Source organism: Sorghum bicolor, chromosome 3 (genome assembly GCF_000003195.3).
Source record: "Sorghum bicolor cultivar BTx623 chromosome 3, Sorghum_bicolor_NCBIv3, whole genome shotgun sequence".
NCBI lineage: Eukaryota > Viridiplantae > Streptophyta > Magnoliopsida > Poales > Poaceae > Sorghum > Sorghum bicolor.
The window spans coordinates 4,374,559-4,644,526 of NC_012872.2; the positions used below are offsets into that span (position 1 = coordinate 4,374,559).

Below are 269,968 nucleotides of genomic sequence, written 5' to 3' on the forward strand. Positions count from 1 at the left end.
GCGGCAACGGCAAGGTGTACTGGTGGTGGTGGTAGTGGAGCTAGAGCTACGGCATCCCTTGGCAGAGGCAGTTTTTGTTCAAGTGACACCGACGTCACTGGCGCGAGTGCCGACGACGTGGGCACTCCGACCTCGGCCTGCACCCATCTCCCGGATACGATAGACGATGCTATTGCTAGCCTGCTATGTAGCGGTCGAAAGGTGCGGCTGATATGGCGCGCGTCGCGTATACGGCGTCCAGTAGACTAGCTTGAAACGCGTTGCCGCTAGCGGCTTAGGCCTTATTTCACCCTAATATCAAAAAACTTTTCAATATTTCCTATTACATCAAATCTTGTAACATATATATAGAGTATTAAATAAAAATAAAAAATAATTAATTATACAGTTTATTTATATTTTGCGACACAAATTTTTTAAAATCTATGTTTAAATAATAATTATCAAATACAAATGAAAATACTATAGTAGTCAATTTTCATTTTCATGAACTAAAAAGGCCTTACACGGACCGCATCGCGCGCGCACACAAAAAAAAAAAAGAAAACGTTGAGCATTTCTTGTGTGTTTATTTCATCGTCGTCTTGAGGGGGCGCGTTTGGTCCGGATTCTGGATGCTGTCCATGTCCCCTTCCCCTCCAACACCATGCGTATCATATCGTGTGCTTCTGTTCCTGGAGCTGGCACAGGGTACAGGCCTACAGCTACGTATCGTGCATGTGCATGCAGTCGCTCACTGCTCGCAGTCGCAAAAGCGCCATGCCGAATTGCCCGATGCGGACATGCGGTGCGGCCTGCTGCTGCTGCTCACGGCGGGCCGGGGCCGGCTCCTCCCACGGCATCCCCCCACCCCTCCACGCCACGTGCCGTGTGGACCCCCTCGCGGATCGCCAGCGGCGGGGCCTTTCCAAGTGTCACTTGCGGCTCCACTCGTCAGCCAGCGAAGGCGGACAAGAGTCGCCCCCAGCGGCCCAGCCCCACTCGTCAGTGAGACGAGACGAGACGAGACAGCAGGATTTATTGAGAGAGCGCGTCCATCTCCCTCCTCCCTCCCTCGCCGCGCCGCGCTTCCTTCTCGACTCCCATGTCCCGTCTTCTCCTCCCAATTTCACGCCTCCGCTTATAAATACCGGCATTCCGGGGCACCCGGCCTCGACAAGCCCACCACGCCGCCCCCCCACTCCACCCGCCTAGGGCTCCGCGCCGTCCCCGAGGACAGGAGGACGCGGGCATTGCCGATCCAAACGCGCCGCCGCGTCAACTTTTCCCGCCAACTCACCTCCGCCGCCGCGTGAACTCGCCTCCGCCGCCGCTCCGAAACTGGTACGGCTTCGATCTACTCCCCGTCCCCGATCGGATGGGTTCGGTCCGATTGCTTGGTCGATGTGCGCGTTAGCTCGTCGCAGGATGATGGATTGTTAGTTTGTCTCGTGTCGTCGCGTGGACGTCTGCAGATTCGGAGTTGTTCATGGTGTCGTCAGATTATTCTGGCGTCGCCTTCTCTCTCTGTTTTTTTTGGAGCTGTGTGTGTGTGCATGCGTCCATGCATGACTCGTACTTGCGCTATGTGTATGTGCGTGTGTGTTTTTAGAACCAAGCGGTGTGTGTGGTTTTTCTCCGGCCATCCGGAGATTTTTCGGGGGAATTTGTTGAGGTTTTCATGGCTGTCTCTCCGATCGTCTCCGCGCAGTACTGGGGTGCGTTAGCTGTCGTAACTTAACTGTGGGGGAGAAACGTTCCGCATGTTCCTTCGTAACTCCGGTTTCTGTTCATGTGGGTTTGAAATGGCTCCAGCATCTGAATCTCGTGCTCTTGTTTTTCCACTGGGTTTCCTAGCTCTTCCACTGAAAATTCGTCGCAGTACGTAGCTGCGCTACCCGTGCGTGGCGTCCTTTTTCTTTTAAAAGTCTTTTTATTACTGCTTCGTTTGATCTGTTCTGGACGTTGTAACTAGCTAGTGAGTTGTTCTCCTTGAAAGTCGTCGTGGAAAATTGGGTTAGGACCGGGCCCCACCCGTGGAACAATTTTTAAAAAATTGATACGGTGGGCCTCTTGGACCAGACCATGAGCTGCAACTATCAGCTGGGACAATTTTTATTGCTCTTCTAGTAGTTCATCCGAGGATTTTGCACAAGTTTTGGTCTAGTTAGATATAACCTGCTGAATTAAATTGTTAGAATGGTTATTGAAAAGTTGTTGCACGAAGAAATTCAGAACCCTCACGTTACATACATTATACAAGTCAGCACAACACGCATATGACGGCTTGAACTTCTGGTATCAAAGTTTTTCCAGATTGACTTTTATTTTTTCATGGACAGCTAGGCCATTTTGGTACATGAACTTTCTCTAATCTATCTAGTGATTTGGCTCTGATCTTCCCTTCCCCTAAAAAAGAGCCTGCTTTGTTTGTAGATCAGCCGTCTGATGACGCGATGTTAAGCGTGATTTCATCATTTTCTATTTATGCTTATGACTCCACTTTATTAATTCCTTCCTCAGATTATGGATCTGCTAAGGCATCCCTTCAAGGGAGTTGTCACTGATATCAAAGGAAGGGCCACTTGGTACAAGCATGATTGGGTTGCAGGAGTCCACTCTGGCTTTAGGTCAGTTTTGTGTAACGTATTTGTGCTGGGTCATTACTAGCAATTATGTTCACTATTCCTGTTAATTGCATAGCTTATTTGTATTGCTGGCAAATGGATCATCAGGATATTGGCACCTACCATGTATATCTTCTTTGCCTCTGCTCTTCCTGTCATTGCCTTCGGAGCACAACTGAGCACAGCAACAAGTAAGGCCTTGCCTTGTGCTACTATGCTAGTTAGGCCTGTATATCACAAAAGCAGTAACAAAACAATATACTTTCGTTACAGATGGTATACTCACAACAGTTGAAACATTGGCATCGACTGCGATATGTGGCATCATACATTCAATTCTTGGAGGGCAGCCTTTACTGATTGTTGGAGTTGCTGAACCAACTATTATCATGTACACTTATCTCTACAACTTTGCCAAGAATCAACAAGCTCTGGGTGAGAAGCTATATTTGGCGTGGGCTGGATGGTAATGACTGAAATAGAACGCATTTGAACCCGTGTTAGCTTTCAGATAAACTGGACTTGATATTTCCTCTGTCTGTAGGGTCTGCATCTGGACTGCCATCATGTTGTTTCTTTTGGCAATGTTCAATGCTTCCAACGTTATTAGCAGATTTACAAGGGTTGCAGGAGAACTTTTTGGCATGTTAATCACTGTTCTGTTCTTGCAAGAAGCTATCAAGGTACTATGATACTAGTAAATCCGATTTATTTCTTACATGGCAGAAATGTTTAAAACGGGTTGTCTAATGCAGGGAATGATTAGCGAATTTAGTGTGCCCGAAGATGCTGACAGCAGTTCACCAATATACCAATTCCAGTGGCTGTATGTCAATGGCCTACTTGGTGTCATATTTTCAATTGGCTTGCTGTATACTGCATTGAGGACCAGGCGGGCAAGGTCATGGCTATATGGCATAAGTTGGTCACTCTTCCTACCCTTTTATTTTAGATCTGTAATGTTATACCTAAAGCTGAATGTAGCTTGCTGTGCAATATAAATCCATTCAATTAATCCAGACTCCATAGACAGTCCAACCTTTTTTTAACTAACGGGCATGAGCTCATGCATATTTCATTGATATAGATAGAAGAGAGACAGCCCAACCCTGAATCCTACTAACACAATAGTTCATCAGCCCTTTGTTGTACTTTGTGTTTTTGGTATATGAATAATCTTTCAAAAGTAGGTTTTGGTCTTTAGTCTCTCTTATGGTATGTATCACAATGTTATATTAAAACACTTCCGAATCTAAATCCATGGGCACAACCTTTCTACAGACACATGCAAACAACTAATTATTTGCAAATGAAAGGCCTTTTTACAAAATAAAAAAGTGTACGGATGGAATAAATCATTTGAACTGGATTGCTGATCGGATCGGGCCTGAATGTCAGACCTGGTTTTGGACTACTGTAGACCATGCTCGACTTTACTTGTGTTTGGGCTTGTCCTGTTTATTTGTATGGACAATTCTAATTTTTCTATGGAAGTGAGCCTAGCTCAATTTGTTGGGTGGGAGGTGTGGCCGTACACTTTACTGTCGAGGTTCAAGTTCAAATCTTCTCAATTAAGGTAGAATAAAAGGGAGTTTATGTACTGGTTTTAGTCCAAACAATTTTGAAAGCAAAGGAAAAAAAAGAAGTGGCAAACATGCAGAAGCACAGCCCGGATGCAGCACAAACACCGGCTTGCTAGGCCCCCCTTTTTAAAGCCCTTCTCCTTTGCTCAATGTCCCTCTTAATTCTCAAAGGGACCTGTGATGCTGACTCCTGGGTATTATTGATAGTTTATTTCTTATTTGGCGCTATCCGTGCACCTGACCACACTTTGATTTGCAATTTACAGGGCGGCTTAGAAGCTTTATAGCTGATTACGGCGTCCCACTTATGGTGATTGTGTGGACAGCATTGTCGTATACACTGCCAGGCAAGCTGCCTTCAGGAGTCCCCAGGAGGCTTTTCTCTCCACTTCCCTGGGAGTCAAGTTCACAGGGACACTGGACCATAGCAAGGGTAATAAGTCGATTGCTTATTATCCTGAGATGCAATTTTATTGGTTGTAGAAGTGCAAACTTTCATAGAGATTTCCTGCATGGCTGCATGACATGATTCTGAATGCTCTCTCTTCTGTTTACTGTCAGGATTTGTTTTCCGTCCCTCCAGCGTATATACTTGCAGCCATTCTGCCTGCTTTGATGGTTGCAGGACTTTACTTCTTTGATCATAGCGTAGCTTCACAGTTGGCACAGCAAAAGGAGTATAATTTGAAGAAGCCTTCTGCCTACCACTATGACATTTTGGTCCTTGGAATCATGGTATGTGGCATATAAATCTCTATCATACAAATTATTTATTTAGGTTTTCCATTTAGTTGTAAATTTAACCTCAGTTTCTTGGTATCTCAATCAAATTCATTAGACTAAGTATGACAATCTATTTTTTTCCCAATATATAGTATAGAAATGATACAGGCCCTGGTCCGCATTTTTAGTTCAAATGTTATGGCTCTTTAGTCCCTTTTTCTCATGGTATATGAATGTCAGGTCCTGCTGTGCGGTTTGCTTGGCATCCCTCCATCTAATGGAGTCCTTCCTCAGTCTCCCATGCACACAAAAAGTCTTGCTGTCCTTAAGAGGCAGGTTGGTGAAATTCAAACTGATTTATGTGGTTGGTTAATGTAATCAGCTTTCCTCATACATTTCCATCTCTTAATTTCAGTTGCTAAGCAAAAAGATGGTTGATACTGCCAAGGATAGCATAGGGAGAAGTGCTACCACTTTGGAAATATATGGCAAGATGGAAGAAATTTTCATCGAAATGGATAGCGAACAGAATGTGAGTCTTACATGAAAACACCAAAGTTTTTTTAAATCTTATGCAGTAGAGTACCACATAAATGCTGTTCACGTTATTCTTTATGGACAAGTTAAGAGTAAAATAATGCTAACGGTCAAAATGTGGTCTTTCAGACTGGTTCTGTTGACAAGGAGTTGAAGAACTTTAAGGATGCTGTTCTGCAAGAAGGCAATGAAGAAGGGAAATTGGCTAGAGAATTTGACCCTCGGAAACATATAGAAGCCCACTTGCCGGTTCGAGTGAATGAACAGAGATTGAGTAATCTGCTGCAATCCATATTGGTTGGTGGTTGTGTTGGAGCTATGCCAGTTATCAGGATGATACCAACATCGGTTCTCTGGGGTTACTTTGCCTACATGGCCATTGACAGTCTACCAGGGAATCAGTTCTGGGAGAGGATACAGCTTTTGTTCGTTGCAGAAAGCCGACTCTACAAGTAATATCTTTGTTCTGCATCAGTTCACTTCAATTGAACAAACATGGGCATAATGCAGAGCCTGTATTTCTTTTCCTTTTCGATTAATCATCAATTACACCGTGGCTGTAACATTTGCAGGGTTCTTGAAGGTCCCCATGCATCTTTTGTGGAGTCAGTGGTTCCCAAAACAATAACCATCTTCACGATCTTTCAGTTGGTTTACCTCCTAATATGCTTTGGAATAACATGGATACCGATAGCCGGGATCCTGTTCCCAGTGCCTTTCTTTCTAATGATTCTCATCAGGCAGTATCTCCTCCCCAAATTTTTTGATCCCATCGTCTTGAGGGAACTCGATGCAGCTGAGTATGAAGAACTTGATGGGATCGCCCTTGAACACAATCTGGTATACATTCATCTTGCCTTCGATTGGAATCCATTTTTCGGTGTTTTGTTTGCTTGACCCAATTGTTAATAGAACATTGGTTGTTCCTTGCACAGGAAGATGAAGTATCTGAGGTAGCAAGCTGTCCTAGCCGTCCTGATGCAGAGATATTGGATGAACTCACAACCAATCGGGGAGAGGTAAAACACAGAACTTCAAGCCTGCGTGAAGAAAGACCAATTCAGGTAACAATGAGCACACATATGGCACTGCAGTTAGTTTTCAAAGGATTAGATGTGATGTAGTGATGGCTCATCGATTGACTCTCTGACATTTTTTTTTGCTGGCTTCAAATAGGAGCCAACGGGTTGAATTTTTTGCGCTCTTTTCTTTTCTTTGGGAGAACAAGTAGTCAAGTACGCACCACGCATGTCAGTGGCTGCTTTGTGCCTAACATAGGAAGATTTTCACAGGTTACTTTGAGTTAGCACTTTTCACACCTTTTTCTTTTCTTGGAGAGAGAGGGGGTTTATCCAGGCTACTATACCGTCGATTTTGAGTTTAACAGCTTCAGCTCCACCCTGCAGGTTGCTACAAATGCGGTTCAGCCAAGCCTGTGAAGACATAAAGTGTTTTTTTTTTCTGTAGAGGGATGATCCTCAAGCTGCATTCCGTTGATGTGAATACTGTTGCTATGTAATGTACTGCTACTACTACTGCTAGTGTTGTACTTGGGTTTTTGACCCAAACGCATCTGTGGGGAAGGTGTAATTTGTAAGAACTGGTGTTTATAGCGTAGACTACATAGGAGCGACAGGAAGGGGAAGGGCCGAAAGGGAACGAGGTAGAATAATTATCAATGCAGAGTCTCATATTTGTTGAATAGACTGTAGTAACCAAGTCCTTCAGTACATGATCATCAATGCAGAGTCTCATATTTGTTGAGTTTACATTTAGCTTGCTCTCTTGGACTGCAATCGCGTCAGTAAAGCTGCTCTCGTATGACATTCCGAATTTCCGTTGGAGCGCAAGTAACCTTGTGCGCCTACCGGTAGCCGTTTGACATTGAATTGTTTGATTGAGGCCTTGTTTAGTTGCGTCCAAAAACCAAAAACTTTTCAAGATTCCGTCACGTCGAATCTTGTGGCACATCCATAGAACATTAAATATAGATAAAAATAACTAATTGCATAGTTTAACAGTAATTTACGAGATAAATTTTTTGAGTATAGTTAATCTATAATTGGACAATAATTAATAAATACAAATGAAAGTGCTATAATGTCCAAATCCAAAAAGTTTTTGGATCTAAACAAGGCCTGAGCAAAGTATGATGGTGTCTCCCAGCCAGCAGGTGCCCAGCCGCAGCAACGCAACGGTGACATTGGCCATGGCGCGTGGCGCGACCAGCTTCTGAAGGGAGCTGGCTGTACCAGGCTACCAGCAGCGTCGGCCAACCGCCACCGGCCCCATTTCCTTTCATTCCGCGACGCCGGCCACCAGTTGCCCACCACCACCCTTGCCTGTGGGCTCGGCCGGGGCGGCGGTCGGTTGAGCTGCTCCAGTCCCGTGCTCTAGGGCTCATCCAGAGCATCTGGGCCTTTGCCAGCGAAATAGGCCATTTCCCGTCCTTGACGGAGCTGGCCTTTCCTTCCTTTTGCAATTGACCAGCCTGCTGCCTGTACAATTGTAAACCGCGAAGAGGCCCGCTCGCTCTGGGCCTTTGCAACGGGTGGCTGCCTCTGTGGTGGCTCAAAATGTCAACGGAGAATTCCCCGTCGAAGGTTACTACCTCAGACCCGTTCCTGTGGAGACAAAATCCGCCCCATCCTTGTCTCCGTGAAACCTCACGGGGGGAACTTCTGCCCCATCCCCGTCCCCGCTTCACTTGTATAAACAGCACCGCATATTCCATAATTCAACATAAATTCACATGCAAATAACAGTCATTTGTTGTTCACAATTTTAATACTACATAGTTCATAACAGTAAACAATCACATAGAGTTGTTGTCTCAGACCATAATGCATAGTTTCATACATTCACCATCAGTGCATCAATAACAATGGGCCGTGGGCTAATGGGCCTTCGTTAATTTCGGGTCTCCACGGGAGTCGGGGACGGGGGGATGCACACCAAACCCGCCCCCGTGAAACCCGACGGAGACAGATTTGACCCCAATTAGCTCCCCGTGGGGGAAAATTTTGCCCCAAACCCATCACCTAATAGGGGAATTCTCCGCGGGGAATCGGGGATCGGTTCCCCGTTGACATCTTGACTCGTGGCGCCTAATCTTGTGCTACTATTCAGCGAAAGCGAAAGTGACAAATCATTACGCACACACAAGGTCTAAAAAACAATCTCATTGCACCACCCATGATTGAGATGTTGCATAACCAAGTTTGCATTTAATCCTCTTCCTGATGATACACACAGGCAGGTTTCATGGCTTATCTCCACGTCACTGTAACACACTATTCATTCATTATTCAATAAAGGAACTCCTTTAATCCAGGTTCAGATTTTGACTAGGAACGCTGGCTGCCTGGCGGCCAAATTATTGGTGACCCGGGCAGCAACTCCTCTCTCCTGGATCAGCACTCCAGATCATCTCCAAGTCTGAAAGCGTCGTCGTTGCTTTCCAGGCAACTCGCTAGTTATTATCCCGGAAAGAGACGTCACTGCTGGTCTGCTTTTGTGCTGTGCGTAAATCATAATGCCCGGTTTTTCCCCGGAGAATGAAGTCTTTTGGGTATATGCCGCGGCTAAGTTTTTTTTTAGATCAGAGATCTACCCCAGCTTTATTACAAAGCCACCGCGGCTAAGATGATATTCAGGCATTGCACGTACTGAAAAAAAGCCTATCTCACGGACGAAGACAAATGCCGAGCAATTTCGCGATGACACGGCACGGCAGAGGCACGGGAGGTTCGTATGAACAGGGCCACCCACCCCGCACCGGACGCCGTGCACGCCGCGCGAAACGTTCACGTGGGCGTGGCCGCGTCGCCGTCGCCGCACCGAGACGCGCCGCGAGGCACACGTCCGCGCGTACGCGCCGGTGCGTCGCACTCCGCGCTCCGCGGCACACATTCGATTTGCTACCGGGTGTGCATGTGCGTCACGCTTCCGAGGCTCGCCGTCGGGCGCCCCGGCCAGCGGTGGTCGGTGGAGGGAACGCCGCGGCGGCTAGCAGACACGGAGGTCCCTCTCGCCGTGAAGGCGGGACGGGCACCAACGCGCCAGCGAGGCAGGCCACGCGGGTGGACCAGTGGCTGGCTCCCCCAAAGTATCCGTCCACCGTCCACGTCCACCCCCGGTCACCGTCCGACGTAGCAACAAAATCGGAAAGATGTGTAGAGTATATATTTGCACGAGCTGGAACGGACTGTTTACGGCCCATATTTTGCGCCGATGAAAAAGCTTGGAAGTCAGAAAGTACTGTTTCATCGTGCAGCACGGTAAAGGATTGGTGGACAAAGATGGCCGGTCAACAAGGCTTTTCGCTAAAGGTCTTTCGCTCTCTTCTGTTGTTAGTCACTTGAGAAATTTGGGACGAGCGTGAGGTGCAATTTTCTTTTCTAGAAACAACACCTGTCGATTCCCTCACCACTAGCCAAAATCAAAGGAGGAGGCTCACACCTAGGCAAGTGAGGGCGTGGCATGGCCTCAGTGAGCTGGAGGTAGAAGACATTGAGAGGCTGTCACGTGACTACGTGAGCCCCCTCATCCACTTCTATACAAACATATAACTAATAAACACAACCTCCTAAACCAACCATGAGATAGGTTCAACCCATCCCTAAGGGCACTCACAATGCAGACTTTATCATAAAGTCTATGATAATAAACAGGATCTACTAGCAGTGAATCGAGTCGGGGTACAAATAACATATAGCAGTAAACAGTGGCACATGCATATGATTAATCTACCACTAGAAACAGAGAAACAGATAGGTTAGGGTTTCGACCATCAGCGTTCCCGGCGAGAGCGGATCCGGTGGCGTCCATGTCGAGAGTGCTGACGCGGTGGCGGAGTAGATCCCGTCGTCCTTCGGGCCTCCACCGGCACTGACCGACGACGGCGGGGTAGGAGAGAGGCGCAGTGGTGCTTCCCGACGCCACTGCGCAAGCCGATCGGATGTCCTAGGGTTTGTCGAGTAGGGTTTTGTGCACGGTGAACTTCGTCAAACGTGCCTGCGGCCCCCACTCCTGTTTATATAGCGCAGCGCGTCGGGGGCCCACCAACCATGGATCGGTTGGGCGCCCCCGATCAGGGCGCGATCCAGGGGGTAAGAGGCCCCAGCCGTTGGGCTGGGCCTGAGATCAACCTAACATTCTCCCCCTTGATCTCAACTGTGTTATCTCGCTTTGTCAACTCACCCCATCACAAAACAGTGTATTGAGCATGCTTCATCTTGACAGTTATCACTGCTAGATTAGACAGCCACAAACACTTTTCTATTTAGAGATGAATTCTCGCCTTGGGCCCCTTACTATCCAGGAATCACAGGCTTTCCCTTAAACCCATGCCGGCTACATGTTCTCTAAACACGTTGGGCGGTAAGCCTTTGGTAAGCGGATCCGCTAGCATCTTTTCTGTGCTTATATGTTCAAGACTTATGACGTGATCCCGGATTTTATCCTTGACAACATAATATTTTATGTCAATGTGCTTGGCTGCATTGCTTGACTTATTGTTGTGAGCATACAACACTGCTGGCTCGTTGTCACAATACAACTTTAGTGGTTTATCGATGCTGTCGACCACCTTTAAACTGGGTATAAATTTCTTAAGCCAATTCACCTGTCCTGATGCCTCATAACAAGCAATAAACTCAGCATACATTGTGGACGATGCAGTGACTATTGTTTGTTTTGAGCTCTTCCATGATATGGCTCCTTGCGCGAGAGTGAATACATACCCTGAGGTAGACTTTCTATCATCTCCCGCGTAATCAGAGTCTGAATACCCTACTATTTGTAGGTCATCAGATCTTCTATAGGTTAACATGAGCCCTTTCGTGCCTTGCAAGTACCTTAAGACTTTCTTTACTAGATTCCAGTGTTCCATACCTGGATTACTTTGATATCTACCAAGTAACCCGGTTACAAAAGCCAGGTCTGGGCGTGTGCACACTTGAGCATACTGTAAGCTTCCGACAGCTGAAGCGTATGGAACGGCTTGCATGCGATCGCGCTCGAACTTGCTCTTGGGACATTGATGTTCCCCATACTTGTCACCTTTTACAATAGGAGCAGGTGAAGGTCTACACTTATGCATATTGAATTTCTTCAATATTTTCTCTATATATGCCTCTTGGGACAATCCCAATACCCCTCGACTTCTATCTCGGTGAATCTTTATGCCCAAGACAAAAGAAGCTTCACCTAAATCTTTCATATCGAAATTTGAGGACAAAAATCTCTTGGTTTCCTGCAGTAGAGTAACATCACTACTGGCTAGTAGAATGTCATCTACATACAGTACTAGGAAAATGTATTTCCCATTCTTAAACTTTGCATATACGCAATTGTCCTCAACGTTCTCTGTAAACCCAAACTTTCTGATTGTCTTATCAAACTTTAAATACCACTGCCTGGATGCTTGCTTTAATCCATAAATGGATTTCTTCAGGCGACAGCCCATTCTTTCTTTGCCTGTCACAACAAAACCTTTCGGTTGTGCCATGTATACTCTTTCTTCTAGATCCCCATTGAGAAAAGCTGTCTTCACATCCATTTGATGCAATTCTAGATCAAAATGTGCCACTAGGGCCATTATGATTCTAAAAGAGTCCTTGCTCGAGACGGGAGAGAATGTTTCATTATAATCTATCCCTTCTCGCTGAGTAAAACCCTTGGCTACCAGTCTTGCTTTGTACCTTTCTATGTTCCCTTTGGAGTCACGTTTCACCTTGTAGACCCATTTGCAGCCTACTGTTTTGGCTCCTTCAGGAATGTTCTCTAGGTCCCAAACTTTATTGGTACTCATAGACTTTAATTCATCTTCCATGGCTTCTTGCCACTTAGATGCTTCGGTGCTCCTCATGGCTTCTTCAAATGAAGTGGGTTCATCCTCCATCTGAACTTCTTCGCATTCATAGACTATATAGTCATCTGGAATAGGAGACTTTCTTGCTCTTTGAGGTCTGCCAGAAGTTTCTGCTACTGGCATTTCTTCTTGAGATTGCTCTTGTTGGGGCTGTTGTTCTTCGACTATGGGTTCATTCGGCTCCTGAGGGACAGGTTCCAAATTGGCCATAGGCGAAAAAGCAGCAGGTGTTGTCACTACTGGTGTAGATCCAACAACAACAGGCAGCGTAAAGTAGGGTTCTTGCACCATGGGAATGGGCACGAACACCCGCTTCTCTTCAAGGTTAATTTCTCGCGCTGCCTTGCTCCCCCTGATCATCTGATCTTCTAGAAAACTAGCGTGTCTCGTTTCCACAAACTTGGTATGTCTACCAGGGCAGTAGAAACGATAACCTTTCGACTTTTCTGGATAGCCAATGAAATGACAACTTACTGTTTTGGGGTCTAGCTTTCCTATGTTTGGGTTAAACACTTTTGCTTCAGCGGGGCTCCCCCAGACACGCAGATGGTTGACTGAGGGTTTCCTGCCGGTCCACAACTCATACGGGGTTTTAAGTACTGACTTGCTTGGAACTCTGTTGAGAATATGAATGGCGGTTTTTAAGGCCTCCATCCACAAACTCAGTGGCAGAGTGGAATAGCTCATCATGCTGCGCACCATATCCATTAGAGTACGGTTACGCCTTTCTGCTACTCCATTCTGCTGTGGGTCCCCTGGCATTGAATACTGGGCTACTATGCCATTTTCCTGTAAGAACCTTGCAAAGGGTCCAGGAACTTGTCCATAAGGGGTATGTCGACCGTAGTACTCCCCCCCACGGTCAGATCTTACTACTTTGATTTTTCTGTCTAGTTGGTTTTCAACCTCAGCCTTGAATATCTTAAATTTATCTAAAGCTTCTGAGCGTTCTTTGATTGGATAGATGTATCCAAAACGAGAGTAGTCATCTGTGAATGTGATGAAGGAATCAAAACCATCCACAGATGTCACTGGAAAAGGTCCACAGATGTCTGTGTGGATCAATTCTAGTACTCCCATGCTTCGCTTAGCGCCTTTCTTTATGTTCTTTACTAACTTGCCTTTAATGCAATCAACGCATTGCTCTAACTCTGAGAGTTCTAATGGTGGGAGGATTGATTCTTTGACTAAGCGTTCTATTCTCCCCCTCGAAATATGGCCTAAACGACAGTGCCATAATTTCGATGAGGAATCAATTCTCTTTCTTTTCTTGCTAGCATCTGCGGGTATTGCATTCTCAGCATTATTACATTCAGCATTCACATTCTCAGACAAAGATAATAAATAAAGTTTGTCTTGTCGGAAGGCAAGACCCACACATTTATTATTTAACTGTAGCTTACAATCATTCTTGCTGAAATGGCAATCAAAACCATAGTCTGACAAACATGAAACTGAAATTAAATTTCTAGCTAAAGAGGGAACATAAAGAACATCATGCAACTCAAGGGTGAAGCCACTAGCTAAATCTAGAGATAAATTTCCTATAGCTTGAACTTCAGCTTCAACACCAGTGGCCACCTTAATCTGTCTTTCTCCTCTTTGAAGGGTTCTCCCTCCACTGAATCCCTGCAAAGAGTTTGCAACATGAACAGTTGCACCTGAGTCAATCCACCATGTGGATCTAGCATAACTTAGATATAAGGATTCATCAACAAAAGTTATAATGTCCTCACCTTTCACTAGGCAATGTTTCATGAACTTAGGGCAGTCATGCTTCCAATGCCCTGTCTCATTACACCATCTACAGCGATCCGGGTCCTCCTGCCTGTGCTGGTTGTCTTGCTTTGGGTGTGCTTTAGGCTGTGAAGTGCTTCCTCCCTTGTTCTGGGAGGTGGAGGCATCTGGAGCTTTCTTGTTGTAGAATGGCTTCTTGTTCTTTCCTTTCACAAAGTTCACAGAACCACCATTTGCATTCTTGAGCCTTTCTTCCTCTTGCACACACATAGCAATCACCTTCTCTAAATCCCACTCCTCTGGCTGTGTGTTGTAGTTAACAACAAATGTCTCATACTCTTTAGGAAGTGAGTTTAGAGCTAGGTGAATGAGGAAACCATCAGCGAGGGGCATCTTTAGCTTCTCTAACTTGGCTGCCATGGTGCTCATGCTCAGAATGTGCTCTCTCACACTCCCCCCTGTGAACCTCATGTTAGTGAGTTTCTGGATCAGGGTGGAAGCATGAGCTTTGGTGGAACCAGTGAACTGATTCTTCACTTTCTCAAGATATTCTTTTGCTGTGTCACATTCTGGGATGGCACCTCTTAGGCCCTCTGTGATAGTTTTCTTGATGACAATCTTGCACTTGCGGTTTGACTTTTCCCACTTGTACTTCTCAAGATCATACTTTGCTCTGATGGGAGCAAAGTCTCGCTTCCGATTAGCAAAAGCTTCATCGGTCTCATTCTGAGCCCTTTCGGGCTCCTCTGGCTCAGTGGGCTTTGGCTCCTGAAGAGCCAAATCTATCTCAGCAAGTGCTAGAGCAGCATCAAGTTCCTCGCGCCACAGAACATAGTTCTGCCCCGTCAGCTTTGGGATTGCACTGATGAAGTGCATCGCATTGAGTGCTTGGTCTGAAATTAAATATGAGAAAATAGTGAGAACATTAACATTAAATCTAGGAAAAAATAATTGCATATCTTAATTTAACGTTGGTCAAAATCAAGATATACAAAAAGTTAACTCTCTACATAAATTCTAATCACCGTTGGGCAGAATAGAATATATGCATAAAATTAGAACTCGAAATTTGCAATATTGCTATTATTAACGTTGGTCAAAAAATAACAATATCACAAAAATACTGGGCTTTAAAAACTCGTTTCTCAAATTAAATATCCCGTTGGTTCAATTTAATAGGAGAATAACTTGCGCAGCGGAAAACATTAATTTTCTTGCTATTTTCAGAAGCATAATTTGCTGACTGTGCTTTTCTAGATAATATACACGTTGGTGCAAATTAAATAGAATTTAAAACTGAGCAAAACATTATTTAAATGCTTCTGAAAATAAAATGGAATATGAAAAAAGAAATTTCTGTGCTTAAACAGGCCGCGGCCAACGATTCGGCCCACGGTCGCTTGCGGCCCAGCTCGGCGCGCGGAGCAGCGCGCAGCGCCCAGGCCTGCCTTTTTTTTTTCTCTCTTCGCTGACTGGATTTTTGCGGCCCAGTTAGGTGAAAACGGCCCATGGCCGACCCGCGCACAGGCGCCCCCCGCGCCCAGGCCGCAACCTGGGCCTGGGCCGGGAAATCGCCATCCCGCCTGGGCCGAAAAAGGCCCAGTGCCATCCTGGCCGTTGATCTCAATCCAACGGTGCAACGAAAAATTCGCTGGGATAAAAACTGCTGGCCGCCACTTACTCTCCCAAACCCTAATTTCTTTCTTCTTCGTTCCCTCTCCAGCACAGGGACAGAGCCGCCGCCGGCGCTCTTCCTTGCTTCTCTTCTGCGCGCGGGCACAGGGCCGACGCCGGCGCTTCTCCAGCGCACAACACTCGGGGCGGCAGTGGCCAGGCCGGGCCGGAGGGGCTAACGGCGCCGCCACGAGCCCTCTCGCCGGCGCGCGCGCTCGCTCATGGCGGAGCGCGCCGCCGTCGAGCGGCTTCGTGTGCGGTGCCTCTCGCGGCCGGTGGGTGACCGCGTCACGGGTAGGTGGACGGTTTCCCCATTCTTGCTCTTGCTTGTAGGGTTAGGGTTCGTTGGTTCCCTTGCCTATTCTCATTCTTTCGCGTTTGGATCTGGGCGTTAGGGTTAGGGAGGTCTCGGTTTTGACTGAGTTAGGTTTAGGATTTGGAAACGAATCCCCTCTTACTTGCTGTGCTCGCTGGGTAGTCCCCGAGCCCCGATCTACTACTAGATCGGCCGATACCATTGATAATAAACAGGATCTACTAGCAGTGAATCGAGTCGGGGTACAAATAACATATAGCAGTAAACAGTGGCACATGCATATGATTAATCTACCACTAGAAACAGAGAAACAGATAGGTTAGGGTTTCGACCATCAGCGTTCCCGGCGAGAGCGGATCCGGTGGCGTCCATGTCGAGAGTGCTGACGCGGTGGCGGAGTAGATCCCGTCGTCCTTCGGGCCTCCACCGGCACTGACCGACGACGGCGGGGTAGGAGAGAGGCGCAGTGGTGCTTCCCGACGCCACTGCGCAAGCCGATCGGATGTCCTAGGGTTTGTCGAGTAGGGTTTTGTGCACGGTGAACTTCGTCAAACGTGCCTGCGGCCCCCACTCCTGTTTATATAGCGCAGCGCGTCGGGGGCCCACCAACCATGGATCGGTTGGGCGCCCCCGATCAGGGCGCGATCCAGGGGGTAAGAGGCCCCAGCCGTTGGGCTGGGCCTGAGATCAACCTAACAGTCTAAAGTTATTTATTACCTCGAACAATGTGGACTTAGAGTCTAAATAAGACTTGGAGTCTTATTTTTTCTACCTTTTTCTTCAATAAATATGCTGCCACATCAGCAAAATCCCATAAATAATATGTAATTAATTGATTTAGACTCTATGATAGAGTGTCCTAAATGCTTCCAAGACCAAGCACATTACACTTCGACCGTCTGAAAAACCTTCTCTACTTCAGGAACACAGTGCCGTGTTCTCCTCTCCCTGATGAAGGAAAACAAGCTCAAAACCCATGAAAAACTGCCGGCCCCCAATCGGCGCCTCACCACCCCTGCCCGCGCCCACGGGAAACGGTATAGGCTGGCAAACCCACCCGATGGAAACGGACCCCCACCCGAACCCGACGGCAGAGGAGCCGCCGAGCGAGCCACCGTCCCAGGGAAGTTGCCCCAAAAGCAAAGAAAAGGCCCAGCTGCATCCCCGCAGCCCGCTGTAACAAGCACGCACCCCCGCCGTAAAAGCGACGGCCCGCGCTTGCGAAAAAGCGCTCCGCGCGACGCACGCCGCGGCCCCTCTTCCCTTTGCCTGTTGCCTCGCCTCGACGAAACCTTATCCACTCGTTCGTCTCCCTCCCTCCGTTCTCGTCGCGCGCTTTATAACCCCACCACCACCACCTTTCCCACCCCCCAATCCACATCCGCCCCGCAGGTCACACAAACCGAAAACAATCAGCCTCAAATCCCTTTCTCCTCCGTTGCAGACTTCCAGAAGTGCAGATGGCGGTGTCATCAGGGACGATCTTCTCCGTCCGCCCGCCGGCGCCGGCTTCGGCGGTCCGGCCCTGCGCCTGCGCCGCCTCGGCGGCCGCCGGCGGGGCGAGGGCGCGCGCCGACGGCGGAGGCTCTGGCGCCGCCAAGTGGTGGGCGCCGCTGCTGGGGTGGTCCGGCCAGCCGGACTACATCGACGCGCGCCCGGCCGCGTCCGAGGAGGAGCCGGAGCAGACGCGGCAGAGGGCGTCGGCGTCGGCCAGGCGGTTCGGCGTGCTGACGGAGGACAAGGCGCGCCGGCTGCGGATGCAGATGATGGAGACGGAGAGCTTCCACGACGCCATGTACCACTCCGCCATCGCGTCCCGCCTCGCCTCCGCCGCGCCCGACAATAAGCACTAGCTACCTTGCCACCGGCCAAGCGCCGTGCCCGTGTGTACATACATAGTATATGCTTGGATGTTGTCCAGCTTCCGTCCGTCCGTCCTTCTTGGATTTGGTTTTTAGAATAAAAAAAAATGAATAGCGTGGCGACGGTGTTGCAAGCATGGGGGAGGGGACTAGTATTAGGATGGTGCCCCTCCCTGTCCCTCGATCTGCTGCGACGACGACGAGCCTCCCAGTCTGTCCCGGTGCAGACGAGCTGATCCTAATCTTAGGGTAGCTGCTGTGTACCATTAGTTGATCTTGCACCGAAATGTTATGGAGACAAACACAAGCCTATGATGTTTTCGGTTTGATTTTGTTAATATGTTTCCCTCTTACTACAACCCCTCTTCCTTTCAATTCTCTGCAAATTGCCTCTGCACTTTCAGTTACGCTGAGATGTTGATGAGATGCTCACCGGTGGATCTGTTGCACAAGTCTCTCGTAGCTATAGACAGATATACTAACTTGGAACTGAATTTCCTTGACAATCTACATCGTCATGAAGCGTCAATCAGAGCTTTCCCAAATAAACCCCCAATCCCAATGGCCGTCCCTTTCGGCACGCACTGAGTCAGCTGAATCCTGTATTCCTGTCCCCGTCAAGCGTCGCAAGATTTTCGTCCGAGTGTGTGTTTGTTCTCCTAGTCACGTCGCAGCACACAGGCACCAATCAGGCACGGCAACGCAGCACGCCCCCCTACTGTCAAACCTTCACTTATGTCCGTCCATTCCATCCCTGAAACCGACGTCCGCGTTAAACTACTCTGAACCATGATCATGTACTCCTAAACAATGGATTGCCGCTTTGTTGCACCGTAAATAAGACGGCAGAGCAGTATGCAGCAGAAAGCAACCAAATTGGCTGCATAAGTAGAACGTAGTGCTCATTCAATTCCCTGTCGTCCTGCATGAGGGTTTTCAATTCCGGTATTGACATAAAATTCAGCCACCTCGGAAATTACCGAAATTCGGCTGTAATTTTGAACCCTCTGCATCAGGCGGCGCAAACTATATATGGCCAAACGGGCCGCCCAGCACGACACTAGCACTAGCACTATTAAGCACGGCACTATCAGGCACGGCACTACAGTGGCACGGTGACATGTCGTGCCGTGCCTGTTAGTGCCGCCGTGCTGCATCAGCAGCCCAGGCACGGCCCTATACAGGCTTAAACGTGCCAGTGCCGTGCCGGCACTATGTTGGCACATCAGTGCCGTGCCAGCACTGGCACTATACTATCAAAAAACTTGGAAATGTACAGAATCAAAAACTAATCAAGACTTCAAGTTTTAACATAAAGAATCCTCAAAAAAAAATATAGAAATCAACACAAAACAAACAAGACAATTAACAAAATGGGAGCTTTAGTGCAATGGCTGCCTCATTAAAAACCCACCTAGGTAAAACTCACCCTTGTGAGAAACCCTAGGCAGGAAAAGAGTACAGCCGAGCTCCACTACAAGTTCATTCATTCATCAAGTCTAGCCATGTCCAAGTTCACAAAATATTACAGCCCCACATTACATCAATGACAATGATACTTAATCAAGATAAAGGTTCTCAAATGCTTCTTCAAGTTCCTTGTCCTCCATCTGGTGTTGCAATTTTGCTTCTGCTGCCTCCCAGTCCTTGATGCAGGTCAACATCTCCACCATCTCAGGCTTTAGCTTCCTCCGCCGCTCCTCGATGATCCTGCCAGTCATACTAAAGGTAGATTCTGAAGAGATGGTAGACACAGGAACATTAAGAATATCTTTTGCCATGATAGAAAGAATAGGATAAGTAAGCTTGTGCTGATGCCACCAGTTAAGTATGTTAAACTCATCATCTAGCTGGGTCACAGTGTCACAGTCCAAATAGGAAACCAGTTCAGAGGCATTAGAAGCTGATGAACTTGCAGCCTGCAGCAGTGCAGTTGCAGAAGTATCTCTAGACATGGTTAGAGTAGATAAAGGATGCATCATACCACTTGCAGAACCCCCACAATCATCATCATCATATATTTCATCCCAAGCAGACCTTTTCTTACCAGACAGGTTAATAGGGGCAGTCCTCCTCAGCCTAACAGCACCATATTTTTCTTCATACTTGTTATAAACATCAGTAAGACGAGCTCTAGTGGTAACCAAGTAAACACTGTAATCTGTATTAGTTAGATTCTTTAACCTCCTAAGAACTCTAGTAAAACCTTTCATTTTAGCTCTAGGATCCAATATAAATGCAAAAGAGTAAAGCAAAGGTATCTTCCTCCAATACTTGTTATATTTGTCTACCATAGGTTGAACTACAGATCCAATATGAACATCATTAGCATAATTCTTGAAGTGTATAGCAATCTTAACAAGATAATGAAGCATGAGTGGAGCAGTAGGATAGTACACACCAGATAAAGCAACAGTTGAATCATAAAATAACTCAAGAAATTGTAAAACCTTTTCAGCCATTAACCAATGCTCATCAGTCACAAATAGCTGGCCAGTTTCAGACCTAGGATAGTTAGCTATCATAAAAGTAGTGAATGTCTCTTTATGGGGAAACAAATGCTTAAGCATCAGATAAGTTGAATTCCATCTCACATCCATGTCCAACTGAAACATTCTAGGCCTAACATTTGTAGCAGTACAGAAACTACTATAACCAGCAATCCTCTGATTAGATGAGTTCATCCAAGATATAGCATGTCTAAACAATTCAATCAAAGGCTTAAGATCTGTAAGGGCTTCTTTAACAATCAGATTAATGATATGACATGCACAACGCTGATGTAGGAACATAGAGTTAACTAGATCCTCTGTCTCATCAGAGTTATCAGGATTCTCAGGAGGAACTTCAATACCAAGGTATTTAGACAGTACAGGCCTAAGCTTTTGCATTGCTTTAACATTAGATGATGCATTGTCCAAAGTAACAGAAAACACCTTTTCGGTTAAACCATATTCAGCAAGAACAATTGCAACACGCTCAGCTATGTTTTGTCCACTGTGGGAACAATCAATTAGCCTAAGACCTAGTACTCTTTTTTCCATTTGCCAGTCAGAGTTAATATAGTGAGCAACAACAGAAAGATAATCTTGCTTAGCATTACCAGACCAAATATCAGATGTGATAGAAACAGAGTTAACAGTAGATGAACTCAACAAAGTAACAAGCTTAGCCTTATTATCACCAAAGTACTTCTGAATATCCCTAGTTGTAGTTTGTCTAGAAACAGGTACAAATTTAGGGTTGTGAGCATCTCTAATGTATTCTTCAAAAATATCAGATTCACCCATACAGATAGGCACATCAAGTCTAGCAAGCAATTTAACAAGTGCAGTACGAGCACGGATAGGACAGTACTCCCAATTACGCATAGAACCATCAGGGTTAAAAGAGATTTGAGACTGAGACATACGGCATTTTTCACGCCTCTTCACACATTTCTCTCTATGCCGAGCTAGGTGACCAGTGCCACCAGTAGAGAGAGCAGAGTACTCCTTGTTACAGTGAATACACTTAGCAGCATACCTGACCTTCTTACCATTGACGACTTTGAAAAGTTTCTTGTAGTCCTCCCAGACAACAGAGGTACAGGGACGTTTGCGCTTGACGCTATTGTTCTCCCCCCCTCTGCCTCTGGGTCAGGGTTTGCAGCCTGATCATCGCCGTCGCCGACCACCACGGGAGCTTGAAAGCTACGACCGAACAGGGCCTCTGCGTCTTCGCGCAGGTCATCCTCGTCGTCATCTCCTGCCAGTCCACACATCCGCCTCTCCTCATTTGCGTCCACCTCTCCACACACTTCCTCAGAGTCGGCCATCGGTCGTCGGCGGCGCTCTAGTCCCTCAACGGCTACAAAGAAGAAGCAGATGGAGGACACAGTTAGGGTTAGGGTTAGGTAAGGATTAGGGTTAGGGTTAGGGTTGACGCTTACCTTCGCAACCGGAGCACCAGAATCGCCGGCGACAACATTGACGCACCGAACTCTGTCGCTGGTTCCTCGACGGACTCGAATCAGTGCTAGATCTACAAATCAAAAACATTAGAGCGAGAGAAGAGAATCAAATCAGAAACATTAGAGCGAGAGAAGAGAGAAAACTTACCCGGATCCGGAGCACCAGACCTACGTCGAGGTGGACGAAGGTGAGGAAGAAGTGGATGAGGGAGACAAAGAGAAGACGAGTCGGTGTTCCGACTTGCGAGATCAGGAGCATACAGAGCCGTGCCGTGTGCTAGTGCCGGCCATGGGTGGGTCAAGAGGCCACCGGAAGGGGAGAAGAAGGGAGGAAGGCAAGAGGATGGAGGCCGCCGGCGACTGGCGAGGAGCTCTGGAGCGAGGAGGCGCCGACCGTCTCCGTCAGTGTCCACTGGAGTGGAGAGCGAGGCGAACGCGAGTGGAGAGCGAAGCGGCGCGGTGTCGGACTGTCCGTGTGGGAGTGAGAGAGGCAGAGTCGGGGGAGGGGAGAATATATACTCGGTGAAACCCTAACCTAGATCCAACGGTGGAGAGGAGGTCACATTGCATCCGACGGCCAGGAGTCGTGCCTGCATCGTGCCTGGCCCAAAACCGTGCCGTGCCTGGGCCAGGCCCATGGGCCGACTTGGAGGCCCAGGCACGGCACTGAGGTCGGGCCGTGCCTGGCACTAGCACTATGAGGCCGTGCCTGGGCCGTGCTTGGGCCGTGCTTTTTAGGGCCGTGCTTGGGCCGGCCCATAGTGCTAGTGCCAAATGGCCAGGTATAGCGCAAACTTCAGTTTATCATCACCGTACAAAAAGCGTTCAGCCTCCAAGCTGAAATCCTTCCATTGCCGGCAACAACATGACGTGCTTGGTTGGACCATGGCGCCGCGTCGGTTGGATTTATCCAGAACGTCAGCCGCGGCCGCGGGTCAGGTCGGTCGGTAGTCGGTTGCCTGGTCCGGTTGCTTATCCTATCCGCAGCACGGCAGCATGGTCTTCTTTATCTGCAACTCTGCAGGACCAATTCGCCATCTTCTTCTCGAAGGCGCTGGCGGTGTTGCGATGACGTGGGGGAAACGGTGTGCCGGCAACGGATCCAGCCTGCCTAGCCGCCGTGGGTCTGTTGCGTTCCTGCCAGGCATCATGTTGCTTGGAACTGGAACTGAAAGCGCCCGAGTAGGAATAAATGGCAACAACGACTTGCGGGTGCAGACTGAAAGCGAGAGATTCAGGTATTCAGGAGTTCAGACGTATACTAGAAGGGCTTTAGAATTCAGATACTGTGGGCAAAAAGGAATTGCAAATACCAGAACGGGCGATTCATGGGCCAAAATGCTCTCGATGGTTCCGAAAAGAGACTGGAATAGCCCATTTAACTTGGGGCTTATTTCCCGTAAGAAATCTTCATGTCCGACCTGGAAGCGCACTACCTTCTCTTCCATTTTTCTGTCTGAATTTAGCCCAGCAATTGATTATCGGTCGAACAATGATTTGGCCCATTCTGGCTACAAGAGTAGTAGACGTTAGACCACCTTGCAACCACGAAGGACCATCTCGGCTCATGTGTTAGACCCTCCCATTGTGCGCATTCTTTTCCTTTTCCTTTTTCCTATTTCTTCTTCTTTTCCTGTTCCTTCTTTTTAATTTCTGTTTACTACGTTGTTTTCTATTATTTTTTTTTATCTCTCTTCCTTTTTATCCATTGAATTCTACTACATATTTCCTCTACTTTTACAAATTTATTTGCTTTTTTATTTCCTCTATTCCATGAGATGTCCTGCCATGTATTTTGGATTGTTTTCAATGTTTTTTTAGATGTTTTGTGATTTATTCTGGATATTTTCCTCAAACTATTCAGATTCCATTGATGATGTATTTTGTAATTTTCCTACAATACTCATGAGTTGTTCCATGGGATGTTCATATGGTACCATAATATGTTATATGTGTATTTTGGGTTATTAAAGTAGTATTCATATTATACTTTTTATTTTTATTGTTCTAAACTATGTGGACTTTTTCCTTCTATATTTGCTCCCCTTTTCCTTTATGTATTGTTTGTTGAGTGTAATTCTCCAGATAGTTGTTACTATTTACCTTTTTTATTTTTTGGTACTTCATAGTTTTATCTTGTATTCGTGATCCTGTAGTGAGTTCAATCACATTTTTATGCAGTAGTAGGTTCTACGTAATTTAGTTGGTCAACATCGACTAACTATAATAAAATAACAAGAGCATCTACTAGAAAATAAATATAAAAAAATAGCACAAATAACATTCAAATAATTTCAATCTATACACTTTAAGATAGAACGTGGTTTTATGAAAAGTTTAAATCTAGTTAGATATTTTTTTGCTAAAGCAAATTTGCTATGGTTTTCTAAAACTAGGCTAGATTTTAGGATTTTTAATTGCATAGACTTATAGCAAAATATTTGATAATTTTATCAAAAAATATAGTCCAGTGTACCCTTTCCCTTTGTATTATCAACAAAGTCCGATTTACCCTCTCGTAGGTGACATAGCGTCGTTGGCGTGGTGCACGAAACCATCATCCAAAGTCGAGGAGGGTTATAAATGTAGGCGATTGTAAAGGTAAGCAAGGTTAAAATATGGTTTGATAATTGTGTGTCAGAAATCAGACTGTCAAAAAGTTGACGAGGGTTAAAATGACATCTCCTTTCGTAATCTCTATCTCTACCCCTATAATACACCAGTTTTAATAAATCTACAGCCACACGGCAAATATTGACTCCATAGTCATGATGTATGCTACATCTACACCTGCAAATGTACCCAAAAAATAAAACACTATCAAAACGAATGTACCAGATCATCTCTTAGGCATTCTCTCTCATTACTCATCCAAATCTAACGGCTCATGTTCAATGTGTCTGCCCTCCCGCAGACCTCCAACGCGCATGCAGATCGTTCTCACGTTTAATTCGGTTGCCCCCGTCCACGATCATTTGACTCCCAGGCCGGCGGCACAGGAAGCGGCGACCACCAGGGACACGGCACACGGTGACCGCGAGGGCCATGGCACTAAGAGCGGGGACGCAGATCGCCACTGCCCAGGGACGACGACGAGGGCAGTGACGGGCGGCCACAGAGGACGACTGATTGCAGTCCGGCACTCCGGCAACAGATCAGTCCGAGACTCCGAGTAGTGGTCGTGGGTTAGCAGTACACACGCACGGCGGCGGCGGCGGCACGGCCAACTGCGAGGCGTTCATTGCCTTCTGAATCCTGGACGACAGCGAAGTGGCGTGGACACGCACGCACAGCAGCAGCGGCATCACGACCAACTGCATTTGTAAGCTTCTTCAGACAATTGTTGATGCTTTTCTTGGCTACCGCCGGTCGTGGGTTAGCAGTACACACGCACGGCGGCGGCGGCACGACCAACTGCGAGGCGTTCATTGCCTTCTGAATCCTGGACGACAGCGAAGTGGCGTGGACACGCACGCACAGCAGCAGCGGCATCACGACCAACTGCATTTGTAAGCTTCTTCAGACAATTGTTGATGCTTTTCTTGGCTACCGCCGTGCTCTGTTTTAGTTTCTTTTCTTCTTCCCGTACCTTTTCAGTAAGTTCAGTAGTCTGCAAGAGATGGTGTAAGTTAGTTGAGTTGTTTTCCCTCACGTTCACAAATTGTTCTAACCTTTCCAAAAATGTTTGTTCCAATCATCATGACATATGGCAAAAATTGGATTTTCAGGTGCTACAGGTACATAGCCAGGCCAAATCATTAGCTTGCAGATTTAATCTCCCTCAAGGCACCACTATCGGTAAGTTTGCCATTTGCTACGTGGTTAAATTAGATACGCCACTGTTGATTCCTTATATTAGTATATTGCGAAATCATTTGCTTGCAGAGTATATTGCGAAATCATTTTTTTGAGGAATCTATTGCGAAATCATTTGCTTGCAGGTTTGAAAAAACAGGAAGAGATGGCATCTCAGAAATTAGAACGCACTGTGTTAGGTGAAATAACAAATGACAACACATTGGATTTTCAGGTGCTACAGGTACATAGCCAGGCCAAATCATTAGCTTGCAGATTTAATCTCCCTCAAGGCACCACCATCGGTAAGTTTGCCATTTGCTACCTGGTTAAATTAGATACGCCACTGTTGATTCCTTATATTAGTATATTGCGAAATCATTTGCTTGCAGAGTATATTGCGAAATCATTTTTTTGAGGAATCTATTGCGAAATCATTTGCTTGCAGGTTTGAAAAAACAGGAAGAGATGGCATCTCAGAAATTAGAACGCACTGTGTTAGGTGAAATAACAAATGACAACACAGGTATTTGGCTATTCATAAATCAAATCGCACAACTGTCGTGGTTTTGTTGTCATTATATATAAACACTTGCAGCACCTCTAGATGAGGCCGAGCGAAAGAGGCAAGAAAGGAATAGAAAACAACGAGAATACCGAGCAAGGAGAAAGGCTGAGGAATCTGAAGAAATAAGACAAGAAAGGAATAAAAGACGACGGGAAGAACGATTATTCAATAGGATAGTAACATTAACAAATAATAATAATACCTTAGGAGGAGCTAATCATGGTACTGTCTGCAATTGCTACTCTTTACCAACATTAATTAGGTGTATTTGTCTATCTCAAACTTTACTCTATGATTAGCGTGTTCAAGTTTTCTCCAAGCATCAAGCACTCAAGACAAGGAAAATAACTTTCCTGATGAAAACACGGATTGGCTACATAGAAATCAAAATTATGTACGAGCAACACAACCAACCTATGATAATTCTTGTGTTTCCAACAACCTATCAGACCACACTCTATTTGATGCAAGTGGGGCAACTCCAGGTGCCATCCTGCTATTTTTTTCATTTTTTATGTGTACAGCACATGTACAACTCAGCTCACCTCACCGTACTAATGTTTTACAACTATTATTGATCAGTTGGCAACTCAAATATGAAAAAGGCCCTCGCACAAAGAGAGAGGTACAACAATATGGATGACAACAACAAAGAAATTATGTTGCAAAAAAAAAGGAAATACAGTAGAAATATGAGATCACAGTCAGCCGGTAAACAGCCTGCTCAGCCAAAATCTATTGAGCAGAGTGATATAGAATTTGATAGTGTCGTGTTCGAACCTACAACCAATGAATCTGATGATGATGATGATGATGAGCATCTAGAGGCACCTCATGTCTTAGATATTGATGACCTTCTTGCTGACGATGAAGCCAGAAAGTACCTTGGTGAAGGTAACTTTTTCTTCCATGGCACCTTTGACCAATTCCTAATTAATATAATATTATTAATGTTGTGTAATGACAGCCAATGCTTACTTTTATAGCAGATGGTGCCTTTGAGTCCTATCGTGTCAGTGGCAATGGTGTTGATCTGAATAATAGTGATGATCCTTATGATTATGTCTACCAAAATTTGCCTAATAAGCACCATGTTTTGAGAAAGGTGCCTAACTGCTTGTACTGTGGAGCAATGAGATTTCAATATGAATCACCTGGATTCTGTTGCAGGAAAGGAAAGATAAAAGTACATGTTCCACAAGTGCCTAATGAGCTTAAAAGGTTATTCACAAGTCAGGTAGATAATGATGCGAAATATTTCAAACAAAATATCCGGTACTTCAACTCTCACTTCTCTTTCACGAGCCTTGGAGTAACCTTGGATCGACGAGTTGCCACAGCGGCAGGGACTGGTATATATACATTCCGTGTGCATGGGGCCTTGTATCATCGCCTAGACCATTTGGTCCTAGGTTCTAAAGGAGCTCGCCACTTGCAACTCTACTTTTATGATACTGAGGATGATAGTTTAGCACACAGGAAGAAGAGATCGCCAGACCTAGATATCAATCTTATTAGAAATGTGCTGCGAATAATGGAAGGCAACCCATATGTACAAACCTTTAACAGAATCAGAGCTATTCCGAATCTTGATGACTATGTAATTGAACTCAATACTAATATCACACCAGACCAACGAAGGTACGCATGTTTAAGAATTGTGTGTGTATTTCTAAATATTTATATTCTACACAAATATTTGATTTATTTGTACTATATGTATACTATAATAATATATATATTACTTTGCTGAAAATAAGGTACAATGCACCCACGGCGTCACAGGTCGCAGCTATCTGGTCAGATGGCAATGATCCCCAAAGATGTTTTGATAGGAGTGTGCTTGTCTATGCTAGAGGTGATCGCCCGCGCTATATCAAAGCATACCATGGATGCTATGATCTATTGGCATACCCATTATTAAACCCTAAGGGGGAAACTGGCTGGAATAAATTTATGCCGTACAATGATACAGTGATTGATAGAGAAGAACACAACTTGGTTGATCCAACAGAAGCATTACATCCAACAGGTACCGAACATGATTTAATTTCCAATGCCTTAACAACACACATGGGTACATACTAATATATATATAATTTTTGGTGTGACATAGAGCAAGGTGAGGATGATGCGGACATACAACAAGGTGAAAACATGAGTACCATGGTGGAGGAACGACAATCTGGAAGATTTGTGATAGCAAGAGAGTACTATTGTTATTTGATGCAAGTTAGAGAGGGGATTTTTAACATATTGCTATTTGGAAGACGACTTTTCCAGCAATGGGTAGTTGATATGTACGTAAAGATCGAGTCTATGAGGCTAGATTGGTATTCTAACCCTGATAACCAGAAACTCATACGAGCAGAACTATATCAGGTGAGTTATGCAATATTTTACAATTCAAAACTAAATAAATCTTACATGCTCTATAATTTCTATTTTACGTAGGGTTTGGTTGATGTAATTTCTGCTGGAGAGACAAGGGCTTCAGAGGTTGGGAAGAGAGTAGTGCTACCCCGTAGTTTCCCAGGTGGTGACCGTGACATGATGCAAAAATTTCTTAATGCAATGGCTATAGTGCAACGTTTTGGAAAACCAGATTATTTCATCACCATGACTTGCAATCCATACTGGGACGAGATTACTCAGAATCTTGAGCCTAGCCAACAACCACAAGATAGGCCAGAGCTCGTTTCAAGAGTATATAGGGCCAAGCTGCGGTCCTTGATGGATTTATTGATCAAGAAAAGGTATTTTGGAGAGGTGGCAGCATATGTCCATGTCACTGAATTCCAAAAGAGGGGGGCTTCCACATGAACACATCCTACTAATTATGAAGAGAGGCAGTAACTTAACAACCCCAGATGCTTATGACAAAGTCATTTCTGCAGAGCTACCAGACAAGGATAAATACCCTGTGTTGCATAGCCTGGTCATCAAGCATATGTTGCATGGTCCTTGTGGGGTCTTGAATAGAAAGTGTGCTTGTATGGTTAATGGAGAATGTCTCTTTCGCTATCCTAGACAGTTTTGTGCAGCAACACAACAAGGCAAAGATTCCTATCCTTTGTATAGGAGGAGGGATGATGGACGTCGTGTGAAAGTAAGAGGTGCTGAGTTAGACAATAGGTGGGTGGTACCATACAATCCAGGTTTGCTTATGACATACAATTGCCACATAAATGTTGAAGCTTGCTCAAGCATCAAAGCATGTAAGTACTTGTTTAAGTATGTACACAAAGGCCACGATTGTGCATCATACTCTATTGATCCTGCTGGAGTAATCAATGAGATCCATCAGTATAGGAATGCTAGATACATATCTCCCCCGGAAGCTGTACATAGGATTTTTGGCTTCCACCTTTTTGGAGTTTGTCCATCTGTCTTGCAGCTCCAGTGTCATCTACCCAATATGCAGTCTATTATTATTGAAGAGACAGCCAATCTCAATGATGTTCTAAAAAAGCCATCAGCAACTATGACGACACTCACAGAATACTTCACGTTGAACCGTGCTGATAGTTATGCAAGAAAATTTTTGTATAGAGAGATCCCGGAGCACTATCGGTGGATGAGTGGTAAGAAGACATGGCAGAGAAGAAAGCAGAGGGGGCAGGTGGGACGTATTGTGTATGTACACCCGGGTGAAGGAGAAAGATATTTCTTAAGAGTACTTCTAAATCATGTACGAGGTGCAACCTCATTTGAAAATTTACGAACAGTTGCTGGAATCATGTACCCTACATTTAGAGAAACATATGAGAAGAGAGGACTCATAGAAAGGGATCAAACTATTGATGACTGCTTGAGTGAGGCAACAACTTTTCAAATGCCACCAGCTCTGCGACGATTATTTGCGACTATTCTTGTGTTTTGTGAGGCCACCAACATACGTGGATTGTGGGACAAGCACAAGGAATCTTTCTCTGAAGATTATAGCCGAAATAATCCTAACATAGCAGCAATAGAACAAATGGTTCTCAGAGACATTCGGGATTTACTACAGTCAATGGGAAAGGATATACGGAGTTTTGATCTTCCTGAACTAAATGATACGGGTAATATTTTCAGCAGTAAAATTATTCTAAAAAAATATTGTGTGGTAAAATACAAAATTCTAATAGTTTATTTGGATGTCAATACAACAACTATTTGAATTGTTTACTAATTTCATTATCATTTTCTTGTGTCAAGCAGATGATTTTAATAATGATATTATGAAAGAGGTTAGGGAGGAACTGGTTGTGCCTGTCGACCAAGAACATTTGGATATATATACATCTCTTAACAAGGAACAGCGCCAAGGATTTGATGAAATATTAAATTGTGTACTGAATAAGAAGAGCCAAGTGTTTTTCGTGGATGGTCCAGGAGGAACAGGAAAGACATTCCTATATAAGGCACTTCTTGGTAGAGTGCGTTCAGAGGGTTTAATTGCCATTGCAACTGCAACTTCGGGTATTGCGGCGTCGATATTGCCTGGAGGACGCACAACACACTCAAGGTTCAAAATCCCAATTAAGCTTGCTGACAACAGCACATGTACCTTCACAAAGCAAAGTGGCACTGCAGAGTTACTACGCATGGCATCCTTGGTTATCTTGGATGATGTAGCGATGACAAAGCGACTAGCAGTTGAGTGTCTTGATAGGTCCCTCCAAGATATTATGAATTCTTGTTTGCCATTTGGGGGAAAGGTTATGGTATTTGGTGGGGATTTTAGACAGGTGCTACCTGTGGTACCACGTGGAACAAGAGCACAGGTAACAGATGCTACATTGCAACGATCTTATTTGTGGGAAAGTATAAGGAAGATACGATTGTCACGTAACATGAGGGCTCAGTCTGACCCATGGTTTGCAGATTACCTCCTTAGAATTGGAAATGGAACTGAAGAGACAATAGGAGATGAATATGTACGCCTTCCAGATGATATTTTAATTGCTTATACTGACAATGAAGAATCAGTAAACAAACTCATTCAAGAAGTCTTTCCATCACTTGAGAGAAACGCAAGATCATCAACTTATATGAGCACACGTGCCATCCTATCTACCACAAATGAACATGTGGATCAGCTAAATGCAAGTATGATTAATAAGTTTCCAGGTGAGGAAAAAGTTTATCATAACTTCGACTCTGTCGATGATGACTCAAGAAATAATTACCCTATTGACTTCTTGAACTCCATCACTCCAAATGGTCTCCCCCCGCATGAGCTCAAAATAAAAACCAACTGCCCTGTGATCCTTCTCCGCAATCTTGATCCGAACAATGGCTTGTGCAATGGAACAAGACTAATGGTTAGAACATTCCAAGACAATGCAATTGATGCAGAAATAGTTGGTGGGCAACATGCTGGCAAAAGGGTGTTCATACCTAGAATCCCTATGTCTCCATCAGATGATATTTCACTTGCTTTCAAGTTGAAAAGGAAGCAATTTCCAATTCGTTTGAGCTTTGCGATGACAATAAATAAAGCTCAGGGGCAAACCATCCCACATGTTGGGATCTATCTTCCAGAGCCAGTGTTCTCACATGGGCAGCTCTATGTTGCCTTGTCGAGGGGTGTGTCGAGGCAAACAACAAGAGTTTTGGCTAAACCAAAAAAGGAATTAGATCCATCAGGAAAGTACACCAAGAATATAGTGTATAAAGATGTCCTGCAATGGTGACAAGGTAGTAAGTAATGTTCTAAATGAATATTTTATCATTTGCAATGGATTATTGCTTGCACTCTGTAGCTTCAAGTGAATTTTCTTGTACCAAGATCCTAAACCATTGCGGTTGTCTTATATGGTATTTATGTTATATTATTTCAATGTTTTTCTAGATGGTTTCTGATGACACCGTCTATTTTATAATCAGAGTCTCACCTATCTCTTATATTATGTACATTTCCAAAATAAAACCGTTGCGTTAGCACGGGTATTATAACAACGTGCTTCCATAGGGACAACTGGACAAGGATATGTCTAGCCCAGCCATTTTTGTCCATGGGCCTCGCAGGCCTAAACTAGGCCACCGCCGCTCGATTCACGGTCGCCGACCGGCCCGCCGCCACGATAATAACGAGAGCTCAGTCGCGCGGTCGCCGGCCGGTGCGCGCTCACGGCTCACGCCCGCACGTCGGTCACCGTCAAGGCCACGCAGCGCATTAGCGCAAGCGGCCGCGCACCTGAGGCCTGATGCCGATCCAATCCAAGCTGCCGCCTGCCGCTGCCATGGACCATTTCGTCCTCCAATCTGGCTATATCTATCTCTGTCCTTCCGGCGTCATCGACGACTGATATCTGAACCCGCCGGAAACAAGCACGAAAAGACTCAGCACCGGGACCGGGTTTTCGGGCCTTCCGACTCGGCTCCGCTTTGGCAGTTTCGCGCCGGCACCCAACAAGTCGCTGCATTCTCTCTCGTTGTTGTACCAAGGGCCGGAATTGAGAGCTCTCAAGTGTCAGCGACACCGTGCGTGGCCTTCGGATTACGTTTGCCTGCATGATTGGCTAGCTCTTCATTCGCCTGTCATTAGCAGCTGCCTGCTGGCTGCATGCCGAGCACACTTGATGCACCGCCTGCCTATAACCCACCCTAGCTAGCTAGCTAGCTAGCTATAGGCCTATATATATAGCTAACTGCTAGTTTAGTGCAATGTCGTCTTAGATATAAATATATATAGGTCGATCGATATAAGGGCCACGCACGATGAGTTAGTGCTAGTTTAGTGCATGATGAGTTAGGTGCTGTCGGTCGAGTAGCTTGCATTGGCCTATTCTACACCTCTTGTTTGGATGCATCACGCACACACCGCGGCGCTTTGGACGGCCGGGAGACCGGAAGAGACGGACATGGCCTACGCGCTCTGATCACGACGCACTGCTGCATGATCGGGCATTAGCACCGGTCGGGAAGTGCCTGTTGCTCCGGTTCTCGAGCCGGTGCTGCCCGTCCGGGACTAAAGGCCCACCCTTTAGTCCCGGTTCGGGCAACCGGGGCTAAAGGCCCCCCCTTTAACACCGGTTGGTAGGGTCCTGCCAGAGCTGCCACGTTGCAGGACCCGGTAACACTGTTACCAACCGGTGTTAAAGGGTTTCTTTTTCTTTTTTTTGGTTCACTTCTTCGGTTCTGTTTATTGTTTATATATAATATATAATAATAGGTTTTTCAATACATGTTTTGCTGATACAATAATATATTTATATTACACGCATATTAAGCATATATAAATGAAAATTATAGGCTTAGCTTAATAATTAAGCTTTGCCTATAATAAAATGAATAGACCACATCAAAAATTAAATAGATATGTAAAAAGTGCTAATATATATATAGTTTTATATGTACAAAATTCGTAACACATATATACATAGAGTTTTTTCTCCCAATGTCTACAAACGATACAAATGATAATCGTTGTTTGGAATAAGAGTTTCGTTGCCGTTGAAGTGAAACTCGCCATTTGGATTGATCACTTGGTCGCGGAGAAATCCTGCTATCGACTCTTGGATAGCTTTGATTCGGTCTTGTTGTAGGACCTTTTCCCTCAGCCATTCCGTCTTTAATTTGAAATAAATAAAAAAGGTATTAGTTATCTAAGTTATTCAATATAATTCAGGAGATAATGAAAGAGACATGTAACGTACTCTGAGCGTCTCTGTGGGTGTTTGATTGACTTGTGCCATCATGAATTTGCACACGTAATATGCACATAGATTGTTCCCCCCTTCTTGTCTTAAACACCACTGTACGATATATATATATAAAAATATTCACGACCACGACAATAAGAAGGCTAAAAGTTAGCGAAAGTTTGTTAGCTAGTAGAACTTACTTGTGGATGTATTATGTTAAGCGGCGCTTTACATCCATTGAGATGTTCACGGTCAATGAATCTTTTCCAAACCCTATACACAGCCATTGTATATCGTGAACTAATAATTACAGAGTCATATTATGATATTTTTGTAGCTGAGATCGACATTACGTACCTTTGAATAATGTTTACCATTTGTTGATAATTTTCTTGTGGTTTTCTCATTGAGTCAAAGATTATCAACCGGTTCTTGGGAATTTCAACGACCATGAGTATCCAGTGAAAGCTGTTTACACACACATATATATATAGTCAGTCCTCTAATGTAAAATAAAATATGCATACACTTAATAACTATATAACTCACTCGAAGTTGAAGGGGAAGAGTATTTTTTGTTTTTCTTTTTGGTTCACAAAGAACCTCATAAGATTGGTGCAGACTTCTGTCTCATGATCTGCTGTCCACACTGCCTGCGGAGCCTTGAAAACAATATAAGGGTCAACGAACCCAATACTATTGTCATTTTTCATTCTGAGCTCTCTCATTTGGTGCCTGCATATATACATACAAATCCTAAGTGTGTAAGGATTATATACATGTAATTAAAGAAGTTAGAAGTATAATAAAAAGAAAAAAATACTTACAGACAAAAGCAGCTGACAAGAGATTTGTCAAGAGCGTCGAGGTGGCATAATTGGTGCAATTCTTCGAACTGCACGTATATGAGGTCATCTCCACGGAAGTAGTGATGTTGTCTAATACGAACAGAAATCCAATTATCTCCCCTTTTAGACGCCTCAATGCACCATTTGTTTATTGCAAACATTTGTGTGCCGAGCTCGTGTAAACGCTTAGGGTCGAATAGACTCCTGCCCGGTTCATATCTTGCCCTCCATTGATCAACTACCTCGGCTTTTTCAAATGTTTGGCATCCAAGAATGGCGGCAATTTCTTCCATATTTAAACCGCTCTGTCCAAAGTAACGCTCAAGCGAGTCTAGCTCAGACAACGCTAAGGATTTCTTTGGCATCAAGTCTTCATTTGAGCCGTATTGATTTGGCACAATCAAAGGGGGCACCGGTTTTGATACTTCTCCGAGCTGTGGGACCCCCTTTCCTACTCTCTTCTTAGTAGGCTGTGAAGACTTGACCAGAGACCGCTCATAGTCCGAAAGTGCTGGCTTTTTCTGAGCTTCGCGTTGCTTCTTTTGATGGTCCGCCACCTTCTGCCTCAGTTCCGATGGCTTCACATAAAAGTACGGCTTTTCTGGGTTAAGCCGTTTTTTCCTATCCTCCTTTATTTTATCAAAAAATTGTTGGACCTCAGCTTTAGATGTAGCAATTACCTCCTCTTCACTCTTTTCGTAAGGTAATTTTCCTGGCGTCTTAGCTCTCTTTGCTGAGGCAGCCTTCTTTGGAGGTGGGACCGATGACTTCGGTCCTTCTTGGGCGGACCGCTTCTTACTACCTCGCTTTGGAGGCGAGGGGACCGACCGTGCACTCTTTGGAGAGGGCGGTGCAGGCGGTGGAGGGGGTGGGGCCGATCTTTTTGGCGTTGGAGAACGCGGTGGAGGAGTTGGAGAACGCGGTGGAGGAGTTGGAGACCTCGGTGGAGGAGGTGGAGACCGTGGTGGAGGCGGTGGCGGGGTCGGTGTGGCCGCCGCAGGTGTTGGAGGAGATCCAGCATTGTCACCGCCCGCAGCACTATGATGCGCTGGGGAGAGAATTGGACTTAGGTTGGAGGAGTCCCTGCAAAGAAAACAATTACAAGTTTTGTGAGTAAACTTTTTTTAAATTTCAATACATAATAAATAATATAAGAAGTAAAATCACACACAAACCTATGCTGAGGAATAATTATGAAGCGCTTGCGCCAACAAATAAATGTCTTCTCAGCTTCACCTAAGGTCTTCTCTCCATCTCCCCCTTCTATGTCTAGTGGCACATTGCCACAACCTTTCTCAACCCTATCAACCGAGACGCTAGCATATCCACCAGGTACTGGTCGATTATGGATTCTTGGAGTGCCCGTTCGGTCGATAGGGTTGACAACAGCGATAGCCACCTTTTTGGTGGCATTCCCATCTGGTACATGCAGCTCACAGGTAGTAAAAGCCTCTGTGACATCATCCACGGGGAAGTGTAGCTTCGTGTCATCCTGAATGGTTGGTACTTTCGTGGATGCGCAGCTGCTTTTCAACTGGCCTGGGGGGCTAACATTGACCTCAGGCTGTGATGTACCTTGCCCTTTCGTCATTTGACTAAGTGCTGCTTGCACTTGCCTTTGAATCTCTGCCTGCATCCATTCTTCACGAGCTTTCTCGCGCTCTTGTGACTGCAGAACAAAAGATTCCAGGCGGCGGATCCGCTCTGCCTCCTCATCCTTCTTTCTCTGGCGGCTTCTGTAGGTATCTTGATTGGCTTGGAATGATTGCATCCACGGAACTGCCCCATAGCCTCTCGTACGCCCACCGTGCTCAGGATTTTCAAGCGCATAGGTGAGTTCATCCTTCTCCCTGTTAGGCCTGAACTCACCAGACTGAACCGCCTCTCGTGCACGGACTAGTCTCTCTGCTGCTCTAGAGATTTCTTGGCCCCAAACTAGAGCCCCGGTGTCTGGGTCCACGCTTCCCCCATGACCGTAGAACCAATGCTTGGAGCGCTCGCTCCAATTCTTTGCTATTGTCTCGGGTGTGACCCCCCTAGCAAGCATCTCCTGTTCCATTCGGTCCCACTTGGGAACAGCACTCTTATAACCACCTGATCCCATATGATGGTGGTATGCCTTTTTACTGGCATTCTCTTTGTTTCTATTGGCTCGTTCCTCGCCCTCTTCTGATGTTTTGTACTGCACAAAGTCATCCCAGAAGGCCCTCAGCTTTACATATTGCTTGAGGTTGAAATCTGGAGTCTCGTTTTTCTTGACATATTTATTGTACAAAGACTTCTTCCAATTCTGGAAGAGTACTGCCATCTTCTTCATAGTCCAGTCATAAATTCGCACCTTCAACTCTTCATCGTTGGTGTCGAAGGTGAAAACGTCTGTGACGGCTTTCCAAACTAACTCCTTGTCACGATCAGAGACAAAACTGATCTCAGGAGCACCTCGCTTCTCTCTCCATTCACGACAACTGATCGGTATTTGATCTCTCACAAGATATCCACAGTGACTAACATATTTATTTGCATGCTCACCAAGTGGTCTGCCTGTAGCTATCTCAAACTCAGAGATTACATAGCGGCCCTCCAACGGTTTCTTTGGCCCTCGTGGAGGTACGCTTCTCCCCGTAGAGGTCGATCCAAAAGGCTACACGTACATATAGAAAAAAAATACTAAATTAATAACCAAGTAATAAGTCTAAAACCTAATGTAAGAGATGCATTATTTATATATGTTTACATTTACATACCTCGCCAGTATTTTCTTCTTGTTGCACGACAAGTTGTTGCTCAGGGGCATTGCCCTCTTGTTGCTCAGGGGCATTGCCCTCTTGTTGCTCAGTAGGATTGCCTTGCATGATGTCGTGGTAATCAACGAAGTACTGACTACCGTCGTCGATTATATTTTGAATGGCAGCTTCCATATAATCAGGATCATCATGAGGACGGTCAGCCATTTCTATGTCTGCAACCATACATATATATATATATATTCTATATAAGATAAGAAATACACTAATACTACTACAAATGAAAGTGTTGGAGTGATCTAAAAATAATACTAGAATCTTTTAAGCCAAGTAATACATTAGAATAAAAAACAATACTAGAATAATACATACATACAAAAAATATTACATATATATGTGTGTGTATATGTACAAAAAATAATATACATACATACAAAAAATAATACATATATAAAAAAAATAGAACATACATACATACTATATATATACTAGAATAATATATTAAAAAAATAATACATACATACATACATACAAACAATTATAATTCATACATACAAACTATATATATGTGTGTGTATATGTACAAAAAATAATATACATACATACAAAAAAATATTACATATATACAAAAAATAAAGCAAGAATAATATACTACAAATATATACTAAAAATACTACAAGAATATATATATTACAAGAATACTACAAAAATAATGAAAGTGTTGGAGTGCTCTAAAAAATAATACTAGAATCTTAAGCCTAGTAATACACTAGAATAATATACTAAAAGAATAATACTAGAATAATAGTACAAACAATAATATATACAAAACACTACAAAATAAAATATAATACAAGAATAATACAAGAATAATAGTACAAACAATAATATATACAACACACTAGAAAATAAAATATGATACAAGAATAATACAAGAATAATATACTTCAAATATATACTAAAAATACTACAAGAATATATATTACAAGAATACTACAAAAATAATGAAAGTGTTGGAGTGCTCTAAAAAATAATACTAGAATCTTAAGCCTAGTAATACACTAAAATAATACAAGAATAAAACAAGAATAAAATAATAATACAAGAATAATACAAGAATAATATACTACAAATATATACTAAAAAATAATACTACAAATAATATACTAAAAAAATAATACTACAAAATAATACAAGAATAATATTAATATATTACAAATATATACTAGCATAATATAATTTATAACAGGTCAACACTACACTTATACTAATGTACTAAAAACTATTACTAGAATAAAATACTAACATCATGCATTATTTTTTAGTGTGTATATATATATACTTAATATATATACTAGCTAGCATTCATTAATTATTATTTTTGTGTACAAATATATAGAAATCACTAAAATTGCAAAGTGATTGACATATAATTCATAACATTTATTTATTTTATATATATAAACTGCAGTGGAGTATTTATTATATATATATATGTATATATATGGTTTTGGATTATACATATGTGTGCAGTGGACGCGCGCGGGGCCGGGCGTGGAGATCGAGGCGTAGATGGCGGCGCTGGTGGAGATGGTGGTCGCGGCGGTGGCGCTGGTGGCCGGAGCTGGCCGCGGCGGCGCTGGAGACGGCGGCGCTGGAGATCGGCGAGGTCGCGCGCGGGCAGATGAACGGGCGGCGGCGCTGGATACGATGAACTCGACGAAGACGAAGACGAACTGCTCAGATCCAGGACGTCCATGACTTAAATAGAGGCGGACCCTTTAGCACCGGTCCGTGGATGGAACCGGTGCTAAAGGGCCTTTAACACCGGCTGGTGTTACGCGCCGGTGTTAAAGGGTCACCCTTTAGCACCGGCTCGTGTTACCAGCCGGTGCTAAAGGGTCCCTTTAGCACCGGTTCCAGCCACGGACCGGTGCTAAAGGGTCCAGCGCGCGCTAGGGCGGGCTCCTGAAATTTTCAGGACCCTTTAGCACCGGTTCCCACTATGGGCCGGTGCTAAAGGCCCATTTTTTTAGTTTAGGGTTTTTCAATTGTTTTATATATACAGTTTATATTATAAATTGTATAGTCAATTAAATATTTTGCATAATGTTTTTTAAATAGTGACATATATTGTAATTTGTTTTAATGTACACATGAAAATTTTTAAACTTAAATATCTTATTGTATTTTTATAATTTGCAATGATTTTGTAAGAAATGTTTAGTATTTTGTTAATGCAAAAATATATTATTCCAATAAATTTACAAAAACAATATCCAATGAACTAGAAATTTATTTTCACATCATATTGACGTAAAACTTTTTATTTTTGTTATTTATTACTAGGAATGCTAGTTGGGTATAATTTTCATCAAATAAAAAATCATATAAAAATATATATCTTGATAAACACACCCTTTGACCGAACCCTAGATTGTCCCAAATGGAAAAGTCATGAATACAAAGTTTGCTACACTCATCAAGTTCTACATTTTGTCTAATGGTCAACTTTTCATTTGGAAAAGTTTGAACCACTGAATTTTGAATTTTCATAGAACTCATAGCCACGCAGCGGTTTCGGAACCCTACATGGTCTCGAGTGGAAAAGTCATGAATACCAATATTGTTCCACTCATCAAAATCTACATTTCATATATAGACCATTTTTGCATTTGACAAAGTTTTGGGAAGGTGTAGTTGAAAATCCACAATTGACACATATAGTTTCATATAGTTTGTGTGAGATTCAAGAATTGGTGGGTATTGTTAACTTAGATTTTCTCAAATGGAAAAGTTGTGTATATAAAAAGTTTAGATCTTGAAGATATCTAACAACTTGGTATTCAAAATATTTTCATTTGAAGTAATTTAGTTTGTCATTTGACCAAGTTTGACCAAAACCCGTCTTGGATTTTATAGAAATGTAATTAGGATTGGCTCAAAATTATCCAAATGGAAAAATGGACAATATATAAAATATAGATTTTGATGATCTCTAACAACTTTGTATTCAAACTTTTTTCATTTCAAGTCATCAAATGGGCTATTTGACCAAGTTTGACCAAAGTCAAAGCATTGGTTTTTACAAACACACCCTTTGACCGAACCCTAGATTGTCCCAAATGGAAAAGTCATGAATACAAAGTTTGCTACACTCATCAAGTTCTACATTTTGTCTAATGGTCAACTTTTCATTTGGAAAAGTTTGAACCACTGAATTTTGAATTTTCATAGAACTCATAGCCACGCAGCGGTTTCGGGACCCTACATGGTCTCGAATGGAAAAGTCATGAATACCAATATTGTTCCACTCATCAAAATATACATTTCATATATAGACCATTTTTGCATTTGACAAAGTTTTGGGAAGGTGTAGTTGAAAATCCACAATTGACACATATAGTCATGACAAATTTTGCATTTGATGATCTCTAACAATTGGAAAAGTCATGAATACAAAGTCATGAATACAAAGTTTGTTACACACATCAAAATTCACAATTCTCAAATATAGTTTCATACAAAGTCAAGCCGACACAACAGTGAACTTCTTCTTGACGTATGACCCTTGGTTATGATCCTACCGTAACCATGGAGTATCCTCATTGTTTAACAGAATGCTTGGGTCTTTGTTGACTATGAAGGGCGGAATTCGATCATCCCTTTCGTAATCGCCTGACATGTCTGACTTGTCCTCAATTCCGACAATGTTTCTTTTCCCAGAAAGGACAATGTGGCGCTTTGGCTCATTGATGATTGAGTGGTCATCATTTTTTCCTCTCTTTGGTTTCGTAGACATATCTTTGACATAGAACACCTGACTCACGTCTGCAGCAAGGACGAATGGTTCGTCTTTGAACCCACTATTGTTAAGGTCCACGGTTGTCATCCCATACTTCATAACAATGTGTGCATGCATTATATCCCTTGTTTGACTGGCCTGAAAGATTACTCAGAGCTGGCCAATCATTGATTGTTACAAACAGCAATGCTCGCAGGTCAAAGTGCTCTTGTTTGTACTCATCCCACACGCGAACTCCTGATTTGCTCCATAAAAGTTGAAGTTCCTCAACTAATGGCCTAAGGTAGACATCTATGTCATTGCCAGGTTGCTTCGGTCCTTGGATAAGCACCGGCATCATAATAAACTTCCGCTTCATGCATCGCCATGGAGGAAGGTTGTAGATACATAGAGTAACTGGCCAAGTGCTGTGACTACTGCTCTGCTCACCGAAAGGATTCATACCATCTGTACTTAAGGCGAACCGCAAGTTTCTAGCATCATTTGCAAAATCTGGGAATTCTCTGTCTATCGCTCTCCACTGGGATCCATCGGCAGGGTGTCTCAGTATATTGTCTATCTTACGGTCTTCTTTATGCCACCGCAACAACTTTGCATTGTCCTTATTTCTAAACAGACGTTTTAATCGTGGTATTATAGGAGCATACCACATAACCTTGGCTGGAATTTTCTTCCTATGACGTTCTTCACCCTCAACATCGCCAGGATCATCTCGTCTAATCTTATACCGTGATGCCTTACATACTGGACATGCATCCAAATTCTCGTATTCCTCCCCACGGTAGAGGATGCAGTCATTAGGACATGCGTGTATCTTCTGGATTTCTAATCCCAAAGGGCAGACAACCTGTTTTGCTTCATACGTAGTGGTGGGCAATTCATTGCCTTTCGGAAGCATCTTTTTTATGATCTTCAATAACTGCCCAAATGCCTTGTCAGATGTACCATTCTTTGCCTTCCATTGCAGCAATTCTAGTGTGGTACCCAGCTTTTTTTGCCCCTCTTCAGCGGTGGGATATAGCGATTTCCTGTGGTCCTCTAGCATGCGCTCGAACTTGGCTTTCTCTTTATCACTTTCACATTCTCTTTGTGCATCACGGATGGCATCACCAAAAGCATCATCGCCCCGATCATCTTCTGCCGCCACCTCTTCTTCATTATCTCCCCCCATTGCAACATCATTGAAGCCACCGTACTGAGCAATAATATTGGCATGGTCCAATTCTTCTTCTTCTTCTTCACCTTCATCCATTATAATCCCGCTTTCTCCATGTTTGGTCCAACAAATATAGTTTGGTACGAAACCAGACTTTAATAAGTGTGAATGAAGAGTTCTTGAGTTAGAATATTCCGTCAAATTCTTGCACACGGCACATGGACAGCACATGAAACCGTCCCTCTTATTTGACTCGGCCACACTTAAGAAATAGTGCACGCCATTAATGAACTCTTCGGAGCGCCGATCGGCATTATACATCCAATTACGTGTTACCATCTGCATTAAATATAACATATATATTATGAAAACCATGCACAGATATAGTTTCTCATCTTATTGCACAACATGTCTAAGATACATAGTCGATTAATTTAGGAAAGCTTGGCTACAACAAATACAATCGCAACTAGCACTAAAAAAACAAAACTAAAATGCACTTAAGCAACATAATTAGTTCGCGTCCGATCCCAACTATAATAGATAGATCATTCGCTTGATCAACATCATTGAACTCCTTTCGTCGGCTCACTGCCTCACCACCTTCGGCCTCAACCACCTGTGCAAAAGATTTCTTAATGTGTTCAATGTATTCTTCCTCCCAGTACCAACCTGTACATCCACCGGTACCGTCCCACTGAAATTAAAAGAGAGAATCAAAAGTTTAATTAATATCATTTAAAAAAATATGCACATATATAAGCAAATGTCTGGAAATAACTCACATTACGATCTGGACACTTGTAGAATATACGACCCTTGTTTACTCCCTCTTTCGACACTTTGTACTCCATCAAAATCTTCTGCCCACACTTGCCACAAGTAATGAGAGGGAGTTCCGGTCGGTATCGCTTTTGAACCCGTTGAGAGACCGAAGACCCGGTCACGGTTGCCATCTACTATCCATACTCAATTTTTAAACAATTATAAATTCCACATTTAAACATGTATGATACAATGGACATTATATGTAGTAATAAAAATAAATCAAGTGATATTAACAAACCAATTAATTTGAACTATCCTACTTTCTAAGATCATAAAAATATACTATAATTGATTCTTGCAAACTACATTAATACTAGGTCAACCATGAAATATGATATATATATATATATGGATACTAATTCATGTGAAATGATTCTAAATAACAACGTGGATTTGAGCTAAAAATAATGGGAACATCACAAGCCAAAAACAACATGAAAAAGACAAGAAAGACAAAAGTTAGTCACCTCCAAACACGAAGAAACGATGACGGAGTCGAAAAAAATCAACAATGGACGTCGGAGACGAAGAACAAATGAGGAAGAAGAAGCTCCAAGAACAACAATGGTGAATGGTGCTCTCGGTTTCAAATGGGCAGAGAGGAGGAGTGATCCGGCCTATAAACCGGACCCTTAGAACCGGTTCATAAAGAAAACCGGTGCTAAAGGCTTTGCCTCGGCCCGTGGCGCTGACCGGTGCTAAAGGGGACCCTTTAGCACCGGTTGGTAACACGAACCGGTGCTAAAGGGTCTCTGCCCCGACAGCACCTGTCAGTAGCCGTTGGACAGGACCCTTTAGCACCGGTTCGTGGTACGAACCGGTGTTAAAGGGGTCTTTAACCCCGGGCCGCAAAAAGGCCGAGGTTTTTGGCCATTTTGAGCATCGACCAATGCCTCATTCTCTAGTAGTACGCCACAGCAGCTCACAGAGGCTGACAGGCATATACATATATACTCGAGCTCGTGTTTTTTAGACGTCGTCGGTACTACTGCATGCATGCATGCATTATATATGCATGATGTTCGTATTTGTGTGGAGCGAACAATTTTCATTCGTTGTGATGATAGCAACATTATATACTGCGTCTCTTTTTTTTAGAAAAAAGGACACCGTACCGATCGATCGACGGTTTAATTGTATATATTGTATCTATATATGCATCTTCTTCTTTTTTTTTATAAACAATGGTTTCATACATAAATATACCATGGGAAAAGATTGGTGCTGTCTGCTAGCTAGCTCTAATAATTTACATGCCTTGCTTGGTCCAAGTGATTGAAACAAACAAATTTATTAACACAGTGGGACATGAATAATGTCTATTATTACTATGTATATCATATAAGTATATGTGGTGACTTTTGGGACACGTGAAGAAGGAAGGCTAACAAGAGCATGAATGTCCAAATAGCAGTATTATATTAATATGTATAATTGATCAACAAACGTCTAAACGACAACATGACCACTAGCTACATGCCATGCACACTATCAGTCTATCACCATACAGTATATTGGTCCATTGGACCGGCCGGTGCGAGCGGCTTGTCCGTGAGCAGTCCCGGGCCGGGCCCCTCCTGCTACTGGGCCATGCACGCACTGCTCGTTCGTGCCGTCCGGGCCGGGAATTGTTTGTGGCCCTGACGCCCTGTCCCTGTGTGCAGGAGTTGCACGATAGACTGTCCTGCTGCTGCTGGTGCGTTGTTCGATCACGGCCGCTCGAAAAGGATGCCACGGCGAACCCTAGCCTACCTACACGTAGACTATCATATGTGCATGACAACTGGCGACTTGGATGCACTGTGCAGGCCTAGCTAGCGAGAGAGAGAGAGAGAGAGCTAGACCTATACCACTACCTCATTCTGCCCAATCCGACACACACACAACCCCGATGGGAACAGCCAAACTAACCGTCGACAAGCCATATATATATTCTCTAGAGATATACATATAAAAGTACAGAGTAAAAAAAATTATCTTCTATATATATATATCCTTTCTAAAATACTGAGATACGACAGTAGTCCCGGCATCCAGGCCGTGTAGAAAAAATTTAGTTTTAGCTACCGTAACACTTTTGTTTGTATTGACTAATTATTGTTAAATCATAAACCAACTAGACTTAAAAGAATCATTTTCAACATAATCATCTCGCAAATTATATGTAATAAATTATATAATTAGTATTTTTTTAGTTTATATATAATGCTTCATATATATTTGATATGAACCGAGAATCTTAATAATTTTTTAGTGGGCCTCACCTCGGTAGTACTACGCCATACTGCTCTTGTCCCGTCACAGACCGTTGCGCTTCAACGAAGATATATTTTATCTATCGTACAGTATATAGTTCGAAAATGAAATTTGAAAAGGGGACGCACTTGAAAAGTACGTACGCAAGCACCGGAAATACCGGGAAAGGCCGGCGCGTCGTGTTATCATGTACGTACGTGATGACGACAGCTCGACCGTGACAATGCATGCAGTTCGTTGCAGATGCAGCACGACGACATCAGTGTACGAAATGAAATTGTGAACTTTTACTAGTCATCGTCAGGCATTATTTGGCCTGGGCGCCTGGCTAGCTAGCTAATCAGCGCTACTAAACAAGATCACTTACTTTAATCAATCGTCTAGGCAATCATCAGTGGTAGGGCTCGGTGTTGCATCCAAACCCTAGCAAAGAACACTAACCCGATCGATCCATCGTAAACCAATGACGATGCAACATGCAAAGCAAGCATGCATGCATGCACTTGTGGCATGCAGTGTACATGCATTGCACTGATAGCTAGATCACTGAAATAAAGCATATGCATTCGACACCAGATTAGATAGATAAGACATGCAATTTAGAGTCGACTATATATATGATTGATCTCTGCGTGCTAGAGGGCCTTCTATGTTGTCGTAGCTTGTTAATGCTAGCTAGTAGTAGCATGCATGCACCAGTAGTAGTAGTAGGCGTGTAGCTGCTAGATGGGCCGTGGTAGCAACGTGTGCTGTTTTAAGTGAGCTGATTGCTTTTCTCCTGTATGTGTGCGTCCATCGATTTGCCAATGTGTTAGCTATATTTTCCTCGGCCGGTCAGATCATCAGTAACTTAGTACTGATCCTGATCGACCTGCTTTTTTATATATATAGCTTCAATCTGATCGATCTGCTGAGTTGTTTAAAAGGTTCATATATATTATTAGGCCTTAGGCCTTTTAAATTTGATTGGGTGCCTATAAGTCATAAACTTAGTTATACTACATCGTAGGCCCGGCCCGGCCCTTTTGTTTTGAATCATGCATGCATGGCATGCAAGTACATTGCATGTATACAATGTATATATTACTTAGCTATTACTTATCATTTGTGCATGCAGCTAGTAGGAGTATTATTCAAAGTACATTGCATGACGATGTGAAGTGGAGCAGAACCTGCCAAGTCTTTACAGGAACACCGGGTCCCTGCTTTATGTAGTAGGAGTATTATTCAAAATAAACGGTGTGTTGAAAAGGGCAAGCGTATTATTCAAACGAAGAAGCCGGCCGTACGTCTCGCGCGCGTGTCAAAGGCGCGCGTTTGACTACCACCGCTTGTGATGTGCATCCATCAGCAGAAATCAGCCTCCGGATTCTGACAAAATCTGGATGTGTCATTGATTAGTAAGAGAAAGTAAGTTAAACCTAGTAGCTCCAATGCATGAATACATCAAATCATAATAAGATCATCTAGACGCCAAGCACCGAAAGTGTGGAATTGACAAGCAGACCAATGGATCCTACTTGAGCATTAAATTGTTCTTAATCTAACTCATATTATAATGACTTTGATAGTATTCTTTCACAAATAGCCAAGCTCACTTAAAACAGCACACGTTACCCCGGATGAAACTTAAAACTGGATGTCAGATGACCTTGAATTGTTGAAATCAAACAATTTTGCTTCGGATGATGCATGGTTTCTTTGGTAGTTTTATATTTTCTCAAATTAATAAAAATGTAGTTTAATCACTAACAATTCATAACTAACTTATTTTAAACCTTTATGTTTCATTGGTCATGCTCATGGTAGGCTCGTAGTCATGCTCATTATTTATTTAGAACAGATGGGATCTAAATAACTCCAAAATAGAGCACCAACCAATAGAAGTAAATTTGGTAGTAATGTAGTTTCATGTTTGTTTTCTTATTAGTAATAGAATTTTAAGGATTAAACTAGTTTTTTATTGTTGGTAGCAAATAGAAAACCTGCATTTGAAAGTAGCCAATGCAATAGGACCAAATATGCCCGGTTCGTCTAGCAGTTAGAGGGCGTTCAGTACCTAGTTTCATATATTATATATATACATATACAGTTGAAAACCAGGCGGTCGTGCAAGTTAAAGGTTAAAATTAGACTTTACCCCTTACAGTTTTTTTCCCTAACATGTCTCCGGAGATAAAATGGGTTAGCACTGCATTCCAATTACTTGTCAGACATTACTAGCAGTATGTTTATTATCTCTATATATAACTTAAGACATATATATGCATAATGCAGGGATCGGACAAGACGACAACCAGAACTTGCCCTCTTTCTTCTCGAAACAAAAACGACAAAAACCTGAACATATTATTAATATAAACATATGAATGAGGGGTTGCCAGGTGAGGCCAGCAGGTTTGTCGTGTTCACGCGCAAGACCCTGAGGATGATCGTACGTACGTAGGGCCAGAGGACGGAGGCACACAAGGCCCTGCATGTCTTGGTTGCATTACGACACCAGATTAAGGGATGGAAATTAATTAAAGGCTAACTAGATAAGCCCGCCCAGCAACCATGGATGGATCTGCCTCCAGCCCTCCATATATCCATCCATCCACGCATCGATCCATGGTAAAGTTTATTTTGCCCTTGACCATCGATCCATGTCTGATCTCTAGCTCTCTCTACTGTATTTGTTTCTGGATGCATGGCCGGCCGCCTGACGATGCTGATGGGAGTATGGGACGACGATGCTGGATGGATGGTATGGATCGATGCATGGATGGATGGATTGGTGTCGATCGATCGCTCCATGCATGCATGCATTATTGGTGAGGTGTGTGCTAGCTAGCTCGCTTTAATTTGGCAACAACGAACGAACGGCGCTGGCAAGCAGACAGGTACAGAGAAGGTACAGAGAACGGGACGGGATGCATGGCCTGCTGCACTGCAACCGACCCGCAAGGCAGCCAAAGCTAGCTATCTGACAGGCTACTATACTAGCTAGCCAGACGGACGGGTTCCATGCATGCATTATCGATCTCTCGGCGCCATCATTAGTGATTAGGCACAAATTAAACGAGACATCTGGCACTACTGGCAGTGCAATCAGTGACGGATCGATCGATGATCAGTTGCTGTCAGACGCGCTGCTTAATTCGATTAGGTATAGATGCAACGAACGCAACGCACTGATCGATCAAGCGATGCGTTTGTGTGTGTGTGGCTGTGGGCTGTGTGGTGTGGACGCGGGACGCCTGGAGCAACGCATGCATGCAGCCATGCAGGGCCGGCAGGACCCGGTTATTTTCTCGATCGGTCGTCAGGCTTTGCTTGCGCAACGGGCCAAAACCACAGCACAGTGATCTACCTGCATGGGTCCGAACAGGATCATGTCGCGCGCTAGTAGTAGGCCCCGGCCAGGTGATCGATATATACATGGACATGCGTATAAATAATATAGCCTGTGCTGTGCATATTATAAATGATCATATATATAAGTACTTCATTCATATATATACACACATAAACAGTTGCTCTGTCCTGGAAATGATTTGAAGGGATTATATATTAAATCAATTTATGCAGATAACGAATACATTTTTTAAGAAAGAAACAAAGTCCACGAAACATGCCCTAGCTAAACATGCCCTAGCTACAGTATTGTTTCTTCCCGGGTAAGGCGAGTCCGGCAGACCTGCTCCACGAAAGATGGCTCGCTCATGCAGATGCAGAGATGCCGCTCGACCTGTCCCGTTCCGCGCCCCTGAGCCTGGTGGCCCACGCGGGGCCCTGGCCCCAACCAGACAACAGAAGCTTCACCTCATGTCGCCGTGCTGGCCGGGCGGCCTGGCCTGGCCGGCACCGGCACCGGCACCGGCCACGTCGCCACCCACCGGCCACGACGTCCCCGCCGCCGGCGGCCGGCTCGCTCATCCCGGCGTAGCGTTTCGCACTCGTCGCATCGCATCGCCTGCACTGCGCCATGCATGCGCGCAGCGATCCGGCCGGCCAGGACGTCGTACGGCTGGACCCGAGCGGCCGGCGCGCCGCCCGCTCGCTCGCGCTCCCGGCCCCCATGTGCCCCGACGTATTACGTACCATGCATGCATGCATTCGCCTCATCATTTGCAGGGTTCCAAAGTCCAAACCCTGGCATCTTTTTTTTTTGCTCGACCGGTCTCTACATTGTACGCGTAAAGAAACGCGTGTGTGAGGCATTCCGGCACAGTATGTAAACATGCATGCATGCAGCATCCGATCGATCGAAGCAGTGGCGTTGAATTCGATCACGGCTGCCGGCTGGCTTTGTGTGATGCCGGAGCGTAGCACGTCACGCACTGCCACCACGTGCTCCATCTGCATCTACCGACTACCATGCATGTATGGACGAGAGGGGCTATTCGACCGGTCGAATCGTCACAGGTCCCATCGCGCGAACCGGCCCGGCCGTCGGGCAGGTCCGGTCCTACGTGGCGCGCCATCCAGCGCACTGTTTGTATTTATCGTGCAGACAAGTCCAAGGAAATGATTGAGGATGCATATGTTTTGGATTTCCGAATCATTATCATTTTCCTTTGCGGACACGTAAGGCCTTGTCTAAGATTTTTCGTCACATCGAATCTTGTGACACATATATAGAGCATTAAATATTAATAAAAATAAAAACAGTTTGTCCGTAAATCGTGAGACGAATCTTTTAAACCTAGTTACTTCATTATTAGACAATGCTTATCAAATAAAAACAAAATAACTATATTGTCAAAATCCAAAAAAAAATTTAGATATAAACAATGCCTAAAACAGCGCCCCGTCCTCCGTCCTCGCCACCGTACCAGTGATCAACGATCACCCCTCTGCCATCACCAAGGTTTGCGCGCTTCCTTCCCCGCTCTATTTGTGTCTCGTGGCAACTTGAAACGGAACAAGCTTAGGCTCTATGTTTGGTTAGATATGGTAAACTTTATCGTTTATCATATCGAATATTTTAACACATGTATGAAATATTAAATATAAATTATTTATGAAACTAAAAGCACAGTTAGTGATAGTTTGTGCGATAAATCTTTTAATCCTAATTAGTCCATCATTGGACACTAATTGTCAAATAAAACTAAAATACTACAGTGCTGTTGGGTACCATAATAAGGGATACCCAAATCAGAGCAATAAAAAACGCAAAAAAAAACATACTAACCACAACCCTCAGGGCCTCGGACGCAAGTTCCGACTCGGCCGACCCCTCAGGGCCTCGGACGCAAGTTCCGACTCGCCCGACCCCTCAGGGCATCGGACGCAAGTTCCGACTCGCCCGACCCCTCAGGGCATCGGACGCAAGTTCCGACTCGCCCGACCCCTCAGGGCATCGGACGCAAGTTCCGACTCGCCCGACCCCTCAGGGCCTCGGACGCAGTTTCCGACTCGCTCGACCCCGTCCAGGCTCGGGCGCCGGACACCACTCCGTCTGGGCAGCAAGACTTTCACCGCTCGGCGCCCGTACCCACGACATGACAGACGCGACGGCTTCCATACCGCGGCAGGGCAAGGCGATAACTATTCCAACCACCCTGGTCACTGTGGCCTTACCTCTGTCACTGTACATCCTTACCTCTTTCACTGTAGCGTACTGTCGCACAGTAAAAAGGAAATGGGAGAGGTAAAATCAGCACCACTGTTTGGAGTCTTTTCCCACTGATGACGAGATGTGCAGCAGTGCTGGCGATCCGACCCCCGCGACCCCTACAGGGCTCGGTAACCCTCTACAGGAACAGCCATGCCGTCAACCATCCCTCAAGGACGAGATGGACCAGCCTCAACAGGGTCGGAACTGTGGTTTCACCATTCAATAAAAGACATCTACTCATGTAAATACCTGGCCTTCCCTTGAGGCTATAAAAGGGGAGCCGGGGTTCACAACTAAGAGAGAGAGTTCAGAAGGTTCACACACGCAACATTCTTTTCACAGAGCAGCAGCCCGCACTCTGTCCACTCCAAGCTGAGACCTGAGACTTAGCCCTCTCTCGCAACCAGCTTGTACCCCCTACTGCAAGCACCTTTGGGTGCAAGGTTATACAGAATCCACAGCCACACTGGACGTAGGGCGTTCTTGGCCCGAACCAGTATAAACCCTCTGTGTCTCACTTGCATCACCATCCAAGCTTGGTCAGTCACGCAAACTTATACTTGTTAGTGCCTAGACCATGAGTCTAGACGCCGACAGTTGGCGCGCCAGGTAGGGGCCTTCTGCGTGACATTCACCTGTTCCTACTAGGAAGGTTTGGATGGCAGACGGATTTCGCCCGCTCCGTCGCGGCACCATCATGGTGTTTGGGAGTTTGGAGTTCATGTCGCTCGGTTCCGGCTACGACATGGTCCTCCTCCCGCCACGTGACGACGTCGAGCCTAGCCCCGAGCCGATCCCACCACAGTCAGTGCGTGGGAGACGTTCGGGACACCATGCGGGGGGCTCACGGAGGGGGCGTGAGAGATCTAGGATCTCCGACCCTACCTCTGAGGCTAGGACCCGTCCGGCTTTTCCCCCGCATATTCCTCACCAGGTCGCCCGATCCTCCGGCCCGACAGGCGCTAGAGGAAGGGCTCGCAGGGCATCAAGCCCCGGTCTCAGGACCAACAGAGGATCATCGCGGCCTCCCGATCCGCCCCGGACGAAGGGGAAGGCAAGGACCGCACCCGTCCCCCGCAAGGGGGACAAAGGGGCCTCAACATCCCGTCCTCCTCCACCTACGGATGAAGGAGCAGCAGCGGCACCTCCTGAGTTACCTTTTGGGCTCAGGAATGCCGCCGCCACCTACGCCTCTTTCGTGAGCACTTCATTAAGTGCGTACGCGGAACTTCCAGGGCACCATTTGAGGTCTACACTGGACCTCGTCTCCACACTGCCCGTCTCATCATACCCAGAGGACCTAACCTCGGGCGACGACGAGTGGGCTGACGCTGATTTCTCCGGGCGTGGTGACCCGGAGACTTTCATACGCTTCTTGGAGGCCAGCAACTATTGTCTCGGCTACTCCGACTCCGACGACGGAAGCTACAATCCGTCACGAGAGTGCTTCAACTTAGAAGTCGGAGGCACGCCGCATGACGCCCAGGGGGACGCAGGGCCCTCTAGACAGGAGGACGCAACTCCACCCCCCAATCCAACTCCCGGAACCAACCCCGGAGCCCGTGGGGTAGCATCTGCCCCCGCTGGGGGACACCGTCCTGACATCGCACAGCTCGATGAGCTGGAGGCCAGGCTCGAAGAAGAGCGCACACGCCTCCGCCAACTCCGCGAGGCCCTGGTCCGAGAGCCATCAGGCCGCGGGGATGGGGGCGAGGCTAGACGCCGCGCCGGTGACGTCAACCGCCGTATCATCGAGGACCAGGGGGGTGACGCCCCAGTCATCAGCACGGCCAGCCAAAACGTGGTAGCCGCTGCGCTCCTCCTCAGGGCGATGCCCGAACCATCGACCCCTGAGGGAAGAAGAGTGCGCCAGGGGTTACGTGGCCTCCTGGAGCAGGCTGTGGTGCAGAACGCGGAGAGTTCTGCCTCACAATCCCATAGCACAAGACGTCGTGGGGACCGACCTCCCCCCCGAACAAGGCACCAACGGTGCAGGGTCCGCCGCTCCCTGACCCCCAAAGGGGCGACAAGGCCCCGTCGGTACACGAGCGCGTCGGAGCAGGCGCGGACGTGCGGGCCACCCTCGAGGCCTGGCGACGCGACAGGGACGAAGCCGAGTCCCGGCGTTACCGACCCCGCCGAGGTGGGAGGTACGACCCCGATCACGATCGCAGCACGTCACCAGAGCCTCCGGGTCCCCGCGTCTTCAGCGAAGCCATACGCAGGGCCAAGTTCCCGGCGCGATTCCGACAGCCCGCCAACCTCACCAAGTACTCAGGGGAAACGAACCCTGAGCTCTGGCTGGCGGATTACCGCCTAGCATGCCAGCTGGGTGGCGCGGATGACGACCTTCTCATCATCCGCAACCTCCCCCTCCACCTGGCCGATACGGCCAGGCCATGGCTCGAGCACCTCCCTGAGCGCATGATCCATGACTGGGCTGACCTGGTCAGAATCTTTGTCGGGAACTTCCAGGGCACATACGTGCGCCCTGGGAACTCCTGGGACCTCAGGAGCTGCCGGCAGAAGCCTGATGAGTCCCTCCGAGACTTCATCAGGCGATTCTCCAAACAGTGCACCGAGCTCCCCAACATCACGGACTCCGACGTGATCGGAGCCTTCATTTCCGGTACCACCTGCAAGGAGTTGGTGCACGAACTCGGACGCAAGACCCCCACGGGCACTAGCCAGCTGCTCGACATCGCCACCAACTTTGCCTCAGGCGAAGAGGCGGTCGGCGCCATTTTTTCCGACGGCGCAGCCAAAGGGAAGCAGAAGGCCGAGGCCACCGAAGCCTCAGGATCACGCGACCCCAAGAAGAAGAAGATGGGTCGCAAGGGGAAGCAGGGTCAGTCGGACGACCACCTAGTCGCCGCGGCTGATCGCAAGAACCCCAAGAGGGCTCCCGCTGGCCCCGGCCTCTTCGACGAAATGTTGAAGAAGTCGTGCCCCTATCACAGGGGGCCAACCAAACACACCCTTGAGGAGTGCACCGTCCTCCGTCGGTACTATACCGACATCATCGCCAAGGAGAGTGACGAAGAGCCTCCCAAGGACGACGACCCCGAGGGGGAGGTTTTCCCCAAGATCAAGAACTACCTTCTGATCTTTGGGGGACGCGCGGCTCGCCTCACTGCGAGTCAAAGGAAACGCGAACTCCGATAAGTCTGCGCAATCAGCACAGCCGCGCCCTCGTACCTCAAATGGTCTGAGAGCGCGATCACGTTCGACAGGCAGGATCACCCGGATCGGATTCCCAATCCAGGGAGCTATCCGTTGATCGTCGACCCCATCATCGCCGAGACCCGTCTCACTAAGGTGCTGATGGATGGAGGCAGCGGCCTCAACATACTCTACGCCGAGACTCTGGCCCTCATGGGGATCAGCAAGTCCCGGCTGAGGAACGACACTGCGCCATTCCATGGAGTGGTGCCGGGACATCGTGCCCACCCCCTCGGACAGATCGATCTGCCCGTCTGCTTCGGGACCCCGACAACTTCAGACGAGAGGTCCTCACTTTCGATGTAGTTGGGTTCCCAGGGACCTACCACGCCATCCTGGGACGACCATGCTACGCTAAGTTCATGGCCATCCCTAACTACACCTACCTCAAACTCAAGATGTCAGGGCCAAAGGGCATCATCACCGTCAGCACGACCAGTCAGCACGCCTACCAGTGCGACGTCGAGTGCGTCGAGCAGGCCGAGGCTCTGGCAGAATCTCTGGCCATTCTTACCGGCCTCGGCGACTGCGACCAGGACGTCTTCGACCCCAAACGTCACACCGGGAGCTTCGAACCGGCGGAGGAAACTAAGCTAGTCTTCCTCGACCCCGGAGCCTCAGAGGGCAAGGCGTTGAGGATCAGCTCCAGCCTCGACCCCAAATAGGAAGTGGTGCTCGTCGACTTTCTCCGCGCAAACACCGACATATTTGCGTGGAGTCCCTCGGACATGCCTGGAATACCGAGGGAAGTCGCCGAGCACTCCTTGGACATCCGAGCCGGCTCCAAGCCCGTGAAGCAACGCCTGCGCCGATTCGACGAGGAGAAGCGTCGGGCCATCGGGGAAGAGATCCACAAGCTACTGGCGGCCGGATTCATCAAGGAGGTATTCCATCCCGAGTGGTTAGCCAACCCCGTGTTGGTTAAAAAGAAAAATGGAAAGTGGAGGATGTGTGTAGACTATACTAGTTTAAATAAAGCATGTCCAAAGAATCCCTTTCCATTGCCTCGTATTGATCAGATAGTTGACTCCACCGCGGGATGTGAAATTTTGTCTTTTCTTGATGCTTACTCCGGCTACCACCAAATCAAGATGAAAGAATCCGACCAGCTCGCGACTTCATTCATCACCCCTTTCGGAATGTATTGCTACGTAACCATGCCTTTCGGCCTCAAGAACGCGGGGGCTACATATCAACGATGTATGCTCCAGGTTTTTGGGAACCTTATAGGCAAAACAGTGGAGGCTTACGTAGACGACATTGTCATCAAGTCCACGAAAGCAAGCGGCCTGGTTGCCGACCTAGAAGAAACATTCCGATGCCTTAGGGCGAAAGGGATCAGACTCAACCCCGAAAAGTGCATTTTCGGGGTCCCCCGAGGCATGCTCCTTGGGTTTATTGTGTCTGAGCGGGGAATCGAGGCCAACCCAGAAAAGGTCTCGGCCATCGCGAATATGGGCCCCATTCGTAACCTAAAGGGAGTACAGAGGGTAATGGGATGTCTAGCCTCCCTAAGTCGTTTCATTTCTCGCCTCGGGGAAAAAGGGCTGCCTCTGTATAGGTTACTTAGGAAATCTAAGCACTTTTCCTAGACCCCCGAGGCCCAGGAAGCCTTTGACAAGCTCAAGGCTTTGCTCACCAACCCTCCCATCCTGGTGCCCCCCGCCGAGGGGGAACCACTACTTCTCTACGTCGCAGCCACTGATCAGGTGGCCAGCGCAGCTATCGTGGTCGAGAGGAAGGAAGAGGGGTACGCCCTGCCGGTCCAAAGGCCGGTATACTTCATCAGTGAGGTACTCTCCGACACAAAGACCCGATACCCACAGATCCAAAAATTACTCTACGCTGTAGTGTTGGCTCGGCGCAAGCTCCGACATTACTTTGAATCTCACCAAGTCTCAGTGGTCTCATCTTTCCCTTTGGGAGAAGTGATTCAGAACCGAGAGGCCAACGGGAGGATTGCCAAATGGGCCATAAAGCTCATGGGCGATGGGGTCACTTATGAGCCTCGCAAGGCCATAAAGTCCCAGGTCTTGGCCGACTTTGTGGCGGAATGGACTGGGACTCAGCTCCCACCCCCACAAATCCAGCACGAATGTTGGACCATGTACTTCGACGGGTCTTTGATGAAAACTGGGGCCGGCGCAGGCCTCGTCTTCATCTCGCCCCTCGGGGTAAGGATGCGATACGCGATCCGACTCCATTTCCCTGTTTCGAATAATGCAGCAGAGTACGAGGCCCTTGTTAACGGTCTCCACATCGCGATCGAGCTTGGGATCAAACGGCTCGACATCCGAGGCGATTCTAGACTCATCATCGATCAAGTCATGAAAGAGTCCAGCTGCCATGACACCAAGATGGACGCGTACTGCAAAGCGGTTCGACGCCTGGAAGAAAAGTTCGACGGCCTCGAACTTAACCACGTGTTAAGGAAGTATAATGAGGCCGCCGACGCGCTCGCCAAGATGGCATCCGAGCGGGCCACGGTCCCCCCGGATGTTTTCGTCAGCGACCTCTACAGACCTTCCGTCGACTACAAGGACGACGGGGGGTCGGACGAACCCCCCAGCGAACAGAGTGCCGACCCCAGAGACGTTGTCGCTCAAGAACAGGAGGCCATGGACTTCGAGCCAGAGCCACCTGCATCTGACGACTCGCCTGATTGGCGCTACCCTTTGCTTCAACGCCTGGTCGACGGCACTTTGCCCCTCGACCAGGCCGAAGCAAGGCGCGTGGCTCGTCGTGCCAAGACCTTTATCCTCCTTGATGGGGAGATGTACAAGCGAAGCCCCTCGGGCGTCCTCATGCGGTGCGTCCCACGTCAAGAGGGGGTCAAGCTCCTACAGGACATTCACTCGGGGGCTTGTGGCCATCACGCCGCGCCTCGGACGTTGGTAGGAAATGCCTTCCGACAAGGTTTCTACTGGCCCACCGCCGTAGCCGACGCCACAGAGATCGTCAGGGCCTGTAAGGGATGTCAATTTTATGCCGGCAGATACATCTACCCGCTCAGGCCCTGCAAACGATCCCCATCACCTGGCCTTTCGCTGTCTGGGGCCTCGACCTGGTCGGGCCTCTGCAGAAAGCGCCCGAGGGCTTCACACACTTACTTGTCACCATCGACAAGTTCTCCAAGTGGATCGAAGTCCGACCCATTACAAGGATCAAGGCCGAGCAAGCAATGTTGTTTTTCACGGACATCATCCATCGATTTGGGGTACCGAACTCCATAATCACCGACAACGGCACACAGTTCACCGGACGAAAGTTCTTGCAGTTCTGCGACAGACACCACATACGTGTGGACTGGGCGGCAGTGGCTCACCCCAAGACCAACGGTCAAGTGGAGCGTGCCAATGGCATGATCCTCCAGGGTTTGAAGCCCAGGATTTTCAACCGACTGAACAAGTTTGGAAAAAGGTGGCTCAAAGAGCTACCGGCCGTCGTCTGGAGTCTGAGAACCTCCCGAAGGCGAGCCACAGGCTTCACCCCGTTCTTCATGGTCTACGGGTCGGAAGCTGTCCTCCCTACTGATCTGGAGTACGGGTCTCCGAGGGTACAAGCCTACGACGAAAATTGCGGCAAAACATTCCAAGAAGACACGCTGGACCAGCTGGATGAAGCCAGGGATGTAGCCCTCTTACACTCTGCCAAATACCAGCAGGCCCTCCGCTGATACCACGCATGACGAATCCGAGGCCGAGCCTTACAAGTCGGCGACTTGGTGCTAAGGCTCAGACAAGACAACAAGGGTCGTCACAAGCTCACACCCCCCTGGGAAGGACCTTTCGTCATCGCCGAGGTTCTCCGACCCGGCACTTACAAGCTCGCCAATGAAGCAGGGGAGGTCTTCAGAAACGCATGGAAGATAGAACAGCTACGTCGCTTTTACCCCTAGAACTTTTGTAAAAATTTTCGTTCGTTCATCATCATGGAGGAATAAATGAAAGTTTAAGTTATATGGCCCTTTTTTGTCAGGGAGCCTCGGACCTGCCCAGCAGTGTCCCAGCCTCCCTCGGGGGCTACTTAGGGGGGAACCCCCCGTGTCAGCTCTAAACCTTTTTCCTTCTCTCGCGCAAGTTAAAAGAACTCTGACCCATGGTCCTTTCCCCCTTTTCTCTTAGAAAGTTTTCGGGAAACCGGAAACTCGCCCCGAAAATCTTAAGGCATGAGCACTAGGAAAGGTCAGCGCTCACGAGCAAGGGACCGCTCCTACTCACCTTAGATCCGCGGGACGGAATCGGACTTCTAAAAAACCACTAAGGGAAAAAGGAAGAGGACTTCGGCTTGGGGTTTCTGGTTACCGCAAGGAACTTACCCGACCTCACGCTGCCGAGGTCGGATCGGTATAAGGAAAAAGAAAACAGCTTAAAGAGCCATTAAAAAAATATCTGCTTTCAACATTAGACATTGTATATATATGTTGCACGGCCCACCGGCCTCAACACCCACAAAAAGAAAAATAAACTAAGAATCCTACTGCCCTGTCCACTTAGGTCCTTGAGCCCCGAGGGGGGGAAGCTCCGCCTCGTCATCGAAGAAGGTGGCCAAGGCATCTCCAGGGGCAGCCACGGCGTCCTCAAGCCTCTGCACCTCCTCCTGGGCCTCAGTCTCATCATCCGGGAGAACTAGCCCTCACAGACTGTCGGCAAATCAATGCCGGCATAGTGAGAGCTCACCACCGCCAGGGCTTTCTTCACCCCGGCGTGGAGTGCCTCCCTCATCCTCTCCCCGGCCCGGGAGTAAAGGGCTTCGACCCGACTGCGCAACGACGACCCCGACGCCGATACCCCGAGCCCCTTACACGCTGAGGTAACCACGGCTTCAAGAGCCGAGCGGTCTGAAGCCTCGGCGTCAAGGGACCTTTGTAGGGCCTCGGCAGCAGAGGACGTCTCGACCACCTTCCTCTCCAATTCTGGTTGAAGCAAAAAGTCAAGAAAAGCAAACTCAAAAAGTATAAAGGAGTCCGGGGTAAAGGGCGCAAGTCTTACCCTCGGCACGCCTCTCGTGCTCCGCCGAGCTCTGATGCCAGCGGGCCACCTCGCTCAGGGCCCCGGACAGGTCGGTCTGGGCTTGGTTCAAGGCAAGGTCTTTTTCAGCGAGCAAAGCTTCAAGCCGAGCGACCTCACCCTTGTACCCCTCAGCCGCCGCCTTCTGCGCCTCAGACTCTTGGGTGAGGACCCCAATCCTCTCCTCCAGGGGGGCGACCTTATCCCGGGCCTCCCGAGCCTCGGTGGCCAGTGCCGAGCACTTCTGCCGAAGCTCGGCAGAAATCTCGCACTCCTTCGCGAGCTCTACCTCTGCCGCCTCCCTGGCAGCCCTCTCGTTCTCGAAGGACGCCCTGGCATCCCTTTCGCGACGGAGAAATACTGACTTCTCCAGGGAGGTGGCCTTGAGCGCCTATAAGATCGAAAGTCACACGGGGAGTTAATATCGCAAAGCAAGGACAAAATTACTTCACAACACGAGTGAAAATCTTACCTGAGCTAGATTGAACATATCACGGCCCACGAGCTGAGAAGCTCGGTTAAGGGCCTCGACACCAGCGCGCCCACACGCGTCCAGACCCTGCCAGAGGTAATTCTCTGACGGGTCATCCAGAACGAATCTGGCTCCCCCCTCGGCATCGTCAAGGTTGGGCCAGATTACGGGGCTCTTGCCCCATCCGGCACCTTCCTCCCCTCCCGCCGCGGGGGCCTCGGGCGCCGCGCTGGACCCCACGATGGCTCGGCCTCCCTCGGTATGCGCAGGTCGGCCCGCGCCCCCCAGATCAGCATCTCCCGAAGGAGGCACAGCCTCGGGGGCAAGGGCCGTCCCCTCCAGTCCTTGGGGCTTCGGCGCCCCCGTGTCTTGCCCCTGGTGACGCCCTGCCTCCTCGTAGCCCGGAGGTGGCGGCGACACGGGCCTAGCCGACCCAGGGGTTGACTGAGCCCCCCTCTTCACAGCTTTCAGGGGGGCCAGCGCCACCGAAGGCGCCTTTTGCTTAGGGCTGGAGGGACAATATCAAGTTAGAAGAAAGAGAAAAACAAAAAATCAGCAGAAGGATCAGGAATCCTATCCCTACCTCGCCCGAGGAGCAGACTTCTTACGGGAGCTCGGCGCTCCTTGGGGGTCTCCCGCGGTGCTAGGGACCGTCGGTTGGACCCCTGCCTCGCCTACCGACGGCGCAGGAGGCGCCATAATGGCCTCGGCCTGCGACACCTCCACGGGGGCACTGGCTCCCGCCCCGGACGTTGGGGAGGGCTCGGCCCGACCCTCCGGCACTACTGGGTGAGGGGGCTCCTCGAGCTCTGCCCCCGACGCCTTCTCCCCCTCTTGGGGGCTCACGGGGGCTGGATCCTGGCGTGGGGCGCTGTCCTCGTCTTCCACAACGATGTGGGGGACGGGCTGCCCGCCCTCCGGCGCCTGGGTTCCCTCGGGGGCCTCCGACCCACCTCGGGCCATTGACCCCTCTGGGGCCTCGATCCCCCCGGCAGCAGGGACTGCGTCGTCCTCCTCCATCAGCTCATCGAGCCAGTCGACGTCGCCGCCCCCGCCCTCTATCTCCGAGACCGAAGTCTCGGGAGACGAAGGCGGGGCGACGCCCGCCTTCTCGGCTTCACGATGATTTTTGGCGGAGATCTCCCGCCGCTGCGCTTTTCGCGCTGCTTTGGCCTTCTTGTCCTCCTTCTTCTGCTCCTCGTTCCGGGCCCGTTTCTTGGCCCGAATTTCCTTGTCCTCTGGGACACGGGGTGGGGAATCCTTGACAACCCCCATCCTCTGCGAACGATCAGGAGTCAAGGAAAAGGCAAGAAGAAAACGAGAAGAAGGCGCAAAAAATCCATACTTACCAGGGAAATGTAGCCCTTTTCAGGGTGCATCGGCACCACCCGGGAATTCTTCATCTCCGGGTGCGTCGTCTTCTCGACCCGGGCGGCGATGTCCGAAGCCGATATCGGCTCGGCTAACATCCTCGTCCCTTCCCAAGGGACGTCCCGGGTCATCCCGAACATGGGTACCCGGCGCTGCGCCAGCGGAAGCAGGCTCCTCTTATGGAACGCTACCGCCACCGTGGCCGCAGTGACTCAGGCCTCCCGCAGCTTCTGAAGCCCCACAAAAAGCGGGGCGAGCCTCTTCTGCTCCTCGGCCGGAGCGCCCCACACCCACTTCTGGGGGGCCTCTGTCACCATCCTCCCAGTGTACTTCGGCAGGAGACCGCCGTCATTCCGGAGGTAGAACCATGCGCTCTACCACCCCCGGTTTGACGACGGCATCGAACTCCAGATGTACAATCCGGACCGCTGCTAACGAAGCTGCAGCGTGCAGCCGCCGGCTCGCAGGGGGATCTTCTCCTTCCCCACGTACCGGCCGACATGTCCGCCTTGAAGAGGTGAAGCCAGAGGTTCCAATTGACAGGAACCCCCAGGAACCCCTCACAAACTGTGGCGAAGACAGCGGCCTGCATCACCGAGTTGGGATTCAGGTTGTGCAGCTCCACCTCGTCGTAGTCGAGGATGGCCCTGATCAGACGGCCGGCCGGAACCCCGAACCCTCGGTCTAAGAACGACAGGAAGCAGACCACAAAGCCCGGCGGCGGGTTTGGCTCCCTGTCGTTCGCCGAGGGAACGATCCACTCCGGGAACCCGACGTCCTTGAGGGGACGAAGGATCCCGGCCTTCACGCGCGCCTCCAGCGCGGACTTGGTCACATTGCTGGGCGGCCACACCTCGACGTCGGCCATGGCTTCAGAAGGAAGAGGAGAGTCTGCGCGGTGGAGATGGAAGAGATGGCCGAAGAAAGAGTGGGAGGCAGGGGCTTTGTGGCGCAGGAGCGAGAGAAAAGAAATCAAGCCCCCAACGGCCGCTTTTATAGGAGGGGCGAGCCACGACCACGCCCCTGCGAGGAAGGCCAAGCGAGAGAGAGGGAGAGAGCAACCGTCGCCCACTCAGGTGAAAAACTCGAAGCGCCAACTCCCTCCGATTCCCGCGCCCGCCACACGCGCGCATTAATTTCGCAGGCGAAACGTCCCATCCGGCCGGGGCGAGACGCGCCTCAAAAGAAGCGCCCTGAAAAGTTATGTCAGGGCGGTTCCTTCCAGGGGACGCGGCGCCCGACCCCCCGCGGACCAAGCGTCGCAGGGAGGACTCCGTCGGGCGCAAGATTCCGTCTCGCCCGACCCCATCACGACCCCGAGCAAAAACTGCAAGACGGTTTCCCGTCGGGCACAAATGCCGTCTCGCCCGACCCCGACGCTACAAAACGAATTTGAAAAAAAAAAGCCTTTCGAGGCCCAAAATCCCCAGGCCATGGCCACCTACGTTCCAGAGGTTGCGAGATTGACCTGCGACACAGGTTCGAACAGTCGCCTCAGGATAACTGAGCGAGGGATGACTGAAGATGAGCACAATAGAGGCCAAGGTCCGAGCCCAACAGGGAGTCGGCGCATCTTTACAGTCATATCCGAGACCCATGCGGGTGTCACGTGAGTGGGATCCCATCGAGGGAGGCATCGAGCCCTCGGAACCTAACGAACGGTTCCGACATCCACCGTGACTGCCCTCGGGTACTTTTTGAGATGTGCCCATAAGGCCACTAGCCGACCCCTATCGAACGGGACTCGGACATCCACTCGGATCTACCCGCATGCAGCTCCCAGGAAACGTCGTCACTCGCCCTTCGAGGGTAGTACGGCACGACCCACTCCTCCTCCGAGCGAAAGGAAGAATGAGGGACGTAATTACAAGACGAGAAAGAACCTGATCGACCCTTGCGGGGAAAGGGCTCGGGGGCTTCCTCGCACCATGGGAACAGGCACTACGTGTAAAGAACACGCAACCTATCCCTTAAAAACACTCCAGACTATAGTTGTCATAGGGTGAAAGCCTTTGAAGGAATAACATCATTCCTCCAAAAGGCTCGGGGGCTACACCCGGCGGGTGCGCTCGCGCGCACCCCCCGGAGAAAAATAAAAGGTTCCTAGTCAACTACAGTCCCTGGGGAAAGAACCTCTAAAGAGGTGACCTCACCCCTTCAGAGGCTCGGGGGCTACTATTGGGTACCATAATAAGGGATACCCAAATCAGAGCAATAAAAAACGTAAAAAAAACATACTAACCACAACCCTCAGGGCCTCGGACGCAAGTTCCGACTCGCCCGACCCCTCAGGGCCTCGGACGCAAGTTCCGACTCGCCCGACCCCTCAGGGCATCGGACGCAAGTTCCGACTCGCCCGACCCCTCAGGGCCTCGGACGCAAGTTCCGACTCGCCCGGCCCCTCAGGGCCTCGGACGCAGTTTCCGACTCGCTCGACCCCGTCCAGGCTCGGGCGCCGGACCCCACTCCGTCTGGGCAGCAAGACTTTCACCGCTCGGCGCTCGTACCCACGACATGACAGACGCGACGGCTTCCATACCGCGGCAGGGCAAGGCGATAACTATTCCAACCACCCTGGTCACTGTGGCCTTACCTCTATCACTGTACATCCTTACCTCTTTCACTGTAGCGTACTGTCGCACAGTAAAAAGGGAATGGGAGAGGTAAAATCAGCACCACTGTTTGGAGTCTTTTCCCACTGATGACGGGATGTGCAGCAGTGCTGGCGATCCGACCCCCGCGACCCCTACAGGGCTCGATAACCCTCTACAGGAACAGCCATGCCGTCAACCATCCCTCAAGGACGAGATGGACCAGCCTCAACAGGGTCGGGACTGTGGTTTCACCATTCAATAAAAGACATCTACTCATGTAAATACCTGGCCTTCCCTTGAGGCTATAAAAGGGGAGCCGTGGTTCACAACTAAGAGAGAGAGTTCAGAAGGTTCACACACGCAACATTCTTTTCACAGAGCAGCAGCCCGCACTCTGTCCACTCCAAGCTGAGACCTGGGACTTAGCCCTCTCTCACAACCAGCTTGTACCCCCTACTGCAAGCACCTTTGGGTGTAAGGTTATACAGAATCCACAGCCACACTGGACGTAGGGCGTTCTTGGCCCGAACCAGTATAAACCCTCTGTGTCTCACTTGCATCACCATCCAAACTTGGTCAGTCACGCAGACTTATACTTGTTAGTGCCTAGACCACGAGTCGGATCGACCTATCCCATCTCCCAAACGAAACACATAATAAAAAGATAGGCTACAGGCATCATTGGCCCAAACACAGGGTGCTTGGTGCTTAGGGCGTCCCGAACGGCCTTTGAAATCACTAGCTGAGTTGGCTTGGTATGAGGTTTGGACTGATGTGGTATGTAGAAAGCGAGAAAAAAATGGAGCACTACCGATTTCTTCGGCGCTAGCATGGAGCTGGTTAAAACGAACACGGGATATATAGGTGTGTGCTGCTTGTTTTGCTCTGGCCGTCAATCACAACATTTGATAGAGGGAGTAATTTAATCTTGTGGGTTGTGGCAGCTATCGAAATCAATAGCGCACCACTGTGTGGACGCCCTTATGTTGTGGGCAAATGGGTGCTAAATTGTTTAAATATTTAATGCCTAAGGTGCTGGAACACCTATCCTGGCTCTGTCCTCATGGACAACTCATCTTAAATTTGAGAATTTATAATAGGTGCCACGGTGTGAAAAGAAAAGTAAGGTACCACTTTAAAAGTAATTAGTCGTAAATGAGGTCACTTGTGTTGAGTTGGAGCAACTTAAAATGTATCGCTTCCAAAACATTATTCGCAACGTTTTCCTATACCAGGGGCTAACTAAAGCATATATGGTTTGTCCTAATAGTTCAGCTCTCTCTTGCTCTTTCTCATGTGATTCGATCCTTAGGCCATATTTGGTTCGTCTAGATAACTATTAGCTACGTTTACAGGAACAAACAAGTCCTTGGTCTGATGGATGGAGCCGTCAATTAAGCCTACCTGATCAGACTCATTTAGCTCACTTCATCACAAGTTGTCGCTTCCCGAAAATAACTTTAACTAATTTTATATAAAATTTAACATTTATGGTACATAATAATATCAGTAGATAGGTCATTGAATCTATTTTAATAATAAATTTATTTAGAGATATAAATATTCATCGTATTTTTTTACAAATATAGTTAAACTTACGAACCTATATGGCTAGAAGACCATTGTGAATAGTTCTATCCACTTATGTCATTATGTGTGCTATTTTTCCTAGAACTTCATCGTGAGCAATAACTGAAAATTTATATGAATTTATCTGATTTTTTTGGCTTGATCGCCTGCATTGGCGGGCGCATCCAGACAAAAGTGTCTTGCCTGCGAATCTACAGCAAAGTCTACTCAAAATCTAGAGAAAGACGAGATGAGTTGAGGACACATGCATGCAGAAACAAAAGAAGAGAAGAGACACGTGACAGAAAGAAGGGGGGGAGCTGACGATGATCCCGTGGCCACGATGCCTCTTCGTAGCACGGATCGGTTAGAATCGTTCAGGAGGCTGCATGCAGAGACAGAGATGCTCTTCGATCCGTTACTATTTTTTTACAGTGAAAAATTGGAGACGCAGTGCAGCTGTCGCCTCGATTTGTGAGCGATCGAGGTGACCAAAGCAAAGGGCCGCCGGTGGTGGCAGGAATATACGGACATAGCAGGTACGATCGGTCGATCCGCAGCCGTCCAATCCGTGTGGCCGTCCCATCCCATCCGTCAGATCAGACGCGGTGAGAAGCTTCTTCCTTTTCCAGCTTGCATTTGGAGCCATTTTTCTCTGTGTTGCATCGCTACTGGCATTGCACCGTCAAGATGAAGCTCATCGACAGCAGCCACGCACTTGGGCCTTGTTTACTTCTAATTTTTTTTTAAAATATGAATAGTGATACTTTCGTTTATATTTGACAAATATTATCCAATCATGAACTAACTATGGTCAAAATATTCGTCTCGTCAATTTCGACCAAACTGTGCAATTAGTTTTTATTTTCGCCTATATTTAATACTCCATGCATGCGTCTAAAGATTCGATGTGACAGAGAATCTGAAAAAAATTGCAAAATTTTTGGGAAGTAAACAAGGCCGCCCTTCACTCTCTCACACACACTGTTCGTCTTCAGCTACTGTTTGTTCTTGTTGCTTGCTGGCTCTTCTTTCGATCGACAATTATTAATGTCCGAGCCTGCGCAATTTATTAGATAGAATGTGGGAACGAAAGAGGCACAAGGTTACACTGGATAATGCATGAAATGTCGTTCTAATACCATTTTCCCTTTCCTTTTTGCTTTTTTTTTCCTTTACTTATTTCTCCTTTAACAATTTCTTTTTTTCTCCCCTATTTATCTCTTTGTCTCCTTTTCTCACCTCTCTCACGACGATCTCACGAATCTCGTCTCTCTCTCTCTCTCTCTCTCTGGGCCACTACTCGCCCATGCACAAGGAGGGGCATTTTAGGATTTGTGGCTACATGTAAGTGTGGAGGGTAAAAACCTCGAAGCTACTTTTTTCCAGCTCCCTCTACTCGCTACTCTAGTCAATGTGAAATCATGGAGCTCCGACGTGGAGCTGTTTTTGAATGGTAACATTTGCATGATAAAGCGTTGAATCTACTTTAGGAGCGATACAAGGAGCAATACTAAACATAGCCTTGTTATTCCTAAATTCAACCACATTGTTTTGTTTGAGTGTGGATGCAAAGTATTTGCCTTTTCTAGGTTTTTGGGTCGACCTAGAACCCATTTATTTAGAGTGGAACGCATGTGGGTCTCTAATCTTTTTGTGCTCATTTGGTTCCATAAACTCTTAAAATTATTATTTTCAACTTCCAAGTGGTCGATTCAAATAAGTTCGAAAGTTGGAGAATCCAGATAATCACATTGAGAGTCTATAGACCATAAGGATAAGTGGAAAGTTTAATATGACTCATGATGTATTTTTTGACTCACTGATTTAGACCAACTTCATTTCTTTTTCTTTTTCTTTTTTCCTAGAACACAATTTCATGTATATTTTATTAAAAAGGAGGAAGCAAGTTGCAAACACCAGGCGTCCGAGACGAGATGGAAGATGAAAACGAAAAAAATAAATAGAGAAACTGTTGGGCGGAAGAAAAGATTTCGACTAGTTTTTGATCCTTGGTTGGATGCATGGACATCGTAGACGTTCAAATGAACTGAAACCGTGACGACTCTGAACTATCAATTTGGTGTCTCTCGCGTCCCAACCTGTGTAGCGGCAAGGGACGCGTGGAGATGTTGATTCACCACCTGACACTTTGGTTATAATTCAGCAAGAAAAGCGACGGGAATCAAATGATTTCCGGGCGGGCCGGCCGGCCGGGTACTGATAGGACGTGATCATGACGGATCAAAGCTGAACTGATCCATACAGTTGAAGGTGTCTTCATCCGTGCCTGCTGCCTGCCCATTCCAACGTGTCACCAACTGTGATCTATCGAGCACCCATTCGATCGTTTTTCACGCGCTCATGCATGCATGCGCCAGTAAACAAAGCTCAATCATGCACAGCAGCCCACCGCGCCGCGCACACAAAGGATACATACGTACATGAGTAGATGGCAATGCCATCCTGTGTGCATACTACTGTTCTAAATTATACTCGTTCCATTACAAGTTAAAGACGACTTAATTCTTTTTCTAAATTTATAGCTTTTGATATGTACTTAGATATACATTATGTTCGACAATATAGTAATAGTACAATGTGTATATAAAAAGGTTAAAACGTTTTATAATTTAGAATCGAGAAAGTAAGTTGATTTAATTAGATTATATCCCTATATGCACACTACTAATGATCTAGATGTAGCTTATATTTAGGCCTTGTTTAGTTCCAAAAAAATTTCGGATTTCGCTATTGTAGCACTTTCGTTTTTATTTGACAAATATTGTCCAATTATGAACTAACTAGGATCAAAAGATTTATCTCGCGATTTACAGACAAATTGTGTAATTAATTTTTGTTTTTATATATATTTAGTGCTTTATGCATGTGCCGTAAGATTCGATATGACGCAGAATCTTGGAACTTTTTGGATTTCGAGGTGAACTAAACAATGCCTAATGACTTACTACAGCATACTAGGCCGGTGCATGACGTCATCGCAGTAGTGCGCGCGCGCGCCCCTGCCACTCTCGGCTGCATGCATGCTGTCACGTTCTATTTACCCAATCTGGCTGCAGTATGTATAGCGTGTGATAGGTCATTGGGAGCGTCAGGTAAACTAGGCATTATAAACCCCACCTGGACTGGACCTAGACCGGCTCCCCCAAATTGCACGTCAAGTCCTTTCCACCCAGCCGGCCGGCCCGGCCCCCAGCTAGCTGCCTCTGCGTCTGCCTAGCTAGCTAGATAGCCTAGCTAGCTCATCAGATGAACCCAGCACAGCAAGGGCCATAGCCACACGCAGCAACAGCATGGAAGCAGTGGCCTAAGCTCATTCATTAGCTACCTCACACTCACACCGATCACGCACACAGCACCCAGAAGGAAACTTTGGCACTTTCCTCACCGGCCGGCACAGCGTTTTCATGCTGCAACAGTGACCGATCCATCAACCATGGATCTTGTTCATTCAGATCATCGGTGCTACTCGTAGTACAGTACTACTAAACGTAGGAGTGGTAGCTACCAACCTGGTGCATCAGAAAGATAAGCTCCATCACCTATGGCCGGGCTCAGTGGCTCACATAATACTACTCTACTGTACCTAGCTAGCAATAGTATGGTACACACACACAACCTTTTGAGAAGGAGCAGACATTGATGGTGTCACGGTGTAATGCATTATTCATGTCGTGTGTGATATATATATATATATATATATATATAAAATAAATCAGTGAATATCTTCGTGTCATATCGGCTAACCGAACGGAGCATTATCTGCCGCCACATAGTTGTAGCAGGTAAACAGAAATGGCCCAAGCAGGCGAGCAGCAAACACGCCAGGTGAGCAGTGGGGAGGCGGGCTCCGACCGATCCGTTCCGTGACCATGACCCGTGTACGTCCTCTCACGCTCCAGTGGTGTACTACAGCCACAGCGATTGCGATGCCCGCCGCCTGCCAGTTGTGTGCTGTGCGTGCCAACGTCATGTCGTCGCTGGTGCAAAGCTAGCTAGCATGCACCACCCTCCGCTAGCTAGCTTAGGGTTGGAGACGCGGCTCTACCGCTCTAGGGCAACATGTACATGCATGTTGTGGCACACACTGGTGCATGGTGGTCCGCCGGTACGTACACACGCTTCGATCGGGCTTCAGTCATCGGATGGACACTGTTCTTCACTGGGGAGGAAGAAATCATCATCAAATGGACACTTCACACTTCACACTTGGACAGTATAATGGAAACATCAGCTTGCTGTACCATCACCTGGGGGCAGAAAATTGTTGCGAGTTATTAGCGACGAGGCACGGAGGCAGGCAGCTGGTCTCAGATCTCTCCAGCACCCTGCAACTTTGCTCCCTGCTTGGTGCCATATGCATGCATGGACGTCAACTTTGGCATGGGTCGCACTCACATCCATGTCTCATAGTATGTGGAGTGGTAAAAGGTTGCAGTACTAACTTGTGTGCAGATCAAGCAAGACGAAGCTAGCTCCCCGTTTCTGCACTTGACTTCCACAAAGAATATATACGCCACATGGGTTTCTGCAAGCTCACCTTACTTCCATACAAAGAAGCGGAGAATAGGATTTCTTCTGTTTGGAAGGGAAGGAAGATAAAAAAAACCCATTGAACACACTTCTGTTGGCACGTTACAACAGAACATGACATGCGTACATTCAATGTAGCGAACGTCACTTTAACAAAAAAAAGAAGAAGAAGGGGGTAAGGCACTACGGAGTACTAGCAGATAAGGCCGCCTCCAATTCCGGGGGCTTAATAATGTGTAACAAACAAAGCCAACCAGAACACATTGCAAGAGTCGTCCACTCTCCACTCCATTGGGCAAGAGCCAAGATTGGCTCTGAAAAGGAGAGTCTGTTCCAAGTTGCAACAGTCCACATGGGAAAGCAAAAGGAGGAAATACACACAGGTAGAGTTCGTTGCATTGCAGCAAGGGTTCATGAACCTGACTGACCCCCTACTGTAGGTTTTTATCACCAACTGATGATGTGCTTATCTTCAGCACGGCCGTATGAACCTCGCTCGCTAGAGCGAGTAGACTAGATGGATAGGGAAAAAAGAATGCATGTTAGTTAGTACAGTAGTACTACACCAGTCCCTCCAGGCATATCAAATGAGGCTACAACAAGCCTGACGTTTCTTTGCTGAAGGCTGCAGCATGCATAGGCGTAGCTCCAATTCCCCTGCAATCAATCACCTTTCGTCTCCCTCCGCCTCCGCCTCCGCCCCGCCCCCTGCTGAAATCAAATGATCCTACTACACCAAAAAGCAAAGATTTTAGGCGGCCTTGTCTCTTCTGCAAGCAGCCACCCCGAGCAGCCAGGATCGCCGGATCGGAGCCCCACATGCCACGCGGCTAGTACCACCACCTTTTCCTCCGCCTCCACCCCCGAAAGGCAGAAGAACCACCATGGTGAAAGTGAAAGCAGCAAGAAGAGATGCATCCGTCCACATATATATAACCACGAGAGATCTCTCATCAATCTTGTCAACCAACAAAGCACACCCAGCCAAACAAATGCCGCAGTAAAAAAAAGTGCCACTCACCGTTACTCTATCTCTACTACTGCATCTGCATGGCCTGCATCGGCTGACACACACAAAGCCCGCAACTGTCAAAGCAGAGAAGAAGATAAAAGCTGAAGTACTAGTACTATGTATTGATACTGTACTGTACTACTAGTATACAATGCTGATGCATACGGAGTTACAACACTGACTGCATGATACTGCCAGAGTGCAGACTTGAGAGCAGAGTATATGCTGGCGCGGAGGGCCGCACTGTTTAGATTAGAGATGAAATTTTTTTTTGGTGTTACGTCGGATGTGTCAGAAGGATGTCTTTTTAGAAACTAATAAAAAACAAATTATATAGCTTGTCAGAAAACTGCAAGACAAATCTATTAAGTATAATTAATCTGTCATTAGTATATGTAGGTTACTGTAGCACTTAAGGCTAATCATGGAGTAAGTAGACTTAAAAGATTCATCTCGCGATTTTCAACCAAACTGTGTAATTAGTTTATTTTTTTATGTACATTTAATGTTCTATACATGTGTCTAAAGATTCGATATGATGGATGAAAAAAATTTAGTCAGAAAACTAAACAGGGCCCAAGACTGGACGTGAGGAAGATGACTGGACTGGACTACTGGAGGCGGCGGCTGAGAGGCAGAGGGTTACAGGTACAGTACGCTGCGGGGCCCGCCGCGCAGAGAGTAGGCGGAGGAGTCGCCAGCCACAAGGCCCCAGAGCAAAAGAAAACAAAGTTGCCAATTCGGGTTGACCCCTCCATTAATCCCCGCGACGGCGGCCCCAGCGGCGCCTCGCTCCGCGGATCCCTCGCCCGCGCTCCCCACATCCTGTTCCTGCCGTGCCATTTACCATGCTGCCCTTGCCCCTCCGCTGAATCTCTACGTACTGCTACAGCACAGCAGGGCACGACGGCCTACACTTAACCAAATCCTGCCACGCTACAGCTAACTAATCCTACACATGACACACATACCACCACCACCACCACCACTGCGAGCCTCCTGCGCCGCTGGTCCGTCCGCGTCCGGTCGGCAACGAGTCCGCCCCCGCGGCCGGCCCGGCTGCTATATAAATCCACCCGACTCGCTTCCTCTCCTCACCACGTCTCCCCCCCTCACCTCTCCCCTTGCCACCTCACGCGCGCTCCTGCTCTTGCGCTCTTTTGGCTTCGCCGAGGCCAAGCATAACAAACTCCCTCTCTCTCTCTCTGTGTCTCTGCTCCCTGCACGGAGGACGGAGCGGACGCATGGGGTGGGGGTGGACGGCGCTGGCGGCGGCAGGCGCGGTGGCGTACGTGGTGGTGAAGCTGATGGAGGTGCTGTGGTGGCGGCCGCGGCGGGTGGAGCGGCACTTCGCGCGGCAGGGGATCAGGGGCCCCCGCTACCGCTTCTTCGTCGGCTGCGTCCGCGAGATGGTGGCGCTCATGGTGGCCGCCTCCGCCAAGCCAATGCCGCGCCCCTACCGCTCCCACAACGTCCTCCCGCGCGTCCTCGCCTTCTACCACCACTGGAAGAAAATCTACGGTACGCCAACGTCCATGTTTCTGTTCGTGCTTATCCGACCAACGAGTCCATTCCCTTCCCCTGTCTCTCCACACCAGGCAGAGTTTCTCCAGGCTCTGTTTCCCCGGTCTCTCTCTCTCTGGCGCCTGCTGCTTCCTCCTCTGTTCGGTTACGGTGGTGGTACGGATTGACCGAGCCCAATCGGCAAGAGGGGAGGGAGCCAATCTCAATCAACATGATGAGCAAAGCAAGGCAGAGACCACAAGCACCAACATGATCAAGTTGCGGTTGCGCCATGCGTCTGGTTCAATCCCAGGATGTTGCTTGCTGCCGCCTTTGGGTGACATGCATTTAGTGGCATGTCGAGGCGAGCCTCCTGGGTCTGTCGGAGCGGTTTGCCGTAGTTGTCTCTCGTTTTCGCTGTCCCCCGGCTGCAGCCCGGTTAGGTGGCCAGGGTCTATTTCCTACTTGCCGCGGCCCTCGACATGAGCCTACACGTCTCCCTTTCTGCTCCCCCGCCACCACCGCGCCCCGCCCGCCACCACCGCATTCCCGTCTCCATCGCATTCAACTCCAGCTTAGCCCTGCGCCCGCCGCCTCCGGGCGCACCCGCCGCGACTTGTCCCTGGCCCAACCGTCGCCACGCCACGCCGCTCCCGCTGCGGCCACCACCTGCTCCACCATTCTCCTCGTGTCGTCTTGTGATCCCTGCCTGCCTGCCTGCTGGGTGCTGGCTGGCTACAGTGTCTAGTGCGGCAGTGCGTGTGTACAGTGTAATGCGGCGGGCGCGGCACAGCACAGCACAGCACAGGGGGCCGGGTATCGTAACGTACCTGCTCCGCGCGTACGTACGCATGTTGTGCCTGCGTCTGCATCGCCGGCACCTCGCCCTGCCATGTCCTGTCCCTGCCCCCTTGGCAGCTGGCGGGGATGCTGCTGATGTGGCGGAACATGGCCTCCCTGCCCTGCCCCCCCGCCCCCGCCCCCCCAATCATTGGCTGCCTCGTCGGCTTGTCACGCTCACGCCCCGTGCCTTCCTCCAGGTTCCACGTTCCTGATATGGTTCGGCCCGACGCCGAGGCTCGCCGTCGCCGACCCGGACCTCATCCGGGAGATCCTCCTGTCCCGCGCCGACCACTTCGACCGCTACGAGTCGCACCCGATGGTGCGCCAGCTCGAGGGCGAGGGGCTCGTCAGCCTGCGCGGCGACAAGTGGGCGCACCGCCGCAAGGTGCTCACGCCGGCGTTCCACATGGAGAACCTCAAGGTCAGTCAGCCTTTCACTGCTGCGATGCGATGCGATGCAACAGCCTTTGTGTTCTTGTCGTTGTCCGTGCTGAATTGTGGTGCGCGACGCAGCTGCTGCTGCCGTTCGTCGGGCAGACAGTGGTCGACATGGTGGACAAGTGGCACGACATGGCCGCCGCGGCGTCCGGCGAGGTCGAGATCGACGTGTCCGAGTGGTTCCAGGTGGTGACGGAGGACGCCATCACCCGCACGGCGTTCGGCCGGAGCTACGAGGACGGCAAGGCCGTCTTCAAGCTCCAGACTCAGCTCATGGCCTTCGCCTCCGAGGCATTTCGCAAGGTCTTCATCCCTGGATACAGGTAATATAATAGTAATATAAATCAATCAATCAGTGTGACGTCATATTTCAGTGTTTTGCACTATAACTAATAACTAATCAGGCAGAGGAATGACATGACATGGTTTGATGCGTGCATATCTGTCTACAGGTTCCTGCCGACCAAGAAGAACACGAGCTCGTGGAAGCTGGACAAGGAGATCAGAAAGAACCTGGTGACGCTCATCGGCCGGCGGCAGGAAGCTGCGGACGACGAGAAGCTCAGCGGCTGTGCCAAGGACCTCCTCGGCCTCATGATCAGCGCGAGCAGCAACGGCGGCAAGGTGAGCCCCATCACCGTCAACGACATAGTGGAGGAGTGCAAGACGTTCTTCTTCGCCGGCAAGCAGACCACGTCGAACCTCCTGACATGGACCACAGTCTTGCTCGCCATGCACCCCGAGTGGCAGGAGCTCGCCCGACAGGAGGTACTCCAAGTCTGCGGGGCGCGTGACATCCCCTCCCGCGAGCAGCTCGCCAAGCTCAAGACAGTAAGCTCCCTGTCCCCCTTTGACAAACCACCACTTCACCAGACTAAAACAACGGCCGGATGAGCTGACGCATGCTATGCTGCTGGCAGCTCGGGATGATCCTGAACGAGACGCTGCGGCTGTACCCGCCGGCTGTGGCGACGGTGCGCCGAGCCAAGACCGACGTGGAGCTCGGCGGGTGCCTGATCCCGCGCGACACGGAGCTGCTGATCCCGATCATGGCCGTGCACCACGACGCGCGGCTGTGGGGCGCGGACGCCACGCAGTTCAACCCGGCGCGGTTCGCCAAGGGCGTGGCGCAGGCCGCCGCGCACCCCACGGCGTTCATCCCGTTCGGCCTGGGCGCGCGGATGTGCATTGGCCAGAACCTGGCGCTCCTCGAGTCCAAGCTCACGGTGGCCATCATCCTCCAGCGGTTCGACTTCCGGCTGTCGCCCAGCTACCTCCATGCGCCGACGGTACTGATGCTCCTCCACCCGCAATACGGGGCGCCCGTGATCTTCCGGCCGCGATCATGTGAGCCGTCCGATCGCGACAATCGGGATATGTGAAGAGATGATGGAGATTATACTAACCTTGTCAGTGACAATTGCGCCTGGCATAATGACCAATAACCCCCTCCGCAGGCTCAGGATGTGCTGCTTTGCCTTGAAGAGCAGAGACCATAGGAGCAAAGCTAAGACTACCACCAGTCCACCAGGGACAAGTGACTAGAAGAAGCACCACCGTACTGTACTAAGTACTAACAAATATATATCCTGCTGATGCTGAAGATGCCAGCTGCAGCTTAGATTAGTAGAGCAGATTAGAAGGCTTGACCAGTGCCTCCCAATTTTTCAGTCTTTTGGGTTGATGATTTTCCTTCCTTCCATCTTTGGATGAGGTTTTGCCGGGTGTGGTTGGTGTATGAAGGATTGCAAATTGTACACATGTCGTGTTCCGTTCGTTCTTTGATTTTTTTTTTATGATGATACATGGGAGGAAAAGGTGAGCAGGGAAAAGAGAGCGCCAGGAAAGGGGAATGCAGGCGTTCATGGAGATGCATGCATGATGTTAGGATCGTGGCGCCACAGTGCGTCTGTTTACTTCCCTGTCATTGTTCTCTCGTCTGTCTCCCTCCTCTGTGGTCCTCTTTGCGATGCAGCCAGAAGCCATTAAAGGAAGAGATGGGTGCCCTGCTGGGTGCTGGCCATTTAAGAGTGCCTTGCAGAGGGAACAAACGGTGTGCCAGTGCCATAGACAGACGGCGGCAGCCAAGAAAGTGGAGCCACTGTGGATAGATAACCAACCAGGCTGATCTGATCACAGCGACGGACGGCGTAGGAAATCATCAGGGTGTGCTGTGATGTGCCAGCAGCGCCACCACCCCCATCAGCAGCAGCTTCAATTCATTCATTGCCTTGCCACCTCTCTGCCTGCGAGGGCATCAAATGTGTTTGCGCCCAAAGGCAACGTACGAGTACTACGGCACGGTGCCCCGCCGGCCAAGCTGTCACCGGCCGCGGGCCGACCAGAGGACCAGAACTGTAGCGGCCGATGAGGCTCGCCTCCTCCCCATAAAGGTGCTGCTGCATCGGACCGCGGCGAGGAGTGGTGGGGGGCCTGGCCCTGTCGTGATGGTGGTGGTGGTGGCGCTCGGGCCTTCCGCAACTGTTCATCTCCTCTCCCCTGTCAGACTGCGCTGGCCGGCACCGGCACCGGCACAGCAGCGCTGCCACACCGCATTGCATGCGTGAAATGGGATTGCCCACCTGTAGCTGCAAATGCTGCTGGATTGGCCACTCCACTCCACTGGTTGTGGGGGAGCAGTACTACTTGCGACAGGCAGGCGCGCTGCTCTTGGGATCTGCAAAAAATGATTCAAATTTAGTTTTGGATCTGGATCATGCTTCATGCCAAGTACAGCTCAGATTCGTTTCATGCAACACAAGAACTCGGCTCTATTACTCAACTGCTTACCAGTTCTGACGGGATTAAACAATCTGCAGGTTTCCATACAGCCATCGTTGTCTTGCCTTGCCAGTAGAATGTCTTAGTAGGCCTCCAGAATTTAGAGATATATAGCCAAGACTGATGCTGCTCAGTAGACTGATATGTGGACTGTGGTTTGTTGGACTCGTGCTGCTGCTTTGTGTTAATAAAACTTCAAAGAATCAGGGGCACAAGCTGCGGAAACCACAGTGTACTCCCATAGCACAAGAAAGCCGCCGTCCAGAGGTAATGAAAACCCAAAGCACCTACCATATGCCTACTACTCCAATCATTGATCGGCGGGGTGTCAGTGTGCATTTGCACAACGATTTTTACACTCTCTACCCCAATGGACTGTTCCTGAGCATGATGCCGATACGTAGTAGTGTAGGTATAGTTGCCAGCATGCAGAGCTCCTTTTTACCTCTTTCGTGAAAAAAGGCAAAGGCATTGACAGAGCATACATGCAGCAGCCAGCCACTGCAGTACTGCACTGGCCAGGTGGAGCGCAGGCTCTTCTTCCCACCTGAGGTAGCTGCCTCCATCAAATGCCTTTCTCTTCTTCCCAAGGCCAATTGGGCAAGGGGAAAACTCATGGCTGCACAACATCCAACACCTCATTGCGTTGCGCATCCTTACCCACAAGATATTGCCTAACTCCTTTAGTGCTGTCGCTTCATTTCTACCCACCTTTTTCCTTGCAGAAATACTGAAACATGAGACGGTGAAACAAACTAGAAATACTGAAACATGAGACGGTGAAACAAACTATCAGAATTTGGAATTATAATGATTTGGAGTATTTACTACAGTATCACTGAAGTCTTGCACCTAGCCGGTAAAGCAGCCACCAGACTCCAGAACACACAACTGAAAGTTACATGTTACTTTGAACTGTCGCTTTGATGTTCTATACCTATTAATCAATGTCATTTAATTCGGAATTTGGGCCAGGGTAATGTTAGAGATCTCCAAAGGGGTCCACACCCTTGTTCCTCTCGAAGGGAAGTTCTAGATTTGTAGCTCCCATGTGTTTCTGGTCCCCATAACGGAAGGCATGTGCCAGAGGGCATCCTTCCTTGCCCTCCATGCTAGTGAGATGACATTTTTCTTCCTATTCTAGCAACGCGCCATAAAGAAATGAGGCAATTGGCATGCTAAAGAGCATGTGACCCCAACACGCTGCATAATTACCTTTGTGATTAGAATAAACATGCAATGGGTTAAACCCTCTTGATTGTTTTCATGAATAGGGTCAGGGCTAACTATTATATATCACAGAACTGAGAGCATAGTGTCCTCTATTACCCCTAGCCGACATGCGAAGCATGCTTTGTTATCAAAATTAGAGGGCCTAGAAACACCTTTACCATCACTATGGCAGCATGAAAAGGCGTGAATTGTAAACAATTAAGCAACTTATGGACGAGTTTTCAGGAAGAGTGTATGTTTTAGCCGCACTAGGAGGGCTAGGACCGTTGCACAGCATGGTGTAAAAACATCTGACTGCATGGGACCGCATTGACATTTCTGAATGATCCTACTATATGATACATATTCATGACATGCTGCAAAAGCATACACTAGTGTGCAACATTAGATTTCTGCATGCAATGATCATAACAGGGGCTTACTTCCTTTTTCGGGCTCATCATTCAAGTGATTGAAGCATGCAAAGAGGACTTTCCAGTAGCAAATGATGAGAATACTGGCTTAGGACTTTAGGATGGATGGATGCATGTTGCAGGATGATATGAATTCAAAAATGGATATTGCGAGCAGCAAAGAGAGGGAAAGTAAGGGGAACGGCACAAGTGGATCTCTTAATACCAGGGAATCGCCTCTTGTCCTTTCTCTACTGTAGTACCTTTTATTTGTTGATTTGTGCAATCAGGTTCCCCTACTAGGGGCAACCCACAGCTGCTTATACATCTCACCAATAATCTCCACCTCTCATCTGCTAGTCAACTATGTGAATCTCTAGGAACCTTCTTTCTTACAACAATCAATAAAGGTATTCAGTCTTCGTGCCACATTATTTATCCTGCAAAAAGAGATCGCAGGATCATAAAACTTGAATAACTCAACCCTTCAATAGTTGCATATTATATTATAGTACTGAATTCGCCAGCTAATGCAAAGTAGCTGAATCAAAGCAAACTCCATGTGATGAAAACAGATAGCACTTCTATACTGGCATTTTTACATTACCATGCAAAATAATGACTTAATCAGAATACATGCATGTGTACTACCACTATATTAAATTAAATTAAATTAAATGAACTACAAGTTGGACAAAAAAGGCTATGAAGTGTACTCATACATAACGTCCAAGTGGTGAAGCAAAACTGTCATTACAAATAGGGGCTACTAGTACAAAAATGGCACCTCGTTACCTTTTTTAAGTCAGACCAACTGAAAACAAATTGACATAGTACATTTTCGTACAATCATGGAGGGGTCGCTTGTTAATCCATCCAGTGCAGCCACTCATCTACTATAAAGACCGTTATGTACTTGTGTAATTAGTATATTACTAAAAATAATATGAGATACAATGTATCAAATATGCATGTTAATTCATTAAGTGATACAGGAAGACCCAGCATCACAGCAAAAAGCCCAAAACATTCAAGCTAAACTCTCAAAATGATAATATAACAATGGTAATACTAAAAACGACATTAGTTTTATTTCCATGTTGTTTGTAAAATAAGCTGATCTGTTTACTTTTCTTTTTCAAAAGCAAATACAACTGTTGTTAACAAATGCCTAGGCAATACATCACGCTCGATTCTTTATGAGATTTGAGAAGACATCAGAGAAATATCTTGTCAGCTAGTTGCAAAGGTAAGTTATGTTTTTTAGTCGTTTCTCTGAAGCACCTACAGGGTGTAGCTATCCTGGAGAAACTGATTGACACAAAAATAGAAAACTAAAGGCCACAGCAAACAATAACCAATGAGCCACAAAGGTTCGAATCAAATTGAGGCCTGGTATGGAAACATAACAGAGCACAAGCTGGTCCACCATTGGTATTTTTTTTCAAACGGTCCACCATTGCGTATTGCAAAAACGGTTCTACCACCAAACAGACCTGATAATGAAGAAAGCAGTGAACAAGTGACAGAGAATACATATAAAAGTCTCCTTCAGCCGTACCTTTCGGCATAGACCAAATTACAGGATCCAGAGGGTCTACCGTCACATGGCACAGCAGATCCTACAGAAAGCTTCCCGTCTGTTAACAAACTGTACCTCCGACAGCCGTCCGACCATCGTCTGCACAGCTGTGATCGGGGTGTGGAACGGCGTATTTTAACAAAGACAAACAGCCCCCAAGCTACCCCTCAATTCCGATACAGCCACAGCAAACAAATCACAGGGACACGCCAACCAAACCTTCTCCCAACTCTAAAAATATGATGAGCAGAGCATGCTTGGAGTTGGAATGCACACCCCTGTGAATCCAGCTCATAGACTTACCCTCAAAGACGCCAACTCAATATAGTTATACTACCATTACAGGACCCCAGTACATTCCCTAAGATCCTTGGCAATTGTGCTACTCTAATTCTTCATCAAGTAGCACTTTTGTTTCCGGCCTAATTTGATTAAGTTGGCAAAGTAAGTTCATACCAAATTCTTGTAGCCCTTGTCATCCTTGAATTGTGCTAATATGCTGGGGGAGTAGTAGACAGCAGCAGCGCGCTAAGCTGCTTCATGATGATTGGAGTCCTTTCAGCTTTTATGGCCCTCAAAGCAAGTCAGTTGCTCCTCTACCTTTATGTTAATTGATAAATGAATTCAATGCTCTTGTTAACTGCATCCACTGACATGCACAGTACAGGGAGCAAAGCAAGATCGGTACAAGTTTTTCACTACCATAACTTCTAGTGGGGTTTGACACAACAACATGGTCCAATCTGGAAAGGAACGCACAAATAAAACATACTGTATATTTGGATATCCCAGAATTCAAGAAAAGTAAATGGATACCTGCTAGCGTTACATATCTCGCACATTGTAATGTGTAATGTAATGTTCTATCCACACGTTTGTACCAGTCTTTATGATTTGATAATGAGGAAATACAGGTTAATAGTTAGTATCCACTTAAATAGCTACTAAGGTGCTAATCATGAGAACTCCGAATAATTATCCAAAGAACTTGTTTCGTATCCTACAATGAATCGGACGATCACTGGATAGGGACGGGAAGAGAAAGAAAAAGGCATGATTAATGCTAATAGCTAACTCAGTGGATTCTTATTCACTTGAAAGATGCTAAAAGGTGCTTATCTTTAATCAGCATTTGCCAGAGGACAGATGAATTTGAACAAAAAAAGTACAACATCAAATATTTCATATATGTAGCCTGTTAGTGCTAAATCACATGAAGACACCCAGTTTCCTTTTTCTTTTTTTTTCCTTTTTTGGTTTTTTTGTGTGCGTGTGTGTTTGGGAGGGGGGGGGGGACATATGGAACTATTTAGCAAATACACACCTACTATATAAATAAATCATGTTTGTCATATTAACACTATATCTATCTCCAAAATAAATAAAAAAGCAAAAAAAATGGTGCAGATACCACAAGACAAATGACTAACAAAACAAAAAATATAGTTGAAAGCTAACACCCTTTACCACTTAAGCCAACTGAACAAGATCTGGAGAAAACTGGGGAGACATGTTTTACAAAGCTTTAAGTAACTAGTTTTAATAGAACATAAAACTCACTTAAATCACACCTTATCCTGTAGGGTCATTTTGAAGTTCTCTTAAAATGAACATAAGTGACTACCAGTGTTTTTTTAGGGCAAATGGTCCAGTCATATTTATGTACATAAGCATACTATAGATCATAATCGACAGACTGTGTTATTATAATTAATGTTGGCGTATATTTTTCTCAAGATACTAATATAAATATCTAATAGACTGAACATTATCTTTCTGAAAATAAAAGATTCAAAAATTTTCTTAAGCATCAGCTAAACACAAACTACAGTGATATCATTTTTTTTATTGAACTCGCTTAAAAATTTCATCTATGAAGGTTTCACACCAGAGCACCATGCTAATGATTACCATGCCAATCTAATGTGTGCATTTATTTATTTGTTAATGTTTATCCCTAGTCCCTCTGTCTGCAAAACAATGCAATTATGGGATGCGTGCCAGTCAAATTGACTCAAGTTTAACCAAGTTTATAGTAAATAGTATTAATATTTATGTCTCTAAATAAATTTATTATAAAAAATTCTATAACTAATATAATGATATTTATTGAATTGCATTCTTTTGTGGACCGAGGGAGTAACTTTTAAGCAAAGATCCTGCCTGACATTCAAACTTGACATATGTGGTCAATGACACAAAAAGGACAAAGGCACAAAATTTACCAATAATTTATAATACAAACAATGTTTATCAAAAATCACATAAATATTCTTTTGAAGAACCAAAAGGTTGACTAACCTATATATTACCAAATTAATTAACGTATAACTAGTTACAGGCCACAAAGAAAAATACCAACATTGGAATATGTGATTCATACCTGTTGTGTCAGATGCAAGAGCAGGCACCTTGACGATGCCATTTCATCCATAAATCCAAGCCATCACATGTCATTCACATTATTCTGCTCCTCTTTTCTAAAAGTGCAATACCACGTGTGTAACAGGGAACGGTGGGCTGGTAGTCTGGGACTTTAGGCCAATAGAAATGTGGCCAACTTAGTTACTAGCTTACTGCACTGGCCATTTCTCCAATCCTCCTTATTGTGGCAGGTTCAACCAGCACAAAGGTATTACCACCTTGAACTTATAACATGAACTGTACTTCCTGTAGTCTGGCATGGATAGGCTCATGGAATAAAGAAGTCATTTAAGAGCAAGAACAGTCCAGATATATCATACATGAGTATGCAGAAGGTAAATGAAGCAGATATATCTATCTGAAGCCTGACACCAACTCATCAATATGCCACTGTTTGCCTAAGGCAAATAATTGGTAAGTCACTGCAATTACATAAGAACAGCTAAACACAAAGCTGTCAATGAATGCCTATTGCACAACAACCGTGCATGATATCGGGAGTGAGGACCATATTATCGCTGTAAGCATGGCTGATGGCAGAACATACTTCAGGCCCATGCTAGCCCAGCATTTTTTGGTATTCAAATTCAGTAATGAGTATGTTTACTGGATCTGAACCTGTGATGACTGCTCTGCTTTCATCCCTGCTTACATCCGCTTTATCCCAAATTTCAAATGCAGTTGTGATTTAAGGGGTTATAGCTCTGGCTGCAGCACAGCCAATACCCTATTTTGTACAGCCCTATCTCAGTATTGCACTGTAAAACTCACTTCCTCATAGAAACTAACTGATTTGCCCTCTGCAGCTGAAGGATCAACTTGAGCTGAGTCAAGGAGTTGCCATGCTGGCCACATAAAAGCAAAAGTGTGATTGATGCAGTCCAGTAATACAGTAATCTCAGCATTTTTGAAAAAAAGAAGAAGAAGAAGAAAGAAAGTAGCCAGCTGCTCGATGCATGGAAAGTTGGTATTTGTCAAATACTGTTAATGTATTGATTATTCATGTTGTCAAGTTCAGAATGTAGTAAAATTAGCATATTCAATTTCCATAAAGACAGATAAGTGTACTTAACAGTGAAATCTTTTACTACTAGGCTATGTGATCTGGAATTATCTCTTGAGTTATCGACTTCACATGGACAAGGTATGTAGATTCTACATGAATACTAGTACCAGAATTAGACAAAGGCATTTAACTGGTAACAGAGAGAAATCATCAGTTCATGTACAGGTTATTTGAGAGCAGTTTAATCTCCAGGCATATCACAGTCTTTCACTTCTGCCTTTCCAGTCCCATGCCTATCTTCTGATAAGAAGGATGCAGTCCTGTCACCATTCCCCTTGTCATCCCATAAAACATTTTTAATATTTCAATCCCCACCACTTAACACCTGATTCTTTCTCCTAGCAACATAACACACTTCCACGCACTCAAAATCACAGGTGCAACATAAATATTATTTTCCTCCCCATCAATCTACTGTCATAAAAATCATTCTTAATCGTGCAGGATCCGAGAACTTAGGCTTCCCGTCCTCTAATCTACTAGTTCAATATCACCTGCCATAGTTATTTTCCTTGAGATCTTCTGCATGTCACTCATTACCTTATTTTTTAGGAGATTTTTTCGACCTTACTATGTGAGCTAATGGTACGCCAAATAAGTTAATCAAATACACCTGACTTGAATGCTTCGCCTTCTGCGACCATGTGTAACTAATTTAAGAACTACAGAACTGAACTCATCATTTTATAATCTCAGGAATAGCAAACGGTAACCACAGAAACAGCAGCCAAGCATCATCGAACTATTCTACAGAGGGTGCCATGATAATAATAATAATAAGGTACAGTCAATACATATGAATCTTAAAGGCATGCCTATCAGCTCCAGTCATATTCCACTAATGAGGGTTCTAACAGAGTGAGCAGTTTGATATTTAAGCCAAATCAACTAAATGGATTTTCTGTTTCCATTGCATGTCACCCCCAATGCTTCAGTCTGATAATCCTATTAAGCAAGTTTAGGGAACAAACCCGGGGCCCCTCAAATTTGTGATTCTGACTCCTTTTGTCAGTGCACATGTGTTTGCTTACAGTTAGGGGCCTGTAGTTTTGCAGATAAAGGCAGCACTCGGATACATGAATGCTTGCAAGCTAGTAATGCTGAACAAATCACTGGAGGCAATGTAGTGATCAGAGAGTTTCGGAATGAATTAATGTTACCATACCCTTTTAAGACAACTTACTACATTGTTATTATTTACTACTCCCAAAATCTAATAGTAACACTACAAATTATCTGCACGGCAAAATCAAATGAAATGTATGGCCCCGCAAGCGCCACGATGGACAGGATATGGATATGTAACTGGTAAGTCGCATTCGGTTTGTCCGCGTGATCAGGAAAAGTAAGCAGTATACATTGGCGGAACGAGCAATGGCTGCCTCCGCAAAAGGCCGAAAGCATCATGCCCGTAGATCCTACACTACAGTGCATCCTTCGACCGGGGCACAATCGGCTCAGTTCGGCGCAAAATTGGCCCTAACTTTCGCAGAAATCGGTAACCCCACTCCCCTTTATCTCGGCGGCTGCACCTCGCGCCGCTGCAGGGCGCAGCAACAGTCAGGAAGGAAGAAGATACAGCCGCCCTAGGGAGGGCGGGCCGACGGGGGCGACCCCCGCCATATGATTGGGGCAGGAATCTGGCGAGATCCAAGCAGGTAGAGACAAGGGCGCGGGGCGGGGATGCGAAGCGAACAAAAATCCAGGCAGGGAAAGGGGGGGCGATCATGTACCGGCGCCTCCTAGGATCGTGGATCTTGTCGCGGCCCGCTTCCGCTTGTCATCATCTTACCTCCCGGCTCCCGCATGGCACCACGTCGCGTCGCGTACACTCCCCCCGTACGCGCCGCGCTCACGCGATCCCTCCCACTCCCAATCATTCGCGGCGGCGTTGCGTTTCGCGGTGTCGCCATCGCCTGCTGTTTTTTTGCCCTCGGTTCGGGAGGATTTGAATTGAATGGAGGCTGGGTGGGAGGAGGGCAGGACACCTGGGTCACTGGCGCCGCGGGGTCGGTCGGTACGAGAGGCTCTTGGAAGCCGCTGGTTTTTGTTGCAACAGCCAAACCGATTGTGTGTGTGATAAAACGGACGTGAAATATTTACGCTATCCAAAACTTCTGCTACCGTAATTGTGTTTGTAATTTATAAAAAAATAATGCTTTATTATTCCATTACTAATAAAGGATGAGAACTCGATCGGCGTATGTAGGAAGGTCACTGGTCAGTTTATTCATTCTATTTCTACCAACTCACGTGACGTAGATGAAAATTAACAGGATGAGATACATGGCTTGTAAATTGTCAGGCCATTATAATGATTGACACAGTACACAGCTATGGGGTATTGGGGCTGCACAAAATGCTCGAACCTGATAGGACGGGATAGAGACTAGCTTAACTTGAGCTTGATTTCAAGCTGAGCTCGAGAGTTTGAATGAGCCAAGCTCGAATAGTCCTACCTACGTTACACGAGTACGGGTACGAGTATCCGATACAGTACATATCGGATACGCGGATACACACTTTCTCAAAAGAAAAATCCACTAAAATGGTGTATCCGAGTATCCGTATCCGCGTATCCAACGAGTATCGGATACGGATACGCCACCTCCCTTGGAGTATCCGTGTAACACTCCTATCCTATTGTGAGTATCCGTGTAACACTCCTATCCCATTGTCATATTTGAGTTAAATCTCATTAATTTTTCTCTTACGTTATGTTACAATTTGGCTATTATATAACTGGTACATATAAAAGGTTTAATTTATGTTGCTTTTATGTAATCAGTTTGTAGAATTGTTCTAGTGCCTTATTATTTATTGGCATGTGAAGTATTTTACACTTAACTATAAACGAGCCTTGTTGAGTTGAGCTCAGGCTCAGGCCTAGTTAATCTTTGACGGAGCTAATCTTGAGCCTCGTTGAAAGCTCAGAGTTTCTATTGAGCCCGAGCTTTTGAGGTGGCAAGCTCGCTCAGTTGTTGGAGCTTAGCTTGTTTATTTGTCGAGTAAAGTCCATCATCGGTCTCTAAATTTGTTTGAGTGTGTCATCCTTGTCTCTAAACTTGCAAAACGACCGTTTAAATACTTAAACTTGTTTGGTTGTGTCATATTGGTCCCTAAACTTGTAAATCTCTCATATAGGTCCTCAAACTTGTTTAATTGTGTCATCCCGACCCCTAAACTTGTTTTTAAGTCTCATATGGATCAAAACAAGACGGATATAAAAACTCTATATCGAAAAATAACTCATAACTATTTCAAATGAACTCAAATAAAAATAAACTTTATATCAAAATTGTAGTCATCAACGCAATCTATAACTTTGTAGTTAAAAAGTTTTAAAATTAAAATTTAAAATTTAAAATTAAATTTTGTGACACTAAACGACTTCAAATAAAAAACTTTTCAACTAGAAAGTAGATCGTGTTGACGGCTCCAACTTTGATATAAAGTTTGTCTTTATCCGAGTTCTATGAAAAGGTTAAGAATTATTTTTTGATGTAGAGTTTTTAGATCACTTTGTTTTGACCCAAATGAGCTTTAAAACCAAGTTTAGGGACCGAGATGACACAAGTGAACAAATTTGAGGATCTAAACGAGTGATTTCTAAGTTTGAGCACCAGAATGACACAGCTGAACAAGTTTAGAAACTGAGATGATATAGATGAACAAGTTTAAGGACTTAAATGGTCGATTTACGAGTTTAAAAACCGAAATGACACAATAATACAAATTTAGAGACCGATTGTGAACTTTACTCTTATTTGCCCTACATAGTACTATACCAAATAGCTAGACGGACACACACACACACATGTTACTATGTTAGCACTATGGAATGTTTTATTTGATGGTCGCTCGCACATGTTTTAATTTATATAATGTAATAGAAAATATATAGTACATAAAAAGTGAAAATGATGCTATGCAGTAGAAAATATGCCACTTAAGAACTTCTGCCACAAGAAAACCAAACTCATAGACTAAAATTTATATATAAGAAAACAATGGGGCAAGTCCGACCAGATTTAGCTATGTTGTCATAGTAGTATACCAATGTTTGGAGGAGAAGGTCAAAGTGGCAGTATAGGCACAAAGATCCAATAGGACAATTAATGGCCATGGGTTTTAAGACTAATTTTGACATCCTACTGTTGTTCGAGTGTTTTTTTGTCATGTAACTCTAAAGTAAGAAAAATGTTAACTGTTAATATTGGACAAGTTTAGCCATCTAACGGGTTTCAACTGCAATATTGTATTTTTTTTCAAATATAATAAACTAGTTTATTTTCTAAATAATCCTACATAACTCATTTTTAAATTAAAAGATGTATGAAATTAATATCAATATTTTCTAAATGTGTGTATTGGTGATATACTTTTGGTTACTGGGCTCCCACTTATAGATGTTTATATTGTTTTTATTGCTCATAGTCATGCTTATTATTATTTGAATAATAATGTTTCGCTTTATTAAAACTATAGATCGACCAAGAGAATCCATACTCGATGTCTAGTACCAATAGACACATTATATTTTCATATAATGTGTGTTGTAATTTTAGAAAATTTGTTTAACAAAATAGCATCACCAACACGGGAGAGAGAAATGTGTGTGTGAGAGAGAGAGCTAGAATAAGCTATTTTTTTCCGCTCTATCCTCACTCATATGTTTGTGAAAGAAAAAAGAAAAATAACTTCATCCATAAAGCTATTTTGGAATAGGTATTTGACAAAAAAACAGCCCACAAACTTTGGTTATGTTGAATTAAAAGAGCAAACATCTATATCTATAGCTATTTATAAAGAGGCAAAATTTCAGTCTACCCACCTTATTTATGTCCGCCAGCGTCGGATCTGAATCGGCCGATCAACGTTGGGAAGAGGAAAAAAAGAATATAAGCTTTTCTAGAGTTTCCAATGCAAAATCTCTTGATTATTGACAATACACATCAGAGTATGTTGAGAATAACGAAAATACAGGGGCCTAGATGCAAAGTGTTTATCCTATTAGTTTATGTTTTCTTTTATTCTTTAAATCGACTGAAAATTGATAAATGCATAGTAATTTATAGAAAAAAACTAAAAATTACAAAACAATTTTTTTCAGCTCCACATATGTAGATTCATGTATTAAACAAAAAAATCATAAATTTTAGTATATTTTTTTGCTGGAGATGCTTCCCTATTCTTTTTAGTGTAAAATTGAAATTATAATTATCTTGCTCTAATTATTATGAAAATTTTATGGTAGCCTATTTAATGTGATGCTTGATTTGTGGTAAAAGTTTTAGCATCATTCCTGCATATCTCACTGATTTACTAATTTACATAGATTTATGCTTGCTAAATAGTTTACAATCAATTTAACTATGTAAAAATAAAAAAAGATGCTTTCACTACCTTGACACGATGTGTTGTTATGTCATATGGACACTTCATACGCCCATGTATTCATAATCTATATACATTTAACTGATATATCATATTTCATAGGAATCCTATAAATAAAAAAATAAAGCTAGCAACAAACTTCTCATGTTTTAATATAATACTAAGGTATATTAAGAGATAATATTAGAGTAAAATAAGGTTTGACTAATTTCTATTTTTTTATTAAATAAATATGTAAATATTACTATCTAATACCATAGATGTCATGGTTATCAATAAAATAAACCATGGACTTTAAATTTTATTAAAAAAATATAAATAGTTATGTAATATTATATCATCATTTTTTATGTCCATTTGATATTTTTCTTCCATTGCAATGCACATGTATATTTGCTAGTGATATGCACAAAGTTAGCCATCACGAGGATTATTTTCCAATAAAAAGAAGCGGGCTACCGTGCTGGGGCCATGATAACTTGATAGGGCCTTGTGGCCTTTCAGGCTGTCTGTATCCTTTTCCTTAAATACAAGCCCATGTAAATTGGTCTTAAAATGTCACCAGTTAAAGCCCAGAAGAACAGCCCATGTAAGTTGATCCACTATATACGCACGGGCTGATAGGCCCGTGTCCCAAAACATCTCAGCCAACCCATACGCCACCGCATAACACCGAATGGCCGAATGGGCTCATCTAGAGCAAATTAGAGAGACTCGGATATTTTTTCGCCTTCACAAAATGGACTTCGCACTTTTGGCATTTTTTTATGTCTCACATGTATGTCATCGACTTGGCGACAGTCTGAAATTAGAAAAAAATTTACGTGATCTCCCAAACTATATTACTACTTCACCTTTCAAACTATAAAACTGAATATTCTATCTCTTAAACTTTCAAAACCGATCAAATAACCTGTCGAGTAGTTTTGGAGAGTGGTTTTGTCTTTCTCTTTTTTATTTATTTCTGTTGAATCTTTAAAAAATCATAAGAAATCATAGAAAAATCATAAAATGTAAAATCTAATCTTGTTGGACTCCACATTAGTAGATCTATACTGTGAACATATAATATGGTACGCTTTAGTACAGAGTTTTTGCTATAGCTTTAGATCTATATTTTTATAATTAATTAGAATAATTCATATATGTAGTTTCTATGGTTAAATTGTGGTGAAATTTTTATAGTGAGCTCATTATTGTATGCTTGAACTATAGTAAAAAGTTTCGTACCCATTGGATCACGTATAACTTAGTTATAGTTGTATCTTTATTCTTGTTAAATCTATGCTTTATCTATAACTAAGTTATATATGTCCAATGAAATATAGTTAAAGAGTAATTTGCGAGACGAATCTTTTAAGTCTATTTAGTCTATGATTAGATACTAATTATCAAATAAAATAAAAATACTACGGTATATATTAAACTTTAACCCTCCAACCAAACACACACTACTAAAATCAATGCATCGGGGGTCTTCTATTCCAGTTAATTTCCTATACCCATCCAAAGACCAATGCTGTAAACCTTCATATGTTTTGCAGTAGCAATCGTGTGGAATTCTTAGGCCATCCGCAATAATTATCAAATAGCTAGTTAGTAATAATTTTATTGGCTCTCAATAGCACTTTACAAATAGTTAGCGTGATGATGTTTAAAAATAATAAAAAGTAGCACTTCCATTGGCTATCGAGGAGAGAGATCAAATAGCTAGCGGCTTTCTAATAGCTAATCTAGCATGATCTTCTAAAAATAACTCTCTCATAATACTCTCCACAATAGCTAGCGACTTCCTATGACTACCGACTTCCTAAGCTAGCTATTTATAAATGGTAATTGAGAGCCAATAACATTCTTCCTAGAGATCAAGAGATCAAATAGTTAGCGATTTGAATACTATTGCGAACGCCCTTATGCTTTTACTATTCCTATGTTTTTGCGTTCCTGTGTTCCAGAGAGGGACTTAAACGTGATTGGTAAAACAAAAAATCAACCCTATAGTTCGTTCCCCCCTTTGGGGGCGGGGGGGGTTTACTTAAACGTGGATTTTTTTTTGTGGACCCTAAAAAGTTCGGAAGCGAGAGGTCTGATGAAAATTCTGTCAGAACAGAGTCCTAGATAGTCGACGCAGTGATGATTCTTCGGGATGGCATGAGCACAGGTCCACAGCAGGATAAGCGGAGCCCGGCACCGGCAACGACGGCTGCTGTGCTTCCGCGCCACGCCGAGTTGCTCACATGGGACGTGCAGTGGCCTGTTCATGGAGGCCAACGGTGGCAGCAGAGCAAAGCAAAGCACAGCCGGGCCATTTCCTCTGGGGTCTGGGCGCCGCCGCGTGCGTAGTTCGGGGAGTGCTGCTGCTGCCGGCTCACGGGCTCACCCAAACTTGTCCTCGCTTTGGCATGCCACGCCCACGCCGCCTGTGCTCTCTGCCGTCTGTCCCCGGCGCCTCGCGGGCATCACTAACCTTTGTCCTTGGCCACGTCAGCTCCGCGTCGTGATGCTAATCGGATCCCTTTCTTTTCGCCGGCAGCCATTAGCCATCGATGAGCTGGTGATCTGCGGGACTGCTGACATATACGAAGAAGAAGGGTACCGTCCTAAAAAAATTTTGACGTTTTTGGCTTCATTTGACTGTTGGTTTTATTCAAAATTCTTTCATAAATTATAAAATAAATAAATATTAAAATATATTTAATAATAAAAGAAATCATAACAAGATAGATTATATTTATATAAAAGTTTGAATAAGACGGATGAGCAAATACAAGTCGAAAATGAAATTTTTTTTGAGGGAGGGAGTCGTACACACTGTTGTGTGTGTAGTGTGTACCAACGTGCATGCTGCATGCACTATGCATATGCGTCTTTTGTGATTAGCAGTACTTCATGAAAACAATGGTTAGTAATGCGTGCATCCTAAAGATATATAATTCTAGCCTAGAAACATTCTTTGTTAAAATAACTAAAACTTTACTATGTAGAGATAAAAATACTAATGTTTATGCTATATTATGAAAATATATATCTAACGACAAATCTAACTATACTTATTTAATACCATAAATATTGATATTTTTTATATATAGTTAGCCAAACTCAAGATAGTTTTGTTTGGTACTCTCTCCACCCCAAATTATAAAGTCATTCAAAAACACTTTTGAAAGAGCCAAAGCATCTCAACTTTGACCATTACATAATAAAATAATAATATTTATGGTACCAAATAAATATCATTAGATTATTTATTAACTATATTTTCATAGTATACATATTTGAGGTTATAATTTTTTTTAATAATTTTGGACAAATTTAAAATGTTTTGACTCTCAAAAAACATTAAAATAACTTAATGAAGGAAGTACAATGTTATAAGACGGTATGGTTTTTTGACCTATTACTTTAAATAACTATGTATCAAGATAATACACAATTCACATTTAAATGTGCAGTAAAAACTACGTATCTAGAAAAAATAAAAAACATATATTTTGAAATGAAGATATTTTTTTACCATACAGAGGGGGTAGTTGGCAGCTGGGAATGATAGGCATTTTTTTGACATGGGGGAATGATAGGCATTGTTTTTATCGTGCTTGTACACGGTCTAAGGCTCCAAGCCGTACATGATAACTGCTTGCATGATCATGATGAGCAAGAACTAAGGATGAAAACAGTATGGAAATAACACGTACCGAATCGTATCGTTTTCTATTAATCAAATCAAATTAATATTTTCATGGTTTGAAATTCGGAAAATTAGAACGAAAACGATTTTTATATTTTTCTGACCGTTTTCTACTTTTCTACTTTTAATTTGGAATATCCTGAATTCAAAATTCAGTTTCAAAATTTGGTTCAAACCATATTTGGTCCACTAGAAGTCTAATCTTAGAAAATTGTATCTTTTTCATACAATCTTGGATAAAGATTATTTTTATATAAATGTAGTCCTCGACGAGATCTACAACTTTCTAGTTTTTAGACAAAGTTTTAGCGGTTTATTAATCACATAAAAGTGCTTGTTGTCTTAGAAAAATCATATATTTCTTACTCTTACATGGTGTCGAATGGAGATACTTTTTAAGATAACTTGTAGGACTTGTTTATTGTTATGCATTTGGTCCTACGTGTCAATATTCTGTATTGATTTTTCGTATACCAACCGTGCTCGATATAATTCTGCTCGAATTAGTTCATTTTCAAAATTCTCGATATTCTGTAAGTTTATGTTCGTTTTCATGTTAGACTTTACCATTTTTGCTTTTATTTTCGTATACAAATGTAAAAGTAGAAAACAGTTGAGAGGTTTTCCAACCGTTTTATCCACACCCCAAGTTCGTACAAGGTACATGTAGATGTATTCGAGAGAATAGTAACTTGAACAAAACACATTGTCCAATCAGAGTGCAAGGTACAGGTTAGTACTGGTCTGCTTAATAAAGCTGGCATGATTGGAATGCGGAAAAAATTACCATACACACGCGTTTTCTCTATAAAATTGAATTGATTCCTGTGAAACCTATGTTTAGTTCCGAAAAAATTTCGAATTTTGCTACTGTAGTATTTTTATTTGTTTGTGACAAATATTGTCCAATCATAAACTAACTAGGCTCAAAATATTCGTCTCGTAAATTACAGATAAATTGTGCAATTAGTTTTTGTTTTTTCTATATTTAATGCTTCATGCATGTGCCACAAGATTTGATATAACGGAAAATTTTGAAAAGTTTTTTTAATTTCGGGGTGAACTAAACAAGGCCTTATATGATTTTTGCAAAATTTGTTCGCCACACCTGTGGCGAGTTGCCAGCTTATTAGTACTTTCGAGCCAATACTACTCATGCTTTTCTTAAAAAAAAAGAAAAAAATTTGTTTGAGACCACTCCTAGATGGCATTACGGGTGTGTTTGGTTGATTTTTTTAGGCTGGCTTTTGGTTTAGCTGGACCAACATTGGATTGTTTGATTGGCCGGCCAGCCTACTTAGCGAGGCTCTAGGAAGCCAAAAGTGTCCCCCTAGTGAGGCCCAGATTGAATCACCAGGTTGGTGTTTCTTCTAGAGCCAAGCTACGCTCGGCCTTCTTCGTGTATCTTCTCACCGCCCCAACTCCGCCCCCGGCCTCACCATCCTGTCCCTCCCCGCCGCCGCACACGACGCAGGCGGAGTTCGAGCCGGAGGTGGCGCTGTCGCCCCTAAACTCCCTCCCAACTTCGCTTTCTCCTCACTCACATCCCATGGCGCCCGCCGCGACCGTCACCGGTGCCGAGGACTCTGACCGTCCCTGGCCGCGACACCGAGGACGATGGGACGGGTGACTACTGTTGCCTCTTTGTGTTGGCGCCTCCGCCGCCGCGCCACATCCGGGTCCGCTTCAGGGTGATCTCGTTGTCGTGGAGGTTGATGGACACGCGCGCCTTGCTCGGCGACCGCACTAGGTTCGCCGCCGCCTGCGCCTTGAGGATGCTCTTGGGCGAGCCGCCGCGGGCTGCCGGGGAGCCCGACGCTCGCCCCCGCCCCCGCTGCCGTTGCCGCTGCCGGCGCCGCCTCGCCGGACACCGCGGGTGCCATGGAGAACATGGCCGCATTGAACGTCGCCACGCGGATTGTCACCTCCCGCCCTTCACCCACGCTGGCGCTCCCACCTTTATCGCTGCACGGCGTGGCCTTGCTGGTGCCGAACCGCTGCGCGGCGATGCACACCTTTTGCTTAGGCGGCCCCGCGCTTCCGTGTCACCGGTGCCGAGGACTCCGACTGTCTCATGGCTGAGGCGCCGAGGACGATGGGACCGGCGGCTGCTGCTGCCTCTTGGTGTTGGCGCCTCCGCCGCCGCGGCATGGGATGTGGTTGACGCGCGCCTTCTTCGCTGTTGGCCCAGCAAACGACGGTGACCTCCATGCTCATCCTGCTCGAGGAAATGTCTGAAAGAGGATAATCCTACTGATTGAGAGAAGAGGTAACTCTATCTCAATAAATCAGGCAACCGAACATACTCTAAGGCTAGCCAGGTTGGTATAGTGCAGGCAATCAAACAAGTAAGGATTGGCTAGCTAGGGACAGGCTTGGACTAGCCAGACTTAATTTAGCTAGCCAGACTTATTTAAGAAATGAACCAAACACACTCTATATGGTTCGCTAGGCAAGCTCTTATCTAGCACTTAGCTTTCCCGTGGCCAGCCGGTCATTATTTGCAGAGAAGAGTGTGGGTTTTTTTTTGACAACTGGAACTTGATTTGTGCATGAAAGTAGGACAAATAGGACATGGACAAAGATGAGCTGTGGTCATAGAACTCATCATCCATGCACGGTATAATGTTAAACTCTTTGTTGCAACATGACATTCCCTTTTATTTAACAAGGCACTACAACTAACCATAGACAATGTCAATGCAATTCTATATCAACATCCTATAGTCACGGGGACGAGCTTGACCGCTTCCTTAGCGGCCTAGCATTATTAACAACTGCCCATGTGTTGCCATGAACTAACAACAAATAGATCCGTGTGTAACAAGACAGTTTTAAAAGACAGTAATCGTAGACGTTCCGAAAAAAAGTACCGGCACATATGAACCATCAGCATCTCAGGCGAAAAAAAAAACATTTTTTTTACAAGGACGTAGCACACGGTGCCCAAACGTACCAGGGCCTGGAGCCCAGGCCCCCGAAGTCCAAATAGCCCAGTCCCGAAGCGAACAACCCACCGCACAGCAAGTCAGTGGTCACAACAGAACTGGAGTAACCGACGGACCAACCCCCACGAGCAGAAGGATCCGGACGGCCACTGGAACGAGCTCCCCTGTCGCCTCCTCGCCTCGGCCGGCGCTCCGCGACGACGACCTCCTCCTCCTCCTCCTCCGGTCCCCTGCAAAACCACCTCGTCGCCGGCAGGTTTGCGAATCCCAACCTCTCTCTCCTCCCTCCCTCCCTCCCCCTCTCTCTCTCCTCCCTCAACTCAACTGGGCGACCGCTTTTCCGAATCCGTGCTGCCTGTTACTGTTCCATCTTTGGCGCGTGCCTGGCTGTCTGGCTGCTTGCCTGCCTGCCACCCCACCGCCATCACCACCACGCGCAGCTCATGTGGCGTGGCGCAGAGGCGGAGCGCTCCGCACAGAGAGAGGTGGAGGTGGGGTGGCGCCTGCCTGCCTGCGGTCTCCTGCAGATTCCCGCACCCACCAGCGCCACCCAAAAAGGCGCACCCCTTTTCCGCCGCCCAAATCCGCCTTTTCCCCGATCCCCAAGCCCCGCCGCTGCTCCCTCGTACGCACGCGCGCACCGCGTCGCCCTTTATCTGCTCCCGCTGGGCCGCTGGTCGGCTGCTGAGTCGTCGTCGTCGTTGTTGTTGTTGCTGGGATTGCAGCGTTGGCGGGCCTTGTAGCGAGGAGGGGGTGTGGAGGCGCGGCGATTGTTCGCGGGATGAGCTTCGGCGGCAGCAGCTCCGTCGCATCCGGTACGCTTTGCTTCCATTGCTGATTGCTGCGCCTGAGCGGTTTCTGTTTTACCTTTACGGCGTTGGGGGGTTATTGGAATGAATATGGATTGGATGCAGGTGCGAAGAGGCCGTTTGAGTACGGGAGAACGCATGTGGTGAGGCCCAAGGGCACGCACAAGGCCACCATTGTCTGGCTCCACGGCCTTGGGGACAATGGAGCCAGGTATGGAATCCACCTGCTCAATTCACCTGTACTTTTGAATGGTGTGCTTGTGGAGTTTGGTGTGCTTAGATTAAATAGATGATGAAGTAATGAACCATGTCCATAAGCTCGGTATACCCTTCTCCAGATGTTATGAACTAACTGTAGATAGCGGTAGCGCAGAAAATCTCATGCTTCATGTCGTATTGTTTGGAACATAAGTTTATCAGCATCAGCTTCTTGCGTGCTTGGAATGGTGAATGCTCGACCGATGAGAGAGTTATTGCACCATTGTTCATTGGAATAACACCTGCTCTGACCTGCCCTGTCGTCTACAAAATTACACCATTGTTATTTCTTGACTGTTATGAACATCTAGCATGCTGTGTATTTGCACATAAAGATGCTGGATTGTTGCTTTCTCGAAGAACAGTTCTGTATTATACAATTTGAATACTCGCAAAAAAGAAAGAAAGTATTATACAATTTGAAGCTACTGTCACCAATGATGTGTTTGACTTACATTGCAGCTGGTCTCAACTACTGGAAACTCTTCCCCTTCCTAATGTAAGTTAGGTTATAGATTCAAATATGCAATGTTTTAATTTCCTGTGGTGGTTTAACCTTGCACCTTTTGCTGAAATCCAGTATGGTATTTTTTTTGTCTGTAACTTTGCTCTGCTCAGATAAAATGGATATGCCCCACTGCACCTTCAAGGCCTGTGTCAGTGTTTGGCGGGTTCCCCTCCACAGCATGTAGGTTTTTTTTTGTTATCTACATGTTTCTCCCTGCTTAAGAATGTTATCAAATCCTTTCATATTGATGTCTGTCTTATACGTAATACATGTTTACTGCTGTGCCATTTCTGGATTTGCAGGGTTTGATGTTGCTGATCTTTCTGAGGATGCTCCTGATGACATTGAGGGCATGGATGCCTCAGCAGCACATGTTGCGAATTTGTTGTCGACTGAACCTGCTGACAGTATGGTTCCCATCGCCCCTACCTTTCTTGTTCGATGGGATTACTTGGTTGTTTGTTTGTTTTCTTCTGCCCATCTTAGGGCTCGTTCGGTAGTAGCAAATCCTACCCTGGAATGATTCCAACCTGGATTGCTTGTCAGATTTATACAAGATTTGAGCAGTTGGAACAATTCCTGGTGCATTCCTGAACAAACGAACAGGCCTTTAGCAAGATTGCTCGTATTGCTTTTGTTGTTTTTTTTGGTACCTTCTTTTCCAGTATAGGGTGTGCTTCTTAAATATGTTCTATACGCTTTGCGAAACTTCGTTTTTTTTTCTTCTAAAGAGCATGTGTGTGCTCTCAGAAACAGGCTATTCTAACATGTTAATTTGGTGACTAAAAAACCCTTCTAGATCTTTTCCATGAACATTGAACTATCTTGGTAATCTTTGGTGCTCCAATCTCCATTAATAATTGCAGTCAAACTTGGTGTTGGTGGCTTTAGTATGGGTGCTGCTACTGCTCTGTACTCTGCAACATGCTTTGCTCATGGAAAATATGGGAATGGGAATCCATACCCTGTGAACCTAAGTCTTGCCGTTGGACTTAGTGGCTGGCTTCCATGTGCCAGGTTTGTCCTATTCCTATGATATTGTGTGGTATATGTTTTAGTGAAAATGCTTGGGTTTTGTTGATGTACATGATTTCTGGTCATCCAGGACCTTGAAGAACAGAATTGAAGCCTCACCAGAGGCTGCACAAAAGGCTTCATCAATACCTCTTTTGCTCTGTCATGGAAAAGGTGCATACCTGTTGTGTATCTTGACATGACAAATTTCTATCATAGTTCTATGCTTGGCTTGATATAAGCATGTTTGTGTGTCGGGAGGGTTCTAAGTTCTAACGTTCAACCTGGAGACATGGAGTTTGTACACGATCATCGTAAAGGCATAATATATCATGATAAACCAAGTTTTAAATATGACATGCATTGTTATCCACTCGGTAGAAAGGGGGGCTAGCTAATGAGTCAATCTTGCTTGTAACACTTCATATCAACACTAGCCGTATGTGTGAACCATATCATATTGCAATGCAAACTACTATATCTTGATCTGGCTAGCCTAGACCACCATCCATGATCCATTAGAAAACAAGCTGTCATATTTCTGCTGACGGTAGTAGCCTCTCTAGTGCAAATGCAACTGTGCAAAGCAGGAATGGCCATACATTTTTTTCCTTGTAGCAGATTTAATGGTCCTTTGAAATGTTTGGGTTGATTTTATGCAGCATGCTTGAAATTCAAAGAGTGCTGCCTTGTTTAGTTGTTTATACTTGTAGTTGTGCCCATCAGAAAACTTGTGTCGCTTTCTTCTCTTTGTATGTTAGAGCTAACAGGAGCACAATATTTAGTTCATGTCTTTGAAATGATATAAATTTGATTTCATGATGCATAAGGAAAACACTACTAGTACAAAGTCAGTCCTTCCTTACTTTCTTCTTTTGAAATGTCTTAAAATGTTCTTTCTGATGATCCATAAATAAAGGACAAATTGCCACCTTCAGTAATTTATGTTCCATTTCAACATTTTATGCAGCTGATGATGTAGTTCTCTACAAGCACGGGGAGAGATCTGCTGATGCCTTGAAGGCAAATGGCTTCTCCAATGTGCTATTCAAGTCATACAATAGGTTTTATATCTCCCCAATTCAGCTACACTTCACTTAAGTTGCAGTTTTCTATATTTCTTTTCTCATGATGATCACTCTCCTTGCAGTCTTGGGCACTACACTGTTCCAGAGGAGATGGATGAAGTTTGCAAATGGCTCACAGCAAATTTGGCGCTCGGCACTAAGTCATCTTGATCAGAAAATGTTGCGAGAAAGCTCGCAATGGCGGTGTCCAAATAATACCCGGTGTCTGTTCCAGGGAGGTAAATGGTTTAATAGCAAATTTGGGCTTGGGTATACGGCCATGTTCTAGTTTTTCTCACGCAGGCTTGTCTGCGAATGCTGTACGCTTATAATTTCCATATTTTGGTCTACGTCGATTTGGTTGTGGCACGGATAATGTTTGTTCAAATATTCTGTTTTCCGATTTGGGGTTGTGATGTTTTGCTTTCTCCGTGTATATGGAGATGTCCTGCAATGGTTGCACCAATGCAGGGATTGGTGATGTTATGCTTTCTCCGTGTGCCATGGAGATGTCCTGCAATGGGCACTTGCACCAATGCACCGTGTATGGTCTGCCTGGACTCGAATCATTTTGTTTGTCTATTGTATAATATTGTCGCTACTCCCGGGCCGTTATGGTTGCATAGATGACTGTAAACACAGGCACAAACGAGTACAAAGTGTGCTATATCTCGCGTGCAGATGAGCTCTGGACTCTAGTGGAACAAAGCAGTACATATGTTCGGGTAGGACAAAGCAAAAATAGTTACTGTAAAAAAGTACGAAACATAGAGCGTATGAGCATGTCACGTACTAATTACATGTTTCAACAGCACCGATTCAGTTTAAAAACAACTTAATGCATAAAAAGAACAGCGTCGAGCATTAGCATTTATTATTTATCAAGAACAAGAACTTTGGTTACTCCTGCTGTCCTGCAGTTGAGCCTTCAGTGGATCTTCCATCACAACTGGCAAGAACAGAAGAAAACACGGAACATATTCAAATCCGAGGCCACAGGATGACAACGCAAGATCACCAAAAACCTTCTGAGAAAGAACATCCAGTCCGAGAAGTTTGCACCATAAATACCACTTTCATGACGAACCACTTTGTTCGCCTTTTTGTGCAATATCACCAAGCAGTTCCTTCAGTTCACCCTTCTGAAGAAAGTGCAAGAATAATTCAGTATTAGTTTAATGCTATCTGGATCATACAGTAACTAGATTAAAAAAAATTAAAACCAGCGGTGATGAGCTCACTTGCCTGGTGCATGGTGAGTATGATATCAGAGCCCCCAACAAACTCTCCTTTGATAAATATTTGTGGAAACGTAGGCCAGTTACTGCACAAATAAAAGAAAGTAAACATTTAAACTTATAAAGTGTAAGCATTAGCTGAATCTGGCATAAGCAGCAGCAAAATGATGCATCATATATAATCTGTCTCAGATTCATATATCATAGTATAATGCAATTCAACTAAAGAACAGGAAGATAACATCGTTATACAGGGCAGACTATAATCACTAGTCACTAGTACTGAATATAGATTTTCATGATATTCTCGACCAAACCAAATGCCAATATGGGCTTGGTATCTGAACTCATTTTGCTCCTTCTGAAAATTTTTTAGTAATCAACTTCAACAAATGATCAGTTCAGTTCTCTATCCCCTTATTTTTTCAGAAATCATTAAGTTGCCTGTCCTCTCGGCTCTTTAGGTTGACCTAAAAAACACTATGTCCCCATTTTGGAGGCTTCTCCCAAAATGGCTCTAGCTTATAGGTAATCTTGTACTGTAGCAAGAAGCCATTTATCTCTCTCCCAGAAATGTCCTGGGAGCTGGTGAAGCTCGAAAAAATATCATAGCTCTCCCTCCTCTGGGTAAAGGAGAGCCAAGAGAAGCCCTCCCAAATAGGTCCTCTTCCCTCACCAACACTGAGATAATCCATCCCAGGCCAGATCTCTTACCATTTCAAGACAAGCTGTTACCACATATTATCTAACAACACACAATAGTATATGAAGATACCTACCTGTATGCTTTAACACTTTCTTTGAGCTTGAGATCTGAAAGAATATCTCTAGCACTGATGGGGACACCTGCAACAGACAAGATTAGCCTTCAGAACTTGCAGAGCAAACTGATTATCAATTTGCATTTGAAACAATCCGCATTTATAGCCAACTTACCATATTGCTGGAGGACCTTCACTGCTAATGCACTGAATCCACACCTAGGAGCATCAGGATAACCCTTCATATAGATGACGACAGGGTGCTCCTTGACATCCTGCCAAGGTGTTTATTGTGGGAAATTAAACTTCAGATTTTGACCGATTAGGTACTTGTGTCAAAGTTAAATGCTTTAATCAGAATTGTTCTGAAAGATTATTAATAAGCACAATGCAAACCTGAGCAACAATGTCACTGAAAGACATGTCTGAACTTTTACTTGTTGGCTGAAAATCTTGATGTGTATCGTGATCAGCAGCTACTCGTGTTGCCATTGAGTCCCCATTTGTATTAGGAGCACCGCCAAGACCTGATGAGTAGTTCATAAACTGCTGGATAGCTGGTCGTGACACAGCCTGCAATTCCAGTTATCATGCAAAGAAGAGACACAGGAAGAAAATTAGGAGGTAAACACAAACAGAAAAAAAAATACAGCATACACCCAGTATGCTCAATCTTAAAGTGGGCGAAGTGATGAACACATACATACGTCACATTCAGGCAAGAGAGAGAAAAATGTACACCTTACAAATTCCCTGATTATTCATTATCAACTAGGGCACAGAAGGTGGCTTCACACACATATTATATTAGAGTTCCCTGATGATTATATATGCAGCATACAAAGGACATGAAGGGGTTGGGTGCTTCTTTACCTCTTTATCAGCTAGGGCACAAAAGCAGCTTAACACTTATACTAAGTCACAATATGGATACGAGTTCCTGATGATTCATATGTGCAGCAAACAAAGCACACAGAATGGGTTGACCATTTTTTTTTGAAATACAGGTGTAGAAAACTAGAAAGTTGCTACCCAAAGTTAAGATTCTGACATTACACCTAATGCCAAACCAAAAAAAAGGCTGTGACCACATCCCATTAGTATTCTAATTAGATGGAACATAGGATGGATTTGCCTCATGGAGACCATGGCAGCACTAATGGAAACAGATTCCAGCTTACTGGTGAGGCAACATGGGCCTGTTTGGTTCCCCTTGCTAAATTTTAGCTAGCTAAAATTATTTTAGCTACTCTTGGGTGACTAATGAAACTAAATTATTTTAGCTCCTTTTAATCAATGTGTTTGGAACTTTAGCTACTAAAGTGATTAAAGTTTAGCTAACTAAAATTTAGCAAGGGGAACCAATTAGACGTTGGAAACTGGTTGCATGTATTAGGTGCACTACAATTCCAAAAACTACAGATACACAGTTGCTTAATTGCTCATTAGAATCTCGGAATTAAGCCAACTCGCTGAAAATCTGAAAATTTTACAGAGTATATTACTCAACCGCACAGTAGAAACTCGGAATAGAGATGACTGCACAAAAATCATGTGAATTCAATTCCATACCCCTGCACAGTGCTTAAAACTCGTGTGAATCCAATTCCAAACCCCTGATGCACGCTAGTGACCCAGAAGGAAATGGGTGTGAAACTAAGATCACATCAACTCCGCCAAACAATCTCATCATGGTATTAGCATTTCGTGATAGACAACGATGACATAAAACCGTTAATTTCACGGAATGGGTACAAGAGTCCTACAGCTGGTGTCCATGCGCGGGACGATCTCATAAGTCCCTTCGCGAGGGCGGTGGAGAGTAATCTCGCCATGGTACCCTGCAGCGGAAAAAACCAACACCGCGATTAAACAAGGGATCCAGCAATTGAACCGAAAATTCAACAACTAAACCCCACTCAGAAATAACGAGCTCGCGGTACACGGGAGGTAAGAACGGAACAGCTTGTGCAGGCAGCAGGCCCCAAACCCTAGACAATGTCTGGCCAGTAGAAAGAGTTATCGACAGATAATTTGGTCCATGTCCATCGATAAGGAATCCCACCCCACCACAGCAGTGATGGCGCGGATTCTCTCGCCGTCAGACGACTCGACGACATAAGTTGAGGAGGAGGAGGAGGCCGTGGCGTGGTCGGGTGCGAGGAGGAGACACGGGTGCAGTGCAGCAAAGATGTGTGGGACTAAGAGGAGACTCACCGAGACGAGATCGACGACGAGGAGTGGGAGGGGAGGAGGCGCCGCCGCGGGCGAGCGGCGAAGGTCGGAGAAGAAGGGGAGTCGGCGAGAACCTGCAGCGGAGGAGGCCAATGGGACTAGTCATTCTCCTCTGTAGCGGGCTTACCATGGGCACGGCCCAGTGTGGCCTTTCATCTCTTCTCTTTAGAGGGGGTGTTTCTTAGAAGCCCAATTTGTTGAATTCGGAGACGGGCACTTAACTTTTGGAAGAGAATCCGACAGCGGCCCAACTCGCTGATGAGAAATAATCCGATCACCAGTTCGTAAAGGCAGCGCCGGCGGTCCGGCGGTGGGCGGTGGCTGCGCGCATCGGCTATCAGAATTCAGATCTCGCAGCGGGCGTTTCCTGTGGGCTTCCTGCCTGGCTACCTCCAAGATGCCCGGCCCCCGGGAGGCCGGGAGGTGCGTGCTCTTTGCTTGTTCAACCCCCCGCCCCCACTTGGAACTGGTTGGGATGGAGTAATGCGGCGTTGCTGGGCGCGGGCATCGCCTTCCCTTGTAATCAGGGCGCTGAGAATGTGATTTGGTGTAGCGGAGGTAGACGATTGGAATCCGGCGCAGCGCCACTAGGAGCGGTGATCTAATTATGTAGGTAAGCACTAGGCTGCTCTTGAGTTGTTACATGAACTGTGCAGTGCAGCGAAATAGTGTGCTCGATTGTTTGGAGGCTTGCAGCTACTAGTACAGTAGATCACTTCTTAAGTTACAGCATGAATGTCATAGTGGTCGTTGGTTTGTTAATAATCAAATTTGCACTTCCGGCACTGCTGGTTATTCTTAGACACGTGACGTGTAGATTGGCCACGGAAAAGGCAAAGGTTGCAGAATGTGGCTAATGATTCGAATGCGCATTGTATGCTGCTGGAGTGCTGGGTAATGAAGTACCTTGTATTCCCCAAACTCTAGGAGTACACATTGTACCCAACCATGATTGCAGGAAAAATCTCTGTTAGGAATTGCAAAATTGTTTGAAACTGCTACCACAGAACCATTTATGGGTCAGCTTAGCAACCTAGAGAACCAGAAGCAAGATCACTAAGTCGTTCCATATACCTTGAAAAGGGCGCATAGTCCACAGTTTCTGGTACTTTAAAAGAGGGAGTGTTGAGAAAATCTCTCTAAACAAGCCCTCATGTTAAGTGTTGTAATTTCTTGGGAGGAAATCAAGCTCACCAATTTGAATAGCTATGGATGGACAAGTAAGTTGGCATTTCAAATTTCCCAGTAGTCCAACTGCCAATCTGAAACCCTTGCATCCCCCTATTGTTTTTAACATATTCTGCATTTATTTGATATACTTTTTCATATATGAAGAATCATAAACACATTTGTGATTCTTAAGATCCTACGTTACTCTTTTGTTTCTGGAACTTATTGCTACCTTTTTCCTTCACATCTTCTTAAGAACTATTAGCAGTGTTCAAATCTTTCAGTTATTCACAATTCTAATACTGTGTATTATTGTGTATATACATTAATGATATTTCCATATGGTAGCCTCATATTTATTTTAGTTAGACCAAGCAACTGTCCGTACCTTCTTGTTATCAAATGCATACTTTCTATTTCTACTTCTTTCTACTGTGTAGTGTGGACCACTGACTCAGAGATAGTCAGGAAACGTGCTGATAAAGGAGTTGTTTATGGGTTGCAGTTTTGGCCCATGACAGAATGATTCTTACTGTTAAGTCTTTTTCTGCAGACGCATTCTTGCCTCACTAAAAACAAATTCTAGACACTGTTGGCCCGGGACCATTTCTTCAAGCTGTCCACATTAGTTTATTTAACCTTTTTTTACTGTTAATCCTTTTAAGTAAACAATTGTCCTTATTATGGGACCAGGTCCAACCGTACATTGACTCATGGATTACTAATAAAGTTGGGTGGTAGTACACAAGCCACGGTTCAGTATCATGCTCAGTGAGGTTTAAGCTATATCACGCTCCTGTTGATTAGACAACTCCTCCGATGAATATTCCCTTCTTCCTTCTATTATTGTCTTGTTACCTTTTGCTTGTGGAGTGTGGACCTGCCTGGTGGCCACGCATTACTGGAGCTCTTCTGCAGGCAATGGCAAGGATATCTGGTAACCTACAGTGTTGGTATGATTGCGGGAAACAAAACTTTTTTGCCCTGGTCAGGATACTTTTTGAATTGGACTTGTTTGGCAATGATTCCAATGGTTGTGCTTTACAGTAGGAGACCTTTTCTCTTGTGTTTGCCGATGGAATCGTCCTCTAAAGTAAAAAAGTGGCTGTGGCTCTAGAGAGTGATCCACTGACGAACAATACTGTAGAACTTCTCTTAATCCATGCTTAGTTATCCATGTTTAGTTGAATAGTACTCCATCCATTCCAACTTATAAGACATTTTGGCTTTTCTCAATACATTGTTTTACTATGTATCTAAACATAAAAGCCATGTATCTAGAAAAGTCAAAACATCTTATAATTTGGAAATGATTGAGTAGCTGACAAGTTTATTCAGTTGTATATGTAAGTGTAATCGCATTACTTGCATTCTTTTCTTTCATATACATAAACACTGTTGAATAGGATGATGTATATGCTTAACTTGTGAGATCAATAGTATCTTAATTCAATCCCAGGGGCTGTCTTACCCCCTCACGTTGAGTTTTTTTTTTATGGATGGAGGTTGCGTTTCCATATATAATTTTCTTGACCATTTTAATTTTAGTTTCTTTCCCTCATTTGGTCAGTTCTTTGTTACCACATTGTCAGTTGTGAACATGGTGGTTTTTTCTATACCGGTTGAGTTTGTTCTGGTATGTATCTGTGTTTTAGCCAGTTGAGTTCCAGAATCTACAGAAGGGATGTACAATCTTATGGTGCATTAATGTCCGATGCACATTACATGATATTACTCAGTTGCTAATTGCAAGTATCTATTTTTTGGTGAAAGACAGTTGTAACTATTGTCAGATAGCACTAGCAAACTGCGAAAAGGGTCTGTCCAAACCGACCAGACATTGTGTTGGCAGGCAGATCTGCTATCAAGATACGGTGTTCTCTGTGTTCCCACAATCCCAATTGGAGATGTCCCAGTAACTTCTTCATGCTGCATTGTCTCTGCCATGTTGGTTGTGACCTGTGAGAGAAAAAAGCAGGATTGTACAATACATTGACTGATACGTGGGTATATATGACGTATGGCTGTTGTGTTGGTTCTTGCAGAAGCAAAAAGGTTCTAAAAGACAGAAAACCTGAGGCGATTGGGCAGCAATGTTTGCTCCATGATATGCCTGGTGAGACTGAATTTTGCTATTTCTCACTGCTACTGTTGGACATGACAATGGAGCCTTTTTGTAGTACGATGATGGCTGTATTCTTTGTTTTCATCTAATTGTCTTTTGTTTCTTACAGCTGTAGATGCGCTGAATTACAGCGCCTTGAAAATTTTGGAGATGGGCTGCCTATAAGTTTTATACCTGCTCAATACCACCCTGCAGCTTGCAAATATGGCCTGCCGCAAGAATCAAAACTAGCCATGGTTCAACGTGGACAGTTGTTGGCACAAACAAGACATGTCTTAATGCTATTGTAGCCTTCCTGCTTCACACGCAGAACGGGAGAAGTGACCAGCCTAGGCAACATGGCATGGGAGAAATAGATGGAAAGGTTGAGTGGTTGACGTGGCCACTAAATGGAATCACATGAACCCTTAAAGACATGTACCAAAAGAGGAAGAAAAGAGGAAGGAGTGGGAGGACAGCAGAGGAAGGAAAGGGTAAGCATCTTTTATATAGTTTCAGCAGCTGTGAGGTGGAGGTGGCTGTGTAATTGCTGCTTCACGGGTGATGCATGTGTAACTTTCAACTGCAAAAGCTTTAGCAGTTATCTTCTCTTCTTTAATCCCAAAGCATCCTGCTTGCTGTTGGTTCTTCATGTGACCCCGTGCAGTCATAAAGCAATGCCACCACCATGCTTGCACTGGAACTGTTGCAAAGTTCATTGCATGATTCCAGTTCTCCATGTTTTTTTTCTTTCAATACGCATTTTACCCATCTATACTTACTGCTTGGGTTTACTTTTGTGCAGTGCAGCTAGCAGCTTGAGCGTTGAGGACACTGAGCCAGGTAGTTTCCAACTAGCCTTGGGGGTCCAATGATGCAATGATTCTTGCCTGTAATCATCCATGCAAGTGGAGAAAAAGGTGAATCAAACCCTGTTAGATCCTGGGGAATAGTTATATACATAACAATAGATACTCTACAGCATAAAGCTGGCTTATGCGACTTTAAACATTTTTTAAACTTGCCATCCACACGACCACACATTAGCTCATGGTAACCACAGTTCACAGCTGCATATATAGTAACACAGGGAGCTGGGAGGTAGAGAGCCTAGCTTCTCTTTGGTCTCTCGCTCGCTGCGTTGCCTTCCTGTCTTGGAGCCTCAATGGCTACCATCAAAGAGGAGTCCGACTACGACAGCAGCCGGTCCTCGCTCACGGCGCCAGGCTCCCGCAGGAGCTGGATCAGTGACATTGGCAGCTCAAGCTCGGTCTCGGTGCGCTCCTTCGGCCGAGGCTGGGATACACCAGCCGCGTCATGCCGCCACAAGCCTCACAAGGCGAACCAGGCCGAGTGGGAGGCCATCAGGCGCGTCCGTGCTACCTCAGGCCGCGTCGGCCTGGAGCACTTCCGCCTGGTGCGGCGTCTGGGCAGCGGCGACCTGGGGAACGTCTACCTCTGCCAGCTGCGTGAGCCGTGGTCGACCGGGTGCCTGTATGCCATGAAGGTGGTGGACAAAGACGCGCTGGCGTTCCGCAAGAAGCTGCGGCGAGCGGAGGTGGAGCGTGAGATCCTTCGCACGCTCGACCACCCCTTCCTGCCGACATTGTATGCCGACTTCGAGGCGTCGCACTACGCCTGCCTCGTGATGGAGTTCTGCCCCGGCGGGGACTTGCATGTTGCCCGGCAGCGGCAGCCCGGCAGGCGGTTCAGCATCTCCTCGGCGAGGTACTGTATATTTTCCGAACTTCACATGACTGCATGAGCATTTTTGTTCTCATCACATCTGAAACTGGGGCTTGGTAAGCAAAGTTCTGTTTCAGGGTCAAGCTTTGTTTATTTCAGTGTCACTTTTGTAAAAGCATGACGCTTTAAGCTAGTGATCCTCTTTTCATGTGCATCGGTGCTATAGCTTTCAGCAGGCTCTTTTTGTCTTGCCGTGTCAATCTTTCCAAGCAGATCTGTTGGAACCACTAGGGCTTTAACTAAGCTAATGATTTGCGCTGCATGTATAGCGACATGTATGCCGATAGATCCACTGTATGCTCAAGCTAGCAGGCGATGTTTATCCTCTCCGAATCATTGTCGAATGCAATTTATATTAAAGGCGTGATTATCTCTGTGCGAAAAGAAGAGAAGTACGTTAACTTTGTTAACAAAAAAAACGTTGGTTTGCGTGGAAGTACAGCAGATTATGTATCTTTATTTGTCTGACAGTGAACTGATATCGTTGGCAATTCGAATGATGGCAGGTTCTATGTGGCCGAGACGGTGCTAGCCCTGGAGTACCTGCACATGATGGGGGTGGTGTACAGGGACCTCAAGCCGGAGAATGTCCTCGTGCGCGGCGACGGCCACATCATGCTCTCGGACTTCGACCTCTCCCTCAAGTGCGACGTCGTCCCGAGGCTGCTCCGTCACAACAGCCTCCCCCACAATGTCAGTGCTGCAGGTGGCGGGAGAACAGACGCCGGGAAGCCGTCCTGCGTGCCGCCGATCCAGCCGGTGCTGTCGTGCCTGTTCAACGGCGTGCACAAGTGCAAAGCAAAGGAGGGCGCGCCAAAGCCCGGCGACAACGGCGGCGAGGCGGACAGCGCCGCCGGCGACAGGACGTCGGAGCCCGGTGACAGCAATCCGGAGCTGGTAGTGGAGCCTGTCTCCGCGCGGTCCAAGTCGTTCGTGGGCACGCACGAGTACCTGGCGCCGGAGGTGATCTCCGGGCAGGGCCACGGCAGCGCCGTCGACTGGTGGACGCTGGGGGTGTTCATGTACGAGATGATGTACGGGCGGACGCCGTTCAAGGGCGAGAACAACGAGAAGACGCTGGTCAACATCATCAAGCAGCCGCTGGCCTTCCCGCGTGTCGCGGTGGCCAGCGGCAGGGAGTGGGACGAGCACCTGCGCGCGCAGGACCTGATGACCCAGCTCCTGGCCAAGAACCCCAAGAAGCGGCTGGGCAGCTGCACGGGGTCGGCGGAGGTGAAGAGGCACGACTTCTTCAAGGGCGTGAACTGGGCGCTCGTCAGGTCAGTCCGTCCCCCCGAGGTGCCCAAGCCGCCGGTGGTGCCGGCGCCGGCGCCGGCGCAGAAGAAGGTGCTGATGATGAGCAGGAAGGAGCGGCAGGAGCCGTACAACTACAACCCCCGGTCCGACGAGCGCTTCGAGTACTTCTAGGTCGTCGATTGCGTGGCGTCGATCTCGATCGTTTGAAGTACGGCAGCATGTGTTGGTGATGAAAGTGTACATAGAGCAGCACGACGTACGTACGTATACGTACGCACGCTCTTGAAGATCGGAGCATGCATGGACCAATCAGGCTCGCTGTAGGGATCGTGGTTGCGTATCGATCTGGCCAATAAAGATTTTTGCAGCTTCTCGTTTTTACTAGTTTCTCTCCCATGCAACATGATGGATCGATCCTGTTAAAAGAGAGACCTTCCCTTGGCCGTGCCATGGACATTACTTACAGTGGAAAGCGTGTGGTTCCGATCCAGCATCCAGACCAGCAGTGGCAGGCACGCTGCCGGCTGGGTAGTAGAGATTGAAGCGAAGCGAGCTGAAATCACGGAGCGCGGCGGATGTGGATGTCCGGGGGGCGGCATGGAGCGGCGGCAGCCACGGGCGGAGGGTCCCCAGACGCCGTGCCGGTCGGCTCTCATGGCGCCCCCGCGCACGCGCGTTTTGTCCCGTTTCCCCGTGCGCCCGGGCGAGCCCCCACCACCACCTGGTCGCGCGGGCGCACTCGGCACGCACCCAGGTCCCAGGAGGCCAGGCCAGGACCCCAGCCACCAGTCCACCACCACCCCACCCCCGAGGCCCCGGTCGATGCAGCCTTGCCGGCTCGTATCCGCCGCTAGCCGCGCGCACGCAGTGGCAGTGGCAGTGGCCGAGACTTCGTTCTCCGGCCAGCTTGCCTTGCTAGCTGCCAAGCCGTGTCTGCGGCGCTCTCGTTGACATGTGGGGGCCATCGGACTCGGACGACAGGACGTGGTGCGCGCTGCTGGTCGGCCGCTCATCCGTCAATGTCCCAGGCGCTACGAAGGAGTAGTACGCGACTACAGCGCGTTGATGATATATAGCAGGCAACCTGCGCTAGCTGCCCGCTGGAGCGGTGTGCGGGCACGTTCGGTTCGCTCGTCGTATCCTGCCGCCGCGGACCGGACGGCCGCGAAACGACGAGGAGCCGAGAGCGAGGCCGTGACTGCAAGGACGGACGCAACGCACGCACGCCGATCAGGCTGCCTGCTGCCGCAGTACGTGCCAGGGGTATTAGGAGAGCTGTCGCGGCCGGCCGTCGCTCCCGAGTATACAGGGCCGGGTCCGTGAAAACTATCTATCCGGCCGGCGGCGTGTGCGGTGTGCCCGGCCGGCCGCCTTCGTTCGACCATTACTATCCGATCGAGTCCAAGGCCATCTCTCTCGTGCATCTTTCCGGCCGGTGCACGCAGACGCGCGGGCAAGGACGCGATGTCCTCCCCTGCCCTCCGTTAAGCAAATAGGACTAGGAGTACTCGAGTTTGGGTAGGATTCCTTGTCAATCAAGAAAAAAAAAAGAGTTTGGGTAGGATTGCGGCCAAACAGAGGCAGTAAAGGCAGGGATAAAATCGACCCCAGATCCAATCGACCCCTCCAATCAATCCTCAGATCCAATCGACTCCCAGGTCGTTTTGTGCCTCCCAAACGTATCTCGAACCTGTTGTTTTCGCATCCCTTGTTTCTCCTTTCTCGTCGCCCATGAGGCTGTTACTCAGGCGGCTTATGTCCATGGATCGGCACCGGCGGCGCCGGTGCAAAATTCAAGCCGGCAATGGATTGATTGCTTCACAGGACAAACATAAGGGCTCACCTGGCCAGCAAGGTGGTAGTTGTCAGATTGGTGAAACAGAAGGGTATCCATGGCCATACCTTCCAGAGGACATCTGGCGTCATATACATTCGTAATGCCATTGCGAGATGCTGCCCGAGCCGCTTGCGTGTGTCGTGCCTTTCTATATTCGTGGAGGAGCTTCCCCAACCTTACTTTCAGTAAGCAAACATTGGACTTGAAGGCTGGTGGTACCAGGGCTGAAACTATAAGAGATTTTGCCAACAGAGTTGATCACATTATGAAGAACCACCTGGGCACCGGCGTGAAGACACTTACGCTTTTTGGTGGTCCAAACAGTGCAAGGCACCAGCGTCGTCTTGACAGTTGGCTTGAGAAGGCTGTAACACCAGGCATTGAAGAGGTCACCATTTGTCTGGATGAACAATTCACGGCTAAGAAGTACATGTTCCCGTGCTCCATTTTATCCCATGGGAATGGAGACTCCATTCGTCGTTTTAATCTTGCTCATTGTGCTTTTCGTCCAACAATTGGATTTGGTTGCTTGAGAAGTCTAGCGAGAGTACATCTGTTTTTTGTGCATATTGAAGGGGACGAGTTAGGGTGCTTTCTTTCCAATTCTTTAGCTTTGGAATTTTTGTGCCTCGATAATTGTTTCAAGTTAGTTTATGCTAAGATACCTTCCCTTCAGCGGCTAAACTATCTGTCAGTAATTAGTTGCTGCAAACTGAAAGTAATAGAAAGCAAAGCTCCAAATCTGTCCAGTTTTCACTTTGAAAGCGATCACCATGTACAAGTATCACTTGGAAAAGCATTGCAAGTGAAGAAGCTACACATTAACTGTTGGCTCTGTTTGTGTCAGTGGTGCTGAACTTGCATCTAGCACTACGCCAAAACATCCAAACAATGAGATGGCCAAGACACCATTAGTATCTAATAAATTTCTCTACCTTGATTGTTTGAGTATCACTCTTAATGGATCGACCTTTTCTCGGAGCTTTGATTATTTTTCTATGGGTTCTTTTCCTTCCTTGGAGACTTTTATCTTGGACATATCACAACAACTCAAGGAGCATCCCATCTATCAGAGAATCCGTTTTTTCCCCTTTGCGAGGACTTGGGTTTATCTAACATGCCACATGCTCAGAGCCTGGCTAAAATAATTTGTCTTATCCTTGGCAATGGATGGTCCCTTCGAGCAGGGGAGGATGAAGAAGAAAACCAGGTTGCATTTGGATGGCAGAATACTTGCAGCTGCTAAAGATGGATATGCAGGGGCTGATGATGCTGAAGTGGGTTTGTCTTTGGAAAATATGGCATTAAATTAAATTAGTTTGGAGTCTTTTTTGAAACAGCCTTCTGGCTAGCTTCCTGTTGTTGGACTTTTGAAACAGATAATTCTCATTATTTATTTGTGTGTTTTTTTTTAAAAGGACGCGCTGCATGCACGCATCACACATACATTGCATGCATCAGACATCGACGTGACGTGGGTCTATCTCCATCCGATCGACCATTTGTTAAACCGGTAAAGATCGTCTGTGCAAGTAAAACGACACGTATCTTGCATATTTTTTCGACAGTCATCAGTCGATCAGGGGAGGGCGGGGAGCCCAGCTAGCTGGAGAGCGAAAGAACAAACGATCGGTATACGTGCAGCGATATATAGATGATTGTTCTCGGTTGGTACGTATCAAACAACGACATGGATGCGTATCGGGCGACAATGATGAGGAGATATACACATGCCAAATGCCATGCAATGCATGCCCGGCCGGCCATCGTGCGCGCATGCAGCCAGATCTTTGTCAGCTCTTGTATTTTCTACTCCCTCATCAGTTAGCGTCGTTGGTAGCATAGCAATAGTACCGCGATGATGTGCACGCATGCACCATCTCAGAGCCCCGGGCTGGCCGCCTCTTGCGATCGAGATGCATGTCGAGGACGTACGGGAGAATGATGAGGGCAACCATGGGGGGTCATGTCATGATGAGGCTGGCCTGCATGATAGCCACAGCCCTGACGATGTGGAAGTGGAACTGTGGAAGGCACTGTTGGTCCACTCCACTGCATGCCCATGTCAGTCACCGCACGCACACCACAGTTCTAATTAATTTATTGTCAAATTAGTTTCTAATTAGGTTTAAAAATTCTTCTCACAAAATAATTATAGTTTGTATAATTAGTTTTTTAAAATGTATACATGTGCTTAAATATCTTATGAGATAGGGGAGGAACTAAACAAGCCTACGCTTTGCCAATAGACTAGACAGGTAGCCTGACTGGGTTTATCTCTTCCAATTTCCAAACGCTTGATGGCGGAAGTGAAACTACTGGCCTCATCTTTTTTTTTCCCCGATCGCGCCACTCGCCAGCACTGCTGCTACGCCTGGAATGGAAACTTTGTGCATGCGTTTGGGTGATGGCCTGATGGGTGCACCAAAAAGGCAAAAACTCATTGCGTTAAATTTGGATTTCAAAGGGGAAAAAAGTAGAAAATTAATGATCAAATGAACAACTAACCCGGCCGGAGCTAGTAACTAGTTTCCGTACTTCTATCACTATCTGCGTTCCCCTTGCTCCTTCAGTCATGCATCCTATAGAGGGCAAGACAATCTGTTTAGGGGCAAGTGTTTATTATGCCATGTCTCTGAAACACGCATATAATTATGTAACAGAGAAAGTCATGTAAACAAAAAAAATCATCCTATTTGTTTAAGCTTATCAACTAAATCTACCTACAATTCAACAATATTTTTCTCTCACAACAAATCAGCAAATAATACTTTTTACCACAAATTTTTAGCCAATACTTTAATAAACTCGATGTACTTTTACATGCAAAAGAACAGATGATCGATCTGCGGTTCCAATCAACAAGTCCTATAAAAAAGATGAAGACCCTTAAAGTCGATCTACTAATCAATCTACTGAATCACCTGAATTTCAGTTTCGTTCAGGGCTTGAGGCAACAAAAAGGGTCTCCTTCCTCCATCACTGTGGCGTTCTTTAGAAGATTATACTGTACTCTCTCTGTCGTGTAATACATTGTGTTCTAAGAATTTTAGGATAAATTAAGAGAGAACACAAAAGACATATGTACTCTCATTTTATTTCCTGCTTTATCATCAACGTGATTGACAATGATTAGTTGATAAATGAAAAGTATTTAACGCAAAATTAATTTTTATCCTCTTGAATGTATTATATTTGAGGATAAATATTGAAAGCTAGAATATACTATATTACAAGACGTAAGAAGTATGTCAACATATAATTAACCAAAAGCCTTACACAAGGTTACCAAATATGAGTTGTGTAATTTTTAGAGCCGGAAGTTATATTATTCACATTTCCTACATCTCAGTTGCCTGAGATGAGGATACTATCCTAGCGACACACCCGCACGCTTCACATCTCCAGCCTACACCTCTCTCTCTCTCACTCACTCACACACACACAGACACACACACATGCACGCATGCACACACATACACACACAGGCTCCATGTGCGAGCTCCTCCCCATGCCCCACCCCCAATCCGGCGACCTCCCTATCTCTGGTGAGTGAATCCTACATCGGCATGGAGGCTTCATGCAGATTCCGCGAGGTATGTCCTCCTCCTCCTCCTCCTTCTAGATCTAAAAGTTAGGGTTTCGATGAGCTCTCCCTCTTATCTTCCACAACTCTAGTGGGCTTCAAAGGTAAAAGTTTGGGGGAGGAAGGTCAGCTAGGTAGTGGGGATGGTGGAGGGCGGTTTAGGGGGCCCTGGCGGCGGTGGGGCGGCCGGGACAAGTCAGGGCTACGGCGTTGTGGCCATTCACTGGAGTTGGAGAAGAAAGCGGTAGTAGGAAGGCCCCAAGGAAAGTTTGAGCAACAACCATAGGTGGGCACCAATGTTGTTCTAGACCGAAGACTTCAAACATAAGGAAGCCATTGAATTGCCAAGAACTCAGGAATGGCGAAGCGAGAGCAAAAGTTATGCGAAGAGTGAATAGCAAAGCTAGATGCTATAATAGAAGGATCATTATTCATCGTCATTTACATTATTGCTTGGAGGGACGTACTATTTATAGGCCACCGCCCTGCCACGGGCGTGATAGGTTCTTGGCGGAGCTCCGCGACCTCCTTCTTCTCCCTCCTACTACCGCTTTCTTCTCCAACTCTAGCAAATGGCCGCGATGCTCATACCTAACCTAGCCTGGCTGCCTCCATCGCCGCTAGGGCCACTAAACTACCCTCCAGCATCCCTACTACCTGGTTGACCTTCCTCGCCCCAAACTTTCCCTTTTGAAGCCTAGGAAGATGAGAGGGAGAGCTCATCGAAACCCTAACTTTTAGATCTAGAAGGAGAAGAATATACCTCGCAGGTTCGCCTGAAGACTCCATGCCTACATCGGATCCGCTCGCTAGAGTTGGGAGGTTGCTGGATTTGGGGTGGGGCGTGGGTAGGAGCTCACAGGGAGCGTCAAGCGCCAGTGTGTGTGTGTGTGTGTGTGTGTGTGCGCGCGCACGCGTGCGTGTGTGTGTCTGTGTGTGTGCGCGCGTGTGTGTGTGTGTGGTGTGTGTGTGTGAGAGAGAGAGAGGTGCTGGCATGGAAGGGAAGCGTGTGTGGGTGTGTTGCTAGAATGGTATCCTCATCTTAGGCGTGCGGAGGAGCTACAAACATAGGACTTCCTTTGTATGACCGCACCTCATGCTCTCGTGACAACTTCAAGAGTACCTTTGGTCACCCAACTATAAGCCCTAGATGTTGCTATCCAAACCTAGCAAATTCTTGGCTAGTTATGAGACGGAGGTAATATCAATAGGTGGAGATGCTCTTAGCTTTGGCCTCTCCCAATCCTTTGATTTTTGAAAAGATTAAAAAACTTCTCCAACAACTACCAATTTGATATGAAACAACTCACAATTTCACCTCCCAATCTATTGGCACTTGGAAAAAATGACCCCCCGTGTAGATAAATCCGTGCAGTCACGGTCGCGTGTATGCTAGTTCATGCCCATCCCATCTCTCTCCTCGAATCCACCAACTTGCTTTGAGGTCAACACTAGGAGGTCCTCCGGACTCTACCCGCCTTGGGTGTCACTATGTGCACCCTGTCGACCAGCAATAGAGACCCGCCATTTATACTGAAGCATCCCGTACGATCTAGGGTCACCATCATGGCCCTATCGGCTAGCTAAGGGTGCACGTCATCAGCACCTAGCAAAGCTAGAGCAAAAGCGTGACATCTAGGCCAGGTCACCATCATAGCCCCACTACCCAACAAATTGCCAAAACTAGAGCAGCCTAAGACATGTGTTCCACAACTGGTGCTATTAGTGGAGGTGTGGACATTCTGGTGGTCCCTAACCGTAGAGGAGGACACCTTCTTCACCAAGAAACTGCACGGCCCTAGCGGCTGGCCTAGGCTACTCGTGTTCTAGGACATGTAACCCGACGATGGAACAAGCCAACCCCCTCCGTAGAGCGAAGCCGTTCATCATCTAACGTTAACTAATTAATTATTTTAGGAATGAATTATTAGAAACTATTGGTGATGCATGGTGTTATTTAGTTCTCCCAATTATTTTTTACAACTTGGAAAACTCCTTTGTTTTTGGAAGAAATTCTTGAGAACTCTTGGAGATGTTCTAATCTAGAGCTAGTGTAATGCCATCAAAATAATGATCAAGCAGAATAATATTTAAAACACTGTATGATTGTGTCACAAGATCAAATGGTCTATTTATCATGCCGAGGACAGGAATATTTTCATTAGATTTGGATAAAAGTCCATTCTAGTGACTCATGGATTTACACAATTAGGAAACATGGAAGATACATGTGCTATTACGTTAGTAGCCAACAAAAGTCTATCTATTCCCTATAGCTACAAGAAAAAAAGTGTGCCACACACAAACAGAATACACACATTTTGCCAAAATATCACTTTCATTAAATATAGAATGAACATAAAATAGGTAATAGTACTAAAGTTAAAATCAACTTCTAAACCTTCTTATCACTTTGAAAAGATTAAAAAACTCTTGGTCTCCAAATCTTTTGGCACTTGGGAAAATAAAACCTACCTTGTTCGCACCCACCCCACCTCTCTCTTCAACCCCATTGACTCGCTTCGAGGTCACCATCAAGAGGTCCTTAGAACTCTAACCGCTACTCGGTGTCACCATCCACACCCCCATCAACTAGCAACAAAAACACTTGACACCGACGGTGGGGCAGTCCGTATGACGCAAGATCACCATCATGGCCTCGATGGCCAACAAATAGGGCACGTTGTCAGCACCTAGAAAGTTGGGGCATACAGTAACATGTTGGGTCACAATCATGGACTCACTAGCTAGTGAACGTCCCTCATCATATCCATGCAGCCAGAGTCGATGATACCAATGCTGAAACCAGAGCAGCCTGAGACGTGTGTGCCATAGGTGATGCCATTGGTGTGAGTGTCGATGTTCCGTTGGTCCCCATCCGTAGAGGAGGTAACCTTCTTCACGAGAGAGGCTACATGGACCTAGCGGCCCACCTAGGATGCCCGTGTTCTAGGACATCTGCCCCGACAATGAAACACACCTATGATTAAACCACCTAAAAATTGCGCCATCAAGATCAAATGGTGTATTTGTCATGGCGAGGACAAGAATCATTTCACTAGACTTGGACAAATGTCTATTCTAGTGAGTTATGGACTTACACAATTAGGAAATGGGGAAGATTCATGTGCTATTGCGTTAGTAGCCAACAAAAGTCTACGTATTCCCTATAGCTACCCGATATAAAAAAGTGTGTCAGACACAAACATAATACACACATGTTGCAAAAATATTACTTCAACAACAACTCCTAGTTTCACCCTCATAATCTTTTGGCACACAAAAAAATAACCCCCACGTGTGCGGATACATCCACTCAGTCATGGTCACGCGTATCCTTGTTTGTGCCAGCCCCACCTCTCTCCTCCACCTTGTTGACTTGCTTCGAGGTCACCATCAGGAGGTCCTCTAGACTCTACTCACCACCCACTTTCACCATCCATGCCCCATTGACAAGCAACACCACCGACACCGAAGCAGCCTGTACGATCCAGGGTGACATTCACGGACCTGCTAGCCAGCGAGTGAGCCTCATTGTCAACATCCCAATAGCAAAAAGCAACGTTGCTGGTGCCGAAGCCAGAGTAGCCTGACACACATTCCCATAGCCAGTTCTACTGGTGTGAGTGCCGATGTTCTGGTTTCCCCTGACCACAAAGGGCGATGCCTTCTTCACCAAGAGGTTGCATGGTCCCAGTGGGCCAACCTAGGATGCTTGTGTTCTAGGATGTCTACCCTGATGATGAAACACTCCTATGATTGAACCACCTAATGATTGCGTCATCAAGATCAAATGGTCTATTTGTCATGCCGAAGACAAGAATCTTTTCACTAGATTTGGACAAAAGTGCATTCTATTGAGTCATGGATTTACACAATTAGAATACAGGGAAGATACATGTGCTATTGCGTTAGTAGCCAGCAAAAGTCTATCCATTCTGTATAGCTACAAGATAAAAAATGTGCCACACACACATAATACACACATTTTGCAAAAATATCACTTTCGCTAAACATAGAATGACCATGGAACATGTAATAGTACTAAAAGTTAAAATTAACATGTGAACCTTCTTATTGCTTTGAAAAGATTGAAAAAGCACATGTCCAACAGTGCTCGATTTCACTTCCCAATCTTTTGGCACTTGGAAAAAATGGCCCCCATACATGGATACGTCTGCGCAGTCATGATCGCACATATCCTTGTTTGTTCCCACCTTGCCTCTCTTCTCAACTCCATCTGCTCATTTTGAGGTCACCATGAGGAGGTCATCCAAACTACTCGCCACTTGGTGTCACAATATAATCTATGACCCATCGACCAACAATATAGACTTGCCATCAACATTGTAGGCCATACAATCTAAGGTTATCATCATGGGCTCATGGCCCCGCCGGCCAATGAATGGGGCACGTTGTCAGCACCCAGGCAACCAAAGCATACCATAACATCTAGGGTCACAATCATGACCCAACAGGCACATGAACAAGCCTCATCATAACATCTAAGCAGCCAAAGGTGACACCAAAACTAGAGCAGCCCGAGAAGCATCTGCCATAGCCAGTGCCATTGGCATGTGTGCTGATGTTATGGTGGTGCCAGATCAGAGAGGAGGATGCCTTCTTCACTGAGAGGTTGCATGGCCCTAGCGATCGACCCAGGTTGTCTATGTTTTGCAGGTCATTGGACCTGATGATAGAACACAAAGTTGAACCGCCTAATGATTACATCATCAAGATCAAATGGTATATTTATCACAGCGAGCATATAAATTTTTTCACTAGATATGGACAAAAGTTCAATATAGTGAGTCATAGATTTATACAGTTAAGAAATGGGGAAGATACATGTGCTATTGTGTTAGTAGCAAACAACTCTATCCATTTCCTCATAGCTACAAGATACAAAAAGGTGTGCCACACACAAATAGAATATGTATGTTTTGCAAAAATATAACTTTTGCTAAACATAGAATGACTATAGAATAGATAATAGTACTCAAAGTTAAAATCAACATGTGAACCCTCTTATCACTTTGAATGTATCCTTAAACCTTTTCTAAGAGTTCCTTGTGGTCAATACCTTCTATATTCTCTTTGGACAATAGCTTGTGCAATTAGCTCTCTACACTCAAGAGTCGGCATAGTAAGCATTGTCTAGTATGATATAAAATGATATATCCATGACCAAGAGCATCTCCAAGAGTCCCCAAAAGCCTCTCATGATCCATTTATTTTTTGAGAGATTGAAAAAACACATCTTTAATGACTCCTAGTTTCACCTCCCAATCTTCAGGCACATGGAAAAATGACCCCCACGTGTAGATACATCCACGCAGTCACAATGGCACGTATCCTTGTTCATGCCTGCCCACCTCTCTCCTCAACCCCATTGACTCGCTTTGAGGTCACCACTAGGAGGTCCTCTAGACTCAACCAGCCTCCCAGTGTCAGCATTTGTTCCCCATCAACTAGCAACGGAGACCTACCACCGACGCCGGAGTAGCCCGCCGATCTAGGGTCACCATTATGGCCCCACCGATTAGCGAATGGGGCGCATTGTCAATACCTAGGTAGCGGGAGCATACCTTAACATCTAGGGTCACAATCATGACCCCACCGTCTAGCGAATGAACCTCATGGTTGACATCCAAGCTATCAGATACAAGCTCGTGCTATCGGTGTAGGTGTTGACATTCTGGTGGCCCTTGATCCCATAGGAGGACGCCTTCTTCACCGAGAGGCTACATGGCCCTAGCGATCGACCTAGGCCACCTATGTTCCAGGACGTCTACCTCGACAAAACACGCCAATGATCAAATTGCCTAATGATCACGTCATCAAGATCAAATGGTCTATTTTTTGAAGTGAACATAAGAATCTTTTCATTAGATTTGGACAAAAGTCCATTCTAGTGAGGCATGGATTTACACAATTAGGAAATAAGGGAGATACATGTGTTGCATTAGTAACCAACAAACTTTATCTATTCCCAATAGTTACAAGCTAAAAATGTGTGACACACACAAACAGAATACAACATTTTTCAAAAATATCACTTTCACTAAACATAGAATGACTATAGAGTAGATAGTGGTACTCAAAGCTAAAATCGACATGTGAACCTTATCATCACTATAATTGTATCCCTAACTTATTTTTGTAGGTGCACCAGAGTATGCACTGGAGCTTAAGTCCAAAGAGGTATGTTTGCACAGACCGAAACCATCTCCGGATTAACCCTTTTACACAAAGTGAGGACTCAAGATAAAAGTTTAAGGGAGGTGCTATGCGTATACGTGCCTATTCCAGATGAGGAGTTAGGCCATAAGCAAATTTTGGACATGGTGTGTTATAGGTATTTGGATAGTTTTGGATTGTTTACATTAGCAGTGCTTTGTTTTTGTTAACCATTCATGAAGTATTTCTGATTGAAAGGATCCATGAATGGGAGATAAACACATCTATTCATGAAGAAAAGTGTGTGGGGATCACAACTTGAATTGATGATATCATGGTTTGAACTTTGAACATGTCTACTTGTTGGCGCATGGTTTGAACTTTCAACACGTCTACTTGTTGGCACATAGTAACAAGGAACCCAATAACAAGGAACCCGTACATGGCTCACAAGAGTAGTAGTCTAATTTATTTAATTATACTACTAGTTTTGAAAGATAAGGAAAAAGTTTTAGCATTATGATGGTTGTTAAAAATGGTGACTCCTTTTCCTTGGGTAATGATGTAGTTCTAGATGGCTATATGAGCTAGGTCCAATGATGATGTGGGGTACGGCCCAAGCATGGCCCATCATCATGTCATCATGATAGGCCCATGTTGTGATCATGCTATGTTTGGACCATGCCCTTGGTCTAGATAGTGCTTGCATGAGCACATGGTCACCTCATCAGTGGCCTTTTATAGGGAGCCTAGAAATGGCTCATTCTAGCTAGACCCATACAAACTATCCTCCTAACTCCTAAATCCTAGCTAGCTAACACATCTATGCTCACCTAACTCACCCTCCGACTGTAGCTGTGTTCCCTATTGTGCTCCCCTACACTCTATCGCTAGTCAATCTCCCCTCCCCTCTTGGCCTCCATTGTCATGTTTCTCCCCTCTTTCTGTCTTGTTCGTGGTAGTTAGAAGACACAACAGTGACAATGGCTGGATAACATGGCGCTCGATGAGATCGAGGCATCCAACACAGTGACGATTAGATTACCTAGTGCTTGTCTAGGATGATCAATTCAATTTAAGTATATGCATACCTTTTCCCATGATTCAAGAATAGCCATAGAGGACTATATTTCATAGATGTATGAATCCTACGATACGTGCAAAAGCTATGAAACCATTAGGAAGGGCACAACAACCCCATTTGATTCGGCCGGCTCCTTTTACCTTGAAAAACACATAGGAACAACAAATCCTTGTTGAAGAAGAGAAGTGAGCAAGAGTGAAGAGTAGAGCACGCATGAGAAGCGTGGTCGCTATGAACAAAGTGGGATTAGATATGGATCTTCGAAATAAGAGTCTTTCTACTTTCTATAAGTGAATTATTGATCAAGAGAATAGAAAAAACCCCATGTATATGTGAAACTATGCTCTTAGAACACCTTCTTCCATGCTATTGAAGCAGGCGAACAGGCGAGTGAGTGAAGAGAGAAGCCATGCCTCTTTCAAGGTGAGGCAAGCGATGAACAAGTAGATGCTACCCTTAGACCTATTCTCTCTTTTGGTAGCATACACCATGATGGGCTAGGCTAGGAAACCATATTCGATATGATAGGACAGGTAAACAAAGCAAGGCCTAGGTCGAGAGCCAATTTCATATTCTCCGGTTCCATTCCTGATCGAACTCCCTTCCTGTCATCGTATCTTGTGTAAGAATCGCTTTCAGGCTTCTTATCGCTTTCTCATCAGTGGCAGTTTTGTCTCCCGTCCCTATCGATTTGCAAGTTGCAATCAGAAAGATGAAGATGGGTGCCATAAGTCTATCTTAGGCCATCACAACATATTAGTTGCTCGTGCTATGATTGGTCGCCAACTTAACCTATGGGCTAGCATGACATGAGCTAGCTCCTCTATCATGCCATGATAGGCATGGTTTAATTTGGTCGTGCCTTGTGAGGCTCTAGCTAGGTTGTGCTAGGCTGCTTATTCGGGCATGTATAGATGCAATTACTTTTTGTGGCAGCTAATTGGCCATTAGAGCATCTATATCCATTGGCCATAAGGATAAACCATGGGAGAGAGAAATGAGTGAGAACTTGAGCTAAGTGATGTAAGAGTGAGTCTTTCTTAAACTCACTCTTTAAATCCTCATTTTGAATTCAAAGGTACTCATATATACCACTAAGAAGAAGCAATGCTAGATAGATACCCTTAGCACCTATCAAGGGGTAATAGTAGATGTACATGTTCTTAACGGGATCAAAGATGTAGGGGCCTTGGATAGCTTATCTAACGATGTATATGTGAAGTTTACTGCTAAGATTAATGGCCATCAATCTCCAAATATAGTAAGTCTCTTTTGCAACTTCCATGTTTTCTATGCGTAATTGGTTTTCCTACACATTTATGTACAGTTATGTAAGTGCACTTTATATAAGATATATAGAAACTAACATACCAATGCCTTGGGATTTGTTGTTCGATCTTCTTTTGTCTTGCCATCATGCATCTTTAGGTTTAGCATTCGATATATTCTAGATCAAACGTCTCCAAGAGACTGCTAGGTCCCAACAGATAGAAAAGCTGCTCCAATGATGTTGCCTGACACCTTACCTCCGAATAAACCTGAAATTATGGAAAGGGAGGGTACGATGAAACAACCCTAAGAGCAACTCCAACAGTTTGGCAATTTTTGTTGTGAAGGCTATTTTAGAATTTACAGAGTAAAAAATAGGCTCCAAATAGATGTGTTATCTGATTTTGTAAAATAGAAAGTTGGCTATCTCTTGATTTTCGGTGGCCATATATAGCCAACCACTGACAATGGCTATCTGATTTTGTAAAATAGCAAGGTTGTTGTGAACTTCTTCTTTTCTTAAGCAGTTTTCTATTTTACAAAATGGCTAAATAATACAAATTGGCTATTAAGTTTAGCTAAGCTCTTAGAGTTGCCCAATATTGTACGTATTTGATCATGAATAAAACATTTGATTTTTTTGAGCAAGTAATAAAACATTTGATGTGGTAGTGAAATTGCATGACCCTAAGGGTCCGAGAAGGCCCACTGTTATAAAGTAGCATCTAACTAGGCCTGAAAGGGCATCGTGACTCAGAAGCCAGAATTGGGCCGAGTCTACATCTACTGACCCGGCATAGTGTGCAGCAAGGGTATAGCCTTGTGGGCCAGGAAGGCCAACCTACTGGACCCAAGTACCCAACGACCACGCATGGCCCATGTACCCCTTGGTTAAGTTCCGGGCCGGCTCCGGCTGAAGCCCAGGCCCAGCGGCTCGCCGACGCCCCCAACGCAAAAACGGCAATACACCCCCACCTGCCACCTTCCCCACGCGTCGGGCACGAAAGGCACGGAAACCGACGAGGCGTTTCCGTTTCCGGCGTGCCTCGCACCGTGTTCAATCGAGCCGGAACGAACCCCAAACAAACCCAAATGCTCGATCCGGCGGATCGATCGCGTCCAATCTGGAGCCAGCCAGCAGAAAATCCCGGTCTTGTGACCCGATTCCGACTGCCACGGGGAAGCGCCGGCCCCCAAATCATCACTGCCTGCATCGACTCGGCACGGCACGGGCACCCCCGGGCCGTCGGCTCCTCGTGTCTCAGCATAAATCGACGGCCTTTTGTCCGTCCGGCGGCTGCTCGGATCACACTACCAGCGCTAGGCCTAGGGTTTGGTATCGAGCGGATCGATCGAAGCCATGGAGAGCGAGGGCAACGCCGCCGCCGCTGGTGCTGGTGCTGGTGCTGGTGCTGGCAACTGGGAGGCGCCGAACGGGGTGATCGTGCTGCCCGCGGGGTCGGCGGCGCCGAGGTTCCTGCAGCAGGAGCCCCACTACCTGCGGCGGAAGCGTGAGATGGAGCGGGAGCAGCAGGACGCGGAGGCGGCGGGGGCGGACCCGGGGGTTTTGGGGCTGGACCTCAGGCAGCCGCCGGAGAAGGTGTACTACAAGACTAGGCTGTGCGAGAAGTTCGAGGCTGGCAAGTGCGCGTACGAGGACGGGTGCACCTTCGCGCACGGCTTCGACGAGCTGCGCCCGCCGCTGCCCGTGCCGACCGCGCTCATCCGGCGCAGGTCGCCGCTGCGGCCGCGGTCGTCGTCGCCTGGTGGTGCCGCCGCCGACGGCTCGCAAGTCAGCGGCGGCTACCTTAGGGTGTGCTTCGAATTCAGGGACACGGGGGCCTGCCACCGGGGGGATAGGTGCGCCTTCGCCCACGCTTCCGTGGCAGCAGGTACGTGCGCGCTCGCTCCACGCCTCCCTATACGTGTGCATGGCGGCCGATCGCTCCCGGATCTCGCGGATCGTGCCCTGATCTACCTCGTCTCTGTGTTCTGGCGCAGACATGCCCTTCCCTGGGGGGCCAAGGTCTGTGGAGCACGCGCTGAGGAACGCGTCGCCGTATGTAAAGGCGTACTCCTCGCCGGGGTCCGCGGCCTCCGCGCACCGTAGCAGCAGCACCACCAGCAGCTTTGCACCGTCTTCCACAAGGGCGGTCCCGTCCATTCCTGCCGACGCGGCCGGGGAGGGCCGTCGTCGCAAGGTCACCCGACTGGAGCTCCTGAGCCGCAAGAAGACGAGCGGCATCTACGGCGACTGGCCGGGGCAGGAATGAGTGCGCACCATGCGTCGAAGCTGCCATGTCTACCTTCCTGCCTTTAAGCGTGACAACATCGTCCAGAATAATTAAAAGAACTGAGCGATCTGCTATTTTGATTTGAACTGATTTGAAAATGTTGTGGTTGTATTTCGTTTCCTGCTGAATCCGTGCATGTAATCCGTCTGATCAGACCTCTGTGCATTCCTGCCATCATTTCTACTTTCATAAGACTGGAATAATTTTAAGTGCTGTGCTGTTGCTTTCGCTCCTAGCTGTCCGTCGTCCTCTGTTGCCTCTGTTTGCCTTTGGGCCAAATGGTTCCATGGTTTTGACGCGGCCCATTGGGCTCCCACACCATTTCTTGCTGCGTGAGTGCGTGGTGTTGTGCGAGTCAGAGAGAGAGGGGGAGACTGGGAGAGGAACGGAGAGAATTGTGGATCTGTCAATTTGCAGGGGAGTGAAATTGGATCCCAAGGACAAGGGGCAGAAGGTTGCAGAGCTGCAGCCAGCAGGGGGGAAGGGAAGAGGAGATCATGGGGTCTGGGATTGGAGCATTACTGGTGCTTGCTGCAGCATGTCTAGCGTCTGCGCCGCCCTACATTTCGGCTTCTTCCCGCAAGTAAGTTCCTTTCTCTTGCCTCTTGTTCTGAAGGATTTGTTGGATCTGCACAGCTGTTGTTTCAGAAACCAGTTGGGGTGGGCTTGTTGATTTGTTTTCTAGGAAAGATATGTAATTGGGTTCCCCTTCATTTATGCAACGGTTGTTGATGTGGGAAATGTTGCTAATTAAGTAATTATTATGCCTGCTCAAACCAATTAACTGCATGTTCTTTGAAGGGTAGTCTATATATTGTTGTTTTTCATCTAATCAAGGATATGAATGAGGTGACCACATCAGATGATTAAATTGGTGTAAGAAATGACCCGTGTAACATGAAAGGCAGTTCGAAATCAACTGCAGACAGCCAAGCAATTCAATTAAAAGTACAATAAAAGTGAAGAGAAATTGGGAAGAAATGGGATAGAAAGCTAATATATGCTGTAAATGTGAGAGGAGGATAGCTTGGAAATCAAGAGTACTGGGGTAGAAAGAACTAATGTAGAATTGAAATAACAGAGAAGATAACAGGAGATTACAGGAACCTGAGCTAATAAGGATGCAGTAAAACATACTTCTCTAATTTTTTAAAGTTTCCCGAAGATTTTTGGTGTAATTCATTTACTTCTCTTTTGCAGATTCGATTTGAGTATGACAGGACGAAATTTAGAGAACTCTACAGATGGCTCCTCTGCAACGTTACATTTTGGTTTTGATTCTTCAAAATCGATGCGACTGTCTTGGCATCCAAGGTATATTTCATCACTGCCCTCTATAGTTTGATAAACCAACAGCTTATTCAGTTTCCATGTTTATACAGTGCATCTATTATCCTGACTGCAAGGTTCATGAAATATCTTATCTTTGGATACTTATAATGTTGTGCCTGGAAATCTCTCTGCCTTGAAAATCATATGGCCCTGATATGTTTTTTACTTCTGCTTTTTTTTTTTACTTGGAGGAGTACCTTGTTTCTTACCTTAATTCAGGGTCTTCTTGTATGAAGGTTTTCTTTCTGACATGGAGTGCGACCACTTGATATCTATGGTATTCCATTCTGCTTATCACTGACAATATGTTCTCATTGTCTTTGTGATTGAAGATAATATTTTCATTGTTGCAGGCACATGGTAAGAAGCAATCATCATTAGTTGTTGGTGGCAGTGCTGGAAATAATTCCCAGGGTGCAAGCATCGAAGTGTTCATGGCTCATAGCAAAGTGAGCCTATACCTTCATTTCATGATATTCTGATGAGTGGTTCTTTTAGGATTTTGTAGAAAAGTTCATGCATAGAGACATTGAATCTCTTTATTCAACAATTTAGTAGGAGTATTTTGTCTGTGATTAAATTATCATCTATGAGCTATGATGATAATTAACAAATGTGCACATTACCAGACACCAATCAAATGAAACTGAAATTCTGCCCCTTTCTGGTTGGCAACCCATTAAATAAATGTGTATTTCTTCATGATTATTTACAGTCTGCAGTAGTATATCATAGATGTTAACATATCAACATAACTGAAAGTCTGAATTTACTATCTTTTTCTCATGGACTGTTCTGCTTTTAAATTGATTGTTTTAATCTTATTATATATCTTATCATCCTTATGAAGGACACAATTGTTTCAACAATTGAAGATAGGATATCAGTATGGAGCTTTCTTCCAAAAGGTACCACTTGGTTTACATGATATGATCTACTCTTTTGTAATTCTGTGTAAACCTGTATTCTTTGTTCTGGGATATTGAAATTTTATTGTTCGTCAGATTTTGGAGAGAGTATGCAGATTTTGAAGTATGAGGTGAACAAAAGTGACTATAACAACTATGAATCTCAATCAAGCAGTGGCCATGATAGGCTTGTGACAGTTTTGATGTATCTTTCTGATGTCAAGAGAGGTGGTGAAACTGCCTTCCCCAGATCTGAGGTAATATTGTTTTGCCATTGCACCTACTTGTGACGACCCCTTTCCAGAATATTATGTGCTTTTACTCTATGCATGATTTCTTTTTTTTTAATATTTCAATTGATATATGGAAGAAAGTTCTTATACCAAACAATGTTTATAGCTTAAGGGCACCAAAGTTGAGCTAGCGGCGCCTTCTGAATGTGCTGGTTATGCTGTACAACCTGTCAGGGGGAATGCAATTTTGCTATTCAATTTAAAGCCTGATGGAGTAATAGACAAGGATAGCCAATATGAGATGTGTTCTGTCCTCGAAGGTGAGGAATGGCTGGCCATAAAACATATCCATTTGAGAAAGATTGATACTCCAAAATCTTCATTAGTGTCCGAGGATGAGTGCACAGATGAAGACGATAGATGTGTCAGTTGGGCTGCTGGTGGGGAATGTGACAGGAATCCGATATTTATGATAGGAACTCCAGACTACTATGGGAGTTGTCGTAAGAGCTGCCGTGTGTGCTGAGTGTTTCAAGATTTTCCTAGGTAGAAACATGATTGTTGTAGGCAGAGAATGGCTCAACAAAGTTACATGGTGCTAGATTATCAGCAAATGTAGTTTGGAACTCAACCAAACAATACACCTTTGTCTGGATGTTTAATAGTCAGGCATTGTGGAATAATGCAGTTCTTGATTCAGAGTTACATGTGAGCAGGGTTATCTGATTCATGGATAATGTGGTCATTTTGTGGTATGAGCTTTATGGGTCCACTATTGTGTTATGCAGACGCTTTTACACCCTTTGGAGCAGACCTCACCATTGGCCTCCGGAAAAAACTGATCCGACCTGACTCAACCGGTGCACCTAGTTATTAGGACCGGACCGGACTGGCGGTCGGACCGGTAAAAGACTGAACCAGAGTCTCTACCGATCTGGTTCACTTAAAAGATCGTCTGTGCAATTGAACCGATTAACCGGCCGGTTTTTTTACAGAACCGTTGAACCGGCCGGTTTTATTTGAACCGCTCCGGTTTGTAAGAGGGCATATGGTGCGGTAGTTGTGTGTTGTGTGGCGTGGTGCTAGGCTGCTAGCTGGTGGACTACTGCCCCTGTCATTGGTCCGCCCGCCTGCCTGCTCACGATTGGAAGTGTCCCATGCATGGTGGCTTGCAGCAGCAGCTGCTGTTACTTTTTTTTTTGCTAGAGCCTGGAGCTGAGCTGATGTCAGCATTTTTCTTTATAAATTTCAGAATTTCATAACTTTTCTAAATGAACTCAAAATTAGACAAATAATATATCTATTCCGATTATCTCAACAAGCTCTTCGAAGTGGCGCCCTTTGTTTTATCACTCAAGATTACTTTGCAATGCTGAATATTTAAATTACTATTGAAGTCTTTTTGCACCAATTTGTAAGTGCTCCAAGTTTATGTTTTTCCACACATTTTATATATTGGGTAAACAACTCTAGAGAACCATTACCTTGGAGTCTGTGTTGTGTACTTGTGAATAGATAAGTGAGAAGCAAGTTATATACTTGTATTTTTTATCATTGTTCTCATTTATATATGTGGTTAAGTACATGTTGCTAATTATATGTTGCTAGTTATCTATTATATATACTTAACCACATATATAAATAAGAACAATGATAAAAAATTAGAACAATGATATATATATATATATATATATATATATATATATATATACACACACACACACCGGTTCAAAGTTTTTGTGAGCGGTTCAATTCATCCGGTTCAAAACTATCGAACCGACGGTTCAACCGGTTCTTAACGATTGGACCAGTGAACCGATGGCTTTACCGGTTCGATGTCCGGTCTGGTCTGTGAAAGTAGGCCGGTGCATGCATAAGGTGGATCAGAGTCATGATTTTTGACCCGCAACAATCATTGGGTCAGGTCCAACACCCAACTCGATATGTCTGTTTGGTGGTGCGGGCAAGTAATGAGCTCTACCGACTTTTACAATAAATCAGCAAACAATACTATAACTTTTTAGACATGCAAACAAACTTTAGACACAAAATATCGTGCTCAAGCTAGCAAAAAAATTGTCAGGTTTTTTGGGCCGGACGTAAACCTGACAAAATGTGATGATTGCTTTTATCATGCCTCATTTGAAACTTGTGATTTCTTTTTCAGAATCCCGTGTTTTAACTATTGTGAAATTAAACTTCTGTAAATTCACTGTACGATTTATATTCTAGCGTTTCAAACGGAGCCCTAACTTTTTAATAGAGAAATTTCAGTACGATTTCTGGCAATCCATCTTTGTTAGCTAGACATCTAATTGTGCACCATAACAGATACTTGTCAAATCTAGATGTGATCCCAAATCAAAATCTCAACAAAAATCCGGCCATAACTAGTGATTGTTAGACAAATAATAAAAGGGTTTTTTTGAGAAAAAATATTCTAGTAACTACATGCAACAAAACTAAGAATTAAATTCAAGTATAACACGTACCTTTTTCTGGCGCCTTTGGTTGTGGTTCTTGATCCAAATATCTTAGGCCATCCGACTTTTTTTTTGTTAGTTAGACCTCAAATATTGAACATAGCATAGCATCAAACCTAAAATTAATCAAAGTGAAATATGTGAGAAGAAGTTGTGTTTTTAGGTAACGCTGGATATGCTAGTCGCAAGGTTACATTAGGCGCTAGCTAGGCGTTGACCCTCTACCTAGAGCCTAAGCGAGCCTACGCGTTTTAAGGAATAAACCAGAACAATAGGCTTAGATTGGGGGGAAAAGCCCATCAAAGAGTCTAGCGCACCTTATCACTCCCAATCTTATCCATCCGCCTCTTCCAAGTTCTAGTCGCACGCTCGCACTCATCGCCCACTGCTTTTGCCTCCTCCTAGTCGTACTCCTCAACCACTACCTCTGCCTTCTGCTCACCGCTAGCCTCCTCCTGGCCTGCTCGTTGCCTCCAATGCCACTCGTCATCACTCCCTCAAGCAACAAAGCTATGGATCTAGGGGCACGCCGCATATCCTCTGCCTAGCCCCTTAGGAGAGGCGGTGCCCTCCGCCTAGCACATAAGCATGCCTGGCGAGCACCTAATAGCGCCTTTTGGAACACTGGCTAGAAGATGTCGCTTAGCACTACTATAGAAAACTTACTGGAGGCGGGCTAAATCAATTAACGAAGGCAGTTGCTTTGCTTGCCTTGGTTAACCTATTAACCGCCGGCGAGCTCGTTCCTAACCCACTAGCCAGATCTACCCACCGCTAGAGAAGGACCAAGCCCCGTGCCTTCGCCACCAGATCTGATCACACCACCATCAGATCTGCCCCTCTAGAACCAGATCCACCATCATCAGGGGTTGGGAAGAAGCACCACTCACCGGATCCGCCGTCAGGGATGGGAAGAGGTGCCGTCAAGCCAGATCTGCTGCTTGGGGGTTGAGCGGCATCGCCATGCTCGGTGGAGGGGTGACATCATCACCGCAGCCTGCTTGGGTTGGAGGAGTGGCACCACCGCTGCATCCTGCTCGGATTGGAGGAGGAGTGCCACTGCCAGCTTAGGGGAGGCCCACCGTGCACAAGGGAGAGGAAGAGGCATCACCGCACACGAGACAAGGAGGGGTGCCGCCGCGTACAGGAGAAGGGCACACAGGGAAAGGAGGGGGGCGCCGCGCGGGGCGGTGATGGATGGTCTATGAGAGATAAGTCAAGAAAACCCTAACTCCTGCTATTTATATAAGCCCAATAGTTAGTATTGTGTGGGCTTTTGGCTGGGCCTCGATATATTTATAGAGACGAGTTTATAGGAGGCAGTTATTTAGCGACCGCCTCTGTTTGAGCATTAGCAGAGACGGAAAGCTAAATCTGCCTGCCTCCGTTAATCTTTAACCGAGACAGGTGCTTGGCAGGCGGACCTGCCACCGATTAACGGAGGCGGCCACTCAGCCCGCCCACCTCGAATAATTAAAGGGCAACACATCGCAAAAACTTTTCTATAGTAGTTTAAATGGGGGAAGTGGTTACCTTAATCAGATGGATGGCGATGGAGAATCAAGCAATGAGTAAGGTTGATCCACAGCAATAAACTGTGGCAGCGATGCTTGAGTTGGGGAAAGTGGTTCCCTATAGTTGGAAGGTTGGCGTTAGGGAAGCAAGTGACTAGTAGATACACAACAATGAAAGAGATAATAGTGATACTTACTAAGTGTAGCGAATAAAACATCATGTGACGACACACATCGGAAAGGCAAAGACGATGACCATAGTAGGAAGAGCGGGCTCATAGGGGGAGCTTACGGCGGTGGCTATGGTGGTGGGTGGGTGTGGGGGTGTATCAAAGAAAGAGTTGCGGCGGCGACGCGGTTATGTTAGGAGGGAGAGAGGAAAGGCGCCAGAGGTGGTTTTATTAGAGTTTACATTGGCACGAATCTCAAAACAATCTGACTGTTTCAACATCTAATAATTTAGAACAATCCATTAATGTCATTTTAATTACAAATACATCCTTTGATATTTTGCTAGGAAGGAGGGGGAAATGTGCTAGAGGTGGTCTTATTAGGGTTTATACCCCTACGAATCTCAAAACAGTTCGACGGGTTCAATATGTAGCAATATTATCAAGATACTCCTTTGAAATTCTGTTTATTACAAATACTATCATTTGATGTTTTATAATAGGCAGCTTAGGAATCAGCATATGTTACTATTGACGTTTACATCCCTACCCATTTTCAAATTATCACACTGTAGCCGATGCAGGTTGGAGGATCACCGTCTCACCGAGATGTTCTTCTAGATAGTGTGGTCCTGAGTTTCCCTTGTATTGTATCACTTCGGCCATCTGTAAAACCACCACCAAAGCGGACGCTGGAGTGTGGGAAAACCCCTGCTGGTTCGTCCGCTCCCGTCAGATCGGATCGATCACTCGACGAGACCTCTCACCTCCTCCGCCAGTCGCCATGGCGGCGCTGCTGCTGCGTAGGCTTGCCGGGACCCACCGCGGCCGTGTGCCGCTGGGGGCCGCCGCCGCCGCCGCCTGCGGTGGAGCCGCGCTCTTCTACGCCTCGTCTTCCCCCACCGTTGTACGAAACTGAGAACTGCCTGCTGCTCCCCCCATTTCATCTCCCGGTTTTTGTTTCCTCCGTTCCTAGCCACTGCTGATTTCGGAATGAGATGTGATGCGTTTTTGGCTTGGCTAACGGTGCCGGATGATTGCAGGCGTACCTGGAGGAGAAGGGCGAAGCCGCTGAGAAAGTTGGTGAGCTGCAACCCCCTTTTCTCTCCGAATTTAATCGATCTGGGTTTCGTCGATGTGGGGATTGATCATATTTATGTGTGTCTGCCTATGAAACCTTTTTGGTTTTGTTGCGTGGTTTTGTAGCTGAAAATGATGTTTGCGGCTGGATTCCACTTCCACATTGTTTGGAATATGGAACACATAATTTTAGAGGAATTTCACTATTCGAGAGTGACGATTGCTGTTATGAATGATGATCCACGGTCACATGTGTTACTGGAGGCAATCCAAATCCTAGAGTTTACATTAGTTGAAGAGATCAAGCATTTTAGTATTCATGTTGCTGTATAGTGAAATTGTTGCACTCTACATATCGTTTTAAGGGGTGGTGTTCTTTCATGTTACATACTACAATGAATAAATTTACACAGATATGGTTAATCTCTGCTTTTTTTCTTACTTTTATCATGTATAAACCACCACTAAGATTACAAAATTTAGATATTGTCAGCATACTGATGAACTTTTCTTTCTTATGCTTACATTATATGGTTGTTTCTGTTGTTTACTTATTTCTTGATGGAACATTGTCTTGTTTTCAGCACTTAACCCTGATAAGTGGTTAGAGTTCAAGCTACAAGACAAGGCAACGGTTAGCCACAACTCGCAGTTATTCAGGTAACTATTGAAGAAATTCTTGCTTAATTTCATGACTCCAGGAATGCTTCTTTATCTTGTTGTTTGATGGAATATGTGGCTACGCTTTTACTGTGTGGCCTTATCTTAATCTTGTGCGGTACATTGTATAAGTGCTGATTTTGTTTTCATCATGATTCTCGTATGTACCATGCTAGCGTCTTCTCCTTTATTTAAGTTTTATAGAGTTTATTTGCTTCAATGTGAGGCTTATGCAAGTATTTTTGTCTTGTAGGTTTTCATTTGATCCATCAACTAAGCTGGGACTTGATGTTGCCTCGTGCCTCATCACAAGGTATCTTCTTCAACTGCAAGGTGTCATGTATTTTTTAGGGGAAGCCCTTATCACTGCCAATGCAAGGTGTCATGCCTTTACTGGGAGGATCTTTTGGTGTCGAATTTGAATAAATTGTGCTTATATATATTGCTTCTTCAGTTCTTCTTCCAAATTCTATACACATGCATGCTTCCTATTATCCTATTTGAAGCCAGTATTCTTACGAATAAGAGTTGTGCAAAGTGAAATGGCTGTTTCAATTCTCAAATCAAAAGGCTGATGTTCTCTGCTGTCTGTTGTTCAGTGAATCCTTTTAGCAATTTGGTAGTCTTATCTAGAGAGTAGAGGCTGGATTGGTTTGTAGTCCATTTGCACACATTTTAGCAGTCGGTATGCTTCCTATCCTCTGTGTTGACTACCTGAGATGAATTCATTGCAGGGCACCTATCGGTGAGGAAGTTGAGGGAAGAAGAAAATTTGTGATTCGACCGTAAGTTCTATGCTAAATGAATCAAATGCATAGTGTAAAGTGCCATATACCTGAACGCCCTCTTGGAACTTAATTATTTGATGTAAAAGCATTAGCACAAATAAGAAAGAAGCATAAATGGAAGCTGATCTCCAGTATGGCAATACTTGTAATTTTCTCTGATCATATCATGTTTCCTTCAGGTACACACCTATCTCTGATCCAGATTCTAAAGGATATTTTGACCTATTGATCAAGGTATGTTAAAAAGTCACTATGAAAATTCCAGAACTTGTAATTGTCTTATAAATCACTAGAGTTCCAATTTAAGTTTGTCATGGAAATGGAATCAGGACTAATAGAATAATGCTCTCCCATTTGATTTCTGTTCGCGTGCATAATTTGTTTTTTTTTTCTTTTTGCTAATTGTACTCTGTACAGGTTTATCCTGATGGGAAAATGAGTCAGTATTTTGCAAGTTTGAAGCCAGGAGATGTTCTGGAAGTCAAAGGGTATTATGACATGAAAATTGTATTGGTTTTTATGTATGCTGCTGCCTTTTGTCACTCAAGCTTTTTATGATTTTACTAGGCCCATTGAAAAGCTCAGATACAGCCCAAACATGAAAAAACAAATTGGGATGGTAAGATAAGCCTCAACTTTTACCTAGTTCTTGACCTTTTGAATTCATCCCCACTAGGATATATGTATTTGTTTCAATTCTTTTTAACTCATAGGTTTGATTACAGGGTAACCCTGTAAGCATACTATAGCTGTTGAATAATGTGCATGCCTTTGGTTCCAGATTGCTGGTGGTACTGGTATAACCCCAATGCTGCAGGTTGTCAGGGCTATCCTCAAAAACCCTGATGACAACACTCAGGTAAGCTAGCACCACAAACTCTGAAATTTCTTCAAAATTGGTTCTTTTCATGCATTTTAGCCACGCTTTAGCGTCTTTCTGAGAAAGCATTGTTTCAATGTTCACATAGCCACATGCCTCAGTAGGCATTCTGCAAGAAACCAGAGCAGATTGATGTCTTTATTTTCACGCAATCTTCTTTAGCAGCAACAGCAGTTTTAAGGGTGGACTATATTCTACCCATATGTATTCTAATTTATGTTCTTATTCTGTTTATTCATATCTAGGTCTCCTTAATTTATGCCAACGTGTCACCAGATGATATCTTGCTCAAAAGAGAACTGGATAGACTTGCCAATAGCTATCCTAACTTCAAGGTTGGTATTGCAGTGAGTAGTCCATCAGGACATGGATAATTTTCTTTTGTGTGTGTAACGTTGTCCTTGAAAAAATACAGGTATTTTATACAGTTGATAAACCGTCAACTGACTGGAGGGGTGGTGTTGGTTTTGTATCAAAGGACATGGTTTTGAAAGGTTTGCCAGGCCCTGCGGAGGACTCTCTGATTCTTGTGAGTGCTTCATGAATTCATGACATCTGCTGAGGAGTTTCTTCTTATGAATATTTGTGTTCTTAATGAAGTCATTTTGATTAATTTTGTTTATGTAAACTTAATTCCCCTATGGAACCATATAGGTGCATCCTAACAAAAAATCCCTCCTAAATTTTTCCTCCAACAGTTTCTCTATCTCAAATAACATATAGGGTGGATAACATGTGACCCCGTATTTGAGGGAGAGAGAGGGTGACTTAGGATACCACTAAATATAGGATGTTGAATAGAGGGGCTGTTGGAGGGTGATTTTTGTTGCATAAACCTTAATTTTGACCCTTAAAGATTGGATAGGGGAATTCTTGGAGCTGCCCTTAAGGTTGCTTATGATCTTCAACATCATCTTCATTTCTTGGATTGTTAATTGCATCTGTTTCGTGATTTTTGTTTATTCAGGTTTGTGGTCCACCAGGAATGATGAATCACATATCTGGAGACAAGGCCAAGGATAGATCACAGGGCGAGGTATTGTGGATTTGTTTTTGGTTTATTTTTATTGCTGGTTGTAGTTTATGAGACATGCTTGAAGAAAGCCAGTGGTAGGACAACTGAAAAACATACTGATATAGTGATACACCTTTTTTCTTCCCAACTAACTTGAAATGTTAACACTTGGATATTTTTTTTTGTTTAAGTGAAATACAGTATGGGCGGCACCTACTGAGGAAGTTTATGTTATAACTAAGACAACAAACTAGATTTACATTCCACTGGAGCATGCGTTCCGTTTATGCTTCAATTGCCCTTTCTGTAACCATGTTACTGATTCGTTAATCCATTTCTGGTCTATATGTATTGTGCAGGTCTCTGGCATTCTGAAAGATTTAGGATACACGGCAGAGATGGTATACAAATTCTGAGAAGACAGTAGATTCTGCTGACATACACATACTTGCTGCCCGGCAGCAGTCAATAAAACACACCTGAACTTTTTGTTATTGTTGCAGCGTCTGGCTCTGAACTGGAAACAGTTTTGACTTGTTTCCTTTTGTAATAATGTTCGTCAGAGAATTCTAGTTCTAGGTTCTGAGTTATCGCTGAGCTGATGGCTGCAGTGATCTGCAGATGCCACGCTGCGATGTTTACGAAAAATCGAGTATGCTGGCACTTGAGATAAAGCTACCGATTTCTAGTGGACAGTTGCAGTGAATTCTAGCATGTTGGATGTTGGAACCCAGCCATTTGTGGCAATCATTAGCACATCAGCAGCAGTAAGGAGCTTGGATGCTGCGTGTGGTCGCGCTCAAGTTCTGCGGTCTGTGCTGCTGGTGCGATTGTGCTGTGGCATCTAGGAACTCGTTGCCGTATGGTGGATGTCGTAATCGTGGGAGGAACTGGTTACCACACGGTTCTTTCAGTGACCGGTCGGCGTCCTGGCCTTCGACCTCACTTGCTGTTGTCATGTTGATCGATCGGAGTGGTCAGAGGTTTACTGTGCCAGTGTTCAGAGCTGGTAACGTGGATATGCTGCAGTAACGCTATACTGCCACGGACGAGGAATTGAGAATGGCATTATTGCCTGATTACGGGCTATAGCAGTAGTTGCCTTGGTTGACGCACTGGGCTCATCTTGTCTGGCGTAGCACAACCATAGATTAGGCCATATGTAGTCGATGGTTTGTCTTAGTTTAACTCATTACAGAGTGCAGACAAACCTCACTTACATTCTTAATGCTTAGGCATATTTGGCCGTCGCCATCATCGGACCCCTTGTCTCCGCAATTTGCCGAATTTTCGCCAATCCGTGGATGTGGATACGTCTCTTATTTAGCTACTAGGTCCAAACCATTCTCTTCCTCACTCAAGTCCTCATTGCACGCCACGCCATACAAAAACTCTCTGTTCTTTCACAAACCGAAGAGTGAGAAGGGAGGAGCATGGCAGGGCTGCAGAGATCGTCACAGACATTCAGGAGGTCTGGGTCATCAGGCTTGGTCTGGGACGAGAGGCTCATGTCACAGCAGGACCAGGACGGCAACCAGAATGGGCCAGAGGACGCAGCCATGGAGTCCAAGGAGCTGAGGCACTCCCGTAGCGTTGGCTCCGTTGGGCTGCAGCTGCAGCGCAGGCGCAACGACGACAGCAGCAGCCAGGGCTACCGTACTCGGCGTGTAGCCCCAGCTCTGGACCCGCCTTCGCCCAAGGTTCCTGGCTGCATCTTCTGTGGAATTTTCAGGAAGGCAGGAGCTTCACAGTCACAACCATCTAAGCCCAGAAGGTACTAGCTAGGCTGGTCTACTACTGTGCTGTGTATGGGGAGCTGGGAACAGGGACCGTCAGTTTTCCTTGAGCCTGCAAAGGTTTTATGTTACTCGTGTATGGATGCTAGATGAGATGTATAGTTGTAGTTTGGACAAAGCTTGTGTGTTTCTTCTTCCTGTGTTGCTGTGTTTTTTCCTGTGTTACTTGTGTGTTTCTTGTAGTTGTATTCTTGGAATGACTGCCTCTTCCATCATGTACTGGCCATAATAGAGTTTGCGCATCTGTTACTAGCATACAGCATATATGTAATTACGAGTACATGAACATGGTGCTCTTGTTTGTGTGCTTCTACATGAATATGGTGCTCTTGTTTGACACTTTGACTCCAAGCTCGTTCTGAATTGTACACAACCATGCCGCTTGGGATCAACCAAGACCAGCCAGAGTATTGATGGTCACTCAACATGTGTTAAAAAGAAGCCATCTTATCTGCCTGATATGCTGCAGTATCGTATCTTTTCCGTCAGAACAAATCCATTTCATGATCTTACCCAGTCCATTTGGTGGGAAGAGTCTAAGCTGAAAAACCTCACATAGATCATCATGAGAAATGCGAATACTAATAGGTAGATTAGAACTCGTTGGACACTTGGATGTTCTACTTGGTAGTTTGGCTGTTCGTCAAATTATTGCTTAAACAATGAGTCGTAGGATTTCTACGCAAAAGAGGACGGGAGGTTATTGCCTCCAATTATTGCTTGCAAGCAGCACAAGTACCTGGTATAATTGCATTGTTTGTACATTGAAATTGAACAAATGTTGGTTGCAGTAAAGTTTTTTTGTTTTGTTTGTCGGACTGTTGTTCTGCATTTCTCTCTTTCTATAGTACTCCTATTTATATTGGTGTAAACTAGAGGAAGCCTGCAGCTGTGGCTTGTATGATGCATGCAGACTTGAGAAGAACTAGCAGAAGAGTATGGGCACACGACTGAGGAGGAAGAATGGAATTTCCACTAGTTAAAGCTATTCGTTAGTGGTTTCCACTTGTTGGAGTTGGCATGGTTGCCGCCTTGCCGGAGCGATGGGCGGGACAGTATGCAATTTTTGTGGCCTTTCTTTTTCCGATGACCAAACGAGTTTATTTCTGATCTCCTTTTGGAAAATTCAGAAATTAGTACTTAATAACGACCTATACCAGCGCAAATTTTTCATGAGGTTTTGCATAGTACTAGTGATATTTGAAGGCATGTTTGGGTCTCATTTGAGAATCTAGATTCTAGATAGTGAATAGAGAACTGAATATAGAATCTGAATTCTGGATCAAAATATGAGGGGTGTTTAGTTCTTATATGTTCTCACATTGATTATTGCCTTTGCATAGTAAAAATCTTTTACTAGTAGATTTTGGTATATTGTTGGATTTTAAAATCTCATTCTAGAATCTAAAGTTTTTATCTCCTTATTTTCCCACCTCTTTCTCATTTTTCATATGAGGTCCAAATATGTCAACTTTGAGAGTAATACTACCTGGCAATAAGGGTATGCCGAATGCTGAGTTCAAGTTTGAGTGGCCCTGGGAGTTGGGACAGCCTTTTGGTCTGAAGTTGATTCAAGAAAAACCTAGTGACCCGGTTAGACCACTACTGCACTACACACATTCTTTTGGTCATTTAAGTCCTAAAATAGTATTTAATTTCGTGTTCCACTTTATTTAAGAGCAATATTTTTGCATATTGACCAAATAGGGTTATTAGTATATTACTATAAGATTACATACAATTAGTATATTGACTTTACTTTGTAAGGTCCCTGTCACTATCCTCTTTAGGATTATCAGATTATGCAGCCAGCTTGTTGACCTTCCTGCATCTTCTCGAGTTTTCTGCTACTCAATGTGGTCACTGTCAGCGAGCTAATTGCTTGAAAGGCCCAACTGGATATCCACAAATCCATATGTTTTTCTTTTCTTTGTATCTAGGCCTTGTTTAGTTTATCCCGAAAAACAAAAAGTTTTCAAGATTTCCCGTCATATCGAATCTTACGGCACATACATGAAACATTAAATATAGACGAAAGCAAAAACTAATTACACAGGTTAGCTAGAAATCGTGAGACAAATCTTTTGATTCTAGTTAGTCCATAATTAGATAATATTTGTCACAGTACTGAAATCTGAAATTTTTTCGGAACTAAACAAGGCCGTAGTTTGGTTTTGAAGCACTTCTAAAGTTGCTTTTTCGTTACAATGATGATGAAGTGTCCCATTTACATATTTCTTTTCATTGTGCATGTTTGCTGCAGTACTGCAACATATAGATATGTGCTAAAATGTCTTTTCATGGGATGGAATGCTGAGATGGCATTGAGAAGTTGTGCATAAACTGACATTGGTTTGCACCTGTCACATAATTGAAACGGGAAAGTGAAGGTCCACACACTTCTCGAGAATAAGTTGCTTTCACATAATTATGACATGGATCTTCCAACGAACTGACTTTAGTATGTAACTCATGAGCACATAACCAAATTGTTGTTTGGCTCAAAGGAACATGCGTTAACTCTTCGCTCAAATTGATACCGTACAATACATGGGAGTGGTGCTGGGGTTCCACTTTCACATGCTTCGTACCCCGGCCCCTTCCAGGAAACGTGGCACTGGTACCTGGTAGACGTGGTCACAACGGTGGTGTTACACATTTTTTTACTCTTTTATGAGTAAAATATACTATTTAGTAATTCCTATATTCTAAATTATAAGTCGCTTTGACTGTTTAGTTCATCTATTTCACTATGTATCTAGACATATTACTATATTTAAATGCGTAGCAAGATGAATATATCAACTGATCAAGCTATTTTTTAGATAAATTGGAACTGAGGAAGTATAGTTTATATAGTGAGAGAAATGATGGTGGAAGCTTTTATTTTTGGCTACTATTATTACTAGAATAAAATTGATTCAGTTTATGAGAAAAAGTAGACTCAAAATCAGACAGCTAGGAAGGATATGTCACCTTTCTCTCGACAACTTCGATAATAGAACAAGAAACACGACTAACACCACTTTTTATGGAAGGAAACTTGGGGGAAAAACTTCATTAGCACTACTCTGTGAAAAAGCAATTGACGTACCAAGAGAAACTGAACAACCCATCACCAAAACTTGCTCATGAAACATCAATGATTACATATGGAAACAACCCGAACAGCTGAAGAACAACCAATACCTTGGTCATCATTGCCTTAGCTTGCTATGGAAAATGTCTTGTCAAAATCTTTATCCCGAACCTGAGCCAATCAATAGCGGGTTGGATCAAGTGATCAAGCTATTTCTTAGATAATTTTTTTTAGAATTCTCCTACTTTAGGTTAGGATTGAAAATCATAGGCCTTGTTTAGTTTCAAAAATTTTTGCAAAATCGACAGTGTAGCACTTTCGTTTGTATTTGACAAATATTGTCCAATCATGGACTAACTAGGCTCAAAAGATTCGTCTCGTCAATTCCGACCAAACTGTGCAATTAGTTTTTATTTTCGTCTACAGTTAATACTCCATGCATGCGTCTAAAGATTCGATGTGATGGGGAATCTGAAAAATTTTGCAAAAAATTTTGGGAACTAAACAAGGCCATAACCTGAATCTAACACAATATACTTTTGGGTCAGGTCAGGTGGTCCATATAGATATATTTTTAGGCCTTATTTAGATGTAATTGGATTATTATCAATACATGTGTTGGGATGAATTAGGGGTAGAACTTAAACTAAATTCCACTCTGACCCGTATAGATTTAAGTCCACTCTAATTCACCCAAACCCATATAGATTGAGTTGAATTCAATAACATTCAAACCTAGTAGGGGTGGTACTGAAGGTGGAGCTGTGTTTCTTGATTGAGCAGGGCACTTGTCAAGTTGCTCTAATAACACGATTATAGGAAGGTTTTGTGCCAGCCAATAGCCGAGGCGCGTGATTGGAAGTGACAAGTCACAAGTGGAGCTTGATCGGAGGGATGGACACGCAGCTACGCGTTCAAGAGGTCGCCGTCAGATGCGGTGGAGGCGTGTATGGTGCCGCGCCACGCCACGCTTCCCCTGCCCCGGCCGTAGGATGGTGGGTGCCGTGCACGGCGGGGATGGCGTCTCATCCAAAACCTCCCAACCCCACCGACCTCCATTTCCTCTCCCCGCCCACCTCTTCCGTTCCCGTCCCGCACACAGACTCTTTTCTCTCTCCTCCCCCTCCCTCTCGTCCTCTCTCTCTCGTCCGATCTGCATCTGCTTTTCTTCCTTCCCCCCTTGTCTCCTGTCCCTTCTGGCGTGCGCAAAGATTTGATTTTTCTTTTTCTTTTTTTTTTCCTCTCGGGGAGGAGGCGGAGTCGAAGCAGGAGTCGGGGAAGGAGTGGTGGGAGGCGGGAGGAAGGAGGAGATCCTGATCTGTTCTTGGAGTGGTGGGAGGAGAGGTCGAGAGGAGGAAGATGGCGGCGCAGGAGCAGGAGCACGAGAAGCAGCAGGCGAAGACAAGCACCACGAGCTCGCTCCCCTCCAGCAGCGAGCGCTCCTCCAGCTCCGCCCCCAACAACCTCAGGGAAGGAGGTAGGTGCCGCGCCCAACCCAACCCAACCCAACCCATGCACCACCCTCTCAGATTTCCTGCATCATCTTTTTTTCCCCCGGTTTCGTCAGCTAAACTCCGCAGCTGAAGTTGCCGCTGCGCGCATGCCACTGCAGGTGCGGAGAGCGACGAGGAGATACGGCGGGTGCCGGAGATGGGCGGCGCGTCGGCGTCGGCCTCGTCGGGCGCGGGCGCAGACGAGCGCCCCAAGGAGGACGGCGGCAAGCAGGGCGGGCAGCTGGCGGCTGCCGCGGGGGCGCAGCCTCCGGCGGCGGCCGGGAAGAAGCGCGGCCGCACCGCGGGGGACAAGGAGCAGAACCGGCTGAAGCGCCTGCTGCGGAACCGCGTGTCCGCGCAGCAGGCGCGGGAGCGGAAGAAGGCGTACCTGACGGAGCTGGAGGCCAAGGCCAAGGACCTGGAGGTCCGCAATGCCGAGCTCGAGCAGCGGGTGTCCACGCTCCAGAACGAGAACAACACGCTCCGCCAGGTGCCCGCCTCGCATCCATCCATCCATCCCCCATTCATTTGCTTCGCTGCCTCCCCCGGGGGTTCGATCTGAACTCCGAAGCATTCCTCTCGTTCTGACTGACTGATCCCCTCCTGGTGCTCCCGCCGCGCAGATTCTGAAGAACACGACGGCGCACGCGAGCAAGAGGAGCAGCGGCGGCGGCGGTGGCAAGGGCGGAGACGGCGGCAAGAAGCACCACTTCGCCAAGAGCTGATGAGAATGAGAGAGGGAGCTGGTCCGTGCTCGCCTGATCTGACCATTGTTGGCGTGTTGCTGTTGCTGATGACGTCTTCTTCTCTTTTTTTTTTTCCTTCTTCTTTTCTACTGTACTTGTGTTGGTCTACCCTCGCTGATGGACTGTTTTAACTGTTGTTTACGTAGCAATCCCGTCTCTCCGACCGTTGGTAGGACTACTCACCACTACTGGTAGTTTTCTTGGTAGGGTGTCAGAACGCCGTGTAATTTTCTTCTTGTATTGTACCTGTAATTCAGCCTTGCGATTTGGCAATTCACAATTCAAGATTACCACCGTGCCAGAGCCTGTTGCTTTCACTTCTCGGAGAAAAAGGGCCACCGAGAAAGAGCATATAAGGCCTTGATTACTTTTCGAGATATTTTGCAAAATGTTCTAGATTATCTGTCAACAAGGCCTAAACTGTTGCGCAGGGAAAACGTGATAACAATCACACGTCATACATACTTGAGTTGAGAATTTAGGAACTGGTGAGGCCGATGCAAACATCATGCATATTTTTTTAAAAAAAAAACTAAAGATATAACAGCATGCATACTTGATTATTTGTGTGAATTCAGCGTCCTTTTTCTCGTTGCTTAACCTCTGACGGTTTGAGGCTTTGAGCATAAAGTTTGTGGTCTCTACGTTTCCGGCGTGGCTTGCAACATTTTGGCGCAAGCTTTTTGGGCATGGATGCACATGCCATGCGCCCATACGGTGGTTGGCTGAAGTATCTGCTGAAGGGGACACCGTTTTGCATCTCAATTGTTTCAGAGGGATCGGGACTTTGTCGAAAGCAACGCGGCCTCTCCGCACTCCTGCACGACTTGCTCTCTTCATTCACAGGCTCTCATCGTAAAAAATTAAAAAGAATAAAATCAGCATGAGATCAACAGCTCCTGTCGAATGCTGCTCCGTTTTGTTCGTTAACGTGCAAGCACTTCACTATTTTATTAATTCAGACGTAGTAGAGTCTTCTTGAGGCTTTAGTATGCTCAGAATGAACACTACTACTTTCCATCAACTTTCTAATAAATCACCTTAATTCCTTAACTCATTTCCTGAACATCAACTCCTCAACGTTACAACGATCAGATTACCGCTAGCTCTATATCAGCAACAAAGCGCGCGATCAGTATCACTTTTTTCGGCATCATCGGACAAGTCAGCCTGCCTCACCGGCGACCCATAAAAATCTGCCGGCATGGTCGACTAGTCAGCCTTGCCCCAGCCCAGGTGGCAGCCTCAAACGGCGTACGTGGAGCAAAGAAAGCAGCACGACGAAGAACTTTTTCAGCTGCTGCGGCTACGTGTGCGTCGACCTCATCGTGTATTCCGCGACGAGCTTGGAGAAGAGCGACGACTTGTCCTCCAGCAGCTTGGCCGGCGTGTCGCGCTCCACGGCCACACCTGCAAAGCAGCATCACGGCGTCAGAACAAGTAACAACAAAGTTTACAAAAAAAAAAAAAGAACAGAAAGAAATTAGGCGGGTGGTTTGCGGAGGGCGCTAACCGTTGTCAAGGAGGAGGACCATGTCGCTGTCGAGGACCGACGTGATCCTGTGGGCGATTGTGATGACCGTCGCCTCCGAGAATTGCTGCCGAAGAGTCTTCTGGATCAGGTTGTCTGTCGCGGTGTCTACTGAAGCGGTGGCTTCGTCCAGGACGAGGATCTTGCTCCGCTTCAGGATTACCCTACCTAGGCATACAAGCTGACGCTGACCCACGCTCCAGTTCTCGCCGTTCTCTATCACTGCAACCCAACAGATTGAGAGGACTTCAGAATATCATCCATGCGCACCTTCTGCATTTGTTTGGTTGGAAGCTAGTGCTAGGAATGTGAATGGTGTGGAAGAAAAGAACTACAGTGTTGGACCTGGTGAGTCAAGCTTGTGCTCCTTCCTCCTGACCTCGTCACCTAACTGGCAGCAATCCAAGGCCTGGAATCAAGAGAAAAAAGATGGATGCTGCAACTTAGCTAAAAATTGTTTATGTGAGAGTGTAACAAATGGCAAGCCTTGGGCATGTAAAAGGTGAAATTACCTCCCAGATTTGACTGTCTGTGTACTCCCCAAGAGGGTCAAGGTTACTTCTTACGGTACCCTCGAACATGGTTGGCTCTTGTGGAATGATGCTCAGTCTAGACCTCAGATCGTGCAGACCAATGGTGCAAATGTCGACGCCATCTATTAGTATTTGGCCAATAGTTGGGTCCACGATACGGAAAAGAGCCTGTATAAGGGTTGATTTTCCGCTTCCTGTTCTTCCAACAATACCAGTCTTCAGGCCTCCAGGGAAGGTGACTGTAAGTCCCTTCAGAACAAATGGCAGCTGCGGGGCGTATTTCACCTGCATCAAACTACAGGTTAAGGGCGCATTCCACCTAAAATAGTTCTTTCGCTGTCTTTTTGCCAGACTTGATTTATGTCAGTTCAATAACAATGATGAATTATGCATGCAGCTTCTTCAGAACAACATTGTAATGCAGAAAAAAGAGGATTTACATGGAGATCGTGGAGTTGAATTTCTCCTTCGGATGGCCAGTTATGAGCCAGAGCTAGCTTATCTTCTGACATGGAAAGAGGGGGCTCTGCAGGAATGCTTATATATTGCAGGATTCTCTCTACTGATATAATCTTGTTCTCCAAATTGCACATGCTCCAGACAACCCATGCTTGCAGCATGTTCAGGTTAAGCCCATATGTGACTGCAAGACCAGCAATCCCTGAAAGTAGGATGCAATGTTTGTTACAAGGTCACTTCAACACAGACCATTTTTATTAACAAACAATTGAGTGGAACAACAAAAACTGTTTGAAACTGATGTGATACCTGGATCGATGAAACCCGGGGGCAGATTGATCAAGAATATCAAAGAGAATGCAAATGTAAGAGATGACAGCACATCCAGGCGAAAGCAAAGCCATTCCATCGCTCCAGCATTGTAGAACTTCGGTCTGGAGTAGGCATCCATTAGATGGCTATTTGCTGATACAAACTGATTTTCCTTGCCAAAACTTCTGATGGTAGTTGATCCTGTTATTGATTCTGCAAAATGCTGTATGATTGGAGCTTTGCAAACACCTACTAGCCTTTGCAGCTCCCTGGCTGTATCAATGTAGTATCGCTGCAAAACAAGGCAGGTCTGATTAGATACCTATGACTAGATCTGTGATGAAGGGGATAAAGGTAGCCAATCATACCTGATACCAGAAACAGGTAGCAACTACAGGAATGAAAACAACAAACACCTGCCATGCAACCTGAGACATCACTGCAATGATTCCAACAAGTTGTATGACAGCAAATGCAACAGAGCCCATCTGGGGTGCAATGTTGGTGTCCACTTCGCTTTGATCAGTGGAAGCCTGAAAAGTTTGAAGAATCTGTTAGCATAGTCCAAGAAAATAAGTAGAACTTGCGAAATTTATTCACATGAAGATGACTTACTCTGTTCAAGATGCGCCCACTCGGAGTGGAATCAAAGAAAGACATAGGAGCTCTAAATATGGACATGTGCATCTTGTCGAATAATAGAGTCGCTGTCTTGTATGAGGCTGTTACAAGAAACAACGCTCTTAGGAGGACGCAGAACGAGCTTCCAACAGCCAATGCAATATAGACATATATCAGTGTTGACATGCTCACTGGAGGCTCAACGTCCTTTGAAACGGGAGCAGCCCAAGCCATCCAGTAATTGCTCCCAATTTGTAGGACTTGGAAAAGTAGCTGTGCAAGCAACACTAACGGTACAAGTGCACCCTTATAAGCTAAGGTGAGATACTTCCAGTAGACCCAAAACCCAACCCTGCCTTTCTCTCTTTCTTCTTCCTGCACCAGCTGTCCACTCTGATTGTTCCCTTCGTCCTGTTTATCTTTCTTCTCAGCTGATGATAGAGATCTGATCAATTTTGCTGTGCCACTGGAAGGGGATCCCTCGCTGCTTCTGTTTGCAGCATCGATTGTGTCCAATTCTGCGAGTGCATCCCTGTGTGCACCAACTAGCTCCATGAACTCTTCTCCTGAACCAAGTATTTCATTGTATTTTCCTGCTTGTGCTATTTTGCCATCTTTCATCACCTACAACATAGTCCTAGTAAGGAGAGGCATCCATTTTATTGCAACAAATAATGGATGGAAGTTTTACCAATGAAATTCTCACCAAAATAAGGTCAGCTGCTGGTAGGAATTCAATCTGATGAGTAACATAAACTACTGTTTTTGAAGACAAAGCCCCGAGCAAGCATTCCTGCAAAAAAAAGAGCATGCACCAACGTTAGCAGTGTGTTTGAAACTTCCACTAAACATAAAAGGTTAAGCTTAAGCATAACAAATTGTGTACCTTGAAAAGGTGGGATCCTGTATGAGCATCAACAGCACTGAATGGGTCATCGAACAAATAGATGTCTGCTTCCTGATACAAAGCACGGGCTATCTGAATCCTTTGTTTCTGTCCACCACTCAGGTTGATCCCTCGCTCTCCAATGACAGTTTGGTCACCGAATGGCAATATCTCTAAGTCTTTCTTCAGTGAACACGACTCAAGGACTCTTTCATATTTGTCCTTGTCCATCTCCTTGCCAAACAATATGTTCTCCTGAATTTTGCCACTCTGTATCCATGCTGACTGGCTGACATAAGCCGTCATCCCGCAAATCTTAACCTCTCCTGATAACTTTGGGATCTCACCAAGAATGCAAGATAGCAAGCTCGATTTACCAGAGCCCACTGTCCCACAAACTGCAACACGCATGCCTCGCTGAGCTTGGAAGTTCAGGTCCTTCAGCGTTGGCAATTCCGGTGAGGCATCCCAGGAGAAGCACCCGTTGGTGACCTCAATTGCAACATCTGAACTACCATTTGGCAGCCTCTGTACAGAATCAGTCGGCAATTCCTCAAGACATAGGAAGGATGCTATCCTGTCAAGAGACACCTTGGTCTGGATCACCATCGAAATCGTGTCAGGAAGGTTGTATATTGGCTCCTGCAGCACGCGGAACGTGGCCAAAGCAGAAAGCACTTTCCCTGACTCCAATGGAATCCCCATGAGCATGCACGCCCCAAAGGTCACCACAGCAACGAAAGTCGGGGCCCCCCAGAACACAAAGGTAACCAAAGTCGTTGTGTAGAGGTATTTCTTCAGCCAATTTGTCTCTGTCTTCCTCAGCTCAATGATCTTGGACAAGAACTTCATCTCCCACCCCTGCAGCTTCAGAATCCGCATGTTGCGCAGGATCTCGGACGTTGCCTTCATCCTGACATCCTTGCAGTCCATGAGCTTCTGCTGGAACTTCTCCTGCATTTGCCCAGGAGGCACATTGGCAAGCATGACGACCACGGTGGCGCCAAGTGCGGCGAGGGAAGCGAGCCCGAGGGTGGAGTACAGAATGAACAGCGCCATGCCGACTTGCAACGGTACCAGCCAGAGGTCGTGCATGTACCATGAGAAGATCCCGACGCGGTCGGCGTCGACGCTGATGATGTTGATCATCTCGCCGCTCGTGCGGCTCTGCCTGGACTGACTTGACAGCGCGAGGCCCTTCTGGTACACGACGGCAACAAGCGTGGAACGCGCGCGTATCCCCGCCTGCTGCAGCCGGAAGAACCAGTGGCGCTGCGACAGGCACTCGAATACCTTGGCGACAATGAACGCGAGGACAAGGAGCTGCCCCTTGCTCGCGTACCTCTCGTCGCCGTTGAGGTACTGCACCAGGGAGTCGATGAGGTACGGGCCGACGTAGGTGGAGACGTTGTAGACCAGCGCGTAGAACGCGGTCACCGCGACGTGCCACCACACGGTGCGCAACAGGGCCTTAGTGAGCTTCAACGCCGTGACGGCCTTCCGGCCGGAGCCGGAGACGCCGCCGGCCAGCGCCTCGAGGTTGGCCTTGAACGTCGGGAGCAAGCTGGAGACACTGTCCCCGGGGTCGAGCTCAGGGACGTCGTCCAGGCCGAGGGTCTTCTTGTGGCCGACGGCGAGAAGAGGCCCCATCCACGAGAAGGTGAGCACGCTGAAGAAGCCAGCGCCGGTGAACTTGGACGCCTCGGCATCGCTGCGGCCGTTACCGTCCGCCGTCTCATGAGCACCGTTGAGCAGAGGCTCCTCGGCAGCAGAGCCGCCTCCCTCCCTCCTGCCTACGAACCCAGCGCAGAGCAGGACCACGGCAGCAGCAACCGAGACGGCGTCGAACACCCACGAGAGCGCGGGCACCAGGAACCCATCGAGGCTCGTCGCCACGTGGTCAGCCACGGTCACGAGGGAGAGCAGGAGGAAGAACGCCCACCAGAGCCTGAGCGACGCCGGGAACCGCTCCTCGCGCCGCCGCCCGAAGTCGAACTGCAGGTACGCGGCGAGCAGCAGCCACGCCACCGCGCGCGCGGCCGCGTCCACGAGACCCACCACCGCGTCACGCGACAACCCGGAGCCGGAGGTGGCGCCCAGGTAGCACGAGTAGGCCGCGAGCAGGACCTCGGCCGCCGCCAGGGCCCACGTGGCACAGGCCGCGACACCGTGGCACCGGAACCGGCCTCCACCGCGGGGGCCGCCTCCACGCGCCTCCTCCCCGTCCTTGGCGACGGAGAGGCCGCAGTGGCGGAACAGAAACCGCCCCGCGACGGCAAGCGCGAGGAGGACGTGGACCGCAGCGTCCACGCCGTGGAGGACGAGCGGCTCCAAGGGGAAGAAGAAGTAGAAGAGGGGGCCTTCGCCCGCCGGCGTCGCCGCCATCGCGGGCGCCGCGTAAGGCGTCGCGGCAGTGGACACGGGCATCTGGCGACGAGTGGCTCGAATGAGTGAGGCGGAGGGCGGGGCAGTGGGTTTATATAAGTGAGACGTCGCCGCGGGCGTCAGCTGCCCCGGGCCCCTCCCCACGCACGGCGACGCCCCACGGTGGCGGTCAAAGACGGCTGCCGCGCGCGCCTCTGGGCTCCTTGGAGTCCAAGGAACCGTCCCCCTCCCTCCCCAGTCGCCCCGCACCCAAACCACCCCACCCGGCACCCGCGGGGAAGAATCGAACGGCGCGGTGCCGTGTTTCGCTGCCGGACGGCGACGGCGGTGGGGGGCAGTAAGAGTAACTTTTTTACGGCGTGGCGACGTGGCGCGGTTGCACTGCTAAACTTTTTACGGCGGAGAGAAGGGTTAAAGGAGTGCGGTAAGAGAGGATTACGGGATCTCTCGGTTATGATTTCCTAGTGAATTGACGCAGGACGATGCGTTTTGTTTGTTTAGAAGAAGAAGACTATTACTCCTGGATGGGAAGGTGGTTAATCTCGAGGATTTGCGGATTTGTCGCTGTTCGTCAGTCTCCCGGCCGGTGAGATCTTTTGCGCGCTTCTCCAAAAATAAAGGAGCGCATTGGCCGAGCGAGAGAAGCTGCGCCGTGGATTCCTCAAGCAAAATCGGAGAAACACTGTAACGTGACTTTGGATGAATTCGTTCGTTTGTTCCCAAGTGGATGGATCATAGCTCATGTGAATGGATATACACTGAAATCAGCAATAAAAGAGTATTATTTGCTGATTTATTTCAATTATTTACATGTCGATACAGGAGCACCTGGGCGGAGTTCGCGTTAGTTCATTGGAGGTCGTCATGGCCGCATGCGAGATGGGGCGGGGGAGGGGAAGAAAGAGGTCACTGCTGGTGGTAAGATCTCGTCAGAGTGCCAACGAGATCCTACCATCCGCAACAGGGCGATCGGAGATGATGAAGGTGGAGACCCTCACGCTAGATATGGAGTGGGTTGAGGACAGCGTCATCGGAGCTAGATGGGGTGAGGATGAGGAGGCGGCGGAGAAGCACGGGAGGAAGAAGAAGGTGAGTGCCAGGCGAGAAAGAAGATAAGGTGAGGAGTAGTATAGTAGTACTGCCCTTGAGAAGTAGTATAATACTGCACTTGAATCTTTGAAATTACGCAAAAAAAAGGAATAGTGTCACCTAGTCTTGGACTCGTGGGTTCAGTGGCGGAGGCAGATATGTGGCAAGCCTTGGCGGCCGCCATACCTAAAAAATATTGAATATATGCACTATATTTGAAATATATATACAATTATACATACCCTGATCAAATGCCCAACTCTTCTTCGTATTCTGATCAAATCGAACAATATGGTGTCATGGTGGTTCATAGACCATGGACGGTGGACGGTGGCACCGGCGTGAGAAGCCGATAACTCAATGTAGTGGCCGGCGTATAGCGGCAGGAGTTGGATGTGGCCAGTTCGCCATGGCGATGACAGCGACTGTGGCTTTACTTTTGGATTTCTGTTATATTTGCTGATCACATAGTAATATACATATTTAGATAATGTTCTAGTGTGTCCTTATATAATTGATAGTTATATTATACATGTTCGACCTTTATAAATACACCACACCTCGAAAATGTTCCTGCCTCCGCCACAGCGTGGGTTAACACACACAATTACCATATCTACATTTGTTTAGTACTGCCTTTGAATCTTTGAACTTAAGCAAAAAAAAAGTGTCACCTAGTCCTGGACTTGTGGGTTAACACACAATTAGTCAATTACCATATCTACATTTGTTAGGGCACTGTTCACCAAGACACAAGTTACCATGATTTTGGTAGCTTTGCTTTAGATTAGTGCATGACAGGACGAGTAATAATAGATGACATAATATATGCATACGGGAGCTTGAAAACTTTGATGACGATCGAAGATCTCACCATCAAAATTGGGGCGCTGCACACGTCAAAAGATAAAACCAGTCGCTGGGCGAAACTGACTTGAATTCAAAAAAGGAGGCAACAGGCCAATTAATAGCAAAGCTATATTTAGAATGGTCGCATATATTGCAACTTTGCTTCTATGGCTAGTTTTGAGTGTTAGTGACCTCCGTGTCAGCATTTTCTTTCTCTGGCTAGTTTTGAGTACATAGTAGTAGTGGAGGCCGGAGGGCAATATTGCTCGGTTTGCGCTTTTCGGTCCAAAAATGATAATCTTGTAGGATTCCGTATAGGTGCCATGCATTTTCCTCTGGATCGGCTGGCAGCTGGCTGCCGAAAGCCGATGCAGCGGAACTCTGAAAATCAGAAAATATCTGGCACGACCAATTATCCATCGGCTAGTAAGGATTGAGAGATACTCCGAAAAAGGTGCAATTCTATAACAATTTATGTTAAGGCTTATTTGGATATTTAGAACTAAAGTTTAAGTTTAGATAGACAAAAATATAGTTGACTAAAGTTTAGGTGGGAAAATTTTAACCCATGTAATTTGAATACATGGATAAAAAAGTAGTTTTTTTACAAATACTCTTATATAGTCTATGTTAGCCAATTAATTAACTAACTGCTAGTTGAGATAAAGATTAAAAATTAGTTTACTTTTAGTTCACTTGTTTGGATACCTAAAACTGAAGATTAAGTAACTGAAGTTTAGTCTACGGTGTCAAATAGGCTCTAAGTCACGTCAAATTTAACGAGATTTAAATAAAAAAATATTAATATGTATTTACTAGAAATATGTACTACTATATTAATTATAAAATATATTTTCATAGAATCAAAGATACACATACTAATACAGCTTTTAAAAGGCTTAATCAAATATTCTTTGGGATAGGCTAGACGCCTAGCTTTCTGGCACATATCTAGGGTGGCTATTGGTCTAGCTCACTTTCGTTATTAAGGGCATCCCTAGGTCTAGTTTAGTTTACCCTAAAAATCAAAAACTTTTTAAGATTCCTTGTCACATAGAATCTTGGAGCACATGCATAAAGTATTAGATATAGACGAAAATAAAAACTAATTGCACAGTTTATCTGTAAATCACAAGATGAATCTTTTAGCCCTAGTTAGTCCATGATTGGATAATATTTGTCAAATAAAAACGAAAATGCTACAATATCAAAATTTGAAATTTTTTCGGAACTAAACAAGGCCCTAGCTAGCTACTCCCTCTGTCCTTGAAAGCTTCAACTCCTAGAATCCGTGTCAGTCAAACTTTTTTATGTTTGACCAACTTTATAGAAAAAAGCATCAATATTTATGACATAAAATAAGTATCTTATAAAAATATATTATATGATAAATCTAATGATATTAATTTGGTACTATAAATCTTAGTATTTTTTTCTCAAAATTTAGTCAAAGTTTTAAAAATTTGACTTAGAACAACTCTAGAAGTTGAAGCTTTCAGGGACAGAGCGAGTATTTAGCTAGTTGACTAGTCTATAATATAATGTCGATAGAGAAAAATTTGAAAACAGTAGTCTAGCGACGAACAAATAATTTATCTATACGTAGTCTAAGAGTGCGTGTGGATTCAATAAAACATAAAAAATATATAAATAGCCTTTAATACTGACCTCTAATAAGCTAAAGATGTAGCTAGTACATTGCGGACGCCTTAAGAATTTTCATTTAATTTTTTTAACTACTACATAGTGGCGATTACCTGATACTGTAAATTAAATATTGGACGCTTTTGCTTTGGTTGGGAATCTATAGACTACTCACTTAAAATCCTAGTTCCTACGTACCACTATGAGCACGTAACCGCAGGAGGCATATAGGAGTATTTTTTGCGTGAAAACGGAATCAGATTCGTCGTGACGAGGTGATTCAAAATGAAAATGGCTAGCGACATTTATTAAACAGGCCGAATATAAAACGGCCGGCGCATCGTCGAGAGCAAGTGAACCTTTTGTGCTACCGTTATTACCTTTTTGCATGCTCTGGATGTCTGGATTCTAAGCTACGTGGAATGTGGTGCGTGCGTGCATGTTTCAATGATGGCTGGGTAAAGTAAGCAGGTAGAGGTAGGATAATATATTATAGTATGCAATATGACATTTAGTTGGTTTCTATAGTTTACAGCAGTGAAACCTACTCCTATGTATTACATCTGTGTTTCCCTGACACAAATAAAACGATCTTAACATTTGCCGCCTCGTGTTCAACACCTCCCGGTTTCATCTTCTGCAAGGACATGTTTGATTTGCATGTACTCAATTCATCCTAAATTATAAAATATTTGATTTTTTACATCAAGTTTAACCACTCGTCTTATTTAAAAATTTATACAAAATATTATTTCATGGATTGGTTTATTAATAAAAAAATAAAAATAACTTAAATTTGACTATGTTTATATAAAATCTTTGAATAAGACGATTGTCAAACTTATAGTAAAAAAAGTCAAACATGTTACAATTTGAGATGAAGGGAGTACTACATTTAGAGTTTAGAGATCCAGACTGTGGCCATACAAGTCATACTTGTTTGGATGCTTTGCTCTGTTGCGCTAGGATTTAAAGAACATCTAATTAGTTAACCATTCATTATGCTCGTTTTTTCTCAAAGTGCACACATGAGCCAGGCTCACAAGAAATGAGATTGATATCTGTTTTACAAAAGCCAGATCAGGGAGCCCTCCCACACCCTTTGAGCTAGATTTGGCCACGGAACCAAACAAGCCGTCCTTGACATCACGTGGGTCTACCACTGACCTCTATGCACTATGGAGTTCGAGCAAGAATTCGGTTGAGCTGTGACTACTTGATTCTTTGGACACGGCTTATCTCGCCCTGCCATACGTGTTTTGAGGTGATCGATGGCGGGAAAGGTTGTCAACGCGGATGCTATTGTTCAAGACCGATGATGGTTAATGTGGCATTATTGTTTTGCTCCGTTTAGTGTCATCTAGGCCCGCTTATACCGTGGTACCATGACAGAACCTCCATTCGCGAAGAGCAAGCGCTCACTTTCATGATGGTTTCCTCGTCCATACACCTACGATATATTATCCTAAACCATATCATACTATTGTACTAATGGTGCTACTATATACTTTGGGCATGTTTATTAGATCCCTTTCCAAATATTGTACCTCCTCACCGAGCTAGAAATTAGTGTGATTAGATTTCTAACAAACCTATCTCAATTCCCACGTCAGCAAGATTTCCCTTGCTGCCATGAGAGAGCCAAGTCGGTTCTCTCGATCGGGTTGGCAAGGATCTTGGGGCCTACGCCATCTGGGTGAGGCAACCTGACGAAAGTTCCAAGCACGCTCTTTGATTCTGATCGATAGCGACGAAATTGTTTGAGTTATGTTCCAGACGACGACAGGTACGAAAACTTAACTAAGCGAATGAACAGATGCATATACTTGCGCACGAGATGGTTATTTAATTTTAAGCCCACACAAAGTAAAGCAAACGGGGAATTAACAATTTAAGCCCACACACAGCGAGGTTAGCAGATGTGTCTTTTGCTTCCGTTGGCGAGGCGACCTAGTACGATCATGTGGATGGCGCGCATAGGAAACGTCAAACGCAACATGCTGCTGAACGAAATTAATTAATGTATGTACATACTGTATTAATTTGTTAGCAGATTAAACCGGTGACTATCGAACCACCGCAGAGTTAATGACAAAATCTGTTGGCCGTCACCCGTCAGTCTACTTTCGATCGTTTATTTCGGCGAATGGCGATCGAGGGTCTTGATTAGTAATACTGGTGACCGGCGAGAAGTTTAGAGACACGTTTGATCTCAAACATAAATGACGAACCAGGCCAAATTATTTACTATTTAGGCCCGTTTGGCAAGCACAAATCAGCGCTCGAGAATCATTAGAAACGTTTTTTATTTTTATGCCTGGAGAAACAGCTGTCTGGTTTCACTTTCACGTGATCGATTTTAATTTATTCTTTTGCACACTTCTGTATTTTTAATTTTTAATTAATTATTTTTAAGTGAAATAGGTCAAAATAGGTTGATTAAGTTGTTCTTCATCCACAAAAAGTTCTCATTTTTTTAAAGAATAGTTTCATTTATATGATTTTTGTTATGAAAATATGTTTTTTCAACGAGAATATAATCTAGCCTATCAGACAAGCAATTTCATGAAGTGATTAATATCTTGAGAGAATTTACATTTCAAACGTTTCCCCAAAAAAATGGATCCCCATAACACACCCTTTAGTGGCGACCAAATTAGGGTAAAGCCAAAGCCAAAGATATGACCACTAAAGTAGTGTTTGGATTGTCGCCAAGCTAATTCTTTGGTAGGGGTAAAATCTACATAGAAAATAATAATGGCCCTGCACAAAGTACAACCAGAGAATTAGAATTAATATAATACTCTTTATAAGCTAGTTGGCGCACGAGGTTAAATTAACTGGTATATCTTTTGCTTTCCTTAGAGCATCTGCAAGAGACTTTGTATATTCTCATTTAGGAATAGCAATTTTGGTGAAAAACTATCCTCCAATAGCTTCTCTAAATGGTCATTCAAACATAGTCATTGTCTATTCTTGGTTTTCGCTAGCCAAATATAGAAGACGAGAATGACTCTCTAGAGTGCGCATGAGATTTAGCAAAAATGTTGGAAAGTAAAAAAATATAGAAAACGATTTTTATGTAAATGACTCTCCAAATGATGATTTAGAGTGAGATTTAGAAAGGCTCTTGGAGATGCTCTTAACAACTTACGATCCCGCGGATCGCGATCGAGCACAGAAATGATGAAAGCCACTGATGAATGAAATGCACGGGCTCTTTGTTTTAGTTAATTAATTAACATATTAATTTGGTGGCAGATCGAACTGTTGATGAGCGAACCACTGACTGACAAAATCTGTTGGTCATCAATCTATTGGGTATTGGCCCTACGCAACCGCAAGCTATATATATAATGATTTGGCAGTGACATCAAATCAGGGAAGCCAAGATATGACCAACAAAGTAGTGTTTATATTGTTTTTCTTTTTTTGAAGTTTATTGTTTGGATTGTCGCCAAACCAGTGCTGCTGAGAAAAATTGTGTATGGATTATTGATACCGTGCCAAACTTTATCATATTTGTACGTAGCTACTATGATACATGTGATCTATATATATATATGCATGCCGTCGTATATATTTCTGGTCAAAGTAGTATATCTAATATATATGGGTCCCCCTTTGTTTGACAAAATCATGAGAAATATCATGATGCTAACAGTTTGCAATTAGGATATATAACTTTATAGATATTATCATCTGAATTTGTTGGCCAGTATATGCAACCATTGGGCTATTGTCACTTCATTGTTTTCCCTATGCAGCTGGCCAAGCAAAAACGAGGCCAGCAAAATGCTCGCTCGTGCATCATCTTCCCTTCTTTGCTTGGTCCAAATTTCCTAGAGCAAGCCAAAACTTAGCTTAGAGCCATATGCCAGTCAAATTCTATATATGGGGGCATACTATATTTTGGTAACGTTTTCTTGGACACAACCATCCACACAAACACTAGGTTTTTTAGAAAAATGGAAAAGTTCCGACCTCTCCGCCTGTCGCACACAGCCAAATCTTATATGTTTGTATTCTCAAAAAAAAAAGTCTTATATGTTTGTACTTTGTAGCTCATTTAACACACTCCTTCCATTCATGAGACGCTTAAATTAGCTAGATGTGGCTCAAGTCATCTTTAACCTATAGACTCTCTCCATCTCTGCCAAATCAAAAAAAAAAGGAAAAGTCTACCTAGCTACTGCTGGTGTAGAAGGTCTAAAGGTGATAGGAAAGCTCCACTATGATGGCAGGTGTAGAATGGATTCATGGATCGGCATAAGCAAATTTCAAGCGCTTTGCTTGTGGAGAACTGCTCCAATAAATGGCCTTGTTTAGTTCCCAAACAATTTTACAAAATTTTTCAGATTCTCCGTCACATCGAATCTTTAGACGCATGCATGGAGTATTAAATATAGATAAAGATAAAAACTAATTGCACAGTTTGGTCGAAATTGATGAGACGAATCTTTTGAGTCTAGTTAGTCCATAATTGGACAATTTTTGTCAAATACAAACGAAAGTGCTACAGTGTCGATTTTGCAAAAATTTTTGGAACTAAACAAGGCCAAAGTTCCCCAAAAATTTTGCAAAATTTTTCAGATTTTCCGTCACATCGAATCTTTAGACGTATGCATGGAGCATTAAATATAGATGAAAATTAAAACTAATTGCACAGTTTGGTCGGAATTGACGAAACGAATCTTTTGAGCCTAGTTAGTCCATAATTGAACAATATTTATCAAATACAAATAAAAGTGCTACTATTCCTATTTTGCAAAATTTTTTGAAAGTAAACAAGGCCTAAATAAGCCCGTGCCCCGCCCTAAACCGAAGCAACACGGCAGAGATCCATCTCCATCGGTCCTACCTCGCATGGGATCGGTGAGGCAGAACCTGCCCCCTAGACGTGGGCCTTGTTTACTTCCACTCCAAAATCAAAAAATTTTCAAGATTCTCCATCACATCGAATCTTTAGACGCATGCATAGAGTAATAAATATAGACAAAAATAAAAACTAATTGCATAGTTTGGTTGAAATTTACGAGACGAATCTTTTGAGCCTAGTTAGTCTATGGTTGGACAATAATTATCACAAATAAACAAAAATGCTACAGTGTCGTGAAATTTTTTTATTCACCAACTAAACACGGCCCTAGTCTCCTGGAAAGCACGGCGGACGTGGAAGCGAAGGGACGCCCAGGCAGTGTGAGCCTATTTGTTTCCCGTATTTTTTCTGTTAGCCAATAAATTTGAATAGGCATATGAAACTCCCTTAAAAGGTTCTGGGCTTTGTTTAAATGTGAAAACTTTTTGGATTTTGCTATCGTAGTATTTTCGTTTGTTTGTGACAAATATTGTTCAATTATAGACTAACTAAGGTCAAAAAATTCGTCTCGGGATTTACAGGCAGACTGTGTAATTAGTTTTGTTTTTGTCTATATTTAGTGCTTCATGCATGTGCTGCAAAATTCGATGCGATGGAGAATCTTGAAAACTTTTTGGATTTAGGTGGAAATTAAACAAGGCCCTGGTGGCCATGGACCATCGTCTTACGAGTGAGGACAGTACTCCCTCCGTCCACGAAAGAGTCAATTCCTAGAATCCGTGTCAGTCAAACTTTTTAAAGTTTGACTAACTTTATAGAAAAGAGTAACAACATCTATGATATAAAATACACATCATATAAAAATATATTATATGATGAATCTAATGATACTAATTTGATACCATAAATCTTAGTATTTTTTTTAGAAATTTGGTCAAAGTTTAAAAGTTTTGACTTAGGACAACTCTAGAAATTGATTCTTTCGTGGACGGAGGGAGTAGTTCGCATGAGTATGACAGAGAAATCCAAAGGCCTTGTTTAGTTCCCAAAATATTTTACAAAATTTTTCTGATTTCCTATCACATCTAATTTTACGGCACATGCATGAAGCACTAAATATAGATAAAAAATAATTAATTACATAAATTACTGTCTAGTTAGTCTATAATTAGATAATATTCGTTAAATAAAAATGAAAGTGCTACTATTTCTATTTTGTAAAAATTTTTGGAACTAAACAATACTCTAATGTAACGCCACCGGTGTTCTGCTAGGCGTCAATGAATAGATCACGGTCAACGCAACCTCTAGACTGACGGTGTAATCCGCACCGGTTGTCATCCGTCGAACTGAAACGTCATCCGGAAGAGATGACTTCGACTCTGGGTCATGACTGGGTACGGGCTAGGCTTGTATGGAACAGGCCCACGTGGTACCCAGGAGGATAATAATTAAGAAAAAATTAATTGCTCGGTTAGGTTGCTTTGAGATGTATGTTATTTTTAGAAAAGAGGAGTATTGGAGCAGTTCTCTTTGCTTGTGATATAACGTCTCCTGTTTTTGAGATGATGTACACAAAGATTTTGTGGCCCTAGAGCAAAATACAGAACGATGCCCCCCTATATTTTGACAAATAAAAATATATTTAGGTTCCATTATATTATGGCTTATAATTTATAATATTAAGAACTATAATTGGTGTTTAAGGCTAAAAAATTATTCACCAAGCCACTAGACAAAAACACACATATTATCCTAATTGAGACGTTAGATGAGAAAGAGAATTGGAAAGGCTTGTCAGTAGTGAACAAAAAGTAAAATTAACTAGCAGCGAGAAGGACTTAGGGGGTGTTTAGTTCTTTTTTTTTAAAAAAAAGGGTTTTGGTCTATTATTTTGCAAAATGAAATTAAATACCATGTAAATTTTTTGGCAAAAAGGTAGTTATTCTCCATTTTGGATTTTGGCCTCAAGAGGCCAAAAAATACCCAAAATGAGCCTCAAAAGGCTTCATGACAACAATAAATTCTGCATTTTGGATGGAACTAAATATGACCCTGAAAATTTTGATATTTTGCATTTCATCACTTTAAAATAATTGGCATTTTGTATTTTGAATTCTATGGGAAACTAAACACCCCTTATTAGTCGACCAGTACGTGACAGTCAAGAGGAACACGTTGTGGCATAGTCGCCTTGTCCCGTCTGGAGTGGCGGTGCCACCTGTTTAGTGTGTGTTGAGTGATGGTAAGTGTTGATGCTAGGTGCACTGAATAGTTGGTGGAAGAAAAATATCACTATTAATCTTAAAATAAATTAAAAAACAAAACATACATGCCAAGTCGATGACTAATCTGAAAATACAAATCCTATAAAAAACTAACAAAGTCAAAAATAATAGCACATTACTGTCCTAAAATATATTTGGAAAAGGCTGAACACTCGTTCTAAGTCGATCACTAAGGCCAGTCTCAATGGCCTGTTCCAATGCACTGTTTACAAAACAAATCTGCTGACAGAGCATCAATGAAACAAACAATGAAACAACATCCACAATACATGAGTTTCACATTGATGTTTTCTAGGCTGGGCAAATCATTTAATTACTGTAAAATGATTGGATCACATGCAAGATGGTGAAACGATTTAGTCCTCAGTGGGGATTTCATCCTGTTTCACCGCGTGGGAAACAACGCCAGCGGAGTTTCACCATGGTGAAACTACTTTCTTCTCTCTCCTCTTCGTTTCATGCAAAAAGTGCAGTTTTGCTGACATGACGCTCTAATAAATGTGCATGACATCCTGGTGAAACCCCCACTGAGACTGGCCTAACAAGTCATACAATGAACAACCCTGATAATTAATAATTAACAATTAATAAAGAATATGTCATCCATCGTGAAAAGAGTATCACCGTTAAATTTAAAAAGATCCAAACACCCATGGGTCGATGACTAATCTAGAAAGACAAGTCTACAAGAAACCTAACAAAGATGAAAGAATAACACTGTTTATCCTAAAATAGATCTGGAAAAGTCCGAACACTCGTTCTAAGTCGATGATGACTAAGGGCACTCACAATGCAAGACTCTATCACAGAGTCCAAGACAATTAACTACATATTATTTATGGTATTTTGTTGATGTGGCAGCATATTTATTGAAGAAAGAGATAGAAAAAATAAGACTCCAAGTCTTATTTAGACTCGAAGTCCACATTGTTCGAGGTAATAAATAACTTTAGACTCTATGATAGAGTCTGCATTGTGAGTGCCCTAACAAGTCCTACGATGAACAACCTAACAAATTAAATAAGAGCTTAAACGAAACATGCCTAGTTAGCTACCTTTACGCTTGCCGTGTGTTTGTGGCTTCTTTATTGCTGCCACTATATACTATTATTATTACTCGCTCAGCTCGTAGCCCATGTCGATTCTGTCTAGTCGACTCGACAGTGACGGCAAAGAGAATTGGGGGCCAAGGAACCGGTGGAAAAATGGCAGTACTTTATTCAGAAAGACGAAGGAAAATGGGGCATCACGCTCGGCTCCATGTAGATTGCATGTGTCGAAGACCAAACGAGGACTAGCGATCAACTCGCCTTTCATCTGGCACTGCGCACGTGCACTTTATCAACTTTTGTTAAGCAAAATGGTCCTGTGTATCGGTTCATTCGCCTACATTTCCCCCGTCCCCTGATCGCATACATAAAGGCCGGATGAACTGTCCGTATCCAGCTCCCAAGTGGGTCACGTTACTATTATCTTTATATCACTGTATGTATCTTATCTCTAGTCTCTTGTCAAGTTTTATCCCTTGTCGCTGGCCTACCAATTATCAATCTATATCTCTTATAATACTAATCTTTACTACAGGTTTTATCTCAGTATATACTACAAACTTATCGCTGGACTACAATATTAATCTATATTTCTTATAATATTAATTTGCACTACGGTTTTATTTCAGTATACAAACTATTTACATATCTCTCACATATATTAGTACTTCCCACTAATTAAGTGGACAGTTGCTTATCACCGAGAAAGGTAAAAGGTATCTTTCTAGGATTAATCCCTAATTGATCAATAATAAATTACCAACATGTTTTAGGGAAGACAAGCAATCAACAACGAGGTAGTAATAACCAAAATGCTTTAGATACTTTTTTTAACGCTTTTTTATCCTTTATTTCAAGGGAAGGATGCAACAATAATCTACCTTGGAATTGTTACAAATAAAATATCTTTGGATAGAGGGAGTAATTTAGAATATAGATGTTGCATCTACAAATGTATTCGGGTATTTAATTGTTTTGCCCTTGATCATTTGCACTGAGTTTTTTCTTACATATATACTACTACTTCGATAATAAAAACAATCCAAATCCCATCTGATACTCATGATTTAGACAAAATATAAATCAAAGGTCATTGAGTGGCAAAATAGTCCGCCAAAAGCCAAAAAGGACAGGTTTGTTTCTAAAGAATGTAGTTAAAAATATAAAAGACTAATTTCCATGAGTGATTCTTGGATTAGTTCCAAATGGACATCCATGTCATGTACACTCAAATTGTTCACTTTCAATTCTAAGCTTTCTAATTTTGCTAAACGACCAAACGCGTATGTCCGAATCTTTAGAATTTGTACTAAAAACCAACTATGTGGGTGTTGACTGTCCATTGACGTAATTCAACTCAAGCCCGCCTCTACGAATTTAGGCCCAGTGCAAAATATGGCCCAATTTAAAGCTAATATATAACCAAGGCACACTTTACTTTCTCTACTATTCTAAATTATAAGTTATTTTAATTTTTCTAAATAAGTTATATAACTAGATATATTATATCTAGAGATGTAATAAAATTGCCTATCACCTGAAAAAAACAGAATAACTTACAATTTAAAACAACGATAATAGTAAATATTACTACTCAAGGAGTCAAGGGCGTCGGCAAGAAAAATAGAAGATCGAACCTCAAGTAAATATCACGCACGGTGCATTTGGATCCTTCTATTTCTTGCGGTAACAAATATGTCCATACCTTACAACGGGAGACAAATTATTACATAGTATAATAATATTGATATATTTGGATCCTACGTTAGTCTCTTCGAAAACATCCGATAAAGTTAAAACAATATAGCGGATCCTACGTCTAAAGTCTAGCCATTAAATATTAAACTATTTTAGCTCTTAAGGCTCTAAATATGTGGGTTAAAATGTTATCTAAAGTTTAGCAAACCTCATAAAAAATTATTAATTTGTTAGACCATATAAGTGAATTAAAGTGGTCTAAAGTTAGTCCCTTAACTTTAGCCAACTAAACTTTAAACTATAAGATCCAAACTAGCCATAAGTTAGGTATTTTTGTCTAGTTTGGTTTGTCCCAAGGCCCATAATAAATGCCACTACAATCTAAGGGTTATTTTTATATGAAATTGATAGAAGATTGACTCAACTTAAATACTTCGAGCACCTATTGTGAGTTTAAGAAAGGTGGAAGACACATGTTGTGACGCCAGTGAGTTAACATAGCCAGGACATGACACGAGTAATGTGGCACCAATAAAAGTTTTACAACTCCAAACTTAAAGTGAAAAAATAGAGTGGTGGGCCATAGGGACAAAAGAGAAGTGAGAGACAACAAACAAAAGTTTTACAACTCCAAGTTCAAAACAAAAGAAAAATAGAGTGATCGACCTCAGGGACAAAAGAAGAAGTGAGAGACAACCAACATCAGTTTTATAGTCCTAAACTCAAAATGAGAAAAAATAAAGTGATGAACCTCATGAACAGAAGAGAAGTGAGAGACAGAACAAAGAAAAAATCACTCTCATAGATATAGATCTACAAACATGTACTTAAAAGGTAGCTATGAATTCTTGAGGTCATACTGCAATTGTCTACCTTCCCTTGGTGATCAATGACCTCCCCCTTGCTGATCAAACGATATATTTCAACGTGGCCGATTAGGGATGAGTAACATCAATAATTCTCGAACTTGTCCCATGTTATTATCTAAGTCTCATACTCTCAAAATGTACTTCTGACATCCTAAACTTGATAGGTTGTGGCATGCTAATCTTGTGATAAACACAACCCCGATATATGGGGTTTATTGTTAGCTCCATATTTCTTCTCTTACTCTCTTTTTACCTATCCTCCCATCTCTTTTCCTTTGGTTTCCTCCTTCCCTTTTGCGAGCTGGTTAGACTCATCGAAGACATGCTAGATCTAGAAAGGATGGTGACATTAAAGTCATCATTATTGGTACATGTATACCTTGATGACGTTTTAGATCTTAGTGCACACAACATTCTACCACACAACACTCTATTGGACTTCCATGGGACGCTTCATTGGACTTCCAAAGGTGAAAGGACTATGGGTGAAAAAAGAGAAGGTATCTCCTATGGAGAATAGGGATGAGAGATACAAAATAGAGTGGGAAAGAGAGAAGACACGAGACGGATCTGCCAGCTCGAGATGAGTCATGTTATCGTGGAAGTAGCGTGGCACACAAAGGTAATTCAACGCAAGTTCTAGAGATTTAGATGTTTGGTGGTACAAATAGAGAATCTAGAATGTCATAAATACATTTTGAGAGTAACAGGAATTGGAGATTGTAAGCAACAATGAGATTTACTCATGGATGTCACGTGCCTAGACAATGACATTGTAAACTCTAGCATGCTGCTTAGGTGGTTTTGTGCAATTACTGATGATTTGAGTCTCATACTATACCATTAGCAAGTTTAGAATGCTATAAATGTGTATTTTTTGCCACCATGGGGCAAGTTTAAGACCACACATAAAATTCACCACTAAAATTTTATGAAAAATACTAATAAGAAAACGCGTAGGATACGCGGCTTCAGCCCACACACCCACCCGCTCCTCGCACATCACACCCGCCCAACACCCGCACACTTCTCCCTCCCTCCCTCTCTTTCTTGCGAGCAACTCATCGGCGGCCTCCTCCTATGCCCGTGCCACCGCCCCACCATCTCCCTCCCCGCGCGACCATGGTAGATACGATGGCAGCGAAGGATCTGCTAGATCTGGCTGCGGTGGCGATGGATTTGCTCCAGGTAGGCCTCCTTCTCCTCCTAGATCTACTTTCTAGGGTTCTAGCAAACTCCCCCCTTATCTTCTCCAACTTCGGCAAGGTATAAAATGGTCGGCCTAGGGAAGGCAGGTAGGTCAGGCGATGAGGATGGCCTACGGGTGGTTTTGGGGAGCTAGCAGCGATAGGGGTTGTCGGTCAGGCCGGGCAGGGAGCTCCGCCTATGGTGGTGGCAGAGAGGATGGGGGGCTCTATGTGCGGCTACCATGCCACCCACTAATGCCGATTGTGCCCCAATTCCGGCCAAATCAAACCTAGGCGGCCGCACGACGTAGGTGGGGAACAATTTGTTTTGGTCAATTGAGAAAGGTGAGTCTAAGACTCTAAGCAAGCACAAATGAGCGAGGTGCCGTCACCAACGAGTAGAGAGCATCGCTCCTGGTTAGATGGGTTCTCTCCGTGTGTTTGCTTCTTGGGCTAGGAGGCACTAGGCTGGCCTAGCTGGATGGTGAAGGGGAGGAGGCAAGAAATTTGATCTTTTTACTCATGGATCAAATATATCGAGTTTGGTATACTTATATGCATAATACATATAAATGCATAGTATTTGTAATTTTTCTTCAAAATTATTGGGTGTACCCATGTCCACATATCTTTAGATGCATGCATGAAGCATTAAATATAGATAAAAAATAACTAATTGTATAATTAATTGTAATTTGAGAGACGAATCTTTTAAGCCTAGTTACTCTATAATTGAGCAATAATTGTCAAATACAAATGAAAGTGCTACAATAGCTGTTGACGAACAATCTTAATTTTTTTAAATTTTTGGTGGAACTGAGGCCTTGTTTAGATGCGAAAAGATTTTGGATTTCGCTACTGTAGCACTTTCGTTTGTTTGTGGCAAATATTGTCCAATTATGGACTAACTTGGATCAAAATATTCGTCTCGCGATTTACAGGTAAACTGTGAAATTAGTTTTTATTTTTGTCTATATTTAATGCTTCATACATGTGTCCAAAGATTCGATGTGACGAGGAATCTTGAAAACTTTTTGATTTTCGGGGTGAACTAAGCCTGAACAAGGCCCAAGTAACGGTCCACGATCCGAGGAGGCGACAGCTCAACCTACCGTAACGGTGCTGCGAGTGCGGCTGTACCTCCGCTGGCTACAGGCCGTTGCACACGGCGAGAAACAACAGTCTGTTGGACGGTGCCGGGCTGACGGCGGCCACGCGACGACGTTGACTCACCGTCAGCCCCGTACCCAATCCGACAGCCCACACCCACCCCACCTCCCATCCGACGGCGCAGAGCGCGTCACAGCTCACCGCGCTAGCCCACGGGACGCGGCAGAAAGCGACGCGTGTGGGGGACGCGACACGATAGCGAGAGCACTAGCAGTCGGGACACTCACCACCAGCTAATGCGCACTCGCGTCGGGACGCGTGCTGCGTAAGAGACGCGAGCGGGGCTGCGAGGGAGCGGAGGCGGATAATAACGGCGGCGGCGCGGCATTGGCGTCGACGACGATGGAGGCGAACCGGGGGATGGTGGCTGGCTCCCGCGGCGGGGTCGTCACTATCCGGCACGATGGCGACGGCGCCGCGGTGCGTTCCTTTCCCCTCCTCCGCTCTTCCGTGCTCTCCTCGCGCTCTCGCTCCGCTTTGTCCCGTCGCGTTTCGATTTGCGCGGGGGACCCCGTCGATTTGCCGGGCGGCCGTGCGCCGACGGGCGGATTGCGTCGGCTCCGCGTCCGATTGGCGGCCGGCCCGTGCGGCCGTTGTGTCGGATGCCTAGGTTTTGGTTGCGTCTGCCTGGGGGGTTTTCGGTGCGGCGTGCTGCGGTGCTGGTCGAGTGGCGAGTCGATTGGTTTCACTGTTCCCCTCGCCACCTGCCCACGATGGTGGTGTTGAGAAATGCAGAGGGGATTTGATTGGGATGGATTGTTCAACTCGTCTGGGTTTATCATCTGAACTTTGTAGGAACAGTTCGAATCCTCCAGTCTGTTGATACTAATAATCTAACCTACTAATGCGTCAAGGCTTGGTCTTAATTAATGTACCCATTTCTTTTAACTCGGCGGGCCACGAGGGGAGTTTGTTGTTTGTTGTTTGATTTTATGATATTTTTATATAATACCTCTGATGTGGGGTTGTTGCTGTCACAATCTCACCTACATCAACGTTGTTGGTGCAGGCTAAGCAGTTGAAGAATGTGAATGAACAAATATGTCAAATCTGCGGTGACACTGTCGGGCTCTCAGCAACAGGCGATGTCTTTGTTGCATGCAACGAATGTGCCTTCCCGGTGTGTCGTCCGTGCTATGAGTATGAGCGTAAGGAGGGGAATCAGTGCTGCCCTCAATGCAAGACTAGATACAAGAGGCACAAAGGTCTGTTCCTTATGGGACCATACTGATCTTACTCATTGCTTCACAAGTTCGAACTGCTTGTTGAAATCTGTTACTTGATATTGCAAACACATCTGTTTTAATTTTCTAAAGGAAAATGAGTCATGCACATCATCACCCTGTGGTCTTTAACATCTCCATGTTCAAATTTAGGAAGCCCTCGGGTTCGTGGAGATGAGGAGGAGGATGGAGTTGATGATTTGGACAACGAATTCAACTATACACAAGGCAATGTCCAAGGTCCTCAGTGGCAGCTGCAGGGACATAGGGAAGATGTTGATCTCTCTTCATCTTCTCGACATGAACCCCATCACAGAATTCCACGTCTGACAACTGGGCAGCAGGTATAACATACATAAGGCCACTATATGATGACAGGCAGACCCTTACTGAACTTTTGGTCCTGTAACCTTATTAGAATTAATTTGCACTGTCGAATACTGTTCTTCGTAGTGTGAAGCTTGAATGGAGCCAACTGAGTCACTGGCTCACTGGTGGAGTTGTAGTCCAGTCCAGTGTTCTTGGTTGCTTCCTGATTTTAGATGATTGAGTCCGTATACAAGAAATGGGTGGTTGGGTGCCCTTACCTGTTACCAGATGATTGTATGACAATATTTTTTTAGATAAAGTAATTTTATTCCAGCCTCTGCAAGAGTTTTGCACTCAAACATCCAGTGTATAACAATAATTACGCTCGACGAATACTGCTTCCATAAGAATATTTTGCTCTGTTGTGCCCTTAAACATTGTCAACTGTTTTCAGATGTCCGGAGATATCCCTGATGCATCTCCTGACCGGCATTCTATTCGCAGCCCAACACCAAGTTATGTTGATCCAAGCATTCCAGGTGTGCTACTGTGCTATATATAGTTGTGTTGGTAATCAGTTTCCCCTGCAGATTTACTAGAATGCAATCATTTGTTTCCATGATGTCAGTACCTGTGAGGATTGTGGACCCCTCAAAGGATTTGAATTCTTATGGAGTTGGAAGTGTTGACTGGAAAGAAAGAGTCGAGAGCTGGAAAGTTAGACAGGACAAAAATATGATACAGGTGACTCATAAATATCCAGCAGAAGGGAAAGGGGATATTGAAGGGACTGGCTCAAATGGTGAAGATCTGCAAATGTATGGTCCTTACGACTTAACTTATGTCTGTTCTGTCTTTTCTTCTTTGAATCAGGCTGTCATCATGTGTAATGTGTATATAAAACATTCACATTGCACCTGGGTTCTTATTTTACAATTTTAGTTGTCCATGCTGAGTTGCTGACTACATCAAGCCAAGGAATATTTGGCCATAATGTCAGAGAATAACTCTTTCCATTCAACTCCACAAAATGAATCCTGCATCAGTTTTAATGTAGCTGATAATTTTGCTATACGCCTAGTTTTTCTATGCATTACTAACTTATGCCTATCTAGCTTATAGCTTTCAGAGCTGACTAGAAATATGATGATATTCTTGCCACTTCTGGTTTTTAATGGTGGAATGCTTACTGTTGTCCTGTTTCAGCTAATGCTGTTGATTTGCTTACATTTATTGCTCTTCTGCAGGGCTGACGATGCACGGCTACCTCTAAGTCGCATAGTGCCTATATCTCCAAACGAGCTTAACCTTTATCGAATCGTGATTGTTCTCCGGCTTATCATCCTATGTTTCTTCTTTCAGTATCGTATAACTCATCCAGTGACTGATGCTTATGGATTGTGGCTTGTATCTGTTATTTGTGAAGTTTGGTTTGCCTTGTCTTGGCTTCTAGATCAGTTCCCAAAGTGGTATCCTATCAACCGGGAAACTTACCTCGATAGACTTGCATTGAGGCAAGTTGCACTTCTTGATGTTTTTCTACAGGATGTTGTCAATGCATCACTTGTTATCTAGTCTTCTTACGTTTCATGCTGAGATTTCTTGTTCGACTTTGCAGATATGATAGGGAGGGTGAGCCATCTCAGTTGGCTCCAATTGATGTCTTTGTCAGTACAGTGGATCCACTCAAGGAGCCACCTCTAATTACTGCCAACACTGTCCTGTCCATTCTTGCTGTGGATTACCCCGTTGACAAAGTATCATGCTATGTTTCTGATGACGGTTCAGCTATGTTGACTTTTGAAGCGCTATCTGAAACTGCAGAGTTTGCAAGGAAATGGGTTCCCTTTTGCAAGAAACACAACATTGAACCTAGGGCTCCAGAGTTTTACTTTGCTCAAAAGATAGATTACCTAAAGGACAAAATACAACCTTCTTTTGTGAAAGAAAGGCGAGCTATGAAGGTAAGATAAGGTAGCAAATAGTCAGATTACTTGTTCTACAAATGGGTGACTTTGATCACATGAGGTGTTTTCTGACAGAGGGAGTATGAAGAGTTCAAAGTACGGATCAATGCCCTTGTAGCAAAAGCGCAAAAAATACCTGAGGAGGGCTGGACCATGGCTGATGGCACTCCTTGGCCTGGGAATAACCCAAGAGATCATCCAGGAATGATCCAGGTATATTTTTCTTAATATCTCTAAGATGGACATTCTGTCGGATCTTTATTTTGTTATAGATCTTGTCCTCATGTATTCCACTCTTCTTCTTTTTTTATCTTAGGTATTCTTGGGCCATAGTGGTGGGCTTGACACTGATGGAAATGAGTTGCCACGGCTTGTTTATGTTTCTCGTGAAAAGAGGCCAGGCTTCCAGCACCACAAGAAGGCTGGTGCCATGAATGCTTTGGTATATTTCCATTCAGCTCTACGAATGTCAATTTGGTTTGTCCATTGCTTTATGATCTTCCTCTTTACTAATGAACAGATACGCGTATCAGCTGTCCTGACAAATGGTGCTTATCTTCTTAATGTGGATTGTGATCACTACTTCAACAGCAGCAAAGCTCTTAGAGAGGCTATGTGTTTTATGATGGATCCAGCACTAGGAAGGAAAACTTGCTACGTTCAGTTTCCACAAAGATTTGATGGCATAGACTCACATGATCGTTATGCAAACCGGAACATTGTCTTCTTTGATGTAAGTATGGCAGCTCTTTTGTTGACCAAACTGCAAGTATTTCATGTTTCTTACATGGTTTTCTCTGTGCAGATTAATATGAAGGGTTTAGATGGCATTCAAGGACCTGTTTATGTGGGAACAGGATGCTGTTTCAATAGGCAGGCCTTGTATGGTTATGATCCTGTATTGACAGAAGCTGATTTGGAGCCTAACATTATCATTAAAAGTTGCTGTGGCGGCAGAAAAAGGAAGGACAAGAGCTATATTGATTCCAAAAACCGTGATATGAAGAGAACAGAATCTTCGGCTCCCATCTTCAACATGGAAGATATAGAAGAGGGATTTGAAGGTCTGTTCATGCTGCTAGACATTTCTTGCACTCTTGCTTATCAAATGCAAATCTAGTTCTGATACTGAAGTTATTTTCGTGCTAAAATATGTTTGCTTGTACTAATGTGAATTGTGAAATCCCACCAGGTTACGAGGATGAAAGGTCACTGCTCATGTCCCAGAAGAGCTTGGAGAAACGCTTTGGCCAGTCCCCAATTTTTATTGCATCCACCTTTATGACTCAAGGTGGCATACCCCCTTCAACAAACCCAGCTTCCCTGCTAAAGGAAGCTATACATGTCATTAGTTGTGGATATGAGGACAAGACAGAATGGGGGAAAGAGGTCAGTGAGTAAAGCAGAGTTCCTTTACTGCCCTTCAAATAGTTCTTTGTTTTTTTCCAGTTGATCTATTAACTAAAACACTAATGATAATGGGTATACATTTGGCCCACACATCCAACCTATGTCCAACTGAGGAAGCTGTACAGGTCATTAGCTTGGATATTGATTCATGTGAATGTGATTGATAGAATATAAAGAGTCGAACAACCATGTCGTTTGCATACCAGTGCTTACCAAAATTTTTATGACCATGAATGATATTTTCCCTTTGATCTTGTATTCTTTTAGATCGGATGGATATATGGATCTGTTACTGAAGATATTTTAACTGGTTTCAAGATGCATGCAAGGGGTTGGATATCCATCTACTGCATGCCACTTCGGCCTTGCTTCAAGGGTTCTGCTCCAATTAACCTTTCTGATCGTCTCAACCAAGTGCTACGCTGGGCTCTTGGTTCAGTTGAAATTCTACTTAGCAGACACTGTCCTATCTGGTATGGTTACAATGGAAGGCTAAAGCTTCTGGAGAGACTGGCATACATCAACACCATTGTTTATCCAATTACATCTATCCCACTAATAGCCTACTGTGTCCTTCCTGCTATCTGTTTACTCACCAACAAATTTATTATTCCTGAGGTAAGTTCCCCAGATTCATTTAAAGCCCCATTGTATATAACGCTGTGTTCTTGGTTATGTTTGCTTGTGGGTGTTATTTTGAGAGAGTTATTGAGGGATGCACATCGCTTTCTCAAGCTACCGTTATTTACGGTTTTTTTCATGGTTGAGGACTTCGTATTCACAGGCTTAAACTTTTGTTTTCTTGCATGTTACACATAATTATCTTGCATTCTCTGCGTGATAGTTATTTAAAATGTAATCTGTAATCAATATATAGCAGTGCATTGTAATTTGTAAATTAATAAGAAAAAATTTCTGTCGCAATTTTCCAGTCTACTCCATTCGTCCCAAAATAAGTGTCACTATGGTATTCGTGTCGGTCGAACTTTCTTAAGTTTGACTAGGTTTGTAGAAAATATTAACAACATTTGTATCTTCAAATAAGTTTATTATAAAAATAGATTCAATGATCTATCTAATGATACTAATTAATTATGTACTATAAATATTATAATTTCTTATATGTGCTTGGTTAAAGTTAAAAGCGTTTGACTTCTCGAAAAGCGAGAATGACACTTATTTTGGGGCAGAGGAAGTAGGCATCTAAGTATAATTCACAGTATTGGTAAACACTGAAATTTCTTACATATGTTTTTGGACATGTGTCCCTGCTAGATTACATCTATTTCTCCTTTACTTCCATCCCAACTAGATTACATTCATTTCTCCTGTAATTTTGTAGATTAGCAATTATGCTGGGGCATTCTTCATCCTGCTTTTTGCTTCCATCTTCGCCACTGGTATTTTGGAGCTTCGATGGAGTGGTGTTGGCATTGAGGACTGGTGGAGAAATGAACAGTTTTGGGTCATTGGTGGTACCTCTGCGCATCTCTTTGCTGTGTTCCAAGGTCTCTTAAAAGTGCTGGCAGGGATCGACACAAACTTCACGGTCACATCAAAGGCAACCGATGATGATGGTGATTTTGCTGAGCTATATGTGTTCAAGTGGACAAGTCTTCTGATTCCCCCGACCACTGTGCTTGTGATAAACCTGGTTGGTATAGTGGCTGGAGTATCATATGCTATCAACAGTGGCTACCAATCATGGGGTCCACTCTTCGGAAAGCTGTTCTTTGCAATCTGGGTGATCCTCCACCTCTACCCTTTCCTGAAGGGTCTCATGGGGAAACAGAACCGTACACCGACCATCGTCATCGTTTGGTCCATCCTCCTTGCTTCCATATTCTCGCTGCTGTGGGTGAAGATCGATCCCTTCATATCACCTACTCAGAAAGCTATTTCCCGGGGGCAGTGCGGTGTAAACTGCTGATTTGATCTGAACTGCCTGCTGGATAATATTATGGCTCTGGCCCCATCAATTCTACCCCTTGTAAATACCAGAGGAGGTTAGGCAAGGCATTTGTCGTCTAAGTTATGCTTAGCTCCTTAGTTGACTGTGCTGCATTTGGGGGTGGGCAGTACAAAACTTGTCAACTTATGTCGTGTTACTTATTCGTAGCTAAGTAGCAGTAATTAGTGTCTGTTTCTTCATGAATGTCGTGACTATATGCTCACCGTGGGCTGTGGACTGTTGTGATGTTATCTATATGTAGGACTTCAAGTACCTATTTTGCTGTTTGGTTAATGACATTGTAATTTAGGGATTGTTATCTGTTGAAATTTATATATGTATTTCTAATATTCATGCCATATATCACTATTATAATTAGGGATGAAAACGGATCGGGACGGATATTACCAATACTATATTTGTTTTCATATTTTTGGTCGGATTCGGATTCAAATACGGATAATGTTAACCATGTCGGATAAGATAGGATTAGATGTCGGCATCCTAAATATACTATTTAAGTATTTGGATACGGATACGGTATCGGATGTTGAATATTCGGACTTGAATACGGATAGATCTGAACTCTTCTAAGGCTTTGTTTGGATGTAGTCGGATTCACATCAATCCACATGTGCTGAGGTGGATTAGTGTGGAACTTGAACTAAATTCCACTCTAACTCACACCAACACACATGGATTGAAGTGAATCCGACAACATCAAAATAAGGTCTAAACGAATTCGATCTTGAATACGGTTGGAAAATATCTGTACCATTTTCATCTCTGATTATAATTAATAGTCTATTCAACGGCACGGATTGATGGAGTGTCATGGAAACTTTATAACAAGGCTGTCATGAGCACATTCTTCCTCGACATTTCATATTTCGGATTGTGTAGTCAATGAAAATAGTATGGTTTGGGGAAGAAACGAGTACAAAACCATAATTCACGCCTTGTTGGATGTTGTCGGATTCACTTCAATCCATGTGTGTTGGTGTGGATTGGGGTGAAATTTAGTTTGAGTTTCATTCAAATCCACCTCAACACATGTGGATTGATGTGACTACATCCAAACAAAGCCTCAAGCACGCTCGGTTACATGTGTGTTCTACTACCCGTTTGTAATTTAAAACTTTTTTATCTATCGACGTGAAGATTAGGCACGACCCACACACACTTGAGCGGTTGTTTGTGGCTGTGGAAGGATGGGTAGTAGTACATCGGCTTTAGCTTTGGGTTTTTTTAGAAACTATTTTTGAGTAAAAATTAGAGGAACCAGAACCATTTTAGCAAAGCCATAATTTATTATGGTTTCACTAAAACGGCTGTAGCGAGCCATCCTAAGGAGTCGGAACCAAGGTTGTCTTCCATCTGCGGGGCTTCTTCGTTCGATATGAGCCACTGCCTCGTGCTGAATGAAGCCCATCGGGCATCGGTACTTACCACATATAGCGAGTTCTCTTCTTGCTAGCCATCGATCGATATGATATTGTCGCTCTTCTTCCTCGCTAGTCGACCTTTATCGATCCAAAATAAAATATGTTCAACTTCGAACCAACTTGAATCTATAAGTTCAATTTCGTAACGAACTTGAATTGGACAATGAAATTTTGTTTAAGAACCGGACAACCGATTGGATTGTGTATGTAATTCGAGGGATGAGAAGAATCCCTCGTGTGCTACACGATCGAACGTATACGAGATGTAGTAAGACAAAACGGTCGGATTGATCATAAGCACGGTTTGACTAGGTCTGCTGCAACTGCAATAGTGATTGACTGTGCATGGCCAGCCAAAGTGTGTGTGCTGCAACAGTGATTGGCTAATTAATGTGTTGCTAAATCGGTGATTACTGTGCATGGCTACCTCCAAAGACCATGCGCTCGAGCTCGGTCCGTCCTTTTCCTTGAGTAGAGGAAAGGGCGTGACCATGCAGAGCCACCGTGATTAACCAAAGGGAAGCCCCCTAGTGTGCAGCAAAAAAGATAAAGGGAGAGAGGCACCCCATGCTAACAGCAGCAGCATTAGTTCATCTACGCTATTGTGTAATAGTTGTAGAGCTTAATGATCCTGCTAACCTAAGAAAAACATGTGCCGCATACTGCATATAACCACCATTCTTCGGTCTCGAACTGCAGCACCGTTGCTATATAGGCTTCTTCATGCATGCTCCTCAATAGTCATCATCAATATATACACAATAATATAAAAGAGAGCGTATGTTAGGAAGACCCCTACTATCTATAATTTACCACCAATCCATCTTTTATGGAAAAAATTAGTAGGAGATCGAGCAGCTATATCATATAAGAAGAAGAGCAAGACGGAGTTTCACAGTCTGATATTACATATAAGAATAAGAAAGGGCACACAATCAATAACTGAGGATCCTTGGGGTTACTATAGGAAACCCGTAGCTCTTGTCACGAGTCCTATTTCTTCTTTGTTTAGGCCCAAGACTTGGAGTGCCGATCATATCGATCTGTCAAAGGTTCTCTTATTGCGTTGTTTCCAAATGTTCATAGTTTAGTACATGATGATTGTTGTTGTTGATGTTGTCGTTCTCTGTTTCGTTGCATCCTGTGTCTTTGAAGAAACTTTTGCGACCACTCTTACATCCATATTTATTCTTGGTCACTCTCAACGGGCAAATGGGATTGCAAGGCCAATTTATCACAGTAAGTTTGTCCATCAGTACTCTTGCTTCAACTAGCAAACCATGCAAAGAATTTTAAGTTCCTTTTTGCATGTGCTCTCTAGATTGAGTTTGCCTTAATGGAACAAAATAATCCTTTGAATTGTGTCAGGTATGCAGATTTTGAATTGTAGATGAAGTTTGCTGTCCACCTCACTATATTTGATCTTCTTGATCATTGAGTTGAACAAGATGGACAAGGTCCCAAAGGCACACGGACTCCGCCATTTGTTGCACAGTCTCCATCTGTCAATGTCCAATTGTGATTGAGTAGATCATCGTTCACTTTTCTGATTTTTCCTCTGAGTATGACAGGTTAGATGCTATAATGTCAATCGGTGCCAGACCGTTTAATTAGCCATGTTGAGTGCCAAAAGGATGCTTTAATTTGTCACCCCGCCCAATTTTTACCACGGTTGAAGCTCAGATGAGCGCTTTGTCCATCGAACCGCATGGGGGTTAGGTACCAACCCAAGGTCTATCAGAATCCATCCAGGCATATATATACCAAAGCCAGAGATGAGGCATATATATTGCGTGGTCAAAGCCCTCTAAGTCAAGAATGCCCGGGCCTGCTAGTATTTTTGGTCTAGTGACCTTTGGCCAATGCAACCAACTAGACAATGCCCACCATTACTATTTCTGCACCCTTCCAAAGGAAAGATCTTCTGATTCTGTCAATCCTCTCTTTATTGCAGGATTACAACACATAACTCTTCACATTAAACATGAACCCTGGGATTAATTAATTTAATAATTAAATGTGCTCATAAAACCAGTTAAACCCATCCAGAAGCTAGCTGGGCCTTGGTGCGTGGCACAGGAGGAAAGCGTCAATGCGAGACCATTCCAACAAGCTGAACTACAATTTGTTTGTGTTTGGTGTGGATGTGCTTGTCAATTTGAGGTTTCCTTAGTTCCTTTCGTCCCCTTTAATCAAGCTAGCTCTGTCCCTACAAATTAAATTGTGTTTTAAACTGTCACTCCTTCATTAAAATTTGCCAGATGTTTCAAAGAAAAAGTGGCACAACTATCATTTTATATGGATAAATATCTTATATATAAAGAGATTACATCATGTTGGCACTTGGCACGGCTGGCATTTGCAGAAGTGTTGGTAGGTGCCGTATCTGTAGAGCGATCGGTGGATCGATCTCCTCACCAGTTCGCGCTTAGCAGTGCAAAGCAATTGGCAGTTTGGCACAACCAGATGGCGACTAACCCACTAGCTAAGCAGCTGCAGCTACAACAGTTCGCGTCAGGGCACTCCAACAATCGAATCGAACAAAATAAACTAATTAACGAACGGACAAGACACACCCAAAAACACACATGTACAGCTTCGTCGACATGGTGGAGTCGACGACTAATTGAAGGAAACAAGAAGGCAACGAAATTCTCCAATGGATCTTCAAAATGCCGGCAGCGTTCCGGTCGATCTGCTTGGTCTCTCGGCTATCAATCAGACGTACCTACGCGCGCCGCTACACGCACGCGTGCTCCGGGCAAGATCTCATCGCGCAAGCGGGGATGCTCGCCTCGACCTCGCCGACGCAGCTTCCGCCGCCGGCCTTCGCCGGAATGCACTGTTCAGCTGGCACCGGGGTTGGGACGGCCACGGGAACAGGAAGCGGCGCCGGCGCTTGCTGCCTGAGGGCGGCTGCTGGTGGCCGCTTGCAGGCTGGCGCTGCAGCAGGCTGCTGCAGGCCGAGGATGGCGTGGCCCTCGGGGACGAGGGGCACGATGGGGAGGTTGTCGCAGGTGCAGACCTCGACCATGAAGCCGTCGGGGTCGTGGAAGAAGAGCTGGTCCACGTAGATGCCGCCCTCCTCCACGCGCCGCTGCACGTACCGGATGCCCAGCTCCTTGAGCCGCCGCTGCACCGCCTCCATGCTCTCGCACTGCATGCATGCAAATGCAACAGCACAAGCACTATCAGTTCACCTTTCCGTGACAGATGACTTTGTTCATATGCATGGTTGGTAAGAAGCACTCATGCATGTATGCTAGCAGCATGCATACTGCATGATTTTAACTTTATATTGTCGTTATTATAGTGCAACGGCCTATGGCTAGTCGTGCATGCATATGCATGCAGATACGTACGTTCGTTGGTCTTGCCAGATCTGCATGTGAGTGAGATACGTATATGATCCCGCCAGCGCAGCATCCACGCTGTCTGAGGGTGTGTGGGTGTGAAGACAAATTAACTCTATGTGTAACACAAATAAAAAAATATACTGTCAATTTTCTAGGAAAAATCTATTGTTATCACTTTCTCCAACTTTCCAAATCGTCGCCTAGTGGATTGTCTACTATGCTTGAGGACCAGAGCATGCAGGAGAGTTGGACATATATGTATGCATGCACGTGCATATGTGCCGAAGCCCATCCTTATGCTATCATTCTTGGATGTGTCTAGTTAAAGAGTACACATAGTGTGATCGATTCAATATAGTTTTTTTTCCTTCCAAATGTTTGACCAAAGCAATTTAATAAGATTATATATTACTAGTGCTATCTCACTAAGAGGTGCACATGCACGGCCATGTTCGTATGTCCCATTTTTCCAAGAAAAGCTGGAGACATCAAAATCCCGTCACCACATAGGAATGTGTTAATAAGTAAATTACTGATGGTAATTATATATGCAAGTTTAAGATATATAGCACATAGTAGTACACATATGTATATGTCAAGAGATAGATCCAGACAAATAGACAACGCATCAGTCCCTATCAAAACAGCTGATGAGCGTGAAGGTTTTCTTCTTCACTTGCGCAACATTTAAATGCATGCAAGCAATAGCTTGCATGGCGGCTTGGTGCACATATACAAATAATATCTATTCGGCTATTCATGCAGCCTGAGTTGAGTTTTTGGAAAGGAATTGGCATGATCCGTGTGCACATGCAATGATCCTACCCAGATAGCATAAGGAATTCTTCATCGATATTCAATTCGATCTACGTACTAGTCCTATTTTTATTATGTTATTAATCATTACTGATCATGCATGTAACCCACCAGCAGCTAGCATCTATTTCTTAATTAAGTTAAGATGTAGATCAGATCGAGCCCACTTCAGCAAATTGTGAGGTCAAAATGGGGGCCAGAAATGGAGCAACTGTGGCTAAGTAATAGCTAGCTAGCTACGTACTGAAGCCTTACAACCAGCACTTTTTATTGGCTTGTCTGTATTAATTCCATGCTGCGCGAGTTCAGTCACCATCTTAGGATGAACTTCGTATCTAATTGGTATCTACATCAGACGTGCTAGAGGAATGGGATGCTGTCAAATTAATTGAAGTTGTTGTGACCATTTTTCCAACAAGAGAAGGGACCAGGTGTGTATATATATATATATATATATATATATATATATATATATATATATATATATATATATATATATATATATATATCCGAGTTCGAGGAACAGATTAATTATATATAACTATATTCTACAGAAGATGAGGATCAGTCGTGGATCTCGCAGCAGAAAAATAAAGCAGGGGCACGAACATGCAGGTTAATCTACTTAGTTAATTAATTCGGTCGATTCCCTAGTGTCAACTGTGACACCGATCGAGGCGTATATCTCTGTTCATTTTTTTCCTCCCTTCTCCAAATTTGTCTTACTGTGTATCTCAAGGAATATTTTTGTATGTATATTTATACAAACGCTGGTCGATCAAACGCGTGGGTAGGAACTATATATATTGCAGAACAGCTAGCGATCTGGATCTTGACGACGTAGTGGGAGGCAAGCATTGCATACCTGGAAGGAGATGTGGTTGTCCTTGGGATTGATCTCCGTCTTCTTGGGGGGCATGCTCGCCGGGTCCTCGGCTTGCAGGAGATGGACGCCTATGCCGTAGTTGAACAGCCTGTAGTACGTAGTGCAGTAGCAGTAATGAATATATACATTGTTGATCACGCAGGCCATGCAGTACATTGTTAGCTACGACCTTAGCTTATCAAAGCAATCCGAATCGAGAAGAAGAACTCCAATAATGGCAATGCAACCTACCATGCGCCGTGGAAGTCGAAGGAGCCCGGGCGACGGATGGGGACGAAGCCGAGGACGTCGCGGTAGAAGCGGAGGGAGCTCTCGAGGCACCGGCACACCACGGAGATGTGGTTCAGCGCCGCCAGCGGCAGCCCGGCGCCGCGCTGCACCGGCTCCACGCCCATGGTGTTCACCATCGTCTTTGTTCCGGCAAATCCGATGGGCGCTGTCGTTGTTGCGGCTTAACTTGCTTGTTGGTCCGCCGGCGCGCGGTTTCTGCCGCACAATGCAGGAACGAAGGGACGACGGCGGAGCGCGCGGGGACGCGTCAGAAGCTCTCTAGCTGCCTTGCTGAATGAAGAGGCCGATCGAGACGATGGAGATGGCCGGCGAGGCACCGACGACGGAGACGCGCGCGACGGCCGGCCGGGGACGGTGTCGGTGTGGGCTGGAGAGCCTGGGTCTCGAGGTGAATGCAAGGAAATTAATCAAGGGCCGGGGCCGTCGTACGACTACGACGCTGCTGGGGAGAGGATGCAGCTAGCTAGATCGAGCTAGCTAGCTATATATGCTGTGTTGTGTGGTCTATATGGAGTGTGCACTACTGTGGAGGTTGACGCGGCGCCGGGCGGCTCTTATATAGAGCGTGCTCCGTGTGTGGGGGCGCCGACAGCAACACCCAGGTATAGAGATAGAGCACGATAGATAGATGGATGGAGGAGCAATGGCAAAAGTGCCGGCCGGTTGCTGCAGCTGCAGTGCGCGCGGGGGTCCGCGGCCAGCTCCGATGCGGTGTCGTTGAAGGTGTGATACACACCACGGCGGGCAGGCATTCACGCCCACGGCCGGCCCGCCAATCGATGGCATCCACTTCACGCGGTCGCCGAGCCCGTCCATTGGATGTCACGCGCATCCATGAGTACGACCTCTCCCCGTCGCCACATCCATGTGGACGAGCGCCATTCCCGTCTTTTTCGTTTTCTGTGTGTGTGTGTTTTTTTTTAAGATTCTCACAATTATAATCTTGTTAGTATGATTTCAGAATCTAGATCCAGAGCTTAGGCTACTATCATCGGCGTCAAGCTAACATTGTTTGGTGTCAGTAGTAACACCGTTTGGCGCTAAATTTGACGCCACCACTGATGCCGCCAAGAGTACACAGTTGTGCACGTGGTTTGTGGGCTTGGCACCATTGCCATTAACGTCTTTTGTTTGGCGCCAGCGACAATGACACCAAGCTCCAAATTCAGATTCTAAAATCAAGCTACCAAAAATATATATAATTGTGAGAATCATTCGCGAAAAAGAGAAAAAAGAATCAAAACAGACGGACGCCACTCCTGCATACCAGGGGTCTCGACCCCTGATGCAGGCTGCAGGCCCCATCCATCCATCCATCCATGATCCATCCCCGGGCCCGCCGGCCGCGCCGCGTGCTCCGATCCGACGACGACGCGGCTGCCTCCATCCGTTCCGTACTTCGTCTCCATCCATCACCATTCAGGCGTAGTATTCACCACTCGTATCTGTCGCGCGCCACCGACGTGTTCGTCGATCGTTCGTACTACGTTCCCGGCCCGGCCGGTCCCGGCGGCGTTCGCACGTGTGCCCCGTGACACAACCAGCTGAAACCACTGCACTGCACGTTTCTCTCGAGGAGGCTGGAGGTAGCAGATCGACCGACGATGACGGCGTCTACGCGCACCAGGCACCTGCATGCAAATGACTCCGAGAGTACTGTACTGACCCCGGCCGAGATCGATCGATCAGTTGACGTACGCGGGCCGAGGCACCAGGCACCTAGCTGATGGATCGAGGTCCAAAAGTCTAGAACCGTCGGCGAATACTCCCTCCGGGCATGTCCTCTTACTATTCCACCTATTCGATTCGCTTTGAGAAGTGTACAAACACACATCTTAATGTAAAACTACTTTGAGATGTGTGTTTGCACATTTCTTAAAACGAAACCAATAAGTAGGAGAGTGAGGGCATGTGCCTTTAGGGTAAAAAAACCGCCTTCAGCCTGGCTTCTTCCGTAGATTGTGAATAAAACGTCGTTGTAGCACTACAGCCCCTCTAGACTTCTTTTTGTCCTTGCCTCATCGATATCCGCATACAGTTACTCCACGTGCGCGCCTAGATTCTCATCTCTCCCGCAAAAATGCGCCACTAGTAAAAAAAAAGCTTCATGCAAACCATGCATAAATTGCGGGCTTCGAACCAAACCGTTTGAACTAATGAATGTTCTCGTATAGCATGCATCCGCAATTATATTTGATAAGAACAGATAGAAAAAAACTTTACACTAATTAACCACTCTTTGATATGCTAAATGTTGTCCTAAATGTTATTTTTTATCAGTATGGAGGAAGTATGCCAGAGGTCGCATGTGAGTCCGACATAGCATAGGTTCCTGAGGTTATATCATGTATAGGAGTATAAACATTTGCTTGTACGTAAAATTACCTGTGTGCAGTAATCTGGGAGATACAGCGCAGATCGCTAATAATCCACTACTAGGTTCCTGGATCCGGGTTACAGATAACTAATCTGTACTTGGACGGTGCCTAGCTACTTCCAGTTGAAACCCATATAGACATGTACGTATATCGTCAGTCGAGTTACCACGCTATGCTTACATTGCATTTGCCATGTAGCCACTCCGTTTTGCACGCAGAAGGATCACAAAATCATATGGATGCATCGCATGCATACAAGCACGCACTAGCTAGGTACAAGGAACTTGGTGGAACCTTTTTGTAGACTACTAATGTGTCTCACTAAAGTTTCCGGCATGATACATATGTTTGCGCATCAAAAGAGCTGCTCATATGTTCGGGATCCAACAACGCAAGGCGATAAGATCAAGCTAAAAAACTCAACAGCAAATCCCGGCCATACCCTGGATACGGCATTTCTAGTTGCAGCTAAAGGGCGTCAAACAGGTTTCTGATGAAACGATTCTCCTTTGCTCTGGAAACTCTCGAAACGGAGAAGGCTTCGCACAGATTCCTGGTGAATCATTTTCAATGGAATAAACTAAGGCTACGTCGAACAATTCCAGATTATAAAAACTATAAAGCAATTCCAGCTGGAATCATTCCAGGAGCTCAATACAGGGCAAACGAACGAGCCCTAAAATAGTTTGTATTAAGTTAGTCTTCATCTAGAAAAAGTTTTGTAAGCACGTTTGTATTTATATGATTTTCTTTATGAAAGACAACTTATTTTGGAATAAGATTTTTCAGCCTACCAGCCAAACGATCCCGCGAAGTGATTTTGATTCACCATCTAAAACATTTCTTCAGAAAATCTGAATTTGAAAAGTTTCTACTAAAATCTGGATCTCTACCAAATGCACTCTTAATGAAATTAATTCCATGTGTAGAAGTTGGTATATTTTTTATGAGCTTGATCAAAGTCAATCAGGTCTGACTTTAAAGTCAAAGTGAACTATCATTTGGGACAAAGGGGGTTTAACGTTCCACTGTCATAAAAGGTATTTCTTTAACTTTGGATGTTTTTTAAGCATATCTTTGGCCACTATTTTCTCCTAAATATATTCTTAAAACCGCTAAATTTAAGAGATTGGCAATAGCTGTGAATACAAATTAACCTACATATACGGCTTACATGTTTGCAAATTAAATGATTTAGTAGGTATTAATGTTTATACTCTCTCAGTCTCGTCTGTAAGGCATTTTGCGTACAAGTTTATAATCTTTGACAGATAATTTGGCCAATAATTTGTAACTATTGTAATACAAACTTGATACCGTTAAATTTTAATCAGATATAGTACCAATAATCATAAGTTTATACTCATAAAGAAATAATATGAAACACATAAATTGTCAGATCGATCGATCATGACTTATTAGGAGACCGTATCATATCATATTATTATGCCTTATAAACTATATCAAAGGGAGTATAGCTTTTAATATTTTCACCAAAACTTGTCCAAAATATTTAGATAGATATAGACAACAGTATTCATCCACATATGTTAAAAACCTATACTGACCGATAGTCCAACAGTATTATTTTGATACTTTTACCGACCCATGTCTGGCGCTAATTTTGGAATGTGGTATAATGCATACATATGTATGTGTCAGCTACAATTAAAAGTTTAATTAGATATATCTATATTTCCTTTATATGGGATATTAATGATTGATATTTCTACCCATAGCATAGATCTATGCACCATGCAAATGCATCTTGATCTTGGACCACCAAGTAAATAAAAACCTGTCTTTTCATCTAGGAGGCTATATATAGCTTCATAAAAATATGGAGCATATATGAAAAGCAACGGCTGAACGCGGCCACTAAGCAACTTCAGCAGGGCCCCTACTCAAGCTCCAATAGCTAAATATGGGTGTCCAGGTTAAAAATATTACTCCAGTAGGACCCATACTCCAGACCCCATATTTGGCTGGGCACCCATATTTCTCCCTCGGACCCTATTTCTGTTGGCCCAACAGGGCAGCCCCCATCCTCAATCGCGTGTCCTAGCCCTGCGCATGCTTCCTCTCTCTCTACCTTTGCATGTATGTACGTATATACTCAGGCAGCTGATTGTGGCACTGACTTCTTGATTAATAATATACTCCCTCCATCCCAAATTATAAGTCATTCTAAGAATCTTGGAAAGTCAAAACATTTTCATGTTTGACCAAATTTATAGAGAAAAATACTAAGATTTGTAACGTAAAGTGAATATATTATGAAAATATAATTAAGCAAAAATCTAATAATACTTAGTTGTTATCATAATAATAATTATTTTATTATATAAATTTGGTCAAATTTAGAAAAGTTTGACTCTCCAAGATTCTTGAAATGACTTACAATTTGGGATGGAGAGAGTAGGTTGATGGAATGCATGTCCGATATGTCATGACATATATAAAACCAATTGTATACAGGAGTACCAAACTAGACTAGCAAACTATTATACCAACCAATATATATATGCAGCGATTTATATACCACGGCCACCGTACCGGTCGTCGATCACGCATGATGTCGCCAGTTGCATATATATTGCAATGGCCACAAAATTTAGTATATAGACCATGTGCTGTACGTATATATATGTTGTGTGCCCGTGCTAGCTAGATCTGTAGCGTAATAGTTACGCCAGAGATATATTTTAGGTGTATATATATACTATATGTTAGCTCAGAAAAGATATTTCGGATCGACATTTTTGCCAAAAAAAAAGAAATTTTGAATTGACAGTAACATCGACCATTTCGTACGTATACAGAGATATCCTATGCCCTCTTGCAGTTGCAGTTCAAACAGAGGCCACCATGTCACCATCATGTGATGGCCAAGAAATGAAGACTGCCCACCCTTTATTTGCTAGGCCCAAACTAATAAGCAACGATGTGAATTGTGATCATTATATTGGCACCATTTGCATTAGAGCTGGAATTAGAGATGCACATATATACAGTGTATACACACACGTACAGCGCGGCGATCAACTTACAGAATTAACTACACGTGATTGTGAGTGTTGTAGATTTAACTTCGCAAGTCAATTTGTTGGATTATTCCATCGATCGTATTCCCTTCTTCGTCCGCAAGTTTTTATTTCCACGCGTAAATGATCGTCTTCATTCACTCTTAAAAAAGGAGTAAGAGGTTGTCGTTTGCTGCTTCTGCTGCGCCACGCTGATACCACGATAGTATTTCTTCTCCTTATATGTACTCACATGCACTTTATTTGCCACCTAATTAAGCACAACAAAGGATGCCGCCGATATATATGCCGGTCAAAGCAGTGTCCGCGCGCATGCATGCGACCCACGAGATTTAGGAAATGTGATAATAAGATCAGTTTTAATAGAGTTTTTATTAGAGTTTTCTAAATATTAAATATGTTGATATGACACCATATTAATTAAGAGAGATAATAAAAGTTTTAGAAAAATATAGAGAGTCTCTTCTGCGTGAGTTTGAGGGAACAAAGCTTGGTCGGCATGCATGCATCGGTGTTTACCACCACGCTGGGCGCGCGACGCAGAGCGTCATCATCACATGGGTCTGGTCCGTGTGAAAATAGAATAATGTCAAATTGTCAACATACATACGCGGCCAAGGGAACGTGTATATATAGTAGTACACATCATCATTCCGCCTTTATTATATTTTATTTGCAACGTGATATATACTGATGAAAGGTACGCATAGTGATGTCTTCTAAGTGGGATCATGATCATCTCAGTTGATCGATCAAGCAATGTGTGCATATACAAATGCCAACACACAGTGCATTTTCAAACGTATATCTATCCAAGTTGATGTCCCTATCACACAATTTAAAAGTGTGGCCATACATATATATCCAGGGCCCATGTCAACACCGAGAACTATATAGTAGCACGAACCCTTTAATTTTTATTTTACTATCTCTCGAGAGCTACAAAGACGTCCCACATATACAAGGATGACAAAGTCAGCTTATATATAATAGCAAAAGAAAAAGTAACAGTATATCACCGCTTATCAGAGATCAATCTGTAAGGTTTAATTTGGTGTCTCTCGTGCGTCTCACTAGAGCTACGACTATTTATTCAGTGATTACGTGTTCATCGGCCATGTATGTTTATGATGACTCATTAATCTAAAGATTTATTGTCCGGGTCTTTATACTTAACCTGTGTGGTGCACAATTTATTGTAATTTAGGGTAAAATCCACGGGTGTGTTGTCCTCATCCAAGCCTCCAACTCAAGAAATGCTAATTTGGAGTCCTTAAATTTATTAGCTCTACATGTTATATAGGTCCCCAGTTCAAAAGATGTCATTTTCAGTTTCGGATCCCTGAACTTGACTCTAGGCATCATTCGAGTTTAAATGGATCCTGGCCTTCTTCTCTCCCTTCGGCAGGCTGGAGATGATGATGAGGGCCTGCTATGGCCATTGTTGATACTATAGGGCAAGGCAGGGGGGCATGAAGAGGAAGGAGAGCATGAGGCACAGAGGCAGGAGGAAGAAAAAGTTGGGGAGCCAACATGGTGGGTCATAGGTAACTGCGTGAGAAAGGGAGATGAATCTAACATGTTGCCTCCATATGACGTGTCGTCCATGTCAACACATGGTAGCATGTCATATTTAGGGTTTGTTTGGCACAGCTCAACTTCACTAGTAAAGCTGTTTTTTTTAGAAAATAGCTTCATGAGTGACTTTCTAGATGAAGCTGAGCTGTTTTGAAAAAAGTGTTTGGCAAAATAGCTTCACCAACTACTTCATGCATAGTTGAGAGAGGGAAATGAGGGAGAAGCTGCAATGAGCTACCTTTTTCCAGCTTCATCCAACTTATGTCTTTGTGAGAGGAGAGGAAAAACAGCTTCACCCATGAAGCTGTTTTGGAAATAAGTGTTTGGCATAAAAAACAGCTCACAACAGCTCATGAAGCTGTTGTGAGCTGTACCAAACAGACCCTTATATACATTGTCTTTGGAGCATCTCATAACATGTGTACTTACTTACCCATAATGGCCAACAGATCAGATGAGCATGTCACAAGTGGGGAGCACTTATTAGTGTACTACGTACTAGTCCATATCCCAGTTAAGCTGCTATCAGACCGCCTATAGGACAAGCAGCACACCGCAGTGATGCTACTTTCAATTTGACTTGGAATGATGACAGAGTATATACATTTATATACATTGGCGTAATAATCATGGAAGAAGCTTGGGATATGCATATGAATGAACACCATAGATCACTTACTTTTGGAATTTTTATAAGTATATTTATGGGGTGTTTAGTTCCCTATAGAATCCAAAATGCAAAATGCTAACTACTTTGGAGTGATAAAATGCAAAATGCTAAAATTTTCAGGGTCATGTTTAGTTCTATAAAAAAATATAGAATTTATTGCCTTCATGAGAGCCTTTTGAGGCTCTTTTTGAGTTTTTTTGGGTTTCTTGAGGCCAAAATCCAAAACAGAGAATAACTACATTTTTGCCAAAGTTTTTGCATAGTGTTTAGTTTTATTTTACAAAATAATGATAGACCCAAACCCAAATTTGTTTAGGAAAAAAGAAAACTAAACACCCACATATTTTTACATATGGCACAATAATACAGAACACGCATGTAGTAGTGGTGCACTCAAGGTATACATGGAGCCCTCGCATGCATGCACTAGTGATGCACGTCCAGCTAGCTAGCCACCAGACCCAGATGATGACGATTGATGATGATGCACGGCCCGCCAAGGCAATACCAATCCATTTGACGGAATGCCACGTTGGTGCACACACGCCTCCCTGTCATCCCTCGCTTTTGGCCTTTGAGACGAAACGGACGATATCGCCGTTGCGGACACAGACAAGGCATGCCTTCAGTCTTCACTGTCATCAATCTTGAGGCTGCTTTCTTTGGTTTCTCTACTCATCATTGTGTGGTTTTACCAAGCAAGAGAGAGCGAGCTAGAGCAAGCTTTTTGCTTACTTCGGTGCTTTATATATCTATAATAACATGGGGCTTGTGTGGAAAGTTTTTTCTGGAGAGAGCCAAATTGACTGACCTTAGAGCACCTCCAGTGTGTTGAAAAAGCGAACCGTGGGTGAACCATCGACACTCCAATGTGCGAACCATAATTGTCAGTCTTCAAATCGACTACTCCAGACGGTTCAGATCAAAAGGAATAAAATAAGCGGCTGCACGTACATGCAAGCTACGGACGCATCCTGGAGATTAGAAGAGAACTACTTTTGGGTTTGTTTATTGTCATGCATGTCAGACTCATCGATTTAGGCCTTATTTAGTTCACCTCCAAAACCAAAAAGTTTTCAAGATTTCCCATCACATCGAATCTTACGGCACATATATAAAGCATTAAATATAGACGAAAACAAAAACTAATTACACAGTTTGACTGTAAATCACGAGATGAATCTTTTCATCTTAGTTAATCCATAATTGGATAATATTTGCCACAAACAAACGAAAGTGCTACAGTGGCCGAAAACTTTTTATTTCGCGAACTAAACAAGGCCTTAGCACTAGAGCGGTCGAACTTCTATCCACCGAATCCAAGTGTGTCAGTTCGGTTCGATCTCCATACTGGAGGTGCCCTTACGGGGGTGAGGGTCTCGATACTTGTGCCAACCAAGCCAGATGGGCCTAGATTTTCAAACATGGGTATTCAAAATTGTGAAAGTAATCCATATTTTTTGACAATAAAAGATCCAATAGAACGAACCTAGAAATTTACAGGTATGTAACACTAAAATTTTCACAAGCAAACCAATGAAATTTATTCAGCGATTTGGTAAGCAATATAGTAAAATTTGTTCTACGAACCACAAATATATGATTTTACTGTCGCCGCCTCGTGCCACCGTATCCTGCCACTGCTATAGAGTCCGTTGTTTTGCCACCGCCGTCGGAGGCGCTTGAGGAGCACAGTAGACTTGCGTAGTTGCAGTGCGCTCGTGTGCTACTTTTTTTTCTTTTTCTTTTTTTTAGAACTAGGTGAATTTTCCGCGTGTTGCTATGAGTTTTTCTTAAAAATAAATCATTATATACATAATATTACTATATGATATTCAGTTTATTATATACGCATACATATGAATTTGACTTACATATATGTTATTGTATTAGATCTAGTAAAAAATTACTAAGCTAACTAGTATATTGCCCGTGCTAACGCTACGGTGGCATTGTAGGCGATGCAAATTAACAACCAAACGCGTAAAATAGATTGAAAATTCACCCAAAGGAGATATATAAACTTACATAATCAAGCTTATATTGTTGATTACAACATGGATTAACTTAATGCGATATATAGTGTGTTTCTCTCCCTGTTGAACCTAAAACCAAAAGATATCCTGTAATTTTGCAGAACGCACCTACCAAATTTGATTCTAGATATGACACTGCATCCTATCTCTTTGCTACTATCAGTGCCAATGCAGTATTATTTTTGCAAAAGGAAATGATTTGTTCATTTGTTATATTGATCATCCTGTATCAAACACCAGTATCTAAGCACTTGAGGATCCTTCTGCAGTTAGCATGTACTGGTTTTCAACCTGAAGAGTGTCCAGCACTCAGCACTGTAAAAGTGAACTCACAATATAAATAGATCATGTGATTCATTATACTACTGATATTTATCAAGTGATGCAGATCTTACCTAGCATCAAGGGAGCCAAATCAATACGCTTATGTTACGGGATATGTGCTATACACTTCTAATCAGATCAGATCCTAACACTTAGGGTATGGGTGCTCTCGGTTTTGCAGGGATGCAGGAGAAGGGATGGGCATATATGCATATACCTGGTAGGTGCTCATCGCCTGCTCTCCACCACCGCCGGATGGGATCCTAGGCTGGGCACGGTCGCCAGCCGGACAGTGGAAACCCCACCATGGTGGTCTACAGAGAGGAGAGGAAGGGTCGAGCCACAGCTGCACGCCGGCCTTGCCCTCGCCCACATCCCCGCACTGGTGCTCCGCACGGAGCACGCCGCACACCGACCTTCAATCCTTCATTCTCGCCCGCTGGTGCTAGTGGTGGCTGCTCTCGGCGCCGTTCAGGTTCTCCGGCTCCTCCAGCTAGGCGAGGGCCAAATCGGAGCCCCGCCCACAGCACGGCAGCACAGCAGGAAGGGGCCACGATGGTGGGGATGGCAGTCGCGACGGCGACGGCGAGAATGGCGCCCCCATGCCACGCTCTCCGTCCCGGCTTCGAGCGTGAGCGGCAACGAGCCCCTAGCGGCGGCCCGGCATGGATCCTTTGCGTCCCGCTGTCTTCCTTGCCACGTGCGTGAGAGGGAAGAGACACGGTTGTGCGACGGGATCAATCTCTTCTTTGCTCCAAATTAAATCCTCGATTGGGGAGGGGCGGAGGGCGCCGCCGCCGCCGCCCCACGCGCGCCGAGCCCCGCGGCTGGGAGCCGCAGCCGCCCCTGCGCCGCGCCGGATGCGCCCCGCCGACCCACGCAACGAGCCCCCGAGTACCTGCTGCCCCCTGCGCCGTGCACTGCCGACGCCGCCGCCGGCGGATGCGCCACGACGCCCAGCACCTGGAGGACCTGCCGCCGCGTATCGCCGCGCGCGCCGACGACAGTCAGGGCGAGCGAGGCGTGGACCGCAACGGGGGCCACGGCCGCGTTCCCGGTCGCCGAGGCAGCGAAGACGCGCCCCGCGAGCGGCAGGCAGACCTGGAGGACCTGCCGCCGCGTATCGCCGCGCGCGCCGGCGACAGTCAGGGCGAGCGAGGCGTGGACCGCAACGGGGGCCACGGCCGCGTTCCCGATCGCCGAGGCAGCGAAGACGCGCCCCGCGAGCGGCAGGCAGAAGGTGCGCTGCGCGGCCGCGAGCGCATCCCCCCACTCTACGCGGTCGCGCTGCGCTGCCCTTGCTGCGCCATGAGTTGCCGCTGCCAGAAATTCAATTGGAGTAGGAATCGAACCTGGGTGGTGCGGGGAGGAGCAGGACTCGTTAGTAGGGAGGACTCAGTAGAGTTGGAAGCGGCTTCTAACATTTTAATCTCAGACGTTGGATTCCTAGTTGGTGTGTTCTGGGCCGTTGATCTTGAAGAAGGGCGGTGACTTGAAGAAGATTTCAATTATAGTAGAGATAGAACAAAAACTAATATTTAGTTATATTATAGAGGAATTAATTGGTATGAAACAAATAGTGTGTACACAACTTGTATGTTAGTAGATTAAAGATTTAAAGTATTTCACATGATATAGATGACGTGGTCATTTTTTGTAATCACTATGGGATGACATTGACTTAGTGGGGAATGATATGGACACCTTGCATGAAGAGATAGAATATTTAGTGGGTCACTTAGTGGGAATGATATGGACACCTTGCATGAAGAGAGAATTTATCTAGTGGGGTTTAGTTTTATAAGAGTTATAGATCACACCCTTGTGCTACATGGTGGCAGGCCGCTGGGCCTTGTTGGGCCATCGCGGGGGTGGAAAAGTAGCATGAAAATACAGATGGGCCGTTGCCCGGCACGTGGGCTGCTATCCTCTGCGTTTCTGCTTCCGCTTGGGCTGCTTGAATCGTCGGCAAGGAGTTTGGGCCGAGACGTCCCATCGCCGGGTCCGTCAAGCACTCAAGCCCACGGCGCACGCGCGGGGGCGTCGGGCCGGGCCTCTGCCTCTGCCTCTCCGCGCCCCTGGTTTCCCTACCAGTACTAGCAGCACCCGCCGCAACGCCGAGAAGACGCGAGAGGAAGGGAGGTGCGCCACCGGAAGCGGAAACCTCAGGAACCATCGACCAAACCCCGTCGATCCGGTTGCGGCGCGGCGCGGCGTGCTAGATAGCTACCGACGATGGTGGTGGAGGAGATCACCGAGGGCGTGAAGAACCTCGCCGTCGCCGGAGATGCGGCGGCGGCCTCAGGCGGAGAGGGGCAGAGGAGGGGCGGCGGCGGCAGCAGCAACCGCATCCAGGTGTCTAACACCAAGAAGCCCCTCTTCTTTTACGTCAACCTCGCCAAGGTACGGTTGCCCCTTTCTCCCCCTACGCGCCGCCTCCTTCCGTGACATTCCTACCCACCCGCTTCTGGTTCCTGACTGATTTGGTTGCTTCGCCTCCGTGCAGAGGTATATGCAACAGCACGGCGATGTTGAGCTATCCGCTCTTGGAATGGGTGCGTCCCTGTAACAATCCTTCGCCCTTATTTCTGATTTATTTGTTTATTTATGTATTAGATTAAATTAGATGTGGAGTTAAATTTAGGCATGGTCGCTTGTCATTCATGTAATGCCTCTTCTCCGCGAATTTGGTCTATTATTAAGTATATGCCGACATAATATGATGTGCAAGATGCAAAATGGGCGTGTGGTTGTTTTCTCTATGTTTCTAAATGTTGGATCTGTGTTAGTTATTGCTAAAACCCTAACTTATGTGGCAGTTAGGGTCCCTTTTCTAGGGCTTATAAAAGGGCTCTGGCTTCTCAAACCCTACCAAACGGGGTAAAAAAAAAGCTTCTCTTCTGAATCCACTAAGGAGCTGGAGCCAAAAATACTTTCTGAAGCCGTTTTGTCAAATATTTTTGACAAAGTGCTTTGGCTCTACCAGAGAAGCTACACCACAAGAGGAGCTAAATCTGAAACGAGTATAGGAGGACCTGGAGCTCTACCAGACTGGCCCTTAGTATTCCCAGCTGGCATTTGCCTTGTAACATGCAGAGGACAGCTTAGAATTCAGTCATGCAACTTGCCAAATTTGTTGTATGAAAAAGAAAACCTTGCCAAGTTTGAGTCAGAAGTGATATGCGATGCACTGTTATTAGATGGCCATCATGCTCTGGCTGATCACAAGCAGACAGACACCTCCACTTAAAAATTGCCTGTGTCTGGCGATATCGTTGTTTGCTTGATAACCATGGTTTTCAAGGCATCGCCTAGGCGTATAGGCACTTAAAAATTGACGGGCATCCCTGTTGCCTAACTAAAAGTCAGCAAAAGACGGGGAGCAAGGGGGAGGAAAGGAACGGAAACCAACCAACAAGACCCAGCAGCTGCCGCTGCTGTCATTCCTGATAGCTCCGGTGCCGGTGGTCAGCCAGCAACTTGCTCTTGTCAACTGAGGCACGATAGACCTAGACCTGAGCGGAAGCTCAGTTGATCGGAGAGCGCGCAGCTCACGAGTGCCCAAGAAGCAGTGGGGAGGAGGAGCGGAGGAGATGCAGGCAGCAAACGGAGATGGGAAACGAGCGGCGATGCTGAGAGAAGACGAGTGGCGGCGGTGAATGAATCAGGGAGGGAGAGCAACCCTATAGGCAAGTCAGGGGATGGTTATATAGGGTGGCTAGTGGGCTGGGCCAGCTCCTCACGTCTCCTGCCCCTTCTCTTTTTTCTTTTCCTTTTCTTCCTCCATGCTGCTCTCTTGCTGTTTCTCAGATTGGTACATGTCGCCTTGTGAATGCCTAGGCATTGCTTAGGCGATTAGAAGGTGGTCTATCACCATGCCTCGCCTTATCACCTTGAGAACAATGTTGTGTGTATTCGAAGTGTTCATTAGAGATGCAGAAAAAGAAAACATAACCATCTGTTGCAAAACCTAACCAGTCTTATTACGGAAAGTTCGCTTGCATTTTAAGTAGATTCCTGCTGGTCGTGTTGTTAGATCAGCTCCAAGAGTGATCATAAATTTGGACCCCTATTTTCTCGTGTAGACTAAACATTTTTCCCTTCTAAATCTTTCACTTCAATAGCAGTTCCCCTATATCTAAACCCCCTAAATTTTCAACACGCCACATAAGCAATATGGACCTACGATTTTCATTAATCTTGCTTCCCTCTAGCATCGATCACTGGATGCGATCATCTAGATGCGGGAAGGAACAGCCAGCAGAACAGAAGTGGTGTAGGGCGGACAGGCAGTGCTGGATGGAAGGCATGTGCAGGGCGGGCTGCGCTTGGTGGCTTATGTGAGAGGGCTACACAGTGACGATTTTCTACAATAGAGGATGCTGGGATTTGGCGGGTAGGAGCCTTGTCTGGGTAAAAACGGTGTGAAAACCCAAACACAGGGAGGCTGACTACCCTATATTTGAGGGTAGGATAGGTTATTTAGGATGCAACTAAACATAGGAGTTGATTTAGGGTGGCTGTTGAATGGTTATCCTTAAATTTAAGTTTAGGAGTTTGGATAGGGGTACAGGGTACACTTGGAGATGCTCTTAGTCATTGTATTTTGATATTTTTCTTATTGGACTGGATACATAACTTAAGCCTCAGTTGGCATCTCTATATGTGATTTATTTGCTGCATCAATGCTTCTTTTTCTTCTTTAAAACATAGACAAGCTTTCCATTTCAAAATTTCTGCATCAATGTACTGTTTGAGGCACCACTAAGGCACTAACCAAGTTGATTATTCTGTTTCCAGCCATAGCGACAGTTGTGACCGTGGCAGAAATTCTGAAGAACAATGGATTTGCTGTTGAAAAGAGTGAGACCTTGGCCCTCCTTGTCTTGTACACAGATTATGCCTCATCTATATTAGGGCTCACATGATTCATATATTTGCCATTCTGAATCTTCCTTCTGTGTCTTCACCTACATAGAGATTAGGACATCTACTGTTGAAATAAACGACGAATCAAGAGGGCGTCCATTCCAAAAGGCCAAGGTCAGAGAAGACTATACCCTTAATTCAGTACTTACTATTGAGAGTTGTTTGTTGTGTTTGTCAATTTGGTCATTCTATCTTCAACCATATGTAATTCTTCTTTTCCTGAGAGTTGAACTGACATAAACCTCAACTCTGTCAGATTGAGATAATCTTGGGAAAGAGTGATAAATTTGATGAGTTGATGGCCGCTGCTGCGGAAGAGAGGGGAGAAGTGGAAGATGGTGAAGAGCAGGCTTGAAAACAGTACCGACGACAAGCGACTTTTGTTGTGCTCTGTTAATGTTGTTTAATTTAATACCGTGTGCATGACTCATGAGAGATGGCATGCGTTCTTGCTCAACTACATCACCATGGCAGTGTCTGCAAATTCATGGATTGATGGATGGATGTTGGTTGTTTGTTAACATTTTGGACATCTAGTTCATTTGTTTCTTTGGCTATGTATGTTTTCCCAGTCCAACGTTCTCCTTACAAAATATCTTCATTCTGCAAAGACTGAAGATTTATGCATATATTGGGATCATTTGTCTAAATCCCTCGTGTGATGCCAAAAAGAAAAAGGTCAATTTAGGACCCCAAAGAATTCCAGACGGAACTGCTCAAATTCTCATGTTCCACGGATCTTTTCTGCGCCAATTTTGAGCTGCTTGGGACTTGTGTGCGCCACGTCGAAGCCCAATGCGCCCCAGTTCGTGTGGTGCTCGTGATCACCACCAGTTCACTTCACCCCCTCCCCTCTCCGGGAGTCTAGACACCTGTAGCCCTGTAGGCTAGCGCATTTTTCTGAACCTCGGCGCTTCGCAGCCGAGTGGAGGCGAGGACGATGGCAGTCGCCGGGCAGTGCTCCTCCTGCTACTATACGTCACCCACCCTGCAGCTGCAGCTCCAGCTCCACCGACGGCACGGCCACCTGCCGCAGCAGCCCCAAGCCGCACGAAGAGCGCGGTGGCCGAGGTTGCAGGTGGCCGCAGCTGCCGGCGGCGGGTCCATCAAGGCGGCCACGGACGCCGAGTTCTTCCAGCCTTCCGACACCAGGCCCATCATGCTCTTCGACGGTACCCACCCAAGACCTTGCTCCCTTCCCCCTCGCGTCTTCGGAAATCTCCTAATCTGCCAACTGCCGTGCTCTCTGTATGCAGGCGTCTGCAACCTCTGCAACGGGGGCGTCCGGTTCGTGCGGGAGCACGACCCCAACAGGTATACTCGCCCTGCTCAATTCTCACTTTCTCAGTCACGGCAACAGCAATTCAGTCGCTGATAGGTTCTTGTGATGTGTTTGCGATTCCAACGAACAGGAGCATCAGGTACATACCGCTGCAGAGCGAGTCCGGGAGGAAGCTCCTGCAGAGGTCAGGGAGGTCCCCTGACGACATCTCCAGTGTTGTTCTCGTCGAGAAAGACAGGTGGCCAACCATAAGCTTCCTCCAAGAGTTGTAGATTCCTACTGATTGCTAGTTTATGTATGATGATGAAATGTTAATCTTATCGTGATTTTTGCAGGTCATTCATCAAGTCTGAAGCAGTGCTGAGGATAATGGAGTACCTCAACCTGCCCTTCCCGCAGCTCGCCATCTTCCTCAACTTTATCCCTCTGTAAGCTCCCTCCTCTGCTGTTCAGCTTAATTTGTGCATTTTATGTTTCGCGCTACAAATTAATCAATTCTACAACAAAAATGTGATTCCTTCCTACTGATTCTGTTGCAATAACTAGGTTCTTGAGGGACTTCGCCTACGATAATGTCGCAAACAACAGGTACGCCATGTTTGGCCGCTCCGAAACAGAAGCATGTGAGATACTGTAACTGCTGCCCTGAGATCTCCATACTTAGCTTATATGATTAGATATCAATAATTTGCATACACGATGTAACATGAACATCTATGGTTGCGTAGTTTTAGTCATCTAAACACACCAAAAAAAATTCCTATAATCCTTGTAAGTGATGGAAATGAAGAGCATACTAGCTACAAACTCTCTGAAAACTGTATTGTTGGTATCACCATGCCCTCAGTTGTTCCATGTGCATTCAGAATAGTAGCATTTGTTGGGGTAGTATGGTTCACCCAAGAAAGGTTAACGTTACTGAGATAGATGCCATGACAATGAACACTTTGGCTGCATAATAATTTGATGGCTTCTTGCTCGGATGATGTCCCTTGGATGTCAATAAATTTTGCATCACTTATTGCCACGCCTCCAGGCTACAAAGACAGTAAAGTGCAGATACATTTCAACCTTTGTTTTAGTCTTTTAGACAACAAATCTGAGTGATAAGCATGGCAATGTTTTTAGTATGACTCACCTTTGTAGGACAATTTCCTTGCGGGCAGTAGAACTGGTCGATGACAATAGGATACTGAACTTCTGTCATGTTGAGGCTCGCAAAAAGGAATCCTTTTGCATATCCCTTCCCTCCCTGCATGCATAGCTTCATACATTAGAGGGCATAGCTTTGGCATGGCCTATGGTTTGCAGCGGGCGTATCCACAGAGTGTATGCAATGCAGCCTCATTACAAGTTTATTAACATTGAGTCTTAATTACCTGCCAGGATTTTATCCTTACACCATTCATAGTTCCAACAAAGCTGCAATTAGTTATTACAATTTGTTCCACCTTCGCTCTCTCTGATTTTCCGAGGCTTCCCACACTACATAAGATCAGAAGTTGAGCTCAGTACATATATTACTAGAGAATAAGATGTTCAGTAATTAGTAGATGCTCTACTAGTGTATACGCATTCTTACCTGATACCATGACCAGGCCCGCATGTGCTGTGAGTAACGGTAATATTTTTTGTGTGTGATAGGATTGATACACAGTCATCACCTGCGTTTTCCAAATGTCGCACATTATTCATTTGTTTGAGTGTTTATTATCAGTTCAGTTACATATATTGCAATGGTGTACTTGTACACAAAGAAAGTGTTTCTTTACCGCTTTGGATAGAACAGTTGGAGATGGTGGTGCTGTTCGATGATGCCACAGTAATGCCGTCTGTATTAGGGCTATCAGCTGGCGCAGTGATGGAGACACCGTCAATGAGCGCCTGGTTGCACTGGAACAAGGTCATGTGCTTGTCTGCACTATTCTTCAGCCGTATATTTCTGACCCATAGATCATTGCACAAGGAGAAGGCCAGCAACTGATTCACATGAACACAACATGAGTACCACACTTACATTTGTCTGCCTGACTAGCTAGTTTGAGACTGAATTAAAGGGTAAAATTGTGTCTACTTACAATAGGCCGGGTGTGGCATCTCTGTGAAAATGAGGAACAAATCATATTATACTTAAGGATCAGAGAAAAAAAAATGCAAGTCTTATATGATGAAGCAGAAGCCTACCTTGTTGTTATAGCAATCCCACCAGATGGCACCCCGGCCATCGATCTCGCCCTTCCCATCCAAGGTCAAGTTGTCGACGCCATGGATGGTCAGGAGGTTGGTTTGTTCAGTAGTCCAAATGTGGTTTGGTGCTACAATATTGCCGTCCAGCTGCAGATTACAAGTTAAGCTAGCTGCTGTGCTTCTTGTTTGCTGTTTGCAAAACATATGGATGCAGCCTGATCCAGCAGACCAGCACTGTGGACCAGACCAATACGCTAGAAAATATATATGTAAATGCAAAGAAAAAACGACGCCACTGATCCAGCAGGCCAGCACTGTGTTGTTTCGCATGCCTCGCGAATTTGCGAGTCAGGATTCAAAGGGCAGCACCGCTTACCCTAGCCGCTCAATCACCGAATCGTTGTAATGCTGTCTTGTCGAAACTTCAAACAAAATCGACATACGTCTGCATGCAAATGGCCTGACGCCAAGACCAAAAGATTTAGGTCTTGTTTAGTTATCCTTGCTAAATTTTATCAAGCTAAAATTATTTTAGCTACTCTTGAGTGACTAGTAGGACTAAACTATTTTAGCTCTTTTAAATCACTGTGTTTGGAAGTTTAACTACTAAAATAACTAAAGTTTAGGTAGCTAAAATTTAGCAAGGGGACCAAACAGATCATCTTCTTTTTCTAAAAGAAAAAGACTTACACCTGACGCCAAGGCCAAGTATTTAATTTTCTTTTTCCTAAAAAAACTTGCGTACTTGAACTAAATATCGTTTTTAGTTATTATTTTTGCGTATCAAGAGACCAGCGAGATCGTTGGATCAGAGAATTTGCTTGAAGTGGACGATGATAGATAATAGTGCTATAAAAAAACTTACCTATGAGCAGATAAGTAGTACCACGTTGGAAATATTTATATTACATTTTGTAGAAGTTCCTAACATGATATTCAAATTCAGGACTTATTATGCTTTTTATTAGTGTATGTATAATCAACTATGTTGCAAATTTAAACATATTTACCGAATTGGTATATGGCTCACTAAATTGCAAATGAAATTTTTTTTATGCGGCATACCATCACATAAAATCCTAGATCCGGCAGGGTGGCAATCTTAATTGGGATGGTTGTTACCTGTATGGTGATTGGTGACTTGCACGGGCCCTGAAATGTGACCTCACTCAACAAGAACGTCCTTCTTCCTGGGATGACCATGATTGGCCTGGCCTGATCGCTGCACGCCGCTTGCCATGTCGCCAAGAAAGCCTTTTGGCAGCAAAGATAGAGAAGGAAATCAGAAATACAAGAAGCAATGCAAATTTTGGCGTTATTGCGACCTTCAAAAAAAAAATTTTGGCGTTGTGCTGCTGCTACCTGTGAATCATCTGTCTTGCCATCCGCAGCCGCATGGAACCTGACGACGTTGTATTTCTGTTGGTGGCACTGTGCCGAACGAATGGCCCATACAAGTACAAGCAACATGATGAAGGCATGCCTTACTGCAGTCCTTTTCAAGGCGAGGATCTATCAGGAGGAAAGAACGAAAGAAAAAAAATCATAAATAAATAAATAAAAACATCGAGCTGATAGACTATGGCAGAACGACACTCGCCATGGTTAAGTTGAGGTGCCACTGACGCAAGAAGTGAAGGAATGCACGCAATGGTGAGAGCCTATTCCAATTCATCAGAGTATATAGCACAACTACGATTGCATTTACAAGGAATGTGTTTAATACTCTGGTATCCAACAAAAGAAGGCAACTAATTAGGCTAATTAGACCGAGCTTACCATGTGAAATCGTTGTTGGATTGGCAACAGTGTCATGGACCCAATGTGATAGATACTCCAACACTTTCCCTTATAAAAATACTCCAACACCCTCATCACATCACATCACATAGTAACAAATCACTTGGTTATGATGATGCTGCCCTAATGAGAGGTGAACGAAAATGCAGATTAGATTGGTTTTATTTGTTGCTATATATATAAGTGCTATATAGAAAATCCGATCAGGAGTTCAGGACTCTTACAATCACATCAGGAGTTCGGTACTTTTTTTTGTATAACAATAACAAATAAACGAAAAAAAGGAAACTACTAGTAGCAACGACGCAAATGAATAATTATCACAAACAAACGCGCCGTGGTGCCCCAGCAATCATCGCCATCACAATTCACACCGCCACGAGTGGCGCCGCTGTGCTCCCGCGCCCACCGCCACCGCATGGAGAGGGCAAATAAACCCGTGAACCCGGCCGGCGGCGTCCGTCCGTCACAGCGCCTGCGCCGCGGCACCAGGCTCGGACGAGGTGCCCGCTCCGGCTCCGGCGCCGGCGGCGACGCAGCGGTCGAAGCCGTACCAGACGCCGTCGGGGAGCGGGTCGCCGTAGTAGAAGGTGGAGGGCGTGGCCGACGTCGCGGGCTCGTACACCCTGACCCACTCGGGCGTCCACCCGGCGCGGCCCGACCGGCGGAGGTAGAGGTAGCAGACGCCGTAGCCGCAGGGGCCGGACACCCGGAACGTGTCCGTGGCGCAGCGCTCGAAGCCGTACCGCGGCGTCAGCCGCGCCGCGTATACCTCGTTGCGGTACGCGTCACCGAACGCGAGGCTCACCGCGTCCGCGGAGCTCCGCGGGGACGAGCAGCTCGTCTTGATCTGCACCGTGTACGTGCACGCGCGCCGCGCCACGGCGGCGGCGGCATCGTCGGGCTCGGACGCCTCGCCTGCCGCCGCCGTAGCTGCTTCCCGCGGGAGCGGATGGGACGAGGCGGGGAGGGAGAGGTAGAGGACGGCGAGCGCCAGCAAGGCGACGCGCTGCGGTGGTACGGTGCTGGAGGCCATGGGCAGTTGACCGAATTGCGAGCGAGGCCGGACTGGGCAAGCGGAGAGGGAGACGGAGAGAAAGATGGTGGTTGGTTGCTCACTACTTGCTCTTGCTCCAGATTTTCAACTCTCCAAGTGAGCAGCAGCTCAAGCCTCAAGGTGAGCAGCGTGGAGATGCCATGTCACCCGATCTCATGCTCTTTTTTGGGCCTTGTTTAGTTCACTCTGAAAACCAAAAAATTTTCAAGATTTCCTGTTACATCAAATTTTGTGGCACATGCATGAAACATTAAATATAGACGAAAACAAAAACTAATTACACAGTTTAGCTGTAAATCACGAGACGAATCTTTTAATTCTAGTTAGTCCATGATTGGATAATATTTGTCACAAACAAACGAAAGTGCTACAGTATCGAAAACTTTTCACTTTTCGGAACTAAACAAGGCCCTGATCTGATCTGCCGGAGTAGTAGTAAAAACTTATTTAGCTGGCCCACCAGTCCGTGTCAAGACCACCAACTGCATTGATTATTTGTGATGCCTTGCCATGCCAATTTGCACAAGTGGTTCTCCATGATCCACGAGTTTCAGAGTCGTTTTCTTCATCGTGCATCAGTGGCAGTACGCCAGTGCCATTACAGGACGATGACGCTGCCACATTGGGCAGGCCAGTGCCAGAGTCTCCACGAGATTCTCGTGGTATATATAGATTATAATAACACGAAAAAACAAAATGAAAATTCGAGAGTCTTGTGGGACGGTGGGAGCTTAAAAATTTATAAGAACAAAAAACAAAACGAAATATAAAAATTAAGGGGCATTCCGAGAATTGAACTCGGGACCTCTCGCACCCTAAGCGAGAATCATACCACTAGACCAAATGCCCTTTGATGTTTAAGAGTTTCATGACATACAAAATATGTTCGATCTAATATGTCATTTTCTTTTTCCACTCATTACATTACACATTGCTGTCGGCTCCATTGACCAACCAAAGGAGGAGCCTCTCGCTCGCTGATCAGTTGACCCTGGAGCACCTCCTCCTGATCTCGCCCTGCCCGCCGGTCTTCACCCCGATGCTGCTCATCCTCACCATGGCCTTGGGGAGCTCGTACCCGAACCTGAGGCCGAAGAGTCCCCGAACATTGCCGGCGTACTTCTGCACCACGCCCTGCGTGGCGGCGTCGCTCCACAGCCGCTGGTCCGACTCCAGGACCGCGCCGCCGTCGCGGACGTTCTTGAAGAAGCTCACGTCGAACGCGCCAGGGCTACCCTGGTCCAGCGCCACCCGCCGCCCGGCCGGGTCGCCGCCGCTGGGCGGTGGGCACAGCGCCCGGAGCTGCGCCAGCGACGCCTGGCTGATGGTCGGGTCCGCGTTGCCCGTCGCCGTGAAGTTGTACAGCCGGTAGCTGAAGAACTGGCAATCGGTCTGCCCGATCGTGTGAGCGCCTACCAATGTGACGAGGTCGTGGTCTGTCAGTCCCTGGTCCGCGAACTTCTTCCTCTGAACGGATACAGGATCGGCAGGCGATGGCAAGGCGTTGGCGCCAGAAGCTGACGAGAGTCTCCCGTCTCTTCTCCCCAGCGGCACTGACCAGCTTGGCCCACCAGTCTTTTACATTACATTTACGGATTTGTTTACCCCAAGAAAAGACAGAAGAACAGTAAATTCATCATCAGTTCTCAGTAATAAAACAGTTAAAACAAACATGACATGACCTCAATCAGAATGTAAAAGACTCTGCTCTCGCTGAGTTAACATGGACTGACTCTCACCAGATCAACAGCGTCACGCGCGGCGAGAGCAAGGATATCAGCGCATGACACCACCCCAGGGCACACGGCTTCTAGCTGGGACTTGGCGTCATCTATCACCTCAAACCCCCTGAGCCCAAAATTCTGTGGTGCACTCCTTTCTGAAGATGATCCAGAGATCAAGACTGATGCGTCGCACCCCTGCAATGCAAAAGCCAGCAAAACAACTGTCATACTCAACTCAAACTATGCAGCCTGTAAATTTGTTCAGGCTAGTTTATATATGCAGCTTGAGACTTGAGTAAGAGTGACAGTGTATTTGCATCACCACAGGATGATGAAACACAAAGTGGTAGCTTAAAGAAGAGATGTATAACTAGCCTGAACAAAGCAGTCATGGAAGTGTAGCCTGAGCAAGCCTGGGGCGATGGTGGCATCCCTGTCGTAGTACTGCTCGACAGTCGACCTCACGATATCCTCGGCGTCAGGACAGTAGGAGTCGTAGAACCCGATCTGCAGTCCTTGACTACGAACAGAGGAACTTCTCAGCAGTATAACAGTGAACGAAAGCAGGAGAAGAGCTGCCATTTCTGGTGCTGCCATGGTCTGAGTATGTCTGACCAGTCCTTAGTTATCGTTAACAGCTCTAATTGTGGTGTGGCACGCAGCACTGTGATCTGATTGCTCGTTATATAGTGTCACTGAGCTTGTTCTGCCCTCTATCCTCCAATCACTAGAGCCATTCCATGATCGTAGTGGAGTAGCTAGTGGATCATGCACTACTGGAAGATGTGGTTTCCAGGTAGTATGTATATATGTATGTATGTATGGAGACCTGCATATTTTATGGCTCCCTCTCTTATCGTCAAATCGTGCGAGAACTAACTGCATTGTCAGCTGCATGTGCCAATTTCTTTCGCTGAAGCAGCACTAAATTTGGGAGAATTCATTGCAATATTTCAGATTAGTTTTTCACTTTTGTTAAAGGTCACGTGCCTGAAATTTAGGCTTACGTCAGGCGACGTGCTGACCGTGTGAATCTGAACAGGTTAGCACAGCCGCACGTTTTTAAAGTCCACTTCTCCTTAATCTCAAAAAAAAAAAGTCCACTTCTCCTTAATCTCAAAAAAAAAAAAGTCCACTTCTCCTATATTAAAAATTGTTATTATAATTGTATTTGTAGTTTTGTCTAACGGACTTGTATTTTTATCTAATGATGACAAATCCTATCTATCAATCGTCTGATTTGTTAAAATTGTATTTGTATTCTTGTGATTTGTTTCTAATTTATTAGTTGTGTTAACATATATCAAAATTTTGCATTTGTTTGACTATAAAAATATTTATAAATTACTAATTGTCTTTGTGCAACATATATTAGATTTTGTTGGGTCTGTGATTTTATCTAACGTTTTTTTATATTTTTTAATTCAAAAATTACAAATTATACCTATAGAAATTGCAATGAACTAAAACTACAATTTTCACATAAATACGTATGCGGTGTTAGCAAGTCAATATGCGATTTGTTACAGTGTTACAGTGTTCCATCGTAGCCTTGGAGAAGAGGATCTGTGGATTCTGCAGAGAGTGTTTCAAATTCGTAAGGGCAGGAACAGTAACATAAAACTGGGAAATTTCTGCTATTACAAGCCGTGGAAAACATGGGAACCGTAGCTGCTTTTTTTTTAGTGGAATGGACTGTAGCTGCTGGACTCCCTGCTGGAAATATTCCTGGCGAGTGGGCTTGGCATGCGTGGACTACTGGGCCTCCACCACAATTGTCATCTCGTGTTTCTAGCGGTGGCGCATGAGGAGATAGTTTTGCTTTAGTTGAGTTTATCCTCGGATATCTAATATGGATGCTCATAAATTAGCGAGAGGTTTCTTGTATGAGGTAGTTGGTAGACATAATCAATGGTGTGTGTATTTCTTATTCTCAAACTAGTTATTAAGTTAAAATTTTTGCATGGCGAGCATTTCATGGTTGTATTCCATGCCATGTGACCCTAGCGAATAAGCATATCACGAATATTGTGAATTGCCAGTGTGCCAGACGGAGGCGGAAGATATAAGACATGTCTTGTCTTCTTGTAGCCGATCAAGAGAGATTTGGAGTTTCCTTGGGTATCTGGCAGCATATTGAAAAACTATTGATGATTGATAGATCGGGTTCAGCCCTCATTCATGAGATTATTAGGAACAGAGGCGAAAAAAGAGAGCTGAAGCTAGGTCAGGCTGAGCTTATTCTCACTGGGTGCTAGTATATTTGGTGGCAAATGAGACAACTAGTTCATGGGGAACAAATCCAAAATCCACCAAGGTCGGCTTTGTCCATTGCAGCGGTTACAACAAATTATTTTGTCACATCGAAAAAGGAGGCTGTAATTAATCAAGGCTGGAGAAAACCCTCTGAGGGTATTTGATGATCAACGTTGATTGGGCATTTGATGAAACAAAATGATCAGGAAGCTCTGGTGCTATTACCAGAGACATTGGGGGCGCTTTTGTCGCTGCATCACATAGATTTATCCCTCATTGCACCGTCGACGGAAGTTGCGGCTCTTAGGGATGGTCTCCTATTGGCCCAACAAATTGGATGTAAGTGTGTTGAGATCCAATCCGATTGCATGGAAGTAGTTCAAATGATGCATGATGGAGGCTTCTCGGCTATGACTGCAGTGGCATTATATGATGAGATCGTCCAGCTATGGCAGAAATTTGGCAAGATATCTATTAGTCACCTTGTTTAGTTCACCCCCAAAACCAAAAAATTTTCAAGATTCCCCGTCAAATTGAATCTTGCAGCATATGCATGGAGTATTAAATATAGACGGAAACAAAAACTAATTGCACAGTTTACCTATAAATCGTGAGATGAATCTTTTGAGCCTAGTTAGTCCATAATTTACTAAATAAAAATAAAAATGCTACAATAACCAAAACTAAAAAAATTTAAAACTAAACAAGGCCTAAAGATAGTGGACTAATTATTGGCTACAAGAGTGTGGCCCAATCAACTTTATGTCGTTGCCAATTGCCATAACATGGATGAGGCTACAATCCATTTGTTGGCGCTTTGGACCGAAGGCTGCTTCCCGGCCCAAAGGATATATTGGGCGCATTTTCAGCTGGCTGTCCCAAGTGTCCAACTGGTGGCGGAGTACCGTAGGAAAAGGTTCAGAGCGCTTGCAAGGGTCATTCGATTAATTATTCTGGTTGTTTGGAAACTTTGAAAGGAACACAACTCATAATTTGCCTGAAACCTTGGCCGCAGAAGTTGAGGAAGCGAGAACATGGTGTCTTGATCGAAGAAATAAGCTCAAACAAAAGGCATGTTTGATACACATAGCTAGGTACTAGTGGCAGCTAAAAATTAGACAAAATTAGTTATGGTTGGCTAATAACTAATTTAAAAAATGAGTAAAAATAAATCACCTCTTAGCCCTCCTGTTTAGACACACTTGAGCTAATTTTTAGCTAGCTAATAATTAGCCCTTGTATCAAACATGCTTAATCTAGTCATTAGTAAAATAGTTTTTTTATATATAAATTTTGCTCAGGGACACTGCTCAAATGTTTAATCTGCTGTTGGACGCCGCTAACATGGAAATATGCTCAGTACACATCGTCTCAGGCGCATCTGAGAAATAGAGATAAGAAGAGACTTTGTAACTAAATCTCCAGGATTTTTTTACGACTTAGTTCTTATTTGAATGCTATCGGATCCACTTCAATCCACATTTGTTAACTTTTACTATAATCCACCACAGCACATTTTAATTGGTGCAAATTTGACCACATTCATACAAGACCTTAGGATATAATAGTCTCTCTGTTCTTTCTAAAGCTCGTAGGAATATAACTTTTGGGGGGGATAATACACGTGATGTGAGATTGTTCTTCATGCAACCAAAAGTAACGCCTATCGTCAATTTGTCCGTCTCCTTTTCTTTTTCTTTATGCATAGTCCTGGGCTCCTGGCTCTGGCTCTGGCTCCAGCACCCCCGTCTCTGGTCCAGCTCAACTTTTATCCACAGAGAAGATCAACAACAGTTGGGCCGACGCCGACTGAAACTCATTTGAAGGATGACATGAAACAGGTCCGGGCCCCGTCCCCCGAACACAGCAATCATACGATGACATTTCGCTGATGCTCGCTCTCTACAGTCACAGGAGTAGGAGTAGATAGCTAGTCCGTTGTCAGACTAGAGTCAAGCGTTGAACTCGCGTAGCACCGGGCCCTAGTTCAGCGAGACATGTGTCATGCATCAGCTAAACACGCTGTAGCGTGAAGCCGTGAACCGTGGCGAAAGTGACGGTGGGTGAGGTGGCCGGGGCGGCCAGGGACGTCGTCTGGCCTCACCATCACCCTGGGTGCGTGATTGGAGCGAGCTCTGGTGAGGTGGAATGCCGACTGCCGAGGAGCCCCGCCCGCTGGCGCGGCAAGCTCCCCCGGCACGCACGTGGCGGGGCCGAGAAGCGCGACGCGATCCATGTGTGCGACTGCGTCAGGGACGTCGGCAGAGTGCAAAATCAACACTGGTCGGTCAGAGAACCCACCGCCCAGAGCCGCCACCGTCTTCGCCTTCTCGAGGCCGGGACCGAAGCGGATTCATCGATTCCTTTCTGGTTCTAGAATCGAGGAGGTCAAGCCCAGGGTAGCGTACTTGGGCCGGTTGCGTCGTGAGGTGGGACCGTAGGTGGTGCCTCGGTGGCTATCGAACCCAACTCGGACTACCTGCCTATATACCAGCGAAGCGACCAGGAGAACGCTGTCAACCAAACAAAAAGGTTTTTTTTTTTACAAACTAAATACGAAAGCTTTGGCTTGTCTTTTTTACGAAAAATGCAAGGATGCGAATTGATTAACCACGGGTTGCGCTCGTAGGAAGTCGGCACGTCGCATCCGGATTCCGGAGGACGGCGACATACCGCGGTTTTCTGTTACGATTGATTGATGACGACGGTTTTGCCGCGGGTTAAATGGGCGGTAGTCACTGCCCACTGGGCAGGCCGCCTTGAGTATCCTGTACCCACCACGTCCACTTCTAGGCCACTTCTCGTCTTCTCTCGTTTTATTTTCTTTTATTATTTTAGTTTAGTTTAGTTATACTCGAGACGAGGAGATCCGTGGAACAGCGGAGACGACGCGTGCGTTGCGTGGGGGTGAGGGAGCCCCCGTCGCCGCCCGTCCCCCGCGACGTGCACCATTCTTCAGCACACACACGGGCCACCGGAAGCGCAAAGAAAACAAATTACAAATGCCCCACCCAGGGTCCCATTCTACGCCAGCTCAGCTCAGCTCAGCTCAGATCTTCTCCTCCCGTCCCGTTGCCGCGTGCGTGACGCGGTGACGGTGCGGCAGCACCACTCCGTCGATCCAGCCGAGATCCGGCTTCCGGCGCCATTTTTATATAATCTCGCCCCCGCCTGATCCGATCGGATCGGGCTTCCCCCTCTCCTCTCACGCCTTCGCTGCCTTTTCTACCCACGCGTCTCTCGCCAGTCGCCATCACCATCATCATCGTCAATCACGGCGACCTCGCTCTCGCTGCCCGACTGGAACCGGTAATCTAATGGCTAATGCCCTCCATTAACCCTCTCGCTATCCTCTAACCAGTGGTGCTTAAGCAAAAAAAAAAGGCTCTGCTACTGCTGCGGCCTCGCTCAGATCCGCCCCGCTTCGCTCCCCACCCTTCCCCCCTGCTGGCCGTTGCTCTGCATCTGCTGCTCTCCTCGGCCGGGAAAAAGGTAGGGGCAGGCAGCCGTTGCGCGGTTGCCGGTTGGCTGGCGCCGCTGACCTTCCGTTCGTTTCGCGGTTGCGTGGCCTCGATCTGCCGCGCGGCATCTTTTACTTGTCCCTAGTGTATGTAGTGTACTGTCCTGTTTGTTGCTCATGCTCTTCCGCTTTTCCGCGGGCGTGCGATTGTTCCGCTTCCGCAGGACGCTGCTGCTAGGCTGACAGCGGCGAGGAGGAGGAGGAGACGAGGGAGCCATGGCTCAGATCCTGCTCCACGGCACGCTCCACGCCACCATCTTCGAGGCCGAGTCGCTCTCCAACCCGCACCGCGCCAGCGGCGGTGCCCCCAAGTTCATCCGCAAGGTACTCCTCTCCTCAATCTCGGGACCCCTTTCTCCCTCCCTTCCTGTCTCCCAACGATCTCTTCCATTCCACCACGCCCGACCCGACTTGGGCATGCTGGCGTCCAACAGCCGCGCAAACTCGTGATGATGAGTGATGTGGTTAGTAGAGAGGCAGCGAATGGTTCATGAATGATGGCACTGCCTGCCTCCAGAATACTAGTCTCTCTACTGTTGATTGCTTCATCATCAACAGCCATGCTACTGTTTTAATTTTGCTCAAGAGAGCGCTCAAGCACTAGTCCCCTTCGATCAGTCTGCCGTAATCTCGTTTCTAAAAGTATGCCTACCAGATTCGTCTCTTCTGCTAACACGACCTGTTCGTTTCGTTTCGACAGCTTGTGGAAGGGATCGAGGATACCGTGGGTGTCGGCAAGGGCAGCACCAAGATATATGCTACCATTGATTTGGAGAAGGCCCGCGTCGGGCGTACACGTATGATCTCCAACGAGCCCATCAATCCTCGTTGGTACGAGTCCTTCCACATCTACTGCGCGCACATGGCCGCCGACGTCATCTTCACCGTCAAGATCGACAACCCCATTGGGGCGTCTCTCATCGGGAGGGCCTACTTGCCTGTCACGGACCTCCTGGACGGAGAGGAGATCGACAAGTGGCTTGAAATCTGTGATGAGAACCGCGAGCCTATTGGAGACAGCAAGATCCATGTGAAGCTTCAGTACTTTGATGTTTTCAAGGACCGCAATTGGGCGAGGGGTGTTCGGAGCACCAAGTACCCTGGTGTTCCTTACACCTTCTTCTCGCAGAGGCAGGGCTGCAAGGTTACTCTGTACCAGGACGCTCATGTCCCCGACAATTTCGTTCCTAAGATCCCGCTTGCTGATGGCAAGAACTATGAGCCACACAGGTGCTGGGAGGATATCTTTGATGCCATAAGCAAGGCCCAGCATTTGATTTACATCACTGGCTGGTCCGTGTACACCGAGATCACCTTGGTTAGGGACACCAACAGACCGAAACCTGGTGGTGACGTTACTCTTGGGGAGTTGCTCAAGAGGAAGGCCAGTGAAGGTGTCCGGGTCAATATGCTAGTGTGGGATGATAGGACTTCAGTTGGTTTGCTTAAGAAGGATGGCTTGATGGCTACCCATGATGAGGAGACTGCAAATTACTTCCATGACACAGAAGTCAACTGTGTTCTGTGCCCTCGCAACCCTGATGATTCTGGCAGCTTTGTTCAGGATCTGCAGATATCAACTATGTTCACACACCATCAGAAGATAGTAGTAGTTGACCATGAGCTGCCAAACGAGGGCTCCCAGCAAAGAAGGATAGTCAGCTTCATTGGTGGCATTGACCTTTGTGATGGAAGGTATGATACTCAGTACCACTCCTTGTTTAGGACACTTGACAGTGTCCATCATGATGACTTCCACCAGCCAAACTTTGAGGGTGGATCAATCAAGAAAGGTGGTCCAAGAGAGCCATGGCATGATATCCATTCACGGCTGGAAGGGCCTATTGCTTGGGATGTTCTTTACAACTTTGAGCAGAGATGGAGGAAGCAGGGTGGCAAGGACCTCCTTGTACGTCTCAGGGATCTTTCTGACATCATTATTCCCCCTTCTCCTGTGATGTTCCCGGAGGACAGAGAAACATGGAATGTTCAGCTCTTCAGATCCATTGATGGTGGTGCTGCTTTTGGGTTCCCTGAGACTCCTGAGGAAGCTGCAAGAGCTGGCCTTGTGAGTGGAAAGGATCAAATCATCGATCGGAGTATCCAGGATGCATACATAAATGCCATCCGAAGGGCGAAGAACTTCATCTACATTGAGAATCAGTACTTCCTTGGAAGTTCATATGGCTGGAAGGCCGAAGGCATCAAGCCGGAAGAAATTGGTGCTCTTCACTTGATTCCGAAGGAGCTCTCATTGAAGATTGTCAGCAAGATTGAAGCTGGGGAACGGTTTACTGTTTATGTTGTGGTGCCAATGTGGCCTGAGGGTGTTCCAGAAAGTGCTTCTGTTCAGGCAATCCTTGACTGGCAAAGGAGAACAATGGATATGATGTACACTGACATCACACAAGCTCTCCAAGCCAAGGGAATTGAAGCAAATCCCAAGGAATATCTCACTTTCTTCTGCTTAGGTAACCGCGAGGTGAAGCAGGAGGGAGAATATGAACCTGAGGAACACCCAGAACCTGACACTGATTACATCCGGGCTCAAGAGGCTAGGAGGTTTATGATCTATGTTCATACCAAAATGATGATAGGTAATGAATCAGTTCTACTTTGCCCTCGTATTGCACTATATTTCACTTTTAAGTTTACTGAATTTTTTAGCGCAGTTAAGTTTACTGATATATATGGAATATATGTTTTATATGTTCACATCTAGAACATGTTTCCTTTAGCTACAAAGCATGCATTTCTGCTTTAACTGTGTATTGGAAGCAAGGGATCACTTTAAGTTAGAAGTATAATTATTTTAGAGAGCAGCAGAATCAACTTAAAGCATAAAGTATATCAGGAAGAAATTGTCCTGTGCTACTATAATCCTGCTTCAAAGATTTCTTGCTCTTTTGGATTGAAACCAAAGGGTATAGTTAGTTTCTCTTGATAGCAAAGCATTGGGCACTGCTTAAATTGTTTTCTTTTCTTGGCTTTAGAGGTGTTAGATTTTCTGTTCATGATAGTAACATCTATTTATCCATGCATTACACTATAAATGCCAGTAGTTTTTTTAATAGGCCACACATCTTTTGTTTTTCAAGATTTAGAAGCATGGTTGATGTTGTGAAACTTACTTCTGATGTGCATTTTTTTAACGCAACTTCTGATGTGCATATGTTTGGAGCAACATGTTTTTTTAGTTAAAAGCGTAACTATACTGGACAGGAAAGGCATCAATATAAAGCAACAAATATTATGGGGAAGAACTGTCTTGTGCTCATATAATTCTACCTTTTAAAAGGATTTAACACTCTTTTCAAATGAGTAAAAATAATTCAAGGTATACAGTTACTATTTGTAGCAAAATGTTGAACGGCTGAATCCTGCTTGAATTCCCTCTCTTGCTTGGCTTGAAAGGCGTCCATTTGTTGATGGAGATGGTAACATTTTTTTGTTTGATTTCAGTGGACGATGAGTACATCATCATTGGGTCTGCCAACATCAACCAGAGGTCCATGGACGGTGCCAGGGACTCTGAAATCGCCATGGGCGCATACCAGCCGTACCACCTGGCGACCAGGCAGCCTGCCCGTGGCCAGATCCACGGCTTCCGGATGTCTCTGTGGTACGAGCACCTGGGAATGCTGGATGATGTCTTCCAGCGCCCTGAGAGTGTGGAGTGTGTGCAGAAGGTGAACAGGATCGCCGAGAAGTATTGGGATCTATACTCGAGCGACGACCTGGAGCAGGATCTCCCAGGCCACCTCCTCATGTACCCAATCGGTGTCACTGCCGACGGCACCGTTACTGAGCTTCCGGGGATGGAGAACTTCCCTGACACCCGTGCCCGTGTCCTCGGCAACAAGTCGGATTACCTTCCACCCATCCTCACCACATAGAGTGCAGACTGCAGGTAGCGCCGTGGCTCCTCTCCTGTCTGGCCTCAACTTTGGTGTCCCTGTGTTTGTGTTCGAGACACTGAAGGTTCAGATAGCAGTGTTGTTATTATAGTTTTTATTGAGTGATAATAAGTGCATTGTGCATGATGGGACGATAGGAGTTAGAGTTGTTTATTACTACTAAGTACTGGATCCAGATTGTGTTGTCCCCTTGTCTGGTATAGCTCGTGTAGCTTGCTACGTTGCGGTGCTGTTTGTAAGAGGTGACTTCAGAGTTCAGGACTTAAACACGATTGCTTGTTCAAGTGTGTGCTGCTAAATGTCAATGTGTTGCTACTACAACAATATGGATAATCTCGCATCTATCTATAAAGACCTTTAAACGTGGTGAAAATCTCCTGTTGCTCAACAGATCCCATGCCATGTCTTCCACTCCCAATCTGCCATCAGTCAGGTGCACCCTCAGCATAACAACCGAAAATGACAGCTTTAATTTTTCAGTCTTGTTTACAGCAAGGAGATTTATGGCTAATCTCAACATACAAGTTTGATCATGCACCTGACCACTAGGACCCTCCAAAAAAAATCTATCTTCTTTCTGCTTCTTTTGCTATAGCTTGAAATGAGCAGTATTCGTATCACCCTCTAAGATGTTCATATCCCTGAATCCTTGTCTGGCCTTAATCTCCTCTAGAGTCTATGACCTTACTAGCCTAGAGGCTGTTTGGTCCATGTTACTTTTCTTTGTCTCAGTTAAGCCACTACTCTCCCCCATAACATATAGCTTCCTATACTGTTCTATTAGCTCATTCTTTTGCTACTTATTCATGGCCGCTATCTCATTCTCCGCCCACCATCTAACTATTCTCCTAAGGTTCTGATCCCAAACTGCCATTTATGTATGATTCTAGACTCTGAGCAAGGAGCATTCGACAAAGAACTCCATCACTAAAAGAAGCCTTCTCCAGCCACCACTTTTCAAAACGATTTTTCATTTTACCTAAATTATCTCCTGTATCCAAATCTTGCACTACTTGTATTTCATACATGTCTCTTTTTTTTCCACACTGGCCCATCCAGTGTCAAAGCCTTTCAGTTTTACTGAAAGGACATAATATGGGTACTTAAATTTGCTCCTAACCGTTATCATCTTACCTACACCATTCTGGTCCGGCGCCATAGGACAACCATACAATATGAGGCTTCTTCATGTCTGTGATAAGAGACGCTACACACCATGCAGTAAGCATGATTCCAACTAAAAGAACATGTTCATGTGTTCTGTTTAAAGACACTAAGCATCTATTTACGCTAAATGCAGGGTGTGCTGTGAACAAGGATTAAGGAACAGCTTAGGCTGAACAAGGCTGCAACCAGCACAATCATGGCCAGATTGGAGGCCCAAAGAGCAATGTGTGATTTATTTGAAACCGAGCTCCATAAGAATTGCTAACAGACAGGTGATCTGGAGAGGCAGAAAGAGCCAAACATTGCTGGAGGAAAGGCACGTCAAGAGTCCAAAGTACCCCTAAGCAAGAAGGCTGAGGAGGAGGAGCCTTCTCCCGCAGGAGCTCAGGGTTCTCCTGGAGGAAGATCAGAGAAATTCAGGTGGACATTTATATTTACCTAGGAGAAGAAGAAATTGGAACAGTAACTTCAACTAACCATAAATGATAAATGAACTATAATCACAGTTATAATTAAGCTTCTCAAGGAGGTCATTTTCCACTCAACAGAACACTGGTGATACTGAAAGAGGCAGAACATTAGTGCAGGAGAAAGTTAGAAGAGTTCGCGATCAAGGAACGGCAACTTGCATGAGAAGGTGCATAAAAGAAACCAGAAGGTGAAGAGATGAGAAGGCTAATATAGAAAGCAATCATGCAGGAGTGGTACACAAGAGTCCAAAACTAAAAACGCCCAATAGAGCAATTGGTGCATGGAGTAGAATCCCCAGATATTCGACAGATGAGCCAAACAGTGTCGCAAAAGAGTGAAACACTTCGTTTTCTTTTGAGGAAAGTCTGAAAGAGTGAAGCACTTGGTCACCGGTGTCGGCAAAGCTTAGGCCTTGGCCACTTGCCCAGCTGTCTATCTACATCTAACGAGCTTTTAGGTCATGGACCGTGGACCGAAAATACTACTATATGATATCACTAATACAGCAGCTTTTACATGGTTTTTACACTTATGTTTCTTTAAGGTTAGTGTCAGTACAAACCCTAGACTTAAACTGGCACTGGCAGACAACCGCCATTGTAAATCAAATTTATAATAGCGATTGGCATAAACTTGTAACCTTAGGAAATCTGCTAGTAGAGATGTATCATCACTGTTAATTTATAGCCATGCGTCCATAGTTTCAGTTGTACTAGCGCATGATTTTTATGAACCACTAGTGAAAAAAATCTCTAGTATAGATAAAAAAAATTAACCATTTCTGTACTAGTGTATGTTACCTCTATAAAAAAAAAGGATACAACTCTAGACTTAATTCAAAGTGAAACTAACTTAAACTTACTAATTTATAAAAAGTGGTATCAACCTTGAAGACTCTAAATAGATATACGTATATATTCAATACAAAGCTAAAGGTACTTATTTAGTATCATATATAAGCAATATAGTTACATTCTTTTATGACCGAGGTAGCAGGAGCATGTGCTACCACAACTAGTTGTAGCACTTGTCTATCACAACATCGAAATCAAGAAGTAAAGAGCTGTCCGCCGAAAAGGAAATTCAAGGAGTGGAGTTTCGCTTGCATGATGACGCCAGCTAGTGCCTGTCACAGGAACCGCAAGAGGCACAGCACAGGCATTGATCATCGCAGCGAAGGCACAAAAACAGCGGTAAATGGCGAAAGTAATAAATTTGTCGTTTCGGTCAAAGTAACCAACATTCTTTTTATTACAGCAGGCAGCTCTCCTGCCGGTTCGTTTCAAAAAAGTAACCAACAAGTGGTTAGTTCCGCACTGCCTCGGGTTTATTTGCATATATGCTTGCGCTTTGGAACAGATTTGAGTCAAAAACTCAAACTTCTAAAGCCTTCACTTAAAAAACCTCTTGAATCAATTAGAAACTTGATGATCATTTGTGTAGATTTTACCTTACTTTCATAAAACCATAAATCTGGTATATGTTCATTAACCTTTTTCTTTTTGCCGAGGATGTTCATTAATCGAAAGTTGCTATGCTATAGCTATCTAGAGGAAGAGGGTGTGGAATGCATGGTGAGTTGGTCAGTTGGTGAGTGGTGACTGATGGAGATTTGGAGAATGAAAGCATAGTCGGTCGATTTGCTTTAACGACTCGATCGGGGAGCAAGAGCAACGGATGGAAATTAGCGAGGGGGAAAAAAAAGCAAATGGGCCTACGAGGCTGGACGTGCGGCTACTTTGGGCCAGTCCACATCAGGCCTTCCCAATTGTTGCGGCGCGAAGCTTGTACAAGCCAATAGCAACTCGTAACCGGGGCAAAGGGTTTCAGCCTGGTACACCGTAGAGCCCACCAAAGGTAAGCTCAAGGGCCAGTGGGCCACTGTGGAAAGCTCGTTGCCGAATTTGAACAGCGCGCGTTGCCGAATCCGAAGGCGTATCGCACGCACGCTACGGCCCCAGCTCTGCTTTCGGGTTGGCGACGGGACGGACGGCGACCGTGCAGTGCAGGGGACACCACGGAATCAACGGCCAGTAATCTTACCTGAGAAACAATGTCGACGCCCAAAGCATAATCACAGCTTTGATGATGATGGGCGCCCCACTATTGTACACTTCTTTGCCCAGGTTAACCTCGGCATCATCTCTGTCTGCGCTTACTTTAATCAGCACACATCACATAGACGTGTGGGTGGGTACATGCGATGCGACGAACACGACGCCACTAGCGCACTGGTAACTAAGATCTGCGTTGCTTCGGTTCAATGGAGCGTTGCTAGGGAGAGTGATGTTTCGTCTTTTCGAGATACGTATAGTTAGCTATGCATTTAGATATATAATTCGTAACTCTCAGCCCTGATAAACGATACGTGTCTAGATACCTAAGTAAGAAGAGGGCTAACGCAGACCAACGTGGGTAGTGGTTTGAGGTGAAAGTTCAGAGATTTCAAGTTCACAATGCAGGCTGTTATGACCTATTAAATTGTGGCCTCATTATTCCTAACTCTCAGCCCTGATAAAAGGTGTGATGTACGTTCTAATGGTAGCTTCTCTCTTTTATCAGATCATCTTCTACAGGCCCTATGGGCTTCACGCAGACATGAAAGCTAGGGCGTATAGCCACCATGTAGTGTTAGGACGGCATGATAGTAATGTATCTAGAAAAATCAAAACATCTTATAATTTGAACGTATGAATATTTATTGTTATTTTTCTGGACCTTGTGGATAATCTTCTCACAATGGAACACACACAAATGAGAATTAACTATATTACCACCTCCAAATGAACTTTTTTTTAAGAATTGTGCAGCACAAGAATGATGGGAAACTAATAATGAGGAAACATACAACCTGCATAAAATGAGAACATGATGATTAATATGGGGCAGTGAACCATTAGTGGTCCCTAAATAGAAGGCGTAGCTATTTTTTATAGTCCAAAAATAGACAAGGCAGCTAAGTCTTGGTGCCATTCACGCGCATCGCATGCAAAATTTAGGGGTCGTTCAGTATCGCTTCAACTGCAGCTGTTGAAGGTGTTTTCTCATCAAAACCATCCAAATGCCTTTGATTTGAGCCGCTCCATGGGCAAAGTTGCGGATTGACATATGGAGAGCGAATGCACATACCCACAACATTTAGGCCTTGTTCAGTTTTCAAAATTTTGGTTTTTAGATATTGTAGCACTTTCGTTTTTATTTGACAAATATTATTCAATCATAGACTAACTAAGTTTAAAAGATTCATTTCGCGATTTATAGCTAAACTGTGTAGTTAGTTTTTGTTTTCATTTATATTTAATGTTTCATACATGTACCGTAAGATTCGATGTGACAAAGAATCTTGAAATTTTTTAAAAACTAAACAAAACTTTAAAACGCTATCCTCAAATAATGAAGACATCCATGTACACGGGCGGAGTTAGAATCGGTGCCATGACGCTGGTCCTATCGATAAAATCTCTTTATACAATCTTGCTCCACCTGCCCCCTTCCACATATGTTCTGTTTTTCTATACGATGGGATTAATACATTTGTTTGATTTTAGGTTAGCCAAGACCTAATGGAAACACGGCGTACAATACAATGCAGAGCTGGTCATAAGAAAACTTTTTTTTTAATTTTGAGGAAATAGCTAGTCCATGAGAAAACGTTGGATCGTGGATGTAATGAAATCCGTGATTTTGGTGCCGCGAACCACAACACCTTTTGTGACAGTGCATTCTGTACAATACAAACAACTACGTGCATCTTTACTTCAAAAAGAAAAGAAAAAAAAACAATTACGTACATATCGATCGTCGCACGTGCGACGTGGACCGTTCAACATGCATGCCTGGATTAATAATTAATTAATTAATAGGAGTATCCAACAATAATATATCTACATGATTTCAGGATCAACTTCTTCACTGCATTCAGGTGCTCTGTCCTCGTCGTTGCTCTGCGTCGGCTGGCAGCTCGTACGGCTACGCGATCAACGAGGCAACCATCTGCTCAGTGTCCGTGGACCCGAGGCAGCACTCGCCGTCGACGCCGCCGGCAGCAACGGCCCCGGCGTACAGACGGCCGAGGAGGACGAGATCGCGGCGGGCGGCCGCGAGCCGACGGGACAGCGCGGCGGCCTCGGCGCGCAACGCGGCGTTGGCGAGCAAGGCGAGGGCCAGCCTACCGCGCGCGGCCTCCGCGCGCGCCGCCAGGTCGCGGTTCCCGCGCTCCAGGACCGCGGCGCTGTCCCGGAGCTCGTAGAGGTAGCGCTGCTTCCGCGCGCGGGACCGCCGCGCGGACTCTCGGTTCGATATCCTCCGCCGGAAACGCCGCTGATGGTCGACGCACTCCGCCGCCGCGGCGCCGGCGTCGACCCCAGGCCAGGACGCCGCCGCGGGTTGAGTTGGGAATGGGCCCCCTGCTGTGTGGTCTGGTCCGAACCCGACATGCTGTTTGGCCATCGCGGGGGAGATTTGCATGTCGATGCAAGTCATGCACCCTGAGAAGGCCATGACGGGAGGATGGTAATCGTGTGCGATTTTTTTTTTTTTTGACGGGGTCGTAATTGTGATCGGAGGAGGAAGAATGGAAGATGGGAAGGCCGCAGTATTTATACTGGTTTACGAGGGGTATCTTGGTATTCTGTTTGTTGATGGGTGTGGGTCCAATGTTTGTTGGAGATGAGGCAACACGCAATACAATCTTTTTCGATCAATCTTGAAATTGACAAAGTTATCAATAATCTAACAATGTCTGAACCATGTATATCATACGATCATGTGACACAAGTTATTAACTAAGAACTACATGTAAGGAAAAGTATAACACATAAAGGCACCTCTAGTGATGACTTATAACTTATAAACTAGGTTTAAATAATGTTATTTTATATTTTAATAGTGCAGAGGAAACCTATATCTTCATGAAGAGTCGGTCTTATACACACTTCAAGATCTTATGAGGTCGTCATATGGGGTATTCATAATGTGCTAAAAGTAAACACCGTTATAGAAGTTGTTGTAGAGCTAGTAGCTATAATAATTATCTTATACTCTATTTGTTCAAAATTATAAGATGATTTGACTTTAATTTCTATGTACGTTATGTTTACTATGTATTTAGATGTAGTGTGTATTCAAATACATGGAAAAACTATGTATCTAAAAAAGTTAAAACATCTCATAATTTAGAATGAATGAAGCATTGTTAAGTGTGCCATAATAAAAAGAGATCTAGGTCTTCCATAATTGACTGAAATCAACACATACATTTACCTTAGCCTTAGCGAGTTTAGTATAGGATTTAGACCAGGCTATCCAGTACTTCCTTGCGGATACGATGTAAACCTCTAGGAAATATTCACAAGAAAAAGCTACAAATGCACAATATGATTGTTCTTCACAGATGTGCGCGCACAAAGCACCAACAAATATTACAAAATAGATTATTGGTTGCAGATACATTGGACACAACCACACATGACATTGACGCTCATAGCTATGTCGCCGAGACATCTGGTCATCGCCTATCGTGAGTCTGTAGCATAATGGCATCTACGAGTGGCGGTGGCACACATGTTGTTGGTGTTTTGAACCGCAACCGACTAGTAAATTTATAATCTGCACGTCTAGACTTGGATGATGTACAAAGAGGACACAAGGATGTATACTAGTTTGGGCAAAATGTCCCTACGTCCAGTCACGAGCTGCTCGTGTTACCTTTACACGGTTTGTTTGCAGTAGGGGTTACAAACAGTCAAGAGAGGGAGAGGACTCCTAAGTCTTTTGTGGTGTGTAAATATGTAAGCTAAGATGCTTGCAGGTTTATTTGTTTGATGACTCGATGCCTAAGGCATCGTGCCTCCCCTTTTCATAGGTAGGGGGAAAACATGTTACATACTTGGTGCGAACAAGTAAAAAAAGAGAGAAGAAAAAGCTAAAAGATGAAAAGATAAAAAAAACTCCAGGGGGTCGTCTCATCTCCTCCTCGACGTGCGGGTTCCGCCAACCCTGTAGACTCTGTTGGATGGCTGGAATGGTGTCGTGCCATCCCCTCGTTGGCCACTGTTGCCATGCGATGGCTGGCGTAGGACAAACAGGGAGCTCTGTACTTTCCCGATTAACATTATGGTCAACCGGCTTCCCAGGTGAGGACCATACCTGTACTATAGAGTGTTTTGGTAGGAGAAGTACAGAGGTTGGCAACACATTGTCGTTCTATACCTATCTTTGATGACATACGACATCTCGGTGTTGCTCGATGTGGACATAAGCCACACGAGGGCGTGTGCTCCACTTTCCCAGCGTTGGAGATGTTAGAGGATTAGGTTCAAGGTGGTTGAAGGCGACATAAGCTTTATGACATGCGTCTGCCTTCATCCGAGGGTCGTTCACCGTCGTCTGAGGGTCCTTATGCATAATACCATTGTGCGAGGTAGAAACTTCCTTCATGAGACCGAAAAAGGGGGGTCCACCTTTTCCAGGTCGAGCAAGGCGGGGGCGCGTCCTTGGGGTCGGGCGAGGCGGAGATCACACCCTCGGGGTTGGATGAGGTGGAACTCACTCCCTTGGGGCTGGGCGAGGCGAAGCTTATTCCTTTGGGGCCGGGCGAGGCAGAGCCCACATCTTTAAAATTGATGTGTGTTGAGTTACAAGTATTGGGACCAAAGTCACAAGCTAGTGATTCACATGACATGCCTTGTCGTTGCCTGATCGACGAATGACCGATACCGTGTTTGCACCTTGCGACCATGATCGAGAGAATCTATTTTTGTGTAGTCTCTATGGAGCATATTTTTTTCAGGTTGGATTGGATCAAAGTGAAGAGTTATTTCCAATCTAGTTCGGAAAAATAATACAGCTATTTAGAGAAGACTAAAACAACACCATGCTAGAAGGCTACAAACATAGAATTTGTTTACTTGGCTTAAAAGTTATGATTAAATTTACTAATCATTAATTTATTATAAAAATATTGCTGAATAACTAGCAAATCTCGAAATCAGACTGCACATGCGCGCGCACACACGCCCACAACGAATATGAATAGAGACAGGCAGAACATGAAGCAAGCTCTAGCGACTAGCGGTGAAGACGCATCGGCGTGCAACGTCCGCTCCTCCTCCAGTCCTCTTACCTTAGGCCTTGTGTAGGGCCTTGTTTAGTTCCAAAATATTTTGCAAAATCGACACTGTAGCTTTTTCGTTTGTATTTGATAAATATTATCCAATCATAGACTAACTAGGTTTAAAAGATTCGTTTCGTCAATTTCGACCAAACTGTACAATTAGTTTTTATTTTTTATCTATATTTAATACTTCATGCATGTGTCTAAAGATTCGATGTGACGGGGAATCTGAAAAATTTTGCAAAATTTTTTGGGAACTAAACAAGGCCCAGATACACCCAAAAACCCAAAACTTTATAAGATTCTCCATCATATCGAATTTTGCGGTACATGCATGGAACATTAAATATAAATAAAAAAGATAACTAATTACACATTTTACATGTAAATCACGAGACGAATCTTTTAAGCCTAGTTGCTTCATGATTGGATAATGTTTGTCAAATAAAAACGAAAGTGCTACAGTGTCAAAATCCAAAATATTTTTGGATCTAAACAAGGCCTTATCCGAAAAATAAAAATAAAAAATCACGTGCGACGGTACGAGCGTGACGCGACCCGCTCGCGCTCGCTATTGGGCCCCAGTCCGATCGGGTCGGTGCCTACCCACTCCCGCTGGCCGCCGCGCCCAGGGCCCAGGCGAGGCGATGCGCGTCGCGGACCACGGAACCAAGCAGACCGACCGAGTCAATCAATCCGGCGAGTTGTGCGTGTGCGGCGCGGGGTGTGTGTGTGCGCGCGTGAGGCATGGCGACCACGCGCGACCGTGGCGCCGGCGGCGGATCGGCGTCGAGGGTCGGCGACGGGGACGTCGACCTGGGCGAGGGCTGGGACTGGGGCGCCATCCCGCGGCTCCTCTCCTCCGCCTGCCTCTTCCTCTGCTCCGGGTGGGTCCGCTTCGCTCACGGTCCTCTCCCCCCCTTCCCTTCCATCGCTCGCCTTAGCTTTCCGCATCTGGTCAATCAAGTGCGATCTGCGCCGCCTGGGACCGAACCAACCGTAGGAGGGGTTTGCGCTGCCGCGACCGCGAGTGAACCAGCTGCTTGCGGATGCTGGCAGATTGACGTAGCCTGTAGAGTGTGTGACACAGATGGAAATATGGAATCCCGCCGTTGCGAGACGGCTGTGCGTTCCGGTCGGCGTCCGCGCCATGGTTCATCCATCTAGGTTGGTGATTGATTCCGCTGCGCATCTGTATATGAGTTCGACATAGGTGCTGGAACTCAATTCATATCGTTTTTCAAGACGTTACCCCTCGCAAGGTAGTGGCGTTACCAGATTTAGCGACTACCCACTAGCTGTCTGCAGCCTTTAGCCTAGGTGTCTGTTTGGGATTAGATGTTAGGATGTTCTCGTGCTCTCGGTCTTTCACCCACTGACTAAAGTCGCTGGTGACCTTGTCTGCCTCTAGATTGTGGCATGTTTGCCATCTGTTTCAGTTTCATATTTGGGTATCTTTACTTGCCTTTTTTTTTAATCTACTTATGCTAATTGTCTACATGATCAAACTCCTTCCGAACAGAGCAGAGGCTGTTTTGGTTGCTGCGATAAGACTGTAAAACAACTGGGTGAACTGTCCAGAAACCTAATCACCCATGACCAAATAACCATTGGAGAGCCATATTGGAGCACAACCACCATCGAGGTTGAACCAGCAGATCTCAGGGGTGTTTCTCCAATGAGTACATCTAACTGGGCCTTTGATCAGCATGGAACTGGTAGCAGTCATAACCTTCCTGGACTTGGTAATAATGGTAGGTCACTCTGAATCATGTTTTCAGTTCTGCTAAGCTAGGGCATTTTCACTGGATCGACATAATGCCTCCTTTACTACAATCTTAACCTTGACTTTGTCCTAGTTTCTCTGAGCTGAGAAAAAAGAATGTTGGGCTTAGTTTTCTGTGGTTTCAATGGGAAATTTATTTTCATCGCTTGATAAATTGTTCTTAAAAGTACCATCGCTTGGCATAAATCTCAATATTCATGTTGAGCTATGTCAGGGTTTAACTATTGCCAGTACCGAGATCGATGCATTACTATGCTACCATGTCTTAATTTTCTGTGGTTTTAATCAGAAATTTATCGAATATTTGAAACCACAGTTTTGTTCTGTCATCTTTCACAACATATGGTACATTTTGCAACTAGATTGGTATATAAGAAACTTTAGTAGGCAGAAGAAAAGGCAGTGCCCTGGTCGTGGGGAGGTTACTTGACCTCTCCATCCACCCGAGTTTGACAGCTTCAACCAGCTAAGGTGCCAATGTCCTTTGGTGAATGCCATATCTTCTAATCATTTGTCTTTTCCTGAAAGAATGGGTGAAGAAGTTTTGACTTTTGATTAGGCAAACTATTGCCTGATTGTTATTCTGATGTTTGTGCTGGATACCATGTGAAATTGGTGTACCTATTGAGAACAACCTTAGTATGGTTGTCTGAAGTTCATTTTTTTTTTGCAGGACTCATCCTGTGGGAACAGACTAGGCAGGAGTGGACTGAAATTAGAAGTCTACGGCCGAAGGTGAAGCAGGTTCGCGAACCAGTATTGAGGTATGAGCGAATGAAATGAAGACCGCAACCCAAAAAATTTACCCATATCACGTTTCTGTCAGACAAGTATATATTCTATGAAGTACATTTTCTTTGACCAAATGCACTTTGTCCCTTCTTCATATTGAAAGCAAAGGGTTATGCTGGGATCACCAGCTTTTCATATTAAACCTCAGAATACCATGCTTGCCTACCATCATTTTAGCTTTCAGTAACCATTTTGTCTGCATTCTTATGGAAACAGAGCTAGTATCCTTTTATAATCTAGTTTTAGACGCATATTTTTGTTCTCCTGAAGTTTGAAATCATTGCGATAGACCTGTTTTTATCCAGGTGATATTAGTTGTATTGGTCTTGTTGGAGTTTCTACTGATTCTTCCAATTGTGCGCTGTTAGTATAGTTTATCACTTCATTCATGTTGCGCACTATATGTTGCTCAAGCCCAATGTGTTCCTTTGTGCACTCCGATTCCATAATACTTGTTCATCATCCTCACTAGCGTCATTGGGACCATTTTCTACACCTACTTTAATTGTAGGGAAGTGATTAAGCGATTGTAAAATAATATTTGATAAGGTTATATTGAGCTTGGACATACATACCGTTAAATGGTTATTTCTTATGTGACTTGTAAGTTCTACAGCATATTATCTAGGAAACTTTCATAAGCAACAAATAGAGTACCTTTGAATCAAATTTGATGGCAGCTGCTCCTTTTACAAGAAAGATGCAGAGAACCAGCTATGATGTTAGTTTTTTTTTAAGAAGAGCTATGATGTTAGTTGAATCAGAAAGTGGATAGTCAGTCTTATTTGTGTGCAATTTGTTTTCTCTCAAATAGGTACTAGGTTTTTATTCCATTCCCCATAATATGCTGAAGCCAATAATGTCTTATTTTGCTTCTGATGATGTATTTCGTTTGTGCCACCTCAAGAAGCTTTAAGGAATGCTATCTTTATTGATTGTGGAGGTTTGTGTAATTGTGCTAAAAAATCTATATTTATATATGCAGTTGGAATGCAGCATATGAGAGTCTGCTTGGATCAAATAAGCCATTTCCTCAACCCATTCCTCTTCATGTAAGATCTAACACATTTCAGTCTAGCATTTCTTGCAAGGCATGCACTCTTAAACATGGGTCATGACATTGCAGGAGATGGTCGATTTCCTTGTGGACATCTGGGAGCAGGAGGGGCTGTATGACTAGCGCAAATGATTTCATGGGATAACATATCTGGGATAACACATAGTTGTTCCTCAAGAGAGGGGAAAAAAGAATGACATAGGGTGTGTAGGCTTGAGATGAGGTGGCCTGTCATACTTGTTTTTGTCAATGGAGGCCTGTTGTACTTGCAGAATACCGAGCTTGTAATGCTAGAGAAGTCCTGATACTGATAGTGGCTTTGTTGAATTTGTCAAAGAAAGTTGTGAGAGGTTGAGTTGTGACAAAAAGTGCGATTTGTATTTGATTAAGAAGGCTTTAACAGTTAACACGATGGCAGTTGCGTGTTGGTTCGAGATGGTTGGATTATTCTAAGGAGCGAGGAGTCATGTAAGTGTCCAGTTCGTGGTGAATGCAACCTTTGACTGATCCAGTTCCGGACTGTTAAAATTCGTTCGTTCTGTAATGTGAAGTGGCTGTGACTTGTCATTTTGATGAATGATCTCTCTTGCCATAAGGAAAAAAAATGGTTAATGTGTGCACAACCTTTGAATATTGTGAGCACAATACCCTACTCTGTCGCGATTGAGAGGCTCCAACGAAACAGGACTAGATCAGCATCTACTCTCCTCAAATCGAACTCCTCAATTCCTTGGCTTGTTCATTTGAAATTATCTATTAAATCTATCAATCATTTAACAATGTTTTTTTATAATAAATCAGCAAATAATATTTTTAGCCATGACTTCTCGTACCAAAGGATTGAGCAGCAGACTCATTCATCGAATCAACTACGGTGAGTGAATGCCAGGTCTGGCAGCGTGTCCACGTAGACAGCGTGCGCCCGACCCCAAAGCCAAAGGCCAAACTGCCAAAGCGTTGGGGTATGCCAAGAAAAGGAAAGGCCGAAAGGGGCACGGCGAGAAGTAGTCTGGGCCGAAACCAGCAAAAGGGCCATCGGCGTTGGGCCCCCGGCAACGACGCGCGGGCGCGGCCCTCTGCGTTCGGCCGGTCCCACCACCAGCTGTAGCCCCCCACTGGCCACCCACCCCCCCCGCCCCACTGCGCATTCTCACACACACACACAACACTGTGCGACTTGTCCTCGGCGCCTCCGCTCCCCTTTTCCCCTTTTTATTCGTCGACGCATACTTGACCCGGCTGTAGCTGTACCGGAGATAGAGCGAGGGTTCGGTGACGAGAAAACCCCAATCGCCTCCGCCCCCCCTCCTCTACTCCGGCCGCAGCCGCCGACGTCGCCACGCGCATTCCGCCGCGCCAATCGGTAGGGTTCGCCCGCTTCCCCCCCTCAGCGACTCGATCCCGCTCCCTCCTCGCGCGCGCATTGCATCTCGTCCCGCTTGTGTCGTTTTTGATCTGATTGATCCGTGGTGGGTGGGCTGCGTGTGTGGCAGGGTACACGAGAAGGGTTGCGGATGGAGTCGTCGGCGTCCGCGCCGGCGTCCAAGGGCCCGCGCTACGCGCCGCCGGATCCGACGCTCCCGAAACCGTGGAGGGGGCTCATCGACGGCAACACGGGGTACCTCTACTTCTGGAACCCGGAGACCAAGGTTACGCAGTACGAGCGCCCCGTCGCGGCCGTGCCTTCCTCCCCGTCGCAGCCGCCTGGCTACTCCAGGCACGATGAGAAGCCGAGAAGCAGCGCACCTTCCGAGGTAACAACGCGTATTCCGAAAATGTGGCTTTGTGCGAGGTTGAGGTCTGCGAGATGGTCTTTTTTTTCCTTCTAGAGAACAAATGTTTGCTACATTCTCATAGTAGTCTGTATTTGGTGCTTCAGCAGCGCTCGGAAGCTGCGGTGAGCCGCCAGCAGTATGTGCCTCCCTCCGATAACAGGGCAAGGAATGATCACTCGGAGGTGACCTGTTTTTCTCTCGTTACTTCACTATATCGATCGCGTGCTACATGTCATCATTTGCCCTGCATTCGATTGCACGGTGTGATTTAGGTCAAGGTTGCCAGTAGAAGTATAGTTGGAGGCTAGGATATACTCTGCCTGCTGGTCGATTTCAGAGGTGGAAATACCTACTTGGTCGAGTTCAGTTGATAGTGATGACCTTTCTTGGCTAACGAACTATTTGTCAAGAGAGATACTTTTCTTTAGCAACCTGCTTAAGCTGCATGCACAATGTATCTAGTTACATGTACATGCAATGCATGGTATTGTTATTCATTGGACATTGCTGTTTCAAAATATCAAGGAAGATACGATAGTACTGTAGTAGTAATAGTGCATCAAAGAGTCAACATATGATCATAAGAGAGCAAATCATAAGCGATTTACTTTTCTTTGTCCACTCATAGCATGCTACCTTGTTTCAGCCACGCTCTGCATCTGGAGTGAACCTTTCACAAAGTGCTCCATCCACTAATCAGGTTTCTCAGGCTGCCAATGGAAGCCAAATGTCGACAGAAGCATATCGTGCTAAGCATGAGATTACCATTGTTGTATGTGATCAACTAATCCATTCCTTTTTTTCTGTTTACTCCCTCCATCCCAAATTATAAGATGTTTTGGCTTTTCTAGATACCTAGCATTTGCTATGCATTTAGATATACACTATGTCTGGATACACAGTTAAAGCAGTGTATCTAGAAAAGCCAAAATGTCTTATAATTTGGAATAGAGGGAGTACCATCAATCACTCTTGTTTTTATTTAGATGTTACTTAGATTTTCCATTCATTTTCTTTTATTAACAGGGCAATGAGGCACCTGCGCCATTCATGACATTTCAGTCCACAGGCTTCCCATCAGAGATTCTAAGGGAGGTAGGTCTACACAATGTGTAGCAATATTAATGTGCTTTTTTGGATTCCTTTCTGATGGGACCAGGTGGCCATTGTGCATCCATTGTATGTACGCATGATTAAACCAAGTTTTCTTTGCAGCAGGCTCTTCAAGTCAACAATCCAAGTCGTGGTTCGACCTGTTTGTTGTCTTGTGCAGCCTCCTGTGGTTTGAAACAGCTCACTATTTTGTTCAGTCTCCAACTGCATGATGTTTGGCTTGGCTTCTGTGTAACTAAAAATTGCACATCACGAGAAGCCTTTTCTCTTTGCTATAGACTATATTATGATTTTTATCCTTACACAGATATGGTATTTAGATAACACTCATCTCTGAAGGGTATCAACCTTTTGCAGGTTCTGCAAGCAGGTTTCTCAGCACCAACTCCTATCCAAGCTCAGTCATGGCCAATTGCTATAAAGGGTCGTGATATAGTAGCTGTGGCGAAGACAGGTTCAGGAAAAACATTGGGCTATCTCCTCCCAGGGTTTATTCTTCTGAAGCGCCTGCAGCATAATTCAAGGGAAGGTCCAACAGTATTAGTTCTGTCTCCAACCAGGGAATTGGCAACACAAATTCAAGACGAAGCAATCAAGTTCGGAAGATCTTCAAGAATATCTTCTACTGTATGTTGCTTTATATTTTCTTATATCTGTTATTATCATTACTAATGCTTTTCTCTGCTTAGGTCTAGAACATGTGTTGTATTTTTAAATGAATTAACTAAGTTAGCGCCTCTAACCATATTGGTTAATTCTAATGAATTCATATGCGAGCATATGAAAGCTCCATTTATGTTTAATATATGTTGTATAAGAGATGTTAATCTAATTTTTATTGTTTGAAGTGCTTATATGGAGGTGCTCCAAAAGGCCCTCAGCTAAGAGAGTTGGAGCGTGGTGCCGACGTTGTTGTCGCAACTCCTGGGAGATTGAATGACATTTTGGAAATGAATAAAGTGAGCCTGCGCCAAGTGTCTTATCTTGTCCTTGATGAAGCTGACCGTATGCTTGATATGGGATTTGAGCCACAAATAAGAAAAATTGTGAAACAAATACCACCTAGACGGCAAACTCTTATGTACACTGCCACATGGCCAAAAGAGGTTAGAAGAATAGCGTCGGATTTACTGAATAACCCAGTTCAAGTTAACATTGGAAACACTGATCAGCTGGTTGCAAATAAGTCAATTACTCAGGTGAGTCAAAATGTTGTTTTCTTTTTTTTTCAAACCAGATACTTTGTTTCTGTACTTTGAGGTGGTTTGTTGCACACTGCAGCATGTGGAAGTCATCCCACATATGGAGAAATCAAGACGACTTGATCAAATCTTGCGGTCACAAGATCCTGGATCAAAAATCATAATATTTTGCTCCACTAAGAGGATGTGTGATCAGTTGGCTAGAAACCTATCACGGCAGTATGGTGCTTCTGCTATTCATGGTGATAAATCACAGTCTGAGAGGGATTCTGTGTTGAATGACTTTCGAAGCGGCAGGTGTCCAGTACTTGTAGCCACTGATGTGGCCGCTCGAGGCTTGGACATAAAGGACATCAGGTAGGGCTGTGTCTTCGTTGCTTCTCAATTTTTGAGAGCTTTACCTTCTAATCATTTGAGCAACTGTGCCATAGTCATTGTAACGCTGATAATAAAATGGTGAATACACACATTTTGTATTCGACATAAATTTTTGAATGTAACCCACTGACAATCCTTCCAAAATCTCCTCACAGGGTCGTGGTTAATTATGATTTCCCAACTGGTGTGGAGGACTACGTCCATAGAATTGGGAGGACTGGTAGGGCTGGTGCGACAGGTTCTGCCTACACATTCTTCGGTGACCAGGATTCGAAGTACGCTTCAGATCTTGTCAAGATTTTGGAGGGTGCAAACCAATCTGTGCCACAACAATTAAAAGAAATGGCTCTTCGTGGAGGATATGGTGGAAGATCACGTCGGTGGGCATCTTCTGATGACTCTTATGGTGGTCAAGGATATGGTGCTAAAAGATCAACTGATAGCTTCAATAACAGCAGCTTCGGCAACCAGGCTGGGGGTGGTTCAAGCTTTCACTCGAGGTGTGTATCAGTTGCAGTTTGAATGCTTCCTTTTAGCCATGCACAACCCTAACGAGTCATGAATTAGCAGCTTCCATAACAGCTCCAGTGGCAATCAGTTTGGTGATACTACGAGCTTTCATGGCAGGTATGGTGAAAATTTCTATTATACATACATTGTCTTTGGCCCATCTATACATTATAATGAACCATCACATTACAGCTATGATAACAGCAGCCGCAACAATCAGACAGGTGACAATGCGAGCTTTCCACCCAGGTGTGTATAATTTTTCCTATTCAGATGATTATTTAGCTGATGTTTCCCTGTTACATGATTAATTGCTATCTTTGATACAGCTCCAGCAACAATCAGTCTGGGGATGGTCTCAGTTTTCATGAAAGGTACTTTATTAGTCTTTGAGCCAATATTTTTACCATATTTGGAATTATGCAGTGTCATTTGAAATTGTGAAGTTTATATAATCTCTGAACTTGTGCTGTCATTTGGTGCTGTCCGTCTTGTTGAAGCACTGATCTAATGGAACTTTTTAGCATGAAAACATAATTAAATTGGTGCATCTTTTGTCCTATTCCGTTTATCTTCAACAACTATTATCACTTTTTGTTTCTTAAGTTTATTGAAGGAGAATATATAATTGGTGGAATATTGGATATATTGCATTGGACCTCATGGGTTGATTATATAGGGTACATAGGACTAACACCTCACATGTACACAATGTGGTACTATTCCTATTTACTCTAACTCCTCCCTGCAGTCACAGCGGGAGCACTGCAGAGTCTGGAGAAATTGACAAAGCTAACATCCCCTCGTAGTCATAATAGTTGATGCACCCGGTAGCTGTGGCTAGAGAAGAAGCCGATGAGTCTTCATGCTAGGCGGTAGCCCTTTGTGCCGTTGTTGAGGTAGCCGAGCGTGAGGGCACAATAGCTGTGGTCGAAGAAGCTATGCTGAAGATGGCCGAGGTTGACGTAGTTGTGGTTGGGTTGCCATGTCGATGGAGCTAGGTGCACAAGGGGCACCATGGTGATGACGGAGACGCATCGAAGCAGTCATCGTGGGAGGGGGAGATGTCGAAGTTGACGTAGCCAGGGCCATCGTAGACGAGAAGAAAGGCGACGATGGAATTGAGGTAGACGAGGGTCGATGCCGAAGTCGATGCAGTCAAAGCCGCCTGAGCACCGAGGCGTAGCTAGATTTGCCAGATCCAACAACACGTTAGGGACGAAAGCATGCATCGGTGTTGCCAATACGGGTGTACAAGGGAGAGGGCCCCAACCGTGTGGTTGTGCTGGACGAAGAAGAAGCAATGTGGGAGAAGACGCGTCGGCGAGCAGGTCTCAGCGACGATGCGTGTAGCAGCAGCTTGATGACAAAGAGTCAAAGACCCAATCAACTGGACGAAGACCTTGTCAGACGGATGGCGCAACAGGGATTGCGTAGCACAGTGGTAGATGCACAATGATGGCGATGTAGATGCGGACACACGGGCGACGGTGCTGCAGCCCGATAAGGTGACACAGGAACAACCTTGTTGCTCAGCGCATAATACTCGGAGACAATGTCGATGAAGTCGATGCCAATGCCAGCATGCGAGGCCGACGGCCAGTGGGCGACTCAATCTCGATTAGTGATTGGGCAAACCAAAAAGATACAACAACAAGAGATCGGGTGTACCCAGCGAGACGACATGGCGGCAGCGGTGTGACCCGATTGGTCAGTGCAAGGCGCACGGCGGGTCACAGACGTGTAGGGTCGAAGGTGACGACGGGGATCGACGTGGTCGAGATGGGCACATTCGCCTGACAACAACGACACGTCGGATCTGTCTGCCTCCATGGCAACGCAAGGTCAGGGCGTGTGGCTGGGCTTGACTGTCATCCCGACGGCATGGGATGGGGCGAGATCCATCTGTCCATGCGACGAAGATCAGGTGTTGATGGCGACAGCGACAGTCCGACAACGACGTAGGGGAGATCCCGATCTGCTGCGCGACAACGACGATGGCAGCCGGATCAATAGGATCAGACGCCTAATCAGGACGCTGCCCCCAGCAGAGATCAACCTTCCCCTGGGGGCACGTGGTGTGGAAGCTGCGGCGGCTAGGGTTAGAATCTAAATCAAGGCGAATGATACCATGAAGGAGAATATATAATTGGTGGAATATTGGATATATCGCATTGGGCCTCATGGGCTTGATTGTATAGGGTACATGGGACTAACATCTCACGTGTGTACATAATGTGGTACTATTCCTATTTATTATTCCTATTTATATAATGTGACAGCATCCATGAAGAAGAATCTCATCTGTCTGTATCCTCCGTTCAATTGGCAGGTTCTATGGATCACGTGGAAGGGACCAGAGCAAAACAAGCAATGATGGATTCCGTGCAAGGAGCAGAAGTCCTCCTGGCAAGCCCGTGGGAGTTTCCAACTGGTGATTGCATCCACTAGGTGCAATCCAATTTTCGCGATGGTGACGAAACCAAGTAGAACTGTAGAAGATGGTACCCTAACAAGTTATATTATTTCCTTTTCTTATCCTGCTTAAATCCAAGAATTTCCTGGAACATCACTAACTTAGGATATGGGTGATGGTCTGATCCCTAATGGTCACCTGCTATTTTGATTTGACGCCTGGGAGTCGCCTGATTCCGTACCATATGCCTGTGGTCGTAGGTTGTAAAGCGTTAAAACTTGACTTTGCTAAGTATACCTAATGCTATGACCCAACCCTGGGTAAACAAGCGCATTGGGATGAATTTTGGACAAAACCATGGACAACTGATATTTTAATGTTATGTACAATCTATGTCGAAGACTGTTTGTAAATGCTGCCCGCATGGTTTTATATTGAATTGAGCGCACGTTATTACATGTGTTGAAGGATCATCCTACACGTATGTGACTCTGCTCATGCGAGTTTTGTAGCCGCTACAGAGGCTGCTCGGTTTGGACCTCGGAATCTCAACAAGTTGCACTTGTATATGTATCATACTGCTTCTGCCCATGCGTCAGCGTCTTGCTGATTTGTGTCGCGTGGACTGCCACACAATGACGTAGACAGCTGTTTGCCGTGGTTTGGACTAATCCTAATAATCATATAATATGGCTAGAGAACACCACGTCCATGTCTCGTGAAACTTGAGAATATATTCGTTCATGGTTCTTGTAACTCTGCAAATAGCTGTTGCCTGTTCCCTGTGGTACAAGTGTACAACTGGGTAGAAACAATGCTTGTTCGTATCGTCATTGAGATTCTAATCTTGATCAAATCTCTATACCTCAAAAACCTGTAATTTCTCATGAACTACTGTAATCTTTTTCATCCCTGCTTATGCATCCTTTGGCTTCTTGGTTCTCGTCAACCTAGAGTAAAGGAAAACACCTGCTAATGCAGCACCAGTTCCTGTAGGAAGAACAACAAAAATCAGACAGCAGTGAGTTGGTTAGAAGTGATTCTGCTGCAGCGGCAGTAATGAATTCTTTTGGGGGGAATCGATCAAAGTTACCTAGTGCATTGACAGGCGAAATAGGGGTGCTGAAGAACAGAACGGAGGAGACGATCACAACCACACGCTTTACGCAGTTGGCGACGGAGTGTGTCACCGGTGACACTCGCGACAAGATCAAGTACGAGAGCTGCAATTGCAAGGGAAGACCATGCGTCAAGCACAAGTTTTCTTCTTGGAGGCGAGAAAGAGGTAAAGATCCCATGGGGACGAAGACCTTTGGTTATCTCCTCACCTTCTGATAGCCATGGAAGCACAGACCTGCGAGTGCTGCTCTCACGCAGAGCTCTTGGAGGTTCAGGCCCTACATGATGCCAAAACAAGATTATGGTAAGTTCGTTGTTTGTAGAGCGATGACACAGCTGATTATTGAAGTATATATCTTGTCTTGTCTGATTTTTGAAACGCTTACCGTGCTCTGGAGGTATCCTGGGGTGAACTTGATGCCTTCGGCGAAGAACATCAGAGGGCAAGACAGCAGAAACGACAGTACAGTGATCACCGAGAAGAGATTTATGTCATCCATAACATCCTGCATCAGATTGGACAATTTTTACTGTTATTACAGTTCACCGACCGTCGGTATTATTAATCTGAGATGAAGGAAAACTCACCTTGTCACCGGCAAGGAGTTTCTTGCTGAGGACGTTCCTCGATTGGTTGGTCAGATTGGACGCCATGGCGCTCCAAAACCCGGTCCTGATTCCCAGACAAAATTACAGAGTCAACTGTCAAGATTCCTCCAATCATTTGAGTCCCAACAGCAAAAAGGCCAAGAATCGCTTGGTACTACAGTACGATCCAAAGATTTTCCAATAGTAGGCAATAGGTAGCGGGCACAGCACTGACCAGTTGAAAGAAACTTCGGTGAATGAAGCCAAGGCGACGCCGCCAACGATCGGCACGAGCGAGCCCAGCACCGGCAGGGAAGGGACCTGCATACCAAACATCGAATGAGAACTGATCACAGATTCCAGTTTTCTTCTTGTTTCTTGTTGATTCCATTCCATTCACGGCGGAATCGGCGAGAATTCGTTTTGCCTTTTCAGGAATCAGGAGGTGCGAGTAGGACGGTGGCGAACCTCGCCGAGGAAGAGGGCGGAGAGGACGACGGTGAAGAAAGGCTCGGAGGCCTTGATGGTGTGCGTGAAGGAGACGGCGACCTTGCCCAGGCTCATGTTGGTGAACACCGTGCCCAGCATGTGCCCCACGGCCAGCGGCGCGATCTTGCCCAGCTGCAGCCGCAAAAGTTGTACTACGAATCAGCAAACCACCAAGGGAAGGGGGGAAACGAGATTGCAGCCGTCGCGGCGAGAATGGCCTCACCTGCGCAGCGGAGAGCCTGGGCACCGGGTGGAGCCTGGTGGCCCACATGAGGAAGATGAGCAGGGAGCCGAACGCGAGCTGGAAGGCGGTGATGGTGTACGGCAACGGCAACGGCAGCGCGCCGAGCACCTGCAATGGGGGGACGGAGACGGGCCCGGTTGGTATTGATCGATCAAGCGGGAAGAAGAGGGGGAGGGGATCTTGAGATCACTCTCGAGATCGATGCTGCGGTGAACGGGACGGACAGACAGACCTGCTTGTTGTAGATGTTGAAGTAGATGTTGAGCAGGTACCACGCGACGATCATGGCGCCCAGCTGCGCGGTGGCCGCAATGCCGCCGCGGTCTCCCGTCACCGCGGCGGCACTAGCATCGTCCGCCGGCACCGATGCCGCCGCCGCCGCAGCCACCGCCTTGGCGACCTCCCCATTCTTGCCACCGCTATCGGACAGCAGCGACAGAGGCCTGAGCCGGCCGTCGCCGCCGCGGACGCGGAGGAGCGGCAACCGCTGGGCCGCGGCGGTGGCGCCGCGGGGCCCGAAGAAGGAGGAGGACGAGGAGGCGACGCCGACGTGGCGCGAGGCGAGGCCGCGCGTGGCGGCCCGAGTCCAAGAGGAGGCTCCGGAGACAGAGGTCGTCCCGGCGGCCGCCGCGCCCCGCTGCATCATCATCTTTGCCGCGGCCTTGTCGCGAAACGGTCGCCGCCCCCGCCCGCGCTTAAAATACCACTCGTGGTCCCGTCCCGTCCCGTCGCGTGCGCTACGGAAAACGAAAAAAAAAAGGTGATGCCCCGGGTGAATCTTCCCGTGATCCCGTACTCGTTCGTCCCTGTACGACGACTACGAGTAGTGAGCCACTAGTGAGACGACGCGAGACCGCAGTGGCAGGTTGGCAGGGGCAGCGGCAGAGTCGCAGAGCACAATTGGGACTTGGATGCGTGGCGGCTTTCTTCGTCCGGCCTTCGCAGTTGGACAGTTGGTCGTGTCGATGTCGGCGGCGGCTGCTTGACCCTGTTGGATCGGCCACATGTTCCATTTTGCTCCGATCCAGAAAGTGGCGTCACCGGTGAGGTGAGCTCGGGAATACACGCTTGATGTTGATGCGCGGAGATAAACGGTCGAGATCAGGCACATTATAGTGCGTGGACGCCATTTTCATGCCTGCTGGCCGTCTCAATGATGCAACGTACTGCCACAAGTTCTTCAGCCAGAATTTAGTAGGACGACTTATACAGCATATTTATTGTGCAAAGAATAATAGAGCGCGCACCCTTTTTCTGGCCTCAGGTAGTCAGGTTTGCAGCTACCAGCATCGTCAGTCGTCAATAAAAAGAAGTCGCTACATGGGAATAAATAAGGTCCGTTAGGGGACATCATTTTCATCATTCCTCTAAAGATAAAGAAGATAGAAGTGGGGGGGGGGGGGGGGGGGGGGGGGGTTCTGAAAGAGAGGACGCATCTCCATGATGATAAGAAGGCGACGCGGGGTAACAGACGTGCATCGCGCGAGCTGCCGGAGACATTCATGGATGCCCTCTCGTGTGATCAGAGGTCGCCTCGTCGGTAATGTTGTGATCTGGAATGAACCCGGCGGCGCTTTCGCTGCGATAGTGGGTGGATCTCTTGCTTTCCGCGAACGGGGCCGGCGATAAAGAGGACGAAGCCCCGGTGAGCCATGGGATGGGAATATAAAGAATGCCAAAGCGAGCGCGGCGCGGGTGGAATCGACCGAGAACGCTGTCGTGGCCGGTGCCCGTGCAGTGGAGGATGACGCGCGCCCCTCAGACGGCGACCGCCCCGCCGAAGGGGACGACGACGACGACGACGACGGGCCCGAAGGCAGGCCTCGGAGCCCAAAGCAACTGGTCTCACGCTTCGAGCAGCATGGAGGCCCATGACTCAGACTAGTGGCCGTGGTGGTAAAGGCCCACATGCCATTTCGGCCCGCCTAACTAACCGGGGCGCACGCTTTCGGCAGTTGGGAACAACGAACGGGGTGGGTGGGTTGGGGTCATCGCCGGCCGGTGGAGTTGCTCCTGGACTGACTGGATCTGCCGCCCGGTGGTAGCGCGCCGCCGAGGATGGCGCGGGCGGAGAAGAGGCGCGCCGCGAGCACGGAGGCGGCGGAGATGCCAGCCAGGTCGGCGGATCACCGGAGGGCGCTCTACTTCGCCGCGTTCCTGGTGCTCGCCGACGCTGCGCTCGTCGCCCTCATCATCGCCTTCGTCCCGTGTCTGTAGCTCCGAGCGCGTAGCCTCATTATTGCTCAGCTCTCCTCCTTGTGTCCGCGTTACCGCAGCTAAGCGGGTCTGTTGCTTCTACTTGCAGATACCAAGATCGACTGGGACGCCTACATGTCTCAGGTACTAGCGCAGATCGCCGATTTTTGTTTTGTTTCACCTCTGTTTTGGTTCAAGAGCTTCGAATTTGGGATGGTGGTGTGATCTTGGTGGCTGCTTCTGGGGTGTGTGTGTGTGTGTGTGTGTGTGTTTGCTGCTGCGCTAGGTGGACGTTTTTCTGGAGGGGGAGAGGGACTACACCAAGATCGAGGGAGACACAGGGCCATTGGTCTACCCGGCCGGCTTCCTCTACATCTACTCCGCCATTAAGTTCCTTACCGGAGGCCATGTCTTCCCTGCTCAGGTAACCGCACAACCAAATATGCTTACCAGCAACAACTCGTTTGTTCTGACACTCTCATTATGGTCAGAAGATGCCTGGCTGTGCTTAAGACTGATGAGTTCTTGGGGTACTTGTCTGCAGATTTTGTTCGGCGTATTATACATTGTCAACTTGAGCCTCGTTCTTCTGCTTTACGTCAAGACCGAAGTGGTATAGTTGTGCAATTGATCACTCTTTTCTAACCTCTGGTTCTGCTTTAGTTCAGGGATTCACATCTAAAACTGTCTTTTCCTTAACCTTTGTTTAGCTCAGCAAAGATAATTTTGACAAACTGATTGATATAATGTCATGACGACTCATCTAGAAACAATCAGTGTTTAGTTTATCTATGGTAATATCTGTAGTGTTGGCTATTCTTGTCTAAAACAATCTTTTCTTCACTTCTGCAACACCGCAAGGATAATTCAGTAACTGGTAGTCTGGTAGGCTGTTATGATGACCCAAAGTTTCTTCAATTAAGCCTGTAAAACATCTGTGTGGCCAAGTTTCCATGACATTGTCTGTTGTTTCTGATTCCTCCCTATCTCTCAATAACGATGACAGCTTCCATGGTGGGCTTTAGGTTTGCTTTGTTTGTCCAAGAGGGTTCACTCCATATTTGTTCTCCGCCTTTTCAATGATTGCTTCGCCATGACATTGCTTCACGCTGCTATGGTACTGATCATATATCACAAGTGGTACCTTGGTCTAATAGTTTTCAGGTGAGCATGACAGTATGGCAGTATATTGCATTTATCTTCTGCTTTGTTTTAATATGACCTTTGCTTTGTTTTAAACTGAAAGAGATACGTAGAAAGTAGCTGCTCATATTCATTTACCATTTCTTTTTTCAGTGGAGCTGTCTCAGTTAAGATGAATGTCCTTCTTTTCGCTCCTTCTTTGCTTCTACTGATGGTCAAGGTACACATTTCAACAGCACCATGCTTATATCTTTTTATCCTTCGAACTGTTACCCTTACTAAGTTGTTTGTACAGGCCATGAGCATCAAAGGAGTCTTCTTTGCCTTGTTGGGAGCTGCTGTTGTACAGGTACATTGTTTCTTTTTATTAATTAAAAACACTCATCCTATTCCACTATTTTCAATGTGTTAAAATGGTCTTCTTGTACCACATATTATATCGGTTTGACTATGCTTGGCAGTTTCTTCTATTTCAAACTGAATGCTGCAAGGTCTTTTGTAATCCCTTTATCCTTAAACTCCATAGTGATATCTTCCAAGTTCCAATAGCATGCCACAGAGCTTAAATTCACAACTTGTTGTATCTTCTGTTATTTTTTCTCTTTAACATGCAGCAAAACTCTGCAGCGTTGTATTGAAGAAATTGTACCTTGTTTTATGATATAAATTTTCTGTTAAATGCACATATCATGGCCTGAGGTAAACGTGAGCTTGTCTAGTTTGTCTGGGGTTAGATGTAGATGGATACAAGGTATCACACAGTTTATACTAATGATTTACATTTCCCATCTGTAGGTTTTGTTGGGTATGCCATTCTTGCTCTCACATCCAGTTGAGTACATCTCAAGAGCATTCAATCTTGGCCGTGTGTTTATCCATTTCTGGTGTGTATTTCATGAATTTTGAACCACTTCAGCAGCAACATCATGACATATGTATCACACCCTAGACGTGACTGTAATTATGCACAGTGTTAATTGTTTTATATTTTTCAGGTCTGTGAACTTTAAATTCGTCCCAGAGAAGGTGTTTATATCGAAAGAGCTTGCTATTGCGTTGTTGATTCTTCACCTCACCACCCTTCTGATATTTGCACACTACAAGTGGTTAAAGTGAGTACTCACCAATCATGTTAGGTGTAATGAGTTAGAGGGTGTTTGGTTGGGGTGTTAAAGTTTAACAGGTACTGTAACATTTTCGTTTTATTTGGCAATTAGTGTCCAATCATAGACTAACTAGGCTTAAAAAAATCGTCTCGCAAATTATTCTCTAGTTGTGTTTTTAGTTTTGTAAATAGTCTATATTTAATAGTTCATGCATGTGTTCAAACATTCGATGTGATAGGCGGTAAAGTTTACCGCCTCCAACCAAATAGGGCCAAGCAATGATGTACAGTCATTTCAATAGTCCAATCTTCACTCAATGCTTTTCTTTCTCTAGTATATCCTATTCCTATTCTTTCTAAGAATATTTTCATCATTGCATGTTTATAAATTAAAACTGTATCCGTATGTCTGAGGAGATGCTAGGGTATTTTATAATGGTTATGCTAGCGCATAATATTCTTCTACATTCACTGACAGGCATGAAGGAGGTCTATTCGGTTTCTTGCATTCCAGATTTAAAGATGCCAAATCAATCAAACAGCTTGTTTCCAGCCGGCCCAGATCATCCATTCTCAGCATAGAACGTGTGTTAAACCACAATTCTCAAACTAATCATATCATTCCGATCTATGCTTTGCTGCTGAACTAACTAGATATGTACAACTTGAATCCAGATATTGTAACTGTTATGTTTATTGGCAACTTCATTGGCATTGTGTATGCCCGATCATTACACTACCAATTCTATTCCTGGTAAGCACAGGCTCTCCTCAGCATCATTAATGTTATGATTAGTCCTCAATAGATTTGGCTTGTTGTTTGTGATTGTTGTTTGTGAATGCTATAATCCAAGTTTGCTCGTTCTTCTGTGCAGGTACTTCTATTCCTTGCCTTTTCTATTGTGGAAAACACGTTTTCAGACACCTTTGAGGTAACATACTGTCCCTTAATGTATTTATGTTACACACTTGCAGCTTGTGAACTAACCAAACATGATTTATGTTGATAGAAGTGTCTACTTCCTTTTTTATTAACATTAAGTGCATTCTTCTTCCCCTTTTTCTGAAACTAAGATGATGTCTCTAAACAGCGCACTGGTTCAAGTATTCATTTATTTGGTTTGCAATCTTATTGCACTTCCCCTCAATTTCAGGATCATTCTATTTCTCGCTGTGGAGTTCTGCTGGAACATTTACCCTTCTAGTGCCTATTCATCACTCCTTTTGCTATTTTCGCACTTGTGCATTTTGTTTGGTATATGGTTTGCACCTGCTGAGTACCCCTATGTCATCAATAAAGAGACATAACAGACATGTCAAGAAGTTGCAAAGCTAGACTTCCCTGCAAAAATAGTATTATAATCTTTGAAGGCAGCAGTCAGGATACAAGCAATGCCAAAGGCTTCTGGAAATTGCAATGTATTTTGGTATGCCAATACTCTTAGGATTATTTGACCCAAATTTCTAGAGTAGCATCTAGACATACCAAAATGTCCATGTGTAACTTCTTAACATAGATGATAGCTACTCTAACTATAAGAGTAACTATGGTTGGGGACTTTCCCAGGATCTTGTTCTATCATCTTGCTGGTCTCCTTTAGCCATCAATGTTACATTGATATCTTAAAAAAAGATTCTAGACATGTAAAGCAATATATGTTATTATCAAGAAAGCGGTTGTGGCCGTGCATATAGCTCGAATGGCTTGGCACACAAGGACTCAGACCCAAGGACTCAGAGGTTATACTGGTTCAAACAACATGCTCTACGTACAGTGAGTGGTGTCCGATTGTATTTCTGAGCTCAAGGGCCAAAATTTGCAATAAGGGTTACAAAGTGACGGTATGAGAGTGTTTGTGGATCACGAGAGGAGTCTAGAGAGCCTAGAACTGTCAGAGAGAGCGAAAAGAGATCCATGCCTCACCTAGCCACGCAAAAGGTTAAGGATGGAACGGTTGCTCTACGTCAACTAGCCACGCTGGAGTCCCGATCATCTTTAGGCCTTGTTTAGTATCTAAAATTTTTCGAGATTCTCCATCACATTAAATCTTGCGGTACATGCATAGAGTATTAAATATAGATAAAAAAAAGATGACTAATTGTACATTTTACATATAATTTACAAGACGAATATTTTGAGCCTAGTTAATCCATAATTGGATAATAATTATCAAATAAAAATAAAAGTGCAGCAGTAGCTAAATCCAAAATTTTTGCTGAACTAAACAAGGCCTTATCCACTCTGACCACATACTGTTGTGTCTCGTCCTATTTGTATAGGAACGGAAGTTTTAGGCCTTGTTTACTTCCGAAAAGATTTTCGGATTTCGGTACTATAATATTTTCGTTTTTATTTAACTAATATTATCCAATCATGAACTAACTAGGTTCAAAAGATTCATCTCATGATTTACAGGCAAACTATGCAATTAGTTTTTGTTTTCGTCTATATCTAATGGTTCACGCATGTGCTCCAAGATTCGATGTGACGAAGAATTTTGAAAAGTTTTCGAAATTTGAGGAATTTTGAAAAGTTTTTGAATTTTGAAAAGATTCGATATGACCAACTTACTAATTTCATTTTTGTAGATGTACCTAACACTAAAAGATTGTTCCATAATACAAATTGTGCGGATATAAACATAAAGAGAAAGGTACAACCGCTCTACAACTTCAAAGCTGGTTTCATATTTACATACATGCAAAAGATTACAAAGGATTTTTCATACTCCTAAGTCCTAATTCAAAATATTGCTTGTCTATTTGTGATGTTTGTGAAGTATGATTTTTCATACAACCTAACTTGGTGATGTTTGTGAATTTTTTATATAACGTGGACATAGGCAATTCTTGGTGGTGAGCTGAACCATGAGATAAATCACATGTCTTCTCTCTTGTGTTAGGAATTGTGTTATTTGTGTTCCATTCAATCTACTTGGTTGTGCGTGTTTGTAGATGCAAGTTTGAGTTTGATTTCTAGGCGGGTAGCTTTTGTTGAGCTCTCTATGTAGTGCAGCAATGCTGCAGCATTGCACGGAAGTGCGTGACATAGCAGTTCAACGACCAAGTCTGGTGGTGCCGTGCTTGTTACTAACCGCTTTATTGCACTTAAATCATACATATTCACCCCTTCTCTAAGCAACATCAAGATACTTTCAGCACATTGGTCCACTTAACAAGCTTAAGGACCTGGAAATACGTTTTCAATCATTGACCTTAGTGGCACCCTTTGACAAATTCAGGGACCACTCATGCATTTAACTTATTATTAAGTCTATATGAAATATGTCTTGACAATGTGTTATTTGAACTCATAGATGTTAATATATATTTAAAAATGGTTAAAGTTAAAGAAGTTTAACAACAAAACCAAAGTAAACTATAATTTAGAATGGAGGAGATATAAATTTAACTTCTATGTTTAATTTGAGGAATGAGTAGTATATGGATCCTAGTATTTCATTGTAAGAGTATAATTTAAACAGTGAGTCAGGTAGACATCTGTCTTATCCATCTAGCATTCAAAATTATCATCATTTTGCCTAACTGCCTCTATGGGTGTTTGGATCCAAGAGAATTTATTATACCAATTAGAATGTCCAAATAAGATGGTAATAAGAGCTAATGTGGGCTAATTTGTGGTTAGAGTCCATTAGCCCTTATCAGACCACAATTAACAAGATGGGCTAATTTTTAGCCTGGTATCCAAATAGGCCCTTAATTTGTTAAATGATAACTTCTACAAGTTTTGATCAATAATTAGTTAAATTATATACTACCTCCTGTCATTTTTATTTGACGTTCCAGACAACGTTCTTCACTTCATTGGTAGTTTTCATTCTGAAATACAGAGGTTAATGGACGGAGGGAGTATAATTAGGTAACATCTGCATTTCATTCCATTCATATGGACAATGGTTACTGATTGTTTGCTTCATTGCTCGTCTTCAGTGACGCACGTGCCAGAATCCTAGAACGTTCAGGTGTAGTAGTACGTACTTACTTGTGGCAACGTGAGAGAAAAAAAAATCATTTTGATTCCTTGCGGTTGCAAAGGCAAATCGACACAAGCAAATGATTGTGTTGTGTCCTCTACCCATCCAATGGTCCACCCATTCCATTCCAAGCAAGCGGTCGATCGGAAATACTTGGGCTCCATGCCTCCAAGCAAGCGTCTCCAGATCACCTGCCCCGCGTGGTTGGTTGGTTCTCATCGTCGCGGTTTTGTTTCTTTCTTGGTTGGTTCGTCCACTTCTCGCCCTTCACCGCCTGTGGCTGTGGCTGCTGCTGCTGCTGCTCTGTATGAGAGACTGTATGTGTGTGTGACAGTGACAGGTGGGAGAGGAGGCGCCAGACGCGAGAGGCTTCCCGAGGTCTCCGCCGGGCGCCGGCACAAGTCCACCCACCGGCACTTTGACTGGGAGTTGGAGATTCTTGCGTGGAACTGGCAGGGATCTGCTGCCCATCCATATATTGTAATTCACTAATATACGCTCTAGATTTTGGCTATCATTTTCTGATCCCGCGTCCTTTTTTTTTATGCGGATACACTGATGCGCACATGTCTGATGTCTCCTCCCTCGATCTCAATCTAGAGGCTGCAACAGTTCAGTAGGCGGAGGAAGGCGCATCACACGAACAAGGTGGAAGGAACCGGACGGAGCTTGGACAAGGACAAGGCGACCGGGCAAGGGGAGTGGTGGACTGGTGGTTATCGGTTTCTCCGTTAACCACTCTGTCCGATCCGCCGGTGTGTCCGAAGTCCGACCGATCCTCCCGTGCGCGACCCTGTCGACGAATCAATCGCTGGTATACTCATCTTAGTTCCCCCACTTCATCTTCTTTTCTCAGACCATAGGTTTCATGATGCCCCCGCTTCGTTGTTCGTTTGTTTCGTGTGTGCGCGTCAATGGAAGAAGTGGAAAGGTTGCATCTTCACCTTTTGCGTGGGGTACCCAGGTCGGCCAGGTTATGAATCTCTGAATAGTGTGTTGGTGGCCCTCGCTTTCTTCGGCCTGTTCTTTTGCCTGTGCTTTTATCTACTCCTATTTGCGGTATTTGGCAATTAAGATTAGGATACATGTATGCGTTGATCTCTCTCTTTGCCGGCAAGGCAAGGAGAAAAGTGATTCTTTTTATTCTTATAAGTGGACTGGCGCAAGTATAGTATCAGATTTAATGAGAACGACGAGGACAGCAAACTTATATAATGTCTTGCTGATATATGATGGCAGGGACGATTAGTTAAGCATTCCAATCCTCAGCCATGGCCGTGGACACTACCCAACCGGAGTACTGGCTCAACTGGAGGTTCTTGCTGTGTGCGCTCTGGGTCTACTCCTGCATGGCCTTGGCGTTCTTCTTGATTTGGAAGTATGAGGGGGCCCGTTCACTGGACAGCAGTGGTGATAATGGCGAGGACAGAGAAGAGGCATTGCCACAGGTCGGGCCTGGTGTTGTTTATCTTGAAGATTGCTGGAAGACGTGCATTGAGGGGATCCATCCTGGCTGGCTGTTGGCGTTTCGCCTTGTGGCCTTCTTCGTTTTGGCTTCATTGCTTGTGGTCGACATCGTTACTGATGGATGGAGTATCTTCCTATACTACACACAGTAAGCCCATCTTCATCCTGATTGGTCATAATTCCCAGAAGTAGTTCCACTGCCCACAATCAAAAGAACTTATGCTGAAATGATGTTGTACGTTTGGCAGGTGGACGTTCTTGCTTGTCACCTTGTATTTTGGGGTATGTAGTTTGCTAATGGAACATTGGTTTGTTTTTTTGTTTTGGTTATTTGTCACTTTAATTTTATATCAACCTTGAATCTCAATAACTGACACTGACATCATATCTCACTGCACTCGTGCAACACTGGTACAAAGGCTTACATGATCTGAAGAAGACTGTAGCATTTATGTATTCTTGCTGATGATTTTTCACCAGTACTAACTAGTGAATGTCTCAATACCTTCTTCATCTGCAGCTTGGATCATTGCTTTCGATTTATGGATGCTATCAGTATGTTTACAGTACCGGTGGAGATACATATGATCTGGTAAGATCTGGTGCAGATCATGGCACATATATGACAGCTCCAACAGCAGAAAGTGCATATGACCCTACAATCAAAATTTCTTATTACACTAAAGCAAACAATGGTCGAGCAGGATTTTGGGGTTATATGTTCCAGATCTTGTTTCAGGTAACTCATCAATCATCATAAGCATGTCGTAGCTTCACATTTCCACAAAAAGTTGACCTGTTTTATATTAATAAAAGTAATACAGAGAAACAGTAAAGATGACTGACACTAGTACTCCACTCAAATTATGTGTTTCTTTTCCAGACAAATGCAGGTGCTGTGATGATTACAGATTTGGTGTTCTGGTTTATTTTGTACCCTTTCCTTGCCCACAATCAGTATGAGATGAATTTTGTGAGTATTCCCTTTCTGCAATTTTAGGAACTGTAATAATCTACAATCTGACTTGTTCAGTGAACAATATTAACTAAAAGTGTTCCATATACATTACTTTTTTCCTTTAAAAATTTACCTTAAAGATCATAATTCACTATATATACCTAGGGATTTTGGAAGTCTGATATGATAGTATATAACTTAATGGTCTGTGACCTTTTATCAGTTACTTTGTATTCAGTCACCTTATAGACTCCTTTTTTTGGAACTTATGGCTGGAGCTCTTGCTATATGAATAAAGAGATAAAATATGCCTTCTGCTATTACTTCTGTATCATTTCTACATGGTTAAGGGGATGCAGAAGTGGCAGTACACAAGTGCTTAGCACTGCTTTTGGTAGGCACATCAGTTGTGGCCTATTTCTTTTAAAGAATGACTAGCAGACATGCCCGTGTGTTGCAACGTTAGGTACAGCTTGGGTCATCTATTCCAATGTGTCTTAGAATTGGACGTGTGCTATTCTAACTCCTATAAGCATGGGTTGTGAGTTCAGGTCATGGGTTGGACGCCAATTAGGATTCTTATCTCTTCATCACATACTACTACTCTTAGTAAAACTGGCTAAGATGTCTCTTATGCTCGAGGGAGGGAGTGGAGGGACAGACAGACTTGGAAGAGTGAAGGGCTAAAATTTGTGGGCGAGAAGTTTTCACTCTTTAATATTAGGTATAGAAATGTTACATGATTACGTGCTATTCATAATAATATATAGTCATACTACAAAAGAGAAATTTATTTGTTGAGGTTTGTTATTTGTATTCTTTTTTTCTGTATTTAGTTCTTAAAGTTCTTAATATGTGCACAACAGATTCTGATTGGGACACATTCAATCAATGTTGTCTTCATAGTTGGTGATGCTGCTCTAAACAAACTGGTAAATGTCTCATGCTATAACATTGATCTATATCATGATCAACTGATCTCTGTATTGATATTTTAATCTATAAATGCAGCATTTCCCGTGGTTTAGGATAGCATACTTTCTGCTGTGGACAGGCATTTTTGTTAATGTTCAGTGGATCATCCATGCTAACGTGTCAACCTGGTAGTGCTACCTGCTTAGCTCTTTTTTTTTCTTCCTAATGAGGTGAAATTGGGATGTGTAACATGTTTTGCTTTGTTCAGGTGGCCTTACCCATTTTTAGACTTGGCATTCCCTGGTGCACCTGTATGGTAAGCTCAACTCAATGAAAGAAATGACTATTTTTCTAAATATATGGTTTCATGAGTAGCTAATGCATCAGTGAGACAAAAAAAGTAGAAACTAGACATTACATGACAGTAGAACCACAAGCTAGTGATAGCTATGAAAATCTTATTACCACATGAACAGATGTGATGACATACAAAGGACATAACAATTTGGTACCTAAATACTTTTGGTTGTCACACTCATTTTACACTGAAGCCATCAAGAAATTTGCTATCATGCTCTTTCTGTCATAATCATAAGTATGCCAGTATTGCTGTAAACTGCGATTTCATCATCTTGAAAGAAAAAACTGTAACTCCTGGCAGGTACCTGGTGGTGGCAGTGCTGCACTTCCCATGCTACGCTCTATTCACCCTGGTGCTGAGGCTCAAGCATATGTTGTTGGAAAGTTGGTTCCCTCAAACTTATGTGAAGTAATCAAGGAGGACAGTATTCGTTATCAAAAAGAAAGAAAAAAGGAGGACAGTAGTCGTAGTTGGTTGTCCTTATACGTTACCTTCAGCAAGATTAAGCGGAGATTCTGCAAACTGTCTGCACACCCGAAATCACATTGTTCAGAAATAGATCACACCGGCCTGTCGACAGATTTCTCTGAAAGTGGGCATGTAAATTGACAGAGCATGTTCCAAAAATTTTGAGATCAGCAGCTTATTTCAACCAGCTGCTGTCACCAGGCATTGCAACCATATGTTTATCCCCAATGGAGATATGTGTACAGTCCACTAAATATATCCAATTATTTCCAACAATTTTCATGTTCCCTGGGTGACTTACCTAGCCCGTTAAGTTTCTTAGTGGCATCATCTATGCTGTGCGTGTTATATCCTTGCCTTTTGGCGGGACGAGATCAGATAGCATCAGCACCATGGTGTGGTGTGGGCTTGGTGTTATTTCCATTATGTTTCCAAAACGAGTCCATTCTGGACGAGTTCTTAGTGATCAAGGGCATCTCTCCACTCAATACTTCCAGTCTCCAGATTTGTTCGTTCTCTTCAGGCTCAGGGCATGATGAACCTAAACTAAGCTCCGTTTGGTTCCCCTTGCTAAATTTTAACTACTCTTGGGTGACTAATGGAACTAAACTATCTTGCAAATGCTCGTGTCTTCACGTGGGAGTTCTGGTGGTGGTTTTTCAGGTTCAGCCACCTTGGGGCCCGTTCGTTTAGCCTGATTTCTAGCCGGAACTATTCCTAATGATCTTTGCTATGTAAAATACAACACCGATCCAGGCCGGATTGGTTCCCGTATTGGATTCCGTTCGAACCGAACGTACCCTTGGTTGGTTCGCACGACAGCAGACATCAACAGCTCGGCAGCTCCTCTCCGAAGTGTTTGTGCTGGAAAAAAGAAAAACGAGAGGGAATTGCAAATAGCAGCACACAATGGGCTGTATGATCTTGGGCCTTTAGAGTCTGAGTGTGTTTCGGCTGGACGGACTGGGACCCACGCCACCGGCAACCCCGCGGTTACAGCCTCAGATGGGCCGTCGTGGTCCAGGCATGATGTGCCAAAGCCAGAACGTGTCGGTGGGACCGGTGGGGCCCCTGCTCACCTCGCATCTTTTTGTAGTAGTACGGTACTGCACGTCTGTACTGTACTACTACTGCAGAAGCGCATAGTGGCACGCCGGAGAGTCACGTGCGCACAGCACAGGCGCGGCAGCGGCAGCACCGGCCGGCACTGGCAGGCGAGGCGACCGCGACCGCGACCGCCTCCGTGCATCCGTCCGGCCGATCCCGGCGTCGCATGCGCACGCCGACGCCGCGCTTCCCGGCCACGGTCTCCCAAGCCGGCGAACAGCAAATCGCACTCGCACGACCACGATCGCTCACTCGTACGCACGCCAGCGCCGCTGGCGCCTTGCGCCTTGGGGCTGTTCGCTTGTCGTTGCTCCCGTCCTGAGGCGCCCGCGCGGCTGCTCCCTCTTGGCCTCGGTTGGGAGCTGTTGGACTAGTATCATCACGCGGCCGTCCGGTCGTTCGTGCCGGCCGGCCGGGATCCGCCGCGCCCGAGGAGGATCACTGTTGTTGAGTAGTACGGCGCTCACATTCCCGCCGCATCGGCAACCGCGCCGCCGGCACTGGGGCGGCGTAGAATAATCAGATCGCCGGCACTGGAGGCCAGCGTCAGCGTGCCGGCCGGCCATCTCCCGGCCACGCGACAAAGATGCTTTGCTCGCTGGCTCGTCGGAGTTTGGGTCCGTTTTGGCTTTGGCATGTGCCGTGCCGACGCCGGGTAGACGCAGACGGGAACGGCCTCGCCGGATTCGGAATTGGTGGGTTCTGGGTGCCGTCCTCGCAGATCCAAGAACTGCCGGTTTGCTAGTTTTATTCGGGCCTAGTTCCAAAATTTTTTGCAAAATAGGAATAGTATCACTTTCGTTTGTATTTGACAAATATTATCCAAACATGTACTAACTAGACTCAAAAGATTCGTCTCGTCAATTTCGGCCAAACTGTGCAATTAGTTTTTATTTTTGTCTATATTTAATACTTTATACATGGGTCTAAAGATTTGATGTGACGGAAAATGTGAAAAATTTTGTAAAATTTTTTGGGAAGTAAACAAGGCCTCGGTCACAACGCACAATTATTGTTGTAGCCACAGGAGTACAGGACTACTGGCTACTGCAACCCCACACGATATATCTCATATGTTGAATGGTCGGCTGAGAGATTTTAATGAGTCACGTTTAGTATAGCTTTACTTCACTAATAGAGTAATTTTTTTCTTCGTTTTCATTGTTGGAGTTGAAACTGTTTTAGAAAAATATTTGGTAAGTAAACTTTTTATAGTAGAGAAGAGGAAGCTGGGAGGAACTAGTATTTTCAGTTTCATCTAGCTTTGAGAACAGATTTTAAGGAGCTCCACTTGAAGAATTAGTCCATTTTATTAATCCATTAGGCAAAAAATACATCTAAATAGCTCTTGAAATTGTTAGAAAATATGTGCCAAATGACGCATAAGAATATACAAGTTGTTATTAATTTTGCTAGGAGCAACGGCGACTCGTTGGTCCATATGGCTCGATTTGGAAAAAAAAAATGTTACTCCTATGCAAGTTATTTTCTTGGTTACTCTCTGGTCATGTTCTTATGATTGATTCAGTTTCTACTGCAAAAAAAAGAGTGAAACTATAACCAAACAGGTGTAACTTGACACCATAGACTTTACTTTTAGCTTTCAACTTTTCAAAATGGTGCAAATAGAGATATTTCGGAGCTGTTTTAAGGGAGATATAGATAGAAGCTAGGTTTATAGTTGTTTTAATTAAACAACTTATAACTTTTGCATAGGACATACTCTCTCTCTCTCTCTAACTATTTTTATTTGTCCTAAGTCAACTTACCTCATGTTTGACTAAAATGGTAGGAAAATATATTAATTTCTACTACGTCAAAAAGGTAGTTGTAAAAATATATTCCATAATGTTTATAACGGAGCTCACATAATGTTAAAATATTATTGTTCTTTCTATAAATTTTAGTCAAATTTAAGATAGGTTAACTTAGGGTAAATGAAAATATACTACGTCCTTGCTGATTCACACGGGATTCCACGTGCCTCATGCTACTCGGGTCAGAGCGTAAGCTAGTGATGCTTTCGGCTACTGGACTTTAGCCATCTAGGGTGCGGCACTCAACCGCTTCGCCTAGCAGCACAACGCTTGTATTGCTCTCCCACAACCCCGTTTTCACGGTTTAGGCTGCTCCCATTTCGCTCGCCGCTACTACGGGAATCGCTTTTGCTTTCTTTTCCTCTGGCTACTAAGATGTTTCAGTTCGCCAGGTTGTCTCTTGCCTGCTCATGGATTCAGCAGGCAGTTCAAAAGGTTGACCTATTTGGGAATCTCCGGATCGACGGATGGAGCAAATCCTTAGATTGCATAAAGTCGGATTTGCATGATATAGTTGTGGTGATATCACAACAAGAAGCTGTTTTATGCGGGATATAGTTGTGATGGTCTCACAGCAATTGATATATGTGGTTAAGGATATTTTTTTTCTAGACAAATAGATGACAGTCTAGTTTAGGCCTTGTTTAGTTCTAAAAGTTTTTAGGAAATCGACATTGTAGCACTTTCGTTTGTATTTGATAAATATTGTCCAATCATGGACTAACTAGGCTTAAAAGATTCGTCTCGTCAATTCCGACCAAACTGTGCAATTAGTTTTTATTTTTGTCTGTATTTAATATTCTATGCATACGTCTAAAGATTTAATGTGATGAGAAATCTAAAAAGATTTACAAAATTTTTTGGGAACTAAACAAGGCCTTATAAATTGTATTCACTTGGCGCGTGTTGTGGAAGCCATATGATTACGACGGTATCACAACATTCGACACACGTGACTAAGGATTTTTTTTTCAGACATATACGTAGCGGTCTAATTTATGAATTGGTAGTAAAAGAATTGGTAGTGAAGTGTTAGATCTTTTCTCGGTTGCGTGTCTCTTGTTAGGTGGAGAACGCTGGAAGTTTTTCTGCAATGTTTTTGTATCGACATGATGTATTCAGAGGTTTTTATATAAAAAAGGTTTCTTAATTAAAAGACGTGTGTTCCTGGTGAAGATGTCAGATTCCGATGGGAGAGATTGGAAAACGGCTGCTGGCCAAACAAGCCCTTGTTGTTGAGTTCACTCTGAAAATCAAAAAGTTTTTAAGATTCTCCGTCACATCGAATCTTGTGCCACATACATGAAACATTAAATATAAACAAAAAAAACTAATTACACAGTTTAGCTATAAATCACGAGACGAATCTTTTGGTCCCAGTTAGTTCATGATTAGATAATATTTGTCACAAACAAACGAAAGTGCTACAGTACCGAAAACTTTTCACTTTTCGGAAGTAATTGGCCTTGTTTAGTTCTCAAAAAATTTTCCAAAATTTTTCAGATTTCCCGTCACATCGAATCTTTAGAGGTATGCATGAAGTATTAAATATAGACGAAAATAAAAACTAATTACACAGTTTGGTCGGAATTGAAGAGATGAATCTTTTGAGCCTAGTTAGTTCATGATTGGACAATATTTGTCAAATACAAACGAAATTGATACTATTCACATTTTGCCAAAAATTTTGGAACTAAACAAGGCAAGCCCAAGTGGAATGCACTGCACTGCACAACACGCCCGCACGGGTACGGCAGACGGGCCTTGGTGGCTGGGGGCCTGCGCGCTGTTTGCGCAAATATTTGTTGGAGAACCAGAACAGTGCGACATGGAGTTATTTCCCGTCGATCTGATCTGCCGGTTCTGCTCTCGTTCGTCGATGATCAATCGATGCGCGCTGATGAATGCCAGAGTACACCCCAACAGTGCCGCTGTACCAACTAGGGCCTTGTTTACATTCAAAAAGTTTTTGGATTTTAATATTATAGTTTTTTTGTTTTTTATTTGACAAATATTATTCAATTATAGAATAACTAGGATTAAAAGATTTGTCTCGCGATTTACAGACAAATTGTGTAATTAGTTTTTGTTTTCATCTATATTTAATGCTCTATGCATATGCCGCAAGATTCGATGTGACGAGGAATCTTGAAATTTTTTTTTTTTCCGGAGGTGAACTAAACAAGGTCTAGAAAGTAGTGTTGGCTGATTTATTGTGAGAGAAAAACACGGCTAGGATTGAAGCAAACAAGACGTAGAGTTCCCTGCGGTGGTCGGATGATCCGACGGCGAAGGTGGATCGGAACCTTTTGCAATTGCATGGAGAGAGGTCAGAGGTCGACAAGATCTTCAGACTTAAGAGGCGCCGCGTAGCGTAGGCCTAGCCTAGCCTAGCCTTGCTCACATTTTGGTAGCGTGACGTTGTTGTCCAACGACAAGGACGGACGCACGCCGTGATCGGTCGATCGATGGAATGCATGTGTGCCGCCGTTGCGTGGCCCCGTGGGTGGGGGCGGGGGGAAGAGGAATGCGACCGGCCGGGACTAATGGAAGCTCCCCGGGACGGAATCATGGGGGATGATTAGTTGCCATGATAACTGTGGCGTCCCTCTCGCTTCGGTTGCACTGTCCCCAGCCCCAGCTCATAAGCTTTCGCTTGTACTACCTACCACTCGCTACCAGGCAGGCGGCGAGCGAGACGACGAACCAACCGTGGCGTGGCAATCGGCAATGGCAACCACCAGTCCACCACCACCACCACCACACGGGACAAGGGGGGCACCAGGGCGCAGGGGACACCTCCATCTCGTCCAGTTCTCCGCGACGACTCCTTCTCCATGTGCAGCAGGCGCAGCGCCAGCCTCTTGGCTCTTGCCGTGCGGTGCCTATAGCTAGCTGCGGCGCACTGCCCAGTGCCACCAACCAACCTCGCTCGCCGTTGACATGTGAGAAGCGGTCGAGCTTGCTTGTCCGTGTGCTGCTTGGAATGGAATGTAACGCGATGTGGTGACCAGCGTTGCCGGTGATCCCTGACCGACCCTGCAGAAATCGTCTAGCACGGCCGCCTCCATCAGACCCAGATTGTGCAGCAGCACGCGGCGTGTGAACCGACCGAGGACTGCGGGTTTTGGTTAAGGCCTTGTTTAGTTTGGGAAAAATTTTGGATTTCGCCACTGTAGCACTTTCGTTTGTTTGTGGGAAATATTATCTAATCATAGACTAACTAGGATCAAAAGATTCATCTCGTGATTTACAGATAAACTGCGTAATTAGTTTTTATTTTCGTCTATATTTAATGCTTCATGCATCTGCCGTAAGATTCGATGTGACGGGGAATCTTAAAAAATTTTGGGAACTAAACAAGGCCTAACGGGGCACGCGCACACGCACACGCACACGCCTACGAGCGGGCAGCGGCAGCGGCAGCCGGCAGCTAGCTGCAGCCTGCAAGTGGCAGTGGCAGCGCCCAGTGGGCTGGCGGCCTGGCACCTTTCCCTGCGGCGGCGGTCCGGCCGACCGGTAGCGGCCCGCGCCAGCCCGCTCGTGGCGTACCGCTGCACTGCACTGCACCTGGGCGCGGTGCCTCGGACTGCCGGCCGGTGCCGCAGCCCGCAGGGGCAGAGCACGCAGCGAGCACCCATCAATGACCCCGGGTCGCAGCTGGAGCGCCCTCCCCTCCGCACCTCACCTCACCACTCTCTCCACGGCCACTGTTACGCGCTGCACAGTTACTGTTATGCAGCAGAGAAACTGAGGCCTTGTTTAGTTCACTCCGAAAACCAAAAAGTTTTCAATACATGAAACATTAAATATAGACGAAAACAAAAACTAATTACACAGTTTAGCTATAAATCAAGAGAAGAATCTTTTGGTATAATATTTGTCACAAACAAACGAAAGTGCTACAGTACCGAAAACTTTTCACTTTTCTCAACTAAACAAGGCCTGAGGCCGTGTGCCCGTGTTCGCCATGCCTGCTGTCATTGTGAGCCAACATTCTACCGTGGTAAAACTGTCCTGTAGTATGTCATATCCTTCCTCGTCTATCGGTGTGTGTGTGTGTGTTTGCTGAACGGAGGTTGCGTCGATATATAAGCCAATGTAAGAAAGTTATTATTAAGATGATATTTGGTTGTCTATATAAACAGATGCAATTTGAGTATTTGACTATCGTGTATGACTGACATGTGGGCCCCTCTCGCTCCATCCGCAGGGCCTACTTTGGGACCGATGGCTGGAATGGCCGCATGACCATAGCCCAGATGTAGCTCTAATCCTGCACGAGCGGATGCAGCCGGTCACCCAAAACATCCTTCCTCCTAGTTTATTCGGCTGGCAATGTGTAGGCTGGTCGGTGCATGTTTTTGCATATATTTTTTTTACGTGCACAAATGCATATTGTAGATATGTGAAATGCAAAGATCGACCGGATCAAACCAAGACAAATCGGATGTAGAATGCGGCAATGATCATATCCTTAGTGAAACAACTCATGAACTGTGTAGAAAGAAACCAAATAGGTTTATTTTGAGAAGACGTATGATAAAGTTAAGTAGCCTTTTTTATATAAAAAATATTAAAGAATAGATTCCTTTTAACAAGGTGAAAACAAAAAAAAAAGGACTTTTTAGGTCAAAGACTTATTCCTTGGTTTATCTACTTTTGATTTTTGACAAGAACGAGTGGTTAGAAAACTTTACTCTCAAAAAATGACATTTTTTGTTATTATACAACAAAGCAAGGAGAAGGAATGTAACTAGCTCAAGTGTTTGTTGTGAATGATGGTGGATAAACGATGAGGAGACACAAGATTTAACGTGGAAAACTCCTCCAATGCGAAGGGGAAAAACCACGGGCACCAGCCAGCAAACACTCCTCACTATTATCAAGAGTTGGGTTACAACGCCATGAGGCGGCTTACAAGATCATATCTTCGGTGGAACCTTAATTTGGATATATGTACCGTACAGAAGTTGGCTTTTATAATGTGCAACTGAATTTGGAACATATTCAACAGTGTTTAGGTCTACACCTTTGAACATTTCGTTTAATTGAGCCCTAGTAGAAGATAGGCTACGTAAGTAGAATGAGTTGGTTAATGTAATAGTGTTTGTGCAACTTGATGGCCCACGCGACTTTGAAATGGGGTCATATAGGAACTTGATGACCAATTTCCACCATATTGCAATGCCTCTAACCAAATCTTTATAGAAGTTGAAGTTACATTTTAAAATTAGAGTCCTTGCTTGGTCAACAAAAGACAATCTTCTAAAGCGCAATTGTTATTGTCGACGAAAGCTAGTCGGCAGTCTACCTTGGAGTATACCCAAGGCAGTAGTTTATCGGCAAACGATGCGCAAGCTACGAACTTGATGGTGACGCAAGACACGGACAAGCTTTTTATCCAAGTTCGGCCGCCGTGTGGGCGTAATACCTACGTCCTGCGTCTGGTTGTATTGATTTGTGTTGAGATAATAATGAGTTGTCTATGACTTGTCCTCTAGGGGACCCTTGCCCCTCCTTATATATCTTGAAGGGACAGAGTTACAAACAAAGTATCCTATTTGGTACAATATCTTGTAGTCTTGCGGTGCACACCGACCAGTCGTGCGCCGCACGTCTTCATCCTGTGGGTCGAGCCACCTCTGACGGTGCGGCCCATATAGGCCCATGAGGTGTCGACGAAAGCTGGTCGGCAGTCTACCTTGGGGTATACCCACGGTAGTAGTTTATCGGTAGACGGTGCGCAAACTACGAACTCGATGGTGACGCAAGACACGGACAAGCTTTTTATCCAGGTTCGGCCGCCGAGTTGGCGTAATACCTACGTCCTGCGTCTGGTTGTATTGGATTGTGTTGAGAGATTACGATGTCCTAGGGGGGTCCCTTGTCCCTCCTTATATAGTCCGGAGGGCAGGGTTACAGATCTGGAAACTAATCCTAGTCGGTTACAATTGCCATAGATAGTTCGATATCAATTCCTATTCTAACCGACTAGAATTCTGTTTGATCTCCACATCTTGCTTCCTTGTGCGAGACTCCAGGCTGTCGGATCAAGCCTTAAACTCGTCTCGTAATGGGCCAAGCCTCCTGGCCCAAGTCTAGCCGTAAGGGTATAGGGGTCTATCCCCCCACAGCTAGTCCCCGAGCACCATGTATTGTGATGTAACACGCCGCCTTGAGCTTCTTCGATCAGTGAGACTTGACGTCTTCAATAAGCGGGAAAGTCGCCCAAACAGTTGCAACAGTATTTTGACCAACTCAAAAGACAGTTGATCAACATTGTCATCGAAGAAGCAGGTTGTTTGAAGAATGCATGGTGCTCTAAATTAAAAAAAGATTTCTTTCTTGGTGAAGTGTGCCCACTTTACTTTTGCGAAAAGTGTAGTCTTCAAAATAGCAAGCATATTCACCGCAAGGTGAAGTGTGCCCACTTAGTCCCCGAGCCTGGTAGTAGGTGACGTAGGCACGTGGTGCCAGGGTCAAAAGAAAAGTCCTCAAAGAAATTCTGAAACCGAGATGCATCGCCAGATGCATCGTACCGATGTAGTCCCCGAGCTTGCTGGAAGGCGAAGTATGAGCCTTGTAGCAAGGTCTAAAGAATTGAATTTACCAGTCCCCGAGCATGTCATGCTCGTCTGTAATCGAAAAGACCCGTCCCCAGGCACTTAGTGTGCTGCCTGGAATTACATGTTACTATACTATACGACCAGTCCCCGAGCATCGAGTGCTCGGTGGTCGGTGAATGCTTTAAAGCTGTGAGCTGATAGACTGAGCGACCAGTCCCCGAGCGTCGAGTGCTCTGTGGTCGGTGCATTATTTGAAGTTCCGAGCTAATAAACTGAGCGACCAGTCCCCGAGCGTCGAGTGCTCGGTGGTCGGTGCAGTCTTTGAAGTTCCGAGCTAATAAACTGGGCGACCAGTCCCCGAGCATCGAGTGCTCGGTGGTCGGTGCAGTCTTTGAAGTTCCGAGCTAATAAACTGGGCGACCAGTCCCCGAGCATCGAGTGCTCGGTGGTCGGTGCAGTCTTTGAAGTTCCGGATTGCTGACTCACTGGCGTATGTGTCTTCTTACTTTTGAAAAGGTCTTTCAAATTTGAAGTTGACATGACGGGGTCTCCTGACGATATGTCAGACGGATGCATGAAAAGCTGTGCCTGGCAACTGTACAACCGCTCTTTGCGTGGTTTGAGAAAAAGGAAACCATCAATTGGTACGAAAACTCCGCCGCATTAATTGTCTATAATCATTATAAACCGAAACGCCGCGTCCGCCGCATGGCCTGCCCACTTCCCGAGATTACAGGAAGTGGGAGAGGTGGGGTCGCTGGTTTATAAGGGCCTAATAGGACCTCCTGTACCGCTTCTCCTGCAATTGCCGTCAAATCTTCCGCTTTCATCTTCTCCAATCTCCTGCACTTTCCTAGCCCAGCGCGCACTCGCACCTCTAATGGCGAAGAGCGATTCCAGGAAGAGGGCCGAACTGATGGCCAAGGAGTGGAAAAAATCTCGCAGCACCACAAAGTCTCTTGGTGACCTCGTCGACATGGGGCTTCTGCACGACGCAGAGCTCGGCGGCTGGAGGGCGCCGGAAGGGGAGAGCTACCCCGACCCTCGCGCCGGTGAGATCGTCGTTTTTGAAGACTTCATCAAGAGAGGCTTTGGTGTTCCTGTTCATCCCTTTCTACAGGGTCTTCTTTTGTACTATGAGATCGGGATTTGCAATCTGCACCCGAACTCGATTCTCCTTATTTCCACCTTCATCCATCTGTGCGAGGCCTATGTTGGCATAGAGCCGCACTTTGATCTTTTCCGGTACCTTTTCTGTCTGAGGAAGAAGGGAGCAGTTGGAGGCTCCAAGGTTGCAGGTGGAGTATACCTCAACCTTCGTGATGGGATGAAGAACCGCTACCTACACTGCCCATGGAACACCTCTTTGACCGAATGGTACAGGAGGTGGTTCTACGTCAGGGAGGAACCGGGCAGCTCCACGTTCTGCGACGTGGGGTACGTTCCCGAGAAGAGGGCGAGCTGGAGCGACCGCCCGGAGTACGACGGTCAAGTGGCGGAGCTGATGAAGCTGATCGACTGGTCGCGCCTGGACGGGTTTAGCGTGGTCGGCAACTTCATTTGCCGCCGGGTGATGCCCTGCCAGAAGAGGGTGCACTCGGCGTATGAATATGCCGGAAGCGCAGACCCGACCAGGATGCGGTCGGAGATCCTGGAGAAGGCGGAGGTACAACAGCTGCTGAACGAGCTGTTTAACTTTGCCGATGGGGGCTTCACCCGTAGCAGTGATCGGGTGCAAGCCTTCAAACTAGGACGACCAGCACCAAAGGTATGTAGCATAGCCCGTTTGATCATTCTTATGTCGTCTGCAGTTGGCTCACCTCTGTTGCTTTTGCAGGTCGGTGATGTCGACCGGTGCGTAGTGTACGCATCACTGGCACCGGGGATGGAAGATCCTGTGGGAGAGGTCCCGTCGGAAGAAGACCGAGCCCGCCCCGTCCTGACCTCCGAGGAGAGGGTAGCGGGGAAAAGGCCATTGCCGGCGAATCCCTTGCCAACGCCGGAGCTGCCGGCAGACCTACCGGCGGAGAGCAGCCAAGCGCCGAAGCGTCGTCGGCTCGTGCGGATCGTCGACGACGACGAGGACGACGAGGAGGCTGCGCCGTCGCTGGTCCGACGGCCTCGGGACCGCCCAGACGCTGCGCCGGTCGCCACTGATCGAGTGGCCAGCGACGCGGCTGCCCCGCAAGTTGCCGAGGTGGGGGCACAGGCGCCGACCGGCCGGGCGAGGAGGAGGTTCACCGCGACCCATCGGCGGTCAGACCTGTAAGTGTTCAACTTACGTATTTTGGACTCCTCTCTCTTTTTTTTTTTTTTCTTTTTTTTTAACTTTTGTTCCTGTAGTGCGGCATCGGATGTCGACCCTGGCCAAACTGCTGGCCAGGGAACGGGCGAGCCTGCCCGCGGTTCTGGGGATGCGGCCCCCCAGACCACAGAGCAGCCAACAGCTGCAGTCGCGCCTGGGAGCACGGAGGGGCTCCCGAGCGCGGCGCCTACTACAACAAGCAGCCCGACCAGGGCTGGGGAGGCTCCCCCAACTGACTCCTCGGAGAAGGGAAAGTCTCCGACCGCTCCTCCTGCCGGGGGGAGTGAAGTCCCCCTGCCGCCCCGAGCAGGAGCCTCTCCGGCTGCGGGCTCCCCAGGTCTGGTCCAAGGGACGGTGGCGCCTGGGACCACCACCGGGGGTGACGCAGCCCAGGAGGAGGAAACCAGGGCGGCCTCCGACGACGAGGTAGAAGAGATCGAGGGTCGTCCCCGTGATGGCCGCCAACACGTGTATGTGTGGCGCCAACGCGGGGATCACTTTATCGGTCATGAGGAGCTCGCCGAGTCCGAAGAGGCCGCCAGGGTGGAGCGCGCGGCTAAGCGCCTTGTCGACGAAGTCAAGGTAAGCGGCGTTTTGAGCTGCCGCGCGATCTTTTGCCTTGTCTTCTGCGCATTCTTATATGCTTGCTTTGTAGGACGTTATGAAAACGGCGAAGTACCGGAAACGGTGCTTTGACCAGATAGAAGGCGTCATGGCCGAGAACAAGGCCCTTGCCGCGGAGGTAGACCGGTTGCGGGCGGAGGTCGGAGAGAAGGTGGTCGAGATGAGCGCCGAAAAGGAGCGTCGTCTCGACCTCTCTCGTCGCCTGGCCGACCAGTACCGGCTGCAGGAAGGTTAGTCACACGCTCCGAGCAGTTTCACATACTTGTATAGTTTGCTTTGCTGACCAGTTAATCGATTCACGCAGACTTGGAGGAGGAGGTGGCGAGCCTCCAACAAGAGAAGGAGCAGCTCGGCCAACAGCTCGCCAGTGCACAGGAGTCCGGGCGGCGAGCGGAAGAGGAGTTGGGCCGAAAAGACCGGGAGTTAGCTGGTAATGAGTGCCGCCTTGTTGATTGCTGCCTGCCCTGTGCTTGTCTGGTAACGTTTCATTTCGTTTGCAGTGCTCAAGGTGAACACCAAGAAGCACCTGGATGAGCTGATCAGGGACCGGGACTCCTGGAAGGCCAACTGTTGCAAGATCTGGAAGGGAGTGTCCCCGGTCCTGGACCTGATCAGTCCCGAGCTCCCGGAGAGCCAGCCCCGCGCGCCGCAGTTGACCCCAGTCGAGAAGGCGCAACGGGCGTGGGACTGGCTCCAGCAGTTTGTGAAGGACGCCGGAGAGTTTGCCGGCGCGCACGTCCTCAGCATGGTGCGCGCCCACTACCCCCTGGTTGACTTGAGCAGGCTGGAGAAGGGGTACCCGAAGGAAGTCGGCCCACAGGAAGCGGACGAACTTCGGGGTAGTCTGCTGGATTTGTCGTCGACGGTGATCGGCGACATCAACCTGTGCGGAACGGCCACTCCTCCAGACCAGCCGAGCTCAGATAGGTCGGCCAGGGAGTTGTCGGGCGCGTCCGTTGCTGGAGATGGGCGGTCGACGCCTGCGGTCTCGACCAGCCAGGCGCCGGTGGCCCCGACCCCTTCGTCCGGGCAGCAAGGCCAGGCGGGTGATCAGCCCGAGCAGCTAGGCCAATAAAGTAGTCTGTAGGAATAGACTAGTATCTGCCCGTCAGGGTGTTTATTGTAAACTTTGTATGTAAAGTTTGTAATAAAGTTTTCTTTTTTGTCATGACTGTTGTTTTGAGCGCTGTAAGAATGTCTGAGTGACGTGTCACCGTATTTGTCTTGGTTGTCGCCAAGAGCATCCATTGCAGGAGTTTTGCTGGGTGCTGCGTACGACAAGGTATAGGCGAGAAATATAGAATCTTATTATCAAAAATTATAAGATACTTACAAAAGAAAGCCATTAAAACGTTATGGATAGAATCGTCGCAGTTTGTCGATGTGCCAAGAGTTAGGCACTCGTGTTCCGTCTGGGTATGCCAATCTGTAGGACGTAGGTCGTGTGACCTTGGTCACCACGAAGGGTCCTTCCCAGGGAGTGGATAACTTGTGCATTCCCTCCTGGTTCGTTTTCCATCGAAGCACCAGATCGCCGACCACAAAGGAACGGTCCTTGACGTTCCTGTTGTAGTATCGCCTGACTGCCGCGAGATATTTTGCTGTTCGGAGACATGAAACTAAACGATTTTCCTCCATGCAATTGACTTCGAGTTCCCTGGCGTTGTCGGCAGTCGCCTCGTCGTAGTGCTCGATTCTAGGAGATCTGAAGTGTATGTCGGCCGGCAGGACCGCCTCTGCACCGTATACCATGAAGTAGGGAGACACCCCTGTGTTTCGACTGGTCTGGGTTCGGAGGCCCCAGACTACTGCCGGCAATTCTCTCATCCATCGACCGGGTGCTCTGTCGTTTTCGGTGTACAGCCTCTTCTTTAGGGCATCAACGATCATTCCATTAGCACGTTCGACTTGACCGTTAGCACGTGGGTGTGCTACTGACACATATTTTATGACTATGCCTCTGTCATCGCAGAAATCCCAAAAAGTGGTGCCAGTAAACTGAGTGCCCAGGTCGGTGATTATGCTGTTCGGGATGCCGAATCTGTGTATGATTTGATTGAGAAACTCCACGGCCTTCTCGGAGGTTGCCTTGACCAAGGGCATGTATTCGATCCACTTGGAGAACTTGTCGATTAGCACGAAGACAAACTTGAAGTTGCCCGGGGCTGGTTTAAATGGTCCGATCATGTCAAGCCCCCAGCAAGCAAAGGGCCAAGACGACGGGATAGTCTGAATTTCATGGGCGGGTACGTGGGTCCTCTTAGCGAAAAACTGACATCCTTCGCAATGCCGAACCAGTTTTTCTGCGTCGCCGACCGCGGTTGGCCAATAAAAACCTGCTCGGAAAGCCTTTCCGACCAGCGTTCTAGATGCGGCGTGGTTGCCGCAGGATCCAGCGTGTATGTCTTCCAAGAGCTTGATACCATCATCTTGGGGTATGCACTTGAGCAGTACTTCGGAGCTTGCGTTTTTCCGCATGAGTTTTCCGTCGACCAGGATGTAGTTCTTTGACCGTCGGATGAGGCGCTCGTTCTCTGTTTTGTCCTGATAGCCTGTTCCGTCTGATATGTATTTGATGAACGGGGTGCGCCAGTCACGCCCACCGGTTGCCGGAGTGGCGTCATCTATGAGCATTGCCTCGGTGGGTTGCTTGTCGACCAGGGGAGGGCTTACGCTTGGCTCATGGATGTCCTGGACAAAAATACCCCGCGGGATCTGGGCCCGAGATGAGCCTAACTTTGACAACGCATCTGCTGCTTGGTTCTTGTCCCGGACCACGTGGATGTACTCTATGCCATAGAAGTGAGTTTCCCATTTGCGAATTTCTTTGCAGTAGAGATCCATCTTCTCGTGGGTTGCGTCCCACTCCTTGTTGAGCTGGTTGATGACCAAGGCAGAGTCGCCGTAGACATAGAGGCGCTTGACCCCCAGTTCAACGGCTAGTCGTATGCCGTGTAAGCATGCTTCGTATTCGGCGACGTTGTTTGACGCCGGGAAAAGGATCCTAAGGACGTAGCGGAGTTTGTCCTTGTTGGGTGATACGAACAGTATCCCAGCGCCTGCACCGTTGATGTTCAAGGACCCATCGAAGAACATAGACCAGTGGTCTGAGACATCGGGAACGGAAGGTTCGTTGAGATCCGTCCATTCGGCAATGAAATCGACCAGGGCTTGGGACTTGACAGTGGTGCGACTCTGGAACTCCAGGGAAAATGGACATAACTCCATTGCCCATTTCACGATTCTGCCATTGGCGTCTTTATTGCGCAGGATGTCACCGAGAGGAAAGCTGGTTGTCACCAGGACTCGATGGCCGTCGAAGTAATGCTTCAGTTTTCTTGACGTTATCAGGATGGCGTATATAAGCTTCTGTATTTGTGGGTACCTGGCCTTGGATTCGTTTAAAACTTCGCTTATGAAGTAAACGGGTCTCTGGACCTTGAAGACGTGACCTGGTTCATCTCGCTCGACCACTATTGCCGTGGAAACAACCCTGTCGGTTGCAGCAATGTAAAGGAGCAGGTCTTCATTAGGCTGAGGCGCTGTGAGGACAGGCGGTGAAGTGAGGAAGATCTTAAGCTGAGTGAACGCGGCGTTGGCTTCTTCGGTCCAGGAGAATTTTTCTGACGCTTTCAATAGTTTGAAGAAAGGGAGGCCTTTTTCTCCCAGCCTTGAAATGAAACGGCTGAGGGCGGCCATGCATCCGGTTAGCTTCTGAATGTCCTTGACGTTCTTCGGTGGTCGCATGTCGAGTACGGCTTTGACTTTTGAAGGGTTTGGTCGTATGCCGTCGCGACTGACGACGTTGCCGAGCAGTAGACCGGAAGGAACGCCGAAAATGCATTTCTTGGGGTTGAGCTTCCACTTGTACCTATTGAGTGCCTTGAAGGTTCGGTCTAAGTTGTCGATCAGGGTGCTCGCGTCCCTTGTTTTTACGACCACGTCGTCCACGTAGGCCTCGACGAGGTCATCGCGAATCTCGTCGTGGAGGCATTGCTGGATGGCCCTTTGATAAGTGGCCCCGGCGTTTTTAAGTCCGAAAGACATGGTAGTGTAACAATATGCGCCGAAGGGTGTGATGAAGGATGTTTTGATCTGATCTTCTTCCTTTAACGAGATCTGGTGATAACCAGAGTAGCAATCTAGAAAGGAGAGGAGTTCGCATCCGGCCGTTGAGTCGACCACCTCGTCGATGCGAGGAAGACCAAAAGGATCTTTAGGACAGTGCTTGTTGAGATCGGTGTAATCAACGCACATTCTCCATTCATTATTCTTTTTGCGTACAAGAACCGGATTGGCGAGCCAATCGGGATGATACACCTCTTTTATGAATCCGGCTGCTAGAAGCCGTGTTATCTCTGTCCTAATAGCCTCCTTTTTGTCACGAGCGAACCGTCGTAGTTTTTGCTTGATTGGTCTTGCGGTCTTCGAGACGTTTAAGGAGTGCTCGATCAGGTTTCGTGGGACACCGGGCATGTCTGCGGGTTTCCATGCGAAAACGCTCACGTTGTCCTTTAGAAACCTGACGAGCGCGTCTTCCTATTTTGGATCCAGGTTAGCCCCGATGAGGGCTGTCTTCTCGGGGTTACCTTCGACCAGCTGCACTTCTTTGTACTCCTTGGATTTCGAATTCTTTCTGGCTGTCTCTTGCTCGGGTAATCGGAGCTGGTCGGGGGGCAGCTGTGCGGCTTGGGTTGCTGTTTCCGCCATGCGGATTGAGAGGTCAATTGCCTCGGTGATCTTGAAACTTTCTTCTTCACAGGTGTACGCAGTATAGACGTTGCCTCTGACGGTCAGGACGCCCTTCTCCGTGGGCATCTTAAGCACCAGGTATGAGTAGTGCGGGACTGCCATGAACTTTGTCAGTGATGGGCGGCCCAGTATGGCGTGGTAGGTCCCGTCGAAGTCCGCGACTACGAAGTTGATGAACTCCGTCCGGAAGTGATCGGGTGTGCCGAATTGGACAGGCAATGTTATCTGTCCGAGGGGCACCGAACTTTGACCTGGCAAAACCCCCCAGAATTGGGCGTCGTAAGGTTTTAGTTGCGCCGGTGATATCTTGAGGGCGGGCAGGCTGTTGCGGAAGAGGATGTCGATGGAGCTTCCCCCGTCCACGAGCACGCGCTCGAATCTGATGCTATTGATGCAGGGATCAAGAATCAGTGGGAAACGACCCGGCTCTGGGATAGTGGCCCACTGGTCCTTCCTGCTGAACGCGATCTCCCTGTGGGACCAGGCGGGAAATTTCGGATCTGCGATCAGCCCGTCCGTGCTGTCTATGTTGAGGCAGGCTCTCTTTAACAGTTTTCTTTCTCGCTTGGACTCAGTGGAGACCTTGCCCCCGAAAATGGAGTGAACCACGTCGGTAGGGCTGACATATTGGTGTCGGGGGTCCCTGTCTTGGTCCTCATCCTCATCTTCGTGGTCGTGCCCGTCGCGTTTGCTGCTTTTCTTGGCGGTGTCTTCTTGGGCGGCCCGCCGTGTATAGATACTTTTGAGGACGCGGCACTCTTCCATGGTATGGTTAGACTTCGGGTGTAGCTGGCACGGTCCCTTCAACGTTTTGTTGTAGTCGTCTTGGTAGTCCCGTCGTCCATTGGGACGTTTGACCGTGTTTACTTCGTGGTCGTACTCGCGAGGGCGCTTTCCTCTGAAGTCGTCGCGGCTGTCGCGCCGCCGATCCCAACCCTCTCGGTGATCGCGGTTGTCGGAGCGGCGATGATTTCTGTTGTCGTAGCGACCACGACCGTCGTCTCGCCGGGAGGGCTGGTCGGTGCCTCTCGCATCGTCTCGGATTAGTTTTTCTGCGTCATCAGCATCGGCGTAATTTTTAGCCGTGGCGAGGAGCTCTGCTACCGTTGATGGGCGCTTACGCAATAGCTTGTTCCTCAGCGCTTCATGGAAACGCAAACCCTTGATAAAGGCTGATATGGCCTCGTCATGAGAAATCCTCGGGATTTTGAGACGCATATCCGAGAATCGTCGGATGTAATCGCGCAGAGGTTCATTCTTCCTGTCTCTTATCCTTTCAAGGTCATACTTGTTTCCGGGCTGCTCGCATGTGGCGATGAAGTTGTCGATGAAAGCCTGACGTAGCTCCTCCCAAGAGTCGAAGGAGTCCTCGGGCAAGCCGAGAAGCCACTGATGACCAGCCTGGTCGAGGACTACGGGGAAGTAATTAGCCATGACGTGCTCATCTCCTGCCGCTGATCGGACGGCGATTTCGTAGAGAGTGATCCAGTTCTCTGGATTTTCCTTGCCGTCGTATTTTTTAAGTTTTTCGAGCTTGAAATTGCGGGGCCACACGACTTGGCGGAGGTGTGAAGAGAACTGCCTTAGGCCCGGAGGACCGTGGGTCGCGTCGTACTCGATGCGGCGCAGGTTCTCATGGACTGCTCTTTCTGCGGCGCGCCTGTTGATGCGGTCCCGGGCATCTTTGGGGGGGATGTTGTGGCGGAGATCCCTGTGTTGATCTTCTTCTTCTTGGCCGCGTACGCGGTCCTGCTGGCGGCGGCCATCGGCGTCCCGACCACCATCATCGCGCCGTGAGTCCCCTCGACGGTTGTCGGGGGAGCGGCTGCGGCGACGCCTGCTGGGTGAGGCCCGGCTACGATGAGTCTGGTCGGAGGCGGCTTCCGTATAAGAGGCGTCCTGGACTCTCTTGAGCAGAGCGGCTGTCTGTCCCATTGCGGCGATCAGGTGTGCTCGGATACTGGTCCGGACTCCCTGGCATTCGGGGGTGTCAGGAAGCCGATCCAGATTGGCCATGGCGACAGCCACGTTGGCGCTTGGCGTTTTGTAGACCGGCTGGTCCCCGACCATGTCGAAGGCATCGTTGAGGTTGCCTGGCGGCGTCTGTTGTTGCTCGTCTGCACGCCGTCGGGCGCGCTCGGCGTTACGCTGTTCACGGAGTTGCCTCTGGTCGTCTGTTTCTCCGTCAACGGCTGGTTCGTCGGCGCTGACATTGAATACAATATCCCCTCGCCGGGGGGGGAATATCGGGAATCGGTCGAAACCCGGAGGGTGTGAAGGAAAATCCAGGTCATAGTCCTCGTCTTCGGTGTTCACAACCTCGGTGGGGACGGAGCCGGTGCTTGAGTTGGTGCTGGAAACCTGGCCGTCCCGTAGCTCTCGGATGGTCACCATGTTGACATGGTGGCGATTGTTCCTTGTCGGCGACCAGCCCGCTTTGCTGAAAACGGATTGGACATGCCGTGAATAAACAGAGGCCGAGTTGTTCAGGCCGCAAGGATAGTCTTCCTTTTTGAGCTCGACGGATCGTCCTGAGGGGGTTGAGGTTATCGTCAGGGATGTTCCCAGCCGTTCGTGTGTGGTGACACGAGTTGGCCGGCGGAATTTCGAAGAATCCGCTCGAGCGGCTTGGTCGGGCCGGCGCAGAACTCCATCTATTAGTTGGGAGACTTCGAATAGCTTGGAGTCAGCGCGATCGAGCGCTTGGAGGAGGTCCGAGCAGTCGATCTCCCTTCCCTTGTAGAGCGGGAGCGGTGGTCGGGAGCTTGGTGTCGTCACGCGCGTGGTCGGAGACGACGTGATCTCAGATTGGATCTGGATCTCTTTCGGAACCGTGGTCGCGAAACCGCCGCTGCGCGTCGTCCACGTGATTTGGCCGACGGTGAACGTGAGGCCTTCGGGCACGGTCGCGGAAGCTGGGATCGTGACCATCTTGTTCGCCGGAAAAGTTGCACGCACACCCCCTACCTGGCGCGCCACTGTCGACGAAAGCTGGTCGGCAGTCTACCTTGGGGTATACCCACGGTAGTAGTTTATCGGTAGACGGTGCGCAAACTACGAACTCGATGGTGACGCAAGACACGGACAAGCTTTTTATCCAGGTTCGGCCGCCGAGTTGGCGTAATACCTACGTCCTGCGTCTGGTTGTATTGGATTGTGTTGAGAGATTACGATGTCCTAGGGGGGTCCCTTGTCCCTCCTTATATAGTCCGGAGGGCAGGGTTACAGATCTGGAAACTAATCCTAGTCGGTTACAATTGCCATAGATAGTTCGATATCAATTCCTATTCTAACCGACTAGAATTCTGTTTGATCTCCACATCTTGCTTCCTTGTGCGAGACTCCAGGCTGTCGGATCAAGCCTTAAACTCGTCTCGTAATGGGCCAAGCCTCCTGGCCCAAGTCTAGCCGTAAGGGTATAGGGGTCTATCCCCCCACATGAGGGTATAGGGATTTATACCCCCACAGTTATTCTTGAACAACAAAGAAACTACAACGACATTTGTTTTTCCATTGTCATGTTGTAAGATTTATTTTGAAGATTGTTCAAATTGTATTTGGTTTATAGCAGCCGAATATGTCAGCCGTTCAACAGTGTTTTTCTCTTATATTGTTTGTTAGTTTCTCTTAGGCATTGGGCTCAACAACTAATTTGCCTAATGGATTAATTATTGGTCCATTCTTAGGCCTTGTTTAGTTCCTAGAAAATTTTGCAAAATTTTTCAGATTCTCCGTCACATCGAATCTTTAGACGTATGCATGGAGTATTAAATATAGACGAAAAGAAAAACTAATTGCACAGTTTGGTCGGAATTGACGAGACGAATCTTTTGAGTCCAGTTAGTCCATGATTGGACAATATTTGTCAAATACAAACGAAAGTGCTACAACGTCAATTTTCTAAAAAAATTTGAAACTAAACAAGGCCAGAAAAAGAGCACAACAAAACCATAATAAAGAGGACATATCGCTCGTTGGAGACAACGATAATGGGGATCTTCATTTCTAATAGACTTAGTTTGTAGTGTAGCCTTAAGTTTGAGTTTGCCTCAAATTTTACATGGTTTAGTGGGTGAAGCTATAGCTTCACGGGGAATTTTGATAAATTTTGTAGAGTAAACAAGGCCTCAGTGGGTGAATGATGAACAATTGAACACCATCCATTCAAAAACACAGTAGCAAGCTGGCCGGGACCGGATGTCGCGGCGGAATGTAAATATCTAAATAAAATATAGATTCTACCGACGATCAAAAGAGAGAGAGGAAGAGGGTGACGAGCAGAGCGACAAGAAAGGACGGGACAAAATAAAAGGCGAGCATGTGACTCGGCAGTGCCCCGCAAGCTTTTAACCTCTTCTCCCGCTTTTCTTATATTCCCCCCATCATTCCGTTCTTTATTACCACTGTGCTGGCAGCATTACGTTA

At 45.6% G+C, this 269,968-nt stretch overlaps 28 protein-coding genes, 1 long non-coding RNA gene and 1 other non-coding gene across 48 annotated transcripts; 19 read left to right on the plus strand and 11 right to left on the minus strand.

Moving 5' to 3' along the window:
- On the plus strand, positions 1,043-7,224 carry LOC8056540 (boron transporter 4). 2 transcript variants are annotated; one of them, XM_021455543.1, is made up of 14 exons: positions 1,043-1,323; positions 2,503-2,609; positions 2,715-2,797; positions 2,880-3,072; positions 3,151-3,289; positions 3,362-3,527; positions 4,456-4,622; positions 4,751-4,924; positions 5,153-5,248; positions 5,328-5,444; positions 5,579-5,901; positions 6,022-6,289; positions 6,385-6,513; positions 6,626-6,847. In XM_021455543.1, exons 2-14 carry the CDS (start codon positions 2,506-2,508, stop codon positions 6,638-6,640), a joined length of 1,974 nt encoding a protein of 657 aa, XP_021311218.1. In that variant the 5' UTR covers positions 1,043-1,323; positions 2,503-2,505; the 3' UTR covers positions 6,641-6,847. The 2 variants fall into 2 exon arrangements, with proteins under 2 accessions (XP_021311218.1, XP_021311217.1); XM_021455542.1 differs by lacking the exon at positions 6,626-6,847 and adding an exon at positions 6,856-7,224 and having other exon boundaries at positions 1,044-1,323.
- LOC110434019 lies at positions 13,662-14,989 on the minus strand. The gene is made up of 2 exons (XM_021457501.1): positions 14,060-14,989; positions 13,662-13,952 (listed from the first exon to the last, which is right to left on the minus strand). Exons 1-2 carry the CDS (start codon positions 14,934-14,936, stop codon positions 13,906-13,908), a joined length of 924 nt encoding a protein of 307 aa, XP_021313176.1. The 5' UTR covers positions 14,937-14,989; the 3' UTR covers positions 13,662-13,905.
- Positions 17,353-18,271, plus strand: LOC8078797. The gene has a single exon (XM_002455045.2). The coding sequence runs from the start codon at positions 17,511-17,513 to the stop codon at positions 17,901-17,903; it is 393 nt and encodes a 130-aa protein (XP_002455090.1). The 5' UTR covers positions 17,353-17,510; the 3' UTR covers positions 17,904-18,271.
- On the plus strand, positions 71,413-75,449 carry LOC8078799 (cytochrome P450 734A6). Its single transcript, XM_002455047.2, has 5 exons — positions 71,413-72,427; positions 73,450-73,673; positions 73,766-74,013; positions 74,143-74,521; positions 74,611-75,449. The coding sequence occupies exons 1-5, from the start codon at positions 72,151-72,153 to the stop codon at positions 75,070-75,072; spliced, it is 1,590 nt and encodes a 529-aa protein (XP_002455092.1). The 5' UTR covers positions 71,413-72,150; the 3' UTR covers positions 75,073-75,449.
- Positions 75,476-85,138, minus strand: LOC110434099. Of its 2 annotated transcripts, XR_002451572.1 has the most exons (6): positions 84,902-85,136; positions 82,062-82,947; positions 80,135-80,278; positions 78,360-78,536; positions 76,481-77,189; positions 75,476-76,367 (listed from the first exon to the last, which is right to left on the minus strand). It is a non-coding gene; the product is annotated as an uncharacterized LOC110434099 (long non-coding RNA). The 2 variants fall into 2 exon arrangements; XR_002451571.1 differs by having other exon boundaries at positions 82,062-85,138.
- LOC110433928 (acyl-protein thioesterase 1 homolog 1) lies at positions 95,274-99,311 on the plus strand. Its single transcript, XM_021457072.1, has 10 exons — positions 95,274-95,457; positions 95,927-96,016; positions 96,116-96,221; positions 96,731-96,767; positions 96,887-96,956; positions 97,079-97,183; positions 97,643-97,793; positions 97,882-97,964; positions 98,761-98,854; positions 98,941-99,311. Exons 2-10 carry the CDS (start codon positions 95,983-95,985, stop codon positions 99,026-99,028), a joined length of 768 nt encoding a protein of 255 aa, XP_021312747.1. The 5' UTR covers positions 95,274-95,457; positions 95,927-95,982; the 3' UTR covers positions 99,029-99,311.
- LOC110433927 (monothiol glutaredoxin-S4, mitochondrial) lies at positions 99,578-103,217 on the minus strand. Of its 3 annotated transcripts, none has more exons than XM_021457071.1 (8): positions 103,074-103,217; positions 102,623-102,697; positions 101,253-101,429; positions 101,032-101,131; positions 100,875-100,941; positions 100,103-100,181; positions 99,920-99,999; positions 99,578-99,806 (listed from the first exon to the last, which is right to left on the minus strand). In XM_021457071.1, exons 2-7 carry the CDS (start codon positions 102,689-102,691, stop codon positions 99,934-99,936), a joined length of 558 nt encoding a protein of 185 aa, XP_021312746.1. In that variant the 5' UTR covers positions 102,692-102,697; positions 103,074-103,217; the 3' UTR covers positions 99,578-99,806; positions 99,920-99,933. The 3 variants fall into 3 exon arrangements, with proteins under 3 accessions (XP_021312746.1, XP_021312745.1, XP_021312744.1); XM_021457070.1 differs by having other exon boundaries at positions 99,929-99,999; positions 103,074-103,216; XM_021457069.1 differs by having other exon boundaries at positions 99,578-99,999; positions 103,074-103,216.
- On the plus strand, positions 103,353-109,749 carry LOC8056542 (protein kinase PINOID 2). 5 transcript variants are annotated; one of them, XM_021457068.1, is made up of 6 exons: positions 103,353-103,514; positions 103,645-103,704; positions 106,307-106,377; positions 106,496-106,859; positions 107,171-108,093; positions 108,618-109,749. In XM_021457068.1, the coding sequence occupies exons 5-6, from the start codon at positions 107,531-107,533 to the stop codon at positions 109,537-109,539; spliced, it is 1,485 nt and encodes a 494-aa protein (XP_021312743.1). In that variant the 5' UTR covers positions 103,353-103,514; positions 103,645-103,704; positions 106,307-106,377; positions 106,496-106,859; positions 107,171-107,530; the 3' UTR covers positions 109,540-109,749. The 5 variants fall into 5 exon arrangements, with proteins under 5 accessions (XP_021312743.1, XP_021312742.1, XP_021312741.1 ...); XM_021457067.1 differs by having other exon boundaries at positions 103,353-103,704; XM_021457066.1 differs by having other exon boundaries at positions 103,645-106,377.
- LOC8078801 lies at positions 110,247-112,061 on the plus strand. Its single transcript, XM_002455049.2, has one exon. The coding sequence runs from the start codon at positions 111,261-111,263 to the stop codon at positions 112,059-112,061; it is 801 nt and encodes a 266-aa protein (XP_002455094.1). The 5' UTR covers positions 110,247-111,260.
- Positions 124,357-125,827, plus strand: LOC8078802 (zinc finger CCCH domain-containing protein 1). Its single transcript, XM_002455050.2, has 2 exons — positions 124,357-125,216; positions 125,326-125,827. Exons 1-2 carry the CDS (start codon positions 124,685-124,687, stop codon positions 125,595-125,597), a joined length of 804 nt encoding a protein of 267 aa, XP_002455095.1. The 5' UTR covers positions 124,357-124,684; the 3' UTR covers positions 125,598-125,827.
- LOC8078803 (probable prolyl 4-hydroxylase 7) lies at positions 125,946-128,821 on the plus strand. Of its 2 annotated transcripts, none has more exons than XM_021455432.1 (7): positions 125,946-126,201; positions 126,819-126,932; positions 127,170-127,227; positions 127,304-127,399; positions 127,801-127,858; positions 127,955-128,115; positions 128,258-128,821. In XM_021455432.1, exons 1-7 carry the CDS (start codon positions 126,116-126,118, stop codon positions 128,615-128,617), a joined length of 933 nt encoding a protein of 310 aa, XP_021311107.1. In that variant the 5' UTR covers positions 125,946-126,115; the 3' UTR covers positions 128,618-128,821. The 2 variants fall into 2 exon arrangements, with proteins under 2 accessions (XP_021311107.1, XP_021311108.1); XM_021455433.1 differs by having other exon boundaries at positions 125,983-126,201; positions 127,187-127,227.
- Positions 132,893-137,581, plus strand: LOC8078471 (NADH-cytochrome b5 reductase-like protein). The gene is made up of 13 exons (XM_002455052.2): positions 132,893-133,165; positions 133,302-133,341; positions 133,923-133,998; positions 134,252-134,311; positions 134,733-134,783; positions 134,966-135,020; positions 135,204-135,274; positions 135,354-135,405; positions 135,568-135,645; positions 135,912-136,001; positions 136,082-136,195; positions 136,634-136,702; positions 137,041-137,581. Exons 1-13 carry the CDS (start codon positions 133,043-133,045, stop codon positions 137,095-137,097), a joined length of 936 nt encoding a protein of 311 aa, XP_002455097.1. The 5' UTR covers positions 132,893-133,042; the 3' UTR covers positions 137,098-137,581.
- Positions 137,729-138,816, plus strand: LOC8078472 (uncharacterized protein At1g15400). Its single transcript, XM_002455053.2, has one exon. The coding sequence runs from the start codon at positions 138,115-138,117 to the stop codon at positions 138,460-138,462; it is 348 nt and encodes a 115-aa protein (XP_002455098.1). The 5' UTR covers positions 137,729-138,114; the 3' UTR covers positions 138,463-138,816.
- On the plus strand, positions 142,603-144,096 carry LOC8078473 (transcription factor HY5). 2 transcript variants are annotated; one of them, XM_002455054.2, is made up of 3 exons: positions 142,603-143,033; positions 143,169-143,539; positions 143,673-144,096. In XM_002455054.2, exons 1-3 carry the CDS (start codon positions 142,916-142,918, stop codon positions 143,772-143,774), a joined length of 591 nt encoding a protein of 196 aa, XP_002455099.1. In that variant the 5' UTR covers positions 142,603-142,915; the 3' UTR covers positions 143,775-144,096. The 2 variants fall into 2 exon arrangements, with proteins under 2 accessions (XP_002455099.1, XP_021313028.1); XM_021457353.1 differs by having other exon boundaries at positions 142,898-143,033; positions 143,143-143,539.
- LOC8078474 (ABC transporter C family member 3) lies at positions 144,696-150,632 on the minus strand. The gene is made up of 10 exons (XM_002457214.2): positions 148,138-150,632; positions 147,958-148,044; positions 147,246-147,875; positions 146,999-147,163; positions 146,628-146,922; positions 146,300-146,520; positions 145,839-146,144; positions 145,672-145,735; positions 145,309-145,548; positions 144,696-145,205 (listed from the first exon to the last, which is right to left on the minus strand). Exons 1-10 carry the CDS (start codon positions 150,562-150,564, stop codon positions 145,102-145,104), a joined length of 4,539 nt encoding a protein of 1,512 aa, XP_002457259.2. The 5' UTR covers positions 150,565-150,632; the 3' UTR covers positions 144,696-145,101.
- LOC8056543 (probable cellulose synthase A catalytic subunit 1 [UDP-forming]) lies at positions 167,422-174,403 on the plus strand. The gene is made up of 14 exons (XM_002455055.2): positions 167,422-167,604; positions 168,194-168,389; positions 168,561-168,751; positions 169,171-169,255; positions 169,345-169,534; positions 169,964-170,230; positions 170,335-170,680; positions 170,759-170,896; positions 171,000-171,125; positions 171,204-171,416; positions 171,489-171,747; positions 171,876-172,072; positions 172,361-172,711; positions 173,436-174,403. The coding sequence occupies exons 1-14, from the start codon at positions 167,527-167,529 to the stop codon at positions 174,021-174,023; spliced, it is 3,225 nt and encodes a 1,074-aa protein (XP_002455100.2). The 5' UTR covers positions 167,422-167,526; the 3' UTR covers positions 174,024-174,403.
- Positions 177,754-181,386, minus strand: LOC8078476. Its single transcript, XM_002457215.2, has 3 exons — positions 180,779-181,386; positions 180,527-180,635; positions 177,754-178,646 (listed from the first exon to the last, which is right to left on the minus strand). The coding sequence occupies exons 1-3, from the start codon at positions 180,952-180,954 to the stop codon at positions 178,230-178,232; spliced, it is 702 nt and encodes a 233-aa protein (XP_002457260.1). The 5' UTR covers positions 180,955-181,386; the 3' UTR covers positions 177,754-178,229.
- LOC8056544 (uncharacterized protein At2g34160) lies at positions 192,920-196,424 on the plus strand. Its single transcript, XM_002455057.2, has 5 exons — positions 192,920-193,271; positions 193,375-193,423; positions 195,669-195,731; positions 195,847-195,911; positions 196,054-196,424. Exons 1-5 carry the CDS (start codon positions 193,104-193,106, stop codon positions 196,150-196,152), a joined length of 444 nt encoding a protein of 147 aa, XP_002455102.1. The 5' UTR covers positions 192,920-193,103; the 3' UTR covers positions 196,153-196,424.
- LOC8078477 (DCC family protein At1g52590, chloroplastic) lies at positions 196,567-198,059 on the plus strand. The gene is made up of 5 exons (XM_002455058.2): positions 196,567-196,969; positions 197,054-197,111; positions 197,210-197,317; positions 197,415-197,507; positions 197,626-198,059. The coding sequence occupies exons 1-5, from the start codon at positions 196,738-196,740 to the stop codon at positions 197,714-197,716; spliced, it is 582 nt and encodes a 193-aa protein (XP_002455103.1). The 5' UTR covers positions 196,567-196,737; the 3' UTR covers positions 197,717-198,059.
- LOC8078478 (polygalacturonase) lies at positions 197,731-201,187 on the minus strand. Of its 2 annotated transcripts, XM_021456478.1 has the most exons (11): positions 201,046-201,185; positions 200,867-200,958; positions 200,629-200,778; positions 200,389-200,520; positions 199,264-199,413; positions 199,158-199,178; positions 198,852-199,059; positions 198,662-198,743; positions 198,459-198,564; positions 198,218-198,331; positions 197,731-198,116 (listed from the first exon to the last, which is right to left on the minus strand). In XM_021456478.1, exons 2-11 carry the CDS (start codon positions 200,939-200,941, stop codon positions 197,880-197,882), a joined length of 1,275 nt encoding a protein of 424 aa, XP_021312153.1. In that variant the 5' UTR covers positions 200,942-200,958; positions 201,046-201,185; the 3' UTR covers positions 197,731-197,879. The 2 variants fall into 2 exon arrangements, with proteins under 2 accessions (XP_021312153.1, XP_002457261.2); XM_002457216.2 differs by lacking the exon at positions 200,867-200,958 and having other exon boundaries at positions 201,046-201,187.
- Positions 201,300-202,267, minus strand: LOC8056545 (embryo-specific protein ATS3A). Its single transcript, XM_002457217.2, has one exon. It carries the CDS (start codon positions 202,100-202,102, stop codon positions 201,533-201,535), a length of 570 nt encoding a protein of 189 aa, XP_002457262.1. The 5' UTR covers positions 202,103-202,267; the 3' UTR covers positions 201,300-201,532.
- On the minus strand, positions 202,835-204,534 carry LOC8056546 (peroxidase 25). The gene is made up of 3 exons (XM_002457218.2): positions 204,223-204,534; positions 203,863-204,042; positions 202,835-203,698 (listed from the first exon to the last, which is right to left on the minus strand). The coding sequence occupies exons 1-3, from the start codon at positions 204,442-204,444 to the stop codon at positions 203,105-203,107; spliced, it is 996 nt and encodes a 331-aa protein (XP_002457263.1). The 5' UTR covers positions 204,445-204,534; the 3' UTR covers positions 202,835-203,104.
- On the minus strand, positions 202,901-202,972 carry TRNAP-AGG. The gene has a single exon. It is a non-coding gene; the product is annotated as a tRNA-Pro (tRNA).
- On the plus strand, positions 209,139-213,864 carry LOC110433400 (phospholipase D alpha 1). Of its 2 annotated transcripts, none has more exons than XM_021455422.1 (4): positions 209,139-209,412; positions 209,788-209,947; positions 210,324-212,220; positions 213,086-213,864. In XM_021455422.1, exons 2-4 carry the CDS (start codon positions 209,840-209,842, stop codon positions 213,517-213,519), a joined length of 2,439 nt encoding a protein of 812 aa, XP_021311097.1. In that variant the 5' UTR covers positions 209,139-209,412; positions 209,788-209,839; the 3' UTR covers positions 213,520-213,864. The 2 variants fall into 2 exon arrangements, with proteins under 2 accessions (XP_021311097.1, XP_021311098.1); XM_021455423.1 differs by having other exon boundaries at positions 209,223-209,595; positions 213,086-213,858.
- On the minus strand, positions 218,812-219,824 carry LOC8056547 (ocs element-binding factor 1). Its single transcript, XM_002457219.2, has one exon. The coding sequence runs from the start codon at positions 219,676-219,678 to the stop codon at positions 219,148-219,150; it is 531 nt and encodes a 176-aa protein (XP_002457264.2). The 5' UTR covers positions 219,679-219,824; the 3' UTR covers positions 218,812-219,147.
- Positions 222,925-226,498, plus strand: LOC8056548. Of its 2 annotated transcripts, none has more exons than XM_021457971.1 (5): positions 222,925-223,179; positions 223,815-224,046; positions 224,752-224,842; positions 225,856-225,922; positions 225,997-226,498. In XM_021457971.1, exons 1-5 carry the CDS (start codon positions 222,940-222,942, stop codon positions 226,048-226,050), a joined length of 684 nt encoding a protein of 227 aa, XP_021313646.1. In that variant the 5' UTR covers positions 222,925-222,939; the 3' UTR covers positions 226,051-226,498. The 2 variants fall into 2 exon arrangements, with proteins under 2 accessions (XP_021313646.1, XP_002455104.1); XM_002455059.2 differs by having other exon boundaries at positions 222,964-223,179; positions 223,820-224,046.
- LOC8078479 (DEAD-box ATP-dependent RNA helicase 14) lies at positions 227,124-233,734 on the plus strand. Of its 5 annotated transcripts, none has more exons than XM_021455827.1 (14): positions 227,124-227,290; positions 227,421-227,681; positions 227,807-227,884; positions 228,349-228,474; positions 228,729-228,797; positions 228,918-229,046; positions 229,173-229,442; positions 229,664-230,014; positions 230,097-230,374; positions 230,551-230,895; positions 230,966-231,022; positions 231,098-231,154; positions 231,235-231,279; positions 233,238-233,734. In XM_021455827.1, the coding sequence occupies exons 2-14, from the start codon at positions 227,442-227,444 to the stop codon at positions 233,341-233,343; spliced, it is 2,151 nt and encodes a 716-aa protein (XP_021311502.1). In that variant the 5' UTR covers positions 227,124-227,290; positions 227,421-227,441; the 3' UTR covers positions 233,344-233,734. The 5 variants fall into 5 exon arrangements, with proteins under 5 accessions (XP_021311502.1, XP_021311503.1, XP_021311505.1 ...); XM_021455828.1 differs by having other exon boundaries at positions 228,921-229,046; XM_021455830.1 differs by having other exon boundaries at positions 227,810-227,884.
- Positions 233,725-236,456, minus strand: LOC8078480 (phosphoenolpyruvate/phosphate translocator 3, chloroplastic). Its single transcript, XM_002457220.2, has 9 exons — positions 235,994-236,456; positions 235,741-235,869; positions 235,497-235,649; positions 235,264-235,349; positions 235,029-235,113; positions 234,827-234,946; positions 234,650-234,718; positions 234,415-234,544; positions 233,725-234,311 (listed from the first exon to the last, which is right to left on the minus strand). Exons 1-9 carry the CDS (start codon positions 236,408-236,410, stop codon positions 234,238-234,240), a joined length of 1,263 nt encoding a protein of 420 aa, XP_002457265.1. The 5' UTR covers positions 236,411-236,456; the 3' UTR covers positions 233,725-234,237.
- LOC8056549 (dol-P-Man:Man(5)GlcNAc(2)-PP-Dol alpha-1,3-mannosyltransferase) lies at positions 237,820-241,899 on the plus strand. Its single transcript, XM_002455061.2, has 13 exons — positions 237,820-237,970; positions 238,067-238,101; positions 238,244-238,381; positions 238,502-238,570; positions 238,964-239,121; positions 239,254-239,320; positions 239,396-239,449; positions 239,896-239,984; positions 240,096-240,212; positions 240,684-240,790; positions 240,881-240,959; positions 241,081-241,137; positions 241,360-241,899. Exons 1-13 carry the CDS (start codon positions 237,820-237,822, stop codon positions 241,511-241,513), a joined length of 1,275 nt encoding a protein of 424 aa, XP_002455106.1. The 3' UTR covers positions 241,514-241,899.
- LOC8078481 lies at positions 244,298-248,597 on the plus strand. Of its 2 annotated transcripts, none has more exons than XM_021457475.1 (11): positions 244,298-244,443; positions 244,535-244,680; positions 244,801-245,014; positions 245,440-245,815; positions 245,916-245,949; positions 246,188-246,406; positions 246,551-246,640; positions 247,492-247,557; positions 247,637-247,728; positions 247,809-247,856; positions 248,202-248,597. In XM_021457475.1, the coding sequence occupies exons 4-11, from the start codon at positions 245,472-245,474 to the stop codon at positions 248,311-248,313; spliced, it is 1,005 nt and encodes a 334-aa protein (XP_021313150.1). In that variant the 5' UTR covers positions 244,298-244,443; positions 244,535-244,680; positions 244,801-245,014; positions 245,440-245,471; the 3' UTR covers positions 248,314-248,597. The 2 variants fall into 2 exon arrangements, with proteins under 2 accessions (XP_021313150.1, XP_002455107.1); XM_002455062.2 differs by having other exon boundaries at positions 244,299-244,447.

What these genes read in the sequence shown, in the direction of transcription:
- LOC8056540 (XM_021455542.1), top strand. Translation starts at nt 2,506, where the DNA reads ATGGATCTGCTAAGGCATCCCTTCAAGGGAGTTGTCACTGATATCAAA. An exon ending in AAATGGATAGCGAACAGAAT is followed by an intron (nt 5,445 to 5,578) that starts GTGAGTCTTACA and finishes GTGGTCTTTCAG; the next exon opens with ACTGGTTCTGTTGACAAGGA. An exon ending in GCAGAAAGCCGACTCTACAA is followed by an intron (nt 5,902 to 6,021) that starts GTAATATCTTTG and finishes TAACATTTGCAG; the next exon opens with GGTTCTTGAAGGTCCCCATG.
- LOC110434019 (XM_021457501.1), bottom strand. Translation starts at nt 14,936, where the DNA reads ATGCACTTCATCAGTGCAATCCCAAAGCTGACGGGGCAGAACTATGTT. An exon ending in GAAACATTGCCTAGTGAAAG is followed by an intron (nt 13,953 to 14,059) that starts GTGAGGACATTA and finishes AACTCTTTGCAG; the next exon opens with GGATTCAGTGGAGGGAGAAC.
- LOC8078797 (XM_002455045.2), top strand. Translation starts at nt 17,511, where the DNA reads ATGGCGGTGTCATCAGGGACGATCTTCTCCGTCCGCCCGCCGGCGCCG.
- LOC8078799 (XM_002455047.2), top strand. Translation starts at nt 72,151, where the DNA reads ATGGGGTGGGGGTGGACGGCGCTGGCGGCGGCAGGCGCGGTGGCGTAC. An exon ending in CCACTGGAAGAAAATCTACG is followed by an intron (nt 72,428 to 73,449) that starts GTACGCCAACGT and finishes GCCTTCCTCCAG; the next exon opens with GTTCCACGTTCCTGATATGG. An exon ending in AGCTCGCCAAGCTCAAGACA is followed by an intron (nt 74,522 to 74,610) that starts GTAAGCTCCCTG and finishes TGCTGCTGGCAG; the next exon opens with CTCGGGATGATCCTGAACGA.
- LOC110433928 (XM_021457072.1), top strand. Translation starts at nt 95,983, where the DNA reads ATGAGCTTCGGCGGCAGCAGCTCCGTCGCATCCG. An exon ending in CTTGGGGACAATGGAGCCAG is followed by an intron (nt 96,222 to 96,730) that starts GTATGGAATCCA and finishes CTTACATTGCAG; the next exon opens with CTGGTCTCAACTACTGGAAA. An exon ending in TTTGCTCTGTCATGGAAAAG is followed by an intron (nt 97,965 to 98,760) that starts GTGCATACCTGT and finishes CATTTTATGCAG; the next exon opens with CTGATGATGTAGTTCTCTAC.
- LOC110433927 (XM_021457071.1), bottom strand. Translation starts at nt 102,691, where the DNA reads ATGGCGAGATTACTCTCCACCGCCCTCGCGAAGGGACTTATGAGATCG. An exon ending in CCCGCGCATGGACACCAGCT is followed by an intron (nt 101,430 to 102,622) that starts GTAGGACTCTTG and finishes CTGGAATTGCAG; the next exon opens with GCTGTGTCACGACCAGCTAT. An exon ending in GAAGGTCCTCCAGCAATATG is followed by an intron (nt 100,942 to 101,031) that starts GTAAGTTGGCTA and finishes TGTCTGTTGCAG; the next exon opens with GTGTCCCCATCAGTGCTAGA.
- LOC8056542 (XM_021457065.1), top strand. Translation starts at nt 107,531, where the DNA reads ATGGCTACCATCAAAGAGGAGTCCGACTACGACAGCAGCCGGTCCTCG. An exon ending in TTCAGCATCTCCTCGGCGAG is followed by an intron (nt 108,094 to 108,617) that starts GTACTGTATATT and finishes GAATGATGGCAG; the next exon opens with GTTCTATGTGGCCGAGACGG.
- LOC8078801 (XM_002455049.2), top strand. Translation starts at nt 111,261, where the DNA reads ATGGCCATACCTTCCAGAGGACATCTGGCGTCATATACATTCGTAATG.
- LOC8078802 (XM_002455050.2), top strand. Translation starts at nt 124,685, where the DNA reads ATGGAGAGCGAGGGCAACGCCGCCGCCGCTGGTGCTGGTGCTGGTGCT. An exon ending in CCACGCTTCCGTGGCAGCAG is followed by an intron (nt 125,217 to 125,325) that starts GTACGTGCGCGC and finishes GTTCTGGCGCAG; the next exon opens with ACATGCCCTTCCCTGGGGGG.
- LOC8078803 (XM_021455432.1), top strand. Translation starts at nt 126,116, where the DNA reads ATGGGGTCTGGGATTGGAGCATTACTGGTGCTTGCTGCAGCATGTCTA. An exon ending in CGACTGTCTTGGCATCCAAG is followed by an intron (nt 126,933 to 127,169) that starts GTATATTTCATC and finishes ACCTTAATTCAG; the next exon opens with GGTCTTCTTGTATGAAGGTT. An exon ending in CTGCCTTCCCCAGATCTGAG is followed by an intron (nt 128,116 to 128,257) that starts GTAATATTGTTT and finishes CAATGTTTATAG; the next exon opens with CTTAAGGGCACCAAAGTTGA.
- LOC8078471 (XM_002455052.2), top strand. Translation starts at nt 133,043, where the DNA reads ATGGCGGCGCTGCTGCTGCGTAGGCTTGCCGGGACCCACCGCGGCCGT. An exon ending in GCCTCGTGCCTCATCACAAG is followed by an intron (nt 134,312 to 134,732) that starts GTATCTTCTTCA and finishes AATTCATTGCAG; the next exon opens with GGCACCTATCGGTGAGGAAG. An exon ending in CGGAGGACTCTCTGATTCTT is followed by an intron (nt 136,196 to 136,633) that starts GTGAGTGCTTCA and finishes TTGTTTATTCAG; the next exon opens with GTTTGTGGTCCACCAGGAAT.
- LOC8078472 (XM_002455053.2), top strand. Translation starts at nt 138,115, where the DNA reads ATGGCAGGGCTGCAGAGATCGTCACAGACATTCAGGAGGTCTGGGTCA.
- LOC8078473 (XM_002455054.2), top strand. Translation starts at nt 142,916, where the DNA reads ATGGCGGCGCAGGAGCAGGAGCACGAGAAGCAGCAGGCGAAGACAAGC. An exon ending in CAACAACCTCAGGGAAGGAG is followed by an intron (nt 143,034 to 143,168) that starts GTAGGTGCCGCG and finishes ATGCCACTGCAG; the next exon opens with GTGCGGAGAGCGACGAGGAG. An exon ending in AGAACAACACGCTCCGCCAG is followed by an intron (nt 143,540 to 143,672) that starts GTGCCCGCCTCG and finishes CCCGCCGCGCAG; the next exon opens with ATTCTGAAGAACACGACGGC.
- LOC8078474 (XM_002457214.2), bottom strand. Translation starts at nt 150,564, where the DNA reads ATGCCCGTGTCCACTGCCGCGACGCCTTACGCGGCGCCCGCGATGGCG. An exon ending in CAGGATCCCACCTTTTCAAG is followed by an intron (nt 148,045 to 148,137) that starts GTACACAATTTG and finishes TTTTTTTTGCAG; the next exon opens with GAATGCTTGCTCGGGGCTTT. An exon ending in CCCGGGTTTCATCGATCCAG is followed by an intron (nt 146,521 to 146,627) that starts GTATCACATCAG and finishes TCCTACTTTCAG; the next exon opens with GGATTGCTGGTCTTGCAGTC.
- LOC8056543 (XM_002455055.2), top strand. Translation starts at nt 167,527, where the DNA reads ATGGAGGCGAACCGGGGGATGGTGGCTGGCTCCCGCGGCGGGGTCGTC. An exon ending in TGTTGATCCAAGCATTCCAG is followed by an intron (nt 169,256 to 169,344) that starts GTGTGCTACTGT and finishes CCATGATGTCAG; the next exon opens with TACCTGTGAGGATTGTGGAC. An exon ending in AATGGTGAAGATCTGCAAAT is followed by an intron (nt 169,535 to 169,963) that starts GTATGGTCCTTA and finishes GCTCTTCTGCAG; the next exon opens with GGCTGACGATGCACGGCTAC.
- LOC8078476 (XM_002457215.2), bottom strand. Translation starts at nt 180,954, where the DNA reads ATGGTGAACACCATGGGCGTGGAGCCGGTGCAGCGCGGCGCCGGGCTG. An exon ending in TTCGACTTCCACGGCGCATG is followed by an intron (nt 180,636 to 180,778) that starts GTAGGTTGCATT and finishes TACGTACTACAG; the next exon opens with GCTGTTCAACTACGGCATAG. An exon ending in ACAACCACATCTCCTTCCAG is followed by an intron (nt 178,647 to 180,526) that starts GTATGCAATGCT and finishes GCATGCATGCAG; the next exon opens with TGCGAGAGCATGGAGGCGGT.
- LOC8056544 (XM_002455057.2), top strand. Translation starts at nt 193,104, where the DNA reads ATGGTGGTGGAGGAGATCACCGAGGGCGTGAAGAACCTCGCCGTCGCC. An exon ending in TTTACGTCAACCTCGCCAAG is followed by an intron (nt 193,272 to 193,374) that starts GTACGGTTGCCC and finishes GCCTCCGTGCAG; the next exon opens with AGGTATATGCAACAGCACGG. An exon ending in GCTATCCGCTCTTGGAATGG is followed by an intron (nt 193,424 to 195,668) that starts GTGCGTCCCTGT and finishes TTCTGTTTCCAG; the next exon opens with CCATAGCGACAGTTGTGACC.
- LOC8078477 (XM_002455058.2), top strand. Translation starts at nt 196,738, where the DNA reads ATGGCAGTCGCCGGGCAGTGCTCCTCCTGCTACTATACGTCACCCACC. An exon ending in CGGGAGCACGACCCCAACAG is followed by an intron (nt 197,112 to 197,209) that starts GTATACTCGCCC and finishes TCCAACGAACAG; the next exon opens with GAGCATCAGGTACATACCGC. An exon ending in GTTCTCGTCGAGAAAGACAG is followed by an intron (nt 197,318 to 197,414) that starts GTGGCCAACCAT and finishes TGATTTTTGCAG; the next exon opens with GTCATTCATCAAGTCTGAAG.
- LOC8078478 (XM_002457216.2), bottom strand. Translation starts at nt 201,141, where the DNA reads ATGAGGGTGTTGGAGTATTTTTATAAGGGAAAGTGTTGGAGTATCTAT. An exon ending in TCCAACAACGATTTCACATG is followed by an intron (nt 200,779 to 201,045) that starts GTAAGCTCGGTC and finishes TCCTCCTGATAG; the next exon opens with ATCCTCGCCTTGAAAAGGAC. An exon ending in TAAGGATAAAATCCTGGCAG is followed by an intron (nt 198,332 to 198,458) that starts GTAATTAAGACT and finishes CTATGCATGCAG; the next exon opens with GGAGGGAAGGGATATGCAAA.
- LOC8056545 (XM_002457217.2), bottom strand. Translation starts at nt 202,102, where the DNA reads ATGGCCTCCAGCACCGTACCACCGCAGCGCGTCGCCTTGCTGGCGCTC.
- LOC8056546 (XM_002457218.2), bottom strand. Translation starts at nt 204,444, where the DNA reads ATGGCAGCACCAGAAATGGCAGCTCTTCTCCTGCTTTCGTTCACTGTT. An exon ending in TCCATGACTGCTTTGTTCAG is followed by an intron (nt 204,043 to 204,222) that starts GCTAGTTATACA and finishes TTTGCATTGCAG; the next exon opens with GGGTGCGACGCATCAGTCTT. An exon ending in CGCGTGACGCTGTTGATCTG is followed by an intron (nt 203,699 to 203,862) that starts GTGAGAGTCAGT and finishes GTAATGTAAAAG; the next exon opens with ACTGGTGGGCCAAGCTGGTC.
- LOC110433400 (XM_021455422.1), top strand. Translation starts at nt 209,840, where the DNA reads ATGGCTCAGATCCTGCTCCACGGCACGCTCCACGCCACCATCTTCGAG. An exon ending in CCCCCAAGTTCATCCGCAAG is followed by an intron (nt 209,948 to 210,323) that starts GTACTCCTCTCC and finishes TCGTTTCGACAG; the next exon opens with CTTGTGGAAGGGATCGAGGA. An exon ending in TCATACCAAAATGATGATAG is followed by an intron (nt 212,221 to 213,085) that starts GTAATGAATCAG and finishes GTTTGATTTCAG; the next exon opens with TGGACGATGAGTACATCATC.
- LOC8056547 (XM_002457219.2), bottom strand. Translation starts at nt 219,678, where the DNA reads ATGGCCTTCTCAGGGTGCATGACTTGCATCGACATGCAAATCTCCCCC.
- LOC8056548 (XM_021457971.1), top strand. Translation starts at nt 222,940, where the DNA reads ATGCGCGTCGCGGACCACGGAACCAAGCAGACCGACCGAGTCAATCAA. An exon ending in TGCCTCTTCCTCTGCTCCGG is followed by an intron (nt 223,180 to 223,814) that starts GTGGGTCCGCTT and finishes CCTTCCGAACAG; the next exon opens with AGCAGAGGCTGTTTTGGTTG. An exon ending in GTTCGCGAACCAGTATTGAG is followed by an intron (nt 224,843 to 225,855) that starts GTATGAGCGAAT and finishes TTATATATGCAG; the next exon opens with TTGGAATGCAGCATATGAGA.
- LOC8078479 (XM_021455827.1), top strand. Translation starts at nt 227,442, where the DNA reads ATGGAGTCGTCGGCGTCCGCGCCGGCGTCCAAGGGCCCGCGCTACGCG. An exon ending in CAAGGAATGATCACTCGGAG is followed by an intron (nt 227,885 to 228,348) that starts GTGACCTGTTTT and finishes ACCTTGTTTCAG; the next exon opens with CCACGCTCTGCATCTGGAGT. An exon ending in GGTCTCAGTTTTCATGAAAG is followed by an intron (nt 231,280 to 233,237) that starts GTACTTTATTAG and finishes TTCAATTGGCAG; the next exon opens with GTTCTATGGATCACGTGGAA.
- LOC8078480 (XM_002457220.2), bottom strand. Translation starts at nt 236,410, where the DNA reads ATGATGATGCAGCGGGGCGCGGCGGCCGCCGGGACGACCTCTGTCTCC. An exon ending in TCAACATCTACAACAAGCAG is followed by an intron (nt 235,870 to 235,993) that starts GTCTGTCTGTCC and finishes CCCCCATTGCAG; the next exon opens with GTGCTCGGCGCGCTGCCGTT. An exon ending in CCAGGCTCTCCGCTGCGCAG is followed by an intron (nt 235,650 to 235,740) that starts GTGAGGCCATTC and finishes TTGCGGCTGCAG; the next exon opens with CTGGGCAAGATCGCGCCGCT.
- LOC8056549 (XM_002455061.2), top strand. Translation starts at nt 237,820, where the DNA reads ATGGCGCGGGCGGAGAAGAGGCGCGCCGCGAGCACGGAGGCGGCGGAG. An exon ending in TGGGAGCTGCTGTTGTACAG is followed by an intron (nt 239,450 to 239,895) that starts GTACATTGTTTC and finishes TCCCATCTGTAG; the next exon opens with GTTTTGTTGGGTATGCCATT. An exon ending in GCACACTACAAGTGGTTAAA is followed by an intron (nt 240,213 to 240,683) that starts GTGAGTACTCAC and finishes ATTCACTGACAG; the next exon opens with GCATGAAGGAGGTCTATTCG.
- LOC8078481 (XM_021457475.1), top strand. Translation starts at nt 245,472, where the DNA reads ATGGCCGTGGACACTACCCAACCGGAGTACTGGCTCAACTGGAGGTTC. An exon ending in TGTTCCAGATCTTGTTTCAG is followed by an intron (nt 246,407 to 246,550) that starts GTAACTCATCAA and finishes TTTCTTTTCCAG; the next exon opens with ACAAATGCAGGTGCTGTGAT. An exon ending in ATGCTGCTCTAAACAAACTG is followed by an intron (nt 247,558 to 247,636) that starts GTAAATGTCTCA and finishes CTATAAATGCAG; the next exon opens with CATTTCCCGTGGTTTAGGAT.